General features: G+C 42.9%; 1 protein-coding gene across 2 annotated transcripts; it reads right to left on the bottom strand.

Moving 5' to 3' along the window:
- Positions 1-69,912: 69,912 nt before the first annotated feature.
- Positions 69,913-225,193, bottom strand: PRKCQ (protein kinase C theta). Of its 2 annotated transcripts, none has more exons than XM_070380911.1 (18): positions 224,963-225,193; positions 163,784-163,913; positions 159,186-159,385; positions 155,143-155,203; positions 146,521-146,683; positions 145,107-145,138; positions 144,925-145,010; positions 143,693-143,822; positions 140,258-140,367; positions 139,074-139,191; positions 137,021-137,181; positions 132,255-132,428; positions 98,148-98,239; positions 96,009-96,071; positions 91,081-91,219; positions 82,650-82,838; positions 73,767-73,895; positions 69,913-71,130 (listed from the first exon to the last, which is right to left on the bottom strand). In XM_070380911.1, exons 2-18 carry the CDS (start codon positions 163,899-163,901, stop codon positions 70,975-70,977), a joined length of 2,121 nt encoding a protein of 706 aa, XP_070237012.1. In that variant the 5' UTR covers positions 163,902-163,913; positions 224,963-225,193; the 3' UTR covers positions 69,913-70,974. The 2 variants fall into 2 exon arrangements, with proteins under 2 accessions (XP_070237012.1, XP_070237013.1); XM_070380912.1 differs by lacking the exon at positions 224,963-225,193 and adding an exon at positions 164,088-164,249.
- Positions 225,194-288,358: the final 63,165 nt, after the last annotated feature.

The following is a 288,358-nucleotide window of genomic DNA, read 5'->3' as shown; positions in this document are numbered from 1 at the left end:
CGCTCCAGGGGGTGAAGACAGCCCCAGGTGGGGCAGAGAGGGAGGCTTGATGCCGGTGTAGTGAGCCCTGACCCTTGAGACGGGGACGTGCCGCAGCTGCCATGTGAATTCCTCTCCCTCCCTCCCCAGCTCCCTCCTTCCCTGCCTTTGATGCCCTCTGACCTCCCCTGATAGGTCCCACTGACAGAACCACCAGCTGTGTTTTCTTTGGAGGCGCTGATGCTGAATAGCGCGCCCTTTGTGTGGATCTGCTTCTCCCGCCCTGTTACTTCCCTTCCCCTCCCCCTTGCTGCCCTGGGATGGCACCTACCTGTCCATAAAGTGTCCCAGGTAAGATCTGACTCAGGTGGTGTTTTTGAGGCAGCACAGGCCAGATGGGCGTTGACTATAAAGTTGCTCCAGTTTGTAAGTGTAGCCAGGAGGCTATGATCACATCACACCCAATTTCTCTAACTCAGTTTGCTCATGAACATCTGAAGCGACCTAGAGGGTGAACACTCTGTGTTTCCTTAACGTGGTGTCTCTGCTTCTCCATCTGTGTTTGGTTTGGCCGTTTCTTCTTCCCTGACTAGTCAATTATTTCCATATTCTTCATTCTGGATCTCCTAAAGAGCCAGGCTAATGGGTTTAACCAATGGCTATCACTCTTCTTGGATAAATATTTTGTATGGAGTCAAGTCACTTCCCTGGTTGCTGGCCAGGGAACAGCAGGATGATCCTTGGGTTTGCAGCTCTCTCGGGCAAGATGACAGCTGGTCCTGCTCCTTAAACTAGACTCACAGGTTTAGAGAAAAACTAGTGGTTACTCGGGCAGAGGAGCAATAGAGGGCTAACAGAGTAAGAGGTGCAAACTGTTAATGGAGGGGCAAACTCTTATGTATGGAATGAGCTACAAGGATAGGGCTTCCTAGGTGGCTCAGTGATAAAGAACCCACCTGTCAATGCAGGAGATGCGGGTTTGATTCCTGGGTTGGGAAGATCCCTTGGAGAAGGAAATGGCAACCCACTCTGGTATGCTTACCTGGGAAATTCCATGTACAGAGGAGTCTGATGGGCTACAGTCCATGGGTCACAAGTAGTCAGACACAACTGAGCAACTGAGCATGCATCATGCAAGGTACAAGGATATATTGGACAACATAGGGAATAGAGCCAATATTTCATAATAACTATAGAGTATAACCTTTAAAAATTGTGAATCACTATATTGTACACCTGTAACGTATATACTCTTGTACAGCAACTATGTGTGTGTTAGTAGCTCAGTTGTGTCCAACTCTTTGCGACTTCATAGACGGTAGCCTACCAGGCTCCTCTGTCCATGGAATTCTCCAGGCAAGAATACTGGAGTGGGTTGCCATTCCCTTCTCCAAGGGAATGTTCCTGACCCAGGGATTGAACCGGGATCTCCTGCATTGCAGGCAGATTCTTTACCATTTGAGCCACCAGGGAAGCCCTCAACTATGTCAATAAAAAAATGCATTAAAAATAACTAGAGTCTATTGGAAGAACAGAGTCAGAGGGAAGGAGAAGTTGGCCTGGATTGTTCAGTAGACATTCCACTGAGGACAAAGGCATGACCTCAGCTGTTGTGGATGGACTCTCTGGGTGCCTTTCATAAGACAGTGGTGTGTGTCCTTAGCCACCTGGCCTCTCAGTTAAATCCTTCGTGCTATTATCCTGTGTGTGTGGTCCAAGCCTCCATACCCAGGGGCCATTTAGGCTCTTGGGCTGTGGTGGGTGATGCACCCATGATAGCTAAGGTGTGCTGTTATGCAGAGGAGAATGAGGATGCAGGTGATGACATCATCTGTGCTCTTCTTCAAGAACCTGATAGAACATCTCCGGTGAACTTACACTCTCCAGACTCTGAACCAGGATGTCTTAAGGAAGATGATGATATGGAGGCAGTTCGGGGGCGATTACCTGGCTCATGGAGAAGATGTCCCAGAGCTAAGAAGCAAAGTGGGAAAGCAAAGTGGAACAGATCGGATAGTGGCAGGTTGAGCAACAAAGGAGGTGAAGAAAAGAGGAAGCGAAAGCCGAGGAAACTGGTTAAGCAAGAGCCTCGTGGCTGTGTCAGGGGTTCTAATTGGCAACATCAGGAAGGGGAGAGCTGATGGGGGCTTGGAGGATGTGAAAGAAGAAGAACAAAAGCTGCTCACTCTTAGCGCTTCTCTTCATCAGACCTTGCCCTAAGCACTTCATTTGGATTCTTTCTTTTTAAATTGAAGTATAGTTAACTTACAATGCTGTGTTAGTTTCAGGTGTATAACCCAGTGATTCAGTTATGCATGTGTGTGCATGCATGCTGAGCTGCTCAGTCGTGTCCGACTGTGTGTGGCCTTATGGACCATAACCCGCTAGGCTCCTCTGAGCATGGGGTTCTCCAGGCAAGAATACTGGACTGGGTTGCCATGCCCTGTTCCAGGAGATCTTCTGACCCAGGGATCGAGCCTGTGTCTTTTATGTCTCCTGCATTGGTAGGTGGGTTCTTTACCTCTAGTGCCACCTGGGAAGCCCTCAGTTATGCATATATATATATATATATATATATATATATTTTTTCAGGTTATTTTCCATTATAGTCTATTACAGGATATAGTTCCCCATACTATATGCTAGGACCGTATTGTTTATCTATTCTGCATATAACAGTGTATATCTGTTAATCCCAAACTGCTGATTTATCCTTCCTTCACCCCCTTTCCCATTTGGTAACCATATATTTGTCCTCTGTGTCTCTGAGTCTCTTTCTGTTTGTGAATAAGTTCATTTGTGTATTTTATTTTATTTTTTAAAATATCTATTTGGCTACGCTGCATCAGGTTCTTCAGTTGCAGTTTGTGAACCCTTAGTTGGGGCATGTGGGATCTAATTCCCTGGCCAGAGATTGAACCTGGGCCCCCAGCATTGGAAGCCCAGAGCCTTAGCCACTGGACCACCAGCGAAGTCCCTGTGTGTGTCATATCTTAGACTCCGCATATAGATGCTATCAGAGCAACCGAATGAGGTTTTACAGGTGAGGACATTGAGCTATAAAGAGGTGAGGTCATTTGCCTAAGGTCCCACAGCTGGAGGAAGGCAGGGTTAGGGGTCAGACGTTCTCAGGTGCACCCCCTCTCTCCCTTTCCGAACTCCTGAGATGGGAAAATTCTACTGGTGTTGAAAAGAACCCAGTTCAGGCTAGAACATGTAACTGGCACTTTTATCGTTTCCTCTCTTCTGAAGCCTTTTATCTTTCTGTCTAGGAACATGGGTCACAGTCATGGCCACGACCCACTTCCCAGATCTCTGTGAACCTGCTGGGCCATGCAGCCCATTTCACAGGTGGGACCAAGGTTAAGTGTTTTTGTTTTAAATTAATGATGCATTTGGAATCCCATTCATTCATCCATCCAATCATCTAGCATGTGCTTATTGAGCTCCTTCTGTATACTGGGTTCTATAATGACTTTGTGCTGGGCCCTGAGGTTACAGTGGTGGACAGGACAGACAAGACTCCTACCCTTAGGATTCCTTAGAGATGTGCCCTGGGGGCCACTGGCCACTCACAGCTGCTAGGGCTTGATATGTGGTGAGTCCCTATTGAGATGTACCTGAGTATAAAATATACACCAATTTCAAAGACTTAGTACTAAAATAAAAGGTAATAGCTCACCAATCATTTTCATCTTGATTACATCTTGGGCCAGTCATTGAGTGGACATAATGGGCTACATAGAATGTATTATTGAAATTGATATTACTTGCTCTTTTACTTTTTTAAATGTGGCTACTAGAGAATTTATGACTATAAATGTGGCTTGCATTATATTGTGTTGGCCCAAAAGTTCATTTCATTTGGGTTTTTCTGTAAGATGTAATGGAATGAACTTACTGGCCAGTCCAGTGTTTCTATTGAACAGCACTGGTCTGGAGAGAAAGCAAGTCCTGGGCAAATAAGCAGAACCCTGCTCAGGGGAAGCAAGACACGTTTCTGGGGCAGGAGGCACCAGCACAGAATCGTCGACTCTAGAAAGTCCCGGAAGGGTGTGTGGGAAAGACTCTGTGTCTCCAATAATTGGTAGATTTCATTATTTTCAGTGTCATTTCTAAGAGTGGCGGTCTTGATTGTGCATCTCATGGAAGGTAGAAAGCGTTCATTTGTTTACCCGCCGAGCTTGGTCATGGGTGATGATTAGGTTAGCTCAGCCTTTGTGTTCATCGAGGCCTGACTGTGTTTTGAGAGTGAGCCAAGGATGGTGTTAAGTGTGTGTGCAGAAAGAAGCAGCGTTGTTTTATTTATTTTTATTGATAAACATTTTTATAGAGCATGCAACCTTTATAAAAAATCTATCTGATTTTATCAGTTAACAAATTTTGTTGTTGTTCAGTTGCTAAGTCCTGTCCGACTCTTCGCAATCCCATGGACTACAGCACACCAGGCCTCCCTGTCCCTTGCTATCCCCAGGAGGTTACCCGAGTTCATGTCCACTGAACTGGTGAAGCTATCCAACCATCTCATCCTGTGCCACTCTCTCCTCCTTTTGCCTTCAGTCCTTCCCAGCATCAGGGTATTTTCCAGTTGAGTCCAAAGTAACAAATTTTACCAAGCATCAAATACCAAAGGGCTTTTACAGTTAATTTCTTTTAAAATTTGTTTGTGTTTTTACTTTATTTTTAAACTTTCTTTTGTATTGGGGTATAGCTGATTAGCAATGTTGTGATAGTTTCAGTTAAGCAGCGAAGGTACTCAGCCGCACATACATATGTGTCCACTCTCCTCCAAACTCCCCTCCCACCCAGGTAGCACCATTTTAATGAGAGTGAACATTCAAGGAGCAATTACTTTGTACCTGAGCTATTCACCTACCTGCTTCTCCTGTACCAGATCACCTCCTCCCAGGATCAACTGTCTGCAGAGGTGTCCTGATCACCTCCTTCCAGGCAGGTGGGTAGGAGTCGGGAAGGGTGAGTGCCAGCTTTAGGCACATCACCAGGGTGGGGTGGGATCCAGGAATCAAACCCAGGGCATCTGTCTGGAGTGTCACGTCTTCCCCTGGTTTGAATTCCAGTCCTGCCACCTACTGACTGAGATTTGAGCCAAACACTCAACTCCAGTAAACCTGTTTCATCCTTTATAAAACAAAGGGGAAACCTTTCATGCAATGAGATTTGTTTTTTAATTTTTGTTTTTATTGTGGTAAAAGTCATGTAATATACTATTTTAACCATATTCACTGTGCAGTTCAGTGGCACTAAGTACATTCACACTGTGCAACTCTCACCATCATCACCTCCTGAATTTTTCTTCTTCAGCTGAAACTCTGTCCCCATTAAACATAAACTCTCACTGAAGAATTTATTTCCAGGGCAGCAATGGAGAAGGAGACATAGAGAATAGACTTACGGACATGGGGAGAAGGGAGGAGAGGGTGAGATGTATGGAAAGAGTAACTTGGAAACTTACATTACCATATGTAAAATAGATAGCCAACGGGAATTTGCTGTATGGCTCAGGAAACTCAAACAGGGGCACTGTGTCAACCTAGAAGTGTGGGATGGGGAGGGAGACGGGAGGGAGGTTCAAGGGGGAGGGGATATATGTGTACCTATGGCTGATTCATGCTGAGATTTGAGAGAAAACAGCAAAATTCTGTAAAGCAATTATCCTTCAATAAAAAATAAATAAATTAAAAAAAATGAACTCTCCATCACAAGCTCTCAGAGATATCATTCATTCCCTCATTTGTTCACTTATTCATTCACTCACTTGTTCACTCACTCACTTATTCATTTACTCATTCCCTTACTCACTTGTTCACTCGTTCACTCACTCACTTGTTCATTCACTCATCCATCCATCCATCCAATATTTACTGCTCACCTGCTATGTTCCAGGCATGGAGCATGATGTTCAGGATTTTATTGGGAAGCAAAAGTAGATAGGCATCTACACCCCTGGGTCTGGGGGCTCAGAGGGACAGGCAGTCATAAATCAAGCAATCCGGTTTCTAAAATTGAATAGTTCTCTTCAGTCTCCACACCTTGTAACTCATAAGGAAGAGAGTCACTGGTTCCTGGTGGCCTGAGTTAACCGGAATTGGCCTGGCTCACTGGGGCACGTTCCTTGACCCCATTTGGCCACAGCACCGCCCCAGGCAGAAGTCAGGGCCTGATGGTGGCTCCTTGCTCCACTCCTGGGCTGCCCTGCCTCATCTGGGTCTGTCCTTGTTTGTGTTGGGGGAGTGGATTCCACCTCCAGGGACGAGCTCTGCTCCGTCCGTGATGCTGGGAGCTGCTTACTGATCTGCACAAACGCTGCGTCTCTTTGGGGGCAGCCTTGGCCCCTTCCCTGCTCTTTGTGGCCATCAGCTTGCTGTCACCCTGCTCAGCCTGGAGCCAGCCTGGAGCCACGCCCGCATGGCCACAGCCCTGCACAGGGTTCGAGTTTGTGAGCCGAGGGCCCTCCCTCACCCCTTCTCTTTCAGCTTCACCAGTTCTTGCATTTCCAGCCTCTTTGGTGGATTGTAACTCAATTTGGAGGCTCATTTATTTACATAACAGGTACCGGGTGCCTTCTATGTGCCAGGCACTAGCCAGATCCTGGGGCACTACCAATCCAACTGTGGGGCTTTTCTGTTTCATTAGATGGAAGGGAGAAGTGGAAAGGATCCTTCCCCACACACATGTACATACACACAGACACACATATACCTACACACATGCCTGCATATACACACATGCACATACACACCTACACATGCATATATACACCACGCCTACATATACACATACACACAACACATACATACACATACGCACTCACATACATACACACAGTCACAGAAAAGAAAAGCATGGAAAAGATTAGTGATTTAGGGAAAAAGAAGCTTTGATACAGAGTGAAAAGTTTTGAGGCTCTACAAACGAGAAAAGACTGAAAGAAAACTCAAGGGTCAGAACATAGTCTAAAGGACTAACTATTGGAGGAAAACTGCCTGAGCGTTTTCACTCTGTGAAAATTTTAAAAGAGTTTTAGATGAGACAAAAAGAAAAAAGAACCACATCTGAATTGTGTGGTGAGGAAATTGTTAAGCTTACATTTTTTATCAGTTACTCATGCACCAAGGTTAAAAAGTCGAATAGTTACACAAGGTTCGTGATAAAACACCCCGCATCTCCCCATCCCACGCTTCTCTTCTTCGAAGAGGTGCTCACTTTCACTGATTTAATGCTCATTTCTACTTCTTTGTGTTTTTGGCGCAACACCAGTTTTGACTTCGTTAAAGCTGAGCCTTTAGCTGTCCTTCCCACCAGGTGCTCACAATCTTCCCATCCTGTATCCTCTCAGGCGCTGAACGGATTAATTTCTAGTCTTCCCTAGGTTTGATACAGGTGACCTCAAATCACACAGGTCTGCACCCAGTTTTGCTCGGATCTCTTCCACTGATGCGCACGACGGGGCTACAGTCTGTGATTGGTTGAGTCTGAGGAAGAGGAGGCTGTGATTGGTTGAGTCCGAGGACGCGGACCGTGGATGAGGAGGGCTGGCCGTAAAGTCATCCTTGGATCTTCTACTGCATGAACTGTCGGTGCCCAGCATCCTAGTTGTTCAGGGGCAACTGTACACACAGGGCCAGGTGGTGTACTGTATCAGTTATTGATTTCTGCTTAACCAAGCACCCATAACCTAGCAGCTGAGAAGATAAACATTTCACTGTTTCAGTGGTCAGGAGGCCAGGTGCGGCTTAGCTGGGACTTTTTGACCCAGTGTCTCTCAGGAAGGTCATTGTGATCATCTTGAGGATCAGCTCAGGGTGTGGGGGGGTTCCCTTCCCGAGCTCACTCAGCTGTTGGCTGGAGACACCAGCTCCCTGCCCTGCCAGGCCTTTCTACAGGGCAACTCACGGCCCATAGCTGCCTGCCCTCAGCGAGGAGTCGGTTTGCTGCCTGCACTATAATTCCTTTTTCTCCTAAATTGATTGTAGGCATGTAGAAAAGTTGTGATAATAGGACAGAGCTTCCAAATGAGCCTCCCTTAATGTTCAACCTTAGCCATTTCTTCTTTTTGATGCACATTTTTGTTTTCTTCGAAGTGAAATCAAGCTTGTTATTTCCTTGGTTTTCCAGGCACCTGTCACTAACGAAACTCCCAAGTTCTTTCATCGACGTCTCCACTTAGGACATGAGAGACTTCAGGTGTTCCATCTATTTTGTCCTCCTAAGGAGGTCTCTTCTGGGGCCTCCGATGAGCTGCTCCACTCCCTTGACCAGCTGAACGCTATGCCTGGGGGCTGGCTGGCATCTTGAGATCTCACTCCATCACCCGGGGATGCTCTTTTTTGGATGTAGGATCATCCATTCCTTATTTTCCCTCTTTTCCTCTTTCTCAGATTTTCCTTTCAGTTTTGTGGAGTGTCTTCAGATACCTTCTTGAGAATGGTGCATGGGAGGTATGGTTTTGTGTTTTGTTTTTTGTTTTTTGTTTTTTTTTCTTTTTGTAACCATGAGGCTCCCAAAATGTCTGTGTTCTATCCCAGTATTTTGCATGATGTTTTATCTGGATGGACTAGTCTGACTGGGGATTCTTTCCCGTCAGGAGTTTGAAGATACTGCTCTGTGCCTTTCTAGTGTCCCATGATGTTCTTGAGAGCTCTGATGCCATCCCGATTCCCAAACCTTTGAAAACAACATGTTCTGAAGCCTGTAGGGAAGCGGTCCCCAACCTTTTTTGGCACCAGGGACTGGTGTCATGGAAGACAATTTTTCCCAGGACTGGGGAGGGTGGGGATGGCTTTTGTTCTCTCATCTCCTGCTGCGTGGCCCAGTTCCTAACAGACCATGGACAGGCTGCCATCCTTGGCCCAGGGGTTGGGGACCCCTGCTCTAGTGACTTCTCTTGTTCCTGATGTTTTGCACGGTGGGATAATATATCTTGGTCTGAGTCTATGTTCTCTCATCTTTCTGGATATTCAGTGATACCTTTAATCTTCAAATTGCCTTCTTCAGTTCTGATAATTGTCTTAGAGTTACTTCACTGATGATTCCCTCATCTACTTTGGTTGCTTCTGAATTTCTGTTATTCAGGTGTGGGACACCTGAACTGATCCTCTCATTGTTTTATTTTTTGCTTATTATTATCCATCTCTTTATTTGCTCTACTTTGTAGGATGTTTCCTCAATTTTATGTTCTAATTCTTCTCTTGCTTTTTTCATTTCTGTACTCATGTTTTTAATTTTCAAGGATTTTTTGGGGGTAGTTCTTTAAGTGTGCTTTTCACAGTTCATTTTCCTGTTTCTTCTTTCTCTCTAAAGACCCTAGGGATGGCTTCTCTTCTGGAAGTTTATGTTCCCTTCATATATAGACTCTTTTTTTTCCCCCCTTGAAATTGCTTTCTTTCCCCTGTTTGTTTGATCTAGCCTCCGTCTCATGTTTTTTCCAGCTGTCTGGTACTCTGTGACTTTCCTAGCATCTTAGAGTTGGCGTCTGTGCCGTAGGGAGAGGTGAGTGCACGTAGATGGAGTGTATATTAAGTGAACTTTGGAGGAGGGTGGTCTGGCTGAGCTGTTGAGTTTAGGGGGCTCCCTCAGCCATCCTGCTATCCTGCCTTCTCGGCTGGAATGAAGCCCACAGAAAACTCAACAGATCTCTTGCCTGGGTGGGTGGAGGTTAAGGCTTGACTATGAGTTCTGAGAGCCAAATGTGGAAAGTGGGCTGGGGGTGGGGAGGGGGTTCCCAGCATGCATTTATATCCACCGAATCCCCATTCATTCACACCTCTGGGGTCCCTGCATACTAAGGTGCAGGGAGAAGTGATGCCTTAGAATACATTGGAATACATTCTAAGTGATGCCTTAGAATACAGGCATACTTAGAAGTGATGCCTTAGAATACATAATGACTGTTACAGTTATTATGTAGGATTGTTAAGTCTGATTAGCTCATCTGTGAAGGCTCTTTTCCCTCTGGTCCTTAGCTTTGGTAGTAGGTAGGGATTAGCACAGACCTGAGTGAATTTTTCTTTGACAATAGTCCTTTCCCCAAATGCCTCCTTGTCTTATTTATCTGTGTATTTTTGGTTGTGCTGGGTCTTCCTTGCTGGGTGGGTTTTTCTCTAGTTGCAGAGAGTGGGGGCTACTCTCCAACTGCGGTACACGGGCTTCTCACTCCAGTGGCTTCTCTTGTTGCAGAGACGGGCTCTTGGGCTTCAGTAGCGGTAGCACATGGGCTCAGTAATCGTGGCTCACAAGCTCTAGAGCACAAGCTCGTAGTTGTGGTGCACAGGCTTAGTTGCTCCTTAGCATGTGCAATCTTCCAGGAACAGGAATCGAACCCATGTCTCCTGTGCTGGCAGGCGAATTCTTTAGCACTGAGCCACCAGGGAAGCCTGCCTCCTTGTCTTAGGTTTGGAGGCCTGATATCCAGATTTGATGCACGGTGTCTCCACACTTCAACTGCTGATTCATAGGGCAAACAGAACACCCTGGATGCCTTGGGGCCTTGAACTAGACTAGTCATTTTTTCCAACTTGCTGCTTGTCTCCGGGAGTAGAGGGGGGAAGAAAGATGACACACACATCCAGAAATGCAGGAAGAACCTGCCTTGGGTCTGCTCGCTGGTTGTCAGCTCCAATGAGCCGCGTGGTTCCTCTTTTTGACTGTGGACACGGCTTGGTGACAGTGGTGGTTTGTACCTGGGGAACTGCTTCCTCACACAAGTGTTATAAATACATGTGCCAGGTTTTACAATGGGCATACACACTGGAGAGTCTGTTGAATTAGTGACTTCAGTGACTTTCGCTCAATAGCTGATTCAGATAAGAGGTAATTACAGCTGAAAACCTAACAGGAGAAGGAGAACCTATGTTGCTTCCAAGAACATGGGTAATTTTATGAGCTATTTTCTCAAAAACAAGTCAGGATAGGGTGGGTCAAATACTTGAATATTGTTCTCCAGAAATACCTCTTTCGTTTCATTTTTTAAAAACTTTTAATTTTGTGTTGGGGTGCAGTCAGTTGACAATGTGACAGTTTCAGGTGAATGAACAGGGACTTAGCCACACATACACACGTATCAGTGTTGAGCAGTTCTCTGTGCTACACAGTCCTTGTTGGTTATCCATTTTAAATACAGCAGTGTGTACATGTTGATCCCAAACCTGCTAACTATCCCTTCCCTTCATCCTACCTTCCTGGCAATGAATAAATTCATTCTCTAAGCCTGTGAGTCTCTTTCTGTTTTATATGTAAGTTCATTGGAATCATTTCTTTTTAGATTCCACATATAAGGGATGTCATATGATATTTCTCCTTCTGGGTCTGACTGACTTCACTCAGTATGATAATCTCTAGGTCCACCCATCTGTGTTGTTGCAAATGGCATTATTCCATTCTTTTTAATGGCCGAGTAATATTCCACTGTATGTGTGCACCACAGCCTCTTCATCCATTCCTGTCGATGGGCACAGGTCACCTCCATGTCTTTCCTTCTCTCATTTCTTTTTGTGAATGTCTCCTAAGATCCTCCCTGTGCCAGGTCAGTGCTGTTGACGCCATCCTTGCTGTGCAGGCTGTCAGTGATTTATGCTGAATATATTTTTCAGAAGTTGTCCTTTTGTTTCCCCAATTCCCCTTTTTTTTTTTTTTTAGCTATCATGACAGGTTTAAATAAACCACCATGACATCTCCTTAATTCTATCAGTAAGATACATGCAGACTTAATGGAATCCCCATGTAGTAAGACCTTCCAGATCAAGGGACAAAACTTCTAGCAGATATTAGAACTGCCTCATATCAAGTAGCTATTGATAGTGATATTATTTCTGCTCTGGAATCTAAATGCTAATATCACACTTGAATGAATAGTCCATTTAAAAAGTCGCCTCTAGAGCTCCCAAATCAGTTTCACTTCTTAGCTAAAAACAAGTTTCCTATCCCTGCTGCTGCTACTAAGTCACTTCAGTCCCTAAAACTTATTTTAAAAAATATTTATTTTATTATTTGTTTGGCTGTTCTGGGTCATAGTTGCAGCATGTGGGATCTAGTTCTCTGACCAGAGGTCAAACCCCAGGCCCCCTGCATTGGGAGGAAGGAGTCTTAGCCATTGGACCATCAGGGAAGTCTCCCTAAAAGTTATTTTTTAAATAACCTTTATTGAACTATAATTCATATAATCACACCATGTACTCTTCTAAATTGCAAAATTCAAACTTGGTGTATTTACAGAGTTGTGCAACCATCACCATAATATAATTTTAGGACATTTTCATAACCCTGAAAAGAATCTCTAAATCTACTTGCTGTAGATTTCACCCACCCCCTGCCATTCCCCTAACCCCTAGCCTTAGGCCAGTATGTTTTTGGTGTTTAAGAAATCATTACCTAACTCAGGGTCATGAAGATTTACTCTCATATTTCTTTCTAAATTTTATTAAACTATAAACTATAAATTAAACTATTTCTTTCATTTAGATCCTTGATCCATTCTGAGTTAATTTTTGTGTATGGTGTGAGGTAGGGAGTTCTGATTAATTCTTTTCTATGTTGGGATATACAGTGGTTCCCAATGCCAGTTATTAAAAAGCTCTGTTCTTTCTTCATTGACTTCATTGACTTCTTCATTGACCTTGACTCCTTTGTTGAAAATAAGAGGCCACTAATGAAAGGCTTGTGTCTGAATTCTCCATTCTGCTTTATTGATCTCTATATCTATCTGGATGCTAGTACCACACAGATTTATGATTGTAGCTATGTAGTAAGTTTTGAGATAAGGGAATATGACTCCTCTAGCTTAGTAATTCTTCAAAAAATGAGGCCTGTTTTTAAAGAAAGGGTTGTATGTCTTACAGTTTGTGAATTCATAGATACTTTTAGAATTTGAAGTGTTTGGAGATATCAGTTGATGTTCTGTAGTAAAGGTTCACAGCTTTACACGCCCAGCTGTCCAACAGTAAGGATGTGCTCTCTCCTGCATCTGCAGCAGCACATGAGTTGGCTTTTGGCTGGTCTTGGAGACCTTCTTGAAGAACCTTATTTCAGAAGTTGATTTGTTCCACAGACATTTACCTGGCATCTCCCACACATCAGGGCTTGTGCTAGAAGCTGGGGGGAGGAAAAGAAATGGAAGGGGGCTCCGTCCCTGAATTCAGTTTGCTCACAGGCTGGCAAAGAAGTGGCCAGACTATCATTGCTGCCTCTCTGGAGACTGTCAGCTTAAACTCCTTCACTTTGTAGGTATGAAGAGAAAGCCTAGAGGAAGAGATCTGCATGAATGCTATGGTGTCCACAAAAGTAAATAACTGTGAACACAGTGCCTTGCACGTAGGCCCTCAAAACATTTGCTCTGATTTGCTTACTAGATGGTGTGAAGCCTGGTGGGGGGCACAGCTCACCATGGAAGGCTGAGAAAGTGCTCAGGCTCCTTCTGGGGGTGACGCTCACTTTTAAAGGTTCCTTTGTGCTCACTGCCTGGCCTCGGTTGGGCTATTGACAGTATTCTTGGCAGCTAGCTTTGCCCTGGAGCCTGTTCTTACCCTTTCTTTCTTTCTTGGCCCAGGGCATCTGGAGACAGGTTGAATAAGCACCCTGGAGTTCTGCCAGAGTCACAAGATGAGGAAGGGCAAGGACTCAACGGGAGACGGAGAGCAGGGTGGGGAGGTGCGGGGCATGCAGAGGAAGTTGAGCATCATGTGGTTTCCATGGCTCAGCACTACTCAGAGGCCAGAATTAGTTTAAGCAGTTGAGAGGTCCAAAAACCTAACCCTTATCCTCGGGGGGTTATGTGTTTCCTCCTATCTGGTGGGTTCATCTGGCCATTCCCCCAAACCTACAAACAGAGAGCTCTTGAGGCAGAGCCTTCATTCCTACAAGGCAAGCAGGCAATTACAGGGGCCCCAAGTGCTGTGTGAACTTAGCTGTGACCCAAAGCAAGTCATCAGAGGTGGCCAATGTCTGGTGTGGATGGAGGCTACTGAGTTGATGTCCAGAAAGGGTGGCTAGATTTTGTGTGCTCCTCTCTACTGCTTACGGAGGAAATGAATTTGAATGTATTACAAGGTTAGGGGCATATCAGAACTGAAAGAGAAAACAGAGACAAAGTTAAAAGCAACAACTGGAGACAGATCACCTTAGGTGGAATTGCGGCCACGTGTATGGTATTTCTGTGCCCAAATGTCCTCATTCAACACTCCCCAAATCTCTTTCTTTTATCCACAGCACTGTCACCTCTTGGTGTGCATGTAATATATTTATTGATTACATTTACTGCTTACTCCTACCCACAAAGGACAGGGGACTTCCCCAGTGGCTCAGCAGAAAAGAATCCAGCGGCAGTGCAGGAGCCACAGGAGACATGGGTTCAGTCCCTGGGTCTGGAAGATCCCCTGGAGAAGGAAATAGCAACCCACTCCAGCAACCCAGTATTCTTGCCTGGGAAAATTCCATGGGAAGAGGAGCCTTGAAGGCTATAGTCCATAGGGTTGCAAAGAGTCAGACACGACTGGAGTGATTGATCACACATAAAGGACACACCATTGTTTTTGTGGTTGTTGTCTTTTGATGTATTCTCAGACTCTAGAAGACTTGAGACATGTAGAAGCTACTCATTAAACATTTGCTGAATATGGTTGATCATTGTACCAACCTCAGCTGGATTACTATGAAGTTAAGTGAGTTCATACTGTATTATGTTCAGGGCAGTGCCCACCTCATAGTAAGTGTCACATAAGTAGAGTGACCATGTGTCTCATGTCCACTTGGCCCAGGATAGACCTGCCTTGGTTCTGTTTCCTTGAGTAGTCACTAATAGTGCTCCCTTTCATAAGAAGAAGAAGGAGAAAAGACCTAGACATTAAATTGTATAGTTTACCTGCATATAAGTGTATTTACTTTTTCAAATAAATTAAAATTATGTACTGTTTACCAGGTACCATGTTAGATGCTAAGAGGAGCAGCCCTAGTTCCTTCCCTTCTATTACAGAATTTACGGTCTGTGTACTCTCACTGGGGCCCTTTAAGAACAGGATTAAGTAGACAACTCACGGCTTGAACACATGGATCATAGTAATAATTGGATCAATATCCAGGTAGTTCTTTGTTGTTTTATGAATGAAGTTTTCCTTTTATCAGTTTTTACAGCAAGAAACCAAGGCAGAAACAATGTCTCTTACCCTTTTGATGATGAAAAATTGGATTTCTAAGAAGACAAATAACTCAGTGAGGGTTGCATAACTAGAGCGAGCTGGCCCCGAACTCTGGTTCCTACATGTTCTCCTGCTGCTGCACAGCAGCCGCTGAGAGGGTCGACCAGATGACCTGACAGCCCTTTCGTGATATAGATGCAGCAATTCTGTGTTGCCCTGTGAGTATGCAGCTTTTTTCTTACTAATTCTTTAAAAATGTATAGATTATACTTCAGTCCCTGGGTCGGAAAGATCCCCTGGACAAGGAAATGGCTTGTATTTCCACTCCAGTATTCTTGTCTGGAAAATTCCATAGACAGGAGCCTGGTGGGCTACAGTCTCTGGGGTTGCAAAGAGTCGGACACAACTGAGCAACTAACACACGCACACGTGCTGACTAAAGGTGGGGTTCACTTTTCAAATTAAGGGGAAGGCAAAGCTGACCTTTCTGACTTCTAATCTTGCCTGGTCTGTGAAATAAATCCATTCCCTGATTAAGTCTGACAGCACTGTGTGTGGTGGCAATAACTGCACCTTTTCTCGTGTTTCTCTGCCCCCCTCTAGAGACTCAAGTCCAGAATTACAATCTATATTATTCTTTATACCAGTGTCGTTATATTCTGAATGTATTCTATATACCAGTGTCAGTGGGAAGGGCTTCCCTGGTGGCTCGGTGATAAAGAACACACCTGCCAGTGTAGGAGGTGTGGGTTTGATCCCTGGGTTGGGAAGACCCCTGGAGGCGGTAATGGTAATCCACTCTAGTATTCTTGCCTGGAGAATCCTATGGACAGAGGAGTCTGGTGGGCTAGAGTTCATGGAGTTGCAGAGTCAGACACGACTTAGTGACTAAATTAGTAATATGTATTATATAGTGTACATATATAAATAAAACAGTAAAGTAAATACACACACACACACACACACACACACACACACTTTTGCAGTAGGAAGTTATTGCAAGAACACAGAAACTGCAACAACAGAAAAAAGCCAAGTCTTATCTCCTTCCTTCCTTTTCTCATTCATGCCTAATAAAGTGAAACATTGTAGTAACCACCAAAGCACAAAGATAATAGCCTGGCTCAGGTTTCTACCTCTGTGTTCCTTTGTCCCACTTAGGACACTCTGGCAACCCCTCCATACCAAAGAAAAAAAAAAATCAAACCCCAAACCAAAACAACAGCAACAACAACAAAAGAGGATTTAGAATTTCAAAGGAAGAGTGAAAGTAAAATTTCAAAGGAACTGGAATTCCCTGGTGGTCCAGTGTTTAGGACTCTGCGCTTTCACTGCAGGGGGCAAGGACTGAACCCTCAGGCCCTGCAGTGGAAGGGGAATTAAGATGTGGCATGCCTGGTGGTGTGGCAAAAAAGAAAAAAAAAAATCAAAAGCAGAGAGGAAGTAATCACTCTTTCCGTTTTTGATCTTTCTCAGAGTTAAGAGTGATTTTGCACTTGAGACTCCATAAAGGAGCTGGGGCAACTTTTTGCTGGGTTTCTGCACATTCCCTATATCTGTCTATAGATAGATAACATGACTGACTCAATGGACATGAGTTTGAGCAAACTCCAGGAGACGATGAAGCACAGGGAAGCCTGGCATGCTGCAGTTCATGGGGTCACAAAGCGTTGGACATGACTGAGCAAGTGAGCAACAACAACATTATATCCTGACCACATTCACCCTTCCTTTCGTCCCTCCCTCCAGCTCCTTCCCCTCCTCTCTCTCATCTCTCACTACTGCTTTTGTATTTCATGTTTTATCTGCCCTGCCAGGGACGCCATCAAGCCGGGCTCACCCCTGAGGGTTGCTCTCTCGCCTACAGAGATCACTCACCTCTGTGCTAGAACATTTTGTTTCCAGCAATTTGCAGATGGTAAACACTCAGAGGCAGGGTAGGGCGGGAGTCAGACTTCTCAATGATACTGTCATCAAATAAACACTGAGGAATTTGCTACCAGCCAAACATGGCCAGACTCAGTCTCGGTGATGCCTGCCACTCAGAAATCAGGAAAGGAGGGCAGAGGTTTGAGCATGCACACTTTACACCAGGACTGAAGTTGCGCGATTCTACCATCTTCTACCCAGAGCCTAGCTTAGCAGCCAGGTTTCCATTACTACTGTGCTGCCGCTCAGAGCCACTCAGTGTCCCTGGACCAAGAGTTCCTGGGTCTCTCCCAGCTTACGGCTGGCACTGGTGGATCTTAGACGAGCTGTTTGACAGCCAGAGAGAAAGTGCTGCTCCCCATGCTAGGGACTTGAGGGAACTTGAGGAAGCTACCATATGAATGTTTCATATAGAATGCAGGGTGATTTTTATCTGTGTACCTCTTAGGATTGTACCCAAGGGCGCTGGACTGCCGTTGGTATTTCTCTCTATAGCCACGGCTGAATTAGGTGAATTTATTTCTGTGTCCCCTATGCCTGGGGCATGGTTCATGCTCAATAATTGCTTATATCAAGAATAAATGAACATACTATAAAACTCCAGGAGGAAAACAGGCAGAACTTTCTTTGACATACATTGCAGCAATATTTTTGGGATCTGTCTCAACTCCTAGAGTAATGGAAAATAAAGGAAAAATAAACAAATGGGACCTAATTAAACTTAAAAGCTTTTGCACAGCAAGGGAAACCATAAAGAAACTGAAAACACAGTCTATGAACTGGGAGAAAATATTTTCAAATGACAAAACCAATAAAGGCTTAATTTCCAAAATATACAAACAACTCATACAGTTCAGTATCAAAGAAATAACCTAATCAAAAAATGGGCAGAAGATCTAAATAGACATCTCTTCAAAGAAGACATACAGGTAGCTGGTAGGCACATGAAAAGATGCTCAACATCATTAATTATGAGGGAAATGCAAATGAAAACTACAATGGGGTGTCACCTCATACTCATCAGAGTGGCCATCATTAAAAAGTCTACAAATAACAAATGCTGGAAGGGGGTGTTGGAAAAAAAGGCACAAATATTAACTTTTTCCTGAGTACAGTTTCTAGACCAACAGATGCATGTGACATGAAGGGTTCTGAGGAAAGTCTTCATGATTTTGTTCTCTTTATGATGAGAAATAGGACATAAAGGTACATATGAAGAAAAGAAGATACTAGGTTACAGATGCAAGGAAAAAAAAAAAAAGACAAACTTTCTGATAAAAAGTAGCCTAGAGACAATTTTCAGCCATTATGGTCACAGTTTTAGTAGTAAGAATAAAAAAATACAGAATTTTACTCTTTTTTTTTTTTTTTTTTTTTTTTTTGCCAAGGTGGCATGCATGTCTGCTCAGGCGCTTCAGTCATGTCCAACTCTTTGTGACCCGATGGACTGCAGCCCACCAGGCTCCTCTGTCCACGGGGATTCTCCCAGATTGCCATGCCCTCCTCCAGGGGATCTTCCTGACCCAGGGATCAAACCCGGGTCTCTTGTGTTTCCTGCATTGGCAGGTGGACTGTTTATTGCTGAGCCACCAGGGAAGCCCTTGTCAAGGTTAGTTAAAGGCAAAATCTTTGCAGTTATTAGGGAGCAAGAGCGTGACCTCATAGGGAAATGGAGGCAGGTAACAGATGGAGGACTTACTCAGATTCCTGCATAAAGTTTAGATGAAAAGGTCCCTTTGGTGCCAAATTCTATGACAGTGGATTCCATTTTCCATATGTATGTGTGGGTGCAGAGCAGATCTGCTTGTTCTGGGCAGTCGTTTTCCTTCTGGCAAGTCTGTGCACTGGATAATTCTGTGTTTGGCTTTTTCTTGGGCTTTCACAAGCTGTTCTTCTCGTCTGTGTCCTGGCCCCCCACCCCCATCCCCTGTAGCCCGTCCCTGGGCTTTGCCTGTACTCTTTCTGGCAGGTCTTCACTTAACATACTGAAGATAACTAAATGTTAATTCCCCAGTGCCATTGGCATCTCAATCCCGGAGCTCTCGAAAACTTTCTGATCCTTGAAGCTAGCTAAATTCATTGTGGTGATCACATGAGTTTCCAGTATACACACGTGTCAAGTTGTCACACTGCTTAAATAACATGGGTACAATATTTGTTTTTTGAAAATATTTATTTGGCTGCCCCAGGTCTTAGTTGCGGCATGAAGGATGTCTTAGTTGAAGTATGTGGGATCTAGTTCCCTGATTAGGGATCAAACCTGGGTATGCTGCATTGGGAGTGCAGCGTCTTAGCCACTGTCACCTAGGGAAGTCCCTAACATGGATATAATATTTTATGTCAGTTATAGCTCAGTAAAAATAACAAACAAAAAAGATGTTTAATAGTGAAATGTTTAACTGGTTGAGTAGGAAGGCAGAATTTTTGGAAGACGGAATCTTCCTGGTGTCTTCTGAACCACCTCTAATAGGTGACTCAGGTTTTCATCCAGCTTTTCCAAAAGGGCATTTGCAAGATTCTGGGTGGGGTGGGGAGCAGAGAACGCTACTCCTGGGGGCACTAGGCTCTGAACTGACATTGCAGGAGTACCAGCTACTTTCTCAGACTGCCCATGCTCCCCACGGAGCCCCTGGGAACAGCGACAGCCCCAGCATCTAAGGCATCCGTTGCCAAGGAGACCCTCTGGCTGGAACGATGACTTCAGCTCAGTGGCATTCCAGGTCAGGCACGTTTGCTGCCTAGAGCTGGCATGGCCAGGGGCCATCTTCCAGGGCTGCTTGACCATTTGTTGGGGGCCTGTTCACATTTTATCAAAGTGGAGAAAAAGCATTAAAGAGAACTGTGCCCTTTGAAGCGGAGATTGGTTTGTAAAACAGCAAAGTCTGAAGCATGGTGTGGACTTCAAACGTACATTTCAGAAGATCCTTGATTTAGAAAATCACAGCAGATGGGGACTGCAGCCACGAAATTAAAAGACGCTTGCTCCTTGGAAGAAAAACTATGTCAAACCTAGACAGCATAATAAAAAGCAGAGACATTACTTTGCCAGCAAATGTGCATATAAAGCTATGGTTTTTCCAGTAGTCATGTATGGATATGAGACTTGGAATATAAAGAAGGCTGAGGGTCAAAGTATTGATGCTTTTGAATTGTGGTATTGGAGAAGACACCTGAGAGTCCCTTGGACTGCAAGAAGATCAAACCAGTCAATCCTAAAGGAAATCCTGAATATTCACTGGAAGGACTGATGCTGAAGCTCCGATACTTAGGCCACCTGATGCGAAGAGCCAACTCATTAGAGAAGACCCTGATGCTGGGAAAGACTGAAGTCTGGGAAAGAGAAGGGGACGATAGAAGATGAGATGGCTGGATGGTATCACCAACTCAATGGACATGAGTTTGAGCAAGCTCCAGGAGATGGTGAAGGACAGGGAAGCCTGGTGTGCTGTAGTCCATGGGGTCACAAAGAGTCGGACACGGCTGAGCAACTGAAAAACAACATGTTAGAACTGAAAAGACTTTAGAAGATACTTATATCAAACACCATCCTAAGATTATTCTTTTAAGTGTCAGAATTGTGTTCTAGTCCAGTCTCCAGTTTACTTTTTAGGGCATCTCTAAGAGGCAGTTTCCACAGTGGAATCTCAGTGTTCTTTTGAGCCTGAACCTGTGAAATAACGTTAGCATAAGTCTCCCTCTAGTGTCTAAAATTATAATTGCAGAGTCAATTAACTCGGAATGTCTGGATGCAATAAGAAACCTAAATTGTGCAATAACACAGTGATCACCCTTTTAAAGCGGCTTCCCAGGTGTCGTTAGTGGTAAAGAACCTGCCTACCAATGCAGGAGACATAGGAGACAGGGGTTCAATCCCTGGGGTGGGAAGATCCCCTGGAGGAGAGCAAGGCAACCCACTTCACTATTCTTGCCTGGAGAATCCCATGGACAGAGGAGCTGATGGGCTGCAGTCCACAGGGTTGCAAAGAGTCAGACACGATGGAAGCAACTTAGCATGCACACTCTTTTAAATGAAATAATGCAGGTGCAACAGCCGGCACCCACGTCCTCAGAAAATGGTAGGATTATTTCCACATATAGTTTAGAAACTTCGACAAGTATTGACAGTGAGATTTAGTTATCTAGAGTTATATCTGACCACCTAAGTCACAGCACCTTTAATGCAAATTACCCTCCTCAATAATTTTACCAATTTATACCCTTAAAATTACTTTTTTTAACATTTTTATTCTGTATTGAGGTGTAGCTGCTAAGTCACTTCAGTCGTGTCCGACTCTGTGTGACCCCATAGATGGCAGCCCACCAGGCTCCCCCGTCCCTGGGATTGTCCAGGCAAGAACAATGGAGTGGGCTGCCATTTCCTTCTCCAGTGCATGAAAGTGAAAAGTGAAAGTGAAGTCGCTCAGTCGTGTCCGACTCTTAGGGACCCCATGGACTGCAGCCTACCAGGCTCCTCTGTCCATGGGATTTGCTGCTTAACAATATTGTGGTAATTTCAGGTGAGCAGCAAAGGGACTCAGCCATACACATACATGTATCCATTCTCCCCAAGACTCCCCTCCCATCCGGGCTTCCACGGAACACTGAGCAGAGTTCCCTGTGTGGTACAGTAGGTCCTTGTCGATTATTCATTTTAAATACAGCAGTGTGCATTTACACTCTTTCAAACAATGTCTAAGGGTTCCTGTTTCCTCAGATACTCACCAGTACTTGTCTGCTTAAATTCTTTGGGCCAGTCTGATGTGAAATGCTATTTTATATTTTAAAATTAGTTCTCTCCTCCTTAGTAGAGAGGTTAAGCATGTTTTCCTACTTTTACCATTTGATTCTCCTCTCTGTGAATAGCCTGTTCAATCCTTGTTCTAGTTTCTACTGATTCGAGAGTCTCTCTTATTTGTTTGTATGAGTTGTTTATTTGTAATATATAAGAAATCTCTGGTGACTGTACACTTTCTTCCAGTGTGTGACTTATCTTTCACTTACCTTTTAATGTAAATAGGTTTTTTTTTTTTTTTAAGATTTTTGATGTGGACCGTTTTTAAAGTCTTTATTGAATTTGTTACAATACTTCTGTTTTATGTTCTGGTTTTCTGGCTGTGAGGCATGTGGGGTCCTAGCTCCCCGACCAGAGATCGAACCTGCACCCCCTGCACTGGAAGGCAAAATCCTGAACACCAAACCACCAGGGAAGTCCCTCAAATTCACGTCTATATGTGCTTTTTTTCCTTTATGGCTTGCTGTATCTTGTGATGTGTTTAATCCCTTTTTTACTCTTAAGACAGACAAATATTCTACTATTTGCTCTTGAAAGTTGAAAAGAATTTTCATCTGCAATTAATTTTTGTGTATGATGTGAGGCTGGGAACTACTTACACTTTTCTATGGATAATCACTTATCCTAGGTCCATGTATTGAATAGCAAATTCTTCCCTGTTGAAGGCAATGGGCTGTGGGGTCAGATTGCCTGGGTCCAAATGCCGGCTTCACTTCTGGCCAGCAGTGTGATTTCATAGCCCCTCTTTCATTTTCAGTTGAAAATCCGCGTGTAACTCACCTCTATATGTGTGAGTCCTCCATTTCTGTGCTGCGCCATCCATGTATTCCACCAACCGGGATCCTGTAAATAGTACTGTAGTATTTATTACTGAAAATCTCTGTTTATATTTGAACCCATGACATTCACACCTGTGTTGTTTGAGGGCCAGCTGTGCACCAGAGGCTTTCCTTCTCTTTTGTTGGTTGTGTGACTTGTCAGCCTCTCCAATCTCATGATCCAATCTCTCATAATAAATCTCTTCCTGTATATTTGTACACATCCTGTGGGTTCTCCTTATGCAGAGAACCCTGGTTAATACAAGTGCCGTGACACTAATAGATAGCTCTGTGCAAGGCTAATAACAGTATGTTCAGCTGAGGGTCCAGACACCCCAGGGATCACTATTAGGAAGGCTATTCATTCATCAATGCCAAGGCAGATGAGGAACTAGAATTCTTTTTAGCAGCACTTTTCTAGTACAATATGCAAATGGTTGGTTGACTTAGTATAAGATTAATGAGGATGTTTCATGCTAGCGGGGAGATATTCATTTTAGGTTTGATGATTTAATCACAGTTAATTACTTGTACTTGCAACTACAAAGTAGAATGAACAATGGATTGGAACAGTTGCTTTGATGAGATGACAGTCATAAAGTTGAAAGAGACGAATACGCGTTGAACATGCAAAATGGTGTAACTTTTATTTTCTTGGAGGTAAAATGAACGCCCTTTGAAAAGATATATGAGTGAAGTTTAAAAACCACAGGCACCATATATTTCACAAGTCCATAAAGAGTAATCATTTCTAACGGATGGCGCTGAAGGATTTAATAGTTCACCCACCCAACTGTCCGTTCCACACATTCACTGAGCACCTCCGTGGTATCAGGCATTCTGTCCATCCCCACATGTATGTGCATTTTCAGACCAAGAATGGCAAGACAAAGTTAAAAGAAGGACACGGCTGGGCAAGGGATGATAATGGTGAAACTAGACATCGAGACACATTTATGAAAGTGTGTGTGTGTATAGAGAGAGGGGGCGGCAAGGAAGAAAGAAGGGAGGGAGAGAGAGAGAGAAGGAACAAAGAAGACAGCCACTGGAGGGACCTGTGTATGTATGGAAACTTGGGAAATGATGGAATGGCATTATAAAGCAGTAGGGACACATTTAATATCTATAACTTAATCAGCGTGGACATATGCCTACACCTCTGAAACCATTACCATCATCAAAGCAATAAACATCACCTCCAAAACTTCCTTCTTGCTTCTCAGTCATCATTTTTGTTTGTTGATTTGGTTGGTTTTGATGTCGTTTTAAGAACAAAACACAAGACCTACCTGCTTAGCAAATGTTTAACTACATGAGCCAACTGAGAACACCATGTTTTTAACTGTAGGTGCTATATTGTCCATCAGATCTCTAGGACCAGTTTTCAAATTTTCACCCCAAATCTTTAATCTCCAGGATCACATGCTGACTATTATGAACATCACCACCTGCTCATCTTGCTTTCTCACCCCAGACCTCCTCTTTTCCCAGTTTAAGTAATGATCCCTACTATCTGCTCATGCCAGAAGCTTGGGACTTGCTCTTGGTGTCTCTCTTCTGTGCTTTGACTGTAGTCTGTCACCAAATCCTGTAAATCCCATCTCTAACATATAGTCCCAGAGAAGGCACTGGCAACCCACTCCAGTACTCTTGCCTGGAAAATCCCATGGGTGGAGGAGCCTGGTAGGCTGCAGTCCGTGGGGTGCTAAGAGTCGGGCACGACTGAGCGACTTCACTCTCACTTTTCACTTTCATGCATTGGAGAAGGAAATGGCAACCCACTCCAGTGTTCTTGCCTGGAGAATCCCAGAGACGGGGGAGCCTGGTGGGCTGCCGTCTATGGGGTCGCACAGAGTCGGACACGACTGAAGTGACTTAGCAGCAGCAGCAACATATAATCCAAGTTTATTTTTCCTGTCTTTACAGTTGCCTCCCCTCTATCTGGGCAAGTGTTTCCTGTCTGATTTCCAAGTTTTATTCCTCTCCACTCCAGACTATTGTCCCTATATCACATGGAGCAAGCTTTTATTGTTGTTTAATCGCTAAGTCATGTCTGACTCTTTGAAACCTCATGGACTACAGCACCCCAGGCCTCCCTGTCCCTCAGCATCTCCCGGAGTTTGCTCAAGTTCATGCCCATTGAATTGGTGATGCCATCCAACTATTTCATCCTCTGTCACCCTCTTCTCCTTCTGCCTTCAATCTTTCCCAGCATCAGGGTCTTTTCCAATGAGTCGGATGTTCGCATCATGTGGCTAATGAATTGGAGCTTCGGCTTCAGCATCAGTCCTTCCAATGAGTATTCAGGGTTGATTTCCTTTAGGATTGACTGTTTTGATCTCCTCACTGTCCAAGGAGCTTTTATATATGCATACAAATCTGATCTCATTACTCCCACGCTTAGAACTTGGAGTAACTTCCCATTGCAATGAGAAACAGCATTAGCTTAACACCACCTAGAAGCCACTACACGTTGTGGCCCCGATTGTATCTTTTTTTTTTTTCCGATTGTATCTTTTAACTCAAGCTCCAGCCACACTGACCTTCTTCCAGATTCATCAGTGTGCCACCCTCTTTTCCACTCCAGTAGCTTCATGATTGGTCTTCATTTTGGTGGGCAAACTCTTCTTTTCTTTTTAAAACAAATCTGATAAATGCCTACTTGCTCATCAAGACTCCGTATCACTTCCTACTTGATCTCCTATTTAAATCTTTTCCTCTTGTTCTTCCTCACAAATCCCTTTCTCCTCCTCCTCCTCCTCTACAAAGCACTGAATGTGATCACTCACTGTACATGCTTGTGTTTGCTTTACCAGACTGTAGGCTCCATGCGCACAGAAAACCAGTGTCTGCTTTGTTTAGGGTGGGTCCTTGTGTTATTTAGTCAATGCACTGTTGTAAGAGAAGATCTCTAAGTGCCAACATAATACAACTTGATTTTTTTTTTGGCTCATGTTAAGTTCAAAATGTATGTTCTTTTTTTAAAAATTGAAGTACAGTTGGCTTACAATGTTGTGTTATTTTCTGCTGTACAGCAAAGTGATTCAGGTATACATATATATATATTCTTTTTTCCATTCTTTTCCATTATGGTTTATCACTGGATATTGAATATAGTTCCCTGTGCTCCACAGTAGGACCTTGTTGCTTTTCCATCTTTTATATAATAGTTTGCATCTGCTAACTGCAAATACCCAATTTATCCCTCTACTGCCCTCCCTTGTCCACCATAAGTCTGTTCTCTATGTCTGTGAGTCTGTTTCATAGATAAGTTTGTGTCATATTTTAGATTTCCCATATAACTGATATCATAAGGTATGTCTTTCTATTTCTGACTGCTTAGTATGATAATCTCTAGTTGCATGTTGCTGCAAGTGGCATTATTTCATTCTTTTTTTTTTATGGCTAACATTCCATTTTACATATGTACCACATCTTTTTTATCCATTCCTCTGTTGATGGCTATTTAGGTTGTTTCCATGTCTGGGCTATTGTGAATAGTGTTGCTAACATAGGGTGCATGTATCTTGTTAAAATATATTTATTTGGCTGCACCAGGTCTCTGTTGCAGCAGGTGGGACCCTTCATTACAGCATATGGGATCCAGCTTCCTGCTCAGGGATCGAACTACAATCCCACACATTGGAGAGGGCTGAGTCTTAGCCACTGGACCACCAGGCAAATTCCCATGTATCTTTTCGAATTATGGTTTTGTCTGGAAATACGCCCATGAGTGGGATTGCAGGATCATATGGTAACTCTACAAAATGTATGTTCCTGATGGAGAGTTGGTTGGCTGGAGAATTCCGCTCCATGCAGTATCCAAAGAACCAGGCCAGTAGAGGCACTGCCATATTCAATGTGTGATTTTGGTAGATGCAAATGTCATGATAGACAGAAAGAAGAGAGTGGAGGGGGGCGGTCCCAAGATGGCAGAGGAATAGGATGGGGAGACCACTTTCTCCCCAACAAATTCATCAAAAGATCATTTAAATGCTGAGCAACTTCCACAAAACAACTTCTGAATGCTGGCAGAGGACACCAGGCACCCAGAAAGGCACCCATTCTCTTCGAAAGGAAGTAAAATAAAATATAAAAGACAAAAAGAGAGACAAAAGAGTTAGGGATGGAGACCAGTCCCAGGAAGGGAGTCATGAAAGAGGAGAAGTTTCCACAGCAGGAAACCCTCTCACTGGTGGGTCTGTGGGGAGTTTTGGAATCTCAGAAGGCAACATAACTGGGAGAAAAAAAAAAACAACAACAACACAGAATACTCCGAGCAGAGAAGTAGCTCAGACACTCTCATCTGCCACCAGCGAGCAGGGGCTGAACAGGGAGGCGTGGGCTGCATGCTTAGGGTAAGGATGGGGCCTGAATGCCCTGAGGACAATCTGAGGGAGCTAACATGAGACAGCAACCCAAACTGTGGGATAGCCAGAGAGGGAAAAAAAAAAAAAAACTTTCCCATGAAAGGCTCTAACCTAACGTGCAGCCTGGCCAGCTCACAGAACAAAGGATTGAGTGAACAGCAAAGGAGAGCTAGCTGGCTGCATACAGGCCCCTCCCCACTGCTGGAGGCAGAGCAGCAGGCAGGCGACAGCCAGAGTCGGAAGGCAAGGGGCAATCTCAGCCCCAGAGACCGGAATCCTCCACCAAACTGTGAGCAGGCTCCCAGTTGCTAACCAAGTCTTCCTGGAATCCTGGACAGTTGACATCCACCAGAAGGTCACAGTCTGAGATCAGCTCTCCAGAGGGGAGATGCATGGCTCACCTGAGAAGGCGCTCTTGCAGCACACCCAGGAAACTGAGTGGCCAGGACCGGGGAGGTGATAAGACACACACCCCATCTGGGACAGTGTGCTCCCCAAGCACCTGGTTGCCTGAGCTGCTTAGACCTAAGAAGGGCACAAAACACACACCCGACTGAGTCTGTGCCCTTGCAGAATACCTGAGAACCTGAACCTGAGTGGCTTAGACCTGGGAAGTACTTGAAACACAGGGCCCGCTTTGGACAATGCCCTGCAGAGAAACCTGGAGCCTGAACAGTGTAGATCAGGAAAGCACATGCAATGTTGAGCTGGGGCAAACCCAGTGTGGTCCATACACCGTGAGCACTCCCCACACATGCTAGTGATATTTGTTTGCAGTGTACCTCCCTCCCCACAACACAACTGAACAAGTTAGCCTAAATAAATGACCACCTTCATCCCCTTGTGTCAGTGTGGAAATTAGACACTGAAGAGACTTGCAAACAGAGGAAGCCAAAATAAACTAAGAAGAGTGAACTGCTCTGGAAGTGACAGGTGCAACAGATTAAAACCCTGTAGTTAACATTGACTAAGCATTGGAAGGGGCCTATACACTTTGAGAAGTACAAGCTGGAACAAGGAACTATCTGAAACTGAACTGACCTCACATTGCCCACAATATCTCCAGAGAAATTCCTAGATATATTTTTACTATCATTTCTTAATTTTTTAAATTTTTTATTTTTCAGTTCTTTATTGTTCCTTTACTTTTCATTTTTATAACCTACTATTTTACCTTGCTAAAAAAAACCCCTATTTTAAAGTAAATTTCATATATATATATATATTTTAATAATCTTTGTGATTGATTTTGTTTTGTATTTTTTAATATTGTATTTTTGAGAGTCTAACCTCTGTCCTAGATTTTTAATCTTTGATTTATTGTATTTGTTATAAATTTTGTACCTTTAAGAATCTAATCTTCAGTATCCATTTTCACTTAGGGGTGTGATTACTGGCCTGATTGCTCTCTCCCCTTTTGACTCTCCCTTTTCTCCCCCAGGTCACCTTTATCTCCTCCCTCCTCCTCCTCCTCTTTTCTACTTAACTCTGTGAATCTCTCTGGGTGTTCTGGGCTGTAGAGAACACTTACAGAACTATTTACTGGCTAGATTGGTCTCTCCCCTTTTGACTCCCCCTCTTCTCCTCCTGGTCACCTCTATCTCCTTCCTCCCTCTTCTCTTATCTATGTAACTACATGAACCTCTCTGAGTGTTTCAGACTGTGGAGAGCACATAGCGATTTGATTAATACCTAGATTGCTCTCTCCCCTTTTGATTCCCCCTCTTCTCCTCCTCGTCTCCTCTATCTCCCTCCTCCCTCTTCTCTTCTCCATGTAACTCTGTGAACCTATCTGGGTGTCCCTCACTATAGATAATCTTTCATCATTAACCTAGATATTTCATCATCTGTGCTGTATGGATGGAGAAGTCTTGAGTCTACTGCAAGAATAAGACTGAAAGCCAGAGGCAGGAGGCTTAAATTCAAAACTTGAGAACACTAGACAACTCCTGACTCAAGGGAACATTAATCGACAAGAGCTCATCCAAAAGCCTCCATGCCTACACTGAAACCAAGCTCCACCCAAGAGCCAACAAGTTCCAGAGCAAGGCATACCAAGCTAATTCTCCAGCAATGCAGGAACACAGCCCTGAACCTTAAAATATCGGCTGCCCAAAGCCATACTAAGCCCATAGACACCCCCCAAAACTCACTACTGGACGCTTCATTGCACTTCAGAGTGAAGAGATCCAGTTACACCCATCAGAACACTGACACAAGCTTCCCTAACCAGGAAACCTTGACAAACCACTAGTCCAACCCCACCCACAGGGAACAAGCTCCACAATAAAGGGGAACCACAAACTTCCAGGCTACAGAAAGGCCACCCCAAACACAGCAACATAAACAAGATGAAAAGGCAGATAAATATTCAGCAGGTAAAGGAACATGATAAATGCCCACCAAACCAAACGAAAGAGGAGGAGATAGGGAGTCTACCTGAAAAAGAATTCAGAATAATGATAGCTAAGATGATCCAAAATCTTGAAAACAAAATGGAGTTACAGATAAATAGACTAGAGACAAGGATTAAGAAGATGCAAGAAATGTTTAACAAGGACCTAGAAGAAATAAAAAAGAGTCAATAATGAATAATGCAATAACTGAGATCAAAAGCACTCTGGAGTGAACCAAAAGTAGAATAACTGAGACAGAAGATAGGATAAGTGAGGTGGAAGATAGAATGGTGGAAATAAATAAAACAGAGACCTCTGGGACAATGTTAAAAGCCCCAATATTTAAATCATAGGAGTCCCAGAAGAAGAAGACAAAAGGGCACGAGGAAATACATGAGGAAATAATAGTTGAAAACCCCTAAAATGGGGAAGGAAATAGCCACCCAAGACCAAGAAACCCAGAGAGTATCAAACAGGATAAACCCAAGGCCAAACACCTCAAGACATATTAATCAAATTAATGAAGATCAAACACAAGCAGCAAATATTAAAAGCAGCAACAGAAAAGCGACAAATGACACACAAGGGGATCCCCATAAGGATAGCAGTTGATCTTTCAATAGAAAGTCTTCAGGCCAGAAGGGAATGGCAGGACATACTTAAAGTGATGAAAGAGAAAAACCTACAACCCAGATAACTATACCCAGCAATGGTTTCATTCAGATATGAAGGAGAAATCAAAAGCTTTACAGACAAGCAAAAGCTAAGAGGATTCAGCACTACCATACCAGCTTTTCAACAAATGCTAAATGATCTTCTCTAGACAGGAAACACAGAAAAGGTTTATAAACTTGAACCCAAAACAACAAAATAAATGGCAACAGGATCATACTTAGCAATAATTACCTTAAATGTAAGTGGGTTGAAAGTCCCAACCAAAAGACAAAGACTGGCTGAATGGATACAAAAACAAGACCCCTATATATGCTGTCTACAAGAGACCCACCTCAAACCAAGGGACACATACAGACTGAAAGTGAAGGGCTGGAAAAAGATATTTCATGCAAATGGAGACCAGAAGAAAGCAGGAGTAGCAATAATCATATCAGATAAAATAGACTTTGAAATAAAGGCCATGAAAAGAGACAAAGAAGGACACTACATAATGATCAAAGGATTAATCCAAGAAACAATTTTAAATATATATGTACCCAACATAGGAGCACAGCAATATGTAAGGCAAATGCTAACAATGACTGAGTGACTTCTCTTTCACTTTTCACTTTCATGCATTGGAGAAGGAAATGGCAACCCACTCCAGTATTATTGCCTGGAGAATCCCAGGGATGGAGGAGCCTGGTGGGCTGCCATCTATGGGGTCACACAGAGTCAGGCACGACTGAAGCGACTTAGCAGCAGCAGCAGCAGCAGCATGAAAGGGTAAATTAACAGTAACACAATAATAGTGGGAGGCTTTAATACTCCACTCATATCTATGCATAGATCAACCAAATAGAAAATTAGCAAGGAAACACAAAGTTTAAATGATACAATGGACCAGTTAGACCTAATTGATATCTATAGGACATTTCACCCCAAAACAATGAATTTCACCTTTTTCTCAAGTGCACACAGAACATTCTCCAGGATAGATCACATCCTGGGCCATATATCTGCTGCTGTTGCGAAGTCGCTTCAGTCGTGTCCGACTCTGTGCAACCCCATAGACGGCAGCCCACCAGGCTTCCCCATCCCTGGGACTCTCCAGGCAAGAACACTGGAGTGGGTTGCCATTTCCCTCTCCAGTGCATGAAAGTGAAAAGTGAAAGTGAAGTCGCTCAGTCGTGTCCAACTCTTCGCAACCCCATGGACTGAAGCCTACCAGGCTCCTCCACCCATGGGATTTTCCAGGCAAGAGTACTGGAGTGGGGTGCCATTGGGCCATATATCTAGCCTTGGTAAATTCAAAAAATTTGAAATCATTTCAAGCATCTTTTCTGATCACAATGCAGTAAGATTAGATGTCAACTACAGAAAGAAAAAAAAAAAAAACTATTGAAAACACAAGCATATGAAGGTTAAACAACATGCTTCTGAATAACCAACAAATCATAGGAGAAATCAAAAAAGAAATCAAAATATTCATGGAAACAAATGAAAATGAAAACACAACAACCAAAACCTATGGGATTCAGTAAAAGCAGTGCTAAGGGGAAGGTTCATAGCAATACAAGCTTACCTCAAAAAACAAGAGAAAAATCAAATAAATAACCTAACTTTACACCTAAAGCAACTAAAAAAAGAAAAAATTAAGAACCCAGGGTTAGTAGAAGGAAAGAATTCATAAAAATTAGGGCAGAAATAAATGAAAAAGAAACAAAGGAGACTATAGCAAAAGTCAACAAAACTAAAAGCTGGTTCTTTGAGAAGGTAAATAAAATAGGCAAACCATTAGTCAGACCCATCAAGAAGAAAGGAGAAGAATCAAATCAACAAAATTAGAAATGAAAATGGAGAAATCACAACAGACAACACAGAAATACAAAAGATCATGAGACTACTATCAGCAACTATATGCCAATAAAATGGACAACTTGGAAGAAATGGACGAATTCTTAGAAAAGTATAACCTTCCAAAACTGAGCCAGGAAGAAATAGAAAATCTTAACAGACCCATCACAAGCACAGAAATTGAAACTGTAATAAAAAAATCTTCCAACAAACAAAAGCCCAGGATCAGATGGCTTCACAGGTGAATTCTACCCAAAATTTAAAGAGCTAACACACATCTTACTCAAACTCTTCCAGAAAATTGCAGAGGAAGGTAAACTTCCAAACTCATTCTATGAGGCCACCATCACCCTAATGCCAAAACCAGACAAAGATACCACAAAGAAAGAACTACAGGCCAATATCACTGATGAATATAGATGCAAAAATCCTCAACAAAATTCTAGAAACAGAATCCAGCAACATATTAAAAAGATCATATATCATGACCAAGTGGGCTTTATCCCAGGGATGCAAGGATTCTTCAATATTTGCGCATCAATCACATTAACAAATTGCAATACACCATATTAACAAATTGAAAGATAAAAACCATATTATCTCAATAGATGCAGAGACAGCCTTTGACAAAATTCAACATCCATTTATGATTAAAAAAAAAAACCCTCCAGAAAGCAGGTATAGAAGGAACATACCCCAACATAATAAAAAGCCACATATGATAAACCCATAGCAAACATTATCCTCAATGGAGAAAAACTGAAAGCATTCCCACTAAAGTCAGGAATAAGACAAGGGTGCCCACTCTCATCACTACTATTCAACATAGTTTTGGAAGTTTTGGTCACAGCAATAAGAGAAGAAAAAGAAACAAAAGGAATCCAGATTGGAAAATAAGAAGTAAAACTCTCACTATTTGCAGATGACATGATCCTCTACATAGAAAACCCTAAAGATACCACCAGAAAATTCCTAGAGCTAATTAATGAATATAGTAAACTTGCAGGATATAAAATTAATACACAGAAATCCCTTGTATTCCTATACACTAACAATGAGAAAACAGAGAAATTAAGGAATAATTCCATTCACCATTGCAATGAAAAGAATAAAATACTTAGGAATAAATCTGCCTAAAGAAACAAAAGACTTATATATAGAAAACTATAAAACACTGATGAAAGAAATCAAAGATGACATAAATAGATGGAGAAATATACCATGTTCATGGATGGGAAGAATCAGTATAGTGAAAATGAGTATACTACGCAAAGCAATATACAGATTCAATGCAATCCCTATCAAGCTATCTATGGTATTTTTCACAGAACTAGAACAAATAATCGTTAGAGATTTGATTTAGGTCATACCTGAATGGTCTAGTGATTTTCCCTACTTTCTTCAATTTAAGTCTGAATTTGGTAATAAAGAGTTCATGATCTGAGCCAGCTCCTGATATTGTTTTTGCTGACAATAGAGCTTCTCCATCTTTGGCTGCAAAGAATATAATCAATCTGATTTCAGTGTTGACCATCTGGTTATGTCCATGTGTAGAGTCTTCTCTTGTGTTGTTGGAAGAGGGTGTTTGCTATGACCAGTGCATTCTTTTGGCAAAAACTCTATTAGCCTTTGCCCTGCTTCATTCTGTACTCCAAGGCCAAATTTGCCTGTTACTCCCGGTGTTTCTTGACTTTCTACTTTTGCATTCCAGTTCCCTATAATGAAAAGGACATCTTTTTTTGGGTGTTAGTTCTAAAAGGTCTTGTAGGTGTTCATAGAACCATTCAACTTCAACTTCTTCAGCATTACTGGTTGAGGCATAGGCTTGGATTACTGTGATATTGAATGGTTTGCCTTGGAAACAAACAGAGATCATTCTGTCGTTTTTGAGATTACATCAAAGTACTGCATTTCAGACTCTTGTTGACTATGATGGTTACTCCATTTCTTCTAAGGGATTCTTGCCCGCAATAGTAGATATAATGGTTGTCTGAGTTAAATTCACCCATTCCAGTCCATGTTAGTTCAATGATTCCTAAAATTTCAACGTTCACTCTTGCCATCTCCTGTTTGACCACTTCCAACTTGCCTTGATTCATGGACCAAACATTCCTGGTCCCTATGCAATATTGCTCTTCACAGCATCGGACTTTGCTTCTATCACCAGTCATATCCACAACTGGGTCTGGTTTTTGCTTTGTCTCTGTCTCTTCATTTTTTCTTTGGCATCATTTTGCCAACAAAGATCTGTCTAGTCAAGGCTATGGTTTTTCCATTGGTCATATATGGATGTGAGAGTTGGACTGTAAAGAAAGCTGAGCACCAAAGAATTGATGCTTTTGAACTGTGGTGTTGGAGAAGACTCTTGAGGGTCCCTTGGACTGCAAGGAGATCCAACCAGTCCATCCTAACAGAGATCAGTCCTGAATATTTATTGGAAGGACTAATGTTGAAGCTGAAACTCCAATACTTTGGCCACCTGATGCGAAGAGCTGACTCATTTGAAAAGATGCTGATGCTGGGAAAGATTGAAGGTGGGAGGAGAAGGGGATGACAGAGGATGAGATGGTTGGATGGCATCACCAACTCAGTGGACATGAGTTTGAGTAAACTCCAGGAGTTGGTGATGGACAGGGAGGCCTGGTGTGCTGTGGTTCATGGGGTTGCAAAGAATCGGACACAACTGAGCAACTGAACTGAACCGAGAACAAGTAATTTCACAATTTGTACAGAAATACAAAAAACATCAAATAGCCAATGCAATCTTGAGAAAAATGAATGGAACTAGAGGAATCAACCTGCCTAACTTTAGACTATGCTACAAAGCTACAGTCATCAAGACAGTATGATACTGGTACGAAGATAGAAATATAGATCAATGAGACAAAATAGAAAGCCCAGAGATAAATCCATGCACCTATGAACACCTTATTTTTGACAAAGGAGGCAAGAATATACGATGAAGAAAAGACATTCTCTTTAGCAAGTGGTGCTGGGAAAACTGGTCAACCACCTGTAAAAGAATAAAACTAGAACACTTTCTAACACCATACACAAAAATAAACTCAAAATGGATTAAAGATCTAACTTTAAGACCAGAAACTATCAAACTATAAAACTCCTAGAGGAAAACATAGGCAAAAGACTCCCTGACATAAATCACAGCAGGATCCTCTCTGACCCACCTCCCAGAGTAATGGAAATAAAAGCAAAAATAAACACATGGGACCTAATTAAACTTAAAAGGTTTTGCACAACGAAGGAAACTATATGCAAGGTGAAAAGACAGCCTTCAGAATGGGAGAAAATAATAGCAAATGAAGCAACTGACAAAGAATTAATCTCTAAAATATACAAAATTGAGCAGCTCATGCAGCTCAATACCAGAAAAATAAATGACCCTATCAAAAAATGGGCCAAAGAACTAAACAGATATTTCTCCAAAGAAGACATACAGATGGCTAACAAACACATGAAAAGATACTCAACATCACTCATTATCAGAGAAATGCAAATCAAAACCACAGTGAGGTACCATCTCATGCTGGTCAGAATGGCAGAATCAGTTCAGTTCAGTTCAGTTGCTCAGTTGTGTCCAACTCTTTGCGACACCATGAATTGCAGCATGCCAGGCCTCCCTGTCCATCATCATCTCCTGGAGTTCACCCAGACTCACGTCCATCGAGTCAGTGATGCCATCCAGCCATCTCATCCTCTGTCGTCCCCTTCTCCTCCCGCCCCCAATCCCTCCCAGCATCAGAGTCTTTTCCAATGAGTCAACTCTTTGCATGAGGTGGCCAAAGTACTCGAGCTTCAGCTTTAGCATCATTCCTTCCAAAGAAATCCCAGGGCTAATCTCTTTCAGAATGGACTGGTTGGATCTCCTTGCAGTCCAAGGGACTCTCAAGAGTCTTCTCCAACACCACAGTTCAAAAGCATCAATTCTTCAGCACTCAGCCTTCTTCACAGTCCAACTCTTGCATCCATACTGACCATTGGAAAAACCATAGCCGTGACTAGATGGACCTTTGTTGGTAAAGTAATGTCTCTGCTTTTGAATATGCTGTCTAGGTTGGTCATAACTTTTCTTCCAAGGAGTAAGCATCTTTTAATTTCTTGGCTGCAGAATGGCTGCTATCAAAAAGTCTACAAACAATAAATGCTGGAGAGGGTGTGGAGAAAAGGGAACCCTTTTACACTGTTGGTGGGGATGCAAACTAGTACAGCCACTATACAGAACAGTGTGGAGATTCCTTTAAAAACTGGAAATGGAACTGCCATATAACTCAGCAATCCCACTGCTGGGCATACACACCGAGGAAACCAGAATTGAAAGAGACACATGTACCCCAATGTTCATTGCAGCACTGTTTACAATAGCTAGGACATGGAAGCAACCTAGATGTCCATTGCAGATGAATGGATAAGAAAGCTGTGGTACATATACACAATGGAATATTACTCAGCTATTAATAAGAATGCATTTGAATCAGTTCTAATGAGGTGGATGAAACTGGAGCCTATTATACAGAGTGAAGTAAGTCAGAAAGAAGAACACCTATACATTAAAGCATATATATGGAATTTAGAAAGATGGTAATGATGACCCTATATTCGAGACAGCAAAAGAGATACAGATGTAAAGAACAGGCTTTTGGACTCTATGGGAGAATGTGAGGGTGGGATGATTTGAGAGAATAGCTGTGAAACATGTATATTACCATATGTGAAATACATCACCAGTCCAAGTTCGGTGCATGAAACAGGGCACTCAAAGCCAGTGCACTGGGACAACCCTGAGGGATGGGATGGGATGGGGAGGGAGGTGGGAGGGGGGTTCAGGATGGGGGACACATGTACACCCATGTATGATTTATGTTAATGTATGGCAAAAACCACCACAATATTGTAAAGTAATTAGCCTCCAATTAAAATAAATTAATTTTAAAAAGTTAAAAAAAAAAAAAGGAGAGAGTGGAGAGTCTTATGGGAGGTTTCATGGGCCAGGCCTAGAAGAAACTAGCATTATTTTCTCCCACATTTTACTGGCTAGTACTTAGGCAGACAGCCTCATCTAACTGCAAGGAGCACTGTGAAGTCCAGCCTAACTGTGTGCTCAGGAATTAGGAAAGAGGGTATTTGAGAATGGATAGACAGCCCTGTCGTGACACTCACTACATTTTTTTAAACTTATTATTTTGTATTGGGGTATAGCTGATTAACAATGTTGGATAAGTTTCAAGTGAACAGCAGAGGGACTCAGCCATATGTACATACACATGTATCCATTTCCCCCCAAACTCTCCTCCCATCCAGGCTGATATATAACACTGAACAGATTTCCTTGTGCTATATAGTAGGTCCTTGTTGGTTATCCATTTTAAATACAGCAGAGTGTACACATCCACCCTCAGTGCCCTAACTATCCCTTCTCCCCATCCTTCCTCCTTGGGAACCATAAGTTCAATCTCTAAGTCTGGGCACTTGGTACATTTTGTTGAATAAATTAGTAATCAAAACTTTCACACATAAACATGGAATTTCTTTTCTTTTCTTTCTTCCTTTTTTTTTTTTAGATGAGTTTGAGAACTACTGTGAGAGGCAGTGGTCTTTCAGTCAGTAATCCTAAGTGTAGACAGGACTTAAAATTCCCTTGGAAGTACAGGGATTCATTCTGAGGCTTACCCTGAATCAGTAAGACAAATTGCACTTTAACTCAGGAAACTGCACAGTACAGCTTAGAGATATTTCTGTCAAAAACAGTTATAACGTCTTCTGGTACTTGTATAATTAACTGACAGGAATCAGTACAGCTCTGTTTTCTGGTGTGAATTATCCCCTGAAGGTTCTGAATAGGAAATGAATTGTGAAACATTAAAAAAAAATCCTTGGCATGCTAAGCTTTAGGAGGTCTAATTTAAATTTGGCAAGCTCTACACCTAGTTCTCAGTTAGCCTGTGATTTTGCAAGGCTCCTAGGGTTGGTGATGAGCTGGTGGTAAAATATTTTAGTTTCTTTAAAGAGCTTTTAAAAATATAGTATATGTAACAAAGAGTATCAATAACCTCAGATATACAGGTGACACCACCCTTATGGCAGAAAGTGAAGAGGAACTAAAAAGCCTCTTGATGAAAGTGAAAGTGGAGAGTGAAAAAGTTGGCTTAAAGCTCAACATTCAGAAAACGAAGACCATGGCATCCGGTCCCATCACTTCATGGGAAATAGATGGGGAAACAGTGAAAACAGTGTCAGAGTTTATTTTTCTGGGCTCCAAAATCACTGCAGATGGTGACTGCAGCCATGAAATTAAAAGACGCTTACTCCTTGGAAGGAAAGTTATGACCAACCTACATAGCATAATCAAAAGCAGAGACATTACTTTGCCAACAAAGGTTCGTCTAGTCAAGGCTATGGTTTTTCCAGTGGTCATGTATGGATGTGAGAGTTGGACAGTGAAGAAGGCTGAGCACTGAAGAATTGATGCTTTTGAACTGTGGTGTTGGAGAAGACTCTTGAGAGTCCCTTGGACGGCAAGGAGATCAAACCAGTCCATTCTGAAGGAGATCAGCCCTGGGATTTCTTTGGAAGGAATGATGCTAAAGCTGAAGCTCGAGTACTTTGGCCACCTCATGCGAAGAGTTGACTCATTGGAAAAGACTCTGATGCTGGGAGGGATTGGGGGCGGGAGGAAAAGGGGACGACAGAGGATGAGATGGCTAGATGGCATCACTGACTCGATGGACATGAGTTTGAGTGAACTCCGGGAGTTGGTGATGGACAGGGAGGCCTGGCATGCTGCGATTCATGGGGTCGCAAAGAGTCAGACATGACTGAGCGACTGAACTGAACTGAACAAAGAGTATATAAACTACAAGCATACCATTTAGAGAGAAAAAAAAATCCATATGTTCACCAAAAAGGCCAATAAGTGAAGCATGACTATATCTCAGGAATCCTCTGTGTCTCTCCCCCATCTCCCATCAGTTCAGTTCAGTTCAGATGGTACCTCATTGTGGTTTTGATTTGCATTTCTCTGATAATGAGTGATGTTGAGTATCTTTTCATGTGTTTGTTAGCCATCTGTATGTCTTCTTTGGAGAAATGTCTGTTTAGTTCTTTGGCCCACTTTTTGATAGGGTCATTTATTTTTCTGATATTGAGCTGCATGAGTTGCTCAATTTTGTATATTTTAGAGATTAATTCTTTGTCAGTTGCTTCATTTGCTATTATTTTCTCCCATTCTGAAGGCTGTCTTTTCACCTTGCTTATAGTTTCCTTTGTTGTGCAAAACCTTTTAAGTTTAATTAGGTCCCATGTGTTTATTTTTGTTTTTATTTCCGTTACTCTGGGAGATGGATCAGAGAGGATCCTATCTGTGATTTATGTCAGGGAGTGTTTTGCCTATGTTTTCCTCTAGGAGTTTTATAGTTTCTGGTCTTACATTTAGATCTCTAATACATTTTGAGTTTATTTCTGTGTACCGTGTTGTAAAGTGTTCTAGGGTCATTCTTTTACAGGTGGTTGACCAGTTTTCCCAGTACCACTTGCTAAAGAGAATGTCTTTTCTCCATCATATATTCTTGCCTCCTTTATCAAAGATAAGGTGTCCATAGGTGCATGGATTTATCTCTGGGCTTTCTATTTTGTTCCATTGATCTATATTTCTGTCTTTGTGCCAGTACCATACTGTCTTAATGACTGTAGATTTGTAGTCTATTCTGAAGTCAGGTAGATTGATTCCTCCAGTTCCATTCTTCTTTCTCAAAATTGCTTTGGCTATTTAAGTTTTTTTTTGTATTTCCATACAAATTGTGAAATTATTTGTTCTAGTTCTCTGAAAAATACCATTGGTAGCTTGATAGGGATTGCATTTAATCTGTAGATTGCTTAGGGTAGTATACTCATTTTCACTATATTGATTCTTCCGATCCATGAACATGATATATTTCTCCATCTATTTGTGTCCTCTTTGATTTCTTTCATCAGTGTTTTATAGTTTTCTATATATAGGTCTTTTGTTTCTTTAGGTAGATTTATTCCTAATTATTTTATTCTTTTTTTCTCAATGGTGAATGAAATTGTTTCCTTAATTTCTTTCTGTTTTCTCATTGTTAGTGTATAGGAATGCAAGGGATTTCTGTGTGTTAATTGGAAAAGGTCAGTTTTCATTCCAATCCCAAAGAAAGGCAATGCCAAAGAATGTTCAAACTATGGCACAGTTGCACTCATCTCACATGCTAGCAAAGTAATCCTTAAAATTCTCCAAGCTAGGCTTCAACAGTATGTGAACTGAGAACTTCCAAATGTTCAAAGTGTATTTAGGAAAGTCAGAGGAACCAGAAATCAAATTGCCAACATCCGCTGGATCATAGAAAAAGCAAGGGCGTTCCAGAAAAACATCTACTTCTGCCTTATTGACTATGCCAAAGCCTTTGACTGTGTGGATCACAACAAAGTGTGGAAAATTCTTCAAGAGATGGAAATACCAGACCACCTTACTTGCCTCCTGAGAAACCTGTGTGCAGGGCAAGAAGCAATAGTTAGAACTGGACATGGAACAACAGACTGGTTCCAAATAGGAAAAGGAGTACATCAAGGCTGTATATTGTCACCCTGCTTATTTAACTTATATGCAGAGTAAATCATGAGAAATGCTGGACTTGACGAAGCACAAACTGGAATGAAGATTGCCAGGAGAAATATCAATAACCTAAGATATGCAGATGCCACTACCCTTATGGAAGAAAGCAAAGAGAAGCTAAAGAGCCTCTTGATGAAAGTGAAAGAGGGGAGTGAAAAAGTTGGCTTAGAACTCAACATTCAAAAAACTAAGATCATGGCACCCGGTCCCATCACTTCATGGCAAGTAGATGGAGAAAAAATGGAAGCCGTGACAGACTTTTGCGGCGGGGTAGGGGGGCTCCAAAATCACTGCAGATGGTGATTGTAGTGAAATTAAAAGACCCTTGCTCCTTGGAAGAAAAGCTATGACAAACCTAGACAGCATATTAAAAAGCAGAGACATTATTTTACCAATGAAGGTCTGTCTCGTCAAAGCTATGGTTTTTCCAGAAGTCATGTATGGATGTAAGAGTTGGACTATAAAGAAAGCTGAGTGCTGAAGAATTGATGCTTTTGAACTGCGGTGTTGGAGAAGACTCTTGAGAGTCCCTTGGACTGCAAGGAGATCTAACCAGTCAATTCTAAAGGAAATCAGTCCTGAATATTCATTTGAAGGACTGATGCTAAAGTTGAAATTCCAATACTTTGGCCACCTGCGGTGAAGAACTGACTTATTGGAAAAGACCCTGATGCTGGGAAAGATTGAAGGCGGGAGGAGAAGGGGACTACAGAGGATGAGATGGTTGGATTGCATCACTGACTCAATGGACATGAGTTTGAGCAAGCTCCAGGAGTTGGTGATGGACAGGGAAGCCTGGCGTGCTGCAGTCCATATGGTGGCAAAGAGTTGGACACAACTAAGCAACTGAACTGAGTATGTTCTCCTTCATGTAAGTTAAAGTGAGTAAACCTACAGAAGGGTATTTCCCAGTTTGTAGCATGGAGGATATGATAGCAAGAATGTTGATCTAATGAAAAGCTATACTTTTCATGGAAGGGGTAAAATCACTAGGATTATGGTAGCAGACCGAGATGAAGTTTCTTTGTTCATGAAATTCCTCCAAAGGCAAAATTACAAGTCTCATAATGTAGAAATGTTAGTTCATCCTAATTTTGGTGAGATGTGTTAAAAAGCTGGTGGATGCCATGACAAACACAAAATTTAACAGACCTCATTTAACTTCGGGTTACCCTGCATTAGAAGGAGTCTGGCAGTAACTCGTTAACTGTGGGAGAAGTTTGTGTGGACATAGCACAAGCCAGCCTCTTAGCACTTTTTGGGTACTCAATTCTCAGTAAACGTCTTCATGTATGGATTGGTTGATTTTGAGATGAACTTATTAAGGAATATTTATGAGTTATTTAATATGTTACCACTTTGGCAGGATATGTGCCTTTAAGGGATATAAATCCTTAAGTAAACGAACACAGCTCCTAAATTGGAATTTCAGGTGCCAGAGACAACAGTTAGTTCTCTGTTTGGGACTCTTCATCATAGTGGCTGAATGAGGCTGCCAAGAAGATACCTTTTTCTTCGATGCTTGTTGCCCTTCTTGGGAGGAAATCTAGGACAGAAGGTGGAGCCATATTTCTTGGTCAACAGCTGCCAAGATTGACCCCAAACAGAAGCTTTAAGTGGCAGTGAGACTTGGAAATGCATAGGGGCATTTTTGGTTTTCAAAATGGTCTCAGGAATGGTGGTCTTGGTAATTGTCAGCATTTAGTGCATGGGGGGCCAGGGGGGGCAAAATGTCTTACAGTAAGTTGAGCTGTTTCATCTAGCAAATAATGGTCCTTCCTTAAATGCCAATAACTCCTCTTGAGGAATGTTGCAGATTTATTAGAGGGAGTGAGTTATTTGGTCTTTGTGTTTTATTAAAAAATCCAAAGGTTTTTAGGTAATACTCTTTTTTTGAGGGGGAGTTGGGGGCTTTGCTGACAGCTCAGTTGGTAAAGAATCCACCTGCAATGTGTGAGACCCCAGTTCGATTCTTGGGTTTGGAAGATCCAGTGGAGAAGGGATAGGCTACCCACTCCAGTATTCTTGGGCTTCCTTTGTGGCTTTGACTGTGTGATCACAAAGCCTTTGACTGTGTGGATCACAACAAAGTATGAAAAATTCTTCAAGAGATGGGAATACCAGACCACCTTATCTGCCTCCTGAGAAGTCTGTGTGCAGGTCAAGAAGCAACAGTTAGAACCAGACATGGAACGACAGACTGGTTCCAAATTGGGAAAGGAGTACATCAAGGCTGTATATTGTCACCCTGCTTATTTAACTTACATGCAGAATACATCATGAGAAATGCTGGGCTGGATGAAGCACAAACTGGAATCAAGATTGCTAGGAGAAGTATCAATAACCTCAGTTATGCAGATGACATCACCCTTATGACAGAAAGCAAAGAGCAGCTAAAGAGCCTCTTGATGAAAGTGAAAGAGGGGAGTGAAAAAGTTGGCTTATAACTCAACATTCAAAAAACTAAGATCATGGCATCTGGTCCCATCACTTCATGGCAAGTAGATGGAGAAATAATGGAAATGGTGACAGACTTTGTTTGATTTGTTTTGGGCTCCAAAGTCACTGCAGATGGTGACTGCAGCCATGAAATTAAAAGATGCTTACTCCTTGGAAGAAAAGCTATGACAAACCTAGACAGCATATTAAAAAGCAGAGAGATTACTTTGCCAACAAAGGTCTGTCTAGTCAAGGTTATGGTTTTTACAGTAGTCATGTATGGATGTGAGAGTTGAACTATAAAGAAAGCTGAGCACTGAAGAATCAATGCTTTTGATTGGATGCTTTTGATTGGTGTTGGAGAAGACTCTTGAGAGTCCCTTGGACAGCAAGGAGATCCAACTACTTCATCCTAAAGGAAATCAGTCCTGAATATTCATTGGAAGGAATGATGCTTAAGCTGAAACTCCAGTACTTTGGCCACCTGATGTGAAGAACTGACTCATTGGAAAAGACCTTGATACTGGGAAAGATTAAAGGCAGGAGGAGAAGGGGATGACAGAGGATGAGATGGTTGGATGGTATCACTGACTCAGTGGACATGAGTTTGAGTCAACTCCGGGAGTTGGTGATGGACAGGGAAGCTTGGCGTGCTGCAGTCCATGGGGTCACAAAGAGTCAGACACAACTGAGCAACTGAACTGAACTATGGCTCTTCTGGCAAAGAATCTGCCTGCATTGTAGGAGGCCTGGGTTTCGATCCCTGGATTGAGAAGATCTCCTGGAGAAGGGGAAGGCTACCCACTCCTGTATTCTGGCGTAGAGAATTCCATGGACATGGGGTTTTTAGGCAATAAATACTCTTTTTTTCAGTCTCTAGTTTATAATGAGAGACTAGTGTTCACAGTCCATTTCTCTAATAGTGATGTGACCTTGACCTAGTTCCTCAGCCTTTCTGTACTTCAGTTTCTAGTCAGTTAATTGAGGATCATTTTGGTAGCTGTCTTATGTAGTTGTGAAGTTTAAATGAATCAATGCATTTAAACCATGTAGAAGGTTTCTGAGCCCATGAAACCCTCATAGATGCTAGCTATGATCATCCTTTTCCCTGTTCCCCTTCATAAAACTTGCCATTGCCCAGGAGTTATTGCAGAGACATCACTCTGACATGTGAATACTCCAAGAACAATATTTTCCTGAGGGTAAGACAAATTCCTATGGTGCCAAGTCACTGTAAAAAAGACAAAAAGGATCATTGTAAGACAGCAGAGGGACATCATAAACCAATGTGACTGACTTCCTGATTTTGTCTGGGGGATTGGCAAATGTGAGCCCTTAGAGAAACTCTGTTTTGTAAATGAAGTTTTATTGGAATACCGCTCTGATCTCTTTCCTGCAGTAGAGTTGAATAACTGCCATCGAGATTATGGCCTGCAAAGATTAAAATATTTACTATATGCTAGTCCTTTACACTGGAGAAGGCAATGGCACCCCACTCCAGTACTCTTGCCTGCAAAATCCCATGGACAGAGGAGCTTGGTGGGCTGCAGTCCATGGGGTCACGAAGAGTCGGACACGACTGAGCAACTTCACTTTTTTCACTTTCATGCATTGGAGAAGGAAATGGCAACCCACTCCAGTGTTCTTGCCTGGAGAATCCCAGGGACGGGGGAGCCTGGTGGGCTGCCGTCTATGGGGTTGCACAGAGTCGGACACGACTGAAGCGACTTAGCAGCAGCAGTCCTTTACAGAGAAGCAAATGGCAACTCACTCCAGTATTCTTGCCTGGAGAATCCCAGGGACAGACGAGCCTGGTGGGCTACCGTTTATGGGGTTGCACAGAGTCGGGCATGACTGAAGCGACTTAGCAGCAGCAGCAGTCCTTTACAGGAAATGTTTCTTGACCTCCCTGGTCTAGCACATAATTTACCTTATATGGCTACTTATCAGTGTTACCCAGTCGCCACTTCTGAACATAGTTCAAAAAGATGCAGCAAAAGTTGTTTTTTTGTTTTTAATTTTTTATTTTATGTTGGAGTATAGCCAGTTAACAATGTTGTGATAGTTTCTGGTGAACAGCAAAGGGACTCAGCCATGCATGTATCCATTCTCCCCCAACCTCCCTTCCTGTCCAGGCTGCCACATAATACTGAGCAGAGTTCCCTGTACTATATAGAAGGTCCTTTTTGGCTGTCTCTTTTAAATAGAGCAGTGTGTACATGTCCATCCCAGACTCCCTAACTATGCCTTCTGATCCTGCCCCGGCTCCGTAACCATAAATTTGTTCTCTAAGTCTGTGAGTCTGTTTCTGTTTTGTAAATAAGTTCATTTGAATCATTTCATTTTAGATTCTGTATCTAAGGGATGTCATACGATGTTTCTCTTTCTCTGTCTGACTTACTTGACTCCATGTGACAATCTCTGGATCCATGAATGCTACACCCAAAGGTTTTATATAGTGATAATAATGCTGATGACAATTGCTAACATGGTATTTACTTACTATGGCCAGGCATGTTCCTAACCCTTTTAAATAAGCATCTACAATAATGCCTGCCATCTCAGTATCTGTCAAGTGTATTCAGTTAGTAATAGTAAAATCAGCCTATGAACACAGGCAATAGCTGGATGGTGAAGAAAGTCTTTTAAATGTGATAACTTTATGGTAAGAAGAATGTAAGAAGCCATATCTGAGCAAAGGAGAGTTTAGTTATCTCGGAGTGTTTTACAATGTAAAAGAAATTCATTGCCCTCAAGTCAGTTTATTTCAGTGCAATCCCAATAAAAGTGGCAGTTTTATTTAAAAGGGTGATTTAAGCTAACTTTAAAGTTAATTTGTAACGGTAAATGTATAAGAATGGGCAAAGAGTGTTTGAAAGAGTGATTACCTCGCAAGATATCAGCATGTTATAAAGTGATACAAAGTTAAACAGTTGGTTTTTGGTAGAAGAATGAATAGCTCAATATATTACAACAGAGGATATCCAAAGTTGTGTGTGACAAGATAATACACGACATAGAATTTTAAGCCAGTGGGGAAAGGACAGATTTTTTGTTATATCACTCAGTTACTCATCTGAAATTCCATACTGGGATTGGTGGGTCACAGTATGGGTAGGGCTACACTGTTGACATTTGTCTACATTTTTCTCTTGAAAAAGAGTTGGATGAGTTTCTAGTCTACTTGGCAGACTTCTCAGATGGTGCAGCGGTAAAGAACGTGCTTGCCAATGTAGGAGATGCAAGTGACCTGGGTTCAGTCCCTGGGTTGGGAAGATTCCCCTGGAGTAGGAAATGGCAATCCACTCCAGAACTGCTGCCTGTAAAATCCCATGAACAGAGGAAGCAATCCATGTGGTCACAAAGAGTCAGACATAACTGAGCGCACACAAACACAGCATTGGCAAATATACCTTCCCGGGGAGTAAAATAGTCACCATGATAAAGCAATTTTGATTCTTGTTATTGTTGACCAGTCAGACCATGAGTGCAAAATGCAAAAGATTCTTATTTTTATTCCACTCTAGAGTTTAGCTGCTTTAGGATCAAACCCAGATGTTGTTCAGTCAGTCCGTCATGTCTGACTCTCTGTGACTCCGTGGACTGCAGCATGCCAGGCTTCCCTGTCTTTCACCATCTCCCAGAGTTGCTCAAACTCATATCAATTGATTTGGTGATGAATTAATTTTCCCCTTGATAAATCGCCATCACAGACGCCAACCGTGTAATTTATTCTTGAAGGAAATACCGTTTAGGGACACTAGAGGACTCCACCTTACCATGCAACAAATGACATCACAGAGGAAAACCTTAGAAGAAAAATTTCCATGGCAACAGTGAGTGGGTATCTTGTCCTGGGGGAGTTGGTGCCGCATGCAACATGTGTGACCCATGGGGACAGTTCATAATGAGCAGTTTCTAGTTTCTGTTGATGGGTGGATGTCACCTGTTGATGTTTTGAAATACAGACTGAAATCTGAGTAGGCTTTGTTGGACTTAGATTTTCCACTTGTTTTTCAGATTTGTGTCTTTGATTGGACGCCTGAAGCTGCTTAAATCCTGCGGCACTGGGGAAAAAAAAAAAAAAAGTGTGGTCATTACTATGAGCCATGGCAAAGAAATCCTCTTCCAGTTTGGGTTTTAAACTGACTTTTTCCAAATAACAACATCCTGTTTTTAAATTAATTGCATGCTGCTGTTTGCATTGTAAAGGATCACATGTGAATTCAGAGAAACTTTGGGTTTAGTAAAAAGAAAGGAAAAGATGTAGCCCCCAAATCTGTGAGGCAGAATCAGACTTTGAGTATGAAAAGATTTTAGGATAGTAACATGTCTTGGTATTTGTCTCTTACTGAAGAATTCTACAACCTGAGAGCTCACAGGTATGCTAAGGGCACTCTCTGGTGTAAACACCCATGTACTCCCTCTCGCATCACTCAGGGCCTCTCTGACTTCCTGAAAAGAAACAGGAAGAGAGCTAAGCCTGCTTCTTCCCTCTCCTTTTTTCTCCCCAGCTCCTTGGGCTACTACAGGCGGCGGGAGGGGAACCTGTCTGCTACTCTTTACAGGGTGCTCACCGACCCTCACCCACTGTTGGCACTCAGTTCCAGAACCTTCTTCATCCAAACTCTGTGGGCTCCTTATAGAATCTTGGAGTTTATAGGGAGGTTTGATGACTGGTTCCATCACAATAAGAATCTCAAGTTTGAAAACCCTCTAAATCCCTCTGAAAAAGTGGCTATACATTCTGCTTGATTAGTCCCAGCTCCAGGGAACTTCCTACCTCCCAAGGAGCCTGCTGCTTTCTTTTGTCCCTCCTGCCTCCTTCCCTCTCTTTCTTCCTTTTTTTTTCCTCTCTCTTTTTTAAATTATGAAACTATGATAATAATTTACAGGAGACTTGGAATATACAGAACAAAGTTACATATAGTTCCACTCTTTCTTCCTTTCTTCAAGCAAATTTGAACATAAAATTCCATACTTGGAATATGGAGATTTGGTGAGTTATTGAATTATATGTTCAAATTTGTTTTCTCTCGGGGTTTTGAAGACCTTGTTCCGTTGTCTTATAGCTTTCAGCGTTATAAACAGTCAGCGGTTGTAGGTAGCCTCTTTCTTCTCGACGGAAGGTTTCTGGATCAGCTTTCTCTTTCCCTCTCCCACCCCCCTATCCAATTCACCTGTGTTCTGAAACTTCTTTATTATGTGCTCTGATGAGAGGTTGTTTTTTTTTTTTTTTTCAGTAATTTTACTGGGTGTCAAAATAGTCTGTTGAAGCTGGAAACAGTGTCTCAGCTCTGAGTTATTTTCTTGTAATATTTCTTTCAGAACTCCCTCCCCTTCCATTATTTCTCCTTCTGTAACTCCTTTATTTGGACATTGAACCTCAGCCCTAAAACTTTTTTTTCTAACATTTCTAAGCTTTCCTTTTTTCTGGGAGATTTAGCTTTATTTCCAACTTATGAAGTTTTAAAAAATTTCTCTTAGCAATGTTTTAAATTTCCCAAATAGTTTTTTCTTCTCTGAATGCTGTTTGCATTTTTATAGCATCCATTTTGTTCATGGATGTACTATGGACACAGTGCTTCCTTTTGTGTGTCTGAAGATAATAATTGTTGTTATTATTTAGTTTTCTTCTGTTCCTCATGTCTGTTGTTTTTGTTTTCCCTCAGTTTTTTTTTTTTTTTTTTAAAAGAACATGTTATTTCAATTTCTGCCTTGTAGGCTAGCGCTTTTGTTCAAGTGCTTGGCGGTTTAGTTATCTTTTTATATTTTGGTGAAACACTAAGATGATGATTGGGAAGTCTGAGATCTTGGAATGGGCTTATACATTAGTAGGCTCACTTAGCAGTTTAAAGGGGCCCTTTAACCTCCGTGGATGTCCCTAAATGGATGGATCTCCTGGCCTTTTCTCTTGGGCTGATCAGTTTTCTCAAAAGGGAATCCTATAGTGTCCAGCCATGGGAGAAATAATTACTCTGGAAATGAACTGAGGGACTGAGGTGGGGGATGGTCTCCCCAGTAAATCCATGGGCTTTAACTTAATCTCCCACTTTTTGTTACCATGACTTCTCCGCATCCTCCACTGGGTTGGGGGAAAGGTTCATGAGTCCAGATCTTGTCAATCAAGGTCACCCTTTCTAGAAGAGCAGATCTCTAGGTCTCTGCTGGCTCTCAGGGTAGAATCTTGGCTACATGGAGAAATTGCCCAGAAAATCTTACTCCCTTTAAAGAGTTTCAACCTTTCCCTCCAGCTACATCTCCACCTTATACGTAAAGGGTCTTTTGTCCAATTCACATTTCTGTTCTCTTCTGAGATTCTACGGAATAAATAGGTCTCAGGTTTAGGATTTCTCTCCTCACTGTGCCAAGTCTCCTTCAACTGCTTTCCAGCTTCCAAATCTGCTAACATCTCCACCTCTGTTGTTTCTTTCCTTGTTCACTTTGTTCTTTTAAAGAATGTATCTTTCCTTTAAAAGTTAAGTGACGTTAAGAAGGAAGTGAATGAATAACTGTGTTCAATGCACCCTGTGTCTTTATTCATGTAGACCACACGCGTGGTCACTAAGAAGAGTCTTTCTGTTTAGTTTTGGTTGAGATACAACCCACACATGTTATCTTCTACTCACTATGGCCAATCTTGTTTTGACTCGTGCCAGTGTTCTCTTTGCTCTAACCTCAAGTGAACTGAAACGTGTCCTTTTTGCTTCCTGTAACTGCAGCCTCCAAACATTTGTCCACAAGGCATAGCTTTTCCATACCTTTTCCTTTCCTTCTCGATACTATCTCCTCCAAGCCACACATCTCCAGTTCTTTTTTTTTTTCTGGTGTCCTAAATTGCTTTAATTTTTCTTGAACTTTTTATTCTATATTGGGGTATAGATTACCCCATTATACCCCAATTAACAATGCTGTGACAGTTCAGGTAAACAGTGAAGGGTCTCAACCATACATACACATGTATCCATTCTCTCCCAAACCTCCCTCCCGTCCAAGCTGCCACCTAACTTTGAGCAGAGTCCCCTGTGCTATACAGTAGGTCCTTGTTGGTTATCCATTTCAAATATAGCAATGTGTACATGTCCATCCCTGGAGAAGGCAATGGCACCCCACTCCAGTACTCTTGCCTGGAAAATCCCATGGATGGAGGAGCCTGGTAGGCTGCAGTCCATGGGGTCGCTAAGAGTCAGACACGACTGAGCGACTTCCCTTTCACTTTTCACTTTCATGCATTGGAGAAGGAAATGGCAACCCACTCCAGTGTTCTTGCCTGGAGGGTCCCAGGGACGGGGTGGCCTGGTGGGCTGCCGTCTATGGGGTCGCACAGAGTCGGACACGACTGAAGCGACGCAGCAGCAGCAGCACATGTCCATCCCAAACTGCCTAACTGTCCCTTCCCCTTAGCATCCATAAGTTCACTCTCTGTCACTGTTTTGTAAATTGATTGGTATCATTTCTTTTTAGGTTCTGCACATAAGGGATATTAAATGGTATTTCTCCTTCTCTGGCTTACTTCACTCAGTATGACAATCTAGATCCATTCACATTGCTGCAAATGGCATTATTTCATTCTTTTTAATGGCTGAGTAATAGTCCATCGTACATATTTACCACATCTTCTTTTTCCATTCATTTGCCAAAGGACATTTAGGTTGCTTTCATACCTTGGCTGTTGTAAACTATTGGTGCAGTCAACACTGGGGTGCATGTATCCTTTTGGATCATGTTTTTCTCTGGATATATGCTTAGGAGTGGAATTGCAAGGTCATATGGTAGATCTGTTTTTCGATTTTTAAGGAGCACCCATACTCTTCTCTGTAGTGGCTGTACCAATTTGCATTCCCACAAACACTGTAGGAGGGTTCCCTTTTCTCCACACCCTCCAAATTTTATAATTTATTGTTTGTGGATTTTTTGATGAAAACCATTCTGGCTGGTGTGAGGTGATATCTCATCATAATTTTGATTTGCAGTTCTCTAATAATTAGTGACATCTCTAGTTCTTCGATAGCTCAGTTGGTAAAGAATTTGCCTGCAATGCAGGAGACCCTGGTTCAGTTCCTGTGTCGGGAAGATCCAATGGGGAAGGGACAGGCTGCCCATTCCAGTATTACTGGGCTTGCCTGGTGGCTCAGCTGGTAAAGAATCTGCCTGCAGTGAGGGAGACCTGGGTTTGATCTCTGGGTTGGGAAGATCCCTTGGAGAAGGCAAAGGCTACCAACTCCAGTATTCTGGCCTGGAGAATTTCATGGACTATATAGTCCACGGGGTTGCAAAGAGTCAGACACGACTGAGCGACTTTCACTTTCTATTTCTTTTGACTTTTCTGGTCTGGCCTAATTTAGTTTCTCTTTACTCTTCTGCTAACCCTCATCTCAAAAAGCTTTAGTTCTTTGAGGTCTCTCTTAAAATGTAACCCCCAAACTCCTGGCATGGCCTGGTAAATCCAGGATATGGCAATATTATTCTTAGATTCTCTACCTCTGACCAACTACCAGGTATGGTCTGGGGAACAGAGACCTTGGCATTAAGGCTGGACCTGAATGAATCTTCCCAATAGAAAGAATGCAGTGTGCTATAATGTAGCATCCTGCAAACTGCAAAGTTATCAGTGGTCTGAAGATTCTTGCTACACATTTGAAAGTTTTGTGTCTGTACACACGTATGTATGTATGTTATTCTGGTAGGTATATGTACAGTTTTTATATAAATTATGGATCATACTGATGCCTGCCTGTAACTGAGTACCATCCTCAGCCACATTTCAAGCAATAGCTACAAACGACGGCTGGCTGTCATTTTGCACAGCACCTTGTACATTTCTAAGATTGCACAAAGTTCCATCAGGTAGTGTTGAAATAGAGCTTGCGGTGCATTTTGTTCATGGTTATGTTGGCCCCATGGAATTACTTTGTCATGTGCAAAAGAGCTGAGGTGTGCTTGCGAATTTATGACAAATGAAGGTCAAATGCATCAAGACACATAACTGATTCCTCTTTGATAATTGCAGTAGGGGAAAAGCAGTGGATGGACTGAGTCATCACACTGTGTGCATGAGGTCAGATAACCACAATAAACGCAAAAGATTTTACACTGTGGTCATCAGGACACAGTTACATTGGGAGTGTTGGTTTAGTTTCAGTCTCTTGGTGTCATCGCCTTATAAAATTAGTATTGTTAATTTTAATATTTTTTATAGTTTAATTGTGTTAACTTTTACAAACCACATCTTTGGTTATCTTTATAGTTATATACAATCAATGAGGTTGAGTTTATTTTTTGTGTGTGTTTGCTTGTTTATATTTAAGTTTGGTCCCCTCCTTTGGTGATAGAATTGAGATAGAATTAATTCAGGTAGAAATAATTCTGATGGAATTACTTTTCCTACAAAAGAGGTCTCTAGATTCTTTGTTGGGAATATTGTAACAATAATGTAGTATTATAACAATAATATAGAATAATAACAATGTTGATGGATTGGTGGCTGCCTTGTATACATTCGGTGGTCTTCTAAGAGCTCTGCACGTTGTATCTCATCTACTTCTCCTCATGTCCCCATTAACATTGGCCCTGTTGTCCTCATCCTAGACATGAGGCACTGAGGCCCAGCATTTAAGTGACTAGTTCAAGGTTATGTAGTGGTGAAGCTGGGATGTGAATTGGGCAGTCTGACTTCAGAACCCACCTGCTTGGCCCTGATGCATCGTCCGATAGAGGGCACAGGTGTTGCAATCAAATGCTCTCTCTCTCTCTCTCTTTTTTTTTTACATACTCTGGGCAAAATATAGACTCTTTCTAAGCCTTATTTATAAAATGGGAGCAATTATGTTGTCCTCATAGGGTTGTTCTAAGTGGAAAAAATGTCCACAAAGCCCTTAGCACAGTACTTGGCAATATTTTTCCATAAGGAAGTCTTTGACTCCCCATTTGCCAGCTGGGGGCTGGCCCAACAGCCATGTCAGTCAGTGAAGTGACTGCATTCTCATGATGAATTCTACTCCCGAAGCTTCATCAGCAAAAGAAATACAGAAGGCAGAGGACTCGGAGATGGAAATACACGCCTTTCCTGTCTTCCTTGGAGGTGTCACCCCACCTGCCAGATGGGCCCCCAGAGCAACTTGCACCCTCTGAGTGCGCTTCTCTGACAGTGAGTCCTGGGCTGTACACGAACTGCCTCAGGGGGTGCCTACTCCAGCCCCAAGGATCTCTGGGCTCTGGTTGTTCAAGCCTGCTTTCAACTGTTGTCAATTTAAAAGGCAGAATATGGAGGGAGCCTCTTCATGCAGTGTCTCCTGATGCGGCCACAAAGACCTCGTGCAGGAGGTTCTGGGCCAGGAATACACAGTAGGTATGCAGGGAACCGTGAGTCAGCTTATCTGATGCTAATAGCTGTGTGGTTTGATGTGTAAGGATTTAGCTAATCTCTATCTTTCTCTCACTCACATACACACCCACCCACCCCAAAGACACACTCAGGACTCTCTGGGCCCAGGGCTTTGTGGGAAACATAGAGAAACAGACAGCCAGGACTCTTCCCCATTGTCAGCCTTCATGGAGACCCGCCAGCATCGCTGCAGGAATGGCGGCGTCCAGGCAGTTCAGTTCCAGGCCCGCCTTCTGACTGCGGGCCCCTTCTCTGCCAAGATGGCCCCCGGAGTGAGTGAGAGTGGGTTTGGTGAGTTAAAGGGGCCACACAGGTTGACCCCAGGGCTGCCTTCAAAATACCCCGCAGCCTATGGACTCCTTGATAACTCTGGGATGTTAGAGCAACTCCAGGTGCGGACTGGACAGGTTGTTGGCTCTTGGTCACTACTCCAGGGGTTAATGGGGACAGACCATTCCCTCCTCACTGCCTCTCTGGTTGCTCTCTACCTCCCACCTTCTGCTATTCATCCCTTTTGCTCCCTCGTGGCCTCTGGTTTGACACTTCCTCTCTTGTTCCACAGGTTTCTGAGTCTTCCTAAAATTCTCCAAGACAGAGAATCTGATACCAAAGATTAATCAGTCCCTGTTGGGCAAAATAATTCCCACCAAGCCTTATTGTTGACCAGCCACACACATTGATGGGTGATCATAGCTGGGTGCTCACCTATGGTCCAATGCATTCCTTCATTGAGCAAATATTTATTAAGCCCCTTCCAGGGTGGCAGGGTTGGTGACAAAAGGCACGTCACTGATGCAGCCGAGATCTCTCACAGGTACTGTGATGCCAAGTGCAACCTTATCTTGGCTTCAATACATATTTATGTGTAAAGAAACAGAACTCAGGGTAAAATGAAACAAGAACCATTTATTATTATTTTTGGCCCACCATCCATTCAAACCTGCCTTGTGGGGCTAATTCTTCCAGCTTCTGAAATCTCCTAGATCCTGTGACTTTTCTGGTTATTTTTAGGTGATTGAAAATGTCGTCTGGTCACTTCTTGTCTTCCCTTGAGCCTCATTTCAGCAACTTAACTGTGTGGTGTCATGCATGCATGCTGAGTCTCTTCAGTTGTGTCCAACTCTTTGCGACGCCATGGACTGCAGTCCACCAGGCTCCTCTGTCCATGGGATTCTCCAGGCAAGAATACTGGAGTGGGTTGCCATTTCCTCCTCCAGGGGATCTTCTGGACCCAGGGATCAAACCTGAGTCTCTTATATCTCCTGCATTGGCAGACAGGTTCTTTACCTCTAGTGCCACCTGGGGTGCCACGTGCTGTGTGCTGGCTTAGTCACTCAGTCATTCCTGACTCTCTCCAGTTCTTTATGACCCCATGGACTGCAGCCCGCCAGGCTCCTCTGTCCATGGGGATTCTCCAGGCAAGAATACTGGAGTGGGTCGCCATGCCCTCCTTCAAGGGATCTTCCCAACCCAGGGATCGAACCCAGGTCTCCTGTGTTGCAGGCAGGTTCTTTACTATCTGACGTGAGATAATCGCAAATCCGTTCAGAGCATCTGTTCTCTCTCCTCTGGTTCAGTTGGGCTGAGTGCACCGTGTAGGTGAGAAGGAGAGAAACAGGCAGGCTTCCTTTCCAGGCTCCATCGCTACCCCAGGCTTCCGCCATCTTTTCTGGCTCAGTAACCATGGTTTCTGCCCTCTCTCCCAAATCGGAAGAGGGTAAGTAAACAGGAAGGACTGGCGGGAGAAGTCTGCCTCGTCTTGGGCTGTCTGGGTGGATCCTGGCATTTCCTGGGCTGGGCGGGTGATAAAAGCTGATGCCTCTTCTCCTGGGAGTCCTGGATGAGTGTGCCCAGGACAGACGCTCTGAATCCTGAAATCTGTGGCTGCACTTTCTGGACACGTGCAAAGGCCCTGTCCCTCTGGCTGTCCGTGCCCAGCTGCCGCTTCCACACCTCAGCATCACTGGGCAAAGCCCCAGCCGAGCAGCTGCGTCAGGTGGTCCTGCTAACAAGCAAGTTAAGAAACTGGAGCAGCGTCACCAGCCCTGCACCAAGATTCTTAAAGCACTTAACAAAAAATACCAAAACCCCACAACTTCCAAACCAAGGACCAAACCCTAGAGAGTAACTTCTTTAAGAACCCCTTTCTTTTGCTGTAAAAGGTGTAAAGGTTTTTAAATTGTATTTTTTAAACATTTATTTATTGTATAATATAATTGCTTAACTTTTCACACCTAAAAATAACATCACCCTTGATGGCCCACATCTTTTTCACAGGAAGTACCCATGCCTCCTCATTTGTCCGCATGAGCAGGGAAGGCTCCCTTAGGACAGCTGAACTCTTGAGTCCATGTCTTCCTAAAAGAAACCCAGATGTCCCTTTCTCAATACCTTTGACCAGGACTCAAGGAAAAGTTCTCCTTTCTGTTGGCAAGATGGAGTCCATATGGAAGTACAGCACGGGAGAGAATTGGGGGTGGTGTTACAACGGCCAGGCCTCCACGAGACCATCTCTCCATGTTTCTTTTCCCTAGACGTGGAACAGGTGAGACCAGGTGTGACTTCTGACCCTAAGAGTTGGTGTAAAAGTCTTTCTAGCCCTGATGGGGAGATACAGCAGGAAGGCTGAGTATAGTCTGGAACAAAGCAAGATTGGATGCTGAGAGATCTGGATTCTAGTCTCCACTTGGTGACTGTTTTTTGTGTCTCTGAGTTTCAGATACCTAACCTTTTTTTTTTTTTTTTAATTTATTTAATTCAGTCCAGTTCAGTTAAGTCGCTCAGTCATGTCTGACTCTTTGTGACTCCATGAATCGCAGCATGCCAGGCCTCCCTGTCCATCACCAACTCCCGGAGTTCACTCAGATTCACATCCATCGAGTCGGTGATGCCATCCAGCCATCTCATCCTCTGTTGTCCCCTTCTCTTCCTGCCCTCAATCCCTCCCAGCATCAGAGTCTTTTTCAATGAGTCAACTCTTTGCATGAGGTGGCCAAAGTACTGGAGTTTCAGCTTTAGCATCATTCCTTCCAAAGAAATCCCAGGGCTGATCTCCTTCAGAATGGACTGGTTGGATCTCCTTGCAGTCCAAGGGACTCTCAAGAGTCTTCTCCAACACCACAGTTCAAAAGTGTCAACTAGAAGATGGATAAATGCAGAGTTGGTTTCTGCCAAGCAACAACCTGAAGCAGCTATAGATATACATATGTTCCTCGCTTTGTGAACCTCCCTCCCACCTCCTACCCTTCCAGGTTGTCACTGAGCACCAGGTTGAGTTCCCCAAAATATATATTTATTTGGCTGTGCTAGGTCTTATTTGCAGCATGTGACCTCTAGTTGCAACCTGTGGGATTTAGTTCCCCGACCAGGGATTGAACCCAGGCCCCCTGCGTTGGGAGCGTGGAGTCTTAGCCACTGGACCACCAGGGAAGTCCTGATTCCTCACCTATTGAATAGATACATTTACAGTCCAATTTCAGAAAGCTTTTGTAAGAAAAGAGTTTGATGTGTAAGTCCTTTGTACACTCTAAAATAGGAAGCAAGTAGTAATGTCATTAGTCATCCAACAGATTCACCATTTATTAAAACTTGATTATGAATTTGACATGATTTTGGCCACCGTGGAGGGGAATGCAGAGTTGGATGTTACTATTTCTGAGAGCCGATTCTCAAAAGTGTCTCCTGCTGGGGTCCTGGTGGGGGTCTCTGGGCAGCAGGCGAAACTGGGTACCTGGGTAGGGTGCATGCAGGGGCCCAGGTTGAGGAAGGGGGTGCCGAGAGGGGAAGAGGGGGCCCACAGGTGCCCTCATGCCTGCAAAGGGTGGAATCGGGGAGTGTCTGTGTGTGTGTGGGAAGTATTGCTCACCAACCTTTGTGGCTGCTCAGGATTTTGATTCAGATTAGAACCAGAAAACGCTCAAACTAAAAGGGCCCTGAGATAGCATCTTTCTGACCCTCCCTCATTTTGAGGCCCCTGAGGACTGAATGACTTGTTCAGAGTTTCGCAGTGAACTGGAAGCAAAGCCATTTCAGAATGATGACCCACACATTTCCAGTCCTCCGTCTACATGCTTCCCTTCCCGCCACAGTTCCCTGCAGGTCATCCTCCACCCTCTTCCTTCTTGAGGTGGGCGTGTTTGGCAAACATCTGAGCTTTCCATCAGGAGCCAGGAAGGAGCAGTATTGCCTTCCCATGGATCTAGAGCTCTGGAGTCTGACATTATTTTCAGAACAACGGACCCCAACATCTGCACCTGTGCTTCTGAGAACAGGCATCTATTTTCTCCTCATTAGGTGAGGTTCTCAGTGTTCATTACAGCAGAGTGTCCATTAAAAAAAAAATACCACAGTAGCCTCAAAATGGTCATGATCATTTCACGGCACTCCTGTCAGACCATCAACCTGCTTTTATTATTGCCTTAAGGTAACTGGTGCGTCCCAAGCCCTTGGCCCCCTGCAGTATTTCGTTTTCCTCATCAGACTTTTCAAAGGTCTGCTATTCATATGCATGTGTAGGTTACTCTTCCTGTAGGTCATTATGGTACAAAAAAATGCAAAAAAAAAAAAAAAAAAGCAAGCAATTCATCAGAGTGGCTGCACCATAGGATAGTTTGAAGCTGGGGACGCTAACTTTACCTGATTGTGCCTTCATTTTAGTCATTTTTTTAGGTTTTGACCCCCAGCACATAATTAACCTGGCTTTCTCCGCAGATTCTTTTCCTAGCCCAAGATCAGACAGACCAACACAGTTTCCCCCCTCATGTCGCCTCCCTCGCTGAGCAGGGGGTAGGAGCATCCTAGTTATGGATAAGCCAACACTTTCGATGTCTTCTTTACTCTTTTGAAATGAAACCCTACATAAACAATCCACCCCCTACAGAAGTCCTCATTTCCTCCAGTTTGATGGTCTGCCATTTGGTCTTGGCAAGTTATTTCACTTTTAATTAAGTTTATTTCCTTGTTTCGTCTTATTCAAGACTGGTCTGATTTAGAAATGGAAGGTGCTGGACATTATTTTTTATGTTAAATATTTTATTTCCTTATTTGGCTGTGTCAGGCCTTAGCTGTGGCACGCGGATCTTCACTGTGTCGCGCGGGGCCCAGGCTTAGTTGCCCTGAGGCGTGTGGGATCTTAGTTCCCCCAGCAGGTGTCAAACCCATGTCTCCTGCATTGCAAGGCAGATACTTAGCCACTGGACTGCCAGGGAAGCCCCACCGGACTTTATTTTAGATAGAGTGCCAGAAGAATTTCCAGTTGCACAATGAGTTAGGGTAGCAACTAAGAATCACAAGAAACACATCTTGTATCACAGAATCCCACCATGGAGAAGGAAATGGCAACCCACTCCAGTATTCTTGCCCAGAGAATCCTTTGGACCGAGGATTCTGGTGGGCACAAAGAGTCAGACATGACTGAGTGACTAAGCACCACATTCTGAAGCCACATATTTGTCAGGGAATAGAAATATGATTGGAAAAAAAAACAGTAGGGTAATAACATCTACAGAAATTGGGTGGTGGACTTCTGGTGGGAAAACTCTGGAAACAAGGCATAGACAGCCCCTCCCCGCCATGCACTGGTAATGGGTAATTTGGTGGCATGGATTTTTATTGTTGCGCTCCACAATTTTTTACAAAAACACATGGGATGGAAACATTTGAAATACGTTTATAACAGCCAAGATTCTGACATTGACTTCCTCCTCCACTGTGAAACGTGTTGGCCGATTCTTTGTTCCGTGTTGCCATTTTGATGTGGTCTGTCTCTAGGGGGATGGTGGGGTACCCTCTGAGTGGCCTAGTAAGGTGGTTTTGGAGGAGAATGGTAAGCTGATTCAAAACAGGATTAGTAATCACAGGACTGCTGGTTCTGTGCTCATTTAAAAAACAGCTGCATTATCTACTTTTACATGGTTTGTTAGATTCTGAATTTTTACAATTTTTACTGGAATATATTTGCTTTACGATGTGTTAGTTTCTGCTCTATAGAAAAGTGAATCGGTTATAAGACATATACATAAATGCCCTCTCTGTTGGGTTTCCTTCCCATTTAGGTCACCACAGGGCACTGAATAGAGAGAGTTACCTGTGCTGTACAATAGGTTCTCGTTTGTTACCTATATTATATATAGTATTAATAGTGTATATGTGTTAATCCCAATCTTCCAATCCATCCCACCCCTTACCCTTACCCCCATACTTTACTTCTCCACATCTGTGTGTCTGTTTACAGTTTGCAAATAGGTTCATCTGTATCATTTTTCTTGATTCCATATATATGCATTGACATACAGTATTTGATTTTCTCTGACTGACTTTGTATGATAGTCTCTAGGTCCATTCACATCTCTACAAATAACCCAATTTTGTTCCTTTTCATGGCTGAGTAATGTTCCATTGTGCATATGTACCACATCTTCTTTATCCATTCCTCTGTTGATGGACATTTAGGTTGCTTCCTAGATTCTGAATTTTAATGGTAGAAGAAAGGAAACTTACAGGACTTTATTGCCAAGTGGGTATCATTTCTCTATCCCATTTACCACATTCAGGATTGAGGTTCAAAATATCTAAACACCCTGACAGCATGGGCACTGGCCAGTCAGAATGGATGCAGTCTTCAAACAGCCCTGGTAAACTTACGACTGAACACTACCCCATACTGGGTAATGCACTCCTCTCTGCCGTAGATGAGCTTGGGTGCAAAGCCTGCAAAAGACACATGAGAAAGGGTGACTGTCTTTAGTTAGACTCGGATGCTGCCTGGAGCCGTCTGTGGGTATGCAATCAGGTAAAAGTGAACAATGGCAAAACTAGCTTTAAGAGAACAATTAGCGGTGTTATTGGCCAGGTTTGCCCCTGGAGAGCTGGTTCTGACGTTGGTTGTGTCATTGAGTTGCTTGTTTTAGTGGGAGTAGGGGGTGTTCCCTCCTCCCTCTTGCCCTGTTCTTAGACATTTTCAAAGTAGCCTGGAACATGTTTGGAGACCAGGACATGTTCCCCCAGCCCCCACATTTCAAAGGGTAGCAGATGGTTCCCCTGGGACTGGCAGACACCTGGGCAGCACCTCTTCACACTGCTCAGAACTCGAGTGGTGCGTCTACAAGGAAGGTCAGGAGACTAGGCCCATTTACACAGCACAGACGGAGGTGTTCACACAGCCAAGTCACAACCCAGGCCGTTTGGCTTCTCGAAGGAAGTATTTGATGTTATAACCCTATGCTCTTTCTTGCAAGACCTTCCACCAGCAGTCTCCTGACAAGTGTTTTAGATATCTGGAACATTGTTTTCTTTTTTCAGAATTTTATTTTATTGATATATAGTTGATTTACAATGTGTCAGTTACTTCTGTACAGAAAAGTGATTCAATTATACACACACACACACACATATATATGTATATATATACACACACATACACAGTATTTTTCATATTCTTTTCCATTATGGTTCATTACAGGATACTGAATACAGTTCACTATGGTATACAGTAGGACCTTGTTTACTCATTCTATATAGAAGAGTTTGCATCTCCTAGCCCCTACCTCCCTATGCACCCATCTCCTATTCCCCTCTGCCTTGACAACCACCAGTTTATTCTCTACGTGGACTTCTTTTTCTTAATTCCAGTTATTGCAGGAACCAAAGAACCATGATGGCTACCTTGTTGAAACTTTGGAGCAAGTGTCGATCATGAGTGTGTTTTTCTGGCCCCTCTGACTCTGAAAACATTGAAAGGGATAAGCCAACATATAGGTCAAGGAGTTGAATTCTGAAAAAAGTATAAATGCTTTAATAGAGAGAAACTTCTCATCTCTTGCTAGACTCAAGCTCAAAAGAAATAAAGTGACTCTGAGTTGGATGTCTTTTTAAACCAGAAGGGGATGGCTAAGCAGTCTCTGACAGCTTGGTGAACAAGACATCTGTGTGTGTGCTAAGCTGTGTTCGACTCTTTGCGACCTCATGGACTGTAGCCCACCAGGTTCCTCTGTCCGTGGAATTCTCCAGGCAAGCATGCTGCAGTGGGTTGTCATTGCCTTCTACAGGGGGTCTTCCTGGGATCAAACCTGCATCTCCTGTGTCTCCTGCATGGCAGGCGGATTCTTTACCCTGAGCCATCGGTGAACAGGGCACATGTGTCTACCTTTTCTTGCTAAGTAAGTACCGAGGGTCAAGAGTTCTGGGTAACTCCCTGAGGGCAGTGAGGATGGTTCTGCTGTGTGCTGTGACGGTAGGATCTGCTGAGGAGGTGAGTCATAGGTTCATGATAGAAATGTTGATAGTGTAACATGCAGGCAGAGGGGAAAAGCCCCCATGAGCAAAGAATCAGTTCAGTTCAGTTCAGTCACTCAGTCGTGTCCGACTCTTTGCGATCCCATGAATCGCAGCACGCCAGGCCTCCCTGTCCATCACCAACTCCAGGAGTTCACCCAGACTCACGTCCATCGAGTCAGTGATGCCATCCAGCCATCTCATCCTCTGTTGTCCCCTTCTCCTCCTGCCCCCAATCCCTCCCAGCATCAGAGTCTTTTCCAATGAGTCAACTCTTGGCATGAGGTGGCCAAAGTACTGGAGTTTCAGCTTTAGCATCAGTCCTTCCAATGAACACCCAGGGCTGATCTCCTTTAGGATGGACTGGTTGGATCTCCTTGCAGTCCAAGGGACTCTCAAGAGTCTTCTCCAACACCACAGTTCAAAAGCATCAATTCTTCGGCGCTCAGCTGTCTTCACAGTCCAACTCTCACATCCATACATGACCACTGGAAAAACCATAGCCTTGACTAGACAGACCTTTGTTGGCAAAATAATATCTCTGCTTTTTAATATGCTATCTAGATTGGTCATAACTTTCCTTCCAAGGAGTAAGCGTCTTTTAATTTCATGGCTGCAGTCACCATCTGCAGTGATTTTGGAGCCCAGAAAAATAAAGTCTGACACTGTTTCTCCATCTATATCCCATGAAGTGATGGGACCAGATGCCATGATCTTCATTTTCTGAATGTTGAGCTTTAAGCCAACTTTTTCACTCTCTTCTTTCACTTTCATCAAGAGGCTTTTTAGTTCCTCTTCACTTTCTGCCATATGAGTAGTGTCATCTGCATATCTGAGATTATTGATATTTCTCCCGGCAATCTTGATTCCAGCTTGTGCTTCTTCCAGCCCAGCGTTTCTCATGATGTACTCTGCATAGAAGTTAAATAAGCAGGGTGACAATATACAGCCTTGACGTACTCCTTTTCCTATTTGGAACCAGTCTGCTGTTCCATGTCCAGTTCTAACTGTTGCTTCCTGACCTGCGTACAGGTTTCTCAAGAGGCAGGTCAGGTGGTCTGGTATTCCCATCTCTTTCAGAATTTTCCACAGTTGATTGTGATCCACACAGTCAAAGGCTTTGGCATAGTCAATAAAGCAGAAATAGATGTTTTTCTGGAACTCTCTTGCTTTTTCCATGATCCAGCAGATGTTGGCAATTTGATCTCTGGTTCCTCTGCCTTTTCAAAACCCAGCTTGAACATCTGGAAGTTCATGGTTCACGTATTGCTAAAGCCTGGCTTGGAGAATTTTGAGCATTACTTTACTAGTGAGATGAATGCAATTGTGCAGTAGTTTGAGCATTCTTTGGCATTGCCTTTCTTTAGGATTGGAATGAAAACTGACCTTTTCCAGTCCTGTGGCCAGTGCTGAGTTTTCCAAGTTTGCTGGCATATTGAGTGCAGCACTTTACATCCATAAAAAATGACTCAACCTTTTTAGCCCTGATGCCTCTTGGACCCGCTGGTACAAAGAGTTTAAGAGACACACACGTGCCTTCATTCATTAAATAAAACTTGCTGACACAAAAGCACGTGTGTTGTTGTTCAGTCACCGAGTTGTGTCTGACTCTCTGCAACCCCATGGACTGAAGCACGCCAGTCCTCCCTGTCCCTCACCATCTCCTGGACTTTGCCCAAGTTCATGTTCATTGAATCAGTGATGCCATCCAACCATCTCATCCTCTGTGACCCTCTATCTTCATCCAAATTACCAAGAAGGGTAGTACTAAAGAATGTTCCAACTGCTGGCAATTTGCATTCATTTCCCATGAAGCATGCGTGCATAAGTAAGTAAGTGTTAGTCTCTCAGTCATGCCTGACTCCTTGCGACCCCATGGACTGCAGCTCACCAGGCTCCTCTGTCCATTAGATTCTCTAGGCAAGGATACTGGAGTGGGTTGCCATTTGCTTCTCCAGGGGATCTTCCCAACCCAGGGATAGAACCCAGGTCTCCTGCACTGCAGGCAGATTCTTTACCAACTAAGCTACAAGGGAAGCCCATATAAGGCTAGTTTAATATATAGAGATTACTTACCTCATTGTAATTATATGTTGAGGTTGTTTTTTTAAGTAAAAAATTCTCCAGCTTTATTGAGGTATAATTGACAAATACTGTGTGCCTTCTGGGTGTACAATTTGATGTTCTGGTACGCATGTACCTTGTGGGATGGTCACCAGTTGAGCTGATTAACTTACCGTTTTCTCACATACTTACCTCTTTTTTGTGGTGAGAACACTAATGATGTCCTGCCTTAGCAAATTTCAGGTGTTCTGTGTGGTACTGTTACCTATAGTCATGTGGCTATACATTAGATTTCCACAGTATATTCGTCTTGCATGACTGCAGCTCTGTACCCCTTGACCTGTATCTCCCCATTTCCCCTCCCCCAACCCCTGGCAACCCTGCTACTCTCTGCTTCTATGAGTTTTGAATGTTTTAGATTCCACATATAAGTGAGGCCATAGAGTATTTCTCTTTGGCTTACTTCACTTTGTATCATATCCCCCCGCTTCAGCCATGTTATTGCAAATGGCAGGACTTCCTTTTTTAGGGTTGACTAATATTCCCTTATATATGTACACCATACTTTTCTTTATCTACGTCAGGCGTTTAGGTTGCTTCCACATCTAGGCCATCGTCAACAATGCTGCAGTGAATGATGGAGTTCAAATATCTCTTCAAGATACTGATTTTGTTTCCTTTGGGTATATACCCAGAAGTGGAACTGCTGGATAATATTCTATTTAGTTCTGTTTTTAATTTTTTGAGGAGCCTCCATACTGTTGTCCAGAGAGGCTAACCCAATTTACATTCCCACCACAGTATATAAGGGTCCCCTTTCTTCCACATCCTTGCTGACACATACTTCTTTTCATTTTGATGATGGCCATTCTGACAGGTGAGGTGATAGCTCTTTGAGGTTTTGGTTTGCATTTCCTTGATGATAAATGATGTTGAGCATCTTTTCATGGACCTGTTGGTCAATTGTGTGCCTTCTTTTGGGAAATGTCTATTTAGATATTTTGCCTACTTTAACTTGTTTTTGGCTATTGAGTTGTATGTTGTTCATTGTTGTTCAGTTGCTCTCATGTCCGACTCTCTGTGACCCCATGGACTGCAGCACGCCAGGCTTCCCTGTGCATCACCAACTCCTGGAGCTTGCTCAAACTCATGTCCATTGAGTCAGTGATGCCATCCAACCATCTCATCCTCTGTCATCCCCTTCTCCTCCTGCCTTCAATCTTTGCCAGCTTCAGAGTCTTTTCCAATGAATCAGTTCTTTATATCAGGTAGCCAAAGTATTGGAGCTTCAGCTTCAGCATCAGTCCTTGCAATGAATATTCAGGATTGATTTCCTTTAGGATTGACTGGTTTGATCTTGCAGTCCAAGGGACTCTCAAGGGTCTTTGTTGTATGAGTTCCTTATGTAGAGTGTTTTGGATATTAACCACTATCCACCCCTGCAGTGGTGGGGTGGGCTTCTGGGCCCCAAAACAGAAGTTTTGGCTGCAGAGATCCTCTTAGTACTGAACTGCACCAGTCTGAGGAGGGGAGACACAGTTAAACACCTTCTGTAGCTTTCTATGTGGCCATCCCCAGTTTTCCCCTCCACTGGCTTTTTACAACTTCAGTGACAACCCACTCCAGTGTTTTTTTCCTGGAGAATCCCATGGACAGAGGAATGTGGCTACAGTCCACACTACAGTCCATAGGGTTGCAAAGAGACATGACTGACGCAACTTAGCACATACACACGGCTTGTTATGGCTTCTTAATTGTACCCTGGAACTCTCCAGAGCTCTTTTCCTCAATGAGTAGTTGTTAGATTCTTGTTTTTGAGGTACAAGGGCTGAGACCTCTTGGTACTCCATCTTACTGATATTTTCCAACTTAGATAATATGATCTTACACATGGAAGAATCTGAATGGGTCTTCGTTGCAGAAAATTCACTTCCAGGTTGGCAGAAAACTCTCTTATTTTAATTTAAAAATTTAAAATGCATGCTTCTAGTGGCTCTGCTTTGAGGATTTTGTCGTGCTTTGTTGGCATAATTTCAGTGTCTCCAGTTTGCCTGTGGAATGACCTTCAAATTCTTTATCCAAATGTTTGTAGCATCTGGACATTTGACTCTCATGTACTTTTCTGGACAGTGACACTAACATCTCTATTTATCCATCCATTCATCCATTGAACCTATTAATATCTATCAATATATTGATATATTTATATCAATAGCTGAGGTATAGATAGATGATAGATAGATGTGATGGGTGGATGAATGGATGGATACCCTCATGCTCATGATCAACTTGAAAATTTCCAGTGACTCTCACTAGGAAGCATGCACTGACTCCCCACCCTGTGCAGGAGCATCTCCCAGTCTCATAATGGACAATGAGCTCCATTTTATGGGCAAGAAAACCTCATCCAGGAAGTTAAGTAAGGCTGTGAAGTTTATCATGGCAGAGCTGGGGCTTGAACTCAGGTCTCTCTGGTTCCCAATCCCGCCTGTTCTCCACAGCTCTTCACGCTCCCAGCACGTCTCAGCTGACACATGGGATCCTAGGAACTGATCTCTTCTCGACAGTCATGTTCACAGCAGGGAGGGTAGCAAGCTCTTAGGACCACATGGAAGTAGTTATTGCATGGAGAGAGGAAGGCTGGACTGGTGGTAATCCCGAAGCCCTCATGGCTGCAGCTGGGATCTCTGCTCTGAATGCCAACAGAGACTCTCTCCTTGATGATCCTGTACTCAGCCTCCCTGAAATCTTTTTCAAGTAAGCATAACTTTGGGGCTTCTGTATTTGTTTCTGCATCATCCAATTTTAGCAAGAATCTTGTGACATCAGTTTAACCAGAACCCCCACTCTTGACATGTGATCCCTTATCCCCCAGATGAGGTCTGCTTACCTGGCCTGCCTTCCGCAAGAGTCCTGCTAGGTCAGATCAGCCAGAAGCCCCGCTTCCCCCTGCTGTTTCCTCTTAGTAATTTTCCACCCACTGCCCTGCCCCCCTGCTTCTTGTCTGTAGACCCTCACTTTCCCAGGCACCTCCCCCATGCTGGCCCCTAAGCCCATCGCAATGGTCCCCCTCGAATACACAGCCTTCCTGTGCATTCACAAGTGTCTCTGGGTCTTTTCTCTGACAATATTGACAGGTTTATAAACCACAGTGTGGATGTTTCACCGGCAGGAAGAAACAGCTGCCAAGTCACACATCGAGAGCCGGACAGAGGCCTCTTCCTGTGTGTGTGGAAAAACCACGAGCTCTGCAGTCAGAGAGGATATTGGAGGCCAGAGAGGGAAGAAGCAGGAGAGAGAAACGAGGTGATGAGAGAAACACACAGGCAAGAGTCAGAACGTGACAAGAAGCTGAACGATGGTGGAGGTGCTGCTGCAGGAGAAGGGATGTAAGGATCTGGCCTGGGTGGGGAGGGTCCTGTCTGTATCAGAGACAGGGTAGCCTGAACCTCACCATTGCCCTCTCCCAGCACACCCACTGCTGGCTTCCCTGAACGGAGCATCCATTTCCTGCGGCTGCTGTCATAAGTGACCATAGGCTGGTTGACTTGAAAACGACCCAGATGAACTCTCCCTCAGTTTAGGAGGGGCCTGTGTGTGTGCTCAGTCGCTCAGTCATACCTGACTCCTGCATCTGCTGCATTGGCAGAAAGATTCTTTACCACTGCACCATCTGGGAAGCCCTCTCTTGGTTTTGGAGGCCAGAAGGTCAGCCAGGGTGTTGGCAGGCCACGCTCCCCCCATAGGCTCTAGAGAGGGCTCCGTCCTGGCCTCTCCCAACTTCTCGCAGCCCCGGGTGTTCCTGGGCCTGTGGCTGCCTCACTCTTGTCTCTGCCTCCAGTCGCCTCTTCTCCCTGCATTTCTTATAAGGACACCCGATGTGGCTTTCTAGTCCAGCCCTACACAATCTAGGATGCTCTCATCTTGAGATCTTTAACTTAAAGACATCTGCCAAGACCCCTTTTCCAGATAAGGTCATGCTGGCAGGTACTGGGGGACATATCTTTTGAGGGATCACGATTCACACACTGTGCCATACATTCCTTACTCACCTTGCCTGACAGCTCTTTTTGAGCCTGAATATACAAAAGAAATATGGGAAGTGAGACTGGGTTTACAGTCTAGAAACAGAGGCAAAGCAGATGTTTGCAGAGCTTGATGGAAAATGGTGGGTGTGTTGGAGATGTGGAGAGAAATACAGTAGAATGGAAGCTTAAAGGGGCAAGAGATACACCAGCTTGGCTTGGGGGCCAGCAAGGAAAAGGAGGCTCCTCATAGCAGACCTGATATGTGAGTGGATTTTGAGAGACAGGAGGACATGAACTTGTGGGACAGGGACATCTGGGCAGAAAAACTAGCCTCAGGGAGGCCCAGAGGCAGGAAGCAGGGGGTTCACAGGCAGTGCTAAGAACTATCTGGAGTGATGGGAGCACAGATGAGTGGATGGCCGAGGCAAGAGGGGATGGTAGAGAGGGTGTCTGGGGACAGGATAGGGTGCCTTGAATGGGATTCAGCCAGGGAAGCCTGCACAACATTATGAATATAAGGGCATGGTATAAAAACCTTGATTTCTGAAGACAGTACTTTTATATTTCATAAAGAGTAAAAATTATTTTTTCATAAACAGTAAAAATTATTTTAAGCTATTTGAGATGCAGTAGAGGCAGAAAGAGGCCTTTCTGGAGCTTCCTTTAACTGACTAAACGCAGACACTTCAGAGAAGTGAGAACCACCATAGATTCCTTCTTGGGTGTGTGTCTGATCCCAGGAGTGAGACGAAGAGTAAACCTACCTCTGCAAACTCTCTTGTCTCCTGAAACCTATTTGCTCTTTCCATTGGAGACTTTTCCTTTTCCTCCCTTTCCTCTGGCAAGTTAGCTATTTAAGCCCCAAATCATAACCACTGTTTTGAGTGCCTCATCACGGAGCTCTCCCACATGCACGCACATTACATGTGTAGATAAAAGTATGCTTCTCTTGCTCATTGGGCTTTTGTCAACTTAATTCACAGGCCCTTGGGCACAGAACGTAAGAGGATAGAGGAAAAGTTATTCCCACCCTACAGTTTATATATCGTACGTGTGAATTAAAATGTAGACAGAGACTTAAGATGGGAACACTGGTTCATAGACTATTAAATAATCCAGGCACGATTAGCAGGGGAGAAAGGAGAGATAAGTATGTATTTGGAGAGACTGCAGAGGCAGATTCAAAAGGATTTTGTAGAAGGAAGAGGAGGGAGGTTAGAAAGGGAGAGCAGATAGCTGACAAGAACTCTGTGGCTCTGAGCCTGGATGACCAGGTCCATGATGGTGCTGTTATTAGAATTAGGAAGTAAGAGATAGAAAGATCTTAAGAAAACAGGACATGTTAATGGAACCTGCGTGAAGCCTGGCAGAGAGCCTAAACTGGAGATGAGGATTGAGATGATTGTGTTGAGGATCCTTAAAGGCATGGGGTAAGAGAAAACTATGTTAAAAAAAAAAATGTGAGGTGGGGAGGGGCCTCAGAGGTGATTTGGGGAAGAAGGAGGGAGTGAGGCCAGCTAGGGGTGGGGAGTTAATCAAAGGTAGAGGTGGTGAAAGAGGAAAGGTCAGAACATCCTTGGGGCTGGAGATCAAACAGAGCATCTTTCTTTGTATCAAAAGTTGCAGAGAGGTGGCGAGCACATTCTATAAGAACCGGAAAGAAGGCTGTCATTGGAGGAAGCAGAGTCAGGAGAGAGGTTAGGAGGCAGAGCTGAATTCGGGGGTTGGAGATCATTCCTTCAAAGAATCTTACTGGAGGGAAGAGCATCCCAGGTGCTGAGAACAGGAAGTGCAAAGGCCCTGAGGTACAACTGCGTCCGGCGTGACGGGGAGACCACGATGACAAGTCACTGGAGCAAAGCTGAGAGTGGGAAACTAAAGACCTGATCCCACAGGTCCCGGGAAGACTGTAGGGAATTTGGAATAAAGTATGTTGGAAAGTGAGTGGAAAAAGAAATCTTGTAGGAAAGAGAAAGAGAAATATAACACCAATAACTTCAGGGTTATCTGAGCCTCTCTCCTGGTTGAGGATTTTGAATGATTCTCAAAATTTAAAACATCACCTCAATGCTAGCTATATTTTGATGATAACCTAAACAGAACCAAGTTGGGGGTAAGGGGGATGAGTAGGGAATTAAACTATGAAGAGGCATCTTTCTCTTTTATTCCATTTTTATGTATCCACTCTTTGTCATGAAGTCACAACATTTTATCAAAATATACAAACAGCACAGATACTTTAAACATGAATAGTTAGAATTCTTATTAAATAAGATCATTGTGAATAGCATGCATGGGTGTTTATCCTGAAAGATGTCTTTCTCAAGAGACTTATGAGTCATCAAAACATCCGTAACAGTATCAGAAAGGAATGGGATTTCTTTTCCCTAGAAGAATTACACATTTCATTTTTTTTTCTCCTGTTCTAATGTGAGGATGATAATGAGAAACTGCCACTGATACTGAAATCAACTGAGAATGGATGGGTGGAAAAGTTTTATTGGCAGGAGTAAAACGATGCTATGACTAAATCTTCATTGGATTCTAATTTCTACGTTGACAAGATAACAAGAGTAGGGGTCGAGTCAACCTTCCATATCAATGACACCAACACTCCCCATCTTCCTTTCTCCCATGAATTTCCTTGCTAATCAGAATGAGTGGATTTGTAAATCTCAAGTTATAAGCTATGTTTATTATGAAGAGTTCCTGTAAGAACCTAGTCAGGGCTTCCCCCACCCCTTCCCCCTTACACTTGCACAGGTATGAACAGAATGAAATGGGTTAGTGGTGACTTGTCTGTGGCTGAATGGAATCCAGTGCTACACCAGGCAATGTGCTGTCTTCGGTCTTGAGAGGTTCAGACTATGCTCCTTGAGTCAACACATAGGTCATGGACCAGTAGTTGGTGCCCATGTGAAGAGTCATAACTCAGAGCAGAGTTCAGTTTTCAGATCTTTCACAGCATGGAGACCCATCTTCAAGTAAATAGCTACAGTGAGTAAGGAACTAACTTCAAGACTGGCCATGGTCATCAGTGAAGCAGAGCTAGTTTCTGCTACAGACAAAGCTGCTGAGGAGCTCCAAGGGGCTCAGCCTCTATGGTTGAGTGTTTCTTTTCTTTTCCAAGTTGAAAAGGAACCCAAGGAGTGTCCGCTTGAACCAGTTCACGGAGGGAAGAGGACAAATCCTCTGGAGAGGCGAGGTCAGGATATCAGTTTCTCCATCCCTGGGTTCATGAAGGAAAAGTTCCGGAACATGTTCTGGTCCATGCTGTTGATCAGCGCCCTGTCTGCGAAGGACAGCCGGGGCTTCTCATTCAGGAATTCCTTGTCGAAATTGCTGCAGTCATATGGTGATTTCTGGATCAGAGTTTAAGTGGTGGGGAGAAAAAGAGAAGATGATCAGCCACTGAACTCATTATCTTTGTTTTCACCATCAAGGCTATAATCTGCAAATGAAAAAGGTGACATCTGCAAATAAAGTAACACTTACAGATGATCATACGGGAGTTTTATTGACCATCTCTCAGACCCCGGATCATCAGTGTTATCAACAGCATAATAAATACATATAGAGGGATTCTATGACTTGCACATTCAAATAAGTGTACGTGAAGCAGGATTGGCAACCTTTGGGAAAATGGTCAGCCCCAATCTGACCTCTGATCTTTTAACTTACAGGTGACCCTGGGTGGAGGAGTAGTGGGAGGTAGGGGTGGGGGTTGGGAGTGGAGGAGGGGAGGAGTTTTGCAGAGTATATATTCCTGTTCTGTCAACATCCTTCACTACTGTTCATTCCCCTTACCCACAGGCATCTTATTTTTTTTAAGTCATTTTATTTAATTTTTTATTAAAAATTTTATTGCTGGATAACTGATTTACAATGTGTTAGTTTCAAGTGTACAGCAAAGTGAATCAGTTATATATATATATATATACATAAATACATAAAATACTACTCTTTTTTTAGATTCCTCATAAGGACCTACTGTGTATAGCACAGGGAACTCTACTCTTTAATGGCCTGAATGGGAAAAGAATCCCATGCTAATGTTATTATTAAACATCTTGGGCTGTCTTCCATAGACAAGACAGATTAGGGTGACCTCCCTTCATGCCACCCGATCTATTGGTGCCCATGACCAAAAACAGACCTATTCACAAATACGGTTCAGTATGGTGTACACTTCCACTTTCTAAGATTAAAAGCAACCATTATGCAATGTCACCCTCATACGAGCATGACTAAGAGTCAGCCCTTCCCACCCTTAAGGGGCCTCCAGAGCTGCTGAGGCCAACGGTTCTTTGGTCTTTGCCTACAGAAAGCTGCTTAGACTGCAGGTCAGGGAAATGCCTTCCTATGGGAGGAATTTGGAATCATCCCACAAGGAAAGAGTAGATCAAAGGTCCAATTTATTTGTGCAGAAAATATCAAGTCCATCATAGTCTCTCATGGAAGTCGAGACAAACGACATTGCCCCGATGAGCTGGAACAAGGCAGAAATTACTCTCTAAATTATTAACCTGTGTATTAGAAATGGTGCTGTTACAAATAAGAAGACTGCTATGGGCCAGCCCTGTAGGACCCTCAGAACATCCCCAGAGCTTAGGAAAATGTTGAGAATAACTAACGCTTCCTGGCCTGGGGACACACTGCCCTGACTGGCCATCCACCACCACAGGTAACAACGGAAGACGTTTTCTAGAGTGAATGCACTGCTTTGAAATCCACAAGCCTGTGCCACCTGGTGCAAAGACGGTTCATATTCACCCAGGTCGCTGCTATCTCATTCTCAGAATCACCAGGAATGGGGTAGAGCTGGCACTTTGCTTTACTCCTAAAAAGCCCACCACTTTGCTTTACTCTTAAAAAAAAAAAGTTGTGATATATATATGGATCCCAATCTCCCAGTCTACCCCACTCTCCCCACCCCCTTGGAATCTATATGTTTGCTCTCTACAAATACATGGGCCTGTGTTTCTGCTTGTAAAGAGGTTCATCTGTACATTGTTATAAATTCCACATATTTGTGTTAATATACAATGTTTTTCTGGCTTCACTCTGTATGACAGTCTCTAGTTCCATCCATGTCTCCGCAAATGACACAATTTCGCTCCTTTTTATGGCTGAGTAATATTCCATTGTATACATGTACTACTGGGGAGTTTGTGTTTAACAGCGACAGAGTTTCAGTTGAGGAAGGTGGAAAACTCAGGCGGGTGGATGATGGTGAGCGTTCCACAACCTTGTGAATGTCCTTAGTGCTACTGAACAGTGAAATGTTAAAATAGTATGTGTTGTATTATGTGACTTTTACCATGATAAAAAAAATTTTTTTTAATTGTGGTAAAATGTACATAACATGAAAGTGACCATCCTAACCCTTTTTAAGTGTTCAGGTGCATTCATATGCTCCGTCACCATGACTACCATCTACCTTCAGAACATTTTTTTATCTCAACTTTGCCTCATTTTACAGTGACCCAGGAAGTTCTGCCCTTGCTCAGGGAGGTTGGTGACTCTTGCCAGTGGGAATTTAGAGACCTGTCTTGAAAAACATCTACCAGTTACCATCAGGGTCTGTAGTTACATGACCAGATGATATATGTCAGGGAAAATTTCACAAATATCACAGAACACATGGCTCCAAAATTCCTGTTAAAGGAGGCAGGGTTTACGCTCAGGTGTGGGTCACACAGACTTGACCCTGAAAGCTTGAATGCATCCATGCACAGCTCGCATCTCAGGGTTACCTGTCCACACACACATTCGGTGTAAGGCCTGTATACTCAGTGATCCATTCTTCATGCAGCTACATTTGACACAGTAAATGAGTTACATCCCCCTCCCCAGCCCCATAGCCTGCTTATGGTTAAAGAAGATTTTCTTCCAAGAACAGCACCCCAGAGGGTGGGTGAGAAGCCAGGGTCCATGCAGCCTGGGTGTGACGTGAGGATGGTACTGGCAGGACCTCAGGGTCCCGGGGGCCCCTTACCACTTTAGGCCTGAATGGCGGGTCGATCTCCTTCCTTTCCAGCTCTTCCCAATTGATCTCCCGAAACAAGGGGTGCTGACGGATGTCTCCCCTCACCCCCAGCCGCTTCTCAGGCTCTCTTACGAAGAGCTGAAAGGGAGCAGAAGGGGAGCAGTTACTTCTCATGGGATGAACTAGGCTCCTCAGATGCAGGGAGCCCAGTCCGCATGGCTTGACTCCACTAGGAGAGGGGTTTGGCTCTTGCCACCTGATTTCAGAGCCTTCTTTTTCTACAACTGTCTTAAACTATCGACTCCAGTCAAACTAGTGGCAACCGGTCTACTGAATATTCCAGAGTCTGAGCTTTGCTCTAGAAATGCTATTTTTTGAATTATCTAGACCTCGATCGAAATCAGCTTTGCCCTGTGTTATTCATGAGGCCGCCAGCAAGTTACAGAAGCTCTGAGTTGGGTCATCAGTAAGGTGAGTGAATCCTCCTTACAGGACTGTTTTGTGGGTTACAATAACAACACACACACACACACACGCACACATGCAGGTGTGTGCTAATTCCTGGTCTGCAAAACACACCAGCAGAGGGTAAGTGACCGGCGTGTTTCTTGCTTGGTTGACTGCCATCAACTGAGTTTGATTTCTGACAAAGCTTTCTTAGACTCACAGTCATGCTCTAAGGAAAAGCTTAGCCTCGTGTTGTTATAATTAAATGCTTCAGGGAATCAGATTAGCAGTGTAACAGCTGCCTGAGGCCAAGTGTGCACACACTAGTTTTCTGTTCATTCCCCCAGTAACATGGGGCGTTTGTTCCAAGAGGATCATGAGAAAGAGTTTTATGAGCCTAACAGATATATCTGTGAAAGGTAAAAAAAAAAAAAAAAAAATTTAGAAGATAAAAGGTATAATGAGAAGGTAATATGATCTCCAGCTTCAGGACTCCAAATCCTTTCTAGTTTTGCACAGAGTAAATTATCATCTTCTCTGCCCTGCAGCTGATCCTCCCTACCCTGGTCCTGAAGATGCCCGTTGACCTCGTGGGAAGTCATCATCTCTGCCACAGGGGAGGCTGCACCAAAGGAATAAATGTTTACAGAGAAAGATTTGATTTCGTCCATAAAAGCTGTCACAAGCGTGGTTTACATTTGTAGGAAAAAGCACATCTCTTTCATAAATGGCCAGGACGCAGCTGGAGTTTGTTTAAACGTATTCGACTGTCTGGGCAAGAAAGCAGTGTGGGCGGCCCCCTCCCCTGACCCCCAGGCTTGGCATCTGCCCCTGGAATCTCCCCTCCAACCTCAGCCCCTCCTCAGACGGCTCTTTCTACTAAAGGGAGAGGTATTTCTGTCTGGGGTCATTAGTGTTTCATCATTTTCCAGACAAACGGACAGGACATCCTGGATAAATAAATGAGTAAGAAAGGGGAGTGTCTCTGACCACCGTCAACTGGACAGCCATGTTCCAGCGGTAATTCCTTAAACCTTAAAGAAGACATTTCACACAACTTTTAAAGCTTACTTTTCATTTAGTTATTACAAAACATTGGCTGTATTCCCCACGTTGTATAATATATCCTTCTAGCCCATCTGGCACCTAAGAGTTTGCGCCTCCCCTCCCACCCCTGTGCCACCCCACCCTCCTCCCCGCTGGCAGCCACCAGCTCTCTGTATCGGTGGGTCTGCTGCTTTTTTGCTATATTCACTAGTTTGCTGTACTTTTAAGATTCCACATATAAGTGATATAGTATTTACTTTTCTGTGAAAGTGTTAGTTGCTCAGACCTGTCCAACTCTTGTGACAAGGTCTGACTTATTTTCACTTAGCATAATGCCCTCTGAGTCCATTCATGTTGTTGCAAATGACAAAATTTCATTCTTCCGTATGGCTAAACAGTATTATATCGGATGTGTATGTGTGTGTGTACATATGTGCATATATATATATATACACATACATATATATACATATATAAAAATCTTCTTGACTCATTTGTCATTGATGAAGTCTCAGGTGTTGCTCCCATGTCTTTGTTATTATAAATATTTTTAGTTTGTTGAGGAACCTCCATGCTGTTTTCCATAATGGCTGCACCAATTTACGTTCCCTCCAACAATGTAGGAGAATTTCCTCTTCTCTACTTCCTTGCCAACGTTTCTTATTTGTTGTCTTTTTGCAATAGACATTCTGACAGGTGTGAGGTGACATCTCACTGTGGTTGATTTGTGTTTCCTTGATGATTAGTGATGTCGAGCATCTTTTCATGTGCCTCTTGACCATCCTCATTTCTTCTTTGGAAAAGGTCTTCTGCCCATTTTTGTTTTGTTATTTTTTATTTTTTTCTTTTTTAAAATATAAATTTATTTTAATTGGAGGCTAATTACTTTATAATATTGTATTGGTTTTGCCATACATCAACATGAATCCGCCACTGTATACATGTGTTCCCCTCCTGAACCCCCCTCCCACCTCCCTCCCCATACCATCCCTCTGGGTCATCCCAGTGCACCAGCCCTGAGTGTCCTGTATCCTGCATCGAACCTGGACTGGTGATTCATTTCACATATGATATTATACATGTTTCAATGCCATTCTCCCAAATCATCCCACCCTCTCCCTCTCCCACAGAGTCCAAAAGACTGTTCTATACATCTGTGTCTCTTTTGCTGTCTCACATTCAGGGTTATCGTTACCATCTTTCTAAATTCCACATATATGCATTAATATACTATATTGGTGTTTTTCTTTCTGGCTTACTTCACTCTGTATAATAGGCTCCAGTTTCATCCACCTCATTAGAACTGATTCAAATGTATTCTTTTTAATGGCTGAGTAATATGGTACTGGCACAAAGACAGGAATACAGATCAATGGAACAAAATAGAAAGCCCAGAGATAAATTCTGCCCATTTTTAAATTGGGTTGTTTTTCTTTTGATGTTGACTTGTGTGAGTTGTTTACATATGCTGGCTATTAATCCCTATTGATCATCCCGTCTGCAAACATTTCCTCTCACTCACTGGTCTGTCTTTCGTTTTGTCCATGGCCCCCTTTTCCAGCTGTAATTCTTGCTGGGGCACAGCCTCTCCTGACGTGCATTTGTTCAGTGCACTACACGCACCCACGCCCTTGCAGGACTAAAGAGGATGCAGCCCGGAGCAGACACCACTGCCGCTACAGATGCCAGTGAGTACTCTGTCCAACTTTTTCAGAGGATCCATTACTTCTGGGTCTCACAACATTAGGTATAACTCCCTAGAGGGAGTTTCTCTCAAAATGATTCATTAGTATACCTTTGATTTTTACAGAAAAGGGAGCTCAAGGATGTGAGGGCTGTTGGATTAAAATTATAGAGCAAAAGAGACGCAGAGATGAAACTAGAGGCCAGTCTTACAATTAGCACATTGCAAAATTTTTATCAGACCAGCTCCTAGAACCTGGGAGATCTTCCCGCGGAGCAAGGACATGGACATTTTACTTACTCACAGGAGAAAGAATAAGCACAGATTCCTCCACGTGGATTTAAAACCTCTTTCAACAACTGGTTCTTTTTCTTCCCCTTCTTTATCCTTAATTGTCTTTGTTTCTGCTCTATTCACCAAAAAAATTCACTTTCTACATTCACAGCAAATCTTTTCCCTGCCACTGAAACTCTGCAGGTGACTTTTTTTAAAAGCGGAGGAGGGTATTTGCTAGAATTTAGCTTTGGATTTAGTTTTGTTCTTAAACTTTTTATTTTGAAATAATTATAGGGTCTCAGTCTGCTGTAACAAAATGCCCCAGACTGGGAGGCTTAAATAGCAGACGTTTGTTTCTCGTGGTTCTGAGGGTGGGAAGTCCAGGATCAAGGTGCTGACATGGTCAGTTTCTGGTAAGACCTCTCGTCCTGGCCCGGAGGCGGCCGTCTTCTTGCCATGGGCTCACGAGGCCTTTTCTTGGCGCACGTGTTTGGAGGGAGCGATCTCTTTTCTCTCCCTCTTTTTGTAAGGACACTAATCGCACCTTGAGGACCCCACCCTCATGACCCTATCTAAACCTAATTGCCCCTCAAAGGCCTCACCACCTATAACATCACGTTGTGAGTTCGAGGACTTAAACATGCGAGGTTCTGGGAGCACGCAGACATTCAGATCATACATGTAGATTCACAGGAAGTTGCGAAGAGAGTAGAGGGGGTCCTGCGCACCTTTCGCCTGGTCTCCCCTAGCGCGTCCATCGTAATATGACGACAGCACAGGAGGCCGACACGCACACGGTGTATGCGCCTCGTCCTGTGTATCACATGTGGAGGTCTGGGTGGCCAGGAAGACAAACAGGACCCAGGACTGTCATGTCACCACAAAGATCTCCCGTGGGGTTCCCCTTGATGGTCACTCCCCTGCCGCCACGACCCCTAACCCCTGGGAGCCACTAATCTGATTTACAACTCACAATGTTGTCCTTTCAAGAATGTTACAGATGTGGGCTCACACAGTACGTGACCTATAGAGACTGACTTTTTCTTCTTTGCACTTTAATGTCCTTTGGTTCCCTGGTGACTCAATAGTTCTGTCCTTTTAATTGCTGAGTAATTAAAAGATGGAAACTTGGCATTAGAAAGTAAAAGGCCTATGCCCTTGCTCTCCCAGGTTCTGGGAGCTGAGCTGATAAAATTAGTTTCCATCTTGCACTTTTCACCGCATCTTTTCTCCTCCAACAGGAAGCAATCCTTTCCTCCTCCTCAGGCTTCCTCTCCTTGGAAACCACCCCGCCCCCAGTGTCTTTCTGTGGACTTACTCCCGTCATCTCCACCTGGTCAGGGTTACACCCTCACTGCGTCCTTGCCGGGCCGTCTCCTCTGCTGAGCTGGGAGGAGCTGGGTTTGGAGGCACAGGTGTTCAGCTTTATGGAAAAGGTAGCTGCAAGGTCAGCTTCAGACCTTCCAAGCCTTTTCTTCGCTTTCTTTTTCTAGTGAGTTCTTACAGTCTAGGCCTTTGGAGGGCAGCCTTCATGCTGTGGATTGAACCGTGTCCCTTCAAAATCCGTGTATTGAATCCCTAGCCCCTAGTGTGAGTTAACTGGGAGTAAGGAGATGCTTAAGGTTAATGAGGTCATGACGGTGGAGCTGAGTCCTTATAAGAGGAGGTCTCAGAGTTGTCATTGCAAGAACACAGTGCCTGCCAGCAGGAGGGTTCTCACCAGAAACCCACCCTGTCAGGCCCAGACCTTGGATTCCCAAGCCTTCAGAAATGTAAGTAAGTAAATTTCTGTTGTTTAATTCGCCCAGTCTACGGTGTTTTGTTTCAGCAGCTGGAACCAACTAACATACCTCAATTAAGTCCTTCCAAGAGCCAGGGTGTAAAATAAATGTAACAACTGTCATAGTGCCTGAAGCTGCCATTATGGAAAAGCAAAATTGTTTACATTCCAATCCTTGTAACTAATTTTTACTGTTGTCATCTTTTTTTTAATTGGTTAATTTTGAAATTAGCTTTCATTTTATAGATGTGTTGTTCAGTCATTAAAAGTGAACTTAATTGGTCATTTGGGGAGTTTTCTAAGTTTACTGCCTGTTTGGATCCATCAGAAAGTGCAAGCTGAGGGTGTACTGGTTCAGATTTTTAAATACCATCAACCTTGGGCTGGGGCTCCTCTGGGGGCTTTGTCAGCACTTCAGATTCAAGACCTTGATTCCTCAGGGAGAACTCCACAGCCGCCTCTACGTATGAAACACCCTAAACAAGCTGACAGTCGGATGAGAGGCTGAAGTGTATTGCTCAGTTTAAATTTAATTCTGAGCAGTTCTTCATGAGAAAAAAGGAGACTGGTGGAAAAAAAGATAGGCCAGATAATCTTCTAAGTTTGGATTTAAAACCACTGATAACATCTGATGTTGAAAGATCCTATTCTCGTCCCCTTTTCATTATAAGAAGAGCAGAGCTAAAAATTATTTTCCTAAATGACTTTTTATTTTAGCTAGCTGATACGAGTTGTCAGAAATCAAAACCCTGTTTTGTTCAAAACACCTGTATTTGCAGTTCTTTTTAGATCTGCTGGCTCTTGGTTAATACTCGTGGGTCTTTTTGATCCACATAGTTGCTGGAACAGCTCAGTAAATGTAGGTGCTTATCATGATATGTAATTAGCATGTTGTATGAGCATGAGTTTCTTTTTTATTTTTTACAACTTACTACAATCACCCTGTAATGGTATTTTGCATCTTCAAAAGACGAGAACTTAAAGTTTAATTCTGTAGTGATGGCTTTCCAGTACATCGCGTGTCTCTGTAATGGACTGACTCCCTGGGCGCTCCTGGTTCATGGTTAGTGATTCTTGGGGTCTGTAGCACTGGGTTCTGGTTCTTTTTTTTTTTTTCTTAAGTAATTTCCTTTCTTATTTTTGTTTATTTTTGGCTGTGCTGGGTCTTCACTGTGCAGGCTTTTCTCTGGCGACAGTGAGTGCGGGTGCTCTCTGGCTGTGCTGTGGTGGCTTCTCTTGTTGCGGCCATGGGCTCACAGGCTCAGGAGCTGTGCTGCATGAGCTCAGCTGCTCCACGGTATGTGGAATCCTCCAGACCAGGACTCGAACTTGTGTCTCCTGCATTGGCAGGCGGATTCTTTGCTGCTGAGCCACCAGGGAAGCCTGCCAAGGCTTAAGTCTGGTCTATCGCGGGTGAGGTCTGACTCCTGCTTTGATAGTAAATTCTGGAGATCGCTGCTAAGATGATAAGAGCCTGCAGTATCAAGGGTTCTGGGTGAAAAATACATCAATGTCTTCCTATGGACACGGGTCAGGAACGTGGCAGGAGGGCTGGCCTGCGTCCATTTGGACAGCCCGTGGACTCTGCTCAGCAGGAGTCTCACCCACATGGAGTGTTGCTGGCTGAAGGTTTCATACAGAAGTTGGGTTGAGGGATGAATTCAACAGCCTGAATCTCAAGGGCTTCATTGCAAATTGTCTCCAATTACAGGCATTTCCAAGACACCTGGTAGAATCCCATACAAAGCCTTGGCTTTATTTTTTTGGTCATGTCATGTGGCTTGTGGGATCTTAGTTCCCTGACCAGGGATTGAACCTGGGCTCTCTGCATTGTGAACGCACCGAGTCCTAACTGGTCCACCAGGGAACTTCCAAAGTCTCAGCTTTAAAACTCATCAGATTCAAAGAGCAGGAGGCCCTCAGTCATCCAAGAGCAGTTCTTTCTCTTCATAATCTCTCTGTCCTCTTGCTGTGTTCGGTCTGAAGCAGAAACCCAAGAGTTGGAGACGAAGGTAACGCACACACAGTTGGCAGTCTATGACCACTCTCTCTTCTCCAGAAGCGAGCAGCTGCCAGCCGTGAACTTGGCCAGAGGAAAGGGAGCTGGAAGTCTTTGCTTTCAAGTTAGGACTGATGTAGTGACTTATATCTTGGCCAGGACAGCTTTAATTTCTCAGCAGAGACACTGTTTTCTAACTTAGGAGTGACAAGAACTTTTTCTTTTATCTAAGAATGAGCAGAAAGCCACACATCTTATCCACATCTTCATCCAGGGTAAGGGGAAGATTTTTAACTACGTTTCAGGATCAGCGTTATAATTCGACATCTGTACACATTACAGAGCGATCACCACTGAGATCTAATTATCACCCATCACCATAGAGTTGACCCCCCTTCATCTGTTTTTGCCCAATCCCCTAACCCTCTTCTCCACTGGTAATCATGAATCTGTTCTTTGTATCCATGAGTTTGTTTTTATTTCATTGTGCTTGTTTTGTGTGTTTTCTTAGATTTCACATGAGTGAAAGCACATGGTACCTGTCTTTCTCTGTCTGACTTATTTCACTAGCTAGAACAACCCCCTAGATCCATCCATGGTGTTGTAAATGGCAATATTTCATCTTCACGGCTGAGTAATATTCCATTATGCACATCTCACACACATCATAGCTTCCCCTGTTCATCCATGGATAAACATTTAGGTTGTTTCCACATCTTGGCTATTGTAAACAATGCTGCAGTGAACACAGAGGTGCATATGTATTTCCCAATTAGTGTTTCTATGTCATTTGAATGAATAACCAAAGTGGAAGACATATGAGTGCATGGCCGTTCTGTTCCTAACTTCTTGATGAACCCCCATACAGTTTTCCATAGTGTACCTATCGATTGACGTTCCCAACAACAGTGTATGAGGTTCCCTTTTCTCCATATCCCCATCAGTACTTACTTCTTGCCCTCTTGATAACAGCCACTCGGACAGGTACGAGATGACAGCTCATTGTATTTGTGACTTGCGTTCTCCCTGGTGAGTGATGTTAAGCGTCTTTTCATGTACATACTAGCCCCCTGTATGTCTTTGAGAAAACTGTTGATTCAGATCCTCCTCTGCTCATTTAAAAATGGGGTTGTTTGTTGTTGAGTTGTATGATTTCTTTATGTATTTTGGATATTAATCCCTTATTAGACATATGATTTGCAAGTATCTTCTCCCATTCAAAGTTTTCATTTTGATGATTTCGTTTGCTGTGCAGAAGAAGCTTTTTAGTTTGATGTCGTCGCATATTATTTTTTTGCTTTTGTTTCCCTTGCTTATAGAGCCAGATCCCCCAAAACATTGCTAGGACTGATGTTGATGAAGTCTATTTTCTTCTAGGAATTTTATGGCTTCAGGTGGACAGAATAGACTGTATAGGGACTGTTGCTGGAGATTTCTTTTGTAAATTATGCATGTGACTCATTTTGATAGCTCATGTTCATCCTACTGGTGCCTCAGCTAAAACAGACGGCAAGCATCCCCTTTAAGGCTGGCTCAGGACAATTGTTGTTTACTACGTACTGGGTTGGTCAAAAACTTTGTTCCAGTCTTTCCATAACATCTTACGATCAGAATACCTAGTGCTAATCTTACAAAAGTCTCCTTGACTTCACTTCTTACCTTCACTAAAAGGTCCTTCGCCTCCTTCTCGAGCCATCGCGGGTAAAAGGGATTGTCCATGCGGATGGAGTGGAAAAGCTCCTCTTCATCCTGCCCGTGGAAAGGGGACTGGCCTACTAGCATCTCGTAGAGGAGGACACCGAAGGACCACCAGTCCACAGAGTGGTTGTACTTCTGACCCAGGAGGATCTGTGTGACCAGGAGGCAAAGACACAGAGAATAAAAATGAGGTGGACTCGAAAACCTCGCATGGACTTCTCAAGGCCACACAGGATGTAACTCATGGGGACAGAGCGCGGTTTTACAAAGATGACACTGAAAACGATCTTTTGAGAAGTTAATGATCAGGTGGAAATGAGTGGGCAGTGCCCAAACTAAGCAAATATTTTTGAGATCAACCTCTTTTTCCCCCCACCTAAGCGAAACAGCTAAATTGTACCATCACCCCTCATCTGCCCATCTGAGACGGGAGCCTGTGGGTGACAGATTCAGCCCAGGAGAGCTGGTGTGTATCTATGCCCTTCAGTGCCTCCAAACCAAACCCACACGTTTTATGGACTTTCTGTTAAGTGCTGGGACTTCCCTGGTTGCTTGTTGGGTAAAGAACCTGCCTGTAACGCAGGAGACACAGGAGACACGAGTTCAGTCCTTGAGTTGGGAAGATCCCCTGGAGGAGGAAATAGCAACCCACTCCAGTATTCTTACCGGGAGAATCCCATGGACAGAGGAGCCTGGTGGGCTACAGTCCAAAGATTTGCAAAGAGTTGAACATGAGTGAATGACTAAGCAACCTAAGAAAATGGTCCTGAATCTTTACATAAAGTTTTTGTAGCTAACCAAGCAGCCAAGGTGGAGAAGGCGATGGCACCCCACTCCAGTACTCTTGCCTGGAAAATCCCATGGATGGAGGAGCCTGGAAGGCTGCAGTCCTTGGGGTCGCTGAGGGTCAGACACGACTGAGCAACTTCACTTTCACTTTTCACTTCCATGCATTGGAGAAGGAAATGGCAACCCAGTCCAGTGTTCTTGCCTGGAGAATCCCAGGGACAGGGGAGCCTGGTGGGCTGCCGTCTATGGGGTCGCACAGAGTCAGACATGACTGAAGTGACTTAGCAGCAAGCAGCCAAGGAGGTTGACCAAGTCCACCCCTTAAACCTAAGCAGTCATGGTTATGAAGAGTCAAATTTTGTGACAACAAAAACAAGCTTGTTAGGACAACAAGCTGATAGATATTTGCAAAAAATAAAGATCAAGTTGCAATCAGAATTTTTCAATCTGCCACTGACTTCCAGGATAAAAATGCTATCTATTGGCCTTAATATTTGAACACCAAAGTTAATCTTAAAGTTCAAAAAATAACCTTAAGGAACAGTGTAAAAGTAGACCTAGGGAGAATGATAAAATAAAGATGAGCACACACAGCACAATCTTAGTTCAGGGGCCTTTGCCTCAAGTGGGGACTGGTTCAGGTGCAATTCCCAGGACATGCCACAAGGGGGAGCCCAGGGCAACCAGAAGCCGCTCTGAGCATCACATCCTGGTACACAACTTCATTAGTGTTGGATTAACGAAAAGAAATTTGGAGGACAGGAGACAGTTAAGGTGGAAATTCAGTCTGCCAGGGCTAGGTGATAAACAGTTTCAGTCTTAAGTTAGGAGAAAGAAGCACAATGCCAATTCAGTTATTCACGATATGAACAGAAAATCTGCAAACATCTGTGATGGGTCCTGGGCGTTTCCCCATACTTTGTGTGTTACTCCAAGAACGTCTGGGGCAGGTCCTCTTATCCCCGTGTAACAAAGGAGAGTGACTAGACCCTGGGAGGTTACATGTCTTCGGTAAGGTCTCCTGGTTAGTTAAGAGCTATGTTCTGAACCCTGGTCTTTGGGGATCTTACTATACAATGTTCCTTTTCTATTAATAATGTCTCCAGGATTGAAACTTTGCTCTAACTTGGTCATGCTCAAACTAGTATATATTTTTAAAGAAACTGGTGGAGAAACACTGAGATTCAAACCCTTTTGAATCTCAGACCCTGATGCCTTCTCTTGGCCATGCTGTCTTTTGTCCCGTGTCCTCCCCATCTTTGCTCAAAATAATTCAGGTAATCATAATGTTACCACTTCATGTCAGAGTCCCTCTTTCTCTCTTAGAGCAAAGGAGAGCTGCAATTCCATCTGCCTTGTGGAGCTAGTAATTTGAGGTCATGCTCACCGGGTGATGTTCACAGCAGAGGAAGTGTCCTCAGAAAACCGGGTGACCTCCACTCAGTGTGACTCCTGCCTTCTCCAGGGAGCGCCTTCTCTGTATTAAAATTCCTGACTAAGTGGCTGGTAGATGTTAGAAAGTAGGGTGTCTCCTTAGTTTACTGTTTTCCTATTCTTTGTCAAAATGAGTGTAGACCTCCAATTATACGTCAGACCCTCGGTCTTATAGCACTGACAGGAGACAAAGGAGGTTTTGAGAAGACCCCAGGAGGCATGGATTGCTGGGACTATTTCCTGGTTTGGAGGAGCACAGTCTGCTTTTTCATGTATCGTTTCTGACACTGCACTGAATGCCTTAATTTCTTGTGTTTTGGGATCTGCCCCCATATCTTTGGGGTCCCTAAGGGAGAGTGACTGAGATGAAGGAAAAACTTCACCAAGGCCCATGCATGGCGTGTGTGTGTAGCTTTGGAAAATGGGTAGGGTTTTGATAGAAGAGGGGGAAGCTAGGGAGTGTTCTTGTGTAAAAGAAGCCCAGGGATGGGGGAATCCAGCACAGGTTCAGAGACGGGCATTTGAGGTGCAGGGCTGAGTGCAGACATTCAGGGAACAGGTGACAGATGCTTTGAGTGGTGGGGGAGGAGCCTAGACATCAAGGTGGATAAACTGTGGTCCTTAACGGTGCAAAATTCAGTTTATTGGCAAATCAATCACATGTGCGCTGCGGTAGCACAGTTGCTGCTTCTGCTGCTAAGTCACTTCAGTCGTGTCTGACTCTGTGCGACCCCATAGATGGCAGCCCACCAGGCTCCTCTGTCCCTGGGATTCTCCAGGCAAGAACACTGGAGTGGGCTGCCATTTCCTTCTCCAATGCATGAAAGTGAAAAGTGAAAGTGAAGTCACTCGGTCGTGTCCTACTCGTAGCAAACCCATGGACTGCAGCCTACAAGCCTCCTCCGTCCATGGGATTTTCCAGGCAACAGTACTGGAGTGGGGTGCCAAGCACAGAGGAGGAAACAAGTGATTAGTGTAAGAAGCCAGAAGCATCTTCAGGGCAAAGATGACTCTGGAGGTGGGGGCGATCAGACCCAGGATCCCAAGTGCCCGGTTCAGGGCCACGGGAGAGGAGTGAAGCTGCAGTTCTTAGGACATACGATTAAGGACCTTGGCTCGGGGTTTTGGCTTGCACCAGACGATAACAGGGACCTCCTGAAGATGCTCAAAGTCGTGGCATGACAGGTTTCCCCACTAGAAAGGGAAATCTGGTGATGCAGTGGAGGAGTGGCCCTCAGTTCAAGGCACTCCAGGGGTCACCCAGACGGTGCCACAAGACGTAGATGAAGATACTAGAATTTGTATTTTTGCGAGTTTAAAAAAATTCTGAGGGACATCGGTGCCCTCGTTTAGAGACCTGAACAAGGACTAGGTTTCCCGAGAGGGGAATGGGAAGCCTCGTCCCAGGAGGAGCTGGGGGTGTGCCGGCTGGGGCGTCTGTTTTCAGCGCGTCGTGAGGTGTGTCCGTTACGAGGACTTACTATCCTAAGGTGTGGCATCACCTGTGTCGTAGGCCTGGTTAAGGGGATTGCTGGGTTCTGTTTGAACTAAGCTCATTTTCACAACGTGGCAGGTCCTTAAAAAGTTATCTGCAAAGAGGCTTGGGATGAAGACCACGCTAAGTGATGTAAAGCCAAAGACGGCAGTGCAGGGGCCTTACTCCTTGTCCCAGTTCCTTGTCACTTTATCATCAGGCTGAAACTGATCATCTCATTAGTTATGGTAGGAAGCTGGCTAAATCAGGTGTATCAAAAACACTTGTAAATTCTGGATGTATATCCCCTGTTCTTAACCATGAACTTGCCTTATGTACACCCTGTGGCATCTGGCTTACACTGTGTCTGTGTGAGGGCTTTTTTATTTTAGCTATGAGCCACTAAAACCAGAAACTGAAACTAACCATCTGAATGCAGAGCTCCTAAGAACAGCAGGGAGAGATAACAAAGTCATCCTAAAGGATCAATGCAAAGAAATAGAGGAAAACAACAGAATGGGAAAGACTAGAGATCTCGTCAAGAAAATTAGAGATACCAAGGGAACATCTCATGCAAAGATGGGCACAATAAAGGACAGAAATGGTATGGACCTAACAGAAGCAGAAGACATTAAAAAGAGGTGGCAAGAATACACAGAAGAACTGTACAAAAAAGAGCTTTACAACCCAGATAACCACGCTGGGGTGATCACTCACCTAGAGCCAGACATCCTGGAATATGAAGTCAAGTGGGCCTTAGAAAGCATCACTACGAACAAAGCTAGTGGAGGTGATGGAGTTTCTGTTGAGCTATTTCAAATCCTAAAAGATGATGCTGCGAAAGTGCTGCACTCACTATGCCAGCAAATTTGGAAAATTCAGCAGTGGCCACAGGACTGGAAAAGGTCAGTTTTCATTCCAATTCCAAAGAAAGGCAATGCCAAAGACTGTTTAAACTACCGCACAATTGCACTCATCTTACACAGTAGCAAAGTAGTGTTTAAAATTCTCCAAGCGAGGCTTCAACAGTATGTGAACCGAGAACTCCCAGATGTTCAAGCTGGTTTTAGAAAAGGCACAGGAACCAGAGATCAAATTGCCAACATCCACTGGATCATCCAAAAAGCAAGAGAGTTCCAGAATAACATCTATTTCTGCTTTACTGGCTATGCCAAAGCCTTTGACTGTGTGGATCACCATAAACTGTGGAAAATCCTGAAAGAGATGGGAATACCAGACCACCTGACCTGCCTCCTGAGAAATCTGTATGCAGGTCAGGAAGCAACAGTTAGAACCAGGAACAGTGGAACAACATGGTTCCAAATTGGGAAAGAAGTACATCAAGGCTATATATTGTCACCTCGCTTATTTAATTTACATGCAGAGTATATCATGCAAAATGCCAGACTGGATGAAGAACAGCTGGAATCAAGATGGCAGGGAGAAATATCAATAACCTCAGATATGGAGATGACACCACCCTTATGGCAGAAAGTGAAGAAGAACTAGAGTCTCTTGATGAAAGTGAAAGAGGAGAGTGAAAAAATTGGCTTAAAACTCAACATTCAAAAAATGGCATCTGGTCCCATCACTTCATGGCAAATAGATGGGGAGCGTGATGGACTTTATTTTCTTGGGTTCCAAAATCACTGCAGGTGGTGACTGCAGCCATGAAACTAAAAGACACTTGCTTCTTGGAAGAAAAGCTATGACCAACCTAGACAGCATATTAAAAAGCAGAGACATGACTTTATTGACAAAGGTCCATCTGGTCAAAGCTATGGTTTTTCCATTAGTCATGTACGGATATGAGAGCTGGACCATAAAGAAAGCTGAGTGCCAAAGAATGGATGCTTTTGAACTGTATTAGTATTGGAGAAGACTCTTGAGAGTCCCTTGGACTGCAAGGAGATCCAACCAGTCCATCCTAAAAGAGATCAGTCTTGGGTGTTCATTGGAAGGACTGATGCTGAAGCTGAAACTCTAATACTCTGGACACCTGATGTGAAGAACTGACTCATTGGAAAAGACCCTGATGACGGGAAAGACTGAAGACAGGAGGAGAAGGGGACGACAGAGGATGAGATGTTTGGATGGCATCACCGACTCGATAGACATGAGTTTGAGCAAGCTCTGGCAGATGGTGATGAACAGGGAAGCCTGGTGTGCTGCAGTCCATGGGGTTACGAAGAGTAGGACACGACTGAGCGACTGAACTGAACCAGTATTTTGAGTGCCTATCACAAAGTACTAAGCCAAGATTTTAAAAATTACTGAGCCTCATGATTTCAGTAGAGCATAAAATGTACTACGAATAGTCATTGTTATTTAAGACTATTTCATCTTAAGTTCAGCCAATTCCTTTTCCTGCATGTTTTAGAACATACACTGTACTGTTGCTGCTGCTGTTGCTAAGTCGCTTCAGTCATGTCCAACTCTGTGCGACCCCATAGACGGCAGCCCCCTAGACTAGCTGGTGATAATGTATAATAAATACACGTAAGCTGGTGATGCATTTTTAACTGATGAAGGATGATCTAAAAGTGAAAATGTAATTATGCAGTGGCTGTTGGGTGGTCCTGGAGCAGAAAACCAGGTCAAAAGGCATCACCAGGGTCCAACCAGAGGTGCTGAGGTCCTGGACAGGGATTTGCTGCTGAATTTGTTTTGCCCCAGACGGGGAGGGACTGGAGAAGCTCGTATTTCATTCACGAAAGTATTCACTCTGAGCATCAAAAAAGAATCAAGGTGCGGGGGAGAGGGGGAATCTTAATTCACAAGACTGGGGAAGGATGAAAATAGATGTGTGAAGTCCTGAGGTCTAAATTTAGAGGGTCTTGGCATTTGGATTTGGGAGGGTCAAGAAAGAACAGAGAGAACAGGTTTGGGACCTGCTATGTTTGAATGGCCTGTGCCAGTTAGTTGGAGATCTCAGCAGGAAAACAGACGTATGGGTCTGGACAAGAAGTCTGGGCATGGCTGCAGTGATTTGAAATCACAGTCATACATACAGCTGCTGGTCATGGAGAATGTATGGGAGGAAAAAGGACCAGGAGTGGAGCTGTATGAAGACAAGCATGATTGAAGGTGAGAGAATGAGACTGAAGTTGCAGAGAGAAGCCAATCTCAGAGGCTAAATTCTGGAAGATGCCAAAGAAAAGAGATTGAAAATGAAGGACTGCCCAAGATAGGGCGTGGCATAAGGCATGTGTAGACAGGTCAGTTAAAGCCATAGTCTGCTCACCAGAGGCCAAGGTCACATTTAAAAAAGGTGCAGTCAAAACTAAATAAATACGTGCAGGGCGGAGTCTCCTGTTTCCCAGACTGAAGATGCTGCTGTTACTTTGGCAACGACAGGGATCTGTCGCTAAATTTGTTTTGCCCTGGAGACCAGAGGCCCATCATTGTCTATCAAACAACCACGCAGCACTCACACACTTTTCAACAATTCTTCATTCACTCTTTGAAAAGGTATCTATTAGCACCTCAATGTGCCAAGCCTTGTGCTCCATCCTTGGATATAAAAGTGAGTAAGAATACACTGATCCACACGAGTGACAAGACGAGAAAACAACGGTATACACCTGTACCAACATCACTGCCCTGGTTTTGCTATTGTACCATAGCGATTGAAGATGGAACTGGTGGGGGAGATGGTGAAGGGTAGATATGGGTGATGTTTCTTTACTATTTTTGGAAACTTCTTGTGAATTTGTAACTGTTCCAAAATAAAGTGTCTAAAAAGTGAATAAGCAGCAGTCCTGGAACTTCCTTGGTAGTCCAGAGGCTGAGACTCCCCACTCCCAATGCAGGGCGCCTAGGTCCAATCCCTGGTTGGGGAACTAGATCCCACGTGCTGCAACTAAAAAAAAAAAAAAGATCCTGCATGCTTCAACGAAGATGCGGTGCAGCCAAATAAATGCTTTTTTAAAAAGAAAGAAACGGCCGCTGGTATTAGGGCAATCATCCAATAGCGCAGAGAGATTTAAGACAGAAAAGCCACGATGACAAATGTATGGTGCTAGAAGGACCACGTGGCAAGGGGGTGTCTCTCTTATCTGCCCGGGTGGGCAGCTAGCACGGAATCCACAACTGGGAGGGCAGGCAGTGGGCAAAGCAGGATTGAAGGATGCCTTCTGAGCAAACGCTGCACTTCCAGGGGCTCAGAATACACGAGCAATGGCTTGTTTCTTTTTTAAGCGTTCATAGGCTCTCCCATGTGGCAAAACAGACAAGACAGAAGTATTCTCATTTTCCACGAGCATGTGGGGCTCTCCAGGCTCACACGGGACACAGCCTGGTAACCACAACTTGGGCGTTTCTGATCCCAAAAGAAGCCACTGAACGTAGGTGGATGCCCATGAGCCTGTCCAGGGTCCACCTGGCTCTCCTCCAGCGGCTGCTTTCGGTTGCTCTGAGCAGGGTGAATATATTTTAAGGCTGGGGTGGGGGGAGCCAGGACAGGAGGGACCTGCTGGGTCCTTCACGCTTGGTGAGATGCCGCAGTCAGGGCTGGTACCACCCGCCAGGAGACACTAGCAGTGCCTGTGTGCAGGTGCGTTTGTCAAGTATTTGGATTAACAGACACACCTCCTGCACCAAAGCACTTTGAAGTCTTTGGTTTTTCCGGGGAGGCGGAAGCAGCAGCGCTGGCCTGGGCGTGCTGAGGTGGGGAGGGGCCGGGGCGCTCCCTACCTCCGGCGCGATGTAGTCGGGGGTCCCGCAGAAGGTGTTGGTCCTGGCGTCTCCCAGCATGTTCTCCTTGCACATCCCGAAGTCTGCGATTTTGATGTGTCCATCTTTGTCTAAGAGGATGTTATCCAGCTTCAGGTCCCTGAAAAACAAAGCAGGTTCTCACTTTAATAAGGCAGTTTTGGTGACATGGGGTCGCTGTGTAAGATGGGACACGGTGGCCTCTGTGTACCATCGGAGTTTTCAAATCAAGACGGCAGAGCAGGACGTGCGTGCGTCTTCTCCCAGCACAGCTGGAAAGGCCACCCATGGGTGCTTTGCTGGTTCTCCTCTCTCCTTTCAACCCTTCATCCAGGGCACAGCTCAGGGGCTCACTGCTTCTCCTCCATGGGGTTTCCTCCGTGACCAGCATCTCTGCCCAAGACTCGATCTATTACAGCCCCACGCAGGCAGGTAAGCTATTTCTGGGCCCAGCTCCGAAGGCTTCCCTGGTGGCTCAGACGGTAAAGTGTCTGCCTGCAATGCAGGAGACCCAGGTTCAATCCCTGGGTTGAGAAGATCCCCTGGAGAAGGGAATGGCAACCCACTCCAGTATTCTTGCCTGGAAAATCCCATGGACAGAGGAGCCTGGTGGGCTACAGTCCAGAGTCGGACACGACTGAGCGACTTCTCTTTCACTCTGACAGAGTCCTGTATCTTCTATGCCCGGTGCAGTGCCCGGCCCATCTCAAGAGCTCCATCCGTATTTCTTGTATGAATGGCTGAGCAGGTGCCAAGATGGGGATGCATAAAGGTCATGTGTCATCTCTGCAAAGCAGCACCCCTCAATATTAAGAGGGGCCTTCCAGAAATGAAGCCTGGTGTGTCTGGGGTTGAGTGGTATTTAGTATTACACAACACGTACACGCGTTCACTTCTATGCAGATAGGGGAGCAGATAAGCCTGACTCATCAAGGAAAAGGCTGGCTGCTACCCATTTCCCTTTCTCACTTATTAAGGAGTAGTTGTTACTCAGTCGCTCAGTTGTGTTTGACTCGTTGTAACTCCATGGACCATATAGCCTGCCAGGCTCCTCTGTCCATGGGATTCTCCAGGCAAGAATACTGGAGTGGGTTGCCATTTCCTTCTCCAGGGGATCTCCCCAACCCAGGGATCAAACCCAGATCTCCCGCATTGGCAGGAGGATTCTTTACCACTGAGCCACCTGGGAAGCCCATTCATTCAGTGAGGCCTAGCTTCTGCTTAAGCAAGAGTTTGAGGTTTTACATTGCTTGTAATCAGTATCCACATTCTAAAGTTCCCATCGCTATTTCTCTCTCTTGTTAAACTCTAGGCTTCAAGAGGGTAGAAATACGTATTATTACTCACTGTACAGCAATGCTGTGACAAGAGTGTGGCCTGTGGCAATCGTTCCATAAATATTTGTTGAATGAATTCATCACGAGCTGGTGACTACCTCACCACTTCATCGCCTGCTGCAATGAAGTCCTGAGTAGTGGTTCCCTTTCAGTGCTTTCTCTCCTCGTTTGAGCAGATCAGCCGGGGACAGAGAGCAGGGGATACAGTCCTCTTCTGGTGGATGGATGCTGCTAGCAGCTGAACCCAGAACTGATGTCTTATATCAGGACCAGCATGCTAACCTCTGGCACCAACGCCTCATGGACAGTCGGTCTGACCAGAGGCGTGGATGCTCCCATGGTACAGGAATGTGTATCTCACATTCATATCAGTATCGGTATCATATCAGTATCATATCAAATGCCATCACACTCTCATTAATGAGGACTACACACTTCGGATATGTCTGTCTTCTCCTTAGGCAGGCCTTTGGCTTTGTTCCTTCGTTGTAATTAAACCCACTTTCATTGTGATGTGTTGCCTGTATTTAAACTTGAGGGAAATGTCAAGTTAGAGTCTAGTGAAAAAGAAAACTTTTTTCTCCCACCCATAATCACAAACCTCTCACATTCTGCCTTGGACCCTAGGCTGAGCATGTCTGTCTGAGAGTCTCCCTCGGGCACTCTTCCTTAGAATCTTATTCCCTTGGACTTTCTAAGAGTTTGCTGTTTGTGTCTTTTCACGTCCTTATATTTTACCTTCAAAAAAAACCCCAAACCCCAAACAAAGTACAAACCCAGAAAGGGACTTCCTCAGGTGTCCAGAGGCTGGACTTCTATAGCTTCATTATCCACCACGATGCTTAACAGAGGCTGTGTGTTCAGCGGGTACTCCGTCCAAGTTACCAGGTGTAGTGGGTTTAAGGTACCCCACACCCCACCAACGATGTTTCTATCCTAACCCCCAGGACCTTATGAATGAGATCTTATAAAGAGAGTATTTGCAGATGTAATCAAGTGAAGGATCTTGAAATGATATCATCTTCGATTATCTGTTGTTGCTCAGTCACTTAGTCGTGTCTGACTCTTTGTGATCCCATGAACTGTAGCCTACCAGGCTCCTCTGTCAGTGGGATTTTCCATGCAAGAATACTAGAGTGGGTAGAATACTAGAAGGGTAGATTCCCTTCTCCAGGGAATCTTCCTGACCCAGGGATAGAACCCATATCTCCGCATTGGCAGGAGACCAGTGAGCCACCAGGGAAGCCCTGGTTTATCTGATGCTGTTGCTGCTGCTAAGTCGCTTCAGTCATGTCCGACTCTGTGCGACCCCATAGATGGCAGCCCACCAGGCTCCCCCCTCCCTGGGATTCTCCAGACAAGAACACTGGAGTGGGTTGCCATTTCCTTCTCCAATGCATGAAAGTGAAAAGTGAAAGTGAAGTCGCTCAGGCATGTCCGACTCTTCGAGACCCCATGGACTGCAGCCCACCAGGCTCCTCCATCCATGGGATTTTCCAGGCAAGAGTACTGGAGTTGGGTGCCATGAGTGGTCCCTAAATCCAATGTCACGTGTCCATGTGAGAGGCATACAGGGAAGAGACACAGGGAGAGGCGAAGGCTGAGGGACGATGGGAGGGACACCCCAAGCCCAGGAACCCCTGGGGCCACCAGAAACTGGGAAAGGCCAGAAGGACCCTCCCCAAGAGCTCGCAGAGGAAGTGTGGCCCTGTGGACACCTTGATTCTGGACCTCGGGACTCCACAGGTGGGAGGGGATAAACTCCGTTGGCTGAAGTCATCAAATTTGTGCTAAATCTTATGGCAACCCTTTGAAACTAATCATCAGTGGACAGAAAAAGGAAACTAACAATCTCCTTGTGAATTCAGGGGCCCAATGAGTGTCAGTGAGTAAGGTTACAAGGCACCTTGTAGGCTGAAAATTTTCTGAAGGCCAATCTCAGTGGCCATGTACCTGCTGGGTGACGTCCCTCGGTTCAAATTATTCAATGACTTCCCAGGATCTCCTACAATCCTATGATTACACTGCTAAGTAAAGGTAGTGTTCCTTCTTAGAGGTGCATAAGGCACTTCAGAAAACATGATTTCCCAAACAATTTATGATATTAAAGACACTTATGGACCCTCATTGTCTTTTTGTCCTGAGTGTCAGTAATTTACAAGAGATGAAGAGATAGAATGTGGAGAAGCAGCCTGCACTGGGGCATGTGAGGTTTGGTGGCACAAGGTCCCTTTCAGCTCTAAGATCTCTCTTCTCTTTGATCTTCCTAGTTTTTCCTCCCTCTTTTCCTATCCGTCCATCCCACACAATCTAGAGGGCCTCAATACTTCGGGGATACTGCAGGCATTTCATATAGAAGGAGAAAAACAAACCATGGAATCTGATCAGGGTTTTCACCATCCTGGTGATCAGATCTCAATTTCCTGAAGATTAAAGAATCACATCAGGTTTTTAACCTATCGTTTTGTAGACAGACCCCCACCCAATACAAAAGTATATCCAAAGGGTGTCAGAGAGACTGCTTAAGAAAAATGAGTGTGGAAACCTCCCCCGAGTCATCTGGTTCGGCAGGTCTAAACAGGGTGCCCACACTTGGCTGCACCCTCTGGAAGTAGAGAGGTCTTCCCAGGTGGAGCTTCAGTCTACTCTGTAAGCACTGGTACGGACCATCCTGGATGGAATGCTTCTGGAGCACATTATACACAATTTGCTGTCTCCAGCAATTTGTGCAGAGCGTCACTTGGCCTTTCCTAATGACTCAGGGTCCTTCCCGAGCAATGGTCACAGAAAAGCAGGTGACCCCCATTCTCCTGGGCCGTGAGCTTGTCCTGCCTTCCCCCTTTATGCCGGGTCCTCAGCTGTCTCTTCTCACTGTGGCCCCTGTGCAGGCCTCCAGCTGCTCAGCTGGCATCCTGTCTAGCTCCTTTCTTTTATAAAAAAATTATCCCCCCCTCTAATCTGCAGTGAGTTGGAAACTAGGTAACTAAGCCTTTGAAGATTTGTATGTTAAATGAGTTCACGTGTGCCTTGAGAAATGGACACTGAAGTACATTAGCTTTTATCCAAGAAGGCTGTGAGATGATGATGTACAGTAAGCTCTGGATGGATATCCGCTCAAGAAAGAGGGGACACGTGGCGTCCTGGGTACGGTGACGAGGTGTAGGCATGTAGGTTTTCACAGGCGTGCTTGAGTGTTCAAGGAAGGACTTCCCTCCGCCCTCACCCAGCAGGACACTCAATATGCAGATACAGCCAAGAAGGAAAAGGAGACAGAAAACAATAGTAAGACGTCAGAGAGAAAGTAACGGGAGGAAATGAGACAAAGGGAGGCAAGAGGGAGAAGAAAAGGAAAGAACGGACAGAATGAGGTCGCAGCCCCTCGGCTTTGAGATGGGAACTTCCTCCTTGGTTGGTAAATCAGTATCCGAGATCACTCTGGGCGGGAAGCCTGGGTGTGGAACTTTGCGCCACAAAAGCTCACTGACCACTGCCCGTCACCTGAGCACGATGATTAAACCTCCCGGGGCAGGGAATCCCGATATCCCAGGGCTTGTTCCAAAAGAGCCAGCTTACCTGTAGACAATTCCTTTGGAATGAAGGAACTGCAGACCGAGGATGATTTCGGCAGCGTAGAACCTGAGCGAAGGAAAATCGAGGTTCCACGTGAAATGTTTAGTGGGAAAAAGTTCCTCTTTAGACAGAGTGACTGTGTGGTGTTCTGCTAAATGTACATGCAGAATTTTGTTTAACCCTAACAAAAGGAAGACGGCATCCATTCTATACGCCCAGCTTCAGCCCTGAGAGAATGAAACAGAGTTGGTATCTAGTGCTGCTTCTTATACTGTGAACTAGAATGCTTGAATTATCATTTTGGCAGGTTCTGAGAACATACAGACACTAAGTGTAATAATAATGTAATAATTTTCCCTTTTATTTTAAAATCTACCTGGACCCCAGATTCCACATGGACCTGACTTGCTCACATGTAAAAGATGCAGTTGGAGAGGAGGAATACATACCTCCTCTCCAGTGATCTCGCAGGTTCAGTTCTAGACCACTGCAGTAAAGCAGGTCTTTTTTTTTTTGGTGGGGGGGGGGGGTTGGTTTTCTGTGCATACAAAAGTTACATTGACACTATACCAGTCTATGAGGTATGCAATAGTCTAAAAAATGCACATGCCTTAATTAAAAATACTTGCTGTGAAGTATACTTCAATAAAAATAAATGAAAAATACAGCTAAAAGATGCTAACCATCATCTAACAATGTAGAGTTGCCACAAACCTGCATTTATTGAAAAAAAAAAAAAGGCTATCTGCAAAGCATGATAAAATGAAGTGCAGTAAAAGGAGATAGGCCTGTGTTAGGAGGTGATCCTGTGCTCTCCACCTTCAAAGATGAGTGACTCAAAGGAGGTGAGTTTAACCATCACTAGTTGGATTAGATAAAAGGGAGAACTTCCCGCAAGTGTGGTCCACTGGATCTTGGAGAGGAATGCAGGAATCCCTTCCTGGGAGGCAGTGAGGAAAGACAGACAGCGTGTATCTGTGATGCCTCCCACACTTAACAGACCTGGAGGGGACCGGGAGAACCCTTTATAGCAGATTGTAGCAGTGCCCAAAGATTTCTGTGCTGCAGAAATCCCATAAAATTATCCCATGACGGGTCCTGGAGACAACGAGATCAGCGGCGAGCTCCCCACTGGATGTGACAAGACGGATGTTTCACCTGCAGTTTCTGCAGAAGCTGCTGGCAGGCTCCGTCTTTCAATGCAGCTTGACATGAACCACTCTGAGTGTTTGTTAGGAGTGAGTGAGAGATTCTTGAGCATACAGCGAAGAAGGCTAGTGTGTACCCACACTTTTAGGTGGGCCCAGGGGCACAGTTTTTGAAGGTCTCAGGCGTTTGATGACTCAGGAAAGAGGGCCCGAGGGAGGCAGGATGCAGAGGGTTCTGTGAGCTCTGCTCCAGTCCACCCAGTAAAGCCACCTTGCTTGATTTTGCCTGCATCCAGGGTGCGTGTATGCGTTCAGTTGCTCAGTGGTGTCTGACTCTGTGTGACCTCGTGGATGGTAGCCCACCAGGCTTCCCTGTCCTTGGTATTTTCCAGGCAAGAAAACTGGAGTGGGTTGCCATTTCTTACTCCAGGGGATCTGTCTGGCCTAGGGATCAAACCTGAGTCCCTTGCATCTCCTGCATCGGCAGGTGGATTCTTCACTACTAGAGCCACCTGGGAAGCCAGCATCTAGGGTGGCTTGACGCCAAAGAAGGTGGAGATTTATTCTCGAGAGAAGGCAAATGTTTCTTCCTGTTCCCCAGTTCTCCTGCCCCCAGAGCTGAATGCTTGATGCTTTACTCTGAGCTTCCCTTGAAAGGCCCCTGTGGACATCCCCCCCGTGACCCCTCTTCCATTTAACTTCCATTCAAGGGGCAAATCTTGTTTCTAGGCTCAGGAGACTTAGAAGGCTGATGAATTGGGGTGGTTCCTTAAACATACTTGATCTCGAGGCAGAAAAATGAAATAAAACTAACTGAATGGAAGCTTTGGGAGCTGGGAAAACAGGGGCTTCATTGGACGTGTTTCTGGGGTCACCTCGCCCTGCAGTTTAGGTCCACTGAGTAAAGCATGTGGGAAAAAGCAAGGTGCGGGCACAGTGGACCCCAGTCCCCGAGCAGACAAGGGGGACCCCCAACCCTACAAAGGGCTCTTACGTGGCCCTGCAGAGGTCGAACTTGTGGCAGCTCTGGATGTGGTACATTAAGTCTCCTCCGTTGAGATACTCCATCACAAAAAAGAGGTTCTCCTGCAGAAAGACACGACAATCCCACTGTGAGCTTCTTTAAGACAAGTGCTATTTTTTTTATTGGGGTATAGCTGCTTTACAACAATGTTTCACATGGTTTCTGCTGTAGAACGTGAATCAGCTGTGTGTATACCTATATCCCCTCCCCCTGGGACCTACCCACATCCCATCCCTCTAGGTCATCACCGAGCACCAAGCTGAGCTCCCTGTGCCATACAGCAGCTTCCCACTATCTATTCTACACATTGCAGTGTATACATATCAGACCCAATCTCCCAATTCATCCCAACCTCCTCTTCCTCCCTTGTGTCCGTATGTTCATTCCCTACCTCTGTGTCTCTGTTTCGGCCTTGCAAAGAGGTTCATCAGTACTATTTTTCTAGATTCCACATATATGCATTCATATACGATACTTGTTTTTCTCTTTCTGGCTTACTTTTCAAAGGAATGAGTTTCACTCCTTCAGAGGAACCAATTCTGTCTTGAAATCCCTTACAAAAAGGCTGGCAAGATAATTTAGTTGATCTGCAGCATTTCTGAACCCCAAGAAGTCTGGGAAGTTGGGGGTGGTGGTGAATGTGATGTTGGATGCCTGAATGCGCTGATGCGGTGGAGCAGACAGAGCACAACATGAGGGAGGGGCCATCTGGACTTGCCCACCTGACCGTGGGACGGTCTCGGGCTCTTCAATGCGTGCTGACTGCCTACCTACTCAAGCTGACAAGCGTGTAGGATGGTAAAAGTGGGGCTTCCCTGGTGGCTCGGATGGTAAAGAATCTGCCTGCCAATGCAGGAGACATGGGCTCCATCCCTGACTCGGGAAGCTCCCCTAGAGGAGGAAATGGCAACCCACACCAGTACTCTTGTCTGGGAAATCCCATGGACAGAGGAGCCTTTTTGGCTACAGTCCATGGGGTCGCAAAGAGCCGGACACAACTTAGCAAATGAACGCGCACACATGAGCACCCTGATTTTGAGAGTCCTCATGAACCACAGAATTAGTAATCTATTCATGTGGAGATGGCTGGCATGTCTGCACATAAATCTGCACCTGTGAACCTGACCCGGGTGATTTTTTAATTTTTTAAACACAATTAACTACCATGATGCCCTCAAGAAGGTCACAAAATAGAGGAGAGAGGGCTTCCTCCAGTTTAAGTCATCTACTGTTTATGCCAATGGAGCTTGGCCTGGGGGCAAATACCTCCATGCACCGTGTCCTGACTGCCTTAACATTTAAGTCAATGCCACCATGAGAAGCAGAATGGGTTAGTTAGGACGGAGTGGGCTGGCACGATTCTGAGCTTGAGAAGAGTGCAGGTGAATCACTTTTTGATTGGCCTTTGTATTTTGTTTCTGAATCGTGTCTTTTGTTCTCTTATAAAGAACTCAAGCAGGCCTGCTCAGAGTGTATTATTTCTGATTTCAGAAAAGAGTCCAAACAAAGAATTAGAATTCAGTAACCTCTAGGATTTGCCCCCGAGTCCGAGCATTCGGCGAGTCTTTCCTTTTGCCTACTTAGCTGGCAAAACCATACCATTTTGTCAAGTAGCTCCATGAAGAAGTGAATTTTACAAGAGGAAGGTTGCCTTAGGATGCTCCCTCCAGCAGGGGTGTGGCTGAGGTTCTTATTCATGACACAAGAAAACACTGAGCATCTTTCCATCCGATCAGTGAAGTCAGTTTTATTTTTTATTTAAAATCTTTTTTTTGGCTGGGATGCACAGCTTGTGGGATTTCAGTTCCCTAACCGGGAACTGAATCTGGGCCGTCAGCAGTGAGAATGCAGAGTTCTAACCGCTGGCCTGTCAGGAAGTCCCTGAAGTCAGTTCTCACTGGGGCTTGCCAGTACCCTGATTATGGGCACTAAAAGAAGCGGTACAGTGAAGAACCTCTGGCTAACAAGAAAGCATTTGATACATCATTCAATGATGTTTCTCTCTCAGCTCCCCAGTTTGCAAATATATCTATGGAATACATGCTGTTCTGCGCCTGGCCCACAAAAGCAAGAGAGTCAGAGTTAGTTTCTGCTTTGCTGTGGTTCTCTGACAATTGAAGGCAATAATTACTGCTGATATGCTGGCAAAGACTGAAGGCAGGAGGAGAAGGGGACAACGGAGGATGAGATGGTTGGATGGCATCACTGACTCAATGGACAATGAGACTGAGCAAGCTCCGGGAGATGGTGAGGGACAGGGAAGCCTGGCGTGCTGCAGTCCATGGGGTCACAAAGAGTGGGGCATGACTGAGCGACTGAACAGCAACATGCTGTGAACAGGCTCAGGGGTAAAGAATCCTCCTGCAGTGCATTTCTTGTAGAGTGCATATTCTTGTAGAGTCATTTATTTTTTAAACTTCTTATTGGAGTATAGCTGATTTACCATGATGTAAAGCAACAATGTTTGTTTCTACTGTATAGCAAAGTGTAACGTCAGTTAAATACTGAGTACTTTCAAAACTTCAGAACAGCAAAGGAGTCTGTGTGTTTGTGTGCAAAGTACTGTATTTTCCAGAGCATCTACAAAGATCTTTCACCACTTGGCTGATGGGATGTATTTTGTTCTCCTGTGTTTTGGGTTGACTAAAAAAGTTCATTCAAGTTGACCCGGAAAATGTTATGGAAAAACCCAAATGAATTTTTTGCCCAACACAATACTCATAAAAATATGAGAGACCGGTTTAGGGGGCCTCTAACATCTAAATTCTTTTGTATTCATCTTCTTTGTGAAATATTTATATAAAATTTAGCTGTAAAGGCACTTTATATTAGTAGAAAGGAGGAAGGCTGGTCACAGCTATATACAGGAATAGAAGTACTTAGACACTTCACTAATCTAAGAATTGGGGAAAAAATCATTTTTCACGTGAGAGGTATGTATTCATCTCAGTGGTTTTCAAAGCCAAATCCTTGAAATCATTAAGGTCTAAATTTAACCTAGATATTGCACTTGAATCTCCACCTTGGTGGATCCCACCCTTGTTACTTACTCTGTTGATGCCCTGAGTATGGACGAGAGTGAGAGTGGAGGCAAGTCCCCTTCAGAGGGCTGACTACCTCTGCAAGATTTACATTTTTACTTCTACTTAATGTCCGCCCAAAAGCAAAGTTTTGGTTTGGAATTACAGACTGAGCAAGTTGCTTCCTGGACATCCGCATCTCTGGGGTGGGGAGGAAGAGCATGGAGCTGGGGTCAGGGCTGCCCACACCAGGAGCTCACAGAACCAGTGAGTGACCCAGCCTAGGGTGGAGCTCGCATCACTGAGGCACACGGGCTCAGCACCTTGGCAGGGCGCACCCAGAGCCCCTGTTGCTGCACGCGCACGCCCGCGTCAGTGTGGTCAGGAGAACACTCAGTGTCTTAGGTATGCTTGTAATTTAGAAGACTGGAGTCGAACTTAATTTATTCCTTAGTTGTTTACCGAGCCATAAGCTAAAACATCCTAGGAAACAGGTTTATTTCCTTTTTTCAAAAAGAATAAGCCATCAAAGAAACCCAAAGATAATCATGTGTACTTCTGACACCTAAATGTTGGGTGGGTATGTGTGTGAAGGAGGCAGGGCTCCCTGCAGGCTGGCAGACTCATTCATTACGTATGGCCTGTTTCTATTTCTACTGTAAGTTCTAATTAGTAAAGCTCACTGCCTTCCATAGATTCATTAAAACGTATCAGAAATAAAGTGCCCAAGTTTCTAGAGGCTTGTACGTGCACCAGAACTTGGGCTCAGTTGGTATTTTCTGGCTTAATTGTCCCACAGGGTCATCTTGTAGTAACTAACAAACTCTCTCCTTCTGTAACATGTGCTAGCAGGGATTCAGTTCATGAATTTTAAAATTGTTTTCCCTGATATGACTGGGTCTCCACTAAGAGGACATAGTGTAGTGAGGCTGACGGACTTTGCTCCCAAACTGCTGCCCTGCTTGACAGCTGTGTGACCTCTGGTGTCTTTGTGCCCCTGCAGGGGTGACCTCGATTTTCTTGTTTGTAAAATGGGGATGATAATAGTGTCTACTTTAGAAGGTTGCTATGAAGAATAAATGATCTAAAATACATATCATGCCTCAGTTCAGTTCAGTTCAGTCACTCAGTCATGCCCGACTCTTTGCGACCCCATGAATCGCAGCACGCCAGGCCTCCCTGTCCATCACCAACTCCAGGAGTTCACCCAGACTCACGTCCATCGAGTCCATGATGCCATCCAGCCATCTCATCCTCTGTTGTCCCCTTCTCCTCCTGCCCCCAATCCCTCCCAGCATCAGAGTCTTTTCCAATGAGTCAACTCTTCGCATCAAGGGGCCAAAGTACTGGAGTTTCAGCCTCAGCATCAGTCCTTCCAAAGAACACCCAGGACTGATCTCCTTCAGAATGGACTGGTTGGATCTCCTTGCAGTCCAAGGGACTCTCAAGAGTCTTCTCCAACACCACAGTTCAAAAGCATCAATTCTTCGGCGCTCAGCTTTCTTCACAGTCCAACTCTCACATCCATACACGACCACTGGAAAAACCATAGCCTTGACTAGATGGAACTTTGTTGGCAAAGTAACATCTCTGCTTTTCAATATGCTATCTAGGTTGGTCATAACTTTCCTTCCAAGGAGTAAGCGTCTTTTAATTTCATGGCTGCAGTCACCATCTGCAGTGATTTTGGAGCCCAAAAAAATAAAGTCTGACACTGTTTCCACTGTTTCCCCATCTAGAAATGATTTAAAATATGTAACATGCCTAGAACATGGAGTCGCATACAGTAAATGCTTTATAAACATCAGCTGTTATTTATGACTATAATTATTATACATAATATACATGCATGTTGAGAAATATACATTCACAAGCACAGAAGGGTTCCTGGAACCGACTGAATTTTAACATAGACAAGTTTTAAGGAATACGGCTTTGATATGAAAATGATCTACTCTGCTGAAGATTTTAAAGTTATCTTCCCCCCTTCATTAGCAACTAGAAACTAATACTGAAAAAAGATGAATACTCAAAAATCCTACCTCTGGGTACCTTTGAATGATATAGCTAGAAATGACTCTCTTCTTTAATGCTTTTGTGTATTCTCCACTTTTTAAAGTATATTTTGGTGTAATTACTTTTATAACTAGGGAAAACATGAATGAAATTTCCTTAAGAATTTAAAAGTGAGTGCGTTTTCCATCACCTGATGTTTCTATAGTGTAGATTCTCTCTATTTTCCATGGGGGGTTGCTATTTGATATGGACATCTCGATTCAGTGTTTGATGTAAAGATGCTATCTTTTTTAGCTCAACTAAATTGAAATTGGCAGGCTTAGCATTATGAAGACAGCATGATCAGGTAGCACCTGATACTCCCTGATAAAATATGAGTCATCTGATAAAAGACCTCTTACATCATTTTAATCAAAATAATACAAATTTTAGAAAAGATTTTAAAAAAGAATCGGTAACAGATCTAAAAGGGAAATCCTCATTAAAGTAAGTTTACACTGACAATGTGAAAGATGATTAAATGTAAGATTAAAGTGACAGATTTAACAAAATCAGTGGTGTAATTGTCATAGGACTGTGTTTGCATGTCAGTGTCCTTTGGAGGAATTACAAGACCCAGGGCTGTCAACACACCAGGACTTACAACATAAGCTTATTCTTTAAAAGACATTTTGTGAATGAAGATTCTAGAATTGGTAAAGGGGAAATATAAACTTATCCTAATATGATCTGGCTTCTACCTGATTTCTCCTTAGAAGGATTACATTTGTTTTCCACAGGACAATGAAAATAAAGAACATGGGAAATTATTCAGTCACGATGACTAGCGAGTCAAGTACTGAACTAATAAGGGAACAGTTCCCAAATGTGCATAATTATCAGCAAAGTGAGAACTTTTTAGCATTAGAGATTTTATGATTTTATCAAACTTGTAATAATTGTGAGATTACATGGAGAACGTGGCAAATATCATGCAAATAAGGTCAGGAATATAGATTCCCTTTCCAGAAAAAATAAAAGGAGGAAAAGAATAATTACAGTCATTTTTTCAGGTTTTTTTCTTCTCCCAAGGGCTAGTGAGTTAATGTAGTAAACTTTATATGAGAAGATTTGCATGTTTGAAACAATAAAATTAGAATTCAAGTATTTATTTAAAATGTCCAAGTATAAGGACTTTTTTGGCAGTCCAGTGGTTAAGACCTTGTGCTTCTAATGCAAGGGGCACAGGTTCAATCCCTGGTCAGGGAACTAAGATTCCACGTGCCCCACAGGGTGGCCAAAAATAAAAAATCCAAGTATCCCAGTATGCTTTTCGGAGAATCATATGTTTTGAAGCATATGTGATAAGTGATGTAACATCCAAGATGATAGTATAACAACATGGAAACTGGAGAGCAGACTTCAGCTCAACCTTGGGGTATGTCCTATTACAGCCAGCGGCAAGTGTGGGATGGTGCACCCTGAAGAATGAAGGGCAGTTGGTTCGTATCTAAAAGGAAATTCTCCAGATCAGTATTTCCCCTGTGCCACAAAGAACTCCATACATAGTTACCTTTATTATGCATATTGTTGTTATTTTGTTAGAACAAATGAAACATGTTCTATATTCCTACGTGTTCTCTCTCTCTCTATATATATAGAGAGAAATATATATATAGAAATATACCTTCATAATGACCAAGAAGGTATGTGATGACTTTAGAATTCTTGCAAATCTCGCGCCAGTTAAGTGGCCACATGCGGAAAGCACGCTACCCACTCCAACCCCTAGCCAGTTAAGTGGCCACATGCGGAAAGCACGCTACCCACTCCAACCCCTAGCCTCCACAACAGGGAGTTGCACACGTTTCCAGCTAAAAAAATAAAACATGCTTCTCTAAATCAAGGGAAAGTACTATTTACAGGGAGAAATGGAAAGATGCATACGAACGCAGTTACAGAAAGGCAAACCACAGGAACAAAACCACCTTTCCAGGTTTTATCAGCTGAGAAGCCTGAGGAAGTGAAAGATAAAGGCAATTAAGTAGGATTTGGTGAATCTGAAAGATATTAATGGGGGAAATCCTCTTTAAGCCTTCAAAGGAGGCAGAGTGGATTTGCAGACAAGAGGTTCTTTCCAGATGTGCTCGAAGGAGTTGCAAAAGGCTGGTGTTTTGTGGGAAGCTGGTGTCTGGGGCTTTGGGAGAATAGCTGATGCAGGAACAATGACACCCGTGAGCCTTGAGGAAACGCTACACAAATCACATCAAGGTGAGAAAATACCTGTGAGCTTAAGAGCAGGCATGTGGAAAGGGCTTGGCATTTTCGACTCAGCAGGCAACACCTGCAGGCAGAGTTCCTGCATATTTGTGCATTAATTACCTATTACCATTAGCCTCTTGGGAGAGGGTGGGACCGGAGGCTAGAGTTTTGAGTACAATAGAAATTTACTATACACCCACTAAACTATTCTTTTTTTTTTTTGTAAATTGTGAATCAACCATCTGCTGAATCAGTTTAGTTGCATAGAAAGGGCATCTGAAACACGTCAGAGTGAAGGGCAATTTCTGAAATAACAGTTTTCAAGCATTCATAGTATCAAAAACTGGCAGAGTCCTGTAAAGAAAAGAGACATATGCTATGTAACACAGGAGTCCAGCCTGGTGTTCTGTGATGACCTAGAGGGGTGGGAGGGGGGAGGGCAGAGAGAATCCAGAGGGAGGTGATATATCTGTATAATCATGGCTGAACTGCATTATCGTATGGCAGGACCCAACACATTATTGAAAAGCAATTTTCCTCCAAATAAAGAATAAATAAAAAACATTAACTACTTTATGAAATAAAAAAAAAGGACTTACCTATGAATGGGGACAACACAAAAAGTTAATTCTCATCTTAGTTCATGGATAAGTGTTTTTGAGGATGTGGCTTATGTGGTTTTCTTTTCCTTGCTCAAACTGTGATCATTGTCAGGACTCCTAACTCAACCAGAGCGTTTATGGATTAAAGTGTTTTTGCAAGCTTTAGACAAGGGAGTTTCTGAATGAAATGCTTGCCATTAAAAACCTTCCAGCAGTCTTAATGGATTTTACCTTCAAACTACGGGAATTTTCACAGTTTGACTTTTTTTTTTTTTTTTAAACTACCATGCTGAAGGAGTTTTTCTTCTATTTCAGATAATACCTTGCAGTTCATATGGCACTTTTTTCCACAAAGGATTCAAACTTCTCTGCAAATGCTATATATTCTTTAATGCTGTCCCTTGGAGGCTAAAAGGGGAGAATCGAGGTTACAAAAAAACGTTAGGTGACTTGTTGAAAGTCACGGGAAGCGTCAGGCATCAACTCTTCCTCTGAACTCATGAGCAGAGGAGTGACTGTGGCAAGGCTGGCCTGCGTGTTCTATTATGAAGGGAAAGTGAAACTCAGTTTTCTGTTTCATAAAAGAGACATTGCAAGGTAATATTGACAGAGAAGAGTCATCTGGTTCAGACAGGGTGTGTGGAAGTCGAGGGTGGTGGTGTAAGCACATGAATTAACAGCAGCATTCTCACTCCTTATGTCAAATTGAGGACTCTGCATTTGGACGCCTGCAAAACAGCTGGGCGTTCACTCACATTCAGCCTGAAGAAGGGGAGGGTCCTGGAGATGTGATCTGTGATCTAGGTCTTGTAGGTGCGACATCGTAAAGCTACTGAAACTACTGTGTTGGCTAAAAAGCGTGTTTGGGTTTCGTCTTAAGATTTTACAGAAAAATTGGAATGCGCATTATGGCCAACACTTGAAATCAGATGGGCCTTTCAGGATTCAAAGGAGACACAGATGAATGTAGACCATAGTTTACTTTTCATTTCTAAGGAACGATTATTTCCTTAAAAACAAAACAAACCCAAAGTGTTAGATCCTGTGAAGTCCCATACCAAGGTCACAGGTCCAGAGCCTGGAACCAAGATCATCTCTGGAACTGACTGAGCCCCACAGTAACTGTTGCCATGAGCCCCTAAACTGGCAGCTCCCTGACCCTATATTAGGTAAAAAATGCCCACCCTAACCGATCACCTAATGCCACCCTTCCAGCAGGAACTGTCTTTGTCTTGAGGCTATAAAAATTGGCTACTAACCCATGAAAGCATCGGCGCTCCCTTGAGCCAGCCTGCTCTACTTGCTGCGCCCTCATTATCTCTGCTCTTTGTTCTTAATAAACTCACTCCTTTCACAATTACTCTGTGTCTGGAAGTGTTTTTTTTATTTTTTAATTTTTAAAAAATTTGTAATTGAAGGATAACTTTTACAGTATTGCATTGGTTTCTACCAAACACCAACATGAATCAGCCATAGGTTTACCCATGTCCCTTCCCACTTGAATATCCCTTCCACCTCCCTCCCCACCCCTCTAGATTGTTACAGAGTCCCCGTTTTAGTTCCTAGGTCAAAGAGCAAATTCCCATTGGCTATCTATTTTGCATACTGTTAGGTATGTTTCCATGTTATACCTCCCACCCTCTTCTTCTCCCCTGTAGTCATATCCATAAGTCTGTTCTCAATGCCTTTGTCTCCATTTGCTGCTCTGCAAATAGGTTAATCAGTACCATCTTTCTAAATTCCTTATATATGCATTAGCATACAATCAGTGTTTTTCTCGTTCTGACTTACTTCACTCAGTATAATAGGCTCTAGGTTACTCTGTGTTGTGGAAATTTTTTTCCAACCCATGCTTGTACCACAACAGAGGCATCTTTTCCCTTTTTTTTTTTCAAAGAGACAATAGTCCCCACATGGAGTCACCTGTGCTAAGCCCACACCACCAGCTGAGACTTAATATCTAACCTATTTGCAGTTCCAACCTTCCCCAGAGATGCAGTCTTAACTGGTCAATCTGGAATTTTCTGGTCAGTGCGAGTGAGGTAAGCTGCCTAATATAAACCCTCTCCTCCCCTAAGGGAAGGTGGTCTTGCCTGAAGCAATCTGCCTTTTCCTAGCCCCTCCCCAATTTCTGCCTATAAAGCCTCCCAGGCTCCTCAGAGCTCCTTTTTATTTGCTAATTGAGATGCTGCCCAATTCAGGAATCACTGAATAAAGCCAATTAGAGTCCTAAATATACTCAGCTCAATTTTGTGTTTTAACAGGTTTGGTGACGGTGACAGGATCTGAAGGAAACTTCTGGCAGCTTTGAGGAGAACGAGAAACACAGGTAGGAAACCACTGACTTCTCTCTCCCACCGTTACAAATGCTGCGGGTGAGTTCCCTCGGTTTTGAGCTCTGCTCTTTGCGTTGAGCTCCTAATGACATTTAATTGGCTTTCCAGTCCCCTGTTTGCTTGGAGCCCCTAGTTCTATGCTGGGACCTGCTGGCGGTGTAGGCTGGAGCTCCCCATGTGCTTGGAACCCCCTGCAGACTCCATGCCGGGAGCTTGTGGTGGCAGCTGTGGTTCTCCATTTGTGGGGTTTGCTGGTTTGGTCCTTCCCCCAGTCCCAGGTTCCATGCTGGGAACTGTTGGTGGTATATGAGGTCTTTGTCTTGGCCAGGATGCAATGACAGCTCTTGGTTATTCCTGGTGTGTTAAGGTGTACATTTGTTTGTCTTATGTAAATAAAGGCTACTGTTGATGGGAATTTCAGAGGCAAGAAAAGCCACAAAATTGGTGGGCATGGATTGAGCACTCAAAAGCTGCTAGAAGGCTCATCACCTCACCCAGAGACTCCTGGGTTAGGACAGGATAGTTATGGAATGGCTTAGAGTGACACTGAGTCACCTGCCCACCTCAAAACATCCACGCAATGGGGTATGTGCATTGTATAAAAACCACACAAGCCCCACAGCACACCCTGCTTATTCACCTGTCTCTGAGAGACCCAAAAGGCTTAGCCAGAAAAAGATTGGACCTTTCAATTCTAAAAGAGTTAAGTGTGCCACCTGCTTATTGCGTCAGTCTGGGGGCCAAAATATGGCTGGACAGAAAAGTGGCTGAGCTACCTTTGTGGCTGAGGGTCCTACCAGGCCTCAGGGAAATGACCACAGCCATTATGGGGGAAGTTAGTTGAGATTATTTAAAAAGTACACTTGAAAATAAGACCTTCCAAATCAAACACACAGAATGGGGATACCTGTTTTAACACATTATCAACTGGGTTTTTTTTTTTTTTTTTTTTGCGGAAACTAACGCCTGTGGCTGGCAATTCATTATGTAAGTGAATATTGAACTACCTGCATTTGAGTAAATATCAACAACTTTTTATTTTGGACTTAATGTATTTATTTGAAATTTTGTACATGTCTTACTAAAGCATTCTAATGTTTCATGAGAGTGTGACAGGCAGAATGTAGCGGACACTGCCGTGCAGGGGACAGAACATCTGTTACGAATACACTTTCCCCTGGAAAGGCAGACTGCTGGACGCATTTTTCTGGGGTGGGGGGTTCTTGTGGGTATTATTTCCTCTTGAATATGTTCTTTTATTTCACCTGACAGTCGACAAAGTGGATCTTTGCGTGTGTGTGGGCGGCGGGGGGGATGCTCTTTAGAAATAAGAAATTTCCCAATGCATTATTTTTGAAAATGTTGGTAATAAACTTGTGTTTATAATATACGCGAGGTTGGAACCAAAACCTAATGGAGCCAGATGTGAATGATAATGACAATTATGTTGTATAATGAACCTCCGATCAGCTTCAAGCTCTTAACAACTCTGCACAGTGATGTGAACTGTATCATGATCTAAAAACATATTGATAAGTCTCTGGTCAATAATATTCAGGTAGCAAAAGATGGACTAATATGTCTCCTGTTAATGATGTGTTAGCTGGCATGCAGAAGCCTTCAAAAGGCTTCAAGATGTCAAAGGAGTGTCATTAAAAATTTGTTGCAACAGGCTAATGAAATACTAAAGACACAGGAGGTGCGTAAAACAGACTGTAAGATAGACATTACCTAACCTTAACTGCTCCCTTCTGTCCCCCTTTATCTGGACACTCATTCTAGTAATCTGATCTAAATTGTCTTTCTACTCTGAAGAGAACACAAGATCATAAACAAAAGTCCACCAAGTCAGTGGGCTTGCAGACAGCCCCGTGTCTACCCTCAATGGAAGACCCCCATAAAGGCCCCTCCCAGGATTGTCGAGACTGAGGGATTTTCTGGTAAATGGCTACATTATTCCCTTAAGCAGCTAAGGCTAACTAAAATTTAAATTAATGAGAAACAATGACCCAGTTTTGGTAGATTCCAGAGACACACTCTCTACTGTACACCCCACTTCAAGCCTGCATATGGGATCCCAGGAAAACTGGCAGAAGGCAGCTCAGGAGAGAACTCTTCCCTGAATTAGCTCTCCTGGATCTTTATCAATCCATGAGAAAGGAAAAGACAGTAACTTTTATATCCACTTTGGGGACACCTCTTAAGTACAAGGGATGGTTCTGTACTGCAAGAAATATTTGCTGTTTGCCCCAACTAAAAACTGGTGAGATATTTCCAAGGATTTTTTTAAAAACTAGCTCAGTGATAAGAAGTTGGTCAGAAATTGGCAGTTGATACTGACAGCATCACAGAAATTTTTTTCTTTTAGGCCTCTTCCCTTAAGCCAAAATAAATCTGTGTACACCCCAGAGGGAAATAAAAACCTATCGCCTTTGTGAAAAGATTTACTAAAACATTCCAAAAGCAAACAGCTCTAACTCCAGAACATAGAAATTTTTTGATATCCATTTTAGTTAGAAATCTTCTCCATGATATACAAGGAAAAAATGAATTAAGGATAATCTAGTTGGGATGGGATAGATCAATGTAAGCTGTCATTTAAGCTGCAACCCAATTCTTTGTGGAATTAAGAACTACTGTCATGATCTTACAAAATGTGGAAAACTAGAAATTCAGCTCTAGAAGCAGTTCAGAATTCAACTATCCCTTCCACCAAGGCCACAGCCACCCCTATTTATCTCAAAAGCCCTGTAGCCCTGTATGTATTAATCGTATAGAAATTCTGGCCTTAGGAAACCAAAGTCCTTCTTGGAGGAACCTGCATTCTATTCCCATGCCTTTGAGATGTAAATGTTATCTAAACTTTAGGGAGGTAATTCTTATCAGTAAGAAAATAAAAGGAAACTTCTGTTCAGCCGCTCAGTCGAGTCCGATTCTTTGTGACCCAATGCACTGAAGCACGCCAGGCTTGCCTGTGCATCACCAACTCCTGGAGCTCACTCAAACTCATGTCCACTGAGTCGGTGATGCTATTCAACCATCTCATCCTCTATCGTCCCCTTCTCTTCCTGCCTTCAATCTTTCCCAGCATCAGGGTCTTCTCCAATGAGTCAGTTCTTTGCATCAGGTGGCCAAAGTATTGGAGCTTTGGCTTCAGCATCAGTCCTTCCAATAAATATTCAGGACTGATTTCCTTTAGGATGGACTGGTTGGATCTCCTTGCAGTCCAAGAGACTCTCAAGAGTCTTCTCCAACACCACAGTTCAAAAGCATCAATTCTTAAGTGCTCAGCTTTCTTTATGATCCATCTCACATCCATACATGACTACTGGAAAAACCATAACTTTGACTAGATGGACCTTTGTCAGCAAAGTAATGTCTCTGCTCTTTAATATGCTGTCTAGGTTGGTCATAACTTTTCTTCCAAGGAGCAAGAGTCTTTTAATCTCATGGCTGCATTCACCATCTGCAGTGATTTTGGAGCCCCCCCAAAAAGCCATCACTGTTCCCATTGTTTCTCCATCTTTTTGCCATGAAGTGATGGGACTGGATGCAATGATCTTCATTTTTTGAATGTTGAGTTTTAAGCCAGCCTTTTTACTCTCCTCTTTCACTTTCATCAAGAAGCTCCTTAGTTCCTCTTCACTTTCTGCCATTTGAAACTTAGGTGAACAAAACAAAACAAAAAATCTCCTACATGTCTTCCCCACAAACTTTAGTGAAAATGCGTTAGCCATCTGAGCAGGTAACTTTAACTTATTTCTCTACCAGGTAAACAACTGAGATCCAGCCTCTTTTGTAAGTAGTAAATTTCTTATTGGAGAAGGCAATGTTACTGTACCTGATTCATGCCATTAATTTTAAAATGAAAGCTGTAAGGTCTCTGTACCTCTCTTTATGTTCATGTGTCTGTATACATGTGTTGTATGGTTATTTTTCACCTCCTAATGGTATTACTAAAACTGTTTAAAAAAAAAACGAGTTCCATTTAGTTGGTTTGAAGAGAATTAAGCACTTATATGAAGTAAGTATTCCTAAGTCTCCCAGAAATACACAGGCATACCTCAGCGATATTACAGGTCCAGTTTCAGACAGCTACAATAAAAACTAATATCACAATCAATCAAGTCACATGAATTTTTGTATTTCCTAGTGCATATAAGGCTCATATTTACACTATACTATGGCTGTAAGTTGGAAAATCTCATGGACGGAGGAGCCTGGTAGGCTGCAGTCCAAGGGGTCGCGAAGAGTCAGACACGACTGAGCGGCTTCACTTTCACTTTTCACTTTCCTGCATTGGAGAAGGAAATGGCAACCCACTCCAGTGTTCTTGCCTGGAGAATCCCGGGGATGGGGGAGCCTGGTGGGCTGCCATCTGTGGGGTCGCACAGAGTTGGACACGACTGAAGCGACTTAGCAGCAGCAGCAGCAGCATGGGCTATAAGTGTGCAATAGCATTATGCTTGAAAATGTATGTACCTTAATTAAGAATACTTTATTGCTAAAAAAAAAAATGCTCACTAGCTGAGCCTTCATGAAGCCATAATATTTTTGCAGGTTGAGGGTTTTACGTCAGTGTTGGTGGCTGCAGACTAAGCAGGGTGGTGACTGCTGAAGGTGGTGTAGCTATGCTAATTTCTTAAATAAGACAAGAGTGGTTTATTGATTGACTCTTCATTTCATGAATGATCTCTCCAAAGTGGGCAATGCTATTTGATAGCATTTTATGCATGGAATGTCTTTCAAAATTGGGATCAATTCTCTCAAACCCTGCCACTGCTTTAACAATTAAGTTTATATAATATTCTAAATGCTTTGTTGCAATTTCAACAATCTTCACAGCATCTTTACCAGAATTAGGTTCTAAGTCAAAAACCACTCTTTGCTCATCCACTGAAGTCAGTCCTCATCCATTAAAGTTTTATCATGAAATTGTATCAATTCAGTCACATCTTCAGGCTCCACTTCTAATTCCACCACATCTGCAATTACTTCCTCCACCAAGGTCATGAATGCCTAAAAGTCATCCATTAAGGTTGGAATCAACTTCTTTCAAACTCCTGTTGGTGCTGATATTTTGATTTCTTCCCGGGAATCACAAACGTCCTCAAGGGTATCTAGAATGGGGAGTCCTTTCCAGAAGGTTTTCAACTGACTTGCCCAGATTCATCAGGAATGAACATCTGTGGTGCAGCGCCTTACAAAATGTATACGTTAGAGAATAAGACTTGAGAATTGAAATCACACCTTGGTCCTTGGGCTGCAGAATGGAAGTTGTGCTAGCAGATATGAAAACAGTAATTTCATTGTACATCTCCATCAGAGCTCTTGGGAGACCACATGCATTATCAAGGAGCAGTAGTATTTTGAAAGGAATCTTTTTTCCTGAGTAGATCTCAACAGTAAATTTAAAATATTCAGTAAACCATGCTGGAAACAGAGGTGCTGTCATTCAGGCTTTGTTGTTCCATTTACAGAGCACAGGCAGGGTGGATTTAGCATAATTCTTAAGGGTTCTAGGATTTTTGGAGTGGTAAATGACCATTGCTTTTAACTTAAAGTCACAGTTGCATTAGCACCTAATAAGAGTCGGTTTGTCCTTTGACACCAGGCACTGACTTCTCTGGAGCTATGAAAGTCCTAGATGGCATCTTCTTCTAATATAACACTGTATCATCTGCATTGAAAATCTGCTGGTGTAGCCTTTGTTAATTATCTTAGACCTTCTAGATAATTTCTAGATAATCTAGACCTTCTAGGTAATTTGCAGTAGCTTCTACATCAGCACTTGCCACTTCACCTTAAACTCTCATGTTATGTGTATGGCTTCTTAAACCTCACAAACCAACCTCTGCTGGCTTCAGACTTTCCTTCTGCCGCTCCCTTCCTCTCCTGGCTCTCACACAGACGGAGCGAGCAGGGCCCTGCTCTGGGTTAGGCTTTGGCTTAAGAGAATAGTGTGGCTGATGTGAGTGATCCAGACTATTAAACTTTCCTCCACAGCCATCGTAATGATGTTTCACTTTCTTATCACTCCTGTGTTCGCTGGAGTTGCACTTTTAACTTCCTTTATGTTCACACCTGGACTAACGGTTGGTGCAAGAGGCCTATCTTTCGACATATCTTACCTTCCAACACGCCTTCATCCCAAAGCCTAATTCTTTCTAGCTTTTGACTTAAAAGTGAGTAATGTGTGTCTTTTTCTGTCACTGAACTTTAGAGGCCACTGTAGGGTTATTAACTGTTCTACTTTCAACTTCATGCCTCAGACACTAGGGGACCTGAAGAGAAGGGGAGAGACGGAGAAATGGCCGGTCAGTGAAGCAGTCAGAACACGCTGAACGTGTGCCAATGAACACGTTACCAACAGGGGCATTTTTGCAGAAACCAGCACCTGCGGCCAGCGATTTGCTATGTGAGTGAATATTGAAACACCTGTGTTTAAGTCAGTATCAACACTTTTTTTGCACTTACTGTATTTATTGGAAACTTTGTACATGTCTTATTAAAACATTCTGATAGTGGAAGTGATGGAATTCCAGTTGAGCTATTTAAAATCCTAAAAGATGATGCTGTGAAAGTGCTTCACTCAATGTGCTGGCAAATTTGGAAAATTCAGCAGTGGCCACAGGACTGGAAAAGGTGGTTTTATTCCAATCCCAAAGAAGGGCCATGCCAAAGAATGTTCAAACTACTGCACAATTGCACTCATCACACACACTAGCAAAGTAATGCTCAAAATTCTCCAAGTCAGGCTTCAACAGTACATGAACCATGAATTTCCATATGTTCAAGCTGGATTTAGAAAAGGCAGAGGAACCAGAGATCAAATTGCCAACATCCACTGGATCATAGAAAAAGCAAGAGAATTCCAGAAAAACATCTACTTCTGCTTTATTGATTACACCAAAGCCTTTGACCATGTAGATCACAGCAAACTGTGGAAAATTCTGAAAGAGATGGGAATACAAGACCACCTTACCTGCCTCTGGAGAAATCTGTATGCAGATCAAGAAGCAACAGTTAGAACCAGACATGGAACAACAGACTAGTTCCAAATTGGAAAAGGAGTACGTTAAGGCTGTATATTGTCACTCTGCATATTTAACTTATATGCAGAGTACATTTTGCGAAATGACAGGCTGGATGAAGCACAAGCTGGAATTAAGATTGATGGGAGAAATACCAATAACCTCAAATATGCAGGTGACATCACTCTTATAGCAGAAAGTGAAGAGGAACTAAAGAGCCTCTTGATGAAAGTAGCTCAGACTATTTTTCTGGACTTCAAAATCACTGCAGATGGTGACTACAGCCATGAAATTAAAAGATGCTTGCTCCTTGGAAGAAAAGCTACAACCAACTTAGACAGCATATTAAAAAGCAGAGACATTACTTTGCTGACAAAGGTCTGTCTAGTCAAAGCTATAGTTTTTCCAGTAGTCATGCATGGATGTAAGAGTTGGACTATAAAGAAAGCTGAGTGCCAAAGAATTGATGCTTTTGAACTGTGGTGTTGGAGAAGACTCTTGAGAGTCCCTTGGACCGCAAGGAGTTCCAACCAGTCCATCCTAAAGGAAATCAGTCCTGAATATTCATTGGAATGATTGATGCTGAAGCTCCAATACTGTGGCCACCAGATGTAAAGAACTGACTCACTGGAGAAGACCCTGATGCTGGGAAAGATTGAAGGCAGGAAGAGAAGGGGATGACAGAGGATGAGATGGTTGGATGGCATCATTGACTCAATGGACATGAGTTTGAGTAAGCTCCAGGAGTAGGTGTTGGACATGGAAGCCTGGCATGCTGCAGTCCATGGGGTTGCACAGAGTCAGACACGACTGAGCGACTGAAATAAACTGAATATTTTGAGTGTGTGATAGGTGCAACAGGAGGCACCTCTGTGCAAGGACAGAACACATATTACAAACACACTGGGCTTCACTGTGCTTCCCCCCGGAAGAACAGACTTTACACTTTCTGGAGACATTCTTTTTAGTCCTATGCGTATTATTTTCTCTAGAATATGTTCTTTTATTTTACCTGATAGTTGGCAAGGTGGATCTTTGTGGGGAGCTCTTTTAGAAATAAGAAATTTTGTAATGCATCATTTTTGAAAGTGTTATGGTAATAGACCTGTATTTATAATAGACACAAATTTGAACCAAAAACCTAATGGAGTAAAATGTGAATGACAACAACAACTGAAAGTTATATAGTGAATTCTTGATCAATCTTTTAAGCTCTAGCGTCTGCTGTTAATTGTATCATGCTCTAAAAATATACTGATACATCTCCGGTCAATAACATTCATATAATAAAAGATGTATTCATACATCTCTGGTCAATGATGTGTTAAGTTTGCTGTCTTACATGGGCATAGTTCATGATGCCCAAAACAATTACAACAGTAACATCAAAGATGACTGTAATGTAATAATATAAAAGTTTGAAATATTGCAAGAATACAAAATGTGACACAGACGTAAGTGAGAAAATGCTGTTGGAAAAATGTCACCAACAGACTTGCTCAATGCAAGGTTGCCATAAAGCTTTAATTTATTAAAGGAAAAAATGCAATATTTGTGAAGTTCAATAAAGCAAAGTATACCTATAACAGAAACTGGTCCAAATGCTTCTCAAGTTCACATGATCAGAGGTAATCTTTAGTAAATAAAAGCTTGTTGAAGTTTGTTGGGTTAACTAAAATACGTGCTCTGCATTATTATCACTAAAATAATGCAAACGTACAACTTAATTCTACTTGTTTTACTGGTCAAATAAGTTCATGTTATCTCTGTTACAAAGTTTTTTTAGCAAGAAAAATATCTTAGGGGGTGATGGATGATTTGTCCAATGTCTTATGAAGCTTTTGTGGGTAGTGTAAACATAATTATTTAGAACAAATGAATCAAATTGATGTAAATGGGATAACAGGTTTTAGGTAACTTGTAAAATAGTTTCCTCAAAACTTTGTGGTAATCTGAAACCCAAGTTTTGCTAAGTTAAATTATGGATAGTCATTAAATATCTAGATAATTTCCAAATAAGATAAAATACTGAAACACTAATTACTGAATACAGGTTTATCTACTTTGGGCTTTTACAGACCAACTAAAGATTTTTGGGTCTATTAGTAAACTCTTTTTGTGCCATACTGAAATATTTACTATCAGAAAACATGTTTTAAGAAATTTTAAGAACTTTCAAGCCACAAAATAAGAAAAGCTGCTAACATAAGACTTTATAGTTGTTTACTATTTGATTTTCACTAAAATTAAGTATTTTTAGGGTTGCTGCTGCTGCTAAGTCACTTCAGTTGTGTCCGACTCTGTGAGACCCCATAGACGGCAGCCCACCAGGCTCCCCCGTCTCTGGGATTCTCCAGGCAAGAACACTGGAGTGGGTTGCCATTTCCTTCTCCAATGCATCAAAGTGGAAAGTGAAAGTGAAGTCGCTCAGTCGTGTCCAACTCTTAGCGACCCCATGGACTGCAGCCCACCAGGCTCCTCCATCCATGGGATTTTCCGGGCAACAGTACTGGAGTGGGGTGCCATTGCCTTCTCCCTTTTTAGGGTTAAACATTATATTATAATTAAAGCTATTAGAAATAGTAAGGGGAAATATCTCTGGATGCAAGGATAGTAGGATGTGTGATTTGACAATGGTAGGGATGAAGAATAGAGATGTATTTTTGTTGAGGAAACAGAAGGCAATTTTGTCCTAAATGCAGAATGGTTATTTCAAGAATGGAAAGAAGGAATAAACATAGAAAACAACTGTAGAAAGTTTGTGGGAAAGAGAGTCTTGGGAGCTGAATTTTATGCGTGGTTAAGCTATCCATGATCTGAATGAATTTATTTAAGTAAAAGAGTTTTAGTCAAAATTAAAGTTGCTTTTTCTTAAAAGGAAAAGTTCTTTTGCACTATTGGTCTACTTCTGGTACGCAGCTGTGAAAGGGTCTTCAAAATAAATTCCTGTGATTCTCATTATCTTGATTAGGTCTTTGATTACTTGAGTAATTCTGAGTCTTCTCTACTAAGAGAGACATTTTAAACAATTATGAAACTTTTTAAAATTTAATTTATTTTAATTGGAGGCTAATTACAATATTGGAATGGTTTTTTGGCCATACATTGACATGAATCAGCCATGGGTGTATATGTGTCCCCCATCCCCTCCCTCAGGGTCACCCCAGTTCACCAGCCCTGAGCACCCTGTCTCATGCATCGAACCTGGACTGGCGATCTATTTCACATATGGTAATAAACATGTTTCAGTGCTATTCTCTCAAATCATCCCACCCTCGCCTTCTCCCAACAGTCTGTTCTTTACATGTGTCTCTTTTGCTGTCTCGCATATAGGGTTATCATTACCATCTTTCTAATAATTACACAACTTTCTATATTTACCTGCAAAGTCTTTATCCCCTTGTTTGAATGGATAACTATTACTTCGCAGTGAACTATGATCTTATTTGACCAAGTATTTTTAAACTTTTTGGTGTTTTTGACAAACTTCTCCCAAATCAAATTCTTTTATTTTTTTTTTAATTTTATTTTATTTTTAAACTTTACATAATTGTATTAGTTTTGCCAAATATCAAAATGAATCCGCCACAGGTATACAAATCAAATTCTAAATGTAATCTTTTTGACCTCAAACCAACTTTGAGATTTTCCAGAGGGCCCCTGGAACATTTCAAAAGATTTGTTTTCTCTCCTTAGAAAAAAAGAGATGTTGAACTAACTAGGCTTATTTGATACATTAAATTGCATAGGAAGGCCTATCATATAAAAGGTAATAAGGAGATCCAAGCAGTCCATTCTAAAGGAGATGAGTCCTGGGTGTTCACTGGAAGGACTGATGCTGAAGCTGAAACTCCAGTACTTTGGCCACCTCATGCGAAGAGTTGACTCATTGGAAAAGACTCTGATGCTGGGAGGGATTGGGGGCAGGAGGAGAAGGGGACAACAGAGGATGAGATGGCTGGATGGCATCACTGACTCGATGGACTGAGTTTGAGTGAACTCTGGGAGTTGGTGATGGACAGGGAGGCCTGGCGTGCTGCAACTCATGGGATCGCAAAGAGTCGGACACGACTGAGCAACTGAACTGAACTGAAGCCTCCTTTAAGTTGTATTTCTATAGATATATTAAGTATTCTCAAAATTCACATGTCTGTTAATCACAGAATAACTATTTCCTTATCACATGAACTCTTATCAGATCTTTAACTATAGTCATTTGTAAGTGTGTCATTTACAGAGAGTTATTGTTTTACTCAGATGCTTTTGCTAAAGTATTTCTTCCCCAGGGATGCAAGGATTCTTCAATATCTGCAAATCAATCAATGTAATACACCACATTAACAAATTGAAAAATAAAAACCATATGATTATCTCAATAGATGCAGAGAAAGCCTTTGACAAAATTCAACATCCATTTATGATAAAAACTCTCCAGAAAGCAGGAATAGAAGGAACATACCTCAACATAATAAAAGCTATATATGACAAACCCACAGCAAACATTATCCTCAATGGTGAAAAATTGAAAGCCTTTCCTCTAAAGTCAGGAACAAGACAAGGGTGCCCACTTTCACCATTACTATTCAACATAGTTTTGGAAGTTTTGGCCACAGCAATCAGAGCAGAAAAAGAAATAAAAGAAATCCAAATTGGAAAAGAAGAAGTAAAACTCTCACTATTTGCAGATGACATGATCCTCTACATAGAAAACCCTAAAGAATCCACCAGAAAATTACTAGAAATAATCAATGACTACAGTAAAGTTGCAGGATATAAAATCAACACACAGAAATCCCTTGCATTCCTATACACTAATAATGAGAAAACAGAAAGAGAAATTAAGGAAACAATTCCATTCACCATTGCAACGGAAAGAATAAAATACTTAGGAATATATCTACCTAAAGAAACTAAAGACCTATATATAGAAAACTATAAAACACTGGTGAAAGAAATCAAAGAGGACACTAATAGATGGAGAAATATACCATGTTCATGGATTGGAAGAATCAATATAGTGAAAATGAGTATACTACCCAAAGCAATTTATAGATTCAATGCAATCCCTATCAAACTACCAACAGTATTCTTCACAGAGCTAGAACAAATAATTTCACAATTTGTATGGAAATACAAAAACCTCGAATAGCCAAAGCGATCTTGAGAAAGAAGAATGGAACTGGAGGAATCAACCTACCTGACTTCAGGCTCTACTACAAAAGCCACAGTTATCAAGACAGTATGGTACTGGCACAAAGACAGAAATATTGATCAATGGAATAAAATAGAAAGCCCAGAGATAAATCCACGACATATGGGACACCTTATCTTCGACAAAGGAGGCAAGAATATACAATGGATTAAAGACAATCTCTTTAACAAGTGGTGCTGGGAAATCTGGTCAACCACTTGTAAAAGAATGAAACTGGACCACTTTCTAACACCATACACAAAAATAAACTCAAAATGGATTAAAGATCTAAACGTAAGACCAGAAACTATAAAACTCCTAGAGGAGAACATAGGCAAAACACTCTCCGACATACATCACAGCAGGATCCTCTATGACCCACCTCCCAGAATATTGGAAATAAAAGCAAAAATAAACAAATGGGACCTAATTAACCTTAAAAGCTTCTGCACATCAAAGGAAACTATTAGCAAGGTGAAAAGACAGCCTTCAGAATGGGAGAAAATAATAGCAAATGAAGCAACCGACAAACAACTAATCTCAAAAATATACAAGCAATTCCTACAGCTCAACTCCAGAAAAATAAACGACCCAATCAAAAAATGGGCCAAAGAACTAAATAGACATTTCTCCAAAAAAGACATACAGATGGCTAACAAACACATGAAAAGATGCTCAACATCACTCATTATCAGAGAAATGCAAATCAAAACCACTATGAGGTACCATTTCACACCAGTCAGAATGGCTGCGATCCAAAAGTCTACAAATAATAAATGCTGGAGAGGGTGTGGAGAAAAGGGAACCCTCTTACACTGTTGGTGGGAATGCAAACTAGTACAGCCACTATGGAGAACAGTGTGGAGATTCCTTAAAAACTGGAAATAGAACTGCCTTATGATCCAGCAGCCCCACTGCTGGGCATACACACTGAGGAAACCAGAAGGGAAAGAGACACGTGTACCCCAATGTTCATCGTAGCACTGTTTATAATAGCCAAGACATGGAAGCAACCTAGATGTCCATCAGCAGATGAATGGATAAGAAAGCTGTGGTACATATACACAATGGAGTATTACTCAGCCATTAAAAAGAATACATTTGAATCAGTTCTAATGAGGTGGATGAAACTGGAGCCTATTATACAGAGTGAAGTAAGCCAGAAGGAAAAACATAAATACAGTATACTAACGCATATATATGGAACTTAGAAAGATGGTAACAATAACCCGGTGTACGAGACAGCAAAAGAGACACTGATGTATAGAACAGTCTTATGGACTCTGTGGGAGAGGGAGAGGGTGGGAAGATTTGGGAGAATGGCAATGAAACATGTAAAATATCATGTAGGAAACGAGTTGCCAGTCCAGGTTCGATGCATGATGCTAGATGCTTGGGGCTGGTGCACTGGGACGGCCCAGAGGGATGGTATGGGGAGGGAGGAGGGAGGAGGGTTCGGGATGGGGAACACATGTATACTTGTGGCGGATTCATTTTGATATGTGGCAAAACTAATACAATTATGTAAAGTTTAAAAATAAAATAAAATTAGAGAAGAAAGCAATAAAAAAAAAAAAGTTAAACTCATAAAAAAAAATAAAGTATTTCTTCAAAAGTGCTTCATCTTTAAAGAAATTCATGGAAAGGACTGCAAATACAGGTTAGTGATAACTTTGGTTCACACAACTGGGTAAACGTTTCCAGAACTAATGAAAAACTGGATTCAAGTAGAACAAGAATTAATAACACGAGACTGAATGAACGGAGGAGGATGGTTAGAATTTATTTGAAACATTGCTGGCACCTTAATATTTTGTTTTTCCAGATTTGAGATTGCTCTTGCAGTAACATGACCTACAACAATGAGGTAAAGTATACCCTTGTAAACAAAGATGAAACGTTTTCTCTGATTCTTCCAGAACCCAGAAACTCTCAAGTGTTCTTTTTAAAGCAAAATAGCTATTTTACATAAGTTTAGTGAGAATCTGTCGTTGTAACAGGGCACAATTGATTACATTGGTATTATTACCAAGGCATTGACTGTAGTAGTATATACGAGAGAGATGTGTATAGACTCAGATATGACCAGACAGCTGAAAATAACTAAGATTCACTTTGCAGGGGGGTGGGGGGGGTCAATAAAATCCTTTGGAAAAATTGGACTGGTACCAAGATTCCTGTGAACTAAACAGGAGAGTAAAAAAGGTAATTTCCTGGTAGGTCCATAGAACTCCAGGATATTTTTTCAGACCTCAATAAGAGAGGAACTCACCCAAAGTTACAGGTATTGCAGGTAAAATTGGATTGTGAGATTTTGGCTACCTGGCTTCAGAGGCTTAAGAGTTCAGCCTGAGGTTCCTTTATAGGAAACAGTTTTTAAAAGAGTATAAGTGGCCCAGCACTATTCTTGCTGCACTTAGGTAATTAATCAGGCCAAGTTTAATGCAAACAAATTGGGTTTACTGTTAATGCTCTTTGGTTAAGAGAACAGTGATTACAGAGAAGAAAACTCTATTTCTGTAGATATCAGAGCCTAATCCTGGGAACTACTTTGGAGACTTTGTAACATCTCTGTAACTTGGAGTAGATCTTGAATACTTCCAGTTCCCTCAATTGACTGGTTATGACTCTCCAAACTACTGTTTCCAATTTCCTTCCACCCTTCTGATTTGGAATCCCAAAGAACAAAGACTCCCTTGCGTCTCCTGGCAAGGGACTATCCCAGATCTTCCTCACTAACCAGACGGGAGCCAAACTGCAGGGACTTGAACGTTGGGTGTACATCTCACCTGATACTGGGTCCTGTCCACCCGCTCAAGACCTCAGAATCGAATCGACTGGGAAGAGAAGTAGCCAATGTTGAGGTGCATTACTGGGTAGCCAAACATGCAACCCTCTCTTCTTCAGCGCCTTTCCTTGACTCTGGCCTTGACTTGGAAAGAGAACACCATCCCCCAAGCTATTGCTTGGGTGTGGGGGTGGAATCCTTTCAGATCGCTGGATTTCTCATCAGAAACTCTGATCTGCCCATGATGTTAAAAAGCCCTGGTCTGTTTCCTTCCCTCTATCTAGCCACCCCAAACTTGGGGAACTTTCTATTCAGGCTCTACATAAATGAGGAGACCTCCCCCTTCCTTTGGCAGGATTCTACTTCACAAGTCAAGACAACCTGTGGCACCCAGATTAACATGTCTGTGGAAGCTGAAACTCAGTTACAGAAAAACGCTGAACAACCCACTTGGCTTGAAAAGGTGACTCTTTCAATGGGATCTTTTTTGTTTTTTCTTCATTAGTTTGGCAGCACTCCAACTACTGGGAATTATCCTACTTTCCATAGTCACAAGAGTCTCCCTGGAATGCTGTGTTCTTTCAAAGGCTTTAAATTCATGTTTGTAGGCACTGACCCTCAGGTGAACCATCTCCCTCAATGTGGAATTTCCAAAAAGGAAGACGATGCCTGACTTAAAAATGGTGACCCTGAACCCTGTGGCCTGTGAATAGCACACAAACGACCATCAAAAAACCACGGGAACTTCAGGACGGCAGCTGGGAGTACTGCTAGCTAATACCTTAAATTTTGATCACATCTTCCAGTTAAGCTGACGGTCTGGTCAAAAGGGGAGGGGTGTGATTGTTGATAAAATAGTCCCCAAATGGAATTACTCGTGCTAAGCCCACATCTCTAAATGGAGACTTAACATCTAACCTACCTGCAATTCTAACCTTCCCCAGTCTGGAACTTCCTGATCAGCACTTGTGAGGAAGTGACCTTGCCTGAAACACTGTTCTTTCCTTGTCCCCACTTTCTGCCCATAAAAGTCTTCCATTTCATACAGGTCCTCAGTGCTCCTTTCTGCTTCCTAAATAGGATGCTATTCGATTCATGAATTATTGCAAAAACATAATTAGATCTCTAAATTTACTCAGTTGAATTTTGTGTTACACTTTCCAAACCCTTCCCCCACACCCCCCCCCTCAACACCTAGGGTTATCAAGTTAGATCAGAGAAACTTTGGGTACTCGAGTTATTGAACTTTTACTCTAGTATAATGAAACAGAAGAAAACTATTTTTCTGTGTGTTTTTTTCCCCCTGTAGGTGAACATTTAGATACTACAGAGATGACATATCACTAAGACACTTGCTGCTGCTAAGTCGCTTCAGTTGTGTCCGACTCTGTGACAGCAGCCCACCAGGCTCCCCTGTCCCTGGGATTCTCCAGGCAAGAACACTGGAGTGGGTTGCCATTTCCTTCTCAATGCATGAAAGTGAAAAGTGAAAGTCAAGTCGCTCAGTCGTGTCCGACTCTTAGCGACCCCATGGACTGCAGCCCACCAGGCTCCTCCGTCCATGGGGATTTTCCAGGCAAGAGTACTGGAGTGAGGTGCCATTGCCTTCTCCACTAAGACACTTACATGGTATGAATATATAGGAATCCCATATCTGGACAAAGATGCCCTGGTAAGATTGTATGCTGTTTCCATCTCAGTGGCCTTAAGATAAAGTTCATCTTTCCTAGCTTCAGTTTTCTCATAGGTAAAATGGAATAATATCTACTTCACTGGGATTACAGAATTAAGTATATTATCTTATTTAAGGTTCCTAGGAAATTATCTGATGCTAAATTGACTTCAATAAAGCTAGTTTGAATCATATATTTCAAACTAAAAATATGTTAGAGCAGAAATGTCTGGTTGCCTCTCTTTCTTAGGAAAAAATATTATTCTGGATGATGGTGTGCTCACCTTAAAGATTCAACTTTCCAGCTCTCCTTAGAGCTATAGAAGAGTCAGAGAGAGAGGTAAACAGCAGCTTTTTGTAAGTCTTTTCCAAAAGTGACTTGATAAAGAAGACTAAGCAGGCACAGGGTTGTTCTTTCCTCCCTAGAATGTGGCTGTGACAGATGGGCTTCTCCAGTCCCTACTGGACTGAGGAGTACTCTTCAGGATGAGAACCCAGAGCAGTAGATGGTTCCTGGGTCTTGGACATCATGGAACTAACTCCTTTCATATGAAGAGATTGACAAACACTTCTGTCTCATTTAAATCATTGTTTCCAGTCTCTATTACTAGCAGCCGATACAATTTCTAATTGACATACATGTCAATTCACATTTAGACAATTTCAGAGACGTGGCTCCTAGTTTTTAAAATAATTTTGTGTATCAAGAAAATAGGGCATCTAATACTAATAGCATCTTAAAATCAAGAAAGCAGACTACTATTCTTCCAAGCTAGCTACTGAGAACCTATAGTTTGAGTCTTGCCTCTGTTGGGGAAATATAGAAATTAACAAACAGTAGGTCCACAAAAAACCACATTTGTTGAATTAGCGGTGACTTTCCAAAGAGATTTATGAAGTGTATTTTCAAAGTTTTATGATTAGTTAGTTTCTGATAGATTTTAATTTGCCAGCACAGTTAAAAGAGTCCTCCCATGAACACACTGATCTACACAGAAAGCAATTCCTCCTGAAGAACTGAGGGCTGACTGAGGGCTAACCTTTCTTCTGCTCAAGAAATGATAGAGGGACCGAGACCCAGCATTACCAGGAACCTAGAGGGCTGGGTGGAGGGGATGTATGTCTACTTATGGCTATTCACATTGTTGCACAGCAGAACCAACAAAACATTGTAAAGCAATTATTTTCTAATTAAAAAAACTAGGATCCACCTCTGACACTGTGGTCTGCAGTAGGAAGGATACCCCTGAAAGCCCTGTGCACAGACTTGCCCACCTTGGGACACATGGAAAGAAACAGTGATTTAAAGGACATTTAGACCATTTACTAACCTTAAGGCATCTGCCAAACATGTGGGGGAACTGCTGGAACTCTTTCCAAATTGGAAAGGAGAAAGTAAAACTGTCACTATTTGCAGATCATAAGATACTACACATAGAAAATCCTAAAGATACAGGGAGAAAACTATTAGAGCTAATCAATAAAGTTGCAGGATACAAAATTGATATGCAGAAATTACAATGCATTTTGTATACTAATACTGAACTGTTGTAAAGAAAAAGCAAAACGATCTTGTTTACAGTTGCATCAAAAAAGAATCAAATACCTAGGGATTAATTTAAGAGGTGGAAGACCTGTATTCTGAAAACTAAAAGACATTGATGTAGTAGATTCAACATGATACAAAGAAAATGTGGAAAATACCCTGTGTTCGTGGATTGAAAGAATTGGTATTGTGACAATGTCCTTACTACTGAAAACCATCTAAAGATTTAATGCATTATCTATCATAATACCCATGACATTTTTCACAGAACAAGAACAAATAATCCTAAAATTTGTATGGAATCACAAAAAAATTCAAGTAGACAAGCAGTCTTTGACTGTTTCAAATCCTCATTGTTATAGAAGTTAAAACCAAATTCTAAACAATAAGCAAGCAGACAAAATCCAGAAGTAAGGCCCTTTTCCCAACTGACTACATTCTAAACTTAGCCAGAGGAAATCATTATTCATGTAAATTGCTGCTTTTTACACTCACCTGTGGCATCTGGTTATTTTGTTTGACATACAAGGTTTAAATAAATCAGGACTATTAGGCACAAAATGGGCTACAAGGATATATTGCACAACATGGGCAATCTAAATATTTTATAATAACTATAAATAGAGTATAATCTTTGAAAATTGTGAATCACTGAATTGTACACCTATAACTTATAATACTGCACAGCATCTGTACACTATCAAAAATTAAATTTAAAAATCAAGGTGTCTCAAAACAACTGAGGGTCCTTCAGAAAGTGTAATAATGTAAGCTTTGCCTCCCCCTCCCCACCATCTCTAAAAGAACTTTTTGAAACGTAGTGAGACAGTCATTTTTACATTTTACGTGTAAATTCTATAACGTTTTTTTCTCGTGCATTTACTGCTCTGGTTTTGGTAAGGCATTCCATAGTCTTGGAATTTTAAGAGCATTTCCTATATCAAGGAAAAATGTAAATAATCCCTGAGAATTGACAATCAGAGACAGAAATATGCCTATTTTTTACAAAATGGACTTAATGGTAGCCTTCTCTATAAGATATGAAAACAACAATCAAACAAATACATAAAAACAGCTAGTGGGAAGCAGCTGTACAGCACAGGGAGTGCAGCTCTGTGCTCTGTGATGGCCTGGAGGGGTGGGTGGGGGATATATGGATACACATGGCTGATTCACTTCATTGTACAGCTGAAACTAACAATATTGTAAACCAATTATATTCCAATAAAAAACGACAGCAGGAAAAGGTGCCAAGAGAAATTTGATTTCCTAGAAGCCTGGTCTGAGGTGCATTTAGCATTCTGATAAAAGCCTCACAATATTCCAAGAGGAAAAGTGAGACTAAGTAACCCCCAGGGCGCACAGCAAATCTAGAACACTGACCAAGAGAGTTGGGCAGAGTTCCAGATTTTGTCTTTCAGTGAAATATCTGCACCATCCAAGACCAACAGATATATCTCATCTCCAGGAGGAACCCTCTAGCAGGAAATCTCTGTAACCCTCATTACCAGGAATCCGAAACTCCTTTCTGCTGTAAAAACATAAGCCTACTTAAACAGCTGATCACAATCCCTTTCTTCCTTCATGCCGCCTTATAGCCTCGACACTTCTGTTGTCCAAGACCTTTACTGCCTATTCAAATTCTAATTTCTAGTTTTTCTCAGCTCTGGTACTTAAAAGTCAGCAGAGACAGCAAAAGAGACACAGATGTATAGAACAGTCTTTTGGACTCTGTGGGAGAGGGTGGGATGATTTGGGAAAATGGCATTGAAACATGTATAATATCATACATGAAGCGAATCACCAGTCCAGGTTCAATGCATGATACTGGATGCTTGGGGCTGGTGCACTGGGATGACCCAGAGGGATGGTAAGGGGAGGGAAGTGGGAAGGGGGTTCAGGATGGGGAACACGTGTATACCTGTGGCGGATTCATGTTGATATATGGCAAAACGAATACAATATTGTAAAGTAATTAACCTCCAATTAAAATAAATTTATATTAAAATTACTTACACCATTAGAAGTATCATTGTTGCCTCTTTGAAAGTGAAAGTGAAGTTGCTCAGTCGTGTCCGACTCTTTGCAACCCCATGGACTATAGCCTACCAGGCTCCTCTGTCCATGGAATTTTCCAAGCAAGGGTACTAGAGTGGGTTGCCATTTCCTTCTCCAGAGGATATTCCCAACCCAGGGATCGAACCTGGGTCTCCCGCACTGCAGGCAACGTTTTATCATCTAAGCCACCAGGGAAGCCACAAAAGAAGTGCTTGCCTGCCGAAACCCAGGACTGAACCAGGGACCTTTAGATCTTCAGTCTAACACTCTCTCAACAGAGCTATTTCAGCTCCACAGAGTATGAAATTCTCTAGGTCAGAGACAATATTATTTCTATATCCTTCACAGTGGAAACCCGGACCATGAGAAAGCACTCAGTGATCGCATACTGTACTTGAAGCATTGTGAAGACTCTGAACTGAACTGAAATAGGCAATAGTAGAATAAAAATAGATATTGTTCAGTCGCTCGGTCACGTCCGACTCTTGCGACCCCATGAATCGCAGAACGCCAGGCCTCCCTGTCCATCACCAACTCCCGGAGTTCACCCAGACTCACGTCCATTGAGTCAGTGATGCCATCCAGCCATCTCATCCTCTGTCGTCCCCTTCTCCTCCTGCCCCCAACCCCTCCCAGCATCAGAGTCTTTTCCAATGAGTCAACTCTTTGCATGATGTGGCCAAAGTACTGGAGTTTCAGCTTTAGCACCAGTCCTCCCAAAGAAATCCCAGGGCTGATCTCCTTCAGAATGGACTGGTTGGATCTCCTTGCAGTCCAAGGGACTCTCAAGAGTCTTCTCCAACACCACAGTTCAAAAGCATCAATTCGGCGCTCAGCCTTCTTCACAGTCCAACTCTCACATCCATACATGACCACTGGAAAAACCATAGTCTTGACTAGACGGATCTTTGTTGGCAAAGTAAAGTCTCTGCTTTTAAATATGCTATCTAGGTTGGTCATAACTTTCCTTCCAAGGAGTAAGCGCCTTTTAATTTCATGGCTGCAATCACTATCTGCAGTGATTTTGGAGCCCCAAAAATATAAAGTCTGACACTGTTTCCACTGTTTCCCCATCTATTTGCCATGAAGTGATGGGACCAGATGCCATGATCTTTGTTTTCTGAATGCTGAGCTATAAGCCAACTTTTTCACTCTCCTCTTTCACTTTCAGCAAGAGGCTTTTTAGTTCCTCTTCACTTTCTGCCACAAGGGTGGTGTCATCTGCATATCTGAGGTTATTAATATTTCTCCCGGCAATCTTGATTCCAGCTTGTGCTTCTTCCAGCCCAGCGTTTCTCATGATGTACTCTGCATAGAAGTTAAATAGGCAGGGTGACAATATACAGCCTTGACATACTCCTTTTCCTATTTGGAACCAGTCTGTTGTTCCATGTCCAGTTCTAACTGTAGCTTCCTGACCTGCATACAAGTTTCTCAAGAGGCAGGTCAGGTGGTCTGGTATTCCCATCTCTTTCAGAATTTTCCACAGTTGATTGTGATCCACACAGTCAAAGGCTTTGGCATAGTCAATAAAGCAGAAATAGATGTTTTTCTGGAACTCTCTTGCTTTTTCCATGATCCAGTGGATGTTGGCAATTTGATCTCTGGTTCCTTTACCTTTTCTAAAACCAGCTTGAACATCTGGAAGTTCACGGTTCACGTTTTGCTAAAGCCTGGCTTGGAGAATTTTGAGCATTACTTTACTAGCGTGTGAGATGAGTACAATTGTGCAGTAGTTTGAGCATTCTTTCACATTTCCTTTCTTTGGGATTGGAATGAAAACTGACCCTTTCCAGTCCTGTGGCCACTGGTGAGTTTTCCAAATTTGCTGGCATATTGAGTGCAGCACCTTCGCAGCATCATCTTTTAGAATTTGAAATAGCTCAACTGGAATGCCATCACCTCCACTAGCTTTGTTCGCAGTGATGCTTTCTAAGGCCCACTTGACTTCACATTCTGAGATGTCTGGCTCTAGGTCAGTAATCACATCATCGTGATTATCTGGGTCGTGAAGCTCTTTTTTGTACAGTTCTTCTGTGTATTCTTGCCACCTCTTCTTAATATCTTCTGCTCCTGTTAGGTGCATACCATTTCTGTCCTTTATCGAGCCCATTTTGCATGAAATGTTCCCTTGGTATCTCTAATTTTCTTGACAAGATCTCTAGTCCTTCCCATTCTGTTGTTTTCCTCTATTTCTTTGCATTGATCGCTGAGGAAGGCTTTTTTATCTCTCCTTGCTATTCTTTGGAACTCTGCATTCAGATGCTTATATCTTTCCTTATTTTAGCTAAGTACATTTACTCATCTATTCCCTAATTAAACACTTGAGAGTCTATTGGCAGCTGGAGAAGTGGTGACGAAATCCCTAAGTGACCGTCCACATTTACTGGCTGATTCCCAGTTTCCCCACTAACACTTCTGTGGCTGGAGGCAGAAGATGCTACTTATACTAAGGTAGTACATTATCATCAAGGCTTGAAATAGAACAAGAGAAAAACTTCTTCATTTTCTTTGGATCTTAACCACACAGCTCCCCATGGGTCTGCTTATTATTCTTGGCTACATACAACACAATTCTAGGCCTTACCCATGAGGACAGGGTGAAGTACAGTAGAAAAATAGAAAACCATAATGTTTATACAGATGACTGATCTACAGGAATGTTCATTTCAGTGTTATTTAAATCAGAACAAAGTTTAGAATTAGCCTAATGAGATAAACCACATTGCAGAAGGATATCTACAGATGTCAGGAAATGTACAGAGTGTTAAAGTGCAAGTTACAGAGCAGGAGGTATTTACACTAACTGGTTATTTTTATTTTTATAAACCGAATGGGGGGGAAATCTAGAAGGATAAACTTTGACATAGTAATGGCGACTATACCCAAGTAATGGGATATATATGATTTTCTTTAAGCAAATAAGCAAATTTTCTAAAATCATCCTGAATAACTTTTAAGTTAGAAAAAAAGTGCTTTTTTTTTTTTTAATTTTAAAGATAAAGCAGATCAGGAGGAACATTCTCCCAAAATAAGAGGCATTTTTGACAAAATTTACAGTTTTATCTGACTGCTCAGTTCCTGGTAAAGTATGCTCTAAAGGATGATCTTCTACTGGCCTTTTAAAGGGAAATAACAGTACACACACATTTTGATCCATTTTTCCAAATTTTGTCTCCTGAAATACATGTATGGTAGATGAACAGATGTCACACCTTTTCCCTTTCACAAAGCACTGCTTTGTTAAGCAAATCACACACTGCTTAGAATCCTTGTTATAGAAGTTAAACTGAATTTTAAAAAGAAAGCAAGCAAAACCAGAAGGCCCTTTCCCCAGTCAAATGCATTAGAAAATTCAAGTTTCCTGCATTTTTCCAAACAAGAAAACTTGTTTCTTTTCAAACAAGTTTCTTCCCCTCTAAACAACTGTTAAAGGCTTGCTTAGATGGATGGAAGGTGGACTCAAAGAAGAAATACATGGAGTAAGCGCCCCATGTCTCCTGTTCTGCAGGAGCACCCCGACTTACTGGTTGAGGATGTAGAGATGAAGGACCATCTGGGCAGAAGCCTTACCTTGGTCTGGAACGTGCAGAACATATGTGTTAAGAATGGATGCTCCCAGGCCAAGGAGAGGACCCTCTTCTCTACCATCGTGCACTCCACGTCATCGTCCATCAAAACCACATCTTTCTTTAAGGCTTTTATTGCGAAAAACTGATTGGTTTTCTTGAACTCTGCTAGGAAGACCTGGAAGGAAGCAGAAGAAGCAGAGTTATTTTAGCATTTGGATTGACACTCGATAAAGAAGAGTCATGACATGCTGAGAGAGATGTACTGGGGGTGGAAACAGAATTAATTCTCCAATCCTCCTCTATCCCCTTTATGGAGACAAACCAAGTTTTACTGGCGTGGGATGTTATTAACAGCTTCATCCACTCTACCTTTCAAAGGGTTTCACAAAATCGGATGGGTTATTCTCAGCCCCTGAAAAGATTCTGTTTAAAAAAGTGGAATCTAGAAAAATTGTACAGATGAACCTATTTGCAAAGCAGAAACAGAGACACAGATATAGAGAACAAAAGCATGGACATCAAGGGGGATAGATTAGGAGGTTGGGATTGATACACACACACTGCTATGGATAAAACAGATAACCAATGAGAACCCACTATATAGTTGAGGGAACGCTACCCAATGCTTGGACTGAAATGGGAAGGAAATCCAGAGAAGAGGGGATACGTGTACTTGTGTAGCTGATTCACTTTACTGTACAGCAGATACACAACACTAAATCAGCTATACGCCAATAACATTTTTTTTTAAAAGTGTCCTGTCTGCCCAGAGACCTAAGTTTATTAAAAAAAAAATCAGAGAAAAATATGTATTGAGGAAGCAGCAGTGAGCAATGAAGAGGAAGACTTGACTGCTTTTGAAATAATCAATAAAAATGAGCATAAAACCTTACTCCACGTTTTATCCACTTTTTCAAGGCCAAAAAGCATACGTGAGAAATCCAACTTTCCTGATGTACTTAAAGAATGCATAGCATTTCCTCTGACGGCACAGACACTAACATTATCTTCAAGACCTACTATGTGTCAGACATTCTGCTACAGGCTTTACGCATGCTATCTAATTTTAGTACAGATAGTAATAATAACAGAAACCTAGGGTCAAAGGGTAACTTTCTCAAACTCACAGAGCTACTCAGTGGAAAATCTGACTCCAAAGCTGACTTTTTCCACTCAATTTCAGGCATCTTATAAGACAGGACACCAGATGGCTTACAATGGAGGGTTGCTCCAGTCTGCACTCTTGCAGATGATGCAAGCCACAGACAACTGACGGTAGTGAGGACACGGCCTGAGGAGACAGAAAGCCGCAGCTCTGGCCTCGTTCCACAGACATTTACTGGCTGTGGGAATGTGGGCTCACAAAGGAACCTCCCTGGGCTTCGGTTCCCTAACGTGGAAAAGCCATAACTGTCACCACACTGCTGACTTACAGGACTGTTGTGAAAATCACACATCCAGGTGGGGAAGTGACTTGTGAACCCTAAAATGCTTTCTGAATGACAGTCATTGGAATCTAAAACCAAAACGAATGTGTGTAACAAAACAGAAGCAGACTCACGGATATAGAGAACAAACCAGTGGTTTCCAGTCAGGGGGAGGAGGGCCAAGACAAGGGCATGGAATTAAGAGGTACGAACTGCTCTGTGTAAAATAAATAAGCAACAGGGATATATTGAATCTCACAGCAAAACAGAGCCATTATTCTGTAGTAACTTTAGAGTACAATCTATAAAACTACTGAATCACTATGTTACAACACTTCGGAAGCTAATATAATACCGTAAAGCAACTATACTTCAAAAAACCCACTCATTGTTTGCTTCTTTTAGTGACTTTTGAGGAATGCTGAAGTTCATGATGACACACCAATAGTGAAAATGCATGTGTCTATGTTTAAAATAATACAATGCAGACAGGTTTGGGGGTAGCTGGCTTGATAAGAGAGGGTAGAGCTTAGATGAGAATTCAGGCATGAAGGTGAAAGTGTGAGTCACTCTGCTGCTGCTGCTGCTGCTAAGTCACTTCAGTCGTGTCCAACTCTGTGTGACCCCTGAGACGGCAGCCCACCAGGCCTCCCCGTCCCTGGGATTCTCCAGGTAAGAACACTGGAGTGGGTTGCCATTTCCTTCTCCAATGCATGAAAGTGAAAAGTGAAAGTGAAATCACTCAGTCATGTCTGACTCTAGCGACCCCATGGACTGCAGCCTACCAGGCTTCTCTGTCCATGGGATTTTCCAGGCAAAAGTTCTGGAGTGGGGTGCCATTGCCTTCAGTTGCGTCCAACTCTGCGACCCCACGGACTGTAGCCCGCCAGGCTCCTCTGTCCATGGAATTCTCCAGGTGAGAATACCAGACTCGGTAGCCATTCCCTTCCCCAGGCGATCTTCCCAATCCAGGGATCGAACCCATGTCTCCTGCATAGCAGACAGAATCTTTACCATCTGAGCCATCAGGGAAATAACGAGCATAACCCCAGAAAACAAGCCATTTATTCTCCTGGGCCTAAAATCGATGGAGAACCAAAATAGACAGGCTACCATTTTGATAAGGAACCATATCTATAGAGAGTGAAAAAAGAGAAAAATAAGAACAAGTTTTGGAGTTCAAGAAGAGGAAATATATTTTGCTTTGGGGTTCCCCCCTTCACTGGGTTCCCACAGTGGGGTCCCCTCGGGGTGCAGGGATCTGGGATTCTGATGGGGAGGAGCTTAGTCACAGAGCCGAGGCTACTGAAGCTCTCAGCTGTACATTGGGTTATTTACTAAGGCAGATAGGTTTAACTTAAAGCTGTGTTAACCATGTTGAAAAGTAGAAATCTATCCAGAGAACAAAGAAAAACATTTCTATAACAATTAGAAATCCTCTTTTGGTAACTGCTTCTTTCAATAAAACATTTCCCAAACCAAACTTAAACTAAGAAATCGAAAAGGCAATCTCCATCTCTATAATGTCCTTTCAATTTTTGGTAACAGGCTATCATGGCACATTAGTTGATGCTACATTTTAATGAAGACTGGCTGTAAAACTGCCTACTGCACTCAGAATAACACCAAGAGAGCCTGCGATGGTTCGTGCTATTGTGGGAACAAATTAATAGCTACTGGCTACAGTTGGCAGGGCCAAGTGGGTTTTGCCAAAAGCAATTCCTTGGTATTAAACCCAACCTCTACTAGCAGCACAAAGTCATTCAGCCGTGGCAAGACCTAGTTGCATTTCAGCTTGTTTATTATTAAACTGGGTAAGTTTTACAGCCCAAGTCTGGTGAGCAGGTGCTGAGTATAATGCTGGCCTTGGTTGCACAAATTCATGGAACAGTAGTCTCTGGCTAAAATTCTCCCAGAAGTGACATCCAATATAAATAAAAAAACAACTGAGGATTTCATTAATACATGAGATATCCTTAATAGCCAAGATAACCTAAAAGCCTGTATTCCATGACATCCCTCTTTACAATCACTGACTTGACAATCTTCTTGTCACTGAGAGTTGATTATAATTTCTTAGACTATGTTTTCCTCCTCCTCCTCACCCTCCATGACAGAGAGCCCATACGTTGAGTGAGCGGCGGGAATAATTGAGAGGAGGGACTCCTCCGTGAAACTTTTCCTAAGATACTCAAGTTATGGCTGTAATTCTGGGCTGCACTGTGTCCCTTCCAAATAATTCCATGGACAGGCTCCTCTGGAATCTTTCTGACCCAGTGATCAAACCCAGGTCTCTCGCATTGCAGGTAGATTCATTACCATCTGAGCCACCAGAGGAACCTTAATAATTCATATGCTGAAGTCCTAAAACCCTAGCACCTGAGAGTGTGACCTTATTTGGAGACAGGGTCTTTAGAGAGATGATTGTGTTCAAATGAGGTCATTAGGATGGGCCCTGATGCCATAGAATTGGCATCCTCATAAGAGGAGGGAATTGGGACACAGAGGAATGGCCATGTGATGACACAGGGAGAAGACCGCGTCTACACCTGGGAGAGAGGGAGGCCTCAGGAGGAACAGCCCTGTCCATACCTTGATCCTGGATGTCCAGCCTCCAGGACTGGGAGAGATACATTTCTGCTGTTGAAGCTGCCCCCCTCTGTGGTATTTTATTACAGTAGCCCTAAGCTAAGACAACACTGAGAAAAAAATCATAAGGAAAGTAAAACCAGACTCTGGGTTGAAAAAAGGAGCAAAACAACAACAAAACCACCAATGAAACAAAAATATCTATGAGACAGGAACTGGCCGGAGCACCTTCCTGCTTCGTTGGCATCCAAAGATACCACACTCATAAGCTGGTGGGATGAACACCTTCAAAGTGAGATAGCTGGAACTGTTTTTCCCCAGGGAGTAGAGGCTGCTGCTCCCAAGACCTCCCTGTGCTTAGTCGTTCAGCTGTGTCCGACTCTGTGCAACCCCATGGACTGTAGCCCGCCAGGCTCCTCTGTCCATGGGGATTCTCCAGGCAAGAACACTGGAGCGGGTTGCCACGCCCTCCTCCAGGGGATCTTCCCAACCCAGGGACAGAACCCAGGTCTCTTGCTTTGCAGGCAGATTCTTTACCGCCTGAGCCACCAGGGAAGCTCCTAGATCCCTTTTGATTCAGACATCTCTCTGGTCTCTAACATACATCACATCACATCACAGCTCCCACCCAGGAAGCCTCTCTCTGCACACCATGCCTGGTTTTGGTCCCACCAGCTCAGTTCCGCTGGCCAGAGCTTTGCTTCTCAGTTTCTCTCATCTGGCCCACAGAATCCTACATACAGTATCATACCTTGCCAAAACTTCCTTTCCCCAGCATTTTGTGCAAGGTGAAATCCTCGATTTTTAGTTTCATACGTAGAGAACCTCTTTCTTTGTTCGGCTCAGGTTCTGGACGATGGCATACTTTCTCCATCTCTTCCAAGGGAGACTCCCAGGAGATCCCCTGAGGCTCTGAAAATGATAGGCCAGTGGTTAAAAGGAAATAAGGAACAGCGGAGGGTCATCCTAGCTATTCTGAGACCTGCTTTCTTTTTCATATCCTGTTCTAAAGTTTCATCTGCAACAGTTCAGAAAGGGGTTCCTGCAGGGCAAAAGGAGCACCTCCTGCCTGGAAGCCAGGCATCTGGGGGGTGGACCGTGTCTCTTTATGGGACAGACTGGGGAAAATGTCAGGTTAAGAAACATTCCAACCAGCAAAAGACCATCTCTGCAGCAGGAACAAGCACTTTAGATAATGCCGGATCACAGACACATAGGGATTTTAGCCGAACTAGAGAGAAGATGACTCCTCATTGCTTGCATGGCTTGCAGGCGTAATGGCATCAATTTCTGTGACCTACCATGTAGGGAAGAAGAGCTGGATAGCAGATCATTGAAGACGCGAATGGAAGCATTCGCCACAGTCTTCAGGTCAAGATGCTGCCTATTTTGATTGTCTCTGAGACATGGTTTACCCAGAGACCTTTCCCAAATCTAATCCAAACACGTCTTTAAAAAAATTTACAGACAATTTATTCTTCACCCCATGCCAGAGAAGTTGTAGACCAACTTTTCTGGAACCTTCCTCTCACCCTCTTATAAAATTTCTTTTCTTAAAATTGAAATACACTTGACATATCACATTGTGTTAAGTTAACATGCATAACATGTTGATTGACACATTTATCTACCGTGATATCACTTGATGGCATCTCATAGCACATAATTATCCTATCATTTTTGTGGTTGGAATTATGTGTGTGCTCAGTCATGTCCAACTCTTTGAGACTCCATGGATTGTAGCCTGCCAGGCCTCTCTGTCCATGGAATTTTCCAAGCAAGAATACTGGAGCAGATTACCATGTCCTATTCCAGGGGATCTTTCCCATCCAGGGACTGAAGCTGCATCTCTTGTGTCTCCTGCACTGGCAGGAAGAGTCTTTACCACTCCAGGTTTGTCTTTCACATTCTGAGTCCAAGGAAAATAAGTATTTTATAATATATGTTGAAACTACTCAGAATCACATGTATACATATAGCTGAGTCCCTCTGCTGTTTACCTGAAACTACACACAACATTAATTAATTGGCTATACCTCAATACAGAATGGTTTTGGTGTTAAAAAAATAAAAATTGAAAAAGAATCACACAGTCACAACCTCTCAAAAAGCACCTTCCAACAGGAGGCTGGATGAACTTCCATAATGTCATAAATGTTAAGGATGTTGGCTATTCTTCCCCATTCTAATCTTAAACTTTCCAGTAAAGACTCAAAGTACAGAATAAGATGGTCTGTGGTATTTCTACCTTAGTGCTCTATGGAGGATTCAGTTTTGTAAAACAGTCAGACCATGGCAGGGAATAACATTCTAAAATTCTGAGGAAAAGTTTGCCCCATCTTCTACCCCCACCCCAACTTCCCACAACCCCTATCCGCTTACAAAGCTTTTCTAGTGGGCTGTATTTTGGTTTTACTTCTAGAAGTAGAAGCCTTTTTGTGGGTGGCTAGGTCAGTAATTTCTAACTAGAAAAGAATCATTTATCAGGCCAGGTAAAGGGAGACTTTAGCTCAGAAAGTCTTAGTGAAAGTGTTAGTTGCTCAGTTGTGTCCGACTCTTTGTGACCCCATGGACTGTAGCCCGCCAGGCTCCTCTGTCCATGGGCTTCTCCAGGCAAGAATACTTGGAGTGGGTAGCCATTCCCTTCTCCAGGGGAACCTTCCCGACACAGGGATCAAACCCGGGTCTTCTGCATTGCAGGCAGATTCTTTACCTTCTGAGCCACCAGGGAAGTCCTCGACTCAGGTTAAGGTTAATCAGGATTAATTACTGATGACAATTCCATGGTGAATAGGGATAGCTACCTTTTTTCCCTGGTCCTGGTACGTACGGCGGCTTTGCTTCACCTTTTATGGAGCATGGGAGACCAATTTCAACTGGACCTTCTCTGAAGATGTGCTCAGAATCTCTTAAGCAGCGAGCCTGGGTTACAAACAAAGAGTCAGACCACCCACCTACCCACCCACCATGGACGGGACCATGCATGCTGCTGTCCATGGTCACGAAGCCATTTCAGATCCCTGAGTATGTAGGATAACCAAACCTCTCCTCCTCCTCGGCACTCTCTTAGGATCCCACACCCTGTGAACATCTATTATATTTTACGCACCAGCAAAGCGTGCTTACTTCCTTCATATTTTCTGGGGGCTCACTGGTTTTTCCCACACTCCCCACAGCACTCAGTCACAAATAGGAATCAAAGACCAATGGATGGAAAAAAAGCTCAAGTAGGCAAAGCCAAGTCTTTAAGATTTTTTTTTTTTTTTTTATTAGAGCGGACCATTTTTAAAGTCTTTCTTGAAGTTGTTACAATACTACTTCTGTTTTATGTTTTGGTTCTTTGGTGCGAGGCGTGTGGGATCCTAGCTCCCTGACCAGGGATCAAACTCACACTTCCTGCATTGGAAGGTGAAGTCTTAACCACTGGACCACCAGGGAAGTCCCAAAGCCAGGTCTCAAAGAGGGTTCACAGATGTGAGGATTCAGCGTGCTACTGAGTGGAAAGGCAAAGCTGCCTCGGATTCAGTGTTCTGGGGGCATTTTGGAGATGATTTCAGCAAATGTTTTTCTCACCAGCTATTACATAGTCATTTTATAATAAAGCTAGCAATGAATATAATATATAATTATTAATATTTTAATATATTTATTATTTATTTATTAATATTTATGAATATAATAAAGCTATAATAGAGGTATAAAGCTAGCAATGAATCCTCAATAATTTTAATGAATACATTTGTTTGTGCCCCTGCTCATTCCATGAAGAATTTAAGCTCTTACAAAGATCCACACAAGCAAAATGCATTAAATAAACATCTCAAAGTGGGGATGTGGACATGCAGATCAAAGCCAGGGTCAAGGCAAGTGCTTGGAAATAGATTCCAGGTTGCCGCATACAGTTGCTACAAGTCCAAGAGTGAAGGGACTGAAATAGTCCTTGTTGAGTTGAAACTGCGGGAACTTGTCCCCTAAAAGCCAATCCTACCTGCTGAGTGCTCTCGATCATTGCCAGTGCTTCAGCCATCAGCTTCTGGTTTATACCACAAAGGTTGGCCACCTTTGTCTGGCATCTGTGATGCACATTCATGCCACATGCTGAAAGAGAAGCAACGCTGTGAGCAAGGGCGACAGAACCAACTTCCAGACACTCTGAACACGATCTGTTTTGGGTGCAGGTACGTCCAACAGACAACTGTCAACCCCCCAGCACCATCTTCCCCGCAGAGGGAGACGCTGAAGACAGATATTAGGGCGGTGCTCTTATGATGCCACTAAGCATCCACCTCCGCTTCACTGAGATACTCATGCACACAGCAGGTGCCTTTTGTCATGATGCTGGGACACGACTCCTGCTCGAGGCAGAGCCAGAGCCTTGTTGATGGCAAGGAAGGCTGCCGTCCATTTGTGTGCACAAACCGAGCACAGTGACTGGCCTCCAAAAGGTGCTCACCAAAGACAACTTTTCTTTCATCTTTCAAAATGTTATTGAAATATTTAGATGATACTTTAGCTGTCTTTACCTTTAGTTTTCACTAGGTAAACAAACCATTCACAATAAAACAAAATAGCATTTTCTATGTAAGTAAGTATAAACCATAGATAGTTGTAAAAAACCCATCAGAAGTGAAATCTTTAATACAGTAAAGATGCTACTTATAATGGCCTCTCTCTTCTGAACCCTGTCTGATTTACTTGACTCTTCCTGGGCTCCCAGATACAGGTTTTATGCTGGGCAGCCCCAGCTCCCATTTCCTACCCATGACTGCAAGGCAGAGAGAGGGAGGCAGTTAGCAGGGATTGAGCATCTTACTGTTTAAAAGTGTACCAGATCTAAGCTCCTCTCTGATGTGCCGTGCAGAAAGGCTCCCTGCCCACCAGGATCAAAATGTCAGAAGCCTGTTACGAACCTAGTAGGTGATAACTGAACCTCCGTGAGTGCAAACAGTTCCTCTGATGACTAATTTCATGCAAATTTCAGCAGCCAGAGGAAGGAGACAGGATCAGGATAAGAGGGGACCGTACTTAGGCAGTAGGCTTACAGGAGAGCAAGAAGAAGAGAGAGGGAGGCAGAGACGGGGGGAGACCCAGGGGAGAGAGTGGGAGGTGGAGATGCAGACAGGGGCATGAGGAGGGAGCAGACAGCACCCCGCCTCGCGGGGTTCCAGCAAGAACAGAGAATGACTCGGGGCGAGGGGGAGGAAGGAGTGGGAGAGAGGAAAGGAGAAGAGAGGGAGGGAAAGTAAGGAAGGCCAGAGGACAGGAAATGAAAGAAGAGAACGGAACAGAGAAGAAAGAATGTTGGGAAATGAGGGGACAGAGCAGGGCGTGGAAGCCATGGAATAATGCTAAGGAATCCTAGCGGGAGTTCTGAGCTCAGAGGCAGCAGCCACTGCTGGGACGAGCGTGTCCTCTGCAGGTGGGGTGATGGGCTCCAGGGAAGAAAACCCTGATGTCCAAGACCATCAGACTCGAGGTGCCATCAGGTGTGGATTTGATTATTCCTGTCCTGTTTGTCCACTCAGAAATCCTCCAGTTACCTGTTGCCTGTGAACTCCTAAAGACACTCTACACAATGCCAGGCCACCCACCCACGGATCGTTGAGCAGGCGTAGACAGGAAAGTGTGTGGTGGTCCCTGGGCAGCAGAGGTTTCTCTGGTTCAGATGAATTTTGACTACCTGTGGGTTTGCCTTCAGCAATGAGTTGAAAAACCTAACATCACCTGCCTTCCTTAAGATGTCACTCCAGGCTCCACCAGACCTGCAGATACACCTGGGATGTGGATAAGGAGGCATCTAAGGGCGATCCTCCTGCTAGGTCAGCCCCCTTTATCACTTAAAAGACCCAACACACATTAGGCAGTGGCATAAGTTAAAATGGGGTCACCCACAAAAAATAAAGTGGTTTCTATGTTTAATCAGTGGGCTTCCCAGGCGGCACTAGTGGTAAAGAACCTGCCTGCCAACGCAGGAGATTTATGAGACACGGGTATCCCTGGGTTGGGAAGATCTCCTGGAGGAGGGCAGAGGAACCCACTGTAGTATTCTTGCCTAGAGATTCCCATGGACAAAGGAGCCTGGCACGTGCCCATCTATGGGGTTGCAGAGTCAGACATGACTAAGGTGACTTAGCAAACACGCATGTTTCATCAATATCCTAGGATAAACCATAATGGAAAAAAGTATGTTAAAAAATGCATATAAATGTATGCACATTATATAATGTGTGTGTGTGTGTGTGTATATATATATATATAATTGAATCATTTTGCTGTATAGAAGTAATTAACAAAAGTGTACGTCAACTATACTCCAATAAAAAATCTTTTAATTGAGAATAAAATGCTCCCTGCTGAGTGGGGCACCTTTGCTTTGAACACATTATCTAGGCTCTGTCCCCTCTCAGCCCCAATCCAAAGGCAGAAGGGCTCTGATAGTTTTTGTTGGAATTTTTCCTCCCTACCTCCTAATCCTGGTGAAATGGCATCTCACTTTCTAAAGGTTATTGCCTTAGCAACCTGGGCTTTTAGAGCAAGAAGGCTGTCTGGCTTTTTCTCTGGTTAGACTGAATAGCTGGATGGGTAAAGGGGCGTGAGCTCAGGCTCTGTGGCCAGGTCACCTGGAGGAGCCATCCTGTCAGAGCTGGGCTGCTCCCTGTGCAGGCTCCCCCAGTGGCTGAGATGGCAAACAACCTGTCTGCAATGCAGGAGACCTGGCTTCAGCTCCTGGGTCAGGAAGATCCCTGGAGAAGGGAATGGCAACCCACTCCACTCTTCTTGCCTTGGAGAATTCCACGCACAGAGGAGCCTGGTAGGCTACAGTCCATGGGGTCACAAAGAGCTGGACATGACTCAGTGACCGACACGTCCAACACTTAAACTGTGCAGCTGGAGTTCACAGCACGCTTTGGGGACAGGTGCGCCAGCTTCAGTAAGCCAGGGAATTTTCCCGTACAGGACTTTTCAGCAGCCCAGCAGATGTACCAGGCTCATTCCTCGATGGGGCCACAGACAGAATGGTCCTTGCTGGTTCCAGGGAGAGTGGCAGGGGCCTGGCTGGAGCTGCCAGTCAGGAAGGGACAGGCCAGGGCAGGGGACCAGTCAGAGGAGCGTGCCACCTCCTTGCTTCCCAGGACTGGGTGCCTCAGAAGGCATCAGGCCAGGGGCCTGGACACGGGACCTGAATGACTGTGCACTTCTCTGGGAAATAAGACATGGGGTGGTGGCAGGTGGAGGGAAAGAACAGCAGCGGCTTGTTATCCGGGAATTTCTCATTCAGGACCACGGGGCTCTTCCGGGCTGGCTGAACAAGCCAGTCATCTCCATCTTCCCTCCCTCCCTCGTCCTCTCATCAAAGCTGCAAATCCACCCCCCTGGATGTTCAGTTGGTGGGGACGCCAAGCACCTTTCGCGTGGGACTCACCGTCACACTTGAGTCCTTGCCTGGCCAGGCCCCACAGCAGGGTCCCACAGTGCTCACAGAAGGTTGGGCTCTTGTAATTGTAGACCTTAAATCTGTGCGGCATGTCGATTTTGAACCTCTCCTTGTGGAACTGAAAGGGAACAAGAGAGTGTGATGGTTCGTGTGTCCCTGGGTTCCCCACTTTCCATTTCTCTAGCAGAGACTTTCGCAGAATGAACAGAATAATAAAAACATTGCAATGATGTGTATTGGAAGTCATGAGTTTTACTTGTTAAGCCTTATAGTCATGTCCAGTGAAGACAGGAAGCCATTAGCTGTTCTGGATCAAAGGCATGAGATACTCGTTTCAGGTAACCTGGAGAGAGCTGAAGTCTGCCGCCTCTGGGCAGATGGGTTAATATTTCAGGAAGGAGACCAGAGTTATTCGTTTAAATGAGAGTTATGTCAACGGACTTCCCTTCCTAATTTAATATAAATATTTCCTTTTCTCTTTCAACCTAGAACGAGTGCTTTCACCTTGGGAAGATATTATATAATGCCTCCTCTAGAGGCATCGGTTTATTAGTGTGAGCAGTGGGAAGACTTCTCACACTTGTTATATATGAACAGAAGAGACAAGGCATAGAAAACAGTCCCGCCAGGTGCTGTGACAAATGTCACCTGTGTTGTCTTGTATACGTGTAATATCTCATACAATCCTCAAAATATCTCATTTGAAGCAGCCTCTGTTCAGGATTCTGATTTGATCTATGGGGACATTAAACACGGAGAGGGCGAGACACTAGTTTCGGGTCTCAGTAACAATCATTACTGAAGAGGAAAGTGTTTTAGGGATATCGACGCGCGTGGAAAAACTTAAGAATTGTGCATTATGAGCAAGAATTAGGGAGTTGCTGGACTTCCCTGGTGGTACAGCGGATAAAAATCTGGAAGGTTCCACACCCTGTGGAGCAACAAAGCCCATGCACCCCAACGACTGAAGCCTGCAAGCCTAGAGACCATGCTCTGCAATAAGAAAAGCCACCACAATGAGAAGCCCCGAGCACTGCAGCTAGAGAGTAGCCCCTGCTCTTTGAAACAAGAGAAAGCCCACATGCAGCGACAAAGACCCACTGCAACCAAAAAGAAAAGAATTTTTTAAAAAGTCCTTTAAAAAAGAATTAGTGGGCTGTTAAAGGCAATGTCAGGATGAAATCATCATATTTCAGACAAAGGCGAATCTAGGTCCGTACCATAGTTTCTCGGCTGTTGATAGCTGATCCTGTGCACTTTGCTATTACTTTATCGATACACTTCTTGTGAATTGCTGCATTACATTCTGAAAAGAAATAACTATAGCTTGAGATTTTCAGACGTTAAGGGACAACTAAACAAAAGAAATGATGCTAGTACAACAGAAATCCTTCTTACTTACGTTGACACTGGTAGCCTTGTTTGTTCAGACCCCTGCAATAAAGCACATGTTTGAATACGTATATGGACTTTAGAGTCAACTGTAGTACCAAGAACAAAAACATTTAAAAGATGAACAAGCTCTCATAGCTTCCTACTGTCACATAGCATTTTCTGATCAGCAGCCCTCGTCTGTTATTAGCCAAGAGTGTTAATGTGCGCTCTTATTTGGACCTGCTTTGTGAAAAGTCTGAACATTCAATAAATGAGGAGTTGTTCCTCATTTAGGGAAAGTTGTTCCCTTTCGTTTGCATATTTCCCAAACAAACATGCAGACAAAAAAATGCCCAACCAAAAATGGATCACAGAATCCTAGTAGCAAATTTCCATGTCTACACTTAAAAATTTTCACTGTCTTACTCAGTTCAGTACAGATAAGCAAAGATATCCATATAACACTTTATTTCCTCTTTCTGAGTATCTGAGAACAGTTGCAGCTAATAAATTCTCAACCTTAAGACTGATTCTGTTAACACTCACTATTAGAAGGGAAGGAGTTCAAGTCATTAGATGAAGACAGTTGACGGAAATCCACCAAAAGTCTACCTGACCTTTGGATACCCTGGTTAAGCCAGAGGTTGTGCATTAACAAATCCTGCAAGAACCCATGGGATAGAAGACCCCAAAAGAGTGGGGGAGGCTGAAACAAGAGATAGGAGTCATTTTGAGTCTCCAGTCTACCGTAGCCTTCGCTGCTGTGGTTACTGAGGCTTGAACCAATCTCTGTTTGAGGGCTGTTAAGACACCCAAGAGCCTTGTAAACATAGAAACCCATCAGCTCCAATGGGCAAGTGTTGCCTTCTGCAGACATTTAGTTAGCAGCACAGTTGGGTTGTTGAGCTGGTGGCAGTTTTGACTATAAAACTGTGCTTACAATAAAGATCTCTCCCTCTTCTGTCCCTCCCCACTCACCCCCAGAAACTTCCCATTTAATTGGAAACCAAAGTTTCCTTGAAATCTTTCTTAAGGGAGCTGGATTCCTTGCGCTATAGGAGCTCTATTATGAAAATATTCTCTAGAATCACACCGTTTGAGCCTTCTCAATCCAGGGGAGGCCACTGGAAACTCTCAGGTAGTACCTATTCCCGTACACTCCCCCCAAGGTGGAACATGCCAGGCCTGGTGGATTAAAAAGATGCATCAAGGGACTTCCCCAGTGGTCCAGTGTTTAAGAATCTGCCATGTAATGCAGGGGACGGGCGTTCAGTCCTTGCTCAGGGGTCTAAGATCCCACAGGCCTCAGAACAACTAAGCCTGTGCTCTGAAGCCTGTGTGCCATAACTAAGACCCAACACAGCCAAATAAATAAACAAACAAACAAAAAATGTGACACAAGGCATAACCTGAAGCTTGGCATCACATGCGAGTTACCATACCAGACAAATTCATGGCAGACGGAACAAAACGTGGGCTGTGGGAAGAAGGTGGCTGTGAACTCATGGCACTTGACGTGGTGGACTTTGGCCTGCTTGATGGCTCCTCGGCGGTGATGCAGAGCGAAGAAGCTGTCGGTCTCGAATTCGTTCATGTCCTTTGTATCTGCAGGAAGAGGGCAGTGAGAGTGACCTTCTGGATATGGCTGTCACAGCTGGGGGCGACCAGGGTGGGGGAATGCGGAAGGGGCAGAGATGGATGAGGAACCAGACAAGCTTTAAGACCATTAGCACCCCAAGTACTCGGTTGGGCTAAAAGCCTATTCGGATTTTTTTCCAAAAGATGTTATGGACATTCTGGCCAACCCAGTATTTCTAAAGTTTGGTACAATATGAAGTGTTTTTCCTTAGTCCCATAACAGAATTATCAGAGGGTGTCCTGTTACAGGATTGGAACAACAAGCCTGGATTCTTGGCTCAGTCGTTCCATCCTCTTTCATGACACTGAGCTATATCCTCTCTCAATTTTTAAAACCAGAAGTTGGAATGTTTAAGGTATTTATTGACCTCTCCTCGTCACTGTCAGTGATGAGTCAGCCACAAAAGGCAGGAAGTGGCAAATACTTTGCCTGTAATTCTAAAGAATAATGTGGTACTGACAGTAAGTTGGAAACTATATATATATACACACATACATATATTAGGTCTCAGGAAATTTTATATCTGGTTGTTTATACACAAAAAATGTAGACAGGTAAGAGCTGGCCAGATTTCTGAAGGCAAAAGAGCTTTGGAAAGTTGTTTATGTTTTAGTTTCTGAAGCCCATGGGAATCAGATACAGCTCTATAAACTATACATGTCAATGTGGAAAGGGCTAGAAATGAACAGATGACTGCAATTAAAAAATGTCTAGATAATCCTGGATGGGACCTAGTCATCTACATCAAATCATCACATTTACATTTGTTCAGTTTACCCTGGGCTCTGGATGCTGGTGAAGGTACTCTGGGTAGTAATTGTCCACAGTACCCACAGCTTCCTAAAAGGCTGGAAGAATTCTGAGAAATGCCAGTGAGAATATTAGCCCTGGCTGAAGCCCAGGTCCCCCAACCAAAATACACAATAGCAAGGTAGTTATGATTAAACAGTACAATGGACCCTCCAGCATGCATGAGAGAGCGGCACGGTAAAGTAGACAGAACAGAGCTGCCATCATCACTAAAATACGGACAACGATTTCATGACTCTAGTTCCTACAACTGCGATTTTAAGTAGATTCTTGGATTACTTACTCTACTTATTTTTTAAAATACAAAAAAATGGAGGTTTGGCGAGAATAAGGGGCTCCTGTTTCACAAATGAAGAGCGTTAACAATATTTAAACCCAATTGTTTCCCTTCTGGCTAAGCCATGGCAGTGGCTGGACAACAAGCTCGAGGCAAATCATCCTGCCACGCCTTTTCATGGCCAGGCTGGAAGCACACTGGGGAGACAAAGGGCCAGGGGAGGGTCGTGGAGGTGGAGACCCTCCTCCATGATCCAGCCTAGTGCCAGCACTCATTTCAAGACTGAAGTCTTTTCTCCAAGAGTCCATGGGTCTGTTTTATGGAAACCCCAAACTCTCAGATAAAATGTCACTTTGCTGTACACCTGAAACTAACACAGCATTGTAAATCAACTATACTCCAAAGAAAACAATAATAAAGCATTCCTAAAAAAGAGTTCCTTACAGGGCTTAGTACTTTGCCTGATACTTCAAGGATAGGCGATTTAGGTCTTTTTTTTAGGAACTGGGCTGGAAATAAATTAGGCTTGGTGAATTAGGGGTTAGACTTAGGGTCACCGAGGCAACTGCCTTCTCCTATAGGTTCTGGTTTAAGTGTAGAGATCTATTTACAACTCGGGACTGGCACAGGAGGCCATTTGTCGGGAAGCTCTGACTCATTTCTATTTTGGTGCTGATGAAATAAAAGGAAATAAAGCGTAAAATTACTTTTGAACTCAGGGAGGGAGGTGAATTATTCTGGGAACCCTATCCATATTACTGTGAAAAATATACAAATATAATCATGTAAAAATTATATGGTGGTGGTTTAGTTGCTAAGTTGCGTCCAATTCTTGTGACCCCAAGGACTGCAGACCACCAGGCTCCTCTGTTCTTGGGATTCTCCAGGCAAGAATATTGGGGTGGGTTGCCATTTCCTTCTCCAGGAGATCTTCCTGACCCAGGAATCGAGCCCAAGCAGATTCTTTACTGACTGAATAGTCTAATAAGCTATTATAATAGTCCAGACTATATACAACTGTATGTTTATAAATATAAAATAGTCTGTGCATTAGAACACTGTACATTTAAAAGTATGTCAGAGAGAACAGGTAAGGAATTCATTCCCTTGCTCCTTGCTATACTTTCTTTATCCTCTGACCATTTCAATCCTTATAAGAAAGTAAATGTATAAAAGCTCAGAATTTTAAAAATTCTCCTTGTAATTACTGTTTATTTCTGAAGTAATTTGATCTTCGTTTGTTCACTGGCTTGAATAAGCTCACTGATTTTTATATAGTTGGTTATTTATTTTATAGCAATGGTGCCTAATCTATTTGTTTAGTTTAACCAATCACTTGTTTGTAGTCAATTAAGTCACACATTTCCTGGGAAGCTATAAGCGAACTGTTATGCAGGATAGTATAAAGAATTATGAGATGTTACCCCCAATTTTGAATGGGTAAGTCAGGAAGAGATGGCACTCACAAGAAGAACAGACTTGGAGATGAGAATTCCCATTTTTTAGGAGGGAGGAAAAGAAATTACAAAAGAGGCCATGAAGAAGCAGCTGAAAAATGAAGAGGAAAACTTGAATAATATTACATCAAGCAATCCAAGAAAGAAAAGGTTTCTCAGTGTTGACGATAGAGAGATGTCAAGGGAATTGAAGCTTAGAAACAAACATTTGTTTTGAGGATTCATTCTTTTGGAGAAAGCCATTTAGCAGATGGATTGAAAAATAAGCCAGATTCTTTGGGTTTAAGGGTTGATAGAGTACTGAAGGAAAAAGGAGTAATATATTAAACTACTTTCTCAAGAAATGTGTCAGGGAATGAAAGGAAAGAAAGCCTTGTAGAGGAAAAAAGTTTAAAAAAATACCTTTAAACTGAGAGATTGGGATTGACATATATACACAGTTCAGTTCAGTCTCTCAGTCGTGTCCGACTCTTTGCAACCCCATGAATCGCAGCACATCAGGCCTCCCTGTTCTCACCAACTCCAGGAGTTCACTCAGATTCATGTCCATTGAGTCAGTGATGTCATCCAGCCATCTCATCCTCTCTCATCCCCTTCTCCTCCTGCCCTCAATCCCTCTCAGCATCAGGGTCTTTTCCAATGAGTCAACTCTTCGCATGAGGTGGCCAAAGTACTGGAGTTTCAGTTTTAGCATCAGTCCTTCCAATGAACACCCAGGATTGATCTCCCTTAGGATGGACTGGTTGGACCTCCTTACAGTCCAAGGGACTCTCAAGAGTCTTCTCCAACACCACAGTTCAAAAGCATCAATTCTTCGGCGCTCAGCCTTCTTCACAGTCCAAATCTCACATCCATACATGACCACAGGAAAAACCATAGCCTTGACTAGACGGACCTTTGTTGGCAAAGTAATGTCTCTGCTTTTCAATATGCTATCTAGGTTGGTCATAACTTTCCTTCCAAGGAGTAAGCACCTTTTAATTTCATGGCTGCAATCACCATCTGCAGTGATTTTGGAGCCCAGAAAAATAAAGTCTGACACTGTTTCCACTGTTTCCCCATCTATTTCCCATGAAGTGATAGGACCAGATGCCATGATCTTTGTTTTCTGAATGCTGAGCTTTAAGCCAACTTTTTCACTCTCCTCTTTCACTTTCATCAAGAGGCTTTTTAGTTCCTCTTCACTTTCTGCGATAAGGGTGGTATCATCTGCATATGTGAGGTTACTGATATTTCTCCTGGCAATCTTGATTCCAACTTGTGCTTCTTCCAGCCCAGGGTTTCTCATGATGTACTCTGCATATAAGTTAAATAAGCAGGGTGACAATATACAACCTTGACATACTCCTTTTCCTATTTGGAACCAGTCTGTTGTTCTATGTCCAGTTTTGACTGTTGCTTCCTGACCTGCATATAGGTTTCTCAAGAGGCAGGTCAGGTGGTCTGGTATTCCCATCTCTTTCAGAATTTTCCACAGTTTATTGTGATCCACACAGTCAAAGCCTTTGGCATAGTCAATAAAGCAGAAATAGGTGTTTTTCTGGAACTCTCTTGCTTTTTCCATGATCCAGCGGATGTTGGCAATTTGATCTCTGGTTCCTTTGCCTTTTCTAAAACCAGCTTGAACATCTGGAAGTTCATGGTTCATGTACTGCTGAAACCTGGCTTGAAGAATTTTGAGCATTGCTTTACTAGCATGTGATATTATACAGTGGAAGTGAGAAATAGATTTAAGGGACTAGATCTGATAGACAAGAGTGCTTGATGAACTATGGACAGAGATTCATGACATTCATGACAAGAGACAGGGATCAAGACCATCCCATGGAAGAGAAATGCAAAAAAAGCAAAATGGCTGTCTGAGGAGGCCTTACAAATAGCTGTGAAAAGAAGAGAAGTGAAAAGCAAAGGAGAAAAGGAAAGATATAAGTATCTGAATGCAGAGTTCCAAAGAATAGCAAGAAGAGATAAGAAAGCCTTCTTCAGTGATCAATGCAAAGAAATAGAGGAAAATGATAGAATGGGAAAGACGAGAGATCCCTTCAAGAAAACTAGAGATACCAAGGGAACATTGCATGCAAAGATGGGCTCGATAAAGGACAGAAACGATATGGACCTAACAGAAGCAGAAGATATTAAGAAGAGGTGGCAAGAATACACAGAAGAACTGTACAAAAAAGGTCTTCATAACCCAGATAATCACAATGGTGTGATCACTCACCTAGAGCCAGACATCCTGGAATGTGAAGTCAAGTGGGCCATAGAAAGCATCACTATGAACAAAGCTAGTGGAGATGATGGAATTCCAGTTGAGCTATTTCAAATCCTAAAAGATGATGCTGTGAAAGTGCTGCACTCAATATGCCAGCAAATTTGGAAAACTCAGCAGTGGCCACGGGACTGGAAAAGGTCAATTTTCATTCCAATCCCAAAGAAAGGCAATGCCAAAGAATGCTCAAACTATATATACAGTACTAGGTATAAAACAGGTAACTAATGAGAACCTACTGTATAGCACAGAGGGGAAAAAAAGAAGGTAATCTGTTTGTAGGACATATGTTAGTGTTAGTTGCTTGGTCGTGTCCGACTCTTTGTGACCCCATGGACTGTAGCCTGCAAGGCTCCTCTGTCCATGGAATTCTCCAGGCAAGAATACTGAAGTGGGTTGACATTCTGTTCTCCAGGGGATCTTCCTGACACAGGGATCGAACCCAGGTCTCCTGCATCACAAGCAGATTCTTTGCCATTTGAGCCACCAGGGAAGCCCTAGGACATATGTTAAATTAACCTTCCGCTGTGTGACTCAGGGAACTAAAACCAGGGCTCTGTAACGACCTAGAAGGGTGGGGTGGGAGGGAGGTTCAAGAGGGAGGGAACATATATATACCTATGGTTGATTCGTGTTCATGTTTGCTGAATGAAACCAATACTGTAAAGCAATCATCCTTCAATTAAAAATAAATAAAATTTAACGTGCATTCCAATATACATTCAGTTCAGTTCAGTTCAGTTCAGTCACTCAGTCATGTCCGACTCTTTGCGACCCCATGAATCATGGCACGCCAGGCCTCCCTGTCCATCACCAACTCCTGGAGTTCACTCAGACTCATGTCCATCGAGTCGGTGATGCCATCCAGCCATCTCATCCTCTGTCATCCCCTTCTCCTCCTGCCCTCAATCTCTCCCAGCATCAGAGTCTTTTCCAATGAGTCAACTCTTCGCATGAGATGGCCAAATATTGGAGTTTCAGCTTTAGCATCATTCCTTCCAAAGAAATTCCAGGGCTGATCTCCTTCAGAATGGATTGGTTGGATCTCCTTGCAGTCCAAGGGACTCTCAAGAGTCTTCTCTAACACCACAGTTCCAAAACATCAATTCTTCGGCATTCAGCTTTCTTCACAGTCCAACTCTCACACCCATACATGACCACTGGAAAAACCATAGCCTTGGCTAGATGGACCTTTGTTGGCAAAGTAATGTCTCTGCTTTTGAATATGCTATCTAGGTTGGTCATAACTTTTCTTCCAAGGAGTAAGCGTCTTTTAATTTCACGGCTGCAGTCACCATCTGCAGTGATTTTGGAGCCCAATATACATTAGGTGCAAACAAATACTTTTTGATTGCCCTTATTCATGCATTGGAGAAGGAAATGGCAACCCACTCCAGTGTTCTTGCCTGGAGAATCCCAGGGACGTGGGAGCCTGGTGGGCTGCCGTCTATGGGGTCGCACAGAGTCGGATACGACTGAAGCGACTTAGCAGCAGCAGCAGCAGCATACAAGGTACTTAGAATAGTCAAATTCATAGAGTCATAAAGCACACTAGTAGATGCCTGGGACTATGAGGTGGATGGGTGGGGAGACAGGGATGGGAGTTCATGTTTCATGGGGACAGAGCTTCAATTTAGGAAGGTGAGAAACTCAGGAGGGTGGGTGACAGTGAGAGCTGTTCAACAATGTGAACAGACTTGGTGTCGTCGAACTGTACCGTTAAATATGGCTGAAATAGTATATATTATGTGACTTTTAGCACAGTAAAAAGCATTTTAAAAAATACCTATTTCAAGTTGGAGAAGATTGCATAATTACGTATGTCTTGGCAATGAGGTGGAAACCAAAGAGAGAAGGAAAAGCTGAAGATGCCAGAGAAGAAGCACGGCTGGTGTTACAGAGCTGCCAGGGTTGCCAGCCAGGACACCAAGAAAGGGGGGCTCTCTCAGAGGCTGAGAGCGGGAAGAGGGCTCAGGGAGCAGCAGCTGTGCCCTGAAGCGCAGACCCCGGCGGAAGACACGGTCTCTCCCAGCTCCACCACGTTAGCAGGCTTCCTCAGCAACTCAGAAGGGCCATGGGAATACTTGAGACAGTCACTGAGTGAGAACCACAGGAAAAGAAAAGGCGTTTCCAAATGCCAGAGTGAGCCCAACTGAACAGTTCAACACACATCACTGAGCCCCTCCTAAGTACTCTGTGAAAGAGAAAAATGAACGAAATAAGGCCATCTGCAGCAACATGGATGGGCCTAGCGACGATCATACTAAGTAAAGTCAGACAGGATGACAAATATTATACGATATCACTTATATGTGGACACTAAAAAAATGAAACAAATGAACTTATTTACAGAAATAGACTCACATAGAAAACAAACTTATAGTTACCAAAGGAGAAGGGCATGGAGGCATAAAACAGGAATGGGCTTAACATATACACATAGATAGATACTCAACAAGGATCTACGGTACAGCACAGGGAACTAGACCCAATATTTTGTAATAACCTATAAGAGAAAAGGCTGTGAAAGTATATATACATACGTGTGTGGGGGGTGCGTATATATATAGTCAGACATATCTGAATCACTTTGCTCCACACTGATGCTAGCGTAACATTGTAAATCAACTATACTTAAAAAAAAGATTGAAGAGTCGTAGCATTTGATTCATTTACACAGCATTTTGACAACAGGATATACATGCAACAGGAAGAACTGACAGGCTGTCCGAGACTCCATGCACACGGCTCGTAAATTAACTTCTAGGAACGGTGTCTGTGTGTGAGACGCAAGGGAAAGTCTTCAGTGACACATTTTTTTCCCTTGCTTGTTCCTAAAAGCATTTGCGATGACTAACTTGCAGCGTTAGTACTCTGTTCTTCTAGGGCTAAGCAAAGTATTTATCAGCTTCTTATCCTTTTATTCTTATTCTTATTCACTTTGTATCCTGATGGTGTGACCACGTGTCCTATCACAGCATTTATACACACTGTGAACACACAGGGCAACGCATTAGCAGAACCTTTGGTGTTTATAGTAAACTCCAAAATGAAAATGTAGACAGACTAGAAAAGCCCTGGGCATGCGCCTTCACACCACGTGAAAAACAAAGGCTGGACTTCCTTGGTGCTCCAGTGGCTAAGAATTTGCCTGCCAAGGCAGGGAAAACAGGTTTGATCCCTGGTCTGGGAATATTGCACATGAGGCAGGAGAACTAAGCCCACGCATCACAAGTACTGAGCCCACACTCCAGAGCCTGTGAGCCACAGCTGCCGAGCCCGTGTGCCCTAGAGCCGGAGCTCTGCGGCAAGGGGAGCCACCTCAATGAGAAGCCTGCGTACCTCCACAAGGGAAAGCCTGAGCACAGCCATGAAGACCCAGTGCAGCCAAAAATAAAATTTCTTCAAAAGTAAATGCTATAAATGTGTTATATTTCTGTGTGTATCTGGTCCCACAGACTGTATATTCAACTCATGCTCGAGCATCATTGGAAATTTTAAGGAAATTCCTTGCGATTCCATTTTCTTTGCTTTCAAAAAAGTGAACTAAGTTGCCAAGGAGAAGAGACATGCCCACCTCATCCCCAAATAGGAATAAGAAATGTCACTTGCCACTCATTTCCAGAAAGTATCTTGCGTTCATCAGCATTCGGCCTTGAGGTTTCAGCTCTAGCTGGTGGAAGGAAGAAAAGAAACACGGGTCAGAGCGAGAGGCAAGCGCTGAGCTGAACGACATCCCAACTGATGAGCTGGGTGAGGCAGGAGATTTCCAGCACAGCTCTGTTCCTTTTCATCTTGCTCACTCATGTTATCATCAAAATAGCACAGCATCCACAAATATAACCTTTCTTTTATCAAAACACCTCAGCAGCTCATGAATTTGATTTGGAGATCAAAACTTCCTTAAGGCCATGTCCGACTTTCTGTGGCCTGATGGACTGCTGCCTGCCAGGCTCCTCTGTCATGGAATCTCCCAAGCAAGAATACCGGAGTGGGTTGCCATTTCCTCCTCCAGGACATCTTCCTGACCCAGCATCTCCTGAGTTGCAGGCGCTTCTCTACTGCTGAGCCACCAGGGCCTCTAGGATAATAGGGGTATTAAATGGGAGTGGCCTTTTACCTTCACATGGAGAACCTGCTTCCTTTGGAAAGTGCCGGACCGTCTACTAAGGGAAATTTTAATTAGATTGGTCAAGGAAGGGATTAAGAATATATATATTTCAGTATCATTATGTAGAAGGAACCAGACAAAGTGACCTGTTAAGGGACAATTCAGATTACGTGATGTGACGTAAGAGACACATGGCAAATCTGAGAAGACCTGACTGACCACTAATAATATAACTAAACTGTAACGCAGCATTGTTCACATGCTAAAAAGAAAAAAAAGGTGAACTGAAGCCCATTGCTGATCATTACATCTATGGGTAACTAGAATAACTGAAAAGTAGCAAAAGGGTCTGGTTGAACTCAGGACTGAATACGAATCATGGTTAAATAATTCAAAGTCATGGTGACCGTGTACCTTCCACCAGACCTTAAAAGATATTGGAGAAACTGACATAATAGCAATGCCAACCATACAGCATCACTACTACTAGAATTTTATGATGTGACAAGCTTATACCACTTTCTTAACTACACATTCCCATGAAAGCTTAAATTTGTTCTTGTTGTTCAGTTGCTAAGTTGTGTCTGACTCTTAAATGGCTTAAATAGATTAGTGAAAAGAGAAGGGCCTTTGACATCAAGGACATATACCATTATTCTCTGGTTTATGGAATAATAAATAATGGAGGCAAAAATAAAACTAGAAGAGTGGGGGATAGGGGCTCATTCCCAGAGGAAGTGGGAAAAACTGGTACCAGGTGACTGCAATGTTATCAATATTCAGGAATTAGTGGTGATAGAGGAAATTAAATCAGAGAGCTGCTGAAAAACAGCATCCACGGAAAGTCAGATTCCATCACATTTATGAGTGAGTGGGGGATAACCACACCAACAGGGAAAACCTTAGGAAAGCAGAAAGAAAATATCAATGTTTGGAAACTAGATGGTGACTGTGGAGTAAGAGGCAACTCTGAGAAAATCTTTTTTTTTTTTTTAAATAGAGAAACTAATTTTAAGAAAGCAGATTTCAACAGAAGCAAGGGACACTAAGTCCAAAGCAATTGTTGACCCTTAAACATGATAAATAAAAGCGAACTAGGAAATAACCTTGAACATAACAAAGGCGGAAAATATAAGGTTGCCAGTAGTTAAATGTGGACCCGAGGGCTTCAGTTCAGTTCAGTCGCTCAGTCGCGTCCAACTCTTTGAGACCCCATGAACCGCAGCACGCCAGGCTTCTCTGTCCATCACCAACTCCCAGAGTTTACCCAAACCCATGTCCATTAAGTTGGTGATGCCATCCAACCATCTTATCCTCTGTTGTCCCCTTCTCCTCCTGCCCTCAATCTTTCCCAGCATCAGGGTCTTTTCCAATGAGTCAGCTCTTCGCACCAGGTGGCCAAAGGATTGGAGTTTCAGCTTCAACATCAGTCCTTCCAATGAACACCCAGGATTGATCTCCTTTAGGATGGACTGATTGGATCTCCTTGCAGTCCAAGGGACTCTCAAGTCTTCTCCAACACCACAGTTCAAAAGCAACAATTCTTTAGTGCTCAGCTTTCTTTATAGCCCACTTCTCACATCCATACGTGACCACTGGAAAAACCATAGCCTTGACCAGACTGACCTTTGTTGACAAAGTAATGTCTCTACTTTTTAATATGCTGTCTAGGTTGGAAGGATCCTATCCTTCCAAGGATCCGAGGGCTTATGTCTCGATAATCCCAATATGCAAAAAACATGGAAAGTCTGACAAGAATAAACTTAAAAAAAAAATGTCTTGGCAAGAAAGCAAATGCAACTTTAAGAGGTATAGATAGAAAAACAACTTGTTTGTCAAGGATGCCTTGACAATATAGTTATCCCTTTATTCATTGAAAAGGAAATCAATAGTATGCAACTTTAAAAATTAGAGATTTGGTGACTCTTCCCTTTAAAAAAAATGAGGCATAAAGTGGAAAATAAATGGGAATGGGGGGAAAAACAGAGGAAGATTTTCTCTAGTTTCTCTCTTATTTCTCTGAGCCTGGTCAAATGCTCTATGACTCAGAGGTATCTGAAGCCTCACCCTCTCCCCCAACAAGTCTGTGTAAACCTCTACCACTAAGTCACATACCTGTGACATTACCCACTTATTTATCCACTTCCTATTTGCACAACCAGCTACCTAAGAGGAATTCTGTTTCTGTGATCTCTCACCAGGCTGAATGAGTTCACAGACACCCTGAACTAAATTATCTAAATACATCTAAGCACGGGGGACTTTAAGAAAAAAATCTTGACATATCGTTATCTTTAAAGATTACTTTAGTGATGCAAGCAAAGATAGATATACTTTCCTAAGAAGTACCTCTCTCTCTCACTGTCTTTTTTTAAGGTAAAAAATATACAATTGACATGAAAATCTAGGTTTTAGGCTTATATTAGTCCCATTTTGAAACCTGGCATATGAAAATCTTTTGGCTGGAATTCTTAAGAATCTGAGTTATACGAAGTATGAAGCTGAAAGGTAAGTCTCCTCCTTTGCATAAAGGACGCAGACATTTGAAAACACTTTCTGGGTTTCAGATCTTACAAAAGCAGCTTTTACTCATATGTTTCTTTAATTTTTGTACCCCAGAAATTTTCATAAGAATTTTTTATACTTTCATAGTTTACTTCTCCCTTTAACTTCATAACTATTTTGGTAACAAATGTTTAGAATCGAAGTTTTCAAAAATCTGTGTGGTAACATGAGTTGTGTATAATGTACTTTTTAGAGCAAAGTAAGCTAATCCTGAATATTCATGGAAGGACTGAAGCTGAAGCTCCAATACTTTGGTCACATGATGCGAAGAGCCGACTCACTGGGAAAGACCCTGATGCTGGGAAAGATTGAAGGCAATAGGAGAAGGGGGTGGCAGAGGATAAGATGGTTGGATAACATCACTGACTCAAGGGACATGAGTTTGAGCAAACTCTGGGAGATAGTGGAGGACAGAGGGGCCTGGCCTGCCGCAGTCCATGGGATCACAAAGAGTCAAATACGACTGAGCACTGAACAACAACAAGCTAAGCAAACACATTACGACTAAAAAAAATTACAGGGATTGAGATATTAAATGGATCTTTGCTCTCTTCTCAGCTATCTGTCCAGCATCTTATCTAAGATATCATGGTATCAAGGTATCATGTAGGTATCTAGATATCTTGATATTCACGTGATATCTTGATACACAGATCACAGGTAGGTTCCCACGCTATGAAAATTTTGTGGTATTTCCAAGCTGACTTTAACAGTTAGAGATCAATAACAGTTCTTCACACCCTAAGAGACCTTATTTCCTTTACACAAGAATCAAAGAAATTTGAGTATGCTAGTATGTTCTATAGTCCACAATGAATACTCATTGTCACAAGCAAGCCACCAATGAGTCAGTGGTAGGGAGTCAGTTTCCTCAAGGCCTTCAGGATGACACTGAAATTTTGTACCAGTCTTCTGCTACAATGGTACCTATCACTTCATGGAATATACAAATACATGAAGCTCGTGCCTGGCTATTTACCCATATTTCTGTCTTCCCGTTGTTTTTCCTGCACCTCTCAGCCAGGGAGTACAGCTCCACGGTGGTCTCGGAGATCAGGTCCACGTTTTTGCCCTTCACGATGATCTGCATCACTCGTCCCTTGTTGATGTGGGCATCGAAAGTGCTGTCCCAGGGCGGGTACATGGTTGGCTTTTTCTGGATGTACATCTGCCCATTCTCTAGGAATGGAAAGATATGTTCTCATTACGCTTTCAGCCTGTTCTGGGAAATAATTCACCCATTCCCTCTGCTCTCGAGGACTCTATAAGTCTTTTGGGAGGACGACAATAACATATACAAGAATTAGAGACACTCAGAGAATGAACTCATGGTTACCAGGGAGGAAGGATGGGGGAAGGGATAGTTAGGGAGCTGGGGATGGGCACGCACACACTGCTGTATCTAAAATGCACGACCAACAAGGCCCTGCTGTATAGCACAGGAAACTCTGCTCAGTATTAGGTAGCCGCCTGGATGGAAGAGGGATTTGGGGGAAAATGGATACATGTATTCATGTATGGTTGAATCACTCTGGTGTGCACCTGAAATTATCACAACATTGTTAATCGACTATACTCCAAAAAAAAAAAAAGAATTAGAGATAAAATAGGACAAAATGAGATGGTTCCAAGGTAACGTTCCTAAACTTGGAAGTCAACCTGGATAATTTATGCAAATAAATCTGGCATCTTGCACTGGCAATGCTCTTTTCCTATTCATCAGTTGCTTCTTTTGAAGTCTGAACACCTGAGCAAATGCAAAGAACCCAGCAGCTAAGCCTGGTATGTTTGGTAGAAGACAGTGACCTAGATACCCTGCTCCTTTTTTTTTAACAGGTTTTATACTTTTATGCCTTTGGGGATCCTTCTGTGTTAACGTATTAATGGTGGACACATGACTGTTCAATTTCACTGGTATCTAGTAAAAAAAAAAAGATAATATAAAACTACTGTGTGTTGCTTTGAAAAAGACAGTGACTTAATTTCAGGCTTATACTGAGTGCTCTTTTAGAAAGAAATTTTTTAAATTCCCACTCAACATACATACCTTTAATAGGCAAAACCTTTAAAATACCATGAACCATTATTTTCTTCTCAAAATGAGGATACCTTTTAACATAAACCATGCACCCTAAGCAAAAATTAACAAGTATCTCAGAGAGGTGGAGGTCGTCATCCCTGGAGTCAGTGAAGCAGGCTGCAGAGGGCCCGCAAACAGTTAGTGACAGGAACCAAGGGCAGGACGATGACGTTTAAGGGAACCATCCCAGAACCACCAGGGATTACTAGTGGGATTCAGCAGTGTTGTCCTATCCTCCATCCATATTGGATTCTCTGTAGCATTTATGCTTCAGTCATTGCAGGAGCAGAAAACTGCAGCTGTATTTCAGGGTTTCTTTCTTGTGATCCTAAGCACATGAAGCAGCAGTTTGAGCAGAGATTTATCAGAGATGTTGATAAAGCAAAAAGAAAACGTCACTGAAAGCAGGGAAACAAAGCAGTTCTAGCTCTTGACGCATGATGCTGAAAGACATCAGGCATCAGGCATTTGCTCAATTATTCTTTGGGAGGTACACAAGGATCTGAATAAGCTGAAACCTCACACTGTAGGTAAACCTGGCTGTGAGAGGCATAAACTCTAACAATGCTGAGCATGGAATTGGAAGGGGGATATTTTTATGGTTTGTTTAACAGAAATTTAACTCAGGATTAGACTTAAAAAAAAAGCCATGGCAATATTAGTGATCAGAGTAATGTTTTACTTCCACAGGCTTCACACTACCTCTCAAAATTCCTTTAACTTCTTCCAACCATTATCATTCAGCACACCCAGGAAACGGACAGAAATTCCCATAGCAAGGTATTTTTCACACTTTCATTCAGTAAAGATGGTCATCATTTATAAAGAGAACGAGAACTCAAGATCCTGTCTATTTACAGTGGGGTTTACTATTTTCAAAGGCTCCTAGACTGACAGCACTGTGTCCTATTTACTTCTGTTCTTTGCTTTATGTAAACTGCAGCCTTAACATCCCGAACACGGAAACCTGCTGAAATGCTACAGAAGTAATGTTTTAAACACCACGTTCAGAGAGATTTCTTTTCAGGACAAATTTAAAACAAAATGAAAAAACAAAACCTTCCGCGCTCCAAGGCTAACCTTTCAGAAAAACAAACTTCATTTCCAACATGTCCTCTTGATTCATGTGGCTGATTAGACCAAGTTCAAAGGCAAGGCCAAAAGAAGAAATAGTTACTTAAAAAAAGGCTCCCAGGAGGCAAATGTCAGTGAGACCTGTGGATATAAAGGGAACCAGATCCAAGGGACCCATTAAGTCAAAAAGCAGCTTTGAAAAACTCAGACATTGCACACTTCAAAGATTTCGGTGACATTTGAAAGGTTTTAGATTGGGAGCAAGTACCATTCTCACTGTTAACTAAACAGGAGAGAGATCTGGGCAGAAGGGAACTCAAGATAATCAGTCAGTCTCCTCCGCTTTGATGTGCTCCTGGGGCTGGAAGGCAGAAGCCAGTTGAGCACAGAGAAGTCTTTTAAGGGAAAGAAAAGCCAGCATCCGGGATTGGAAACTCCAGGGTTCTGAGCTGGACACATCCAGCTGGAGGTCATCACCTGCAGAATCAGGTTCCTCTTGCACCCAGGAACATCACTTAATTTTTCTTTTTCAAGACTACCTTCTCTCTCCATCTTTCTCTCCAGCCCCGCATGATCCTGCTTTGATGTCTTCACTTCACATGACTTACTATGTGATCTTTCTGCTTTTTGCTTATCTTCTGCTAGGAGAGGAACTCTGAAGGAAAGGCATGTCTTCTGGCCCAGTATACAGTAGGTGCTCCATAAATACCTTCTCTGTAAATGCACTGTGGTGGCTCCTAATCGTTCCTGTGACTGCATCAGTGGCGATCAGACTTCCCTACAAAGTGTCGTCTGCTAAAACCAGAAATGTGTGTAGAGAGGCAGGGAAAGGCAGGGGGGCTGGGAAGACCATGGGATGTAAACTTCATCCTGCCTTTTTTTTCCTTTTCTTTCTGTTTTTAGAAAGTCCATGAGAACTTTAAAATACAGAGGCAGGACCAGACAGGGTAGGAGCAGTTTAAGTAATCATGAAAATATTCTAGACAGAACAGGATTATCTTATTTTTCCTGAGTGACACTGTTTACTCACATTATCATTTCTAATGTGCTTCAGGAAATAAATTGGTTACAATATTATCAAATTTTCTTTAAAATATTTTAGCAGGCACTTCATTAGACAATTTAGCTTTATGTTCATTCATTCTTCCAAATGGAAGAAGTATTCCAAATGTCTATTCAATACTCATCTTTTGTCTGTTCACTTATTACAATGTACAGTGATGTTAATTACTATTTCATTTAGAAAAACCCCTTGACACCATGGTACTACCATGCTCAACTGTGCACACCAGTGACATTGCTGTGCCACTAATTTAGACAGCCAGAGTAGGATGATTTTATTGGAAAGATCTAAACCCATGAAGGAATCTTGGAAGACTGTCATGCTTTCCTCCTCCCCATGAAATTTTCATGAATATTTAAATCTGACAAAATTCTTTAACTCACCTGGGGTCTTAGTAAAGGAAGTCTTCTGAAATTTGAACCCTAATCACTAATCCTATATTTTTTGTACTATTTATCTGACCTTGGTCAAAGAAGCAGTAAAATATCTTTGGCGTTAAGTCTAAGACAATGGAATATTACTCAGCCATAAAAAGGAATGCATTTGAGTCGGTATTCGTGAGGCGGATGAACCTAGATACTGTTGTACAGAGTGAAGTCAGTCGGAAAGAAGAACACCAATACATCAACGCATATATATGGAATCTAGAAAAATGGTACTGATGAACTTCTATTCAGGGCAGGAATAATCTCCAAGATAACAGAAAACAGGCTTTGGACACAGTAGGGGAAGGAGAGGGTGGGACAAATTTGGAGAGTGGCATTGAAATATGCATCACCATATGCAGAATCGCTAGCTAGAGGTAAGCTGCTGTACAGCACAGGGAGCACAGCCTGGTGCTGAGACAGCCTGGGGGGCTGGGAGGGAGGTCTAGAGGGAGGGACATATGTATACTTAAGGCTGATCCACGTTGTTGTACAGCAGCCGCCAACACAATATTCTAAAGTAAGTATCCTCCAACTACAATTTTTCAAAATGCAAGACAATGCAGACTTTATCTATGACCACAGAAAACAATCAGACAATACTGTACCGTGTTCTACTTTAGCTCATTAAAGTAGGTTTTTGGTTTTTTTCCTTCGTTAACTCCTCACATAACGTCCTCAACTCATTCCTTTGTTTATGTGGAAATGGGACCATGACCTAAAACATAAGGCAGGCCACCAGGTCTAGCTCAGAGCCTGTTACCAAGCCCATGTGCCTCTGAGGAAGCACTTGGCTTCTCTGGGCGTCATTTCCTGAGCTGGAAAGTCAGGTCGAGTCAGGCGGCCTTGAAGATCCCGGAAGGCCTTGCTTCCCCGTTCACTGCAGGGTCTTCCTCTTCCCCCGCCCCCCATGCCCAACACCCACTCAAACTTACCTGATTCAACATACTCTTTGACAAGCACGGCGCAGTAAGGGTTAACCGCCTCACCCTGGCAGGACTGGCAGGACCCACAGTCGAAGTTGGACAAGCCAATTCGGAGAAACGGTGACATGATGGTCACTCCCTGCAAAGCGACAGAAGACAACAGCTGTTTGAAGACTGTAAAATATATTATTTGGGGTGTTGCATCCCTGTTAACCAGTGCTTTATCTCTGAAAGCCAGAGCCTCAAGTGGCTTGACTATCCATTCAAACAAATGTTTTACTTCCCCTTCTGCACGGTGCATTATTGGGCTCACCCCAAACCGCAGGCTGACGTGCCAGAGAAAGCGGCGTCCTGGACTAAGGTTATTTAACCTTGTCAGTTAGACCTAAGTCCCACTCCTAATTGAATGGAGTTGTATTTAATAGTTGCAGAGAGACACAAAAGCATTCCAACACTTCATTTCTTCTATTAGTCAAGTAGGTACCCAGGAAACAACACAGTAATAAGAAAATGAGTTTATAAACAGTGAGTCTATTTTAGTCACAGCAGTTAAATATGACACTGTGAAATTCTTACATGGGCTATTTGTGTGTGTGATGGAATGGGCTCTGGGCGTTTATTTAGCAGCTGATCTGTTTACTTGAGACACATCCACAGATATATATATCTGTGTCTGCGTGTGTGTGTGTATGTATTTAAAGAGCTTCTGAACAGTTTGAACCACTTAAAAACCCTAAATCACTGACCACCATAAAATAGCAACTTCATTGTGGAAAAAGAAACAAAGGACTTTGTAAAAGTCAAAGATCTAATAATTACGCTTTACGGGAGATGTCAGTGAAAATCATCTTAGTGTTGGCTACAGAGTCAGGGATTCTATTCTGATTTTTCATCTACTGTTCTTTCCTTTGTTTGACCATTTACTTCAACTAAAGCGCCCTCCCTTTTTAACCTACTTTTCCATGAGGCTCCATGAATCTGAAACTATTACCCGGTATCAATAATTAGTGATAAAAGTACACTCTTGCTTCCTGTCTCTTGAACAGATTTCACCTCATGAATTTTCCAAAACATTCTTAAGGAAGCCAAAGGCCAAAAAGTTCATTTGGGTTTTTTCCTAAGAGGTTATAGGAACTTTTTGAACAACCCAGTATCAAGAAGAAAGCATTTCCCATCTTTCTTATCTTTGTGGAAAAGAACAAAACTACTCAGAGTAACAGGCTCCCAGATGCCATAATCGATGACACAACCAGAAATCTCGAAGCCATCATATGAAGCCAGCAGAGCCATGAAAGATCACCAGTCCTCTGGACCTCCGGAATGCTGTTGGTCTTTGGGATTTTCGTGTGTTTGTTTGTTTATAACCAACAGGGAGACATATCAGGGGCCCTTGACAACTGCTGTTCATTTCATGGAGATTAAGAGAGTCTCAATTTCTTGCAGTTCACCAGGTTTAAAAAAAAGAGATGGTCACAGAATCATCCCGATTTGTCTCATGTTCATAGCCTCTGAAACACATTCCGATGAATTAGCAGTGAGATGACTTCCAGGTTTGTCTTTAGGGAGCCCCCTTACCCTCTGAGCTTAGAACTCTTGGGTAGAAGCTTGTCTAAGAAATGAGAATTCTCCAGAGAAAACTTGAGACCCCCAGCCACCCCCCTCTCCCCCGGGGTCCCTGGGTCATGTAGATCTTTCAGACAAATTTATATTCTTCCACTGATCAAGCCAAGAATTGGCATCATTTATGGGACTATTTACCACATGTGGACTTTTTGAAGATTTCCTCAAAACAAGCTGAAGGTAAGCAATTCATTCGGACTGGAGCCTGGAAGGATCAGTGACTCATAGTGTTTGAGTTACAAGCACTCTGACCTTTACTGACGATGTGTCACTTTGCTATTTCCAGGCTGGGCTCAGAATTAGGCAACAGTGCTCACTGAGCACCTGGGAAAATCTGTCTGGGGAATAGACAGAAGGCTGTAGGGTCCACAGGGGGTCTGTCACAGCAACGAAGTGAGTTGCAGTGAAACCCCTCCTCCCGCAGGGCTGGCGCAGACATCACCCAATGTCTTATCCACGAGCGATCCAGGCTCCCTCGCCAGTCTGCCTGCCCTATCCCCTCACACATGGGCATTCTGCCCATCTACCCAATGCATCCATCTATCTGGTAGCAAAGCCAATGCCTCTCATTCTAAAGGCCTGGTCCCAGGGATGGCATCTGACATTTTGACATTTAGAAAGCAGAACTGGCATTTGTGTGCTTCACCTCACACATTGTTCAGTAAAGCCTCAAGCTCAGGGGTGCCTTTTTAAGGCAAAAGTTAGCATTTTATTCCTGAGCTACTCAGAATCTTCTCTCCTTCTGTATCGGCAGTAAGTGATCGTGTCCTGGCTATTGTAAATGGTGCTGCTATGATCAATGGGGACCTAGGGTGTCACACAGAGTGAAGTCACATAAACAAATATAATGCATAGATATATGAAATCTAGAAAAATGGTATGTGAATGTGAAAGTTGCTCAGTCGTGTCTAACTCTGTGACCCCATGGAATTCTCCAGGCCAGAATGCTGGAGTGGTAGCTCTTCCCTTCTCCAGGGGATCTTCCCAACCCAGGGATCACCCAGGTCTCCCACACTGCAGGCAGATTCTTTGCCAGCTGAGCCACAAGGGAAGCCCAAGAATACTGAAGTGGACAGCCTATCCCCTCTCCAGCAGATCTTCGCAACCCAGGAATCAAACCGGGGTCTCCTGCATTGCAGGTGGATTCTTTACCTACTGAGTTAGCAGGGAAGCCCCAGAAAAATGATATATATGATCTTATTTGCAAAGCAGAAATAGAGACACAAACATAGAGAACTAATATATGGATACTAAGGGGGAAGGGTGGAGAAGGCAATGGCACCCCACTCCAGTACTCTTGCCTGGAAAATCCCATGGACGGAGGAGCCTGGTAGGCTGCAGTCCATGGGGTCGCTAAGAGTCGGACACGACTGAAGCGACTTAGCAGCAGCAGCAGCAAGGGAGAAGGGAGGGTGGGAGGAACTGGGAGATTGTGATTAACATAGACTGCTGATACTCTGTATAAAATAGATAACTGATGAGAAGCTACTGTGTAGCACCGGGAACTCTGCTCAGTGCTCTGTGGTGCTCTGAATGGAAAGGAAATCCAAAAGGGAGGTGATACATGTATACACATAGCTGCTTCATTTTGCTGTACAGTAGAAACTAACACAACATTATAAAGCAACTATACCCCAATAAAAATTGATTAAAAAAACAGTAATAGGTGATTATCATGAAGAAAATACACAAAGTTAGTAAAACTCTCCTTACCTGAGGCAAATTGCATTCATTATTTTGATGGATTTTCTCTAGTCTATTTTAATTCATGGATTTTGTGGTTTTGTTTTATATTCTGTGCTCCTACTGTGTGTATGAGATTATATCTTTTAATTTAACATTTTATCATGAAGATTGTCCAAGTTACTATGCCATCTTCCTAAGCATCCTTTTAATTCTTGCATGATATCCCATTGAGGGACAGCTCCATTATCTGCTTTATTAAAGTCTTATAGTTACATACAGAGATTGTGTCCAGTTATTCCAATACAGAAATTAGCTGATAAGCACCTTTTACAATTTTTTTTTTAATTGAGGAAGACTGCATCAGACTAGGTCACTAGAGAACTCCAATATTACTAGATCAAGTGATATTACTGTTTGTAAGAGATTACTATTTAAAGAAAATAACAAAAGGGGTAAACATCTATAGTAAATGTAACAGAAAATAAGTGATCATCATTCTTATATAAAAAGTATACACAAATGTGTAGGAAAAAATACCCCAAACCACTACCCATGACCCAACTAAATAAGTGACAATGACACAAATATATAAAATACAAAAAACACAGTTGTAACTAGTTTGTAGGAAAATTTCCAGCCTTGTGAGCAAGTCAAGAAATGCAAAAACAAAGCAAGATACTATATAATTGTATTTATGTGACATTCTTGAAAAGATAAGCTACATGGGAGAAAAAAATCAGCGGTTAGCGGACAGGATGTGATTATAAAGGAATGGCATGAGCAGGTTAGGGGCGACGGTCTGACTGTTTTACAGCCTGGTTGTGGTGGCAGTTGCAGAAATCTAGACGTAAATACACAGAATGATTCACCCAAAATAAATGTCAATTTTTCCACATGGTAACTTAAGAATCAAAATAAAGATATACGCTACTGGCATTTCAAGGCATAGATTATAAATTTAGAGGTTATATAAAGAATATATATTAGGAAATGGAGAATCCATATAATAAAATACTGAATTAAAATCTGAAGTAACCAAGAATAGCCTCAATTTACTAAAGGGAGATGGTCAGAGTCTTAAAAAAAAAAAAAAAGAACATCTTTCACTCTGTAGCATTTAAACGCTCCTGAAATTTTGCACTTTTGTGCAAATAGCTGAAAAAAAGTAACATCAGCATTTAACAATGCATTTTCTTTGAGGTATATTAATATTCAATTCAAACTATAATAATAAAATGACTAAAATACTTAAAATATAAAATAAAACAATAACATTACTTTATCTGGGCAATTAGCAAATATTTTTTGAAGTGCTGTTCCCTAACACTGGCAAGAACAACATGCATCAAATGCTATCTTACAAAGCTGTTGTGAGCATAAATTTCCACAGTCCTGTTGAACACACACACAGACACGCATGTATGTATATGTATATATGCAAATCTCAAGAGCCAAGAAGATATGTAATAAGCACATGAAGATGAAATTAACATGAAAGATTTTTGTGGGGTGACTTCTTGTGCTCAGAGTGGATGGTAAGGGAGAAGGGGGATTCCAAGGAGAATTACTCTTGTACGGAAATATAGGCACTGGAATCTCATCCATCAGGACTGTCCTCTCCCAGTCTCTATGGAGTGTACATTTCATAATCTCTTTACTGCCAATCACAGTGACCTTGCTTTTTACAACAAAGAATGTGTGCATGAGAGTGGCTGGCTGTGACTTCCCTGGTGGTCCAGTGGTTAAGAATCTGCCTGCCAGTGCAGGGGACACGGGTTCAATCCCTGGTCTGGGAAGACTCCACACGCCACAAGGCAACTAAGCCCGTGCACCACTGAGCCTGCATGACCCAGAGCCCATGCTCTGCAACAGGAGAGGCCACCACATTGAGAAGCCTGTGCGCCACAACTAGAGAAAGCCCACGCACAGCAATGAAGACCCAGAGCAGCCAAAAATAAATGATAAAATTACATTTAAAAAAAAGTGACTGGCCAGCCCAGGCTGTCCTGGTAGCCCAGGGCAGGACACTCTGCAGACCGTTCGTTCATCTGAGGACTCCCCTGGACAGCTCCTGGGGACCCTTGACCTGCCAGGTCTGCAGGGAACTCACTGTCTTGCCTTTGGAATCTGCCCAGTGACTGGTGCCAGGACTCCTGGCCTAGCGCCCCGCCCAGACATCACCCTTTCTCTCATCCGCCACAACCAACTTTCTCTTCTCCTTCCCCACCTCCTCTCCCTCCTTCCCTGGGACCTCCATTCTGCATCATCCCCCATTAAACCCAATGTAGCAGCTTACTGTCTCTGTCCAGCCTTGTCACCTCTCACTTCCAGTCGGATCTCCACACTGCAGCCCCGAGGACCTTCCTTAAGATCACGCAGAGCTCCTGCCGTTTCTCCCACGTGTCATACTGCTTCATGGCTCTAGGCGCTTCACAATCCCGCCCCTCTCCCTGGACCGCTTTCCTAGTCCCCTCTGTCCGCCACCTGCCCCTCCCCCACTTCCTCATCTTCCAAGTTCCTGCTCGGTCTCTACCTCCTCTGCAAAGCTGTTCTTCCCTCACCTCCATCCCTGCCCACCTCACATCTTGGTGGAATTTACTCAGCCTCCCGTGGTCCCTGGGTACCCTGCGAGACACACCTGTCATAGCAGTTCGCCTCTCCTCTGCCATTTCAAAAGTCTGAGTGGTGCTGATCCTTTAACTCCCATTCTCTTTGTCTTCATCCCTCAGCCTCCAAATCTGGGGGACACAGAAGGGCCCCACCAGGATTTCTCCAACATAATCCTTAGAGAGGGTGGGATATACTTATACCCTCAGAAGAGGGGTGGGACTCAATCTATGGAAGTCCCTCTGGTTTAATGCAGTATATCTAGCAAAAGCCTTCCAGACAGAGTGCGTGGGTGCCTTCCTCAATAGACCCTAGCTGTGATAAAGGGTTTCCTCTACTACCACGTTCCTTTGGTGAATGTGGGGTTGGGGAGGAGACCAGTGCTCACACAGTCATATTGCCCCATAACGCTTTATTTGATTGATTCGTTCATATTTGTCTTCCCAAACAAGACTTCGGGCTCTGAGGGTGGAGACCAGGTCTTAATTAATCATCTATATACCTCTGAGGATTAATCCCTCTCTCTGATACTGAGCAGATAGATGCTCACTGCCTTCTTGCTAAGGAACTTAATTTTCCAAAGCAACATTTTCCATCCCCTCTTAATCTTCATGCATTTCTTTTACTTGCAAGGGTATTCTACGGTCTGATTAGGTGGAGCCAGTTACAGAGGAAATCAATACAAAGGAAACGTGCCAGGAGTTGTTACAGGCAGAGAATCGATGCCATTATGAGCTCAATGGCAGGAGTTATTTAACTTCTCTGTCTTCTCATTTGGAAAATGGTGATAATGTTGTTACCTATTTCAAAGGGTGAAGAGGATGAAATGGGGAAATACAGGGAAGCATTGAGAGCAGGGCTGGCACACAGTCCACTCTCAGAAAAAGTTATTATTATTGCAACTCTGATATATTTCCTAGTGTACTTTATGAGCATTATTAGTGTGTACCAGAAAAGGGTAGAAAGTGAACGGAAATGGTCTTTTAGGAGCGTTATCTGGGCTGAATTATGTGACCTTCTTCTGCACTCCACCACTGAGCTCTCATAAAGCCCTTCGGGTATCTCTTCTAAAGCACTTATTTTCCCCTAATGGAGTAATCATGATGCCAGCACTCGTCATGATGAACTAGCGGTGTGTCCATCCAGCCTTCTGCGCTTTAGCTAGGCCAGCTGTGAAATATTGTCATAATGCATACTTTAAACTTGTGGAGGATCTTTACTCTTACAGCTCAATGTTTTCCCCTTTAACTACGATCTCATTCCTCTTGGGCAGGTAGATGGGCAAGTCTCACTGCTCAGAGGTGTGCTTGAGGTCATATGCCGTTAAGTATCAAATGGAGAATTCTGGTCTCTTGACTGCCTGGTGCTGCCTGACCTACTTACCTGAACTGACTCACCCGCCACAATTCAAACCCACCAAATACTTTCATGGTGACCTGAAGGATTGCCACCACATAACGAAAGCAGCTGGGGGGAAAGTCCATGGAATAGGAAGCGGGAGAAGTTCTCTAAATGCTCATCAGCAAAAACATGTCGAGACTTCACTTCCTCTGCAGCAAGTCAAGTAAGAACGAGCATACTTCTTTATTTTACAAAAATCTGGACAGCAGTTGTATTGCTATAATTTAGCTGGAGGAGCCTTAAGGACAGAGGGAGAATCTCACAGAAACACCAAAACTTTAGCATGTATCAACAGAAGAGAAAACACAAGCGAATCAATAGTAAGCTTGAGAATGAGAAAAAAATTCAGTGGGTTCCCAATCTATCAGCTCAGCTGAAATTTGGTAAATGTCAGGCAAATTCTGGCAAATGAAGATACACCTACCACTCTCACATTTCTTTATGAGACAGAGAGGCAGCCTGAGCAAACAGAACACATCTCTTCGCCTGCCAAAAAATGTAGAAATAAAACAAATACTGAAATTTAGGAAGAAGCACCTGTGTGGCATTATTACTATTCTGACACTAGCTTGAATGTGTGAGTGGACAGACAGTCCCATGAAAGCCCAGCTGTCACCAAATTGCACGAATACTCAATTGTCTCTGTCCAACTGACTCAGCCTGTTTTCTGAACACACCCCAACGATCCATCTCATTGGCTCTGTTTATACCTTCCTTCCACGTGCGTGCTCCATCACCTGCACTCAGGCACATCCTTCAACCGTTCTCCTCCTTCAAGGACCTCATCTCTGCCCTACCTCATCCAGAGATCCCTTCCTGTTTCCCACAAGAAGAGGAGTGATTTATCCAAAGGATGAACTATAGGAGTAACCGATGCTTGCCCAGTCCAGCTCCCTCCTCTCTTTGCGGGGATCTGCCAATTTTCAGAGACTGTATTTCTCTACTCTCCTCTGCTGTGCCATAAGCAGGGCAGGGCTATCCCGCCAGTCCTGGGAGGCCAGCCATCATCCAGCACTGCCTATGACCCTGTGAACAACCACCAACCTATTTGCTTGGATGCTTTGGCCATATCTACCAATCCAGCCTTTTATCACTCATCAAGTTGATTTTTTTTCTTCTCCATCTCTCATGCTTCTGATCTATTTGGTACAAGCACATGCATAGCCTCGAGGGTTATTTTTTGGGTCTTCTACAATTCACAAAATTTTGCAAAAAGCTTTCCACAGCTTGTGTTGTTCAACCTTCTCACCAAGCCCATGAGGTAAGTATAATTAGCTCCATTCTACAGATTAGAAAGCTGAGGCCTGAGTGGGTAAGCTGAAGGTCAGACAGTTTGTAAGCAACAGAACCTGGATTCCAGCTTTGCTTGCTCAGTGCCTCCACCCAAATTAGTCAATGATTCCTTGTTAGAAAACCACTTCAAGGTTAGGTCAGGGAGGAAGTGAAAGCCTGGAGAGTTCCCCATATTGTTCCCATCTGCTCAACCAGCCCCTAATTAGAAAGGACCCACAACAGCTGTCAGACAAGCTTTCCCAGCAGCCTCCTGGCTGGCTACTTGCTCAGTAACCTCGGCTACTAACTTGCCTTTTCTTTTTGTTGGAACCTGTGGTTTAATGATCTGTCCTTCTACTCCTTGGCTATAACTTGAAGAGTTGAAGGGTGGGTAACGTGGCGCTAGCAGTAAAGAGCCCGCCTGCCAATGCAGGAAATGCAAGAGATGTGGGTTTGATCCCTGCGTCAGGAAGATCCCCTGAAGGAGGGCATGGCAACCCATTCCAGGATTCTTGCCTAGAGAATCCCATGGACAGAGGAGCCTGGGGGGCTACAGTCTGTAGGATCGCAAGAAGTCAAACACGTCTGCAGCAACTTAGCACACACGCCAACAGTATAAAGGAGTTGAAATTTCTCGTCAAAACTTAAGCTCTCTTTTGGAAGTGAGGTCAAAGCTGCTGAGCTGGGTGATTTTCCCGTGGGCTCCTAAGTGTGTACCGTCCACCCCTGCGTCTTCTCCATTCCTGCTGTTACCGGTGGCTGGCTGGTACCGGTTATGATTCCTGGAGGCAGAGTCCAGAGCAAAACTCACTGCTTTGTATAAAGTCGGTCTCCTCGGCATTCCTTCCTATCCATTGTAGGGTGACCACTTACTGAGCCCAAAGATGCTGCCTCATATAGAAAGCGGATTTAAGGATGGGTCTATTTATGTCAAATTTTCCTCTTAAAAGACATTCTTGGGACTTCCCAAGTGGTCCAGTGACTAAGACTGCTTCTACTGCAGGGGGCGCGGGTTCAATTACTGGTCAGGGAACTAAGATTTGCATACTGCGTGGTGCAGCCCAAAATTAAAAAAAGAACAAAGACACTTCCCCACACAGAAGAAGGTAATGTGAGGTGATGGATACGTGAATTAAACTCATTGTGGTGATTATCTCACTGTATCAAGTTTAATCAAGCCATACATCTTAAATATATATCCAATTTTTAATTGTCAATTATACCTCAATAAAGCTGGTGGAGAAGGCAATGGCACCCCACTCCGGTACTCTTGCCTGGAAAATCCCATGGACAGAGGAGCCTGGTGGGCTGCAGTCCATGGGGTCACTAAGAGTAGGACACAACTGAGTGACTTCACTTTCACTTTTCCCTTTCATGCATTGGAGAAGGAAATGGCACCCCACTCCAGTACTCTTGCCTGGAAAATCCCATGGACAGAGGAGCCTGGTGGGCTGCCGTCTATGGGGTTGCACAGAGTCGGACACAACTGAAAAAGCTGGTGGAAGAGAGGTGAGTTTCTCAGTGATTCTACCATCTTATCAACCCAGTAGCTCTAATGACACACACAGAATGCTTTGGGATCTTCCTAGGGTACCAGAGGAAGAGTTCTTCTGCCTGTCAGATGCTCAAGCAGGAAAAATATCCCACCTGAGTGCAGGACGTCCAGTCAGAGCCAGGGCCCAGGGCTTGGTCAAAGGACATCTCGACTGAGATGGTCAAGGTGAAGCCGCTGGCCACAGTGTCCCTTTTCCTTGACATGACTGTGTGCCATGAGGGAGGAGGGGACACAGGTAGGAGCCCACAGGAGTGTCAACAAGACAGCCACGGTATAAAATCCAGCTTTCCTCAACCACACAGTCTTACACAAGGGACCTCATCTCTGTGTGACGTTTCCATTTCTGCAATATGGAGAAAACAGCAGACTTGCTTCATAGAGTTGTCATGAAGATTAAATGAATTAACCATTAAATGAAATGCTTATAACAGTGGCGGAAAAGGTAGCTATTATATCACATAGGACTTTCCCAAAGCATCCTTGGAAATTCTCCCGGATGAAATCAATGACTGATGATAACTCACTCGGTGGATTATCTGACCTGACCTAGAACTCACCTAAACTACTGGCCGCTTTTTTTTTTTTTTTTGCCATGTATATTTGCAAACCTGCCTACTAGGTATAAAGCCCTGTGCTGCATAGAAACACATAACAGGGTCTAAATGAGTCTTGGGACCTCAGCATGGGGTAGCCCCTGCCTGCCTAGAAGGGATTAGAGAAGGAACTGGACTCCACTTTCTTGCCTTTCATCCTGTGAGTAAAATGACGTGGCCAGTTAATGCAGACTCAGCATCAAGAGACAAAACAAGAGATGGCAAAGTGGGCTGTTGCTCCTGGGTACGGAAGGAGCAAAACACCCGTCTGCCCAGTGGTGCTCAAATACCACACCCCACTTCCTTCCCCGGGTGTGTGACAATTTTCAAAGAAAATACAGTACTTGTTAGTGTCACCACAGCAGATGGAAACAGCGATGTTCAGTCCAAAGATGAACTAGCAGTTCTGTAAAGAATAACCTACGAAGAGCCCTGCGTGCGCCGGCAGGACCGGCAGTGCTGGGGGAGTAACTGCCGCAGACCGGGAGACAGGATGGCCAAGGGCGGGACCAGGAGGAGGGGGCAGGGTGGGGCTCTGATGATGGAGGGTGGATGTGTGAGCCACCCACCCCTTCTTGTGGCCCACAAATGTCCCCACCTTAGAAACGACTGGGTTGTAAAAGCATGTTTGTGATCGGAGCTTAGACTCCATGGAAACTGAAATCAGATACTCTTCAGGTGCCGAGACAAGCCCATGATCCGCCCGTTCATCTGTTCATTTAGAATGAAGTCAAGATTCTGACACTAAGCACCTTTCTGCCACTGTCCTGGCTTAGGAGGTCTGCCCCTGGTTTTCCCTCCTGCGACCTCTCAGATTTACTGTGGGTTAAATAGCCCCATATGGGGTCTATATTCTCAATTTAAAAACCACAGAGTACTTTGATTCTCAGAACGCACTAGTTGACTGGGTGAGACCATCTGTATTCTTGGCCACAACTGCAGTGGACACCCACCACCTGGGAGATGGGAACCCCCGAGCCCAGCATTCCTCAAAGTGGGATCCTGGAAGACCCTCAGCATCCAAACCAGCAAGGGGGTGGGGCAGGCTTTAGAAATGCAAACCCTCCATCCCCACCTGGACTCACCCGAATTAGAAATTTTGGGAGTGGGTTCCTCCATGAAGCCCTCCACTGACCCCCTGCACATTTAGCCTCTGGAAGCACCAGGCTGGAGCAAATGCCTCCAGGCCAGGCTGTGTCTTTCTCATCTCTATTTGCTTGGTGTCCAGCACAGCAATTCTAAATCAATGATTCTCAATCAGGGTGACCTTGCTTCTAGGGGACATTTGGCAATGTCTGGGGACATTGCCGGTTGTCACATATGGTTGGAGAGGGTGGGACTGGCAACTGGTAGGCTGAGGCCAGAGATGCTGCAAAGAAACCTACAACACGTGGGACAGCTGCCCACAACAAACACATCAATGGTGCTGAGGCTGAAAAGCTCTGTTCTACACATTAAATAAATATATTAAACGTGGCAATCCAAGAGAATCCTCTCTCTTCATTCCTCCCTGCCTCTTATGCTTCCTCATGTTGAGTGAATTCTAGCCCCACAAAGAGAAGAGACTATGATGACTTGGGAGAATAGGTCTCTCTCTTTTCCACACTACCTCATTTGTGGCCACTAGTAACACAGAAACTGACATGTGATACAACTCACTACAAGTGTTTCAACTATATAAATGGTACATTGGCTATGAATGAAAATGAATCAATCTGTAAACAAATTAGTGGATCTGTCCATTTTTTTTTTCTTTTTGAGAGCTGAAAGGGCTCTTAGTGATCAAGCAGTCCACCCACTCCTATAAAAGATGAGGAAATTCAGTCTCAGAAAAATTAAAGCAAGTGATCAAATCTACCTGATGAGTGGAAGAAGTATTACTAGGGTCCAGGTCTCCTAGATCATTATTTATTCATCTTTCTACTGTGCTTTTATTGTAGGTATCACTCCAAGAAAAATGGATTTGAACAAGTGATTGGATTTTCTCCTGCACAAAACATTAGTACTACTTACACAGAAAGACTGTTCACACCACCAAATGCAAGACCCTCAGCCTTAATATTTGGAATGTATCCTAATTTTGCTGAGTTTGGACAGTATAGAAGCTTCACGTGCAGTAGCCAAGCATTCAGTTAGTGAGTGAACCTAGCTAACTGCTGATTATTCACATTCCAAAGTCGGGGGTGGGGGGAGGGGCTTTCCTGTATTCATCATACACAAAGAAAATAGGAAGAGATTAAAAGCTTTGTTTCTTTGAAGAAAAAAAAAATGGTAAGAAGTAAAAGCAGCACTTGATTATGGGACAGAGTTCTTTCAAATGCCAAGCTCTGACTTTCCTTGGTGAGTCTTCAGTGAGCTATCAAGATTATTCTGTGATCAGAGCTATTGTGAGAAATGCATCTCAGCCTATTCTTACAGACAACAATCTTAAGGGAACAGCTCAGCAGTTCATGACTATCATTGTTCTCCAGAGCAGAAGGCAGGTGGAGTGAATAAGTATCTTCATTTTGACAAAGAATCCACAGCAAATTAGTGGCAAATAATATGCATAGAGCACTGATAGCTTATACAGAGATTTTTAAAATGAGGTTAAGAGAGAGGTTGCTGGTCTTGAAAGATACTGGAAACTGTTTTCATTTTTTTTTTTTTTAATTGGTCCTTCATCTCAGTTTGAGAAGCATTGCTCTCTGGTACCTGTTTGTAACATAAAACTTGGGAAAATGCAATCTCCTTTAGTATTCTATTTAATCTTTTTTATATTCCCCCTCTGAATATAAGCTCTATGGTTTTAGGAGTAATGTCTAGTTTTTGTTTTTAATCGTTTTCAGTTTTTTTCTTTTTAAGCAGCCTTATATTCATAGCAAAATTCAGCAGAGAGGACAGGGATTTCCCAAATACCTGCTGCCCACCCTGTGCACAGCCTCCCGCATGACCCACATCCCCCGACCTAGACGGTACATTTGTTACTTACATGGGTAAGCCACCATCACCCAGAGTCCTGAGCTTACATGAGGGTTCACCCTCGGTGCTATCATGCTATGCATTTGGACAAATACATGATGACATGGATACATGTCAGATATGAACGACAGATACAAGTCTGTCATTCTTGTATCAGACTAAACGGCTTCCCTGTTCTAAAGATCCTGTGCTCCACCCATTCGTCCTCCCCCTCCAGGCCTGACAGATATTACAATAAAGATGCAGTAATAGGAACAGCGTGGTGCTGGGAGCAGAAGAGTTGGGCAGATCACCAGAAGGAAACAAAATGTCTTGAAATAGGTCCATATACTTATGAAAGCATGTGTACAATGATGGCAGAAAAATCTGGGAAAAAGGAAAGATTGTTTAACAAATGGGCTGTGCCCCTCAGCTAAACCTTCATGAAAGCTGACATCAAAATAAAATTCAGATAGACTGATGACATTAATGTAGAAATAAAGACCTCTAGAACTACTAAAGGTACTAGATATGTAGATTACTGATTATATCCTTTTAGAACTAGGAAGGATTCTCAAATATGATATCACAGACAAGCTTCATACAGAAACACACTTCTATCCTGTTTTAGCTAAAAAGGTACAAGTGTTAAACATTAAAGACAAGTTACAATGTGGGAGACATGATTTTAAAATATGTAGTGAAATATTTGACAAATATGTGAAAGCTCTTAAATAGCAATAAAAGGTCAAGCCTAATAATTAAATACTATTTGCCCAATTAAAAAAAAAAGACAAAGGCTAAGAGCATACATTTTACAAAATGATTATAAAGGCAAAAGAAAACCATGAAAAAAGTTTAGTTTCACTAGAAAGTAAAGAAATGTAAATTAGTCAGTTCCATAATAATCCTTTCTCTGAAATTCCAAAATACAAAAAGCTCTGGAAATAGGAAAAAATGCTTCAACACTGAAAACTAATTTTCTTCTTCCTTACAGTAAAATTGTAATCATTGAATATAGAAGAAGAAAAGAAAATATGAAATCATCAATTTGCCAAGCTAGTGCAAACTAATTTTGTAGCAAAATCTGATGTGGACTACTCATGGTCTATTTAATCCCACTGAACATAACTATTAATACCTTATCCCGCCGCCCCCCACCCCACACACACAAAGCCTACTGGGAATATTTTGTACTAAATAGTTATAATTTATTACCTTTATAAAATACAAATTGTAAAACAGATTTAGCTACAATAGTTTGGATAAGGGACCTGTGCAATCTTTATGGAAGAAAATATGTATTAAATGACTGAAATGATAAGGCAAGTATATGAAGGTATATAAGCAAGAATGCCCATTGCAGCATGGCCTACTAAAACTGCGAACAGTCTCACTGTCAAAAATAAGCTATTATTTAAACATATTATGACAAATAAATACAGTGGAATATTTTACAACCTGTAGACTGTTATTCACTCAACTCACAGGTTATAATTGAAATACAGATATGCTAACCTTAGTGTATAATTATAGACTCTAATTAAAAAAAATAAATTTGCATGTATAAATTTTAATGGGGAAAACTTTGGACCAAAACACACTCTCTGGGTGGACTGAATTTTAGGTGATTCTAAATGGTTATTTTTGAGAGGTTTACAATACTAATTTTAAAAAATGATCCTGTATAACAAAGAGGGGAAAATGCTTTTCATAAATCAACTAATTTTTTACACCTAACAATTTTGTGCCATAGGATGGACGGTTCCCATTATAGAGAAGGGAGAACTGGAGAAGTGGAGATTTTTATTAAGGCTGTAGAACTTGTGAGTGACAGGGCCTAAGCCCTCTGATTCCAAATCCAGTTTCTTTACACTGCAAGACCACTGGATGCCCGGCCCCAGGGTACCACCTGGCACACACTCAGATCCTGAGCTTCAATAACATCTGGGATTTTAACAAGTCACTCTTGTTAATATCAATTCACTGGGAGGTTTGCTTGTGGAAAGTGCTGGGAGGCAGGTCTTATTCACCAAAGCCTTTTGATTTCAAGAACCCTCCAATCCTTATCAGAGGAGATTCCCGATTTAGGAAACAGCAGCGGCCCATGACTTCATTAATAGGTAGTTTTGTTGTTCTGTTGCTCGGTCGTGTCTGACTCATTTCGACCCCATGGACTGCAGCACACCAGGCTTCCCTGTCCTTCACTATCTCTCAGAGTTTGCTCAGACTCATGTCACTGAGTCAATGATGTCATCTAGTCATCTCATCCTGTCATCCTCTTCTCCTCACAGGTAGTTTAGGTCAGCATATATTATTTTTCCATAGCAATGTTTCTCATGATGTTGAATGGACATATGCACATGTTTGAAAGTACCAAATGGTACCATGAAACCACCTGCAATGGATTTGTAACAGGTTTCCTAGGCACTGCCCCCTAAAGTCCCATTTGGGCTTTCAGGAACACACCCCAGGACAGAGGACTCAAGAGAACACAAAATTGTTAGAAGTAGTGGGATTGGATCAAGTCCTCTTCCAGCTCCAGGTCACTTGCAGGGCTGCCAGGGCAGTGAGAAGTAAGACCTGGGGGGAAGGGCTCTGGGCAGGTGGGTAGGAGTGGGGTAGCTGTGCCCACAGGCGATGCTGAGCATGGAGAGCAGGGGTGAAGCAGGAAAATGTGACAGATGTCAACAGAAGGCCCTGGGGGACGGAGACGCAGGTGCGGCTGGAGAGTGATGCCAGGGAAGGTGAACCAGGAGAAGAAGGAGCATGAGGGGCAGAAGAGGAAGCATGCAACCGGTGCTCTCCCACAGAGGGCATCTGTAGCTGGGGGCAGCCTGTGGCACCACCTCACCACCTGCACACTTTCTTGCAGTTGGATGCAGTCAAGAGCCAGTGAGCTTAACTGATGAACAGCTTCCAGGTTGGGCCCACCTGCCTCCTGGCCCTGGCTAGAACCACCTTGACGATGCCTTTGATCACCTGAGCCTGGAGGCTCCGGTGGGAGAGGACCAGAGGTCTGTGACAGCAGCCAGACACACAGACTACCAGACACCACACTTCAAGAGATGAGTAAGAAATGAATAAACAACTGATAAGAGTTTCCTGAATGATAGGAGGACTGTCCTAATAACAAAACAGAATTGTCTTAGTCCACTCTAAAAACTTCTCCTCCCCCCACCTCCTTCCTGCCCCTGCTCCCCACATGGACCAGTCAAGTCTCCCTGTCCTGCTAACAAGGGGCAAAAGAGAGGACGTTGATAGTGGTAACCAAATTGTGCATCTGGCCTCGATGTCCTGCACTCATCCCACATGTGACAGTGCAAAATGCGCCAGAACCATCCTCTGGACATATATTTTCCTGAGGTTTAAAAATCTGAAAATCAGGTGTGTTCATCTCCATAACAAGTCAACAAAGTCTGGGAGAGAAAGCGGAAGGAAATATGCCAGGCGCCCCAGTCCCTCTGTCCTGCCCTTGGGCCACATGAGGGAAAAGGCTGAACTCAGGGCACCAACCTTCCCTCCTCAAGACAAAACCTACGCTATCTTGGAAAAACACACGGCCCCTAATTCTCAGCATCTCCCAACCTGATCTCTCAGAGTGAAGTGAGTCCTGGTCAGGTTGTGGTGGGAACAAGTCAGTGAGGCCTAACGGACAGAGCAAGGCAAGGGCTGATGTGTGCAGGTTCCCGGGCATGGACCAGCGGAAGTACGAGATGACCTAGCGCTCTCCCTGATCTTCGCTGTGGACGTGTGACTGGCTGGAGAAAGTGGGAGATTCTTTTCTTTCTTTTGTTCCTGTTTAAAATTAACATTTCATTTTGTTCTAAAGAGAACAGAGAACAATAAGCTATTTTCTTAGCTGGTGCCTCAGTTTCTCTCTTAGGGAAATCAATGAGAAGAAGACACAGCAAAATCTGACCATAATTAGAAGTCCTTTTTACATATGCTTCATGCCATGGTCTTATAACACATCCAAGGTGGTACCCTCATCCATATTTTATAGGTAGTGAAACAGGCTCAGAGAGGCAAGGACATGCATCCAAGGTTGCATAGCTAATGGTGGGGAAGCAGGACCAGACTCCAGCGCCACAGTGCCACCCTGAGAGCTCACTACTGAGGCGTTCTCTTCCTTTCTGGGGTCTGTCCTGAAAGCACATGGAGCTCTTTGATCTCCTGTATGCCAAGCTCTGTCCTTTAAGTAATTATTTTTTAATTACGTCAAATGTCTTTTCATAAAAGCTGGATAAAGCACAAGCTGGAATCAAGATTGCCGGGAGAAATATCAATAATCTCAGATACACAGATGACACCACTGTTATGGCAGAAAGTGAAGAAGAACTAGAGAGTCTCTTGATGAAAGTAAAAAAGGAGAGTGAAAAAGTTGGCTTAAAGCTCAACATTCAGAAAACAAAGATCATGGCATCCGGTCCCATCACTTCATGGCCAAATAGATGGAGAAACAGTGGAAATAGTGGCAGACTTTACTTTTTTGGGCTCCAAAATCACTGCAGATGGTGATCGCAGCCATGAAATAAAAAGATGCTTACTCCTTGGAAGAAAAGTTATGACCAACTTAGACAGCATATGAAAAGGTAGAGACATTACTTTGTCAACAAAGGTCCGTCTAGTAAATGTTATGGTTTTTCCAGTGGTCATGTATGGATGTGAGTTGGACTGTGAAGAAAGCTGAGTGCCGAAGAATTGATGCTTTTGAACTGTGGTGTTGGAGAAGACTCTTGAGAGTCCCTTGGACTGCAAGGAGGTCCAACCAGTCCATCCTAAAGGAGATCAGACCTGAATGTTCATTGGAAGGACTGATATTGAAGTTGAAACTCCAATAATTTGGCCATCTGATGCGAAGAGCTGACTCACTGGAAAAGACCCTGATGCTGGGAAAGATTGAAGGCAGAGGAGAAGGGGACAACAGAGGATGAGATGGTTGGATGGCATCACTGACTCGATGGACAGGAGTTTCAGCAAGCTCCGGGAGTTGGTGAAGGACAGGGAAGCCTGGCAAGCTTCAGTCCATGGGGTCGCAAAGAGTCTGACACGACTGAGCTACTGAACTGAACTGAATGTCAAATGCAGTTCTTGGGTGCAATCTCAAAAATGACAGAATGATCTCTGTTCATTTCCAAGGCAAACCATTCAATATCACAGTATTCCAGTCTATGCCCCAATCAGTAATGCTGAAGAAGCTGCAGTTGAACAGTTCTATGAAGACCGATAAGACCTTCTAGAACTAACACCCAAAAAAGATGTCCTTTTCATTATAGGGGACTGGAATGCAAAACTAGAAAGTCAAGAGATACCTGGAGTAACAGGCAAATTTGGCCTTGGAATACAAAATGAAGCAGGGCAAAGGCAAACAGAGGTTTGCCAAGAGAATGCACCGGTCATAGCAAACACCCTCTTCCAACAACACAAGAGAAGACTCTACAAATGGACATCACCAGATGGTCAGTACTGAAACCAGACTGATTATATTCTTTGCAGCCAAAGATGGAGAAGATCTATACAGTCAGTAAAAACAAGACCAGGAGCCGACTGTGGCTCAGATCATGAACTCCTTACTGCCAAATTCAGACTTACATTGAAGAAAGGGAAAACCACTAGACCATTCAGGTATGACCTAAATCAAATCCCTTATGATTATACAGTGGAAGTGACAGATTCAAGGGATTAGATCTGATAGAGTGCCTGAAGAACTATGGACAGAGGTTCATAACATTGTACAGGAGGCAGTGATCAAGACCATCCCAGAGAAAAAGAAATGCAAAAGGCAAAATGGTTGTCTGAGGAGGCCTTACAAATAGCTGAGGAAAGAAGAGAAGCTAAAGGCAAAGGAGAGAAGGAAAGATATACCCATTTGAATGCAGAGTTCCAAAGAATAGCAAGAAGAGATAAGAAAGTCTTCCTCAGTGACCAATGCAAAGAAATAGAGGAAAACAATAAGTTGGGAAAGACTAGAGATCTCTTCAAGAAAATTAGAGATACCAAGGGATCACTGCATGCAAAGATGGGCACAATAAAGGGCAGAAATGGTATGGACCTAACAGAAGCAGAAGATATTAAGAAGAAGTGGCAAGAATACACAGAAGAACTATACAAAAAAGGTCTTCATGACCCAGATAATCAGGATGGTGTGATCACTCACCTAGAGCCAGACATCTTGGAATGTGAAGTCAAGTGGGTCTTAGGAAGCATCACTATGAACAAAGCTAGTAGAGGTGATGGAATTCCAGTTGAGCTATTTCAAATCCTAAATGATGATGCTGTGAAAGTGCTTTACTCAATATGCCAGCAAATTTGGAAAACTCAGCAGTGCCCACAGGACTGGAAAAGGTCAGTTTTCATCCCAAACCCAAAGTAAGGCAATGCCAAAGAATGTTCAAGGTACCGCATAATTACACTCAGCTCACACACTAGCAAACTAATGGTCAAAATTCTCCAAGCCAGCCTTCAATAATATATGAACCATGAACTTCCATGTTTAAGCTGGTTTAGAAAAGGCAGAGGAGGAACCAGAGATCAAATTGCCAACATCCATTGGATCATCGAAAAAGCAAGAGAATTCCAGAAAAACATCTATTTCTGCTTTATTCACTATGCCAAAGCCTTTGACTGTGTGGATCACCACAAACTGTGGAAAAATCTGAAAGAGATGGGAACACCAGACCACCTGACCTGCCTCTTGAGAAATCTGTATGCAGGTCAAGAATAAACAGTTAGAACAGGACATGGAACAACAGACTGATTCTAAACCAGGAAAGGAGCCTGTCAAGGCTGTATATTTTCACCCTGCTTATTTAACTTATAAGCAGAGTACATTATGCAAAATGCCAGGCTGGATGAAGTACAAGCTGGAATCAAGATTGCTGGGAGAAATATCAATAACCTCAGATATGCAGCTGACACCACCCTTATGGCAGAAAATGAAGAGGAGTTAAAGAGCCTCTTGATGAAAGTGAAAAAGTTGGCTTAAGACTCAACATTCAAAAAACTAATCATGGCATCTGGTCCCATCGTTTCATGTCAAATAGATGGGGAAACAATGGAAACAGTGACAGACTTTATTTCAAGGGGCTCCCAAATCACTGCAGATGGTGACTGCAGCCATGAAATTAAAAGAAGTTTGATCCTTGGAAGAAAATTTATGACCAACCTAGACAGCGTATTAAAAAGCAAAGACATTACTTTGCCAACATAGGTCCATCTAGTCAAAGCTATGGTTTTTCCAGTAGTCATGTATGGATGTGAGAGTTGAACCATAAAGAAAGCTGAGCACCGAAGAATTCATGCTTTTGAACTGCGGTGTTGGAGATGACTCTTGAGAGTCCCTTGGACTGCAAGGAGATCTAACCAGTCTATACTAAAGGAAATCAGTCCTGAATATTCATTGGAAGGACTGATGCTAAAGCTGAAACTCCAATACTTTGGCCACCTGATGCAAAGAACTGACTTATTGGAAAAGACCCTGATGCTGGGAAAGATTGAAGGCAGGAGGAGAAGGGGACGACAGAGGATGAGATGGTTGGATGGCATCACTAACTTGCTGGACAGGAGTTTCAGCAAACTCTGGGAGTTGGTGAAGGACAGGGAAGCCTGGCATGCTGCAGTCCGTGGGGTCACAAAGAGTGGGACACAACTGAGCAACTGAACTGAAATTGAATTGGGTGAGTTATGTTGACACCTTTGTCAAGAACCCTTTGCGGGGACTTCTCTGGCAGCTTAGACTCTTTCCTTCCTACTGCAGGGGGCCCAGGTTCAATTCCTGATCAGGGAACTAGATGCCACCTGCTGCAACTAAATTCATGTGCCACAATTAAAGATCCCGAATGCCACAACTTAGACCAAGTATGCCAAATAAATAAATATACATTAAAAATTTTTTTAAATCCAGTGCTTGCTTAAAAAAATAACAAATTGGGTTTCCACTGGGTTCTCTGCAGCTCATCTTTATTGAAGATACACAATTATTAAAAGGTACTATTCATCCCATTCTTCTCTAGGACTCTCAAAAGATACTTGCACCTCAGTTGCTCCCCACATTGAAGCTACCCTTCTTGCTTTTGCAAACTCGGGTCAGGGAAGACTAAAGGAACACTCCCTTTTCCTGGTTCCTCGTCCACGGGGCCACCCCTCCTTGCACTTCCTCCTCTGTGCCCTCTGCCATTCAGGACTTTCTCGCTGGTGATGGAACAGGAATAAAAGCCAAGTGATGGAACAGGACATCTGGCCTCCAGGCAAAGAGGAAGGAAGAAAGGAAGGAGGGGGTTTGGTTTCCCCACCACATCTCTCTCAGGGAGGAATGTACACATTGCCTCCAGGAGCAGAGAGGATGGACCACAGTTCCACCAGCCTCCCCTGGGCTCTGCCTTCAGTTCCTGCCTGAATCGCCCCTTGTCTCGCCCTGGTGCTAACACTCTGAAGCGAGAGATGTTTCCCTAGAGTGATGGTCCACCGTGCTACACGCCAGCATCCAAACTCTGGGGCTGCCATGACTGGGGCGCTGGGATGGATGATTTTGGGGATACAGGAAGCCTAGCCCTACCTGTCTCCACTGACTCCTTGCTGGGCTTTCTGTAAATTAAGGAAACCAGGCTGGATCTGATCGGCGATAGAAGCAGTCTAACAGGAATTACCTCTTAGCAGAGAGAGAAGCAACATCTTATAAGAGCTGCTCCATTAGGAAATATTAAACCAAGTTTTGAGCTTCCTGTTGCCAATTACAAATTGGCCCATTGGCTTCCCTGCTGGCCCAGTGGGGAAAGAATCCATCTGCCAACACAGGAGACACAGGTTCCAATTCCCAGGTTGGGATGATCCCCTGGAGGAAGACATGGCAATCCAGTCCAGTATTATTGCCTGAAATGGATTTTTCAGGCAAGAGGAGCTTGGAGGGCTACAGTTCATGGGGCTGCAAAGAGTTGGGCATGAGTGAGCAACTAAACACAACATCATCCACCTCTACAAGGATTAAACCATGTGCTGTTGCAGCTGCTGATTTTCAACATTCCCTGAAAAGAACAGGATGGAGAGCAAAAATGAGACACTGCGCTGGGGGGAAACTAGCAGAAGACGTCTTCAGATAGCTCGACATTTTCAGGAGCTGAGTTTTTAAGACTATCTTGTATCTCCTCAGATCTAGAAAAGCACTAAAATCCTTCATGGTGATAACTGCTCCTCGTGACTAGCAGAAACCTGCAAAAAATATATGCTTGATTGCATGTATTCCTCTTTCACCAAAATCACATTTATACTGACCTTCCTTCCCCCTGCTATTCTAGAGCTGTTTCAGAGAGCTATATGAAATGCTGTCTCCCAGGCTATAGTCCTCATTTTGTTCCAAATAAAAACTGACTCGCAACTCTCATGTCATGCAAGTTTTCAAAAATCAACACTGTCTACAGTTCACATGACTGGGTTTGAAGAGCACAGGAAGTGGTTCCTTCTGCTTTCAGAAAAACCTGGGCGGTACTGAAACAGCTAGGAATGTCCTTGCTTAGTTAGCAGTGATGTCATGGTGGTGCTGCTGAATTGACATGGTCCAAAAATACAGTTCTCTCCCCACCACTATGCAAAGTCTGAGTTGGAGTCAGGTTCAGATTCTCCTAGATCAGGTTCTAAGTTGCCAACTTTTAACTATGTCCAAACAACTTGAAAGGTAAGTTGTTGTTGTTCAGTCGCCAAGTCATGTCCGACTCTTCATGACCCCACGGACTGCAGCACACCAGGCTTCCCTGTCCCTCACCATCTCCCAGAGTTTGCCCAAGTTCATGTCCATTGAATCGGTGATGCCATCCAACCATCTCATCCTCTGTTGCCTTCTTCTCCTCTGCCTTCAAGGGAAGTACTTTTAGGTTATTTTTAATAATTTCAATGATTAAAGTGACATGGCTAAGTATCAAGCTATGGCCCTCTGGTACTGCGGAAGAAATATTAGTGAATGTAATCATTAGAGCCCCAGTTTCCTTTCTGTTGATCCAAATTATTTTGTTTTACTATAACTTCAGGACTCATCAGTGAATGAAAGTAACATACATCAGAACTTGGAGGATGTTGAGTTTTCTGAATTTATATACATTGATTCTTCTAAGTCTTCACTAAGGTCATTTATTTCTACAAATACTGTTGATGAGGACACAAGACTTGTATGACCTGCCACTCAAGGTGCCTCTTTCTTGAATTTGAAATGAATTCCTGTTCCTTAGTTGTTTTTCGTATCTTTAACAGGAGTGTTATGAGACATCCTGTTAATATTTTATTAACATAAAAATGTTCTCTTACTTTCTGAGTATTTCACCTGCCCAGTAACTCTCTCAACATGCAATTAGGTGAGTTTGGCATGAAGTTTAGTAAGTTTATGCTAAACCCTTCTGATTACCACTTTTTAAAACAACTAAACAGAAAATGTCCTGCTTTATTACAAGCCTCTGTCTCTCTTTTAAATGAAGATTAGAAAATTGCTAGTTCGGACTCTTTTCAATGATCCTTCTTACACTGATCTACATATTAAAATAACCTCTAAGCTTTCTCTTTTCCATGTGAAATAACAGCTTCTCTTCATTCTTTCCCCCAAAATAGTCATATTCAAATGATTTCCCCCTACTCTTTAAAGAATATCTGATTTCTATATGAACTTAGGAAAATGCTGAACTCAAGGGCATTTCTGAATGATTAAGTTTAAGCTCCAGCAAAGATACTACATCTTTTCAACATGTTCATATTCTTGACTCCCAATCAGAGCCAGGAGATTGGACCATGCACGGGGACCATGGTTCTTACTGTGGCCAGCTCTTGGGTTCTCACTAAGAATGAAGAGGCCAGTGCAAAGTTCAAGGGGATAAACTCGGAGGAAATCTCTTCCTTTCTGTGGGCTTCAGCTTCTCTGCCTATAAAATGAGGGAGCAGAGATTCAGCTCTCTGGTCTGTTTGGGAGCCCAACACCCTAGAGTGTGTGATGACTTCCCAGCTTGCTAGCTGCACTTGCCATCCTGCTGAAGCCAGTGCATTTACAGACAGACACCTGCCATCCTGGAGAAATACCCACTGCCGTTTGATATTATGGGAATAACCTATAATCTGTATGATCTGTTCAATAATTACATTCACACAATCAATACTCATGGAGCATGGATCATAGTACTTCATCCTTGAAATACTTGCATTTTAGTGGAAGCAATAAAACGTGAATATAGAGATATTGAATATTGAGCCAATATAGAATATTGACCCCTGATAGAAACCACGGGCATCTCTAACTTCAGGGTTAACAGCTCTCATTCTAAGACAAGAGCAGTCAGTGTCTGAGTGTAAGTTGGCAACGGGGTTGTCTGGTATGCTTCCCACCTGTTTTTAGATGTTCAATTGTAGCATGTAGGGGAGAAGGCAATGGCACCCCACTCCAATATTCTTGCCTGGCAAATCCCATGGACAGAGGAGCCTGGTAGGGTGCAGTCCATGGGGTCACTCCGACACGACTGAGTGACTTCACTTTAACTTTCATGCATTGGAGAAGGAAACAGCAACCCACTCCAGTGTTCTTGCCTGGAGAATCCCAGGGACGGGGGAGCCTGGTGGGCTGCCACCTATGGGGTCGCACAGAGTCGGACACGACTGAAGCGACTTAGCAGCAGCAGCAGTACCATGTAGGGACACGTGTGACAAAGTTGCCATATGATCCAACAATCCCACTCCTGGGCATACACCCAGCTGAAACTACAATTCAAAATATACATGTACCTTATGTTCATAGCAGTACTATTCACAATAGCCAAGATACGGAGACAACCTAAGTGCCACTGGCAGATGAAGGGATAAAGAAGATGAAGGGATAAAGAAGATGAATGGATAAAGACACACACACACACACACGTTGTTGTTTAGACACTAAGTCATGTCCAACTCTTTGGCAACCCCATGGACTGCAGCCCACCAGGCTCCTCTGTCCATGGGGTTCCCTAGGGAAGAACACTGGAGTGGGTTGCCATTTCCTTCTCTAGGGAATCTTCCTGACCCAGGGATCGAACCTGGGTTTCCTGTATTGGCAAGCCCTTTACCACTGAGCCACCACAGAAGCCCTAAATACACAATGTAATATTACTCAGCCATCAAAAGCAATGAAATAACATCTGCAGCAACATGGACGGACCTAGAGATTACCATACTAAGCGAAGTAAGTCAGAAAGAGGAAGACAAGTACCGTATGATATCACTTGTATGTGGAATCTAAACTTGATACAGATCAACGTATCAATGAAACAAAAGCAGACTCACAGATGCAGAGAATAGACTTGTGGTTGCCAAGGGAGGGTAGAGGAGGGGCAACTGGGAGTTTGGAATTAGCAGAGGCAACCCTTTATATACAGGATGGATAAACCACAAGGTCCTGCTGCAAAGCACAGGGAACTATATTCAGTATCCTGTGACAAACCATATGGAAAAGAATATGAAGAAGAACATACCTGTGACCGATTCATGTTGCTATATGACAAAAACCATCACAATATTGTAGAGAAATTATCCTCCAATTAAAATAATTAAAAGAGAATATACATACATGTACACATTAATATGGAGAAGGCAATGGCACCCCACTCCAGTACTCTTGCCTGGAAAATCCAATGGACGGAGGAGCCTGGTAGGCTGCAGTCCATGGGGTCGCTAAGAGTTGGACATGACTGAGCGACTTCACTTTCACTTTCCACTTTCATGCATTGGAGAAGGAAATGGCAACCCACTCCAGTGTTCTTGCCTGGAGAATCCCAGGGACGGGGGAGCCTGGTGGGCTGCAGTCCATGGGGTCGCTAAGAGTCGGACACGACTGAAGCGACTTAGCAGCAGCAGCAACATATTAATATATAACTGAATTGCTTTGCAGAGGAAGTTAACACAACATTGTAAATCAACTCCACTTCAAAGTTTTTTATAAAAGAAAACATCAGGAGATCAACTTAATGTCGAAGAATTTGATGTTACAAGGTCACTTGTCTGCTTTGTGCTTCAAATTCCTCATCTAAAAATAATGGAGGTGATGAAGGCTACCTATTTCATAGCTTACTGAGAGATTCCTAAGATCCCGCTGGAAAAGTACATAACCCGTAAGATTTAAGGTATTCAAAGAGAAGGTCACATTCTTTTCATTGTTACTGCCAAAAACAATAAAATAAAATTTTTTAAGGTGTTTTTTTTTTTTTTTTTTTAGCTTCAGTGCAGAAGGTCCCAAAGTTAGTAGGAAACCACACTGCCAACATGTCCTTTCCCTACGCAGAGTTCCATCTGTTGTGCGCTGAGAAAGTCTTGGGTTAAGAAGTCAGTTCTTCTCCCCAGGAGAGCACAGCCCTTTACACACCCGGCAGGGAGGCAGCCAGTTTCTGGCTCGGTCCTTTGAACGTTGTTCCTCCAATACAGCAGAGCCCACGTTTCTGTGTGCTCAGTAATTGGTGTGCACACATCCTGCTGTGCTTGGTTTTAAAAAGAAAAGAAGAAAAAGTCACGCAGGAGGAGCCCAGGCATCTAAAAGGCTTGTCAGCCTGGCACGTGCTTCCTGCCACTTTCTGCTGAGCCCTCCATCCTGTCTTTCTCTCCCCAAACGGAGGAGGAAAATGACACGGGGCAGCCCAGTGCTGGGAAAGGGGAGAGAGGAAAAAGTCAGAACTGGGTCTGCCATGACTAAACTTACCAAGTTCATTCTCAGAATAAGACTGCACACATCATGTTAAAGGCAACAGCAGCTTCTGTCACTCTTATCTATTAGAGAGAAACTAACCGCTGTTTTGTGGTTACATAAGAAAAGCAAACACACACCTCCAGAAACTTAAAACACTGTCATTGATGATGAAATAAACTCACTCCTAACGGAGCAGGTTTCTGACGAGGCCACCGTGTGCCCGGCACGGCTGCTCTCCAGATACACACACACCAGTGCTGGAATGAAGACCAGTTTGGCCAGACCTGGGAGGTGCCAGGGTCTTTCCACTCGTGGCCCTCCTGACTCCTTTTTTTTAAAAGAAACTTTTATTGGAGGGTAGTTGATTTACAATATTGCGTTAGTTTCAGCTTACAACAAAGAGCATCAGTTATCTACACACACATACCCACTCTTAGATTCTTTCCCCATGGAGGCCATTACAGACCTCTGAGTACAGCTCCCTGTGCTATACAGTAGGCCCTTATTAGTTCGTCCTTATTAGCTTCGAACTAAATAGTAGGTCCTCATTAGCTTCGAGTGCACCGTTCCTGATAGAGGAGAGGGATCTTGTTTGTCTTGGTGTAGGCGGCTGTCAAGCCTGGAAACCAGCATGCCAGTCCTTCCCACTATGGGAAGGGGAGTCATCTCTAGCCCTGAGGGCTACCATTTTTCAAACGGTTTGCAGGCAGTTTCAAAGCAGGTTTCCATTTTTCCCTCAGGGGAGTAAAACTGATTATACCATTTATTACTTTACCTTCCTACAGTGAATCAAACACCCCATTAATACAGTCTAACCTTCGTCCCTGATTAACCTGGGATGTATGTAAAGTTCTGTAAGGAAGAGATAGAAATTTACCTTGGGAAAGTATATTTTGGTGAAATGTTTGCTATATATTGAGACGATTTGAAGTCTTCAATAGACATGTTAAGTGTGTGACAGATTTTTACAATGGAAATGTGAGTTAGCCATATTAGGACCAGTTACGATTGACTGTGTGATAGATTCAGGGCTTTATATCCACCGAAAAGAACTCCCACAGCATAAAAAGGAAAAAACGGTGCCACGTGCAGAGACGTGGACGAACCTGGAGACTGTCACACAGAGTGAAGTCAGAAAGAGAAAAACAAATACTGTATATCAATCAACACATATATGTGGGATCTATAAAAATGGTACAGATAATCTTATTTGCAAAGCAGAAACAAAGTCACAGATGTAGAGAACAAACTTACCAAGGGGTGGAAGGAGGGGTGGGATGAACTGGGAGGTTGGGATTGACATGTAAACACTACTAATGTTATATATGAATGACTATTTATTGTATCTATTATAACAGATAATGAGAACCTATGTATTGTTCAGGGAACTCTACTCAGTGCTCTGTGCTGACCTAAATGGGAAGGAAATCCGAAAAAGAAGGTATATATGTACATGTATAGCTGATTTACTTAGCTAGACCGCAGAAACTAACACAACATTGTAAAACAACTATATTCCAATAAAAATAAGTAAATACAAATAATATGTGAAATGCAAAAAAAAAAAAAAAAAAAAATGCCCACAGCAGCTCTGCAAGATAGAAATCATTATCTCTACGTTACAGATGAAGAATCTGGGCATGGGTTACAAGGTTAAACATCTCACATGAGGATTTGCAGCTGAAAAGGAAAAGGAGCCAGGATACAGCATCTGTGTGCCCCAGGCAGCCAGAGGGTCTATTCTTAAAGGTGGGTGCCCCCAGACAACATATTTTTAACTATTTAAATTATTTTACGCACCCTCCAATTAATCAAATGTGCTTAAAACAAATTATTTATTCTGACGTTTCACTACTTTGGTTTCCCTCGTGGTTCAGATGGTAAAGAATCTGCCAGCAGTGTGGGAGATCCGGATTCAATCCCTGGATCAGGAAGATCCCCTGGAGAAGGGAAAGGCAACCCACTCCAGTATTCTTGCCTGGAGGTATTCTTGCACGGACAGAGGAGCTTAGCAGTCTACAGTCCATGGAGTCACAAAGAGTCGGAAGTGACTGAGCAACTAACACTTCACTACTTTACAATAAATTTCCTTCCAGTTAGAAGTACAAAGGAGTCACAATGTATGTTTTGGAAGAAAGGGTAACAGCAAAAATGTCAGTATCGAGTTAATATGTATCTTTATCAACATGCACAGGACAGATCTAAAGATGTGAGGCACTCCTGGGCCCCTACCTGCCACACCCACGACCAGGCACCTAGCACTCCTCTGTCTCCAAAGCCGCCTAGTTAATTGCTAACCTACTCTATCCTCTGGGAAGGCCCTGTGTAACTGCTGAGGAGGAGATCCCAGGAAGAATGTGTTTGTTTGTATAATACTATGTTTCATCTTTTCTTTATTTTCAGACAGACCCCCAAGTCTGTAAGTCCTACAAATGACTTTGCTCTCTGGGTTTGCTACTGCTGCTGCTAAGTCGCTTCAGTCGTGTCCGACTCTGTGCGACCCCACAGACAGCAGCCCACCAGGCTCCCCTGTCACTGGGATTCTCCAGGCAAGAACACTGGAGTGGGTTGCCATTTCCTTCTCTTTGGGTTTAGTTTAGCATAAACAAAACATTTCTTTCTTTTCCAGTCAATTACGGGTTTGGTCTCCCTGAGCTCTGTTGTGTTCAATTCTACCAATCAAACATGCAGAAGCCTAGTCTGTGACACAGATGACACCTTTACTTCCAGAAAACTGAGAAAGCTCTATTATTTCAGGTGACTAGTAAAATACTCACAAACTTTTAGCAGTTACCAAATTTTTCTTAAGAGACAATACAATAGACATTTTCTACATAATAAACTTATATTCATTGCTTTCTCAGTCTAGACAGGCAAGATTCTTTTAAGGACGGATTTCCAAAAATTTGACTTTTCTCCCTGAGCATACTTCTATTATGAATTGAGGGTAGAGTCATTAACTCATAGCAAAACATTCTCAGGACAAACAATTTATGTGTTAAGCTACTATTTAGGGAGAGCTTCAGAGAGAGAGGTTTGGAGCAAAGAATGGGGGTAAATCAATCTGAAACACGTTAAACTGATTGTCATAGTCCCAGTTTTCTGCACCTATTTGACATCTATTCCAGAAAGATCGTGGATGGCTGGATGTCTCCACCGAAATCAACCGCACGCAAGCTTCTCCCTTGGACTTGCCTCTCTAATGACACATCGTCAGCTTAAGTACCAACTTGCCCATCTAATCAAGGACCACAACACACTGGTAACAGCAACCAGTGACACTATAATTAACTCCCTAGTGATTAATTCTTATTGACTCAGGCCAAAGGAGGATTACAAATTAAGATAACTGGAAACTGGGTCTTGACTTGCAATTTGATTCTTCCTGCTCGTCCTCAATACCTGCATTGATCAGATAACTATTCAACATTCTCTCTTACCTAACAGAGATCCAATCCAACTAACGTATCAAATCAGCTTTGTTTTCCTGAGTGACACGTCTGCTACTTTTTCACTCATGTTATTGATGTCCAGGTGGTAGGGGTTGTTGGGGGAGAGGAGCAGGAGAGAGTGAAACAGACAATCACTGTTACCACGCTGGGAACAGATCTCTAAATTACTGAAGCAGGAGCTTCTCCAATTCAATTCAACACGATAATAATGACTATGCTGTCACTAATGTGTGACACAAGGAACTAGGGAAATGAGAAAAGTGTATTCCTTCTACCTGATCCTCATGACATTTATAATTTAGAAAGGGAAGAGAAGGAAATGATTATGTATGGGCCAAAGCTCTGTGCTAGGCACTGGCCATCATTTTTCACGTTCTCGTTAAATCCGCACATCAACCTTTGAAGAATGGGCTACTGATCCCATTTTACAGAAGAGAAAGTTGAAGCCTAAAAAGGTTAAAGTAGAATATTATTCAACCCCATGTCATAGCATATGTCAGAATATCCTTCCTTTTTTATTGACGTACTTCCTTTCTTTTTAATAATACTCATTGTACATGTCACATTATGTTTATCCTTTCACCTGTCAGTTGCATGATGAATGGAAACAGTTGTTTCCACCTGTTGGATATTGCAAATAATGCAGCTACGAACTTCGGTGAGCAAATATCTTTTTAAGATGCTGCTTTCAATTCTTTTGAATGAATATCCACAAGGGTGACTATTGGATTACACTGTAATTCTAGTCTTAATTGTTTTGAGGACCTGCCATATTTTTTTTCCATAGTGGCTGTTCCATTCTACAGTCTCAACAGCAGAGTACAAGGGTTCTAATTTCTCCACATCCTCACCAAAACTTGTTGGTTTTTTCGAACTAGCCATTCTAATGGGTGTGAGGTGATATCTCATCATGGTATTAATTTGCAATGATATTGAGTATCTTTCCATACACTTTTTGGTCATTTGTATATCATCTTTGGAAAAATGGCTATTCATGGCCTTCATTGATTTTTTAAGTTGGACTCTGTTTTTTGTTGTTGTTGTGTTGTATATAGCTATTAGTTTTAAAATTGTACTATAAAACATTTCAGGCATACAAAATATAAAAAATAACTTGATGAATACCCAATACCTACAATCCAACCTAAAACAGAAAACCTAACCAATATATTTGAAGCTTCCAATATCCTTCTCCTGACTGAATTCCCTTTCACACTCTCACCAAGAGAACTACTATCCAGACGCCAGAGTTTATTATTCCCTCCATTTTTATACATGTAATAAATATCTATATATCTATTTCTATTCTACTATTGCCTGCTTCAGTTCAGTTCAGTCGCTCAGTCGTGTCCGACTCTTTGTGACCCCATGAATCGCAGCACACCAGGCCTCCCTGTCCATCACCAACTCCCAGGGTTTACTCAAACTCATATCCATCGAGTCAGTGATGCCATCCAGCCATCTCATCCTCTGTCGTCCCCTTTTCCTCCTGCCCCCAATCCCTCCCAGCATCAAGGTCTTTTCCAATGAGTCAACTCTTCGCATGAGGTGGCCGAAGTACTGGAGTTTCAGCTTTAGCATCAGTCCTTCCAATGAACACCCAGGACTGGTCTCCTTCAGGATGGACTGGTTGGATCTCCTTGCAGTCCAAGGGACTCTCAAGAGTCTTCTCCAACACCATAGTTCAAAAGCATCAATTCTTCGGCACTCAGCTTTCTTCACAGTCTAACTCTCACATCCATACATGACCACAGGAAAAACCATAGCCTTGACTAGACGGACCTTTGTTGGCAAAGTAATGTCTCTGCTTTTTAATATGCTATCTAGGTTGGTCATAACTTTTCTTCCAAGGAGTAATCGTCTTGTAATTTCAAGACTATTTAACTGACTTTAAAAGTCAATATATAAACTGTTATTTACATTCTTCTGCAACTCCATTTATATTTGTGAGATTCATTTTTCTTGGTACATGTAATCTCAAATATTCATTTTATTCATTCTATAGCTGTGGTTCTCAAACTTTTTGGTCTTAGGATTCCTTTACCTTTAAAAAAATTACTGAGGCTACTCAAGAGCTTTGGTTTAAGTGGATTCAGTTAATTAATATTTGCCATACCAGAAAATAATGCTGAAAAAAATCAGCAGTGGCCACGAAAGTGGAAAAGGTCAGTTTTCATTCTAATCCTAAAGAAAGGCAATGTCTATGAATGTTTAAATTACCATACAATTGAACTCATTTCACACACTAGCAAAATTAGGCTCAAAATCCTTCAAGCTAGGCTTCAGCAATACATGAACAAAGAATTTTCAGATGTACAAGCTGGATTTAGAAAAGGCAGAGGAACCAGAGATCAAATTGCCGACATCTGTTGGATCACAGAAAAAGCAAGGGAATTAAAAAGAAATCTACTTCTGCTTCATTGACTATGCTAAAGCATTTGACTATGTGGATCACAACAAACTGTGGAAAATTCTTCAAGAGATGGAAATGCCAGACCACCTTACCTGCCTCCTGAGAAATATGTATGCATGACAAGAAGCAACAATTAGAAATGGACATGGAACAACAGACTGGTTCAAAATTGAAAAGGGGTACATCAAGTCTGTATATTGTCACCCTGCTTATTTAACTTATATGCAGGGTACATCATGTGAAATGCTGGGGTGGGTGAAACACAAGCTGGAATCCAGACTGCTGGGAGAAATACCAACAACCTCAGATATGCAGATGATACCACTTTAATGGCAGAAAGTGAAGAGGAACTAAAGAGCCTCTTGATGAAAGTGAAAAAGGAGAATGAAAAAGCTGGCTTAAAACTCAACATTCAAAAAATGAAGATCATGGCATCTGGTCCCATCACTACATGGCAAATAGATGGGGAAACAATGAAAATAGTGACAGATTTTATTTTCTTGGTTTCCAAAATCACTTTGGACAGTGACTGCAGCCATGAAATTAAAAGACACTTGATCCTTGGAAGAAAAGCTATGACAAACCTAGATAGTGTATTTAAAAGCAGAGAAATCACTTTGCTGACAAATGTCTGTCTAGTCAAAGCTATGGTTTTTCCAGTAGTTGTATGAATGTAAGAGTTGGACCATAAAGAAGGCTGAGCACCAAAGAATTGATACTTTCCAATTGTGGTGCTGGAGACCACTCTTGAGAGTCCCTTGGCCAGCAAGGAGATCAAACCAATCAATCCTAGAGGAAATCAACCTTGAATATTCATTGGAGGGACTGATGCTGAAGCTGAAGCTCTGATACTCTGGCCATCTGATGCAAAGAGCCCACTCATTGGAAAAGACCCTGATGCTGGGAAAGATTGAAGGCGGGAGAAGGGGACGACTGAGGATAAGATGGTTGGATGGCATCACTGATTCAATGGACATGAGTTTGAGCAAACTCAGGGAGATAGTGAAGGATGGGGAAGCCTGGTGTGCTGCAGTCCGGGGGGTCGCAGAGAGTCAGACATGACTTGACAACTGAACAATGAAGAACAACAATTTAAAATAATAAGATCCATTATATAAAGTTAACATAAGAACATATTTTATGATTAAATAAAATATACTTTTTATTTTTCATACTTTTTCAACACAAAAGGCAATGAGAAAAGTGGTTCTGTTTTACACTTTTTAAAATCTCTTTCATGTCTGGCTTAATGGAAGACAGCTGGCTTCTTATTCTTATTTCTGCATTCAGTCTGTTGCTATCATAACACACGGCCTCTGGAAAACTCCACTGTACAGAATGAGAGAGAAAAGGTGAAAAAGGTCTTAGTCATGCTGTGAAATGAGTTTTGATCTGGAAATACCCTGAAAGAAGTCAACAGGATCGCCAGGAATCTCTGGACCACACTTGAAAATCACTGCTCCTTACAATTTCACTGAAATAAATACACTGCAATCTTTTTTATCGATTCTTCTGCCAATGTTCAATTTTCTTGGCTTTTCTTAATCATATTGTTGTGAACATTCTTGCAGATATCTGCTTTGCCACAGGTTTCTACAAAACAGGCACAAAGTAGCAGAACCACTGCATTTTGGTGTATACACATCTTCGACTATAGTATAGTTATTGTCAAATTGCTCTCTGAAATGTACAATCTGTAAATGCGTCACTAGTTTCCAGCACCTAAAACTTTAACCAAGATTATCTCTGGGAGGCAAGAAATGTGATGATAATTTTTAAAAATCTGAAGATAACTAAGTATGGAACTGTATCTTATATCTGGAGAAAGGCCTCCAGAACAAACAGATGTCTGTTAGAGATAGAATTAGCAAAAACAACAGCCTCAAAGACAAACTCTGGCAGAGCTCGTTCAAGTAATCCTAGGGAAGAAACACACCTATTTCACTCTCCACTCTTAAACACCCAATTCAACCATCTGTTGTTGAATTCAGCTGTGTGACCTCAGGCCAAGTTACTTTGTCTCCTTGCAACCAAAGTCCTCATCTGTAAAACGGTGATCATTCATGAATGTATGGATTAAAACACATTAACTTCAAGAGGATGACAGTGCGCCTGGGATATGTGATGTACACATAAACCAACAAAAGCCAGTAGGCCTGATGTGAAGAGCTAATCCATTAGGAAAGATCCTGATGCTGGGAAAGACTGGGGGCAGGAGGAGAAGAGGTGACAGAGGATGAGATGGTTAATGGCATCACCAACTCAACGGACACGCTGCTGCTCCTAAGTCGCTTCAGTCGTGTCCGACTTTGTGCAACCCCATAGATGGCAGCCCACCAGGCTCCCCCGTCCCTGGGATTCTCCAGGCAAGAACACTGGAGTGGGTTGCCATTTCCTTCTCCAATGCATGAAAATGAAAAGTGAAAGTAAGTTGCTCAGTCATATCCAACTCTTACAGACCCCATGGACTACAGCCTACCAGGCTCCTCTGTCCATGGGATTTTCTAGGCAAGAGTACTGGAGTGAGGTGCCATTGCCTTCTCCACAACAGACATGAGTTTGAACAAATTCCAGGAGGTGGTGAAGGACAGGGAAGCCTGGTGTGCTACAGTCCATGGGGTTGCAAAGAGTCAGACATGGCTTAGCCACTGAAAAACACCACCACCACAATTTCTAAAGAGGAAAAACTCCACACCAGCAGCTTTAGGAGAGAAGTGAGGCTCTGAGCCAGGAATGAAAGGGTGTTGGGATTGGATGAGAGGAGGTGAGATGGGGGTAGGCAAATGATATGAAAATAGTTCCCCTTTTGATAGCCTGGTCAGCAATATTTAGAGGCAGTGGCTAGCTTCAGGGCCTGGGGAAATGCTGTGGCTGATGCCACTTCCCTTGAGAGCCCTAAATTTAGAAGGAACCTGCTGAGGCCACGTCCACCGTGTGCTGCTATGGGGAGAGGAACACCTGGGATTTTGTCAACTTTTGCTGGAAGATGACTGCCATATAAGGCATTTCTTCTAACGCATCACATTCAAATTTACTTTTACTGGGAAGAAAGCTTATTTCCATTAAAAATAACTGACTACAGAGCTATCATGATTTATTTGAGCCGCTTCTTGAGAAGTGAAAATCAGTTCCTGTCACCTCTAACTGACATATAAAGCAGGGTGGTTATTTATTTGCATATCTTAGTAGGAAAACCTCTCATTTGTCTAAGTGAGGCATATATTAGCTATTTTTAGGAACTCCTAATGCAGAAAACATAAATTCAGATGAATAAAGCAATCCTCTGAAACAGATTGCTAAACAGAAAAATATTTACCAAACAGCAATTCTATGCTATCATTTAGATGGGAGAAAAATATAGTTTTTGACATGCACAAAACTGCAGCATCCAGTTTTGTGCACGTCAAAAAAAGCATCAAAGTAGAATTTATGGGGTTCCCAAGTGAATTTGAGTTACTTTAAGGATAATGCATTATACCAATTTTATAACATTAATGCTTTATAAGTGGATTTTAAAAATAGAGAATGGTTTAAGATGGACCTCCATCAATGGAACATTACAGTTAGAAATACTACCTTCCTGTTATTCCTTCTTATTTTATGGATTATGCTTTAAAAGCAACAAATAATATGAAATAGATAAAACAAGCAAATTCAGAGACAGAAGATAGGGTGGTGATTACCAGTGGCTAAGGGGAGAAATTTTGTCCAGAATCTCTGCTTGGGGTGATGAGAAAGTTCTGGAAATGGATAACTTGGAGTTATGCAGCCATCACTGCATATGAATGCCACTAATTCTACACTTAAAAATGGTTGAAATGGTAAAAATTAAGCTGTATGTACTTTTAGCATAATAAAAAGCAACAAATAATCTAAGCATTTATTACTGACTTCACTAACAATATTTTAATAAAATTTCATTCCTGGTCCATTTCCTTTTGTTTGCTAAGTAGGCTGTCACACACTTTTTCTCCTTATTCTCCAAAACCATAACTCTGTCTTCTCCACCTTCAGCAGATGGAACTATTTCACGAGAAGATGGAAGCCTCAAGGCATAAACCTGCTCAACTTCCTTCCCTCTGGTCCAACTTACGTCTTCTCCACCTGTTCTCCCCCAGCTGTGTCCTGTGTACGATCACATTCCAGGGCCACATCCCTGGAACCTCTTCTTTTCCTTGACCCCCCCCCCACCAATGCCCACCATCCTTGTGATCTCACCCCCTCTCCAACCCAGGCACGACAGAGGATGAGATGGTTGGATGGCATCATTGACTCAATGGACATGAGTTTGAGCAAACTCCTCAAAGACAGTGGAGGGAAGCCTGGCATGCTGCCGCCCACGGGGTCGCAAAGATTCGGACGAGACTGAGTGACTGAACGACCACTCACTCACAAATGTGCTTGTATTCCCCATCCCTGACAACCTGTGACTTCGCTTCTGCAGATGCGGTTGCGTCTCCCCTCCCCCAGCAGCAAGCATCCCTTCCCACCATCGGGCAGCTTCTCTACCCTCTCCCTTTGCCTTCTTTACCCACCACTCTGCTGACCCAGCTCTCCCCAAGGGCACCGATGACGCCAGTTTCCAGATCCAGTGGCTCATTCTTAATCTTCTTCCTCCATATTACACAGCACTGCTGATAGTCCTTCCCCCTCTGCCTGCCCTTTCATCTCTGTGGTCACTCTTTCAGCCACTCCTAGTTCAGCTTTCTTTACCTAAACTTCTGAAACACATCCAGGTTTCAACTTGAGTCCTTTCTGGCTAATCACACCCACATTGGTGGCTTCAGTGATCCCCTACTTAGTGATGACTTCAAAAAGACATTCTTCTTGAACTACACTTGCACGCCTTTAGTCCTATAGTTTCAGCTACACACTGGATCACTCCACGTGTCTTTCTGCCAGCTCAGGCACAGCCAGAACAAATACGAGTTCTACCTTTTCTTCAGTGCTCATGCCTCTCTGCTCTCTCCTGTCCTGCTCAATGGAATTACCATCCACTGACTCTTCCAAGCTAGAAATATTGGAATCAACTGTGAGTACTCCTTGATTTTTACCTCTTACATCCAACTGTGCAACAAGACCTACCAGTTTTATCCCGTTGTTTCTTTTGTATTGGATCCTTACTCTCCAATCCTTTTGACTTCCCTGGTGGCTCAGACCGTAAAGCATCTGCCTACAATGTAGGAGACCCAGGTTCGATCCCTGGGTGGAGAAGATCCTCTGGAAAAGGAAATGGCAACCCACTCCAGTACTCTAGCCTGGAAAATCCCATGGAGGGAGGAGCATGGTAGGCTATAGTCCATGGGGCCACAAAGAGTCGGACACAACTGAGCGACTTCACTTTCCTTCTTTCTCCAATCCTTTAGCTTGACAACTTCAGACCTTTTCCCTAGATTATTACAGTAGTCCCCTTATTAGTACCAACCTCCTCGTCTTTGCATGCAGTCTATTTGTCCTTCATCTTAACCATAAAAGCTGTCTTTCCAAAATCTCTTCAATGTTGAAAAACATAAAACTTCTCTCTGCCTACGGTATGAAGTCCAGACTCAAAAACTACACAATTTCTTCATTATGGACAAACTTCCAAACTTTAAAGAAACTGAACTGTGGCTAAAGATATCGATTAAACCAGGCATTTAAAAATATTTTAGTTTCTTAAAATGTGTTCCTCTAAATAGTTTTGTCTCAAAGAAACTTAAGCAAAACAAACCTCCCCTCACACAACTAGTAAGATGAAAACAGAACCTATAATGTTAGTTAAAAAAAAAAAAAAGCTTAGTAAACACAGAGAGGAGATATATGCAGAAACCCACAACTGATTTAATTTGCAAAACCACAGCTCTAGCTCAACTAAAGTAAAGATGACTTAGATAAAATACAACCAGAAAACTGAGATAAAAGAAATGGGGTAAATAAATTAAGCTGATGATTTAGCAAGCAAGTGTCATGCGTGTATAGCATGAAAGTCTGAGAAAGTGCTTTGGACAAAGAAAGGTGATGGGTTGACTCCAGAGAGCCCCTGGGAGCAGAAGTTCTTAGGGGAACCCCTGCTTGCTGGAAGCACCATTTCTTGGACCACGTCCGTTTCATTTGTGATGATATGGTCACTTAGTTTCAGGAGAAAAATAAGATTTTATAGGTTGATGTTCAATTTTTGAGGTTGGGGTGGGAGACCACTGGTATTTATTAAGGCTCCTCTGCAGCCAGAATTAAGCACTGGAAGTCATGAAAACTTCTACTTTCTCGACTCCTACCACCAACCAGCTGTGATACCCCAAATATCTCATCTAAGCCCCAGTTTCCTTGCCTTTAAAAAGAAGGGTCTAGATATTCAGAACAGATTTGTAGACATAGCAGGGGAAGGAGAGGGAGGAACGGATTGAGAGTACCATTAACATGTATACACTACCGTGTGTAAAACAGATAGCAGTGGGAAACTGCTGTATAACACAGGGAGCTCAGCTCCATGCTGTGTGACGACCTAACGGGGTGGGATGGGGGGTGAGGGTCAGAGGCAGGCTCAAGAGGGAGGGGATCTGTGTATACTTATAGCCGATTCAAACTGTTGCACAGCAGAAGCTAACATAACATTGTAAGGCACTTATCCTCCAATTAAAATTTAAAATAAATTTTAAAAATGAAGAATCTAAAAACACCTGTCCTTGCTAAAATTCTGTACTTCACTATTTTTATCTCAATATTATTAAGATCAGAAAATGCTAAGAGTATTTATCCTTAGGGGAAAGAAGAGGGGAAAGACTATTTTCAAATTGACTAGTGGTATTCCTTTTCCAGTAAACTAGACAGTAAGTGCCTTCTCCGGGCTTCCCTGGTGGCTCAGATGGTAAAGAATCTGCCTGCAATGCAGGAGGCCTGGATTCGATTCTTGGGTCACGAAGATCTCCTGGAGAAAGGCATGGCTCCCCACTCCAGTATTCTCACCTGGAGAATTCCATGGACAGAGGAGCCTGGCAGGCTGCAGTCCGTGGGGTCACAGTCAGACACAACTGAGCACCTACCACACACATAAGCATGCTTTCTCAGGCACAGTGAAGCGTACTCCCTCCAATATGCAGATGTTAAAACAAGGAAAGGAAGTGACAGACTGGGGGCTTGGGCTGCAGGGGTGGGAAGTAATTAGACAGTCCTTTCGTTTCCTTCTACTCATTTGCCTGGGTGCTAAAACAGCAGCAAGAGGCATGAAAAAGTTCTGGATGTTTTGGAAAGGGAGAGGCCCTCTTTACTAATTGGAATCATAATAGTCAGAATCCATATATCTATTTAGATAACAAATAAGTAATGACAACCTAAATCCCAGGCATGTACCAGCTTAAAAAAAAAACACAACCCAGTGGTGACAAAGGAGTCAGGGCAGGCCTCATGGACGAACAGAGAAAATAAGGGTTATGCATCACTTGGAACCAGGGAAGGACAGAACAGGACTTTTCTGTATCACTGGTGACTTGTCTGCACCTTCTTTTTCTTTATACCAATTTTTTTTTTTTTTTTTGGTAACTGTTTATTGGAAGATAATTGCTTTGCAATTTTGTGCTGGTTTCTGTCATACATCCACATGAAGCAGCCACAGAATACCTATGTCCCCTCCCTCCTGAACCTCCCTCCCATCTCCCACCCCTCTAGGTAGCCACAGAGCACTGGGCTGAGCTCCCTGTGTTGCACAGCCCATTCCCACTGGCTATCTCTTTCACATACCGTAATGTAAAGTTTCCATGCTACTCTCTCAATCCGTCCCACCCTCTCCTCCTACACTGTTTCCGCAAGTCTGTTCTCTGTGTCTGCATCTCCACTACCGCCCTGCAAGTAGGTTCACCAGGGGCATCTTTCCAGATTCCATACACATGCGCCAATACACAGTATTTGTCCTTCTCTTTCTGACTTACTTCACTTTGTACCATAGGCTCTAGATTTATTTGCCTCATTAGGACTGACTCAAATGTGTTCTTTTTTAAAGCTGAGTAACAGTCCATTGTATATATGTACCACAATTTCTGTATCCATTCATCAGTCGATGGACATCTAGGCTGTTTCCCTGTCCCAGCTATTGTAAAAAGAGCTGCAGTGGACCCTGGGGTACATGTGTCTCTTTCAGTTGTGGTTTTCTCAGGCCACATGCCCAGTAGTGGGATTACTGTGTCATATGCTTACCCATGATTTTATGGCAGTGAGCACATAGCAGATATTTCTCCTCTCCCTCCCACTCCATAGAAAGCAAGCACTTAGTAATCTAAGAACAGGCCAGGTTCCAGAAATTTTTCTCAATTCTTCATTCTTTTTACTGTAACTTCACAGCACTGTCGTGAGCTAGATGATCTTAACTTACATACTGTTTTTTGTTTGATTTTTAATGGCTTTCTCCTCCATGAGGGTTAGGACTTCAGCTCTCTTTTCTCCCCTGTATTCCCAACACCACATCCATCACTGACAATGATCAATGAAGGGCTGGATCAATTACTGTCTGTGGACTGAATAATTCCCTGCTTGTTCCAAGTCATAAAAGTTTCCATTTTCTCTAAGTTACTGATTAAGCCACTCTAACGTGTGAAGGCGATCTCAGTGGTACTTGCATTTTTCAGAGGATCTGTGTGTCTTAAATTTCTAGCTGGCAGAATTCTGGTACCACGAAGAAATGAGGCCTTTCAGGTGGTTACTGGAGGGTATTTTGAGATCAGGTGGGAAGGAGCATACCAAAGACAGCCACCCTTTAATTTGCTAGAATGTCTACTCCAAGGAAAAACAAATCCCTCTGTACTGTTCACAGACTCCTCCTTCCCTCTATGGGTGAACCCATAAATCTCCAAGTGCTGGCCCAGGAGAGTTGCACAGGGTCAGAAGCATAAGGGTCCATAAGGGTCAGAAAGATAAGGCTAAAACAGAAGCCCCAGAAAGCATAGGTACGCTTTGTTTCTGCCCTGAAGACAATGCATCATGGGCATTCTGCATCTCAGTGGTTGTTACAGGTTTTTCTGTTTATTCGTTTTCAGGACTAACATTTATATTCCACCTCTGAAAACTGCCCATTTGCTCAAATATGAAACACCTATGATATTTCTAGTTTATTTTGAAAGCCAACCAGAAAAATAATAGAGTACAGAGCTTTGAGATTTAAAAATAATTATTCTTTGGACAATATTGGCAAAACAAGTGTTTTCTTGAATAAGGATATCGCTTTGGACTTTCTGGAATCTTGGGCTTCAGAACGTGTCAAATAACAAAAATCAATAAATAACACACATAAAAGGGATCAGAAACAATTTGAATCTTACCAGTGATTTCATAAATACGCAAACATACTGACTTAAAATCAGATTACAAAGTTACCTCAGGCATATATTGAGAAAGAATATAAATATGTCTCACAGCATAAAAATATATCATTCCTCTCCAGAATTGCCTTACAAAGTCAAATTTCAAACTTCAAAGTTATTACCAAAGGAGATTAATCTGGCTGCATTTCTCACTCATTTTTAATTAAACACACTTTCTTGTGAACAGCTCTTTGCAAGTTACAGTAGTCAACATATACATGTGTGTGTGTGTGTGTGTGTGCCCACAGATGATAGACTTTGACATTTTACAATGTGCCCCAAACCATAACTGATATAAGGAGGGAAGGAAGTCTCATAACTCATTTCTTAGAATTAACACTACTGTCCGGTAATATTTTTAAAAAACAATGAGTCAGTAGATACAGTATATTGCCTAACTCAGGCTAAGCCAAGTGGAGCGTCAGGAACACAGATTATAGCATCAAGCTGCCCAGGTTCAAATCTGAGCTCTGCCGTTTAGCAGCTCTGTGACTTTGAACAAGCTGTTTAACTCTTTCCTCATCTGCAAAATGGGGACAATAAGACGATCCACTCAAGTAGGTTAACTAACAGATGTAAGCTGATCAGAGCAGTACCTGGATGCAGAAAAATCTCGATCCAAGTTAGTTGTAACTATTAGTCTTGAGTTTATCCACTCAACAGAGTCAAAGGGACGACGATCATGTTTGCTTCTTCCACCACTTAGCAGAAAACATTTTCTCACAATGATTACTTCCTTTAGAGTTGTTTTGTCAAAAAGCAGCTCTGCTCGTTCAAGGTGGGCCTTCCCGCTCCCTCCCCCGAGTCGCACCACTTCCCCTGAAGCTCGCGTCAAGCCCAACAGTCGTCAGTTTCACTTTCACGGTATGCAGTCAGCGTGGCTGTGGAGGAGGGCTAGTCACTCAACAGGCACCTAAGTGAAATAAGCACCGCCTCATCATCGCTTTGCCCAACTTCTCCCCTGCCCTCTTGGCCAGGCAGTCACCTGTGGAGAAGGTGTGTGGAGGAGGGCTGAGGTTCGGTGCTATTTGGCATCCGGGTGCCCCGCCTTTTCATGGGATGCCCTTATGGGGTGCTGCTCCAGTATCTCCGTGAATGCACACAGCCAGGTCTGATGCCAGCTTCCTCCCTGCTTCTTCCTTCTTAATCGCGACACTGAGCTCTAGCTGACCATTCTGTTTCAGCTGCTAAGCTCGTGTCTCACGCTCTGTGTGTCTGGCCTGTTCTCTCTCTGCACGGTGGCAGTTCTGCGTCCACCCCTTTGGCTCCGTCACAGGCTTACTTTCACAGCTCTGACCTCCTCCTCATCACACCCGCCTTCTTCCTGTTTGGGGTTTTCTGGTCTTCCCTCAAGGCACCCCCCTGCTCTACCCTGTGCGGAGATCACACCAACGTCCTAGCTATGTACTGAGCACCTGCTGAGTAGGGGACGAGCCCAGGGCTGGACTGGAGAGAGAGACCCGGATCCTGGCCCTCAAGGAGCTCACAGTGTGGTCGGGGCAGAGGGGGTGTTGTTACTGCCGAAGTGGCTTCCGGTACAGGAAGCTGGGGCGCTCACTTAGGGGGGAAAGGATGTTTTAATTAGAGCAGGGGGTGGGGGCGCCTTTGCAGAGGCAGTGATGTCTGAGGGGTCGGCCGAGTGAGGATGCGAGGGGGAGAAGGGCATCTCTAGCGTGTGGTCCCCCATGGAGCTACGCTAACCAAGAGGCATGGAAGGAAAAGGTGGTGCTCAGGTCCTTGGGAGAGGGAGACTGGAGAGGTGGGCAGGGGACCTGCGAGTTGTGTCAAGGGCCTGGATCTTATTCTACAGGTGACGTGGGGCAAGGGAGAGAATGGCAATCCCATTTTTGTTTGCGTCAGACTTTTCTGCCACCAATGAGACTAGAGGTTCCGTCTCAGAAAAGAAATGTGAGGTGGTGAAATATTATCCTATCACAGCCTAAATACGTGTGTTTCCAAGGGTAGCTGCCAGAGCACCTCCCATTCCAAAGCTCTCCAGTGATGCTCCTCCCTGTCATCATAGCTGACCTGGGACTGGCTTTGACCAGGAGATCTCAGCAGAAGTGATGCTCCGTGGCTTCTTAGTTTGGCCCTTAAGAGATTTGAGCCTTTGTCTACTGCAAATATTTACTGCTAGGATCTAATCACCATGAAAAGAAGTCCAACGTGGCTGCACAGAGAGAAAGAGAAGGAGCTGGAGGGTTCCAGTCTTCTAGCCATACCTGCCAAGTGCCATCTATTGCTGCTTAGTCGCTCAGTCACATCCAACTCTTTGTGACCCTATGGACTGTAGCCCACTAGACTCCTCTGTCCATGGGATTTCCCAGGCAAGAATATTAGTATTTTCAAGAATTGCCATTCTCTACCTTGTCCCATGTCACTCAAGAATATTAGAGTGAGTTGCTATTTTTTTCTCCAGTGGATCTTCCTGAGCCAGGGAACAAACCCATGTCTCCCATATTGGCAGGCAGATTCTTTAGGAAGTCCATATAATACACTTTTTGGTTGGCCAAAAAGTTCATTTGGGTTTTTTTGTAAGATGGTATGGAGAAACCTAAACAAACTTTTTGGCCAACCCAATATGAGCAATCCCATTTCAGATCTGTGCACAACTTCAGGAGAGACCCCGTGTGAATCCATGAACAGCAGAGCCAGCCCAAATTCCTGAGCCACAGAATCACGAGCAGATCAAATGGTGTTGTTTTAAGCCACGAAGTTTTGCGGATATTTGCTACACAGCGACTGATATCCAAAGCAATATTCTAGGTCAAATAAATATAAATAGTACACTGGGGTCTTAACAAGTTCAGGACAGCAGCACCAAGCCACTCCCTGCCAACATGTGTTAAGCTGCACTTCACTTAATTACTTATCACCAACTCTAACTTCAAACCTACGTCACACTTCACTTGTTAGTGCTCAAGCTTTTAAAAAATTGGTTCTTAGAAAATGTAATCCTGTTTCCATCTTGCAAAAAACTAAGAGAATGCAGTGTGTGGATTAAAATTCCCTGGAATTCAGCCTGAACTTTTCTATTGATGGTTTTCAGACAAACACCCGAACAAACATGTGTCTCTTTTTGGACCTGCAGAATGTTTGATGGTTCTCCATATTTTGCTTTCTTAGCTGTATACTGCTAAGTGTCTTGAGACAAACCAGTACTTGAATAAATGGTGTGATCTCTCTCTGGGTCTAGATATTTAGACCCAGAGGTCTATACTATTTTTTCCACCAGAAAATATCTACCATATTTTTCCAGGAGAAAATGACTTTGTATATTTATTTTTTCACATTACTATGTTTTAAAAGATTTTTTTTAATGTGGATCATTTTTTTAGTCTTTACTGAATTTGTTACATTACCGCTTCCATTTTATGTTTGGTTTTTTTGGCCCTGAGGGATCTTAGGTCCCTGACCAGGGATGGGATCTGTACCTCCTGCATTGGAAAGTGAAGTCTTAACCATGGGATGGCCTAGGAAGTCCCCTGATTTTGTATATTTAATGAAGATATATTCTCTCTGTTTTGAGAACCTCTAGCTCCACCTTTAACCTGTTCTCAAAAGAGAAGGGCTTGCCCTTCTTCCTTTCATTTGAAATAATAAAATTCAAATATTGAATTGGCATTTCTATCTACCAATTTCACCTATGGGACACTATTAATGGATTAAGTTTGCCTTCATTAAATTTCTAAAATTATGTGCTAGCTTATGCTTAGCAATACTGGCAATTTGGGATCAAGCAAGTTGCTGAAGCTCCAGTATGTTGGTGATCTGATGTGAACAGATGACTCATTGGCAAAGTCCCTGATGCTGGGAAAGATTGAGGGCAGAAGAAGAGGGCGTCAGAGGATGAGATGGCTGGATGGCATCACCGACACAATGAACATGACCTTGGGCAAACTCTGGGAGATGGTGAGGGACAAGGACCCCTGGCGTGCTGCAGGCCATGGGGTCGCAAAGAGTGGGACACAACTGGGTGACTGAACAACAACAACAACGTTGCATTTATTTTATTTTAATAAGTAACGCAAAGCCTTTCCTACTGCTCACATGGCTTTCTTTCCAAAAGCACTTTCATCAAATACCCCAAGTGTATTATAAATAATAACAGATCTCAGGGCCCAGGAACTTAAAAAGAATCCCAGCAGTAAACTCCTTCTTTTTACTGGAACAGAGGAAGGTGAGAGTACTTTGTGCTGCACTTTTGGCAAATATTTAAGCTGCTTCTGCATCAGAACTTGGAATTATGCAAGTGATTTCTCCCTGACTTATTTCAAAGTCGTATGGACTTTAACTATCCAGGATTGCCGTGGAACCCTAGCCCATGCACCGTACTACTGAAGCCCATAAGGTAGAGCCTGTGCTCTGCAACAAGAGAAATCAATGCAATAAGCCCAAGTTCTGCAACAAAGAGTAGCCCCCACTAGCCACCAACTAGAGAAAGCCTGCACACAGCAACGAAGACCCAGTGTAGCCAAAGATAAATAAGTAAATAAATATTTTTAAAAAAGAAGTAATGCAATTCAATCATTTAAAAATACATGATAATTTACTTTTCTTCTCCAATGACTGATGCAGAAGAACAAAGAGTTTCCACTCTTAGAGTGGAGAAGATGCTATCTGGCTGCTATTCCTCATGAGCTTATCTTCCAAAAACAAAGTCCACTGAGGAAATCAAGGTGTTCTTTTTGAAGAATCAGCATTTTGAGAAGAACTGGCTGTTATCAGACTTCTTGTGCTACCATCACCACTAACACAGGAGAAGGAAAAATGCGCTGTTGCCCTTTTTTTCATAGGTAGCTTCAATTTGCAAAATTTAAAATGAGAGCAGAATGATTTCAGTGTTTGGGTGACTGCTCTCCTGTTTACTGGTGAAGAGGCACATGTTCCAACCATTGGTAACACAGTAAGTTCCCTACATACAAACCTTCAAGTTGTGAACTTTCAAAGATGTGAACATGCATTCACATGTCCAGTCATGTAAGTTAGTTCACATGTCTGGCATACTTTTCAAGGTACTGTACTGTAAGATTTAACATGTTTTCTTTTTTGTATTTGTTATCTATGTATTATTTGCATGAAAAGTATTATAAACCTATTACAGTACAGTTACTATAGAGTTGATAAAGAAGGTTGGGTGCCAGAACTGACGCTTTCGAGTTGCTGGAGAAGACTCTTGAGAGTCCCTTGGACTGCAAGGAGATCAAACCAGTCAAACCTAAAGGAAATCAACCCTGAATATTCATTGGAAGGACTAATGCTGAAGCTCCAATATTCTGGCCACCTGATGCAAAGAGCCAACTCATTAGAAAAGACCCTGATGCTGGGAAAGACTGAAGGCAGGAGAGGAAGGAGGTGACAGAGGATGAGATGGTTGGATGGCATCACTGACTCAATGGACCTGAGTTTAAGCAAGCTCCGGGAGATAGTGAAGGACAGAGGAGACTAGTGCACTGCAGTCCATGGGGTCACAGAGAGTAGGATCAGATCAGATCAGTCGCTCAGTCCTGTCCAACTCTTTGCGACCCCATGAATCGCAGCACGCCAGGCCTCCCTGTCCCTCACCAACTCCTGGAGTTCACTCAGACTCACGTCCATCCAGTCAGTGATGCCATCCAGCCATCTCATCCTCTGTCGTCCCCTTCTTCTCCTGCCCCCAATCCCTCCCAGCATCAGAGTCTTTTCCAATGAGTCAATTCTTCGCATGAGGTGGCCAAAGTACTGGAGTTTCAGCTTTAGCATCAGTCCTTCCAAAGAAATCCCAGGGCTGATCTCCTTCAGAATGGACTGGTTGGATCTCCCTGCAGTCCAAGGGACTCTCAAGAGTCTTCTCCAACACCACAGTTCAAAAGCATCAATTCTTTGGCGCTCAGCGTTCTTCACAGTCCAACTCTCCCATCCATACATGACCACAAGAAGAACCATAGCCTTGACTAGATGAACTGTAACAACTGAACAACAACAACATACAGGCAATTGTGTTATTTGGGTGCCTAGGCTAACTTTGTTGGATTTATGAACAAATTAGATTTATGAATGCACACTCAGAACAGAACTCATTCATATGTAGGGGACATAATATACTCTGTATTCTACACCCAGGCTAATGAATGAGTTAACTACAGGCTGGGAGCCATGACATGTGTTTGATACTGCACCACCCAGGTACCTGGGGGAAATCCTGGTGTGAGTGGAATGTGTGTATCTCAAAAGACACCCTCCCCAAACAGCTACAAAATATTAGGATCAGGAGGAATTCTAGAGACCCCCCCTTATCCAACTCACTCATCTTATGGTCAACACAGCCAAGCAGGTCAGAGAACAGTAGTCTCCTACCCCCAATTCTGTGATCTTTCCATCTGCCTTCACTGTTAGACAGCTCAGGAAGACTGTATGACTGTGGAAAAGCTGGACCAAGGCAGGGCAAAGTTGCTCCAAGATCCTATAGCCTCTCTCCAGTCTCTGCTACGGAAAAGGACAATCTAATCTGGATTCTTAATACCCTTGCATACCAACTCTCATGTGTCTTCATTCATTGCAAGGGACCTGGGAAGTAAGGTGGAGGGCTGGGGAGGGGAGAGAGGCAGCAGGTGCCATGGTATAGAGTCTGGCCAAACAGAAGGCAATGCACCGAAGTGTAATAATGCACTTGGCCCCATGCACCACTTCTCAGTCAGACCCCTAACATTCACCGTAAGCACATGGGCAAACGTTACACTTCTCAGAGCTCTTAGTACTAATGAGCAGGTCCTGAAAAACATGACATTTGTAATTAGACTCCTTCATGCTAGCAATGAGAGAAAAATAAAATCTGTTCTCTGATGAGGAGATGTCCTAGCTTCCACAAGTGACGATGCAGTCTGAGCTCTGTGCTGAGAGTTTAAGAAGAGAAGGAAATGGAAGACCTGATGTATGTCCTTCGTGTATGTCAATCCTAAAGGAAATCAATCCTTAATATTCATTGGAAGGACTGATGCTGAAACTGAAGCTCCAATACTTTGGACACCTGATACGAAGAGGTGACTCACTGGAAAAGACCCTGATGCTGAGAAAGACTGAGGGCAGGAAGAGAAATGGACAACAGAGGATAAGATGGTTGGATGGCATCACCAACTCGATGGACGTGAATTTGAGCAAACTCTGGGAGATAGTGAAGGACAGGGAAGCCTGGTGTGCTACAGTCTATGGGGTTGCAAAGAGTCGAACACAACTTAGCAACTGAACAACAACAAGGTCACTGACCAAGCTTTCTCAGGAGATAATAACTGAATTACAGTATCATTATTGGGACTTCCCTCGCAGTCCAGTGGCTAAGACTCCCTGCTCCCGATTCAGGGGATCCCTGAATCTAATTCAGTTCAATCCCTGGTCAGGGAACTAAATCCCACCTACCTCAACTATGAGTCTAAATGCTGCAACTAAAGATTCCGCATGCCACAACTAATACCCAGCATAGCTAAATATATAAAAATTAGATAAAATATTTTTACTGAGCTCTGTTTATGAGCCAGATAGAATCACAAATCCCCAGAGACACAAGAAAGCAGAATAGGGAGAGGACACACATCACAAGCTACATAGAAAAGATGTAACAGGAAAGGACTCTCTCTTGGGTAATTGCCAAATGGACCCTGGTGGAGAAGAGGCTCCATAAACAAGGTGAGGAATCCACCCGGGTACCACCTGATCTTCTCACTTCCCAGAGGAAAGCAGAATGCTTTGGGTGGAGACTCCATTGAGCTCTGGAGGGCAGGGATGCTGAGCTTCATACAGTTAAAAGCATCTCCCTTGTTTGGCAGCCAAAGATGAGCATAACTCCTCGGTTGCCCTGGTGTGACGGCCCACCCCCTCCCCCAGGATGGAACCGTCCCAGTGGAACGCACAGAGCATTTCCCCCAAAACATGATGGCATACATGCAGAAGTGTACTGTAAAAATTGCCTCTAAAATCCCACTGAGGTGACATGGGCTTTTGAGGTATAAGCCCAAACCCTAAGCTCCCGTCTTAACATTGTTTTAGCCATGGCTTACTAGCTGTTGGGAACCCATGCACATGCTCATTTTATTACTGCTGGGATTTAATTTTAATCTTCTTTAAAAGAGTATGGGTTTTTCTCCTCTGGTTTCATATTTTTGGTTATTCCACCTTTCAGTAAGTCCCCTAAAGCAAGGGCCCCCAACCTCTGGGCCACAGACCTCTGTCAGATCAGCGGCATTAGATTAGAAATATAGGACACAAAAAATGTAATGCTCTCAAATCATCCTGAAACCATCCACCTGACTTCCTGGTCCATGGAAAAACTGTCTTCCACAAAACCGATCACTGGTGCCAAAATGGTTGGGGACCATTGCCCTACAGAATTTATCACTCTTCAGTTCAGTTCAGTTGCTCAGTCGTGTCTGACTCTTTGCGACCCCATGAACTGCAGCACAGCAGGCCTCCCTGTCCATCACCAACTCCCGGAGTTTACCCAGACTCATGTCCATCGAGTCGGTGATGCCATCTCCTCCTCTGTCGTCCCCTTCTCCTCCCGCCTTCAATCTTTCCCAGCATCAGGGTCTTTTCAAATGAGTCAGTTCTTCACATGAGATGGCCAAAATACTGGAGTTTCAGCTTCAGCATCAGTCCTTCCAATGAACACCCAGGACTGATCTCCTTTATGACTCTTAGATGATCATATTTTGCAAAGCAGAAGTAGAGCCACAGATGCAGGGAAGAAATGTAGGATGCCAAGGCAGGCGTAGGGGTGGGATGAACTGAGAGACTGGGGCTGACGTACATCATTGTTGTTCAGTTGCTGAGCTGTGTCAGACTCTTCGACATGTATACACACGACTATGTATGAAATAGATAACTACTGAGAATCTACTGCACGGCGCAGGGAACTCTCCTCAACTTGGTGACCTAAATGGGAAGGAAACCCCAAAAGAGGGGATATATATATATATGTGCAGCTGAATCACTTTGCTGTACAGCAGAAACACAACATTGTAAAGCATCTATACTCCAATAAAAATATTTTTTAAAATGAATTTATTACTCTCTACTTTTAAGACTATAATAATTCTAATTAAGAATGCTCTCAATTGTTTAATCTTTGGCAGGCCTTTATCATCCTAACTCTTGAATTTCATCCTTCATTTTCGATCTTTTTTATCTTTTTATCTTTCTTAATGAAGTTTAAGATCATGATGGTTTTGTTCTGAAAGATCCTAAAAACATCATTTTGTTAAATTTTAATCTCTTTTATCCTTTGATATTTTCTTTTTACTAAAATAATTTTGAGCTCTCTGTATATCTGCATTCAATGCCTCATCCATTTGCTAGTAGGGGGAAATTTTGGAATATCTCAGTTTTACTTTTTGTTTCCTTATCATTCTTAACTCAGTCTCTTTTCCTTTCATTACTGGCATTTCTCAGCAAGGTGAGAAACTGGGAGGGTGATAGGGGGAGAAAAGCCCACCACAGGGATGGGGAAACAGAGTTTCTCCCTTGTAAGAGGTTGTCTTTAAGCATGTAAAATGTTTTCTATCACCTTCAACTCTGAACTTCTAGTACAAAGTATCTAGGTAATTCTAGAAACCCACAGGCAAAACCTGCTGAGTTGATGATCCCACTTGTGCAGACATTTTTATTTTCTGCACCAAATGATTTTCTGCTCCAAAATCATTGCAGATGGTGACTGCAGCCACGAAATTAAAAGATGCTTGCTCCTTGCAAGGAAAGCTGTGACAAACCTAGACAGCATATTAAAAAGCAGAGACATCACTGCTGACAAGGTCCGAATAGTCAAAGCTATGGTTTTTCCAGTAGTCATGTAAGGACGTGAGAGTTGGACCATAAAGAAGGCTGAGTACCAAAGAATTGATGCTTTCAAACTGTGGTGTTAGAGAAGACTCTTGAGAGTCCCTTAGACAGCAAGAGATCAAACCAGCCAATCCTAAAAGAAAGCAACCCTGAATATTCATTGGAGATGAGGGCAGCAGAAAATGAGATGGTTAGACAGCATCACTGACTCAGTGGACATGAGTATGAGCAAACTCCAGGAGACACTGAAGGACAGGGAAGCCTGGTGTGCTACAGTCCATGGGGTCGCAAAGAGTCAGACACAACTTAGCAACTGAACAACATTCATGTTACAGAGTCCAGGTTTCATTCCAAATAACACTGGGTAGCCACTGCAGAGTTTAAAGCAAGGAGTGACAAGCTCAGATCTGGGTTCTACAAGGATCCTCCCAGCTGCACAGTGGAGAATAACCCACAGTAACAGAGACCAGGGAGGAGGTTCTGGCAGTGATCCAGAAGAGAAATGGTGGTGACCTGAGTCAGGGCAGGAAAAGGTGGATGGAATAAAAAGATATGTAGGGGTGTGCATCTACCAGAACTTGGCTTGGGGTGAAATGAGGAGGTGAGGAGTCAAGGAAAACATCTAGATTTCTGCTCGTGCAAGAACAGGTGAAACAGCGCCAGAGACAGAAAAGAACGGGAAAGAGGTTATCTTGTGGGAAGAGAAAGGGGAAGACCATGCAAGCAGTCTGAGGCATGTGGTATTAGACACACCCATTTAACAGACACAAAAGGACTCTGGAGAGGTCACAGTTAGGGAGTGGTCAGCAAGGGGATGGCTGTTCAGGTCAGTGAGCATGAGGTTACCCACAGAGTGAGAATCCAGAGGAACATCAACCTTCCACGGGAAAGGAGGGAGAGCAGGAGCTTGCAAAGCCGAAGAGGGGAAGGAAGGAGAATGGGAAGCAGGGGTGGGATGAAGGTGTTGCTCCGAGAATGCAGAGGTGCTCAGTACACCATCTGCTGCAGAGAAGTCAAGGAAGAAAGGAGTGGAATTGAGCAAGAGTCAGCAAAAGGGAGGGCTTCCCTGATGGCTCAGTGGTAAAGAATCTGCCTTTTAATCTCTGGTCCAGGAAGATCCCCTGGAGGAGGAAATGGCAACCCACTCCAGTATTCTTGCCTAGAAAAACCCATGGACAGGGGAGCCTGATGGGCTACAGTCCGTGGGACTGCAAAGAGTCAGACATGACTTAGTGGCTGAACAACAAAAAAAGTAAAAGGGAGCATGAATGTGTTAGATCCCCAGAGGCAACAGGGCCAGATATCTGTGGCCACAACAGGGAGTGAGGACAGAGCAGCGGGGGCGGGGGACAATCTGAGGAGGCTGGCTGTGAAGAGGAGGAAGGAGGCCATGGCTGGAGGAAGGTGAAGAAGGATGGCCTTCTTCTTCCGAGAAGGAAGGGGCTTCAGCATGCTTGTGCAGTGAGGTGGGACCAGGCGGGGGGCTGGAGGGGGGGCCATAAGGAAAATACAGATGCAGAACGAGATAATCAAGAGAATGAGATTCCTCCTCCTTCCATGGAGGAGGAAGAAACGGAATCCAGAGCATCAGTGGACGATGAACCTTAGAAGGTGAGGCTTCTGTTTTTTTTTTATCATAAAAGACAGGAAGGGAGGGTAGATCCAGAGCTGGGCATGGAGCCGTCATCACAGGGTTAGGTTGTTTCCATCAGGGAAACTCCGATTTTCTCAGCGAAGCAGGCTGAGGGGATGGTGGCGGCAGGAGACGGTCTGAAATGGTTGCTGTACTCTACAGGGGCAGGGAGCTGACTGGGCAAAGTCTGAGGGAGGGCCTGGCTGATGCTGCAAATCACAGAGCCCTGATGCCACGAATTTGCAGTTACATGATTCTGTCCAGTAGAAGTGCAGCAGCCTCCGGCTCCGGGAGAAGGAGATGGGACTCTGCTGTGGACCTGGGAACCCCAGTTTTGGAAAGAAAAGAACATCACCTCATGTGGCTCCACCCAAGCTGCTGCTCCCAGCCTGAGCAGGGGGGTGGGGGAAGCTTCAAGGGGAGGGCGGAGGGGCTGTTTTCATCTTTGTTGACTTCAGGCCCCACAATCTCTGGTCTGTTGAATCAATACTATTTTTTTCTAAGTGATTTTTTTTTTTCCTTAAGAAGCTGACAGGGCACATCCCAAAGTCCGTATTCCTCTTAACAAAAGTGGAATCTGATTATAAGACTCTCCCCTTGAGATGACATCTTCCCCAAACAGCCAACTGATGAACAAACTTTGGGAATATAACCCACAGAGGCAGAAAAAGGAGCTTAAATTGGGGAGCCGAGAGATCAGAGTTCACAGCTAGTCATTTGTTGTGATGAAGATTCTTGACCTCAACCCACCTCAGCATCTCTATAAACTGTGGATGAGCCACTCAATGGGCAGGACTTGAGGAGAAAATGTCTCACATACCCAGAAACCCAGCATGATGCCCATTCAACCAATATCACTTTCCTCTGCCTCCCTCCAGGCCAGAGCGTGTATGACTCTACAACCTAAAGAAACATTACAGAAAACTAAAGGTCATGGGTCTAGGATGATCATAAGACACATGTCCCAAACTCCATGATCCCAAATTTCATGAATTATTTACTCTTGCTATGTGAAACGCATGCTAGTCTTTTCTGTTCCATTTCACGTTTAAAGATTTGCTTGTTGCAACACAATGCAAATCTCACAATCCAATAATGATTGTGCTTTGCAGTTTAAAAAACACTAGATGAGAGGCCCAACTCTATATCACTGCAAACAGTACATTAACAGACCACAGAATGGAAAAAGTTGAAAACTACCGCTCTAAAAACGCTACCACACAGCTGACATGAATTTCTCCCCAAACTGCAAGAAAGACATGTCAGCTGACTTTCATGAAAGACTCGGCCTCTTGCTCACCTGGGCTGTGAAGAGTCATCTGACCATGAATTCTCAGCGCCTGGCTTCCTTTGGAAACTCACCCAAATCTTGGCAACAAGACTCTACCGGCTAGATGCTTATTTTAGCATATGCCCAGTGTGAACAATGCAGAGGGCTGGAGACGGGTAACAGGGTAGGCTAGCCAAGGGTGATTAAGGGTCCACTCTTCGTACTTTGAACTAAAGAGCGGTTGATGTGGTAGTGATCAACACACTTTGAGAGGGAAGTGTCAGGGCTCACCCCATTCTCCTCCCTCACTGCTCTGCTCAAACCAGACAGGGTTTGTCCTTCGCCTTACTAGAATGTCATGCTCACAGGCCATCCTAAAATGCAATCCCACCTTCCAAAACATCCTCGCCCACACAGCAGGTCTCAGCTGAGCTGCCACTTTCTCCGGATGCCTTCCCAGACAGCCCAGATCTAGTGTGCCCTTGGCACCATGTGTGTGCCCAGTACAGCATGTACACACTCATTCTGCACTGGGGGTTCACTGGGGGCTCCTTGGGCCCCAGTCCTGCTGTAGGTGCTGGGAAAAGGGCTACAGGGAAATGCCAGCCTTTTTGGAGTCTACTGGCGAAGAGGAAACAAATGAGTCTACAGCATAGTTGTGCATGGTAATATTATAAACTGACATAACATGATGAAGTCATCACACTCAGAACTTCCCCTTTACCTGCCTGCATCTCGCCCGTGCTTACACAGCAGCGTGTGGCTCTGAGGCTCCCAACAAAAACTTGGTGGATGAAAGCACAACCATCAACTTTCTGATTTTCTCCACTGTCCTGGGAATCTGTCTTGTTTTGGTCACATACAAGAACATAACCTTTAGGTCTGCAAAGGGTCTGTTCTGCACATTTAGCATCATTACAATGAATGCCACGCTTACTGATTCTCAACAACTGCTCATTGCTAAACCACAAGGTACTTCGTGTAAGTAGGGGCAGCCCTCTCTAGAGGGCAGAAACCCTTCTGCCCGTGGGTTCCCCAGTCCTGCAGGAGATGCTGGAGTCGTTAAGTCCTCCAATTATTCTGCACTAAAAAAGGGGACATATTAACTTCATTTCCTAATTTTGTGGCTGTTCTCTGCTTCTGGGGGAGAATGTTCCTATTTGTAAGAAATATGCATGAAAGAACTGATAAGGTGATAGGGTATCGAGTCAGCAACTTATTTAGACATCATCAGTAGGGTTAAAAGGATAAAAGGATTTTCCCCTTTGTACTGTAGTTACAGCTTTTCTGTAAGTCTGGGATGTTTCAAGGTTAAAAGAAATAAAGAGAGAGGAAAAAAATAAAAAGGGACGTAAGCACAGGATGAGATAGGGAAAAAAATAATGAATTCAGAAGCAGCATCAACCCATGAACCCCTGAGGTCGGGCACGAAATGGTTTGGTAAAATGTTAATTGGTTATCATCTCATACCCATTAGGATGGCAACACTCAACAAACAGAAAGTAACAAGCATGGGCGCAGACGGGAGACACTGAAACCCTCCCGCACTGTTGGTGGTAATGCAACATGGTGCAGTCGCCATGGAAAAGAGCGTGGTGGCTCCTCAAAAAACTAAACACAGAATTACCATCTAAGCCAGCAATTCCACTTCTGGGTATACAGCCACAAGTACTTAAAGCAGAGATCTGAAGAGATATTTTTACACTCATATTCACAGCAGCCTTATTCATAAGCCAAAATGTGGAAGCAACCCAAACAACCATAAACAGGTGACTGGATAGACAAAATGTGGTCGATACATTGTGGGAGATACTGTTGTTGCTCAGCTGCTCAATCGTGTCCAACTCTTTGTGACCCAGGCTTCCCTGTCCTTCACCATCTCCTGGAGTTTGCTCAAACTCATGTCCATTGAACCAATGGTAGATAAAATGGAATATTATTCAGCCTTTAAGAAGAAAGGAAATTCTGACACAGGCTACAACACAGATGAATCTAAAGGACATTAAGCTTAGTCAAACAAGCAACTCACAAAAAGATAAATCCTGTATGATTCCATTTATACAAGGGAACTAGAGTAGCCAAATTCAGAGATAGAAGGTAGAACGGAGGTTTCAAGGGCTGAAGGAAGGGGGAATGGGGAGTTAATGTTTAATGGGTAGATAGTTTCCGTTTTGCAAGATGAAAAGAGCTCTGCAGATGGATGGTGGTGACGGCTGCATGACAGTGTGATGTACTCAGTGCCACTGACCTGTTTAAAATTTAAAAATGATTAAGATGGCAGATTTTGTCAGGTGTATTTTTATCACAATTTACAAAATTTAATTGGCAGGTTATCCAGCTCTGTGGTTTTTGGCAAGGCTTGGCAATCACACAGGCCTGATTCTAACAGTTATCAGCTGTTAAGAGCTGGGCAAGTGACTCAACCTCCCTCAGCCTCCATTTCCCCAACTGCAAAATGCGAATGCTAACAAGGATAATGACAATGATGGTGATATCAAATTTATAAAAACTTTGCAAAGATTAAATGAGACTAATATTTACCAAATACAAGTAAAATTATGTGCCATATAATATCTGGCACATAAATTATAAATACTAATACATCAATAAATCATGTCTTACTGCTTTTGTTAGCTCTGATTACCATGAATAGGATTAGCTTAATTCAAAGTTATAATTTTTAAAAAAGTTATATAAATGAGCTTATTGACAAAACGGAAACAGACTCATAGATTTCAAAAACAAACTTACGGTTACCAAAGGGGAAATGCTGGGGGTAGGGTGGCGGGATACATTAGGAGCTGGGGATTGACATACACATCAGTTGAAATCAACAAGGATCTACTGTATAACACAGGGAACTAGACTCAATACTCTGTATTACCTGTATGAGAAAAGAATCTGAAAAAGGATAGACACATGTACAACTGAATCATTTTGCTATACACCTGAAACTAACACGACACTGTGAATCAACAATACACCAATAAAAAAAATTTTTTTAACCAAACAAAGAAAAAAATCAAAAGATAACATCGGCCTATAGAGTATGTACTGCCAGAGTGAGTGGCTTTGAATATCTGCTGATTTAATCCCAGAGCAGAAATCTATGATTCCAGGCTTTGGCTGTGCTATTCTTAATTTCAGAAACTTCTGGTTCTCATTTGGTCTCAAGGATATCCTCAGATGACAGAGCAATGTGAATAATCGTGTACAAATGGTTGACAGGTTAAAATAATGAAAGAGGTTTCCATTATTGCAAGGAAACACCTCGTAATTAATCTTTTTGCCTCAACATCATGTTTTTCTATGATTTGCTCCTGATTTCTGCCTTGACAGCTAGAATAGGAATTAAGAAGCAAAGCTGGATGCATGACTGCTTGAAAATGAGAAACTTAAACTTCCAAACTAATAGACACAAACAGAAAGAATGAGTTTAACATTATGTATGTTGTCACAAGACTAATTCCCTTGCTTATAATTACAATCTGATTTGGGGCAATAAATTTATATAAATATGAACTCACATGATACATCTGTGTTCTCTGGTCCTTTTTATCATATAATCTTTTTTTTATTTTAATGAAATGATCTGTGAAAATTACTTGAGAAAAATGATAAAAGATTGAACCCTATAAAAAGGATGTCATCTGAAATCAAAAATATCCTTATTAAAGGTTATATTAGATGACTACATCAACAATACTTTTAGAGGCAAGCAACACAATCAGTAACTCCAAAGCAAATGCATTCAGAACAGGTAGTACTAATTCCAATTCCTATTTTAAAAGGAAGGCAAATGTCCTGTCATCAAATTCCACATTGTAAGGAGATTTTGTGGAGCTTTACTCCTGAATGTCAGTTACAGATTTGTACTATAAGGCCACACTCTTGGAAAAAATCCTGGACCCAGTCCACATGGAATTTCAGACTCACTACACCAGACTCACTACACAGAAGAATTGCCTCTTTTCCATAGAAGAGAGGGAATATGTTACAACTGCAAGAGGGACCTTTATAGAAATAGAGAGGAATGGGCTATTCCAGGGAGCCCCCCCAACCCCCCGCAGGACCTGCTACAAACAAGAGAAAGCTCATTTCAGTGTTGAAAGGCACCTTTGAGATCTGAAGAAGGACCAAGGTGTGACTGAACAATATCTCTGCATAAATGGAAGGCCAGGGGCACCTCAACAAAAGAAAGTTCTAGTCACTGGCCTATGTATCTTTCAAACAGACAATAGGGAATTTCTGCAGAAGGGAGAAGGATCTGGGAGGACAAAGAAGCTTGCCCGTGAGCCACATGCCATCCCAAGCCACCGCTGCACAAGACGGTGGCGGAAGTGAACACGACAAGGAGGAGGGTGGTGACGAGAGTCCTCCCTGGAAGTTTACATTTTAAAAGCTTACAAGAAAAATCACAGAGGGCCGAAACAAAGGCTGGCCATGGGGACAGGGCGCTCTTGAAATCAGAGAAAAGTTTATGAGAGGGGGGGAAAAAAACCCCAAACAAACCAACTTAATTTAGACTTAATTGCTAACTTGGAAGAGTTCCACAGCTGAGGCTTTGAAGGTTTTTAAGAAGCTCTTCCTATGCCGCATCTTTAAATATATGTACGTTCAATCAACATGAGAAAGACTAAGAAGAGTCTGCCGCAGACACCTGCTTCAAACAATAGTGCTAATCTCCGAGGGGTTCTAAACAGCCGCGCACCAACTTCAGAAGTAATTTGCAACCAAATTAGTAAATGTCATCCTCCTTCCCAAGAGACACAGCATTTTTTAAAAAAGATTAAAGCACTGGCGGTGAGACTGCCATTTTACAAGAGTTAAAAGATAAGTTCGGGGGGGAAATGAAGATGGTGATTCACAGGATTGGGGTGTGGGGTGGGAGTGGAGCACCACCATTTTACTAACAGGGCTTGTCTATCAAATTTCTCCACCAGGAAAGGACGGTGGTGATCACAGCTTCTAGAGAATAACGTTAAGGGGAGCAACAACCAGACCTATGTTCAGAAAGGGACCTGCACGTTCTCCATACCCGGGGATGGACCATTCCACGGACAAGGAGAGAGGCGCCTTCTCATTCTCCCCGTGTCACCAGCCCCCTCCTGGTCAGCTCGGTCCACCACTGAATCATCTTTTATCAGCACCACTCTGAGCAGGACAAGCCCAGGGACAAAGCTTTCTCCTTGCAGAAACCCCAGCGTCTCCCAGGTGAGCCTGCCTCGGAGCTTGTCTTCATCCAGGCGCGCCCGCCCGCAGGGAGCGCCGAGTTGTTAGCGTGAAAGGTCCATTTCACACTGATAACCCGAGCTCTTGAGAACCGAATAAAATAAAGGCACTAACTCTAGTTTCTTAACGTGTGGCCCCCAAAGCTGAAAAAACACTCTCACCCCAAGATTACAGGATTGAGCACCAGTTTTTTGTTTTGTTTTCTGACATCTATCAAAACTGGCCTCCTCCTGCCCCAGGCCCCTGGAAAGAAACTTGGCTTAGTTTAGAAGTGAATGTTGGCAGCCCCGTCTGCTTCTCGAGCAAACGCCAAGAAAACTTTATTTCCCTCCGTGGACAGGCTGCCACCGCATCACACACCTCTCCTTCCCAGGGCGTGCGGGAAACAGTAAACTCTCCGCCACCGTCTTCCTTCCCTCCCTCCCGCCCCGCAGTTTAGGTGAGAGAAAAGCCCAGAAGGAAGCGGAGGCGCCCCAGCCCCTGGCCCCGACGGCCTCTACCCAACCAAGGTCCGCGCCTCGCGGGCGTCCCGCGCGCCACAAACCGCGGAAACGAGACCCAAAGTTTGCAGCGCTTGTCGCCCTTTCCGAGTTCACTGTCCTGCCGGCTGCCCCGTCCTGGACCGGCTCGGAGCCCGAGCTGGGTGGCCGCCCCCCTCCCCGCGCCCTGCCCTCCTGATCGGTCGGCGACCCGCGCGGGGACCTACCTGCCGGTGGCGGCGGCCAGAGCGCGCGGCTGGGCGGCGGCGCGGGCACGGGCGGCGCGGGCCAGGGGCGCTCGTCACCCCGAGGCCCCGCCGCCGAGCCGGCTGCCCGGACGCCCGCCCCGGAGCCGCGGCCCGCGCACCGCCCGCCGCGCGCCGCTCTCCTCCGGGGCCCGCCCCGCGCTGCGCCCAGCGCTTCCGCTCGCAGCGGCTCGGGCCTCGAGACCTGGTCCCATCCCCGCGCCGGGGATGCTGAGCTGCGCGCGGGCAGAGGCACCCGAGACCACGTGACTCTCCGTCTAACCCAACCGAAAAGCGAAACGAGCCTTCCCACGGGAAGGATCAAGGTCATCAGATTAAAAAAAAAAAAAAAAATTCAGCTGTTTGCCAGCCTTTCCACTAGAAAGGGCTGGTGTGCCCTGTTCTTTTAAACTGCCCCACCCGAGAAAGATTTGGTGCTGGATAACCCGACCTCTGACTTTGTTTCTGCACCGTTTTGGGGGTTTTTTGGTATCATTTCCTAAGTTGCATTGCTTTAAACTTGACAGCCCTTGAAGCTGCAGTGTAACCTCTTACCGGTGTCTCGTCATTGGAGGATTTTCACGCCTGGCTGGTGGTCCTGATGGTCCTGCTGAGGATAAGTGGGGTGCTTTTGTTCTGTGCTCTAGAGAATAACTTTTTCATTCAGGATAGACTACTGGTTACCAGCACTGCAGGCCTGTTCCCTCTGACTTATTACGCAAAATGATTAAAATGTACTTGGTTAAAGTGCTTGTTGCTCTAATATACTAAACCCAGATTAGCTTAAGAAATAGAACAATAGTCCATTTCTTCTTCTTCTTTTTTTTTGTTTTTGTTTTTTGTTTTTGTTTTTGAGAGGGAGATTTAAAAGGTATGGAAGAGCCTCAGCTTGGATCAGCTGGCTTCTGATCACGGAAGTATAGACTGTCAGCTGAAAAAGACCTCAGACCACAGCTAGTTCCAAACTTTTAAAGATGAAGAAAACCTGAGGCCCAGAAGGATCTGGTAACTTAGTTCCCATTGCTGCCTTTTGGCAGGCTGGGGCTAGGAAGTCAGATATGCTGGCTTGTTCTCCTAATCTGTATGAACTCTGCAGAGCAAACACACACACCCTTTAAAGATAAAAATACATTCCCCGAGGAGTAGGCCCTCTCCTGCATTTATCAGTATCTAACAGCACTGAACAGACCCTCAGGCCAGGATCATCCAACAGAGAGGCTGCCACCCCTGGAAGGTCATAGTCAAGAGGTGTGATGGTAGGAGAACCTCAGCTGTGTTGACATCACCAGAGCCTGGCACACAGTAGGTGCTCATTGTATATTTGCTATTGAGATTTAGTAGGAAAATGTATCTATGGCTGAGAACGAGGTGACAAGAACCAGAAAGAGGCCCGGCTTCTCTCTGCAGACTGCCAAAGAGAAACCTCCTGGTTCAAGACACCTGCCCCCTGGTTCTCTCCCAGCCATTCTTCAACACAGCTTGTTACACAGAAGAGAGATGGCAGGCCACCAGAGGCTTTGGGGCCTAGGAGACAGCAAACCCACCCATTCCTCACAGCTGGAGTTTTCATTGACCATTTGAGAAACGGGTTAAGTATTAGGTTGGCCAGAAAGTTCCATAATATGGTATAGAAAAACCCCAACGAGCTTCCTGGTCAACCCAATACAAGTAGGCACTCGAGGGAAAGTCTTATGTCCTCTAAATTTAGTCAATAGTCAGTGACTTTAAGAAGTTTCACATCGGACTTGTCTAGTGGTCCAGTGGTTAAGAATCTGCCAGCCAATGCAGGGGACACAGGTTTGATCCTTGGTCCAGGAAGATGCCACATGCTGTAGGGCAGCTAAGCCCTAGCACCACAGCTGTTGAGCCTGTGCTCGAGAGACCACTCACCGCAACTCCTGAGCCCATGCACTGCAGCTGCTGAAGCCAGTGCTCCCTAGAGCCTGTGCTCCACGACAAGAGAAGCCACTGCGGTAAGAAGCCCCCGCCCGATCATGGCAACTAGAGCCAAAATAAACAATGTTTCAAATAATAATGATGATAATCATCACCATATGCTATCTATCTGTCACTGTGATGAGCACTTTTTTTTTCATTATTTTTGTGATGAGCACTTTTGATGCACTATTCACATAATCCTCGTAAAAAATCTTAGGATGTAGATATTAAATCCTCACTGTCATCATCGTTATCTCTATGTTAGGGAAGAGAATAATGCAGCTTAGAAGGATTAGGCAGCTTGCCTGTGACCACATGGTTAATAAAATACTGTAACCAGGATTGCAACTCAGGCCAGTTGGAAGCAGCCCCTTAGGCACTGTTGAATACCGCCTCTATTCCTTGACCATACCCTCCACTTTCCCCTTCGCTCTGTTTGGGACAATTGGTCCCTGGAGATGCGTGCTATATAAGCATATAATCCTACCATTAGAAACCCATTCATCTGAAGACTGTATCTTTTAAAACAATATTCATCATGTGTCTAGAAAGAGTTTTGTTTTTGTTTTGTCTTGAATATCAACTAAAAAGAAAAACATCTCTCTTTGTTCTCATTCCATGTAGGTTCTAGAGATACCTGTAGACCTTTCTGACCCCAGGAGCCTAGAGCTGGCCTCTCCTTCCCAAGGCTACAAGGCATTTCTGTTTTGTATCAGACTCTGTCTCATCGTTTTGTAGATGGCTGCTGCTCAGAAGTTCTCCACACCTTTATTTCCTGGAAGAGGAAATTGCGTTTCCTGGGGGGGCCTACACGTGGGTGGTGAGGTTCCACTCGTTACCTTAAACACACTCAAGCTTTCTGTTGGTTCTGTGCTGCTTTCCCCACTTCAGCTTCCGCTCTCAACTTTCTTGGAATCATACTGAGAATAAATTGAGCGGCAGCTGCTTCCATTCCTTTTAGCTGGGAAAGAGGGGGACTCCTGCTCTGGATTCAGAGCTAAGGAATGAATGACTTAGCTCTTGAGTCTTATCTCTGGAGACACTGCATTCCATCTTCCTTCAACTTGGGATTTGTGAAAGGGAGCCTGAGACATCTCTTAGTGTTTAATTTGGACCTGGTGGGTGATTATCTCCAGAAGAGACCAGCTTTGGTATTCTGTGAAGTTGACCATCCATAAAAAGAAAATGTTCTCGGGCTTCCCTGGTAAAGAATCAGCCTGCCAGTGCAGGAGAAACAGGTTTGATCCCTGGTCTGGGAATATCCCAGCATGCCATGGAGCAACTAAGCCTATGCACCACAAGTACTGAGCCTGTGCTCCACAAGAGAAGCCACCACAATGAAAAGCCTGCACACCACAACTAGAGAGGAGCCCCTGTTTGCCGCAGCTAGAGGAAAGCCCACACAGCAACAGAGACCCAGCATAGCCAAGAATAATACATAGATGAGTAAATTTTGAAAAGAGAAAGCATTCTTATTATGAACCTTAATTTGGAGAAAGATAGTATTAGGGAAAAGAAGGATATGACCCCGAAATTTGAACAAAGGATAATTTCACAAGGACCCTTCTGCCTCTGCAGAAAGTCACCACTTGGAGGAAACCAGTTTGGACAGTTTCTTGAGGAGTTTGTCAAGTGATCCACCTGAATCCCCAGAAGAATCAGCATGGAGCTGGAAGACAATGATCTACCCTAATGGAAGATTTGATAAACATATTGAGTCTAGGGTAAATTTGTTCAGAAAATGTCAAAGTTATTCTAGGAGCTATGGATAAAAGTGTGCCATGGTAATGATAAGTCATTTCAGTTGTGTCCAACCCTTTGTGACCCTGTGGACTGTAGCCTGCCAGGCTCCTCTGTCCATGGGGATTCTCCAGGCAAGAATACTGGAGTGGGTTGCCATGCCCTCCTCCAGGAGATCTTCCTGATCCAGGGATCAAACCCACATCTCTTATGTCTCCAGCATTGGCAATCGGATTCTGTACCACTAGCGCTCCCTGGGAAGCTCCATGGGTAAAAGAGGTATATGCAAAAACACCTATTTTATTGTACAGCACAGGGAATATACCATTATTTTATAGTAATTCTAAATGAACTATAATCTATAAAAATTTTGAGTCACTATGTTGGACACCTGAAAAAGAGCCAACTCATTGGAAAAGACCTTGATGCTGGGAAAGACTGAGGGCAGGAGGACGTGGGATCAACAGAGGATGAGATCATTGGATGGTATCACCAACTCCATGGACATGAGTTTGAGCAAACTCTGGGAGATAGTGAAGGACAAGGAAGCCTGACGTGCTGCAGTCCACGGGATCACAAAGAGTCAGACATGACTTAGCAACTGAACAATAACACCTGAAAATAATATTATAAATCAACTATACCTCAATAAAAATAACACTACTACTAATAGTGTAGTAGTAGTAGTTTTTTAAGTTGTTTTTTTTTTTTCGGCCATGCCATGTGGCACATAGGATCTTAGTTCCCTGACCCAGGATTGAACTTGTGCCCCCTACACTGGAAGGGGAAATCTTAACCTCTGGACCACCAGAGAAGTCCCCTAAACAGGTATTTTAAATCCATAGCTTGGACAAGGGAAAAGGAGTTTTTTTTTTTTTTTTTCCTCTCAATCCAAATTTAGCCATGCAATTGGGGGAGAAAAGGGATAATCAAACATTAGAAAATTTTTATTGCCACATGAGAACTCTAAACCCTGAAGCAAAAATTGGTCCTGCCCTTGGGGAGTAAGTAAACCTCGATTACTGTTGATAAGATTGATAGCTACTCTTCCAAACCATGAGGGGAGTGGTGAAAGGAGAATGCAAAATTTGCCCTGAATTAGAAAAGGAACAATGTTCACACATGCTTAGTCATATTAAGCACATTTTAAAATCTTTGGTAAGGGAGGTAGGTGTGATGTCTCTATTTAAAGAAAGAGATGGGGACTTCCCTGGTTGTTCAGTGGTTCAGACTCTGCACTCCCAGTGCAGGGGGCCTGGGTTCAAACCCTGGTCAGGCAACTAGATCCTGTGTGCCACAGCTAAGACCTGGAGCAGCCAAATAAATAAATACATTTTTTTTTTAAAGAAAGAGACTATACATGAACCTAACACAGATTAACACTTACTGTGAATTTATGGCATGTGTCCGGGCATGGTGCCCAGCATTTTGTTTCAATTATTTAATTTGATTCTTACAACAAATCCCTTGAGATGAGTAATATCCTCTGGATTTCACAGAAATGACAGATGAACCTCAGAAGGCAAATAAATGACTTACCAGACTCATTGGGCGGGGTATGGTTTGACTTACAGTGTCCTGACCCCCAGCGCCTTAATTTTTGTCATCATACACAGAGACAAGAGGTGAAATTATAGCCAAATTCCTAACAGTAAAAGAATTGTGTATGTTTATGGATGTCCTGATGAATACAGCATTCCAAGAAGAGTTAACACGTGTGTAGATGGCCAATTTGTGAATTAGAACATATCAAAATGTCCATTTAGTAATACAGCCATATAAAATAAAACAAGTAAAAATTTTAATCTGTAATGATGCAGTAAATGTCTAGAGCAAATCATTTTTCTTGAGCATCCATTATTATTAGATCATAAAAAATGAACTGAGCATGAAAGTGTTTCTTTTTTTTTAAAGGTAAAAGGTTATAAAGATACAATATTGCTAACATGTTTTGGTTTTGGCTTCTGAAATCCTTGTTTGTTGTTGTTTAATCATTAAGTTGTGTCTGACTATTTGCAACTCCGTTGACTGTAGCCTGCCAGGCTCCTCTGTCCATGGGATTCCCCAGGCAAGGATACTGGAGTGGGTTGCCATTTCCTTTTCCATAGGATCTTCCTGAGCCAGGGATCAAACCCATGCCTTCTGCATTGGGAGGTGGATTTTTTACCACTGGGCCACCAGGGAAGCACTCTGAAATCTTTAGGCACCATATTTTTAAAAAGTCATCCCTGGGACTTCTCTAGTGGCACAGTGGATAAGAATCTGCCTGCCAATGCAGGGGACATGGGTTCAGTCCCTTAGGAAGATTCTACATGCAATGGTAACCCCTGTGCCACAACTTTTGAGTCTGTGCTCCAGAGCCCGAGAGCCACAGCTACTGAGCCTGTGTGCTCCAGTTACTGAAGCTCGAGCACCTAGAGCCTGTGCTCTGCAATAAGAGAAGCCAGTGCAGTGAGAAGCCCGTGCACCACAACTGGACGGTAACCCCCACTCTCCACAACTAGAGAAAGCATCCGAAGACCCGCTGCAACAACAGCAGCAACAAAGTCATCCCTGGCCACAGCGAGACTCTAACTGTAGCATAAGCATCAGATCAGATAATGAATGGTAGCATTTTCAGTGTTGTTTTCACATCGGTACAGGTATGAAACTTATGGTGTGTTTGTAAGATCTGAGGATAGAATTAGGGTGAAAGGAAAGATCAGTTCCACAGATACATTTTGGATTTGGTGAGTTCAGCTGTATTAGCAAAATGAGTACAGCCCAAATGGATGTAAAACCTTGCCCGAAATTAAAGGGATATTGACTAGACAGAGTCATCCATACAGAGCACTGTTTTAGTGATTCTCTTCCACCAGTGGAGAAACAGCAGCAAAGCGTCCAACAGACCATACGCTTTGACGAGAAATCCTCCCCTGAGTGATAAACCTGAGAATTAATCTGTGAATCCAAAGGGAAGAAATGAAGATGAAACTTTGGTCATATTTATAAATTTGATTATTACAGTTCTACAATTGGACATAGCACAGTAGCCTTCGGATCTGAAAATCTAGCAACGAAGGCACATTGCTTTAGAGTAAACTGCCTTGTCTCTCAGTCTCCTAGTTTGAGCAAAGCAAATTACGCACCTGCCTCTCAGTACTCTCTTCTTCAACCCACACTTCTCAAACAGATTATTTATGGTTTTATTTCACCATTAACATACACACACACACACAAATGAAGCGAGGGATTTATTTTAGACTACATGGAGTATACTGTCAGATTTCTTTGAGCTATAAAAGGCTGAGAATAAATGCCAATTAAAAGAAAGTTCTAATTGTTAGTGAGGGGGAAATGTAATATAATTTGCTTCTAGTACTTCTTGCTGATTTAATATAGTCACTGGCACAAATATTTCAAATATTCTCCAGGAAATCATACCCTGATGGCACAAGAAAACACTGACAATCAAGAATTTCTTCTTTCTTGACTATACTGCAGATTCAACATTTCAATTTAAAGTAAATATTTCATGAAATGAAAATCTAATTTTTTTCTCAGTGGTTAGAACAGTGGTCTAACGAGGCGAAATTGACCATATTTGGCTGTGCTGTGAGTCAGATGTGTGTGCTGCCTGCTTCTATTTTATCCCTCAACTCAGGCATTTCAACTCTGCAGTGTTTGTTTTTAGCCCCAGATAGTGATGCTCGAGACCAGTTATTTCTTTAAAGTTTTATTTGCTTGTATGTTCTAAGTAGACCCAAACTGATATTTCCTTTCTTTCTTCCTCCCCTTCTTTCTTCCCTCCTTCCTTCTCTCCCTCTCCCTCCCTCCCTCTCTTTTTACCTTTCTTTTCTTATCCTGCGTGTTACTAGGCAGAGTCAGCAAACAAAAGAACTAAAGCCCTACATTTAGGATTCAGCATTCATTCAGAGAGCAGATGCTTTATCTCCAGTTTACACATAAAACACACACACACAAGTGCACACCCTACACCTGAATTGCCCCGGACACAAATAAAATGTACTCTGATGATAAAAAGAGAATCTGTAATATTTAAATAATCATATCAATAGGTTATATTTGTACACTTATGCAACATTCAAAATAATGAAAAATAAATTAATCTTTCTACTAGTCATATTAGAACTTGATGAAGATTTGCTCAGAAATCAAATAAATGTGGTATTTTAAATTGGAAGATAAGCTTTTCTTTCTAAATAGACTACAAATGTCATGCATTATTTCACAGAGTCTTCTCTTTGCTTTAAAATTAAATAAAGGAGAGGTATTGATATTACATCTTGCCAGTTTCACAATGAAGATTGAGTAGGTCAAACCTCTGAAGTACGTGGGCTTCCTGGTGGCTCAGATGGTAAAGAATCTGCCTGCAATGCAGGAGACCCGGGTTTGATCCCTGGGTTGAGAAGATCCCCTGGGAAAGGGAATGGCTACCTAGTCCAGTATTCTTGCCTGGAGAATTTGGTCGACAGAGGATCCTGGTGGGCTACAGTCCATGGGGTCACAAAAAGTCGGACACAGCTGAGCAACTAAAACACACTGTGGCATTTTGCATATATCATCTTGTTTAGCCCTTGTAACAATCCTATAAAATGGGCAGTGTTATTTACAATTTACAGATGAGACCACTGAGCCTCAGAGAGGGTAAGGAGCTTATCCAAGATCACACAGCGAGTGGAAGAGCCAGAATCAGGACATAGGCAGCACTCATTTCGACTTATGCCAAACTTAGAGAATTCTGGTATCTAGAGAATTCCAGCCACCAACTAAAAAGCCTAGAAATAAGGGTCATATTCTGCATGCCATTTTGAAAAATGTTTATTAGTTTTCCTGTGATAAAGTTATGCATATATTTGCATGCACACACACATCTAGACATTAGAGAAAAGAAAAGAGAGAAAAAAAGATTACCCATAATTCCACAATCCAAACACAATAAACATTTTGGTATATTTCCTTATATGCTTTTATCTATAATTTAGGGGATTGTTTTAAGAATAACTTTTACATGTTGCCTAATTACGAAGTAATTAGGAATAGTGAATATTCATTATGGAAAATTTAAAAAATATTAAAATGTATATAAAAGAACTTTTAAAGTCCTCATAATCTCAGAATATAAAGATGGCTGTTAACCCTTTTGTATCTTATCCTAGTCAAGGCTGACAGCAGAAATTTTGAGACTGAAGCTGAAATTCTGTGTATCACACTACTGGTAGTTCACAGTCCACAGGGTCTTTTTTAAAGTTGCTGGTTTGACTTTTACTTGATTTGCTGATGTTTCGTCAAAGAATTGCAAATAGGACTTTTAGGCAGATGACTGGAAGGCTCTTGTTGCTCTAAAAAGGACCAGCTACTTGGGTTTCTCCTAAATGACAAAAATTACACCCATCCCCCTGCCCCAAGTACCTTAACGCAGCAGTCCCCAGCCCTTTTGGTTCCAGGGACTGGTTTTGTGGAAAACAATTTTTCAACAGACAGGGGTGAGGTGATGACTCACGTGCATGACATTTATTTTGCACTTTATTTCTATCATTATGGTGTCAGCTCCACCTCAGATCATCAGGCATTAGATTCCAGAGGCTGGGGACCCCTGCCTTGAAAAAAGAAAAACGATATTGTTCGAATCTGCCCTTGTAACTCCACAGAATGGCTTATTTTATTTTTTTCAAATGTAACTTGTTTTAAGTAGTTTTCACTGGCAGGAAAAACTCCTAGTTTACTAATTGGATCATGCACTTCTAACCATAAGGAAAAACTTCTGGTCAGGAGATGGCAACTGAGACTGAATTGCCAGATTAAATAAATAACGAAGGGCTGCAGAAAATCGGATTAAATTGTAATCACACTAAAAAAAAGTTTCTCTCCAAGCCAAAAAACAAGAAAACCGTTGCTTGAGAACATGTCATGTGACCTGACCTGCCAAGGGAACTTAAAAAGACTTAAGAACTTAAAGAGGGTTCTGAGTGAAACAGCAAGAGGTGCCCCCACATTCCAGCTGCTACAATGTTATCCCCAAGTTTCCACCTCTCCTTGAGCTTAGTGAGGACCAGTGGCAAGGAAACCAAATAATCAACTGAAAGTCTTTAAAGGTAGGTTCTTGAGGTTTTTATAACCCTTTCCGTGTTCCATAGAGTATCAAAGAGTGAAAAAGAATTAAATAATTATCGTACATGTTTTTGTTTTCCCAAAACTCTCTTTATTTACCTTTTGCAGAGTCACACTTTCTTTTTCCCTTGTGATTTCATTCAGATAGAATCGAGACCTCTTGCATGGCTCCAAACTTCAATTCTTCCTTCTATTTCTCAGCTAAGAAAGAAAATTTCAAAAATGCCATGTCTACTTTGTAACTCTGAACATAGTGACTTCATTATGTACATCATGGAGAGGATGTGGAGAAAGTGGAATTCTCACGCAAATTAGTACAACTTTGGGAGACTGTTTGGCAGTATTAACTAAAGCTGAACATTCACAGACTCCATGACCCAGGCATTCTAGGAGTATATAGCATACAACCCATAGATATAATGGAGTGTTAGTCACTCACTTGTGTCCGACTTTATGTGACTCCATGGACTGTAGCCTGCTAGGCTCCATGGACTTCTCCAGGCAAAGGTACTGGAGTGGGTGCTGCTGCTGCTAAGTCGCTTCAGTCGGGTCCAACTCTTAGTGACCTCATGGACTGTAGCCTACCAGGCTCCTCCATCCATGGGATTTTCCAGGCAAGAGTACTGGAGTGAGCCATTCCCTTTTCCAGGGGATCTTCCCAACTCAAGGACTGAACCTGGATCTCCTGCATTGCAGGCAGACTCTTTACTGTCTGAGCCACTAGGGAAGCCCCATAGACATATATATACACGTGCACTAAAAGATGTGTACAGCATGTTTACCACCCCATGTTGGAAACAGCCCAAGTGTGATCAGCTATAGAATGCATAATTAAATTGTACATCAATCATAGTGTACCACATTTCACAAGGCCACATAACAAACAAGCTGTAGCATGAACAAATCTTACAATGTCATGTGGAGTGAAAGAAGCCAGGTCTAAAAGAATACACACTATGTGACTTCACTTACGAGAAGCTCAGAAATGGGTCAAAGAAATTCATACCATGACAAGTCAGGATAATAGTTATTACATAGTTATTACATCTAGGGAGATGGGTGATCTATATGTGAGTGTGTGTGTGTGTGTATGTGTCTGACTCTGCAACCCTATGGACTTTGGCCCACCAGGCTCCTCTGTCCATGGGATTCTCCAGACAAGAATACTGGAGCAGGTTGCCATGCCCTCCTCCAGGGGATCTTCCCAACCCAGGGATGAAACCAGTTCTCCTATGTCTCCTGCATTGGCAGGTAGGTTCTTTACCACTAGTGCCACCTGGAAAGCCTAAATATATATATATATATATATATATATATATATATATATAAATGGAATATATATGGACTACTATTCAACCACAAAAAAGAATGAAATCTTGCTATTTGTGACAACGTAGCTGGACAACTTCAAAGGCATATGCTAAGTGATGTAAGTCAGAGAAAGACAAATACCATATGATCTATCTCCTATGTGGAACGTGAAAAACAAAAAATACTAAACCCATAGATAAAGGCTGACAGTTCAGGGGATGGAGGAAGAAGCGGTAAACTGTTTTGTTTTCTTTTTTTCAGTTTAGTAAACTTGAATGTAAATAGGGTTTTTTAAAGCAGAACATATTATTATCATATTCACAAAGTCCTTTGTAGCCAGAAATAGGTTTGGTGTCCCAGGTGATGGAGAATTCACCAGCCCTGTGAATGCAGACCATGTGGCAGGCGTCTTAGTTCTTTCTCTCTCTGCCTCTGGTTTTCATTATCTCTATGTATCTCTGTCACTCTCTCTCTATCCCTCTCTGTCTCTCTCTCTGAACTGTCCAACATGCCAACAAGTTAAGCTCAAGGACACTGTGACCTCAAACAACTCACTGATTATTTTCCGAGTCCTTTTTTCTTGTTTGATGATGGAGGGAGTTAGACAAGATGGAAGATTTTGGACCCTCACTGCTCTAATTCTAGGCTTCTCTTCCTCCGTGAGGCTTCTCTAACCTTTTGATTTCACAGTAGTCTTGTCTCTCTTTCTTTCTCTGTGTGTGCGTGTCTTGCAGAAATTCTAGTCCTACTGAACATTGTGGGCCATCAGCATTGCTTTTTGGAGGTAGCATGTTTATGAAGTTAAAGCATCATGAAATAACTGGCGTAAAATATTAAAAAAGACAATAAAGAATCATTTGGATAACCTCTACTTGAGGTAATTAAAGATAAGGCTTCTAATGATAGAGATCCTGAGAGTTAATAAAGAAAATGACATAGGAAGACTGGATACTAAAAATTTGTCTGCTTGGCTTCTGAATTATTCAACTGTACTTAATCATGCTTTTTAATTTAAGGAGCAGGAATTGTTTATTTTGAAAGATGTGTTGCTAGACTGAAGATGGATAGGCTCTTATATCCTTTGGATAATACCCACTTTCTTATATTATTGTTTTTTCAAATATTTCTTTGCTCATGAAGAACCAGTTTCACCTGTGGTTTGTTATTTGGATACTAGTTATCTCATGGCCTGGACCCTCCGTGCTTTTTCATCAGGTACATACTACTCAGACAGTCCATTGTGTTTCCTCAACAGCCAGATCCAGGATCAGTGCAGAATGGAATCTTCCAAGGAGCAGCCACCCTGAGGCACCAGGTAGGCTGAGAGCAGAGAGGGGTGTGGTTTGAGAAAGCACACAGGGTGGAAGGAAGGTCCACGAGGTCCAGGTTCAAATGGACTGCAGGCTCCTGGCTGGCCAGCCGGCCTCCAGCCTTCACCCCACATGCAAACCTCTATCAGGATGCCTCCTGTGACAGTGGGTCAGTGAGGTCCTGGGGAGCATTCCTCGTGTTGCTGAGGAAGCCAGAGAAATAGAATTTTCAAGCCATGCATTTAGAAAAGTGTAAATGTCAACATATTTAGTTTCTGACTCTCAGCCTTCAAGAAGCATCATCACCTTTGAATACTGGAGTGGGTAGCCATTCCCTTCTCCAGGAGATCTTCCTGATCCAGAGACCAGGTCTCTGCATTGCAGGCAGATTCGTTACTGTCTGAGCCACCAGGGAAACCCCTTCTTTACTTTCAATAGTGGCTAAATCCTGATATCAAAGTCTTCCCAGGACATTGAAAATTCCTGCTCATATAGGACTTTTTACTGCACTTTTTACATTTTACACTTCTCTGTTTCATTTTCCTACCTTATAAGGATGAGTTCATTTTAATAAAGCATGTGAAAGTTCCCCAGTAAGCACTCATCACATTCCCAAACCTTTCTAATAGCACATCTCCTATATTACGAGGAGAGAAAGGGTGGTGTGTGCAAAGCTTATGGATTTCAGAGAAATAAAATTCCAGATGCATGCCTAAGCTTCATCATTGGCAAGCCAGTGGATAAGCGGAGTCCCACCACCTCTCTGGAGCTCAATTTCCCTAGCTCTAAAATGCAGTGATGGACCAGGTAATGTGCCTTTCAGTTAAAAGCATCTGTAAGCTACAAAATAACCTCATTCTGACAAATAGCTATACTTTCTCATTGTTGGTGGTCAGTGTTAAGTCTCTGTCCTTCACCATCTCCAGGAGCTTGCTCAAATTCATATCCATTGAAGTGATGATGCCATCCAATCATCTCATCCTCTGCCACCCCCTTCTCCTCCTGCCCTCAATCTTTCCCAGCATCAGGGTCTTTTCCAACGAGTTTCAGCTCTTCACATCAGGTGGCCAAAGTACTGGAGTTTCATGTCAGTCCTTCCAATGAATATTCAGGATAGATTTCCTTTAGAGTTGACTGGTTTGATCTCCAGGCTGTTCAAGAGACTCTCAACAGTCTTCTCCAACACCGCAGTTCAAAAACATCAATTCTTCGGTGCTCAGCCTTCTTTATGGTCCAACTCTCACATCTATACATGACCACTGGAAAAACCATAGCCTTGACTAGACGGACCTTTGTTGGCAAAGTGATGTTTCTGGTTTTTAGTACACTGTCTAGATTTCTCATAGCTTTTCTTCCAAGGAGCAAGTATCTGTTTCTTTCCTGGCTGCAGTCACCATCTACAGTGATTTTGGAGCCCAAGAAAATAAAGTCTGTCACTGTTTTTCTTTTTTTTTTTTCTGGATGATTAACTGTGATTTGTATTCGGCTGAGATTGACAAGACTCAGAGTTCCCTTTTCAACATACTAGGATTTCTTGCATCAGATGAAGCCCTCAGAAAAAAAGATGTTTTTGTCTCCAGTGACAGGTATCTGGTATACTTAAGTCTTCCATTTCATTATTCACCTTCATGTTTTCACTCAAACACATGTGGTTTTCAAACACAGGAAAGAAAACATGGTAACCTGTGGTTATAATTTCCACTAGAAAATAGAAAAAGTGTAGCTCAGAGTGTTTGCGAGGAGTTCCTTTAACAGTGAAAACCTGTGTTAGAAGAGTTTTTTTCTTGAGAAGAGCACTGTTACTCATTGCACATTTAGAAGCTGTTGGAAAATGGGGCCTGATGACATCTGTTGCCATGAGAATAGTGTTGTAGACACAGAATGGCAGAGGTGTTAGTGTCCTGGGCGTTTCCCATCCTCCAGTATGTTTTTAAGCGGCCACTTTTTAAATTCAAATTCTGGGAAGTTGGGAGAAAATATCTTTCTAGGGGGCCCTTCCCATTTCCCAAGTAGCTCTGAGTGTTTCTTATCAGAGCCCATCTTGAAGCAAGTTGGTCTGCTCACAACAGCTCTTCTTCGATCTAGCGTTTTATCTTCATGGTTGTTTTCAACAAGGGTTCCACCTTCCACTGTGATCAGCTGAGTCTCATCTGAAATGAACGAACTCTTCAGTAAATGTGTAAAGAACATCAGCTAAGTTTATGATGTGAGGCCATGTCTGAATTTCAGTGTATCAGAAGGAAATGCAAGCAGTAAACAACCAAAAAAACAAAACAAGAAAACCACAAACAAGCAGACAAAAACACCCTCTGGATTTTCTGAAATGGAACCATCGAAAACTGTTAGAGATACAAGTAAGCCTTGTGCAGATTCTGTTTTCATAGGACACTTTCATAAGACACTGCCATTTTGACCTTGGAAATCCGCTTTTCAGATGTTTGGAGGACCTAGCAGTGAGGGGAAACCACTCTTGACTAAATCTCATGCATTGTTTTAAGAAGCCATCTGCTAAAGCTGCCATGGGGTCACAAAGAGTCGGACATGACTGAGCGACTGAACTGAACTGAACTGAACTGAAAGCTGCCAGAGAAAGATGCATAAATGGAGGAAGAGGTACATGATAATTGAAATGTTTTTCTTCTGGTTGCCTTACCAATCACAATCAAAGAAGAATATGGTACGTGCAGCTCTATAGCGTGTCAAGAGGAACAGACAGAAGTGATTTTCACATGCGCATTCAGCCTCAGAGGGAACAGAGACACAGAACAAGAAAGCAGAGTGGGCTGTGCCACCTCTGCCAGGCTCTTATCTGCCACAGAGCGAGATGGTATCAGCAAGTATGTGTTTAGACAGGAGCACAGACGTTTGTGATGAGACCTGCGTCTGTGTCAATGCAGGGCTGCCAGGGGTCCCTGCAGCCTGTCCTTGCATGATGGCTGGAAGGACCCCCTTGCCGCCCACATCACATATGCTGCTCCTTCAGCCCAGCCTTCCAGGGGCACTTTTCTCTGACATCTGCCCCAGCCCTGCTCTCCAGGCCCCTCTCTGAGTCATCCTCGCCACTCAGCCTGGCCACACGGGCCTCAGCGCGTTCCCTCCCATACCAGACAACCCTCAGCTCTGGATGTCTGCACAAACTTCCTTCGGGTTTTGGTCTCATCATCACTTTCTCAACGAGCATTTCCCTGATGGCCCTGTTTAAAATCACAGCCATAAGAGCACCCTCCCCATCCATCCACGCACACTATTGCTGCGTGTCCCTCTGCCCTTCACCTCTCCCTAGTCCGATTCTCAGTTTCATCTTTCTGGAACATAAACCCCAAGCCAGCAAGGATTATTTTTTCTGTTTTGTGTTCTATCGTATCTCCAACAACGTGGCACATGCAAGTCATTCAAGCAAGATTTGTTATATAGATGAATTAATTAAAGGTAGCTAATCACAATACATTGTGAAATATGAAATATTTTCACATATATTTATGTGAAAGAATGGAATGGCTGTAGATTTAACGAGTCCTTTCCTATCATAAGAAGCAGTTAATCCATTTACAAATAAGGACAAAGAGCAAATGCTTTATTTTTTATATATGTATTTCCTATCCCCACCACTTTATTGAGGTGGAGTTGACAATTAAAAATTGTGTATATTTAAGGTATATACATGAACCATGAGATGGTTGGATGATACCACTGACTCAATGGACATCAGTTTGAGCAAGCTCCAGGAGATGGTGATGGACAGGGAAGCCTGGTGTGCTGCAGTCCAAGGGGTCGCGAAGAGTCGGACGTGACTGAGCGACTGAGCTGAACTGAAAGGTATACTATATGATGGCTTGATATATATATACAATAGCCTATTGGTTTTTTATTTTTCTGGCTGTGCTGGGTCTTCGATGAGGCACAAGGGCTTCTCTAGCTGTGGTACCTGGGCTTAATTACCCCATAGCATATGGGATCTTAGTTCCCAGACCAGGGATGGAATCTGTGTTCCCTGCGTTGGAAGGCAGATTCTTAACCATTGGACCACCAGGGAAGTTCCTACAATATCATGTTGTTAATGATCATCACATTGTTGTACACTAGATCTGAAAACACTAAATTGAATTAGTCCTTTCTCATCATAAGAAGTATTTAATATGTTTACAGATAAAAACAAAGAGCATATATTTTAAATGGAATGCTTTCCCTCCAGAAAATTGGAATCCAATCACCTCCATAAAAACCAGTAATAAGTCAATGTTGGGATGTGAGGGGAAGAAGGATGGTAAAAGATGGTGGAATGATACGTGGATTGAAGATCCTACTTTGGCAAGGTTTGCAAGGTTGGTTGGAGCAAGAATACTGGAAGGAGTGATCTAGAAAGTCAGACACTGATGGTCAAGAACTGGAAGGCTTGAAGTTATTTGTAATGACAAGGTCAAGAGGAGGGCCATGGGATGAGTTAGTTTAAAGGATGAGAAAATAGGAGGAGAAAGCCAAGGAACTGAGAGCACAGTAGAAGGATCTCTTACATGGATGCAGAACAAAGGCAGAAATATTGTTAGAGAAATGAAAGCAAGAGAGGACCTAAAAGACCCAAGGGGTTTGGGACAGTGTCTCAGAGACAACAATGGATAAAGGCACGAAGGAGGGGAAATTGGGTCAGGGTAATATCTGCTGGCATAAAATTCAAACAGAGGGAGTTTTGGGGAGGCAGAAGAGAAGGTTGTTTGGAAAACAACGTGCGGAATAAGTAGAGTATCTACCAGCCCCAAGACCCCATGGCATGAAGGGTATCAAAGAGGAAAAAGCAACGACTGCTTGAGAAGACTTCCAGTGAGGCGGGTCCTCAGAAGACATCCAAGGAAGTGAAAAACACGTGTGCAGAAATGGTCAAGGAGTGAAGGGAACTTTCTCATGATTGACTGGAGTTCCAGTGGACCCAGTTAGGGAAGGCTTGGAGTGGGAGAGGTTTAAAAATAATCTTGGATGGTACAGATGAACTTCTTTGCAAAGTAGAAACAGAAACACAGATGTAACGAACAAACATTAAGAGTACCCAAAGGGAAAGAGTGGGTGGCATGGATTGGGAGATAGGAATTGACATATGTACACTATTGATACTATGTATGAAATAGATAACTAATGAGCACAGACTGTATAGCATAGGGAACTCTACTCAGTGCTCTGGGTGACCTAAATGGGAGATGAATCCAAGGAAGAGAGGATATGTGTATACCGTGTGGCTGATTCACTTTGCCGTATAGCAGAAATTAACACTGTAAGGTAACTAGACTCCCATTAAAAATAATAATAATCTGGGAAAGAGAAATACATGCCAGTGTATAACTCAAGCCCACACGTGGGGCTTATGCGTTCAATGTAGGCACTGAATGACAGGACGAAGGTGATTGTCTTGTAGATTTTGCTTCCTCAACTGGATGAATGATGGTGCCCCTGACTGTGATGGGAATGAAATTCAGAGCTCTATTTTGGTCACATTTGGTCACATTCATTGGAGAAGCCTTAGATATACACTTGTAATGGTCAAGTGGGCAGTTGGATAGATTTATTCTTACATGTCAAGGCAAGGTTTAAGAATATAAACTTACTCTGGGAAATATTATTGCCGAAACTGTTGGGATTAGTGTCATCAGCTGGTTACTTCATCCTCTTACCAGAAGGAAAGGTTCTTGGGAAACGCAGTCCAGGTCAGCTATGAGTGAGTGGAGGTGAGAGTAAATTTAGTACGGGGATAGATAAGTAACCACAGTTTAAGAAATTCCCAAACCTCAGAGAACTGCCAGTAGTTTTCATAAGTTTGATGCCAAATCAATGAGTTTTTACTCATTTAGTAAAGTGACATGAGTCTATTTGTAGCCTCAATTCCACTTAATGTGAATATTCAATTATAGAATTTTGCCCCAGACCTCACAGGGGAGGGGGCATATGTACCATAGTAGCTTTCCTAAAATTAAAAAGAAAGAAAATGTAGATTCTGAAGTATCTGTCTAAAAAGTTTTGGGAAAGAATTCATAAAACTGTACCACAGGGATGTCCGTGGTGGTCCACTGGTTAAGATTTTGCCTTCCAACGCAGAGGGTGCACATTCAGTTCCTGGTCAGGGAACTGAGATCCCACATGCCTCATGGTCAAAAAGCCAAAACATAAAATGGAAGCAATATTGTAACAAATTCAATAAAAGACTTTAAAAATGGTCCACTTACGAAACAAAACAACAACAAAAAACTGTACCACAATCATGGCCAATGCTATACCCATTGTTTATATAAGTATATGCCTCTCTAGAGAACTAAAAACCTTCTATTGTTACTGTATGCACTCTCTCCCTAAGACGGGATGTTGACTACTCATTGGCTCTGTCTTTACCCCTTAAAATCCTCCATAATTTTTTTTTCTAGAATCAACACAACTCACCATTTATCTGTTCTAGCCAGGGTGACTATATTTCATGTCATTTGGCACAGGGTTAAAAAACACTAGTTAGAGCTAATTTAAATAGAAAAGACATTTATTGAAGATTTTTTTTTTCTTTTTAGCTCATGTATGTTCTAGGAAGGGTGTGGAATCAAGCATGGAGACCATGTAGCCAGGAAGAATGTACACATTATCCTTTAGGACTGGAGACCCTGGTACGCAAACCCACAGCTTACCCTGCACCCAGGAATCTGCTGAGGGAATCTTAAGGTGCCCTGATAAATATTACTGCCTTCTCTCATCTGAGTTCTGAACAAATAAGACAAATAAGTGGTGAGAAATGGAATACTGCCTCCCATATCAGTAAACAAAGGATGTCACACTCATTGGCAATTGCAGCCACCACCAAAGGTGAGCCCTGAGCAAACTCAGGAAGGAAACAAAGAATATGTGTCATCTAGTAGCCACCAAGATCGCCAGGAGAAATATCAATAACCCCAGATACACAGATGACACCACCTTTATGGCAGAAAGCAAAGAGGGACTAAAGAGGCTCTTGATGAAGGTGAAAAGAGAAGAGTGAAGAAGTTGGCTTAAAACTCAATATTCAAAAAACTAAGATCATGGTGCCTGGTCCCATCACTTCATGGCAAATAGATGGGGAAACAAAGGAAACAGTGACAGACTTTATTTTCTTGGGCTCCAAAATCACTGTAGATGGTGATTGCAGCCATGAAATTAAAAGACGCTTGCTCCTTGGAAGAAAAGCTTTGACAAATCTAGACAGTGTATTAAAAAGCAGAGACATTACTTTGCCTACAAAGGTCTGTCTAATCCAAGCTATGGTTTTCCCAGTAATCGTGTATGGATATGAGATGTGGACCATAAAAAAAGGCTGAGGGTCAAAGAATTGATGCTTGAACTGTGGTGTCAGAGAAGACTCTTGAGAGTCCCTTGGAATGCAAGGAGATCTAACCAGTCAATCCTAAAGGAAATCAGTCCTGAATATTCATTGGAGGGGCTGGTGCTGAGGCTGAAGCTACAATACTTTGGCCACCTGATGTGAAGAACTGACTCATTAGAAAAGACCCTGATGCTGGGAAAGATTGAAGGCAGGAGGAGAAGGGGATGACAGAGGAGGAGATGGTTGGATGGCATCACCGACTCAATGGGCATGAGTTTGAGGAAGCTCTGGGAGATGGTGAAGGACAGGGAAGCCTGGCGTGCTGCAGTCCACGGGGTTGCAAAGAGTCAGAAGTGACTGACTCAAACAACCAAGCAGGCATCAGACTGCCGCCATGCCCTAAGATGAGCCCTGAGGAAACCCAAAAGGTGAAAACCCAGGATACCAGCCCCAAAGAGCTGAGGAGTATATCAAAGCAATGATTTCAGCGAGCCCAGACTTTTGCGTCTTCCCATACATAAAAAAGTGCTAAATTCCTTCACTTGGGATATCTGGTTTTCTTTAACTCACAAAATACTTTGGATGTTCACACTACCTGCCCTTTGTTGCAAACTTCTGTATCACCTCACTCCTCCACTCTGAACCCCCACCTCCTCAGAGCAGTTCTCCCAAGGGTTACTTGAGATGCTCTCTCTCCTGCTTGAAGGCCTAAAAATTCCCACCGAATAAAACATAACTCTCAACTTTTAGGTTGTGACTATTTTTAAAGTCATAACAGTGAAGGGGCAGAGCACCTGGAAGGATGAATATTAGCCGCACTTGGGAGGAAATGCAAGGAGTGGAAATTGCGTCCCCACCTACCAAGCATACGCATGTGGAACTGGTGCTACCACTCTCTGCAGAACAAATTCTGCAAGGCGATTTCTTCTGTTCTCTTTCTTGCAGATCTAAGAGCCCTGCAAGAGTGTCTGATGCATAGCTTTGATAGGGACAGAGTAAAGGGACCAAGTAGATGATTAAATAGTTAATCCCACTAGGGGCTTGTAAGTAGAAAAATATGGGAGACCCCTGTAAGTTAATGATTACTTGAGAAAGCAGGCTTGCTTAGCAACAAAATCATGCAACAGAAACGAGAGACAGGCCCCCCAGACTATAAAACAATGGTGACATGAGACCCACATCCTGCCCAGTGAGATAGTTACTGTTCTCAGGCATGCTCTCTGCACACATTAGAAAACAATGATTTGTCAACCTAGCTCTACCATGTGGGAACAAGAAAACTCACCTACTCAACCTGGAGGGGGAACTGATGTTGGAAGCATGATGTCTATTCAAGAAAAAGAACTTCTTCTCCCCCTCCCCACTTTCCCTTTGATTATAAAACTGTAACCCATGAAGTTTCCAGGCACAGCAGTTCTCACCTTCCCCTTGAAAACTTCACAAGTGTCCTATTCTAATACATCACTTCACCTCTCACTGAATTCTTTTCTGCATTGACACCGGAAGAACTGTAGTACCAGAGCTCTTCAGAGCCCCCCAAATGACACCCAGATGATTTCAGATTCTTATCCTCTAGATGCTGTCGAGTTTGGAAAAGTTCATTATTGGTTTCTAAGTGTCTAGCTCTTTACTAGAATGGTCCGTCTGAACACCTGTAGGCATCTCAAAACTAACACCTACCTAGACCTCAGTACCCTCCTAGTCTCGCCTCCAAGTCTGACTCTCCTCCAGTACATCTGTCTTGATTAGTCGGTTCACCACCCATCCAGCCCTCCAAGTTGGACATTCCAGAGTGCTTTTCAGTTCCCCTGTTTCTTTTCTCTGCTTTGCTTCTTCTATTCCAGGGATGGAGTTCTGTGGGTTGTGCCTCTGGTCATCTTTCACACATATGCCTACTTTTCTCTTCCTCTGTGCTGTTCTGGCTCAGTCTCTTCATCCTTAGACCAGACAATAGCAAAAACTTCCCTGCTTTTTAGAAAAGCAGAGACATATCTTTGCCAACAAGGTTCATATAGTCAAATCTATGGGTTTTCCAGTAGTCATGTATGGATGTGAGAGTTGGCCCATAAAGAAGACTGAGTGCTGAAGAATTGATGATTTTGAGCTGTGCTGTTGGGAAAAAAGCTCTTGAGGGTCCCCTGGACAGCAAGAAGATCTAACCAGTCAGTCCTAAAGGAAATCAACCTTGAATATTCATTGGAAGGACTGATGCTGAAGCTCCAAACTTTGGCCACCTGATGCAAAGAGCTGACTCATTGGAAACAACCCTGATGCTGTGAAAGATTGAGGGCAGGAGGAGAAGGGGGCAACAGAGGATGAGATAGTCGGATAGCGTCACTCAATCAATAGACATGAGTTTAGCAAACTCGGAAAGATAGTGAAGGACAGGCAAGCCTGGCATGCTGCAGTCCATGGGGTCCCAAAGAGTCAAACATGACTGAGTGAACAACAACCCAACTTTTTGACACTTGACTTATTGGTCTAAAAATACATGTGATCATATCTCAGATAAAGCCTCTGGAAATTCCTTCAGCAGTTAGCAGCCTTCACAATCCAACTCTCACTTCCCTTCCAACCATACCACGTGTTATTTTTCTCTATAATGAACTTTAACTAAAATCACCAATACTTACAGACTATATATTGTGGAGATGAGCATAGTCCCTGATATTCTAGTGGAAGGAGCTAGAAAGAAGTAGGTTGCTAGTATGGACCTTAAAAATAATTACAACCTAAAAGTTGGGCATTATGTTTTATTCGGTGGAAACTTCAAGTCCAGGAGGCAGTCTCTCAAGTAACTCTGAAAGAAATCCTCCAAGGAGGCGAGGGGGGAGCCAGGTTATACAGAAGTTTTGCAACAAAGGGCAGATAGTCTGAACATCAAAAGATTATTGTTGATTAAAACCAGATATCCCAAGTTAAGGAATTTAGCGCTTTTCTAAGTACAGGAAGATGCAAGAGTCTGGGCTTCCAGAAATCATTCCTTTACTATGCACCTCAGCTATCTGGGGCTGTGTTTTCATATCCTGAGTTTCCTCAGGGCTCACCTTAGGCGTGCCTAGAGCCTGATGCCTGCTAGGAGGCAGGTACTCTATCCTGCCTGAGTCCCCTCAGGGCTCACCGGCTCACCGTCTGTAGGGGCTGCAAGTGCTGATGACTGTGATGCGTTTGTTTACTGATACGGCCGGAAATATTCCATTTCTCACTAGGGTGTCAATGTACCACACATACGCACCTTAAACAACAGAAATGTGTCTGTCACCGTTGTGGCGACAAAGTCCAAACTCCTGGTGTCAGCAGGGCTGGTTTCTCTCCTTGGCTGGTAGGTGGCCGCTTTATCCCTGTGCCTTCACATGGTCTGTGCAGAGCTATACTAATCTCTTCTCACAAGGACTCCAGTCCTATGGGATTAGAGCCCACCTTGCTGACTTCATTTGACTTAATCATCTCTGTCTCCAAGTGCAGTTACATTCTGAGACCCTGGAGAGCTAGGACTTCAACATATGAATTATGGGGAGGGGAGACACGATGAAGTCTATAACATGAGATACATTACTGTTCTATAATGTGCTCCCTGATAGCTCAGATGGTAAAGAATCTGCCTGCAATGCAGGAGATTTGGGTTCGATCCCTGGGTCAGGAAGAGCCCATGGAGAAGAAAATGGCAAGCCATCCCAGTATTCTTGCCTGGGAAATCCCATGGACAGAGGAGCCTGGCGGGCTGCAGTCCATGGGGTTGCAAAGAGCCAACATAACTGAGTGACTAACACTCTAATTATCCCACTCTAATGTGCCTCTGGCAGGCAGAGTGAGTAGAAATCCTTCCAAGGGGAGATGATGCCGTGAATAAGATCTGGGAGAAGAAGTAGGCTTCCTCCAAGGGGAGAAATAAACGCAACTCATTCTACAAAGAAGCAATAGCACGAACAAAGACAAGAAGCTGGGAAAGTTGACAATCTGCTTGGGAGACGTGGAGACATCCTCTTTGAATGGAGTAGCGATGGGTGGTAGAAAGCAGGAGACATTCAGACCCAGGTGGTAACAGCAGCAGTCACAATACTTGGCCTGACATTTGGGGAAGAAACTGCAAACTCAGTGGGGCACCCTGAGAGATTGATTGCATCAGCACCCAAAGTCCTTTCTGCATAAAGGAGCTCTCTTTAGAGTCATTTACTTTGCTCACTTGGTTGTTAAATTACTTCTTGGCTCCTGCTGATGGGTTTGCAGAGAAATTCACAGATGTTGCTGATATTTTTCAACCTAGCCATGTTGGTTTTGAACAGTGACTGCTTTTGGTTTTTGTGAAGAAAATACCTGCTTGCACAGCATCCTTGGGAGGAGACACAGTAAGGTCAAAATCTTTTTGTTGGATGCCTCGAGCCACTGATTGAAATCACATTTTGCTATGTACCTTTGCCCTCCTTTCTAACTGATGGAGACATGTCAAGTATCAGTAAATGTGGTAGTATTTCTTCCATTTCCAGACTAAAACAGCTCGAACCTAAGGCTATCATTTTTCTAATGTGCTTTCTTGTTGTCTTTTTTAATCTGAAAAAAAAGTCACACCTGATAATGTCACTCTGAAGTATTTTTCCAATTGCACAAAGCTTTTTACTCAATAGAAATATAATCATAATACTGTCAAAATAAACAGGCACATTAATCAGTATTATGGTTTTTGCTAATTTTTGGAATCTTTATCAATTGTATTATCTCTGCCTAAGGAACTTTCCAGGTGGGTCAGTGGTAAAGAATCCACCTGCCAATACAGGAGACACTGGTTCAATCCCTGGGTTGCGTAGCTCCCCTGAAGGAGAAATGGCAGCTCACTCCAGTATTCTTACCTGGGAAACCCCACGAACAGAGGAGACTGGGGTGCTATGGTCCATGGGGTTGCAAAAGAGTTGGACAGAACTTTGGGACTAAACACCACCAAGGAAACCTAAATATTGAAATGCTTTTCTCAAAGATTAGTTGTAGAAAATGTTAGGCTGAGTTACTGGTGTAATAAAATCATGATAATCATTTACTAAAAGCTTAAATAACTGAATCTTGAAGAATGGGAAGAGATAAAGGTTGTTGTTTGTTTCAAAATGCTTGAAAGAATTTTTAAATCAGTGAAAAACTAGAAAGCAGATATTCCAAGTGATTTGCGTGGAATCACAAGAAACAAATAGCCTTCTGTTTATCTTCTTTTCAAATAAGAGGGGAGCAATGGAACCAAATCCATGGAGACTGACTTGGCCACCCCAAACGTACAATAAGTTAGAATTTATGTATCCTACAGAAATATTTAAGCATTTAATAGAGCTACTGAAATTCTAGCCAAGGTACCTTTTACAGGCAGCTGCTGCTGCTAAGTCGCTTCAGTCGTGTCCGACTCTGTGCGACCCCAAAGACGGCAACCCACCAGGCTCCCCCGTCCCTGGGATTCTCCAGGCAAGAACACTGGAGTGGGTTGCCATTTCCTTCTCCAATGCATGAAAGTGAAAAGTGAAAGTGAAGTCGCTCAGTTGTGCCCGACTCCTAGCGACCGCATGGACTACAGCCCACCAGGCTCCTCCATCCATGGGATTTTCCAGGCAAGAGTGCTGGAGTGGGGTGCCATCACCTTCTCCACCTAGAGATTGTCATACTAAGTAAGTCAGAGCCTACCACTATTGCTGAATTATAGCTAGATTACCTAAGGCCCTATCACACAGTATGAAACTTTCAGTATTTTTTGGATAATATGGAAAGTGAAACTTTAAAACTTTTAAAAGCTTTAATTGGTCACTTACTATAGTCATTGTATAACCATAATTCTTACAATAGACTATGAGCTGGATATTATTTCTCCCTTTTTATCATTACATAAAGAGAAATTCAGAGAAGGCAATGGCGCCCCACTCCAGTACTCCTGCCTGGAAAATCCCATGGATGGAAGAACCTGGTGGGCTGCTGTCTATGAGGTTGCACAGAGTCGGACACAACTGAAGTGACTTAGCAGCTTAGCAGCAAAGAGAAATTAAGAGCCAGAAAATGTGTACAATTTGCCAAAATCCCAAGGTTAGCAAATGACTTTGGATCCAGCTTTGAGATCAAGCTTGTGTTCTGAAAACCTTCCAGGGTACAAAGAATACTTGTTGAGTGAATTAATTTTTTAGTAGAATTTAGCTGTTGTTCAGTCACTCAGTTGTGTGACTCTTTGCGACCCCATGGACTGCAGCACACCAGGTCTCCCAGTCCTTCACCAGCCCCTGGAGCTTGCTCAGACTCATGTCCATCGAGTCGGTGATGCCATCCAACCATCTTGTCCTCTGTCATCGTTTTCTCCTCCCGCCTCAATCTTTCCCAGCATCAGGGAAAGATTTTCTAATAAGTCAGCTCTTTGCATCAGGTGGCAAAATTATTGGAACTTCAGTTTCAGCATCAGACTCTCTAATGAATTCTCAGGATTGATTTCCTTTGGGATTGACTGGTTAGATCTCCTTGCAGTCCAAGGGACTCTCAACAGTCTTTTCCGACACCGCAGTCCAAATGCATCAATTCTTTGGCGTTCAGTCTTGTTCATGGTCCAACTCTCACATCCACAGATAACTACTGGAAAAACCATAGCTTTGATAAGACAGACTTTTGTTGGAAAAGTAATGTCTCTGCTTTTTAATATGCTGTCATAGCTTGTCATAGCTTTTCTTCCAAGGAGCAAACATCTTTTAATTTTGTGGCTGTAGTCACCATCTGCAGTGATTTTGGAGCCCAAGAAAATAGTCTGTCACTGTTTCCATTGTTCTATTTGCCATGAAGTGATGGGACAAGATGCCATGATCTTAGTTTTTTGAATTTAGTAGAATGTAAAATAAAATGAAATAATAATAAAATAGAATAAAAATAAAATGAAATAATAATAAAATAAAATAAATAAATAAAATAAAAATAAAAATAATAAAATAAATAAAAATAAGTTTTTTGAATTTAGTAGAATGTAAAATGAAATAAAATAAAATAATAAAATAATAATAAAATAAATAAATAAAATAAAATAAGGCAGCTTAGTCCATTCTCTTAATGTGAATTTTAAAGCCCTTTTCCTGCTCCATCCTGCCTAATTGTTTTTATCATTTAAAGTCTTGAATATACATATATACAATGGAATATTACTCAGCCATAGAAAGAATGGATTTGAGTCAGTTCTGGTGAGGTGGACAAACCTAGAGCTTGTTATGCAAAGTGAAGTAAGTCAGAAAGACAAATATTGTATATTAATGCATATATTTGGAATCTAGAAAAAAGGCATTGATGAACCAGTTTGCAGGGAAGGAATGGAGACTAAGATATAGAGAATGGACTTGTGGACACAATGGCAGAAGGAGAGAGTGGGAGGAATGGAGAAAGTAGCATCGACATATATACACTGCCCTGTGTAAAATAGATAGCTGGTAACCTAGATAGCATATTGAAAAGCAGAGACATTACTTTGCCAACAAAGGTCCATCTAGTCAAGGCTATCGTTTTTCCAGTGGTCATGTATGGATGTGAGAGTTGGACTGTGAAGAAAGCTGAGCACCGAAGAATTGATGCTTTTGAACTGTGGTGTTAGAGAAGACTCTTGAGAGTCCCTTGGACTGCAAGGAGATCCAACCAGTCCATTCTGAAGGAGATCAGCCCTGGGATTTCTTTGGAAGGAATGATGCTAAAGCTGCAACTCCAGTACTTTGGCCACCTCATGTGAAGAGTTGACTCATTGGAAAAGACTCTGATGCTGGGAGGGATTGGGGGCAGGAGGAGAGGGGACGACAGAGGATGAGATGGCTGGATGGCATCACTGACTCGATGGACGTGAGTCTGAGTGAACTCCAGGAGATGGTGATGGACAGGGAGGTCTGGCGTGCTGCGATTCATGGGGTCGCAAAGAGTCAGACATGACTGAGCGACTGAACTGAATGAACTGAAGTTGCTATGGGACACAGGGAGCCCAGCCTGGCACTCCGTGATGACCTAGAGGGGTGGGGGCGGTGGGGGGGAGGCGATATATTATGATTATGGCTGATTTGAATTGTCATACAGCAGAAACCAATACAATATTGTAAAGCAATTTCCCCCAATTAAAAATAAATTTAAATAAATAAAAAGCTATTGTTTTCAAGTAAAAAAATAAAATCTTGAATATATTATGTGGTTAAATTTTTTTTAGAAGCATCTTTTACGTCTTAGAATCTAGGGGTAATGATTTCTGTAAAAAGCAGTGGATTTGCTCAGAAAAGCCCACCGGTATCATTGAGATACCTGAGATACCTGGAAGATTCAGGTTCAAATGATAAAGTCTTCCCTCTCACTTCTCCTGCTTTGTTCAAGCATTATTCTAAGTCCTCACATTTATTTCTTACTCTTCCCAAGATTTGAGGGGAGGAGTTGTGTGGTTCTAGAACAGGCTATGGTCTCTTTTTTGTGTGTGTTCTACCATTTGAGACCTGAGATATTTTCTTATGGCTCCTGGTCTAAAAGTTTGAAGCATTGCAACCAAGTAGTCAAAAAGACTCTACTGTTTGTGGAATAAGCATCCAGATTTCTCACTCTAATCTTTATGTTTTCCCATGGTTTAGAACCAACCTACGTCTCCAAATTTCTTTGTTAACTTCCATAAAAGTTCTCTCCCCTACACCAGCTGACTAATTATTTCTTGACCACACCATGTACATCCCATGCTGCATTCTTGCTTAAACAAATCCTCAGCCTGGAATTATCTGTCCAGTCCTCTGTCTGTTCAGTCCTTTGGACATTCAACTCAATCAAGTTCCACCTCTTCCCTGAGCAGCCACTCTAAAGCTAACAATCTTTTATGCCGTTTATTTAGTTTGTAGAAATATGCTACTTCATATTATTAACTTTTGCCCTTAGGTCTTTTTTTTATCATTTACATTTTAGTTTTGTAAGCTTGACCCCAAGACTTAGATCATATTTGGAAAATGCATACATGCAGAAGAAACACTCAGATAACTTTGTTGATATGATGGAAAATGATGAGAATGAGCATTTGTCTTGAGTTTTAGAGATAATAAGTCATAGACTGAACTTCAAGGTAAAGCACATTGTTGGTTTCAAACCATTCATAATGACAACAACTTTTGACTGACCAGTCATGTCAATGGAGTTGCTCTTTTAGTGACTAGAGGTTAAATCATTACAAATGGTGGAGGCGAGCAGGTGTGGTAAGTACGTGTCTTAGAGTTAAACTTTACTTAACTTTACATGAATCCTTTACTCATGGCTAACCCAATAATTTAGCATGGCATTTTTTCTCAGCTTGGCTTTCCTCCCAAAAGCAGAACTAGAAATAAGAATCCTTATGGAAATAATTTACTTTGAGAAGTGCTTTCAGAGTCTGGGAATGGGGAGTAGAGAAGAAAGTGAGAGAGAGGGTGGGAAAGGCACCCGAAGTGTGCATCACAGAGTCGGCTACTGTGTGGGCAGCTCAGGCTCAACCCTAAGGACCACCTGAGAAATGGTGCAGGATGTTCCTTGGAGTTGCGTATCCAAGACAGAAATGGAGTTCTTAGTCACTGGCTCCCAGTGCAAGGTCAAGGGTCGTCCCAGCAATTCACCCACTGGCAAGAGGGCTGGTGCCCCGCAGACTTCCCCTATCAAATGGGCAAAGACGCCCCTGGACAAAAGGTGAAAGATTCACAATGTGGGGACTTCTCCGGTGGTCCAGGAGTTAAGAAGCTGCCTGCCAATGTGGGGCACACAGGTTCGACCACTGGTCTGGGAAGATCCTACATGCCAAGGAGCAGCTAAGTCCATGCACCGTAACTACTGAGCCTGTGTGCCCTAGAACCCAGGCTCTACAACGAGAGAAGCCACTGCAGTGAGAAGGCCCCCCCGCCCCCCCTCTCGCCACAACCAAAGAAAGCCCTCATGCAGCAACAAAGATCCAGCACAGCCAAAAATAAAATAATACAAACACTTATAGACCAAAACTGCGTGGGAGCAAGTTTTCACATGTGCCTATATGAAAGCTGATGCTAGTGGTAAAGAACCCACCTGCCAATGCAGGAGACGAAAGATGCAGGTTCGATTGCTGCATCGGAAGATCCCGAGAGGAGGGCATGACAACCCACTCCAATATTCTTGCCTGGAGCATCCCATGGACAGAGGAGCCTGACAGGCTATAGGTCAAAGGGTTACACAGAGTTGGACACAACTGAAGTGACTTAGCACACATATATGAAAGTTACCAAACAGGGTTTATTAATCTGATAAAATCTAAAAATATGTGGATTTCCTACATGGGTTTTCACTGGAGTCAGTTCTTATTCTGGGAAGATAGAGAAACATTGCCCTCCTTACAGGACCAGGTAAGGAAGCCAGGCCAAGGAGGGTGTTCTTGTTATGAAGATAGATGTTATTTCCAACTAAAGTTGTTGATGCTCCCAGGAGCCCTTTGACATATTTTCAGGGAGTCTCTGAATGATAACCATCTGAGAACATGAAACATCTGAATGAGTTTTAAAAGTTTATGAGAATCAGTAAAATATTTGGCCTATATAGCCAGTCACAATATATATCAACTTTCCTTCACTTTAGTTCAGTTCAGTTGCTCAGTCATGTCCGACTCTTTGCAACCCCATGAATTGCAGCACGCCAGGCCTCCCTGTCCATCACCAACTCCCGGAGTTCACCCAAACTCACGTGTATCGAGTCGGTAATGCCATCCAGCCATCTCATCCTCTGTCATCCCCTTCTCCTCCTGCCCCCAATCCCTCCCAGCATCAGGGTCTTTTCCAATGAGTCAACTCTTCGCATGAAGTGGCCAAAGTATTGGAGTTTCAGCTCCAGCATCAGTCCTTCCAATGAACACCCAGGACTGATCTCCTTACAGTCCAAGGGACTCTCAAGAGTCTTCTCCAACACCACAGTTCAAAAGTATCACTTCTTTGGCACTCAGTTTTCCTTATAGTCCAACTCTCACATCCATACATGACCACTGAAAAAACCATAACCTTGACTAGATGGACCTTTGTTGGCAAAGTAATAGCTCTGCTTTTTAATATGCTGTCTAGGTTGGTCATAACTTTCCTTCCAAGGAGTAAGCGTCTTTTAATTTCATGGTGGAGTCACCATCTGTAGTGATTTTGGAGCCCCCAAAAATAAAGTCTGACACTGTTTCCACTGTTTCCCCATCTATTTCCCATGAAGTGATGGGACCAGATGCCATGATCTTCGTTTTCTGAATGTTGAGCTTTAAGCCAACTTTTTCGCTCTCCTCTTTCACTTTCATCAAGAGGCTTTTTAGTTCCTCTTCACTCTCTGCCATAAGGGTGGTGTCATCTGCATATCTGAGGTTATTGATATTTCTCCCGGCAATCTTGATTCCAGCTTGTGCTTCTTCCAGCCCAGCATTTCTCATGATGTACTCTGCATAGAAGTTAAATAAGCAGGATGACAATATACAGCCTTGACGTACTTCTTTTCCCAATTCCCCTTAGTCTTAGGAAATTTTTTCTCCCAGTTACACACTTCAAGCATGTGACTACTCTCTTGATCATACAAGAGAAGTTATCCAGTTGATAAATATTGTCTGCACAAGACAGAAGACAAAAGCAGATAAATAATAAAACTGATTATTCAGAACCACATCTGTTCTCCAAGAAATAGTTAAAAATGCACTGTTGTACTGTAAATTATCATTAACGAGGTATTTCATGGAGAATTCCTCTCTGGGACTGTGTCTTAGATAGTAAACATAGGAAAATGTGCTAACAAATTAATCAATAGCCCGTAGTAAATAAGGACGTTTTACTTGGAGATAGTTACATATTCAACCACACATGCTAATCTTGAAATTCTCAGAAAGTCTGAGGTCAATCACACAGTGTTTAAGATCCAGAAGGATCCATGTGGTTCAGGACTGGACCTGCATAATTAAGAGAAAACTTGAATTTTTTTTTAAACAGAATTATTCATGTTGGATTTTAACAAATGCCCAAGTTTACTTTAAGAGTATATTTGACTTCTAGACTAATTGGGTGGGGGGAGTGTTTCTTATGACCAAGGATTTGGGTTTGGAGGCCTAGAGGCCGTTTCTCTTTAAAGATATGCAGACCTCCAATATACATTGAAATAATGATAGCAAATCAGTCTCGGTGTGTGTCGAGAAAACCTTGAGCCAATGGTTTCTGGCGGGAGATATTGAAACTGCTTATGTAGCCACTTCAACTATGATTAAATAATGGCCTTTCTCTGACTTCATTGCAAAATTCTGGGGTAAGTTGATGGTTTCAATGTAGAAAAACAGTATATTTTATTTGGCTAGACCAGCTGGTATGTGGGATCTTAGTTCCCTGACCAGGGATGGAACCTGTATCCCCTGCAGTGAAAGAATGGAGTCTTAACTAATGAACCCCCAAGGAAGTCCCCAAAACAGGTTAAAAATGCTTCTGGTTAAGTGGAAAAAGATGCAGAGAAGAGAAGAACAGTTTTAGTCATGGGAAGACTTGCCCATATGAGCTGCTCCAGGCTCTCAGGGATTATTGCTCTTACAGAAATCGAATTCATCAGAAGCACATACATTCTCAAGCTCGTTCACATATGTGCACCCCAGTTTAAATGTTTTATTATTTGATTCCCTATTAAATGATTACTCTTCATAAGTCCTCTTAGGGGTTAATTGTGCAATTCTAGGAGCTAAAGGTAGACATAAATGAAAGAATCCCTTCATTTGCAAATGCTAGTCAGTTCTGCGTAACTAAGCATTATCATGTGAAGATCGATGGAAACTTCATAAAGTAGACATTTTTCATGCAGCTGTGATCAGTGAGTTTCGAGTAGCGGAGAAAAACACCATTTGCATATGCAAATTAGTGCAGCTTGAACAATGGCTTGATTGTTGTTATTTAAATAAGGAGTAATTAATTAGCATTCATGCCACACGCTGGCTTTCACATAGCTAATCGTATAGATCCAAATTTCAAAATATAAACAATGCTCCCCTTTGCCAAATTCAACAGAAGCTGAGAATTAAAGTGAGACGCTTATGGGAGGGAATTCCCCTCTGGTAGGACCCATTCCTCTCTCACTATTGCTTCAGCTATCTTGAATAGAGTGATCTTTTTTTCTCTTTCCTTCTGAAGTGCAGTTCGAGAACTTAAAAAAAAAAAAAAAGGAGATGATAAAAGAAACTGTGAAGAGAAACCCAAAACACAAAAAGATAACAATGGAACACAATTCAGAGTTCACATTTCTGAACTGACTCCTAGGTGAACTGAGATTGAATTTCCTTCCTCACTTGCAAGAACACTGGTCCTCCTTCCTCTCAGAATTTGCTCTGACTTCCAGCCCATTTGCCAAGAAGAGATTCCTGACATGTCTCAAATTCACCAGTGCAGCCCCTTGGCTCAGATTACCAGCACTACACGGTTTTCCTTGACAGTGATTCACCTAGGAACCCTCAAGGGAAGTGAGCCAACACTGTGGGGGGTTTCTTCACCTGCCTTCCTAGAGCAGAGATTGGGATGCTAAAGATCACATCTCCTAGAACTCCCTTGCCCTCAGGTTTTCTGGATATGATGTAGGTCTGCTGAGCAGAAACATTTGCTTGGGATTTGAGTGTGAGATGAGCAAGGAGCCTCCTTTTTGTTTGGGTCATAGCAGAGGTAGTATGATTCTGGGTCCAGAGAGCATGCAGGCCACTTTTATCCCTGGGCTGGCGGCCTCCTGATGCTGGATCATGGCAGAAGCAACGATTCTCATGGCTGCCAGATCCTGCCGTGTAATTTAAAAGTTGTTCCTAGAAGAAAGTATAATCTGGAGTTTGTTTCTGCAGTTTCCCTATGATTTTAGAATGTGTTCAATAGTGTGTGATAAAGGCCTTACTTAAACCAGCTAGCGTGGGGTCTATTCTCTGCACCTGAACTTTTACCCCAGCAGTACTTGGTACTCCCAGGAGAGTCGCGAAATGTGGCTATGTGATCTTATCTGGTTGAATTTGAAAGCAACAAGGATGTCCTACCTATGGAATATAAGCTGTTTTTTGTGTTGTTTTTTTTTTTTTTATTCTGCCAGAAAGCTTAGTGGAAAAAAATTAAATGTATAGTAAGTTCAGGGCTCAAAATCTATTTTTAAGGAAAAGAGAGCCAAGGAACTTGTATGGATGTTCTGAAAACATCTCAAGTCTTATAGTTACAGGCTGAGGTATCTAGAAATCAGATGTGGCTTGCCTTCATGGGTCACTGAATTATATCAGAGATTGTCCACTTCCAGCCCCATATTGTCTTTGTGTGTGTGTGTGTGTGTGGAAATAGGACAATGCTGAGAGAGAGGAGTGGAAGGGGGATATTTAGGCAGATTCTAACTATAACGAGGGCTTCCTATGTGGCACTCACTAGTGGTAAAGAATCCACTTCCCAATGTAAGAGACATGGGTTCCATCCCTGGGTCAGGAAGATCCCCTGGAGCAGGAAATGGCAACCCACTCCAGTATTCTTGCCTGGGAAATCCCATGGACACAGGAGCCTGGTGGGCCAAAGTCCATGTGCCCAAAAAGAGCTGGACACGACTGAGCAAACATGCACAGCCTTAAGAAGTGGCCTCACCTGCAGAAGACCTTCCCGCCCCGCTGCTCTATGGAATGCGCTCACTTGGAGTGATGACCTAAGAGGGGGATAACTGTTCTCTCATTGCCTCCAGGGTCCCAGTTTCTCTCCTCTGACAAGGCTGCAGTCAGGCTCCCTATGAAGACTCAGGGAGGGAATTTCAAGCCTGACCGGGGAGAAGTCTCACCCACTTAAGGAATTGCAAGATGTGCTAATTAATATCAGCAGAAACCAGGGAAAATAGGGTGGGAGTGGGTTCTGAAGGGCATAATACAGGAAGGAAGGAGCACCATTTTAGATTAGGCGGCATTTATCAAACAGGGGCACTTACTAAAGGTTCTGGACTCAGTGTGTGTGTTCAAAAGCTGCAAATGGTTTGCGTGGAGGGCTGACTGAAACAGACACGGAACGAAAGGACTTTGAGACACCAGAACACCTTTGGCTTATGGCAGATGAAGGAATCAAAGGATTTAAGGAGACAGATATGCCACAGTGGGTTTACGATGTAAAACGTGCTCACTCACCCTCTGTTCTAGTGACTCATTCCTGTTGCTCCAAACTGCCACAAACTTAGTGGTTAAAACAATACAAATGTATCACACCATGGTTCTAGAAGTCAGAGGTCCTAAAATCAAGGTGATGGCTGGGCTGTGCTCTTTCCAGAGGCTCAGGGAGAGAATGTGTCCTTACCTTTTCCATCTTCTAGAAGTCATCGTATTCCTTGATTCACGTCTCCTGCAGTGTTATGTCTTGAAATACACCTTACACCCACCCATGTCTCTGCTCTCATCATCACAACTCCTTCCCTAACCCTGACTAGTCTCTCTCTACAAAGATGCTTGTAATTACATTGGACCCACCTGACCATCCAGAACCATCTCCCCATCTCAAAATCCTTAAATTGATCACACCTGCAAAGTCCCCTTTGGTAAGTTAGCATGTTCACATGGTCTAGGGATTAGGATGCAGACATTTCTGTTGGCAAGATTCTTCCATCCCACCAACTATGTCCAAGGGCATAGAAAGGGGGCCAGAAGTTTTGTCCTTCCCCAAAGCACTGAGAAGTCTCTTTTAAAAGCACTGAAGGTCAGGCCTCTGGAGGCTGGAGACAGGCAGGCACTTCTGAAAAGCACTTCCAGGCATCTGCAGGGCAGGTGGAGTTTAGAGGCAGCTCCTCATTGGCCAGAGCCAAGGCGGGCAGGGCTACCAGGTGCTGTTGAGGAACCAAACCAGCTTCTCTTCCCTGGGAAAGTGCTCATCGTAAGAGATGAAAGTAAGGAATAGAAGATCTAGAAACAAAAATAGTCTTTACTGGAGATGGAGGGGCAAGCTTCTCATTTCCCAGCCCAACTTTATTGAGTGCTCAGAAGAAAAGGGGTTGAAAATAAACATTAACAATTAATTGAAAAAACAAAAACCAATAAAAACTGGGAGAGGGTTTGTTTTTGTTGTTGTTTTGTTTGTTTTTGGCTGCGCTATGTGGCATGCAGTGGAAGTGTGAAGTCATAACCACCGGACTGCCAGGAAAGTCCTTTTTCGTGTGTGTGTGTGTGTGTGTGTTTAATTCAGGGAAATGTGATGAGAAAAGTAGTGCATACCTATCCGTGGTGTCGGAATCAGCAGAGTGCCAGAGGTGGCTGGTGGAGGTCTCAGCACCATCATATTGATACTTTACTCCATAGCAGGAGATGGAAGACAGGCTCCGAAGACTCATGGAAACTGGTACAGGGCACACTTTCTGAAGGACCGAGATTACAATAAGGAATGCGATGAGACGATCCCCAGAGAAATATAATGACCAGCACGTGACACTAATCACTTTTCATGTGTCAGCCTGGACTAAGCTCCTTAATTGAATCATTATTTTCTCAGTTGGTGGGGAGGAGGTAAGTGAGGCTCAGAGAATTAGGTGCTTTGTCTGGTCACTCCCACCTGGAAAGTGAGTATCACTTCGTCCTTCTGTACAAAGCTCAACAACTTTACCACATTCTACCCTATAAATGTTTCCCGCAGTCCTGTATAGCTTCTGGAAATCAAGTAACGCTCAATGTGAGAACTGAGGCTTGGAAAGGTGAAAGAACTTGCCAGAGATCCCCTGGGTTCTTATGACAGGAGTGGATGAGAGTCAGTTTCTGACTTCCAGCCTCCTGTCATTCTGGCAACAATAGACTGTTGGATTATATATTCACATATGAACTAAGTTTAGGAAATGAGATCAGCCTCGTTTATGTGTAATAAAACAGTCCACAGCTACCCCCAGCCCGGTGACAGCTGGATATGTGTTTACCTGGAGATGAGAAGCAGCAAGACCCCGTGAGCGATGTGACATGCCCCTGCTTCCCAGTCCACCAGGCCTACGTAGCATGTTGCAAGCCAGCATCTGTGCTGTGTGATGCTAACCCAACAGATTTGCTGCTCATTCAGAGCTGCAAATATCCACATGCGTAAGTCTGACAATATCATATTGGAAAAACAGAACAGAGTTAAAGATGAATCTGTACAGCATGATATATAAAGTTGAAAAATGTAAAGCAATGCTCTAGAGCTTTAAGAACCCCTCCAGTTTAAGTATAAAGAAATGCCTAGAGATGATAATCCTCAAATTTAAGAGTGTGGGTGTCTTGGGTGAAGGCTGGATGCGGGGAATGAATGCATAAAGGGACGAGATGGACATGAAATAGTGCCTTAAATTCACGGCTGCAAATCTGATGAAGAGTTTGGCTTGGTTTTTTTTTCAGATTTTTTTTTTTTAATGTGGATCATTTGTAAGGTCTTTACTGAATCTGTTGCAATATTGCTTCTGTTTTATGTTTTTAATTTCGACCAGCTCCCTGATCAGGGATCAAACCAGCATTCCCTGCCTGGGAAGGTGAAGTCTTAACCGTTGGACCCACCAGGGAAGTCCCTCCAGACAGTTTTATCCAGGGTTCCATTATCAGTGCTGGGATCAGTAGGAATGGAGAGAGGGGTGGAAAATCTTGACTGTGACCCAATCATGTGTATATAAACTGGAAGCTTGCCCTGCCAGTTTTTCCCTCTGTTGTACAAGGCAGGGCCAAGTGATGTCATTGGGACACGCAGCTGTCTCTGTCTTCTGCTCTGACTAGTGCCAGGGAAAATGATCTTTGCAATCAAGGGAGACTCCTTCCCCAAACCCAGGTTCATCCCTCTACCATTTCTCTACAGGGCCCACAGGCCAGACTCCAACAAATTCAAGAAACATTTTCCTTTAGAGAAATTGTGTCCTGCTGCTTGCAGCTTCAAAAAGGAATGCTGGCTTATCTCCAGGATGTTAGAAAGGCTGGTTTGCACCTCACGTCTGTTACCTGGGGACACACACACAAAGCAAATTAATTAATTCCTCATTACCTTTTAAAACCCACTTATGTATTTATTCATGTAGGAGCAAATATTTATTGAGTATCTACTCAGAGGCTACAGAAACAGAGATTAAAGACACAGCTCCTGCCCCACGGGTCAGTTTAGAGACAACAGAGGTGACAAAGTAGGAACAGACGGGTATAGCCCGACATAGGGTAACCATGGAGATAAGAAGAGAGGAAGATGGGAGCCCAAGAAGGGTTACCTAGCACAGGAGGGCTGTTATGGGAAAGGTTCAGAAAAAATGGGATCCCACATGGGATGAGCCTGAAAGATAAGTGGGAGGTAGCCAGGTGGAACACGGCAGCCGCGATTTTGGGCAGAGCAACAGGTGAGAAGCCAAGGGGCTGTGGGAGGGCATGGTGCATTCTGAGAACTGCCAGAGACAGATCTCAGTCCAGATGATGCAAGTGGGTCCTCATCAGGACCAAGCTTGTCCTCAATTCCCCCCAGAGAAGCATGCATACAGCAAAAGCTCCTGTCTACCAAGTACCTGTTACACACTGGGCATCATACTAACAGTTTACACATATCCACATTCAGTCTCTACAGAACTCTATTTTGTAGACAAGGAAGCAGTTGAGAGAAGATTAGACTCTGCTTTGCCTGGCTTCTCATATGTGTTCTTCAGATTATTGCTACCCGGCATTATAAGATCCAACCTGCCTACTGCATGGATATCATGATGATCCAATGATACACTGTGGGTGAAAACATTTGGAGAACTAAGAGTATACAAACCTTTAAGAAGAGAACTACAGTTCGTGACAATGCATTGATGATTTCTTTAAAAGTAATTCTTCTTATTTATTTTTGACTGTGCTGGATCTTCGTTGCTGCATGGGCTTTTCTCTAGTTGCAGTGAGGGGGGCTACCCTCTAGTCGTGCACTCGATTCTCATTGCGGTGGGTTCTCTTGTGGTGGAGCACGGACTCGAGGGCTCCTGGGCTCCTGGGCTCCGGGGCTCTAGAGCACAGGCTCAGTAGTTGTGCGTTTGCCCCTCATGCTTATCTGTGCTTATTTGCCCGTCAGCATGTGGGATCTTCCTGGGTCAGGGATTGAACCCTTGTTTCCAGCACAGGGAGATGAGCTCTTTACCACTGGGCCACCAGGGAAGCCCTGCACTGATAATTTAAGCTGTGTTTCCAGCTGGTATGAGGCCCGGGATCTGAGATAATAGAGAAAGGAAGGAGGCAACTCCCATGAAAACAGAGGGTACCCCTGTTCTCCTCCACTTATGTGCAAAATCAGCTTTAGAGCAGGGGTCCCCAACCTCCAGGATCTAATGCCTGATGATCTGAGGTGGAGCTGATGGAATAATAATAGAAATAAACTGCACAATATATATAATGCACTTGAACCATCCCCCAGCCATCCCTTCAAAGCCCAGTCTGTGGGAAAAAATGTCTTCTATAAAACCCATTTCTGGTGCCAAAGAGGTTGGGGAATCACTGCTAGCAGACTTACTAATTTGTGAGCTTCATCTTGGGGAATTCAAGCTGGTGTGACCTTCCATCCATTCTTCTTGTGTACTGGTCCTGAAATCATCTGTAGTGAAGGGCAGGGGTGGAAATTTCAGGATTTGAGAAGGACGGTTGGACTCAGCACTTTCTAAATTTATATTAATAAAATAAGATTTTCCAATGAAACCCAGGATTGGAAAGAAATGAACACATTTAGCATAACATGACCCAGACCTTATACTGGGAGCAAGACTGTCTTCATAATTTGCAGAGTCTAGGGCAGAATGAAAAAGCAGGATCCTTTGTACAAAAACTATTTGAATTTCAGGATAGAGACAGGAGAACATTCTGTCTGTTACTTGTGTTGTCCTCCTGAGCCTGGGGCCCATGAAGCCAGTCCCGTCATAAATGATGCACTTCCCAAGTAGTCTGGTGAAATGTGTTAGCAGAGATTAATCTTGTAACAAAAATGATTTGCTTGGAGGTAGTTAGGAATGGGCCAGTGAAAACCAAGAAGAAAAGGGGCAAGCTGTATGTCAATTTACAACACCCCATCCCCTCATTCCTCTTCTCTACTTTCAGCTTGCAAACTTTCCCTTCCCTCTGCTGAGTAGATGAGTCACCTGCCCCTTTTTTAAAAAAATTCAATTAATTAATGTTAATTAAATATTGGCCATGCTATGGAGCATGTGGGATCCTAGTTCACCAACCAGGGATCGAACCCATGTCCTCAGCAATGGAAGCACAGAGTCTCAACTACTGGGTCACCAGGGAAGTCCCTCTAAGCTAAACTTTTTTGGTCATTAATAAACATTGTGGCTGAGCACTTTATAAGCACTGAGTTCTCAAAACAACATTGTGTGATAGGTACTACTCCTACACTCATTTTGCAGAGTGGGAAGATAAGACTTAAAAGGATCAAGTTTTCATTCACCCGGGGATGGGCACTTAGTTTGCTTCCATATCTAGGCTATTGTAAATAGTGCTGCTATGAACGTTGGGATACATGTGTCTTTCTGAATTAGTGTTTTCATTTTTTTCTAACATACACCAGGACTGGAATTGCTGGGTCATATGGATGCTCTATCTTTAGTTTTTTGGGGAACCTCCATACTGTTCTCCATAGTGGCCATACCATTTACATTCCCACCAACAGGGTAGGAGCGTTCCCTTTTCTCCACATCCTTGCTGACATTTGTTATTTGTAGACTTTTTGATGATAGTCATTCTGGCAGATGTGAGGCAATATCTCTTGGTAGTTTTGATTTTCATTTTTCTGATGATAGCAATGTTGAACATTTTTTCATATGCCTGTGGGTCATCTCTTTGGAAAAATGTCTATTCATGTCTTCTATTTTTAGATTGGTTTCTTTATTTTCTTGATATTGTTTTATTATAAGCTATTTATAAATTTTGGATCTTAACCCCTTATCAGTCTTATCATTTTTCTGGCCACCTGATACAAAGAGCTGCCTTATTGGAAAAGACCTTGATGGCATCACCAATTCAATGGACATGAGTTTGAGCAAGCTCCGGGAGATGGTGAGGGACAGGGAAGCCTGGCGTGCTGCAGTCCATGGGGGTGCAAACCTAGGAGACAGCTGACCGACTGAACAACAACAAAGTCATATCATCTGCAAATATTTTCTCCCATCCAGTAGGTTGTCTTTTTGTTTCGTTGATAGCTTCCTTTACAGCAGATAAATGAACAAAGAAAGTGTGGCACAGTGGAATATGACTCAGTCATTGTACAGAATGAAATTCTGCAACAATGTGAATAGACCTAGAGTATCATGCTTAGTAAAATGAGTCAAAAAGAGAAAGACAAATCTCTGTTATCATTTATACCTTAAGCCAAAAAATAAGACAAACAAGTGTATATATTATAACAAAACAGAAACAGACTCACAGATACAGAGAAGAAAGTGGTTACCAGTGGGGAGAAGTAAAGAGGAGAGGGGAGATAGGGGTAGAGGATTAACAGGTACGAACTACTATGTATAAAATAAATAAGCAACACAGATAATATTGTACATCACAGTGGAAAATAGCCATTATTTGGTAGTAACTTTAAGTGGAGTGTAATTTACAAAAATAGTGAATTACTATGCTGTGCATCTGAAAATATTAACATATTGTAAATCTACTACACCTCAATATTAAAAAAGAAAACATTTTTTAAAGGGTCAAATAATTTTCCTAAGGTTATGCAACTGAGAAGGAAAAGAACCAGGATCTAAAAGCTGGTGATTTATCCTTGGAGCCTACCTTTTAAACTACTAAGTCTTCTTTCTAATCCTTTTAGACATGGATGGCTATCAACCATAAGGGGTACATTTTGCTTATGTTTCTTTTTCTAATCTATGCCAGGAGAAGACATAATATCCATTGTCCCAAACCAGACCAAATGCCCACTGCTGTAAAGCTGAAAATGGATCCAATGCTGTCTTAGAGAGTTAATTCCCAAGAGTCACCCACTCGCATTTTAGAACTTGCAAAAACTGGGACAAAAAGAGAGAGACTGACTTAACTGTAGCCTCATCTATCAATAGGGATGAGCTTGCTTTGATTTCAAGCCATTTACAAAAGGATTTGTACACCTCATTTCAGGTGTTTCACCAAGCTCTTGACTCATTGCAGCAGGTTGTATAATTAGTGAGTTAATCTAGAAAATGATGGCAAAATGCTTAGTAATTATGTCTAACTGGGGCATTTACAGGGAACCTTTGCTGTTTAATAAGGAGGTGATAGATGAGCGTGTAGAGGGAAGAGGGCTATAAAAGGCACCTACATGTCAATGTACTTATGCCTAGTTCAATATGATGGCTTTTTAAGCTAACTATTCAAATAAATTGACGTCATTATGGAACATGAATTTAAAAGGAGTCATCACTCACTGACTGCGTTTTAACATGTGCTTTCATGCATGCTTGTGCTAAGTTGCTCAGTCCCATCTGACTCTGTGACCCCATGGACTGTAGCCCACCAGGCTTCTCTGTCCACGGGATTCTCCAGGCAAGAATACTGGAGTGGGTTGCCAGGTCCTTCTGCAGGGAATCTTCCCGACCTGAGTCTCCTACGTCTCCTGCATTGGCAGGTCTTTACCACTAGTGCCACCTGAGAAGCCTAACATATACTTAGAGGTAACCAGTTATTGATGCCAAGGTATAAAGAAAGGTGTCCAGGGAGCAAATGGACTGAGGACGAAGGATGAGGTCTGTGACCACTCTAAGTGTCCACCTACCCACCATGTTTCCCCATGGAGTAATAGGCTTGAGAATGTCACTCTTCATACATGTGAAACACCAAACCATTAAATGGCAAAAACAATTCTGTATTTATTGTATCTGGGCTTCCCAAGTGGCAAATTGGTAAAGAATATGCCTGCCAATGCAGGAGACCCAGGTTCGATCTCTGGGTCCGGAAGATCCCCTGGAGTAGGGCCTGGCAACCCACTCCAGGATTCTTACCTGGAGAATCCCATGGTCAGAGGAGCCTGGAGGGCTGAAGTCCATGGAGCTGTAAAGAGTCAGGCACGATTGCGCACATATGCAGTTATTATATCTAGTAACAGTTCCTTTGAACACGATTGAAGAGCTTACACTCTGATGGTGTTTGTACTGTTTTCCCCCAAAAGATCATATTCAAATTTACAGTTTGGATGCTTTTAATTGAAAGCAATAGGAAAGCAAAAACTCAGAGTGTCTGGGAAAGCTCAAGACTGCAAAAATAATTTCCTATCTGCCCCAATCCACATCTGAAGATGGAATCCTGGTCTCAACTGATTAATTGTCTTCCCTCTTTTTGTAAATTTCCACTTCTCTGATGCCACTCCAGCCCCCACTCACCCCCTCCCCAAATTAAGCAAATGTGTAAAGTGGATAAAATTAGCAACATTAACATAGCATGACAAATTAAACTTGTACTTTGTTGAAACCAAGTTGAAGATGATAATGCTATGATTTCAATGTGTGCATACATATACCTCAATGTCTTGTGATAACCCAATTCTTCGTATATATCTCTTACATAAAATAGAGATACAAAAAATTGACTTCACAGAATTACTGTAAGAGTTGCACAAAATCATATCTGTTAACAGTTCTTGGTGCAGAACAGTCAAAAATGGCAGATATTATTAAAATTGTTATTGCTGGTGTTAAGTGTAAACTTTTGTGTAATAACTGCTTACAGATTTGAATGGAATATAATAAAACCCTGACTTGTAAACATCTTGCAAACTTAGGGCTTATTTCTGTTCCCCAAAATGGCTTTTGAAATTTGCTCTAAAAATTCCTGGTCATGACTCTTTCTAAATTAAACCGACTTGCCAGTGGCTTACTGAAAAGTGGGTCATCTCAAGCAAGTAAAACTAAGGGAAAGTCATAGTAATATATATGGAGGATACTCCTTCTTACATTTCACTCAGTCAGCCATGCTATCGTATCAAAGAGCTAAAACGTTATGTCAGAATCAATAAAATATTATTGGTCCGTCTTCATTACCTTGGCTTCCCTTGAGATGGATTAAGTTTTTATTTTCTCGGCTTTGGATAAAATAAATGGCAGTTCCCTAAAGGTTACTGAAGTTCTCACAGAGTTTTGGGGCAGTGAACACTTCTTTCCATCTGCACCACCACAAAGAGTCGATTTATAACTTCACTCTGGGTCCTGAAAACATGTTACTTTCCTACTGACATTCACCGGAACCTGACTTTGATCACACTGTAGGTCAAAGAGCCAAACGAAAAGGACAAAGATGTTAACTGTTACTTTTAAAGATCTTATCAAAATAGAGGCCATCTCTTCAGATGTCTTTTTAGATGATGATATTTTGAGCCATGAAGTAATATTTAACCTTGTGCTCAGATTTTTACTATGGGGCAATGGGATATTTTGACTGAACACCATCCCTGAGCTTGGTCTTAGTGCCTGGATAAACCAGTGTAGCCACCGTATTAGACTTGACTGACGCAGAAATATTCAAAGTTGTATTATCAGCTCAGTTTAAGTTGCTAATTTTTCAGAATCTGTCTTATAGAGACATACTGAATAAAGCACACACATACACACCCCACATGTCTTTCTGGTGTGTATCTAAAATGAAACTAGAAGACCTTGGTTGTTTTGAATCAAGTTTTCTTGTAGTAATTTCCAGTAATTTTAAAAAAATGTCTCTTTTAAGTCAAGAAAACTGGAGAAGACACATTTTGTCCTGGTCCATTCTTTTAGACATTACACTCCTAGACTTTTTATTCAGGAATATTTAAATTTGCAATTTCCAAACCAAGTAATAAGGCTCCATGAAAACTTTGTAGGTGATACACAGACCTGGTATTTTTAAAAATCAGTTTCCAAATACTTGATTTCCAGGTATCTGTTTTTGTAAAAATGATCTGTATGACAATGTGCTTGTCAAACTCTTCTCCTTGGCCTTCTCACCTTCACAATTCTCCTTCTCTGACTTTATCAAAGACAGATCTCTCACCCACCCAGATCTTAATGTGATGTGTTCCCTTGGGATCCAAAAACTTCTATGCCTTCAATCAAACGGTCAATTAAAATATTGGTGTCTGGAATCATGTCTTAATCAAGGTACCACGAACCCATGATAATGGTCCCTGTAGATGAAGCCAGGCACTAAAATGATGATATTTTGGTCCAAAGGATATTCAAAACCCAAATATATCATAGGAAATGGGATTGCCCCAGTGGTGACACTTTTTGAAATGCTATTACTTCACCATTTCCATTCCCTGAACGTTGTCAAAGAATCCATTACTTCCAAAGAAAGAAAGAAAAGAAAGATGGCGCTAAGTCATGTCTGGCTCTTGCAACCCTATGGAATGTAGCCTGCCAGGCGCTTCTGTCCTTGGGATTTTCCAAGCAAGAATACCAGACTGGGTTGCCATTTCCTCCTCCAGGGGATCTTTCTGACCCAGGAATTGAACCCAGGTTTCCAGCATTGCAGGCAGATTCTTTACCAACTGAGCTACGTGGGAAGCAGTTCTGTTCAATTCACTTCCAAGGGAAAATTCAGAAAGAATGAAGTAGAGAATCTGAGAGGTCTGAAGTAGAGAACAACTGTGAAAATACTGTGGTAGCAGCACATCAGTTCAATCTGGGGGAGAGCTCTTAGAAGACCTTTGTATCTCCCTTACCTGTCCATTCCTTCATCCATTTATCTTAAAATATTAGAATTTCAAAATTTGTTAAAAGGCAACCCTGCATGTTCACCATTCTCAGTAATGAACTGATGCTGGTAAAGAACCTCATTCATCTCTGTCTCAGTCTGAGTTTCAGTTGCATATTTGGTGTGATTTCAGGGAAGAAGAAGGAAGTAGTTCCATATTTATTTTTTTAAAGATCATCTTTTAAAGAAAACACACTAGTTTTCTATGCTGTGTAACAAATTGCTATACAACTTAGTAGCTTAAAACAACACAAATATATTGTCTCACAGTGTTCCTGGATCATGAGAATGAGTACAACTTAACTGGGCTCTTTGCTTAGGGTCCCACCAGGCTGAAATGAAGCTGTTGACTGGGGCGTCTACTCTCATCTGAGGTTCAAAGTGCTCTGATTGGCTCACTGTTTGTTGGAAAAAGTCCTTTCCTTGTGATTGTATGATGAGGTCCCCTTTCCCTGATACCTGTTTCCAGGGACTCCTCTCAGCTCTCAGAGGTCACCCACAGTTCCTGGTCATGTTGCCACCATAGATTATTCTAGCTCACAACATGGACATTGGTTTACTTCCTCCAGGCCAGCAGGAGTTTGGCTACTATTGCTTCCTTTCTCTGTAAGGGCTTCCCTGATTAGATTAAACCCACCTAAGATGATTTCCCTTTTGTTGCACTCAAAAGTGAGCTGAACCTATAACCCAGTTATGGGAGCGTGTCTGCTCATATTCCATATTCGAAGTTCAAGCCCATAGTCAAGGAGAGGGTAACACACAAGGTGTGTACAACACAGGATGGAATCTTGGGGACCATGTGAGATTTCTGCCCATCACAGTCCACCCGCTGTCTCTCCATCACTTATATCCTTCCCAAATGTAAAATTATCCATAAGTTCCCAAGAGTCTTATCCCACTACGGCATCAATTCAAAGTCCAGAATCTCATCTACACATCATCAGCTCAAATCCAGAATCTAAATCAGTGCCAGGTGGAAATAAGGTCATTAGATGTAATCCATTGAGCATAACTGCTGGGCCCCAATTTCTTGCCATCTGTGGATATGAGACATGAGTGACACAAATCATTGGCTCCCAATGCATGATGGTGGGACAGGCACGGAATAACAGACGCAGACATCATGGTTCAAAAGATGGGAAAATGGAAGGTGAGAACCTACCTATCTGTTAAAGGCAGCTCTGAAATCCAACTGAGCAAATGGGCATTTCCTGATTAGATTTCAAGGACTGGGAATAATTCTTCCTGGCTCATAGATTCATCTTCTGGGCTCTTGGTTCCACCCCCTGAATCCTCTTTCCTTTTTCATGAAAAGTGTCTCCCATCAGCAGTTGAGTAGTTTTAATAGCCTGCTTCCTGCCAGAAAATCTGGGGAAGCCAGCAGTCTCTTTTTATTCCCTCCGGTCTTCATCCCTCTTAACCCAAGCTGGCAACATTTCTGATGAAACAATTTTCTTAAGAAGTTCTGTGAATCTTCAGTGAACTTTACTGGATTTCATTCCATTTGATAAAGCCACGCCTACCAATGTTGCCAGGATCATCATTCCGTCTCTTAGGAGGCTGGTGAGATGGCAGAAGGACATCTCCTTAGAACACACTAGAGATCCTCTGGTTTGATGGAAGCACAGCTGGTCTCTTGAAAGGACCCTTTGTATGATTGAATATTCTATCCTTTTTGTCTTTCTGAGGTTTATTCCCTCATCAGCTGATGGACATTTGGGTTGTTTACAGTTTGGAGGCTATTATGAACAAAGCTTCTATAAACACTTATTTACAAGTCTTTGTGTGGGCATATGCTTTCATTTCTCTCAAGTAAATACTTAGGAGCAAAATTGCTGGGTAATAGGGTAGAAACATTACAAGAAACTGCTAAACTTTTCCCCAAAACGTTGAATTAATTTATATACCTACCAGCAATACATGCAGTTTCCGAGTGCCCAATATTTTTAATTTTAGCCATTAAATGGGTGGGTAGTAATATCTCTTTGTGATTTAATTTGAATTTCCCCAGTGACAACATGGGGCTTTCCCAGGGGCTCAGCGGTAAAGAATCAGCCTGCCAATGCAGGAGATGTAAGAGATGCAAGTTCAATCCCTAGATCAGGAAGAACCCCTGGCGGAGGGCATGGCAACCCACTCTAGTATTCTTGCCTGGAGAATTCCATGGACAGAGGAGCCTGGCGGGCTACAGTCCATAGCGTTGCAAAAGAGTCAGACACCACTGAAGCGACTTAGTATGCACGCACAAATGAGAACATAATGGTCAGTTTTCATACGCTTACTGGCTATTCATACAAATTCCTTTGTAAAGTGTCTCTTCATATTGCTTTGCCCATGTTTTTATTTGATTGTCTTTAAATAATTGAATTGGATATATTCTTTATATATTCTGGATATATATATATATGCATATATATATATGTGCATATATATATATATAAAATCTCAGGCTCTTTTTTTCAGATATAAGTATTACAAATAGTTTATCCCAGCCTGTGGTTTGTCTCTTTATATTCTTAGCTGTGTTTCTAATGAGTTTTTAATTTTGATGAAATATAATTAATCAACCTTTTATTTGATACTTAGTAATTTCTGTATACTGTCTAATAAATATTAGTTTATCCTCAGGTTATGAGATAGTCTCTGATGACTCTTCTAGAAGTTTTATACTTGTAATTTTTACAGTTAGTTCTCTAATCTACCTTGGATGAATTTTTGCATCCAGAGTGAGGTAGGCATCAAGACGCATTGTATTGTATAAGGATACCCAATTGCTCCACCACCACTGGTTCAAAGACCTACTCTTCCATCTGCCCTGAGCCTATTGATGGTAGTGCCCTTGATTAGGAGGGTCTATGGTGCCCAGCCAGCACACATCACTCACAGGGAGCTGCACAGGCATTTCACCCACTGGGGCCACTACATATGGCTGAGCAACCCTTGCGTCTTATGAGCAAAGGATGAACTTCAGCAAGGAACCATTGGGGACTTTGAGCAACAAGATTTTACCACTCTCAAATCCTGGAGGGTATAGGTCATGCTGGAGAGACCATACAATGAGGTCACAGGCAGAGACTGTGTGGGACCTGGGGCTCTGCCTTTATTAGGGTCAAAAATGGAGTGTCTAGGATGTGGGTGTTCATTCTTTATTGGCTATTTTAGAGTGTAAGAGTGAGAATTAGGGTTTGAGAAGGGAGAAGTAGGATCACTCAGGTGATCAGTTATCTAGGTGACCCAGGACTTTCTGAAAGAGGATAGTTATGAAAAGTTTTAAAAGAATAAAGATCAGTTTTTTAATAAAGATGACATCAGTATGACTTTTGACACATGCTATATTCTTATGTAATGTACTGCATTTCCCAAATACTTTTTTAGACTTGGGAGTCTAATTCACACCAGAAGCAGAAAGCCCAATCTCTACCTGTGGTTCTATTTTGAACTTCATAATCAAGCACTGTCTTTTCTGTGATTAATCTGGAGCTTCCCTGGAGGGTCAGTTGGTAAAAAATCCACCTGCAATGCAAAAGACCCAGGAATAATCCCTGGGTAGGGAAGATCCCCTGGAGAAGGAAATGGCAACCCACTCTAGTACTCTTGCCTGGAAAATCCCAAGGACAGAAGACCCTCGTGGGTATAGTGCATGGGGTCACAAAGAGTTGGACACAACTTAGCTACTAAACCCCATGATTGATCTTGGGGAGCTTCTTTGTTTTGGACCATGTTTCTTCTACTATCACATCCCTCATTACCAATGTCCTCATCCTCACAGCATCTCCTAGTCTGTGATAGTTCTCTATGTGTTACCTGAAGACCCATTCCTCACCTTGTCAGTACTTGACCTCTGCGGGATGGGTTTCTCAGGCCCATGTCAACAGACTTTCCATTGCATACATGCTAAGTCACTTCAGTCATATCTGACTCTTTTCAACTCCATGGACTGTAGCCTGCCAGGCTCCTCCATCCATGGGATTCTCCAGGCAAGAATACTGGAGTGAGTTGCCATTTCCTCCTCCAGGGAATCTTCCTGACCCAGGAATCGATCCCCAGTCTCCTGTGTTTCCTACATTGCAGGTAGATTCTTTATCATCTGAGCCACTGGGGAAGCCTGAACACCAACAACAAATCAAAGTACAATTATTTGCAACATGGGATAATGTCCCCTGACTAGCTTGTGAACTTCAAATCTGACCATGTTTTACATTTTTAATTTTCAAAAAAAATTTTTAATTAAATGTTTTTTTAAAAATACAGGTCCCTGGAATCTAATCCAGACTCACTGATGACTCATTGGAGAAGTGGGACCAGGAATCTGTGCTTTTAACAACTTTCCCAGATGACTGTCAGTTAACTTCTCATTTTCATTATGGGTGTTTGGAAAGACCAGTGTGTCAAGAACTTTGAACATAAATACTATTTTCCAAAGCCTGAATTGATGGACTATTTGATTACTGCTTTTACCTCTGAGAAACGTACGGGAACTGGAGATCAAACACTGGACTTGGTATTGAAAGCATCTAAATCCACATCAGACATGCATGGTGCACAGAGAGGGGCCCTGGTTATCTCCTCGAAGCTATAATCTTTGAGGCTGCTTACAAAAACACTTAGTCATCCTGAGGTGTGAGCGTGTCTGTCTGATGGACAGGAAAGGGGGAAAAATTTACTCATGTCAATTAATAAAGAAGTTCTGGAAAGATCTTATGTTTCCAGAAAATAAATCAACCTGGTAATACCACCAATCCTCTTTCTGCTTGCTTTGAACTACTCGCAAGTTAGAGTTCGTCTGGGTGAGAAACAAGGTCACAGAACAGTATTTTCTGAATATGAATCCATTTTCAAAGTTCCTGTAAGCTCTCTCTGGGAGTCCTTGGGGTTTTTCTTGTATGCTCACTGAGTGGGGGGTGGAGGGGAAGCTAGCTGCCCTGCAGGGGACATTTTCCCCATCTTCCTCGGGATTAGGATTTTTAGGGGGCACAAGGCATCCAGAACAGACATTCCTCAGCTTCCTCTTAGCTGCACGCAGCCCTGTGATTTAACTCTGGTTGGGAGGTTATGCATGAACGTGACAGATATAATGTCTGTCTTAATGGTTCTTAAGGGGAAGATCCATGCTTTATCACCTACTTTCTTTTTTTTTGGTCAGTCACTTAGATTTTTATTATTTACTTATGAAGTTTTTTGCCATATAGAAGTTAAACATTTTACATGTATATCAACATATATTCTTTAATGATGTGTTTTTGTGTTTATATATATATATTTGCACAGCTTGGTGCTCTATGATGACCCAGAGGGGTGAGATGGGGGAGGGAGGTTTGAGAGGGAGGGGATATATGTGTATACATATAGCTGATTCAATTCATTGTACTGCAGAACCTAACACAACAGTGCAAGGCAGTTATACTCCAGTAATAAAATTTAAAAATTCCACTCACTTTCTTTTTAAAAAACTTTGATTTTATACTGGAGTATAGTTTATACTATATATATGTATATATGATTATATATATATATGCTGCTGCTGCTGCTAGGTCACGTCAGTCATATCCGACTCTGTGCGACCCCATAGATGGCAGCCCACCAGGCTCCCCCATCCCTGGGATTCTCCAGGCAAGAACACTGGAGTGGGTTGCCATTTCCTCCTCCAATGCATGAAAGTGAAAAGTGAAAGTGAAGTCACTCAGTTGTGTCCGACTCCTAGCGACCCCATGGACTGCAGCCCACCAGGCTTCTCCATCCATGGGATTTTCCAGGCAACAGTAGTGGAGTGGGGTGCCATTGCCTTCTCCTTTATATATACAACTTATGATTATACAGTGGAAGTGAGAAATAGATTTAAGGGACTAGATCTCATAGAGTGCCTGATGAACTATGGATGGAGGTTCGTGACATTGTACAGGAGACAGGGATCAAGACCATCCCCATGGAAAAAAAATGCAAAAAACCAAATTGGCTGCCTGGGGAGGCCTTATAAATAGCTGTGGAAAGAAGAGAAGTGAAAAGCAAAGAAGAAAAGGAAAGATATAAGCATCTGAATGCAGAGTTCCAAAGAATAGCAAAGAGAGATAAGAAAGCCTTCCTCAGCGATCAATGCAAAGAAATAGACAGTATGGTACTGGCACAAAGACAGAATTATAGATCAATGGAACAAAATAGAAAGCCCAGAGATAAATCCACGCACCCATGGACACCTTATCTTTGACAAAGGAGGCAAGAATATACAATGGAGAAAAGACAATCTCTTTAATAAGTGGTGCTGGGAAAACTGGTCAACCACTTGTAAAAGAATGAAACTAGAACACTTTGTAACACCATACACAAAAATACACTCAAAATGGATTAAAGATCTCAACGTAAGACCAGAAACTATAAAACTCCTAGAGGAGAACATAGGCAAAACACTCTCCGATATAAATCACAGCAGTATCCTCTATGACCTACCTCCCAGAATACTGGAAATAAAAGCAAAAATAAACAAATGGGACCTAATTAAAATTAAAAGCTTTTGCACAACAAAGGAAACTATAAGCAAAGTGAAAAGACAGCCTTCAGAATGGGAGAAAATAATAGCAAATGAAGCAACTGACAAAGAACTAATCTCAAAAATATACAAGCAATTCCTGCAGCTCAATTCCAGAAAAATAAACAACCCAATCAAAAAATGGGCCAAAGAACTAAACAGACATTTCCCCAAAGAAGACATACAGATGGCTAACAAACACATGAAAAGATGCTCAACATCACTCGTTATCAGAGAAATGCAAATCAAAACCACAATGAGGTACCATTTCACGCCAGTCAGAATGGCTGTGATCCAAAAGTCTACAAGCAATAAATGCTGGAGAGGGTGTGGAGAAAAGGGAACCCTCTTACACTGTTGGTGGGAATGCAAACTAGTACAGCCACTATGGAGAACAGTGTGGAAATTCCTTAAAAAACTGGAAATAGAACTGGATTATGACCCAGCAATCCCACTGCTGGGCATACACACTGAGGAAACCAGAATTGAAAGAGACACATGTACCCCAATGTTCATCACACCACTGTTTATAATAGCCAGGACATGGAAGCAACCTAGATGTCCATCAGCAGCTGAATGGATAAGAAAGCAGTGGTACATATACACAATGGAGTATTACTCAGCCATTAAAAAGAATACATTTGAATCAGTTCTAATGAGGTGGATGAAACTGGAGCCTATTATACAGAGTGAAGTAAGGCAGAAAGAAAAACACCAATACAGTATACTAACGCATATATATCGGAGAAGGCAATGGCACCCCACTCCAGTACTCTTGCCTGGAAAATCCCATGGATGGAAGAGCCTAGTAGGCTGCAGTCCATGGGGTCACTAAGAGTCAGACACGACTGAGCAACTTCCCTTTCACTTTTCACTTTCATGCATTGGAGAAGGAAATGGCAACCCACTCCAGTGTTCTTGCCTGGAGAATCCCAGGGATGGGGGAGCCTGGTGGGCTTCTGTCAATGGGGTCGCACAGAGTCGGACACGACTGAAGCGACTTAGCAGCAGCAGCAGCAGCAACGCATATATATGGAATTTAGAAAAAAGGTAACAGTAACCCTGTATGCGAGACAGAGAAAGAGACACAGATGTACAGAACAGTATTTTGGACTCTGTGGGAGAGGGTGAGGGTGGGATGATATGGGAAAATGGCATTGAAACATGTAAAATATCATATGTGAAATGAATCGCCAGTCCAGGTTTGATGCATGATACAGGGTGCTCGGGGCTTGTGCACTGGGATGACCCACAGGGATGTAATGGGGAGGGAGGTGGGAGGTGGGGTTCAGGATGGGGAACACATGAACACTCATGGCGGATTCATGTTGATGTATGGCAAAATCAATACAATATTGTAAAGTAAAAAAAAAAAAAGGGAAAAACATAAAAAAATAAAGGAAAAAAAAGACATAGAGGAAAACAACAGAATGAGAAAGACTAGAGATTTTTTCAAGAAAATTAGAGATGCCAAGGGAACATTTCATGCAAAGATGGGCTCGACAAAGGACAGAAATGATATGGACCTAACAGAAGCAGAAGATATTAAGAAGAGGTGGCAAGAATACACAGAAGAACTGTACAAAAAAGAGCTTCACGACCAAGATAATCACGATGGTGTGATCACTCACCTAGAGCTAGACATCCTGGAATGTGAAGTCAAGTGGGCCTTAGAAAGCATCACTATGAACAAAGCCAGTGGCGGTGATGGAATTCCAGTTGAGCTATTTCAAATCCTGAAAGATGATGCTGTGAAAATGCTGCACTCAATATGTCAGCAAATCTGGAAAACTCAGCAGTGGCCACAGGACTGGAAAAGGTCAGTTTTCATTCCAATCCCAAAGAAAGGCAATGCAAAAGAATGTTCAAACTACCGCACAATTGCACTCATCTCACATGCTAGTAAAGTAATGCTCAAAATTCTCCAAGCCAGGCTTCAGCAATATGTGAACCATGAGCTTCCAGATGTTCAAGCTGGTTTTAGAAAAGGCAGAGGAACCAGAGATCAAATTGCCAACATCCTCTGGATCATGGGAAAAGCAAGAGAGTTCCAGAAAAACATCTATTTCTGCTTTATTGGCTATGCCAAAGCCTTTGACTGTGTGGATCACAATAAACTGTGGAAAAATCTGAAAGAGATGGGAATACCAGACCACCTGACCTGCCTCTTGAGAAACCTATATGCAGGTCAGGAAGCTACAGTTAGAACTGGACATGGAACAACAGACTGGTTCCAAATAGGAAAAGGAGTATGTCAAAGCTGTATATTGTCACCCTGCTTATTTAACTTCTATGCAGAGTACATCTTGAGAAACACTGGGCTGGAAGAAGCACAAGCTGGAATCAAGATTGCTGGGAGAAATATCAATCACTTCAGATATGCAGATGACACCACCCTTATGGCAGAAAGTGAAGAGGAACTAAAAAGCCTCTTGTTGAAAGTGAAAGAGGAGAGTGAAAAAGTTGGCTTAAAGCTCAACATTCAGAAAACGAAGATCATGACATCTGGTCCCATCACTTCATGGGAAATAGATGGGGAAACAGTGGAAACAGTGTCAGACTTTATTTTTTTGGGCTCCAAAATCACTGCAGATGGTGATTGCAACCATGAAATTAAAAGATGCTTACTCCTTGGAAGGAAAGTTATGACCAACCTACATAGCATATTGAAAATCAGAGACATTACTTTGCCAACAAAGGTCTGTCTAGTCAAGGCTATGGTTTTTCCAGTGGTCATGTATGGATGTGAGAGTTGGACTGTGAAGAAAGCTGAGCGCGAAGAACTGATGCTTTTGAACTGTGGTGTTGGAGGAGACTGGATGCTTGGGGCTAGTGCACTGGGATGACCCAGAGGGATGGTATGGGGAGGGAGGAGGGTTCAGGATGGGGAACACATGTATACCTGTGGTGGATTCATTTTGATATTTGGCAAAACTAATACAATTTGTTAAGTTTAAAAAAAAAAAAAAAAAAAAGTCCCTTGGACTGCAAGGTGATCCAACCAGTCCATCCTAAGCGAGATCAGTCCTGGGTGTTCATTGGAAGGACTGATGCTGAGGCTGAAATTCCAGTACTTTGGCCACTTAATGCGAAGAGTTGACTCATTGGAAAAGACCCTGATGCTGGGAGGGATTGGGGGCAGGAGGAGAAGGGGACGACAGAGGATGAGATGGCTGGATAGCATCACCGACTTGATGGACATGAGTTTGAGTGAACTCCGGGAGTTGGTGATGGACAGGGAGGCCTGGCGTGCTGCGATTCATGGGGTTACAAAGAGTCAGACACGACTGAGCAATTGAACTGAACTGAACTGAACTGATAGTTGAAAAGTGAATCCGTTATATACATATGTGCGTCTATTCTTTTTCAGATTCTTTCCTTTATAGCTTATCACAGAATATTGAGTAGAGTTCCATGGGCTAGACAGCAGGTCCTTGTTGATGATCTGTTTTATGTGTATGAGTAATCCCAAGCTCCTAGTTTATCCCCCGCCCACTTTATCTTCTCCCTAGGGGCTGACATGGGGGTGTGGCCGTGTGTGTGGTGAAGACACAGATGAATGAGCGATTGAAGGGGAGGGATCAGGGGCTTTGAAGCCCTTCTCAGAGCAGCCTGTGGCGTCAGCCAGGATTTTGAAGGAAAAACAAAGAAACGTCTGTTCTTGAGAGCCAGTGTTACTAGGTCACTATTGCACACCCCACACTCTTGTTCTCACGTGTGAAGATATCACTTCAGTCATCACTGACTGTCTGCTCCAGCCGTTTCTGGATGCCAGAGACTCCAGGGCAGCTTACTCCAAATACAGATGCACTGGGTGTGAAGGGCTTCCACTCTGGAGGATAGAATCCTGTTCAGAGCAGCCATCCTAGACAGGACGATCTGAGATGCTGATCATCCTCCTCATAGAGTGGTACCAACCAGGGTTCTTGGCCTTTCCCAATCAATAGGAATTGACTGCATACAAGGCAAGGAATTCAGGCAAAGCTTTATTGGGGCTCCTATGTTGGCTTCAGGAGGGGGCAAAAACAAGAAACAAGTTGCCTTGCTCACTTGCCAAGGTGGGGGAACCCTCATTCCTTACACAGGATGAGGGTACGGGTGTGTCCAGGGGTCCTGCTGGAGGGGTGGCTTAGGTGGTTTGCCCACCCCTTTGTGGTGTTTAGTAGAGGGGGACTTTCGCTCCCAACACCCAGTTTTTTGCTCCCCGCTCTTCAGAAATGGCAGTTGGATGTTTTTTTGTCTTTGTATCTGTTGGTCCAGAATTTGCCCCAACTGCGCAAGCACAGGGTTATTTTTAGTCCCATGTAGTCTCTTTGTATTTTGCTGCTGGAGGAGAGGCATGTCAGGCGCAAACTTTGCAGCACTGCAGCTGAGGGTCCCCGGTCCCAACCTGTCTCAAGGGGACTGGTGAGTAAGCTTAACAAGCCCTTCTGAAACTACCTCTGATCGTTTTCCTTCTAGAGACACTGGAAATATAAACCAGGAGAGGATACATATGAATGGATGCTTTTTGCAAATGTGTTCTCCCCGAAACTCCTCTATATGTGCCTGAGATTGCTATCTTGTCCAGAATGTCTTTTTCATCCTTAAGATACTTCCCATTTTTTCTTGGCTTGTCTGTGTAGGAAGGAAATCAACTTCCAGATTCTGCTTGTTTGAGGTTTTAGGATCTTTTTCTTTCCTTCCTTAAGTCTTTGAAACAAACTACACTGTGCTTTGGGTCTGCCATGATGACCAAAGAAATCGTTGCCCTCAGATTTTTTGGAGGCAATCAGGGGAAGAGAAGTGTGGCGGAGGGGAGTTCTTCTGGTTGACTATCTGGGCAGCAGAGGAGAAGAAATCCCACAGTTATAAGATCCAACGCCCGTATACCTGGTGTTCCTTCCTCGGTGAATTGGAGCTGTGTGGACTGCTGTACAGTAGAATGAAAAAGCCTTCCTTCTCCTCGCCAATGAACCCAACTGAGAGGGCCTTTTTACAACTTCAAAGAGAGAATGGTGGAGGTTTATTTAATGCATGAGTGACAGATTGCAGTAGTGTCTATATAAATCATCTGAGAATCTGGGATGTTAATGAAATAACTGATTTATTATATGACTTCCATGACATTTAATGAGCAATGTGGAAGCACACAGTATATACTTAAGACTGTTTTACAGCTACCGAATTTATTTCTCCTATTAATTCTTTCAGGCAAGGCACGATCATAGCTATATCTTTGTGTTTGTATCCTAAATAATAATATTTAGGGTAATACTTTAATAAATAGCACTTCATTTTTGCAGAATATATCAAAGTTTGCAAACATTTATTGTTTCACCTCTATTGTACTTTATTGTCAGAGAGGACCAAGCATTTTTCTTGCTGTTGTTGTACTGGGTCTTTATCGCTATGTGTGGGCTTTCTCTAGTTGCATTGAGCAGGCAGTGCTTTCTAGTGTGGCTCTCAGGCTTCTCACTGAGATGGCTTCTGTTGTTGCAGAGAACGAGCTTTAGGGCACCCAGGCTTCAGTAGCCGTGGCACATGGGATTAGTTGCCTCATGGATGTGGAATCTTAGTTCTCAGACCAGGGATCGAATCCATGTCCCCAGTGTTGGCAGGCAGATTCTTAACCACTGGGACTACCAGGAAATTGGGGGAATTTGAGCTGTGTGAATGGACCCATCCATTTGACTGAGGCAGAGCCTCTAGTAAATGTCTAGCCTGTGTCACTGTATTGTCCTGCGTGGGCAGCCTCCTCCTCCACCCATCTTACAGCCCAGGGTAACTTAATTGTCACCCATGTGGTCCTCTTTGCCCAGACTTTGGGGTTAGTCTGGCTAAATTTGAAGGGAATTTGATGAACGCTTAGACTGGGGATTCAGCAGCAGAACAGCTCAGCTTAATCTTATCCTCTAGCTTTAGAAATCAGACTTAGCTGTTGTGCGCAAGTCCCATGTGGTATGTTTTTCAGTGTCTGGGTCTCATTCATGCTCCCCAGATATGACTTTACTTGGTACTGCATATGTTCTATACCGATGCTCTGGTCTTATTAGCCAGTTCTTCCAACGGCTCATCTCTGCAGACCTCTCCTGTTGTACCACACCCAGAGCATCCTGAATGCCTGCCTTCACCCCTGTAGGCGGGTGAGACGGAGTCCAGGCTCCTCCTGGCATTTCAAGATTACCTGTGCATGGTGTGTTGCAAGTAATTTGTAACTGATCATCAAATTCTTAATACTGGGGAATGGTTTACAATGATTTTTATTTACAAGATTAAAGTGAATTTGTGGTTACTCTTTTTTTGGAAGAAGAGTTGATTTATGCTGTGTTAATTTCAAGTGTGCAACAAAGTGGTTCAATTCTATACATCTATCTATCTATCTTCATTTTCAGATTATTTTCCATTATAGATTATTACAAGATATTGAATATAGTTCCCTGTACCAGACAGTAAGTCCTTGTGGTTGTTCTTATCATAACATGACTCTCAGACATTATGATTGGTTCTCAAACGGGAGTAATTAGGGTGATTTTTTTTTTTACAGAGTATGTATTTTAAGTATCACTCTGAGAATCATACATAAATCGGGGTAGGGCACAGGGGGTACCCTGTCAGTGATATCCTCTACTGCATTTCCTTACAGTTCTGATGGCTGAAACCTGGAACTGGCTTATCCGTCCTCAAGTAGAGGGACGTGAACACAGCACTCAGAGACACAGTGGTGCTGGATACAGGAATGGGGATGTGTCTGTGGGACTCAGAGGTTTTTCACTTTAGCCTTCAATCTCCCTGAGGGATGAAGTTCTCAGTCAGTCCAATTTGAAACCTTGTAAGTCATGAAATCACTGCCACCTAGTGTTACTGCTTAGTGGAGGCATGCCCATGGCAGAATTGGAGGAGGTTCTGGGGGAGACGGGCAGACGGAAGAAGCGTTTTTATATTTTAAAAACAATATCCCAATGCATGATATGCATCCTTCTCCAAAACACATGGAACTATTACAAAAACAGGGACTTCTATATGAATATATGGGTTTTCCCTTTATTTTTTAACTATTTTGTTTTTAATTGGAGGATAAATGATTTACAATATTGTGTTGGTTTCTGCCATACATCAACGTGAATCAGCCATAGGTGTCCCCTCCCTCCCACCTCCCACCTCTCTCGGTGGTCCCCCGGTTTGAGTTCCCTGTCGTCATACAGCAAATTCCCATTGGCTATCTATTTTACATATGGTAATGTATATATTTCCATATTAGTCTCTCAGTTCGTCCCACCCTCTCCTTCCCTCACTGTGTCCATAAGTCTGTTCTCTGTGTCTGTATCTCCATTGCTGCCCTACAAATAGGTTTAACAGTACCATCTTTCTAGGTTCCAAATATATGCATTAATATATTATATTTGCTTTTCTCTTCCTGACTTATTTCACTCTGTATAATAGGCTCTAAGTTCATTCACCTCTTTTAAGATTTTTAATTGGAGAACAATTGCTTTACAAATGTTGTTGGGTTTTTCATTTTTATCTTCTATTTTCTATCTGCTTATCTTTACAATTAGCTTCTGGAACACTTGAAGAATGATGATAAGGACTTAGAGATACAGAAAATAGGATGGAAACAAAAGAAGATAATTTGAGGACAGGTCTAGGAAAGGCAACATCCAAATAATGGTAGTTTCATAAAAAGAGACAAAAAATTGAAGAAGAAGAGATTTTCCAACAACTAATATGAGAAAATCTTCTAGAATTCTGTGATATGAGATTTTAGGTTGAAACTGTCCACAGAATGCCAAGCACACAGACTGAAAATGAAGCAAAGCAAAAAGAGACACTTCTCATAAGCTGCAAAGCTAAGTTTCTCAAGGATGAACATTTCCATGCAAAGCATCAAAAATCAGAATGTCTTGAGATTTCTCAACACTGGTAGGTGCAGGAAGAAATGTAGAATGTCTTCAACAATGGAAAAGCACAATATGGTCCTTAAAAATGTATCCTGTCAATACAGAATATATAATTTTCTCAAGGATATATGAGCTGTCCCCTCTCGGGGCTGTTCTTCAGAATCAGGAAATGTTAGTGTTGAAAAGGCACATAAGTGTTCAGGGACTTCTTTGGTGGTCCTGTGGCAAGACTTCACACTTCCAGTGCAAAAGGTGTAGGTTTGATCTCTGGTTGGGGAAATAAGATGCTGTGGGACCCCCCAAAGGAACATCTTGTTCAATATCTTCATTGTATAGACAAAAATGAAGGACCCTGTCACCAAGCTGGGTAAAGACACCACCGGGATGCCGTCCATTTTTCAGTTGTCCTTCCTTTCCAGCTCCTCCTACAAAGTGATCCATGACACTCAGGTCATCAGTGGCAGCATGGAGGGAGGTCCAGCTTGAGCTTAAACCGGACCCGTCCCTGGTGGTTAGACGTGTTTGATCACGTCCATGAGTAGAGCTTTGAACCAAGCCGGCATCGATTTGCTCATGGGGTTTTGAAGCCTTCTGGGAGATCCTGTAACAAAGGCGAGGGAGGTATGATGAACTTGACCCAGTACCCAAGTCTCAGGCTTCTGAAAGAGAAGGCAGTTTTCAGCACTGCATGGTGTCGGCCACTCTGCTTTGCCTCTCAGGCCAGTGGAGTGAGAGAGCAGAGGTGTAAGTTAAAAGAAATAAGGAAAGCATTTCACATAAAACTACCAAAGGCATTATAGGGCTAGCCATTTCTTCAGTATCTCCTAAGAGAATGTAACAGAAAACCACCCACCTTCTAACTCACTATATAACTTTTTAAAACTAACCTATAACTTTTCAAAAATTTATTTTTAATTGAAGGATAATTACAATACTGTGTTGGTTTCTGCCACATATCAACGTGGATCAGCCATAAAAAATTAACCTATAACTTTTTATGTTTCTTGGGTTTTCCTTGTAACAAATTTAGAATTTGGGCTTAGTGATTTTTTAAATCTTTTCCTTTAAGATTTTTAAAAAGTGTAGATTTCAGAAAGAGGAATTAAGTTATATATTAGGCCTAACTTTTAAACTGTAAGTTTTAAGCTTTAAGTTTGAGTTTCTGGTGGCTCAGATGGTAAAGAATCTTCTTGCATTGGGGGAGATATAGGTTTGATCCCTGCATTGGGAAGATCCCCTGGAGAAGGGAATGGCAGCCCACTCCAGTATTCTTGTCTGGAGAATCCCATGGAGAGAGGAGCCTGGTGGGCTACAGTCCATGGGATCGCCAAGAGTCAGACACAACTGAGCAACAGACACTTTAGGTAATAAGATTTGTGGCACTGAACTTTTGATTTTGGGAGTTTTGGGAGTTTTTCTCAAGTATTTTCTAAAAATTTATATTTAATTGGAGGAAAGTTGCTTTACAATGTTGTGTTGCTTTCTGCCATACATGTGAAATACCCAGAAGTGCATACATATCTCCTCCCTCTTGAACCTGCCTCCCTCCCCACCCCCATCCCAGACCTCCTGGTGGTCCAGGACATGGAAGCAGCCTAGAGGTCCAGTGATGAATGAATAAAGAAGTTGTGGTACATATATTCAATGGAATATTACTCAGCCATACAAAGGAACAAATTTGAGTCAGTTGAACTGAGGTGATGCCTTTTCATATCATCACAGATGGCATCACCGACTCAACGGACATGAGTTTGAGTATGGACAGGGAGGCCTGGCATGCTGCAGTCCACGGGGTCGCAGAGTCAGACATGACTGAGTGACTGAACTGAACTGAACTGAGGTGGATGAACCTAGACCCTTGGTACAAAGTGAAATAAACCAGAAAGAGAAAAACACATATCATATATTAATACACACATATGAAATCTAGAAAAATGGCACTGATAAACCTACTTGCAGGGCACGAATAGAGATGCAGACATAGAGAATGGATTTGTGGACACTGTGGCGCGGGGGACGAGAGAGTGGGCTGAATTGAGAGTAGCATTGAAACATACACACTACCATGCATAAAATAGATGGCTAGTGGGAAGCTGCTGTATAACCCAGGAGTTCCTCCTGGTGCTCTCAGTGCTTCAAAGCAAAGGAAGCCTGCATTCCTGCGGTGGTTAAATATACTTCAAAGGAAATGCAGAGTAATTGTGTGTTGATTCACAGTTCCCTGTGTTTCTACAAAGCATATGACCTTTTCTCTAAACTAAGGATTTTTTGGATCTTAGGTTTTGACCTACTTCTTTCCATCCTTTTTTTATGCATTTACTAAAAATGCCGGGGAGGGAGCACAACACCAACCAGCTGGCAGTTGCATGAGGGGAGGTGTGTTCGTTACAAGACTGTCACGAAGTGTTAGCAGAAGTGGAGACCAGCAGTGATGAGCTCCACTGACCTCCAGGCTCTCATGGGGCACCACTGTCTGCCGGTTACTCCCAGGCAGCCCCGGAGGCTCTGGCAGTCAGCTTTCCAAGAGGAGCCAAGAAGAGGAGCTCAAAGACCTTTGACTGGATTGTGGGCTGAGAAAAGGAGGAAAGTGGGGGTGATTCCATGTCTGATGGTGAACGCCACATATTTCTGACTGAGTCTGTGTCCTGTGCCTTAATGGATCCTGCCGTGACCCATTGCTCAGCCTGGCAATTCCGCTTTGGAAATTCGACTGGCGATAGGGTCAGTGCATTTCCAAAGATTTTACTTGAGGAAAATGGCTACTAAGTCAGTAGATTACATGTCCCCTCAAATCTCCCTGCATCATCAGCTCATTAGTTTACTATTCACCATCCCATAGGTCCCTGAGTTTTTACCTACTCTTGCATCAAATGTAGTAGAGTGTGAATACTGACCATATTCTCCTTCAAATTAAAAGAGAATTCATTTCTGTTATTGACTCTATGAACAACAATTACGGGGAAAAGTGATAACTTGTTCATAGTATCTGTGTGAGCGTGACATTATTACTACAATAGCTAACATTTATGAATAATCCCTATGTTCATGGCACTAACCTAAGCATATTAAGGGTATTAAGTGATTAATTCTCATGTTAACCCTCTAAGGGGATAGTACTTTCATCCCTATATTACAGACAATGAAACTAAACACTGAGAAGTAATATTGTGAGACAGAAAAGACAGGTCCACACCGGTAATGATTCTGCAAGTAAAAGTCTGATTTCTGTTCCATTACAGGAGAAGCTTCTATATGAGGCAAAGGTTTACAAATGACTCAACAAGCGGCAATTTCTGTAATGGTACCTGTGGGTTTCATTACATGTCATTAGAATCCTACAGAATATCTGGGTAGCTCGCCTAATTTGCAAAAATGGCACAGATATCTTTATTTTGTATCGTTGTGTTGGTTAAGAAGGAAACAATGCCATCTGTTTGGCTTGTTAATTGAACTTTCTTTAGAAAGGAGATCTTTGCAAGAGTTCCATGTGACATAGTGGTTGAAGTTTGGACTCTGCAGCCAGAGTATATAGAACTCAATCACCAACTAATTGTGTGATTTAGGGTAAATTGTGCTTCATCTTTAGGGACTCAGTTTTGTCTGTAAAATAGGGATGATAGCACAATTTGCTTTATACAGTA

Source organism: Bos mutus, chromosome 13 (genome assembly GCF_027580195.1).
Source record: "Bos mutus isolate GX-2022 chromosome 13, NWIPB_WYAK_1.1, whole genome shotgun sequence".
In the NCBI taxonomy this organism is placed as follows: domain Eukaryota; kingdom Metazoa; phylum Chordata; class Mammalia; order Artiodactyla; family Bovidae; genus Bos; species Bos mutus.
Note: the sequence above shows the minus strand (reverse complement) of the source record. Positions and strands in the feature narration are given on the sequence as shown.

Bases quoted from the DNA above. Each gene is read 5' to 3' on its own strand.
- PRKCQ (XM_070380911.1), bottom strand. From the start codon at position 163,901: ATGTCACCGTTTCTCCGAATTGGCTTGTCCAACTTCGACTGTGGGTCC. The intron at 145,011-145,106 runs GTAAGTAAGAAG...ATTTCTTTTCAG, and splicing joins ACAAGGCTACCAGTGTCAAC to AATGTAATGCAGCAATTCAC. The intron at 139,192-140,257 runs GTAGGATTGGCT...TTTGTAACCCAG, and splicing joins TGATCGAGAGCACTCAGCAG to GCTCGCTGCTTAAGAGATTC.